The sequence below is a fragment of the Brachyhypopomus gauderio genome, chromosome 4 (assembly GCF_052324685.1).
Source record: "Brachyhypopomus gauderio isolate BG-103 chromosome 4, BGAUD_0.2, whole genome shotgun sequence".
In the NCBI taxonomy this organism is placed as follows: domain Eukaryota; kingdom Metazoa; phylum Chordata; class Actinopteri; order Gymnotiformes; family Hypopomidae; genus Brachyhypopomus; species Brachyhypopomus gauderio.
Window position 1 is genome coordinate 5,900,492 of NC_135214.1, and position 285,119 is coordinate 6,185,610.

General features: G+C 46.4%; 10 protein-coding genes and 1 long non-coding RNA gene across 20 annotated transcripts in view; 4 read left to right on the top strand and 7 right to left on the bottom strand.

Annotated features, from left to right (window-relative positions):
- Window positions 1–5,250: 5,250 nt before the first annotated feature.
- On the bottom strand, window positions 5,251–46,996 carry pdia5 (protein disulfide isomerase family A, member 5). Its single transcript, XM_077001766.1, has 17 exons — window positions 46,844–46,996; window positions 40,867–40,993; window positions 39,294–39,381; window positions 34,978–35,061; window positions 34,812–34,857; window positions 33,609–33,701; window positions 32,402–32,462; window positions 31,769–31,836; window positions 29,101–29,192; window positions 24,790–24,861; window positions 21,655–21,791; window positions 18,596–18,666; window positions 16,423–16,586; window positions 15,335–15,465; window positions 13,018–13,088; window positions 6,555–6,689; window positions 5,251–6,430 (listed from the first exon to the last, which is right to left on the bottom strand). The coding sequence occupies exons 1-17, from the start codon at window positions 46,946–46,948 to the stop codon at window positions 6,350–6,352; spliced, it is 1,626 nt and encodes a 541-aa protein (XP_076857881.1). The 5' UTR covers window positions 46,949–46,996; the 3' UTR covers window positions 5,251–6,349.
- On the top strand, window positions 31,755–39,554 carry LOC143511970 (uncharacterized). The gene is made up of 3 exons (XR_013130316.1): window positions 31,755–32,487; window positions 32,730–32,841; window positions 39,239–39,554. It is a non-coding gene; the product is annotated as an uncharacterized LOC143511970 (long non-coding RNA).
- Window positions 46,997–47,927: 931 nt separating the features above from the next.
- On the top strand, window positions 47,928–153,110 carry sema5ba (sema domain, seven thrombospondin repeats (type 1 and type 1-like), transmembrane domain (TM) and short cytoplasmic domain, (semaphorin) 5Ba). Of its 5 annotated transcripts, none has more exons than XM_077001767.1 (23): window positions 47,928–48,086; window positions 65,422–65,500; window positions 88,798–89,038; window positions 97,316–97,415; window positions 99,064–99,109; window positions 111,634–111,696; window positions 112,793–112,891; window positions 113,137–113,350; window positions 117,928–118,213; window positions 121,960–122,095; window positions 122,315–122,522; window positions 122,656–122,863; window positions 136,409–136,526; window positions 136,816–136,997; window positions 137,629–137,772; window positions 138,028–138,175; window positions 138,917–139,142; window positions 141,111–141,317; window positions 143,460–143,630; window positions 145,036–145,170; window positions 147,220–147,264; window positions 148,063–148,268; window positions 150,706–153,110. In XM_077001767.1, the coding sequence occupies exons 3-23, from the start codon at window positions 88,852–88,854 to the stop codon at window positions 150,871–150,873; spliced, it is 3,297 nt and encodes a 1,098-aa protein (XP_076857882.1). In that variant the 5' UTR covers window positions 47,928–48,086; window positions 65,422–65,500; window positions 88,798–88,851; the 3' UTR covers window positions 150,874–153,110. The 5 variants fall into 5 exon arrangements, with proteins under 5 accessions (XP_076857882.1, XP_076857885.1, XP_076857886.1 ...); XM_077001769.1 differs by lacking the exon at window positions 47,928–48,086 and adding an exon at window positions 54,468–54,651; XM_077001768.1 differs by lacking the exon at window positions 47,928–48,086 and adding an exon at window positions 54,900–54,920.
- Window positions 153,111–163,600: 10,490 nt separating this feature from the next.
- On the bottom strand, window positions 163,601–194,723 carry slc49a4 (solute carrier family 49 member 4). The gene is made up of 9 exons (XM_077001772.1): window positions 194,291–194,723; window positions 190,163–190,256; window positions 184,196–184,464; window positions 183,157–183,286; window positions 177,334–177,442; window positions 174,037–174,104; window positions 171,437–171,564; window positions 170,876–171,058; window positions 163,601–165,808 (listed from the first exon to the last, which is right to left on the bottom strand). Exons 1-9 carry the CDS (start codon window positions 194,565–194,567, stop codon window positions 165,693–165,695), a joined length of 1,374 nt encoding a protein of 457 aa, XP_076857887.1. The 5' UTR covers window positions 194,568–194,723; the 3' UTR covers window positions 163,601–165,692.
- Window positions 194,724–194,803: 80 nt separating this feature from the next.
- Window positions 194,804–206,538, top strand: hspbap1 (hspb associated protein 1). 2 transcript variants are annotated; one of them, XM_077001776.1, is made up of 8 exons: window positions 194,804–195,008; window positions 195,531–195,741; window positions 198,894–199,078; window positions 201,668–201,804; window positions 202,580–202,751; window positions 204,828–204,911; window positions 205,371–205,481; window positions 205,967–206,538. In XM_077001776.1, exons 2-8 carry the CDS (start codon window positions 195,558–195,560, stop codon window positions 206,435–206,437), a joined length of 1,344 nt encoding a protein of 447 aa, XP_076857891.1. In that variant the 5' UTR covers window positions 194,804–195,008; window positions 195,531–195,557; the 3' UTR covers window positions 206,438–206,538. The 2 variants fall into 2 exon arrangements, with proteins under 2 accessions (XP_076857891.1, XP_076857892.1); XM_077001777.1 differs by lacking the exon at window positions 194,804–195,008 and adding an exon at window positions 195,018–195,251.
- Window positions 206,539–207,445: 907 nt separating this feature from the next.
- Window positions 207,446–219,650, bottom strand: slc15a2 (solute carrier family 15 member 2). Of its 2 annotated transcripts, none has more exons than XM_077001775.1 (23): window positions 219,223–219,650; window positions 218,160–218,200; window positions 217,820–217,907; window positions 217,143–217,284; window positions 216,959–217,051; window positions 216,741–216,840; window positions 216,487–216,577; window positions 216,302–216,379; window positions 215,151–215,233; window positions 214,982–215,065; window positions 214,769–214,858; window positions 214,458–214,502; window positions 214,010–214,045; window positions 213,722–213,810; window positions 211,083–211,164; window positions 210,844–210,969; window positions 210,398–210,562; window positions 209,659–209,705; window positions 209,296–209,403; window positions 208,876–208,972; window positions 208,352–208,495; window positions 208,157–208,261; window positions 207,446–207,992 (listed from the first exon to the last, which is right to left on the bottom strand). In XM_077001775.1, exons 1-23 carry the CDS (start codon window positions 219,236–219,238, stop codon window positions 207,792–207,794), a joined length of 2,151 nt encoding a protein of 716 aa, XP_076857890.1. In that variant the 5' UTR covers window positions 219,239–219,650; the 3' UTR covers window positions 207,446–207,791. The 2 variants fall into 2 exon arrangements, with proteins under 2 accessions (XP_076857890.1, XP_076857888.1); XM_077001773.1 differs by having other exon boundaries at window positions 218,160–218,206.
- Window positions 219,651–230,897: 11,247 nt separating this feature from the next.
- Window positions 230,898–245,286, bottom strand: cyp27a3 (cytochrome P450 family 27 subfamily A member 3). The gene is made up of 9 exons (XM_077001778.1): window positions 244,428–245,286; window positions 243,823–244,013; window positions 243,059–243,258; window positions 241,482–241,679; window positions 240,468–240,631; window positions 240,187–240,353; window positions 239,953–240,034; window positions 234,143–234,346; window positions 230,898–231,476 (listed from the first exon to the last, which is right to left on the bottom strand). The coding sequence occupies exons 1-9, from the start codon at window positions 244,668–244,670 to the stop codon at window positions 231,321–231,323; spliced, it is 1,605 nt and encodes a 534-aa protein (XP_076857893.1). The 5' UTR covers window positions 244,671–245,286; the 3' UTR covers window positions 230,898–231,320.
- Window positions 245,287–246,832: 1,546 nt separating this feature from the next.
- Window positions 246,833–249,704, bottom strand: eaf2 (ELL associated factor 2). Its single transcript, XM_077001779.1, has 6 exons — window positions 249,478–249,704; window positions 248,761–248,855; window positions 248,508–248,644; window positions 248,243–248,406; window positions 247,837–248,070; window positions 246,833–247,723 (listed from the first exon to the last, which is right to left on the bottom strand). Exons 1-6 carry the CDS (start codon window positions 249,578–249,580, stop codon window positions 247,674–247,676), a joined length of 783 nt encoding a protein of 260 aa, XP_076857894.1. The 5' UTR covers window positions 249,581–249,704; the 3' UTR covers window positions 246,833–247,673.
- A 378-nt stretch (window positions 249,705–250,082) lies between these two features.
- naxd (NAD(P)HX dehydratase) lies at window positions 250,083–256,068 on the bottom strand. 4 transcript variants are annotated; one of them, XM_077001782.1, is made up of 12 exons: window positions 255,657–256,068; window positions 254,165–254,691; window positions 253,586–254,002; window positions 253,067–253,214; window positions 252,935–252,980; window positions 252,705–252,793; window positions 252,480–252,588; window positions 252,344–252,394; window positions 252,151–252,255; window positions 251,855–251,975; window positions 251,645–251,765; window positions 250,083–251,539 (listed from the first exon to the last, which is right to left on the bottom strand). In XM_077001782.1, exons 2-12 carry the CDS (start codon window positions 254,673–254,675, stop codon window positions 251,389–251,391), a joined length of 1,869 nt encoding a protein of 622 aa, XP_076857897.1. In that variant the 5' UTR covers window positions 254,676–254,691; window positions 255,657–256,068; the 3' UTR covers window positions 250,083–251,388. The 4 variants fall into 4 exon arrangements, with proteins under 4 accessions (XP_076857897.1, XP_076857896.1, XP_076857898.1 ...); XM_077001781.1 differs by having other exon boundaries at window positions 254,165–256,067; XM_077001783.1 differs by lacking the exons at window positions 253,586–254,002; window positions 254,165–254,691 and having other exon boundaries at window positions 255,512–256,029.
- Window positions 256,069–256,153: 85 nt separating this feature from the next.
- rab20 (RAB20, member RAS oncogene family) lies at window positions 256,154–260,666 on the top strand. Its single transcript, XM_077001785.1, has 2 exons — window positions 256,154–256,642; window positions 258,935–260,666. The coding sequence occupies exons 1-2, from the start codon at window positions 256,453–256,455 to the stop codon at window positions 259,474–259,476; spliced, it is 732 nt and encodes a 243-aa protein (XP_076857900.1). The 5' UTR covers window positions 256,154–256,452; the 3' UTR covers window positions 259,477–260,666.
- col4a2 (collagen, type IV, alpha 2) overlaps window positions 260,214–285,119 on the bottom strand; it is a 67,661-nt gene continuing 42,755 nt past the window's right edge. Inside the window, exons 5-48 of the mRNA XM_077001147.1 lie at window positions 284,116–284,250; window positions 283,912–283,956; window positions 283,604–283,720; window positions 283,292–283,360; window positions 283,015–283,050; window positions 282,874–282,927; window positions 280,464–280,514; window positions 280,337–280,378; window positions 280,160–280,222; window positions 279,987–280,031; window positions 277,296–277,349; window positions 277,174–277,209; window positions 276,985–277,029; window positions 276,806–276,860; window positions 276,501–276,614; window positions 276,246–276,389; window positions 276,023–276,094; window positions 275,639–275,790; window positions 275,461–275,533; window positions 272,955–273,061; window positions 272,415–272,598; window positions 271,437–271,481; window positions 271,020–271,094; window positions 270,784–270,882; window positions 270,439–270,660; window positions 270,097–270,258; window positions 269,435–269,605; window positions 268,838–268,981; window positions 268,569–268,697; window positions 266,629–266,810; window positions 266,391–266,454; window positions 266,177–266,251; window positions 265,955–266,062; window positions 265,723–265,830; window positions 265,456–265,527; window positions 265,120–265,245; window positions 264,852–264,968; window positions 264,426–264,587; window positions 263,459–263,557; window positions 263,129–263,275; window positions 262,927–263,043; window positions 262,513–262,704; window positions 262,117–262,403; window positions 260,214–261,719 (exon numbers count right to left, since the gene is read on the bottom strand). Coding sequence (XP_076857262.1) covers window positions 261,465–261,719; window positions 262,117–262,403; window positions 262,513–262,704; window positions 262,927–263,043; window positions 263,129–263,275; window positions 263,459–263,557; window positions 264,426–264,587; window positions 264,852–264,968; window positions 265,120–265,245; window positions 265,456–265,527; window positions 265,723–265,830; window positions 265,955–266,062; window positions 266,177–266,251; window positions 266,391–266,454; window positions 266,629–266,810; window positions 268,569–268,697; window positions 268,838–268,981; window positions 269,435–269,605; window positions 270,097–270,258; window positions 270,439–270,660; window positions 270,784–270,882; window positions 271,020–271,094; window positions 271,437–271,481; window positions 272,415–272,598; window positions 272,955–273,061; window positions 275,461–275,533; window positions 275,639–275,790; window positions 276,023–276,094; window positions 276,246–276,389; window positions 276,501–276,614; window positions 276,806–276,860; window positions 276,985–277,029; window positions 277,174–277,209; window positions 277,296–277,349; window positions 279,987–280,031; window positions 280,160–280,222; window positions 280,337–280,378; window positions 280,464–280,514; window positions 282,874–282,927; window positions 283,015–283,050; window positions 283,292–283,360; window positions 283,604–283,720; window positions 283,912–283,956; window positions 284,116–284,250 — 4,851 coding nt within the window. The 3' untranslated portion in view covers window positions 260,214–261,464. The remainder of the gene's footprint in view (window positions 261,720–262,116; window positions 262,404–262,512; window positions 262,705–262,926; window positions 263,044–263,128; window positions 263,276–263,458; window positions 263,558–264,425; window positions 264,588–264,851; window positions 264,969–265,119; window positions 265,246–265,455; window positions 265,528–265,722; window positions 265,831–265,954; window positions 266,063–266,176; window positions 266,252–266,390; window positions 266,455–266,628; window positions 266,811–268,568; window positions 268,698–268,837; window positions 268,982–269,434; window positions 269,606–270,096; window positions 270,259–270,438; window positions 270,661–270,783; window positions 270,883–271,019; window positions 271,095–271,436; window positions 271,482–272,414; window positions 272,599–272,954; window positions 273,062–275,460; window positions 275,534–275,638; window positions 275,791–276,022; window positions 276,095–276,245; window positions 276,390–276,500; window positions 276,615–276,805; window positions 276,861–276,984; window positions 277,030–277,173; window positions 277,210–277,295; window positions 277,350–279,986; window positions 280,032–280,159; window positions 280,223–280,336; window positions 280,379–280,463; window positions 280,515–282,873; window positions 282,928–283,014; window positions 283,051–283,291; window positions 283,361–283,603; window positions 283,721–283,911; window positions 283,957–284,115; window positions 284,251–285,119) is intronic.

Here is a 285,119-nt window from a genome sequence, read left to right on the forward strand (position 1 = left end):
CCTCTGCAAAGATGATTGTTGCTGAACTTGCTTCTTCATGGATGTTTCATGCAAGACTGTTGTGAGGTCTCTTCATCGTGGTCGACTTTGTGCTCATCGTCCAAGAAAAACCCCATTGCTCTCACAGCGGCACATCAAAGCCAGACTGAACTTTGCCAGAGACAATCTGAAACATAAGGGTGAGTTTTGGAAGTTTGTCCTTTGGTCTGATGAAACCAAACTTGAGCTGTTTGGGCATATGCTGCTTTTGTTTGCCGTAGGAAGGGCGAGGCCTTCAACCCTATAAATACTGTCCCCACAGTGAAACATGCTGGTGGAAGCATAATGCTGTGGGGCTGTTTTGGTGCTTCAGGGACAGGAAACCTTGTTCGGCTGCATGGGACCATGAAAAAAGGAGGATTATGTGGAAATTTTGAAGAACAACATCAGGTCATGTCAAGTCAAGAGCACTTTATTGTCAAAAATCTATGTAACAAGGTTAACTAGTGTGTGTGTGTGTTCTGACTGCACAGATGGGTTAAAAGCGGAGGACAAATTTCGATTGGGGTGTAAAAATCACAATTGACAAAATATGGCACATAAAAAAAAAAAAAACATAACACAGAAGTTTGAAATTGCGTTTAGCCAGTTCCAATGTGCAGTTTAGCAAACATATAGATAGGACATTGATAATCACTCACTAACTCATCTGCTGTCAGTCTAGGGTTAGGTCGTCGCTGGGTCTTCCAACAAGACAATGACCCAAAGCACACATCGAAGTTGGTCAAAACCTTTTCGAAAGACAACAAAATCAACATTCTGGAGTGGCCCTCTCGGAGCCCTGATCTCAATCCTATTGAGAATCTGTGGAGGGAGCTCAAGGTTTGGGTCCATGCTTGGAGACCAAGCAATTTGCATGATCTTAAACAAATTGCCAAGGAAGAATGGGCTAAAATCCCTCAGGAGACATGTGCCAACTTGGTTAGAAATTTCCAGAAAAGATTGTCGGTTTTGAATCACAAAGGCTACACTATTGACTATTAGTTATCAGAGGGCTAATAATTTTGACCACTGCATTTTTTGCTTTTTTATTGTTTCAGTGAAGCAAACCAATAAAAATGTTTATTTGACTTTATGCAGATGTTGTTTTTTGTTCTTGGAAGGATAAGGGTTTTGTATGATTTCATAAGGGGGCTAATAATTTTGACCTTAACTCTCTCTGTGTGTGTGTGTGTGTGTGTGTGTGTGTATGTTTGTGTGTGTTAGATATTGTGTAATACCTTCAGTGAGGCCATGGTACCTTAACAATAAGCTTTGTATGGACACACTGTTTTTAAATTGCTTCAAAGTGGAAATGCCTGTAAAATGGCTCAGGCTGTATGATTTAGATCAAAGTGGAATCAAAGCAATTTGGTCAATATCATGTCATTATATTGATAAAAGAAATGACAGTCCTTATGCAACTGAGCCTCGTTTCTAGAAGATTAACTCCAGATTCTGTCATTTTCCCTCTTTCCTTCAGGCTGTCTTGTGGATGGCCCAAAATGGTAAATATGATCACCAAAGATATGTTCTTGGCAGTGTAAGGTGGTATTACTGTGGTGCTGTCTTTCACAGGGACAGAGGCTGAAAGGGACTACGCTCATCTGTAGTTCTAGCATTGCTCCAAAAAACTCTTCCACTGAATGGTCACGTTTAGCTTCAGACACACACAATGTGGCATCTAAAATAAAAAATAAACTGCAAGACCACTGTAAACGAAGGTGACGGGCTCGGATGTAAAATAACCTACACTTTTATCTCATTCCAAGCAAGATGTGGCTTTATGTTTAAATAGGTGAATGTGGCTGGTTAAAAACTTGGAGGGGGGGGGGGGGGGTGGAGCTAGAAGGGGGTGGAGCATGTAAGGTGGGAGGGGCTTTTTGGCTGTTTGTATAATAAGGCAAGACAATAATTTCTGCTGAAGGATTAATGAGAGTGTATTATTCATGTCTATGATTCACTTATTCTCAGCCAGCATCTCTGTTTATGGAATATTCATTCAAGCAATTAATTTTGATGTTACAGACAGAAAACGACATTCTGAAAAGGGTCCACCCGTAGTCAAGATGTAGTTTTAAAAAGTTTGGGTTGACACACCACTGCTTCTATCCAGCTATAAATACACACTGATTTAAGTAACACTCAATAATCCTGACACTGAGAGAATATTCAAATATAACCAAAGCACCGACTAGTTGCCAATATTTCTATAACAATAATTTTACTATTTGTAGATATGAGATGCATTCTCTCTCGCTTACACATGCACAAATGAAAAAAATAAATCTGCTCTCATAGGTGGCAATTGAAGACAGCGGTCTGTGCTCATTCTAGTGGCAGGCAGCCCTGTCTGGTTATGTAATACCCGGTCTGCCGGATTCTGACAATTCCTCACAGGAGTTTGAGGTCTTGGAGATGGAACCTACTTTTGCATCACCGGTGTCCAAGGGCACAACCCAGTTAGGCGTACTGGCTCTTAATGGGGCCTAATCCTGTTTCCGACACACCACAATGCTTAGTCAATTATCTGCCACTTTTCTTCCTCTTGCACCCTTTGTGCCCAGTGTTAGCACAGGGCGGTGTGTCCAGCTGAGAGAGAATAGCGGCTCCTTTAGTTTCCTCCTCCATGTAATTTTGATGGAGTACATGCTAAGACTCTCTGTCCAAAGCATTAATCAGTCACTCGCAGCCCCCCGGACATCACATGTATTTCGCCAGTGAGACTTTCTCCATGGCAGCAGCACAACTGGCCAAAAATGACTCATGATTCTCATCCACAAGCAGGCGAAATGATTCATGCAACTTTCAGACCTTCATGTCCGACTTGAGTTTGTTGATTTGGCACTAATGACGGAGCAAAAGACAATTTCAGAAAATAAATAATGAGAAGGTGACCTTACCTCTGACAAAGTGCAGAGATGTTTCCTGGTTGTCCATCTCTTACAGCTGATTCTAAGTTGCTCCTGGTGTACAGAAGTTGCATGTACACCAGGAGCACGACCATGAGGAGGTAAGGTACAGATGAATTTAGACACACTGTCAAATCTCCATTCTAGTATTTGAACAGAATGTACATTGTGTGCATATGGCTACTTCCAGCATGATAAAACGTCACGTCACACAGCACCAGTCATCTCAAACTGGTTGCATCACCTTGACAGACTTCAGAGGCTTCCCCAGACACCTGTTCTTAATCCTTTAGAGCACCTCTGGTATGTAGCAGTGCGGGAAACTGACATATCGACAGTAGTGACGTAACCATCTCTTCATCTTAACCAGGGCTGTACTGTTGAAGCAGGGCTATGCTGTTTAACCAGGGCTGTACTCTTAAATCAGGGCTGTACTGTTTAACCAGGGCTGTACTGTTTAACCAGGGCTGTACTGTTTAACCAGGGCTGTACTGTTTAACCAGGGCTGTACTGTTTAACCAGGGCTGTACTGTTTAACCAGGGCTGTACTGTTTAACCAGGGCTGTACTGTTTAACCAGGGCTGTACTGTTAAATCAGGGCTGTGCTGTTTAACCAGGGCTGTGCTGTTTAACCAGGGCTGTGCTGTTTAACCAGGGCTGTGCTGTTTAACCAGGGCTGTACTGTTTAACTAGGGCTGTACTGTTTAACTAGGGCTGTACTGTTTAACTAGGGCTGTACTGTTAAATCAGGGCTGTACTGTTTAACTAGGGCTGTACTGTTAAATCAGGGCTGTATTGTACTGTTTGTTGATGTGCATCATCATCATCATCATCATGACATGGTTTAGTGATAAAAATTGCACAACATCCTGTAGGGATGAAGCAGCAGGGATTTCTAAGGCAGATAAATCACAAACAGTCTATAGGACAACAGCAAAGATGCTGGAGCTGGTTGTTTATTGCCTCAAGGAAGTAAATCTATTGTTGGTCAGCAAGAAGCTGGATATGAGAAAATGGTCACTTCAAAATTATTTCTGTTTGTACTGTGAAGAGTATATGGAGTCTATTCTGTCTCTGCTGCATTGGTAATTCTTCTTTGTCAAAAACAAACATTGAACTGGAAATAAAAACCAAGGCTCCCAATATATTCAGTCTATACAAAGAACACAGCTAAAATAATGTAGGTTTTTTATTTTGCAATATGCACATTCATGGGGGGGAACTGTACATACAGCTGGGAAATTAAATCAATAAAGGCAAAAGTGACTTCTTGGCATCAATGTGATAGTTCCCCAGAATATAGAAACCTTTGGGATTAAGACAAAGTAGGATTGCCTTCAGAACAGAACACTACTTTGGAACAAATACCTCTGGACCACTAAATTACTACATTACACAGAACAAATATTTTGTAGTGAAGTTAGAACATTTTTCTAAAGTTTCCTTTATATTCTGACAAGTGGTGCTTTTCACTTGTATGACAGGACTGATGTTCATACAAGATGTCTTTATCTTCCTCTAACAACAAATGGAGTAAGACTGTCTGGATGATAACTGACCCAAGAACTGTGCTCCTGATCACACGGATCCGATCCTGAAACCACCACCATGCGCAAAGCAGACATCTTCAGCTTTCCTTAGCTCACTCAATTCTGCCAATTTTTTATTTTTTGCAACATAACTGAATCCTGTTAACGCGTTTTGTGCCGGCTCGCAAAGACGAATGTAAACATTTCAGAATTCAGTGATGCAAGCTCTGAATACAAAGCTGATATGCAAATCACGATGCATGCCATGCTAGCTCCCTTTAATTGTATTTCGCTATCCCTGAAAAACTTTATTCATAATGAAAAGAATCAAAGTGTTGGATAATAAAGAGCTCTGCAGCAGATAAGCCTGTTAAATATGTATGCCGTCTTGAGCTGGGAGCTTTTACCACGGTAAGATAATGGTTCTGGTGTCAGTAAGAGTGCTCAGGTCTAGCAGAGTGCCTCTTACACCTTCAGGCCCACATTAGACGTGCCATTCTGATGACTAAACATTTTTTCTCCCTGTCCCCTCATTAACAGCAGACTATCCAATTAAAACTTGAGCACAGGATGAATATTGCATGACGATAACAAGGGTGAGAGGATGTGAAGGTTTAAGATGGTATTTGAGCTTTGTAAACTACCCAGATGGTCCAAACTCTCCTAAGTGGTTATGATGACCGCAGGGGTTATGTCCCAGTCTGCTGTCAGGGCAGCCATGTTTATAGCAGCAATTCAGGGGAAAAATACTAGCACACATATTAACCTGAATGCCTCTCCAACCCCCCCCCCCCCCCCCCCCCAATATAAATACATACTTGGTGAGATTTTTTTTATTATGGTTCTTATTGTTAACAATACCTTGAGTAGTTCTAGTTGATATGGGACTGGAGTGTTTCATAAACTGGGTTTTTCATTGGGGGCGAGGTAATGATAATGACACCTGAATGTTCAGGTAATATGAAGTATTACCATGAAGCAGCTAGATGAAGCTTCGTATTTGGTCAGTACTGGAGTTTCATTTTTATTTTAGAGCTCTTCGTGATTTGCTGGTAGACATGTATGGAGGATGAAAATTCAGAGATGAAATGTCTGAAAGCGATCAGTGTTATCAAACGATTCAACTGAAGTAACTTGTGGAACCCAGATCATCATGAACAGCTAAACTATACTTTTTTGGCATTTTCCAGTTTTGTTTAGTATTTTATTTGACCACAGCTGACAACACAACACGTCAAGACCAGGAATACAGAAGCCGACAACCTCAAAATACAATTTATAAGCTCTGCTGTATTTTGGTTCCAGCAATTTACTGATCCAGCCTCAGGTGCACAGCACCACCAGGATTACATTTCTTCACACACACTGCCACATATTTGAGCCATGTGTTCCTCATCTTCTGTTGTCTTTCTGAAGACCAAGATGACAAATAACTTTCTGTAAAAAAATATCTGAAGATGTAATTTTACATGGACGGTTCCTCTTCACAAGATGCGTTTTGGCAATTGTGGAGACTGGTGAAGAAGGTCTGGGTGTCTTACACAGGAGCGGCTGGCTGAAGTGTCCTCTCCACACAGAAGCCACCCATCATGAAGATCCAGGGATGACTGTGCAGTATTGCATAGATTTAAAAATGTAGTTTCATTAACTGCAGTCACAGTATCTGGGAGCAATTATCCTTGTCACAAAATTTTATGAAGAAAACAAAGCAAAGTCTCAAGTGGTCTCACGGTTGTACAATGGTATTACAAACATAAGGGCACGGCTGAATAAAAAAAGATCCTCCTTTAAGCTGAGGAGTTCAAGTGTGTGCCATCAGTGCTAGAAGGTCCCTGCCCAGGTCACAGTGCAATGACAGGCTCCGCCCATGTTATGGCCACACCCACACACTTAGAGCTCCTCCTTTCGCTTTCCCACCTTCTCTTGGTCCCTTCCTCTAAGGGTTCTCATGAAACCCGTGAAGCCAGCCTCCTGCAGAGGGTTCATGGAGACAAACGAATTAGAGAGAGTACAACAGCGCTCTACTCAGTGGGATCACGGCAAACACGTTTGCCGTGATCAACATTTGCACTTCTTCGAACGCGGGAGGACTCACCCCTCTCTCTCCGTTGTATTTCTCAACGAACTTGCCGTAATTGTAGTAATTAAAGGTCGGGTAGCCTTCCACACTTTCCTGCTTACACAGCTCATGGTTCTGTCCTTTGGTGCAGTCCACGGCTGCGTACGCAATCTGCAAGGTGACACGAAAAGAGCAAAGAGTGAAAGTAAAGCCTATAAACAAAGTCCCTTCTCCCTTCTCCCCATCCATCCCCAGGTACCAGACAATTTTCTGAATTAAGCACAGGAAGGTAACCCTTATTTGCGAAAGGTTACACAACACCTGCATGTAAAGTGTAGCCACTGTGGTGAGGCACTGAGCTGTCTGCTCACGGTTCGACTGTTTATTCTCCTAAGGCCCCCGATAAGATGCAAGGGATCAGGAGATGATTTACTCTCCACATGGAGAGCGGACAGATCCACCAATCACACACGTGGCATGTGGCAAAGACGCTGCTATCACAAGGCAGCTTGGGTAATGCTGTAAATTCCCCTCAAGTTAATTTGTGGGGAAAACTAAGCAGGTGTTTCAAATTTCAGTTTCTCCTCAAATCCAACCAAACTGTTGAGTCCAATAAGTGTAAGTGTCCAAGCTCTTTATTTAACGCATAGTGTAAAGTGGAAACATCTAAACATTCATCTAAACATCTTCTTTCTGTATCCAAAACGTAGCTTGTTTGTTGATTTTATTTTCTCTAAGGTTTAAAAAGTAGCATTTCTAGTTATGGCATGGGGAGGGGGTGAATAAATCACGATAAGCAGAAAAGCAAATGAGTTGGCATGTTTATAACAATTAGGCGAGGCAAGTGTGTTCTGTATAGCACTAATAAGTGTGAAGTACAAATTAGTAAAATACCAGCTGACAAATAACAGCTATGTGTCCTTTGTTTCAGAAAAAAAAAACCATTTCACAATACAATGCTGCATTTTGCTCTTGTCACCATTTGAAAGTTGTAGCCAGTCAGTCATGAATGACAACAGAGAGGACGCCTGCAGCTCAGCTATTAAACATTTATAGTCATAGCAACCGAATGTGAATGACTGCATCATCACAGCGCAGCTCCATCTTAACAACACAAACTAATCTGGCAAAACTATGCGCATATTCCCAATCAGAGAATTAAACATCTAAAGGACGTTGATGAGATTACAATGTTTTAGTAATGCACTTTGAAGTAGGAAGCAGCCTGGTTTCTTCACTCGGGGTGTAAACTAGGGATGCAAATGATTAATCGACTTTCGATTAATTGTCGATCAAGAGGTTAGTCGATCAAAATGTATTAATCACGATTAATCGTTAGAGCGCGCTACTGTAGTAACTTGAACAGAGCGTAAGAACGAGAAGTGAACACGTGTCGCGAAAGACCAGAGTGGAAAATAAAATGAAGCGGGCGAAAAGACGTGCGGTGTGGGACCATTTTGAAGCGGGTTCGGGAAACAAGACAGAAACTGCGTAATCCAGAAAATCCCGATGAGGGAAACTTTATTTTCCACGCAACTCAAACAATAGCACCGTTCTCTCTCCGCTCCCCCAGTGTCACTTAGGACCAAGTGCCTGTCTGTTAGGGAATTCGCGGCGAGGAGTAGTACTCGCTACAATTTCAACATTGTTAATTTAGGCAAAGAAGTCAAATATTCTCTGTGTAATGCTGTATTGAAGTACAACAATTCCACTAGCTCACTCAATTATCATTTGAACACCGTGCAGCTGTCCTGCATATCACCACTGCACCTGGTCAACCTAAAATCACAGCTACACTTGGAAGGCGAGCGTTTTCGAAGCTCGCTACGAATAAAGAAGAGTGAGCTAAAAACAAAGCTAGCTACTGCTACTGCTGTAGCACTTACAACAGATTGTTGGACGGCTCTAACAACAGAAAGTTACATTACCGTGACGTGCCACTACACTGACGAGCAGTGGCGGAGCTAGACTTTTATCCTTGGGGTGGCCAGAGGGTGGCCAAAGCTATTTTAGGGGGTCCATAGACTATGACAATGTATATTTAAGAAAAGCATTCAATTGCAATCAAAATCTGTAAATGTTATACTTTTCATATCAAGTACATCTTAAGCACGCAGGAGATCAGATTTGTGTATGAAATTTGCAGTTTTTTAACAATGTGCAAAATGTACAACATGTAAAAGTAAAAACACAGATGTGCTACTTCTGGCATATCTTACAATCCAAATATACCAAATAGGAAAGCTGCTTTCAGCATTCCCTCGATCAGTGAGTGACTGTTTTTGAAATAATTAATTGCACGAGTACATTTCAGTAACTTACATCACTGACACGGTCACACAAACCTAAGTCGGGGCAAAGAAACCACTGTAGATGTAATGTGTAGTATAATATTATTTTTCCTAGAAAAGTGTCTTTTTTTTACTATTTATTTATAATATAATTCATTCTATTACCCACACCTACAGAGTTAAAAAAAAAAAGGAAAATGTTTTATAAGCTGCACCGGGCTAAAAGCCGCATATATCTACTGAACTGAACACATTTAACTGAACTGGGGTGAGTTTCCCAAAACGTTCTTAGCGCTAGTACTTCGTAACCTCGTATGAAATGTACGAGGTTACGAAGTAGCCTACTTAGCGCTAAGAACGTTTTGGGAAACTCACCCCTGATCAGTTTCTGAACGGTGCCTGTAGCATTTCACGACACTTTTTGCTTTCAGCCGGTGTTGTGGGGCATTCCGACAACCCTCGTTTATCCGCATAAAGACGCTACAGATTATATTATCGATTTATGTTTCTATGCATAAATAAGAGCTAGGTTTTAATTATCCATCACAGCAAACTGCATTATCTATGTCCAAAGCCACATTGGCTCAAAGGTGTTAATTATTTTAAATAAAATACACACTGGCTATACCGAAGTTCACCTCGGATCACGACATCGCAGTATTACAGCAGTATTATGTCTAAATATCTAGTTAGGACAAAACTAGTGTGCTCAATGAACTAAGTTATAATCACTGTACCTCCCGAATATCATCTGTAGCGTCTTTATGCGTGTGCAAACGAGGGGAGTCGGAATTCCGCACAACACGTTTGTTTGAAAAAATTTCTCTGTCGTGCCTGCTGCTTGCATGTGCTAAATGAAATTGAGCATTGAGTATTATTACCGATTACAAAACGCAACAGGCTCTCAACAAGATGTGCGATGCGGTGACATGTCAGTCATCTGGGGGGGCACTTGGGGTGGCCAATCAGAATTCAGGGGGGTCCAGTGCCACCCCGGCCCCTGCTTTGGCTCCGCCTATGCTGACGAGAACTGGCAGCTAAAATCTGCAGTGCTGATTACGACGAACATGTCGGATAGACACACCGCTGACAATTTAGCTGACAAGCTCAATGATGTTGTGGAGACTTGGGCACTCTCCGGTCGTGTTACAGCGTGTGTTCACTACAACGCTAGAAACATTGTCCAAGCATAGGCTCAATAATATTCTGTTTGGCTCTCTATTTAATTTCTTTTTTTTGTCTAATGTCTAATGTTTCAAATGCAAGAACGGAGCCAGTCCTTAATTTATTCCTTTTTAAATGAAAGAATGTATTTTGTTATACCATAAAAATTTCCTAATGCAATTACTTGAGCAATATATAATACAATATACTTATCATAATATAATATATACTTTTTGAACAAAGTGAACCATTTAGCTGATATTTTTAAAGGCCCTATTGAAACACTGAAATTCAGGTGAAAAACGCCGCTTATCGATTAATCGAAAGTCGATCGATAAGATCAATCAACTAACGATTAATGAATTAATCGATAATTTGCATCCCTAGTGTAAACATATTTCCTATCTTCCTTTAGGTGGATCCTTGGAGGTCATTTGAGACCCTATTTCAGTACAGCCGAAATGGAAAGTCAAGCTCCCATATATTCACAGGTCCTGCTCGATATTCATGTACAGATGTAGGTACAGGGCAGTGGGACATTAAAGGTGAAATACACTCACCAGCCACTTTGTTAGGTACACCTTGCTAGTACAGGGTTGGGCCCCCTTTTACCTTCAGAACTGCCTTAATCCTTCGTGGTGTAGATTCAACAAGGTACTAGAAACATTCCTCAGAGAGTCTGGTCCATTTGGTACTAACGGGCCCAAAGTGTGTCAGGAAAATATCCCCCACACCATTGCACCACCACCACCAGCCTGAACCGTTGATACAAGGCAGGATGCATCCATGCTTTCATGTTGTTGACGCCAAATTCTGACGCGCCCATTCGAATTTCGTAGCAGAAATCGAGACTCATCAGACCAGGCAACATTTTTCTAATCTTCTATTGTGCAATTTTGGTGAGCCAGTGCGAATTGTAGCCTCAGATTCATGTTCTTAACTGAGAGGAGTGGGACCCGGTGTGGTCTTCTGCTGCTGTAGCCCATCCACCTCAAGTTTCCACTTGTGCATTTGCACCCACAGAACTGTCGCTCACTGGATATTTTCTCTTTTCTGGACGATTCTCTGTAAACCCTAGAGATGGTTATGCGGGAAAATCCCAGTAGATCAGCAGTTTCTGAAATACTGAGACCAGCCCATCTGGCACCAACAACCATGCCACGTTCAAATTCACTTAAAATCACCTTTCTTCCCCATTCTGATGTTCAGTTTGAACTGCAGCAGAGTTGCTGCCATGTGATTGGCTGATTCGACATTTGCATTAATGAGCAAATTGGACAGATGTACCTAAGCAGGTGGCTGGTGAGTGTAGGGTCAAGAACCGTCAGAGAGATGCACTTGAGCAACAAGGGTAGGAGCTCGGGGTCAGTGGTAGGGTCAGACACTAAGAGGAGATATTCTGGCAGTGGTTTCAAATTATTCTGGTTAGGGAGCCATTAACGAATAATCCTGGAATCTACTTCAGCTACTAATTAGCGGCCTTAAGAAAACGAACAATCGTGGCTCACACAGGTAATTAACTAGCTTGATGTACATGACTAAATATGCAGCCGACTCATTACTACAGCAACAAAAAAGCTTTTAAAAGAGCTAAGCCACCAATGTATTTTCCTCATATTCACATCAGTTGGTGGGGGATTAAAAAGGCTGGGCTCGGACAAAGCCTTCCTTGTCGACTTTCAACGTATCCCCTCAGATTTAACGAAGATACACTATGTTGGCAGAGCCCCGCTAACCGACAGATCTTCACTGAGCACAGAGGGTCTGGATTACGAAGTGGGAGAACGGAAAGCCAGGCCTCGGCAACCGGCAGGACGCTCAACCGCATGTACCAGCGCACGGTCCTAGCGCGACACGGGCAGCACGGAGACGAAGGCTGGAATCCGGCAGTTATACGGGGCAGCAGCGCTGCGATGAACCTCCACCCAGCCTGGCTTGATTTAATTAAGTGCAATTAATTAAAGGCAATTCCTCCGCGAATATGAGGACTCTCTCGGCTCTCAATCACAGAGGCTTGAGCCCTGTTCTACCAATCCAGCCTTGAAATGCTCTTGGCACGACTCCACCCCCCAAGGAAGGGGGTGCCAAAGAGAAGGATCAGTAGACACACAGTAACCCCCCCAGGTTGCTTCAGCTAGCAGACATATAATGGATTCAAGAAATCAAAATATTGATTTAAACTTAACAGCTGTTCAATATCATTGCACCAGCAGATGGAGCTTTTAGTACACGTTTTCTGAACAGCGTCTCAGACCTTCAGATGAACACTGCATATAATCTGCTTTTCAAAGGCTCACGGAATCAGACGGAGCCGTCAGGGCGCTCACTGGAAACGAAGGTTAAAGCAACCAGCTTCACTGCATCCTTGGCGAGATGAATTTCCAAATTCCCTTCATTTGAATAACGGTCACGTGCAAACGTGAGAGCTGGTGGAAGATTAAGGACGGCCGACGTTACGCGTGGCGCATCTAAGCCGTTTTGCAAACAACAATTCAGCCTCTCGGTTTCGTGGCCAGTGATGAACGTCTGCGGTCTGGGAAGACAAATGAAATGTTCTCATGGCTTTTTAAGACGAATCCTCTCCACTCCCCCAGACACCGGCGGGTATCTGCCAGGGAGCCTGGGAGAGTTCAAGTGTCAACGAGAAGCAGAAACCATAGTGTGGTGATCAATGCCAACATGTGAATGAGGTAGGAGATTTGGGAGGGGAAAAAAGTGGCAGAGCCTGAACATAAATAAGACTGATTAACAGCAGACGTTCATTTAGCATATGTAGGAGGACACAGACGACTGCGTTTTGCGGAGAGGGTTAAAATGATGTACCAGAAGTGTGATGGCAAGGGACGTCAGAGACGAGCCTGCGAGAGTGTAGACCTTGAGAAGGTTCTGGAGATTAGGCATGATTAAAGAGCAAGGGTGTATGAAGATGGCACCTGACAAAAGAAGGTTGATTATGCCCGAGAGAGCCGGAAGGTCGACTGTCACAAATTGAGCTTGTGGCTTACCGAGGAGGAGGAGGCTTCTCCGACAGGGTTCGGGCTTACCTTACGGTCCTCTTTGAAAAGCTCAGCAGCTGTCACGAAGTGGGGGACAGCGTTCTTGCAGTGCGGGCACCCTGGGGAGGAAAGCTTGGTGTCATTCACTTCATACCACATTGTGCTAGGTCCAGGGTTCAAAGCAAAGCTGTCTCATGCCTTGCCATACGCAGAAGGCCAAAAATATCAATACTGATCCCACAACACAAGGGCAGTGGCAGTGAGGAAAGGCAGTGAGGGAGTACAGAAAAGGGGCGTACTTTATCTATCCATCCATCCATCCACCCATCTCTAGCCTTATGCCCATACCTATACACCTATATCTACACCCAGTCATGGTCCATCTATGAAAAAATTACATGGCATTAGGGATGGCTCACTTCATTTTTACAGCGAGTCATAAATTCCTTTATTGCCCTCCAGATGAAACCATTCTGGTGCCTCCCTGTCAGATTTATATGTTTGTGGCCTGTGGATCCTCCATAGCAGGTGACCAGCTGGGCCCAAAGAGCCCCAATCCCATTTACCTGATGTGCTCTAACTACCTTTTTTTGTTTTTCGCTCTCCCTCTCGAAAGAGGCCTGGCTATTAATACAAAAAATAAAAACATTTAGGTGAAACAGCCCAGCAACTGGGCTAAGAAAAAGCTTCAGTATAAAGCATGCCTATTAAGTCTCTATTGTCCTAGCGTGCCTTGTTTGATGTTCGCAACCACTGTAATTTAAGTTCTCAAATTAGAACTACGGAGCACAGCTTCAGATGTTGATGGTTTTTCTAAAGACACCTGGAGTGAAGGTAATGGTGCCAAGACTCCCCCAACAAAGGTGCGTGTGTGTGAGCAGCACGGATCCTTCCAGACGCACGGGAGCCATTAGGAATAATGGTGCATAGCGCTGCTGACCCTCTCGTTAGCCCTCGCAGGCATTACCCTGGAAGCAGAGGTGGCTGGGCGGACGTCCAGCGCCACGTCGGCAGAGCCCGACGCTGAGGCCGCCTTGCCCGCCTCTCCCGCCTCGCCCGCCGTCTGCTCCCAGATCCGGAGGGCCGAGACTAAAAGCTGCCTTCGTCTGCACGGCGTCGAGTTGTCCTACACTCACAAGCGAGATGAGATTCGGAAAACGCAGCACATCAAGCCAACGCGCTCCCTCTTTTTTTTTTTATTGTGTCTTCGAATCCTAGCCGACGTGAAGCACCCGGTGAAGCAGGGCAACTGTGTCTCTTGGATACAGAACGGCGAAGACAACCAGGTCCTCGTGGGTCAAGAACACCCTGTGATAAGACCATCTCAACATCTTTATCTTCCACGCAGTCACTCCGCCAGCTCGTCACAATCGCGCAGTCGAACAGAGAGCAGCGGCCGGCATTAGCATGCAGAGCGTCGAGAGCAGATGTGCGTTAAGTACGCTAATTCATTACAGCAGCAGTGACGAGATGATTCAAATAACCTCAATAATCATTTCAGTCACCAACCATCTAAATGACAGCAATTTGTCTTGCGGATTCTACACACAGATAGCTGTAAATACTAATTAGCTAATATTGAAATAAGTTGTTGCAATATTCCATTACGTTTAAAAGGTTAATAGTATTGTACAACAATAACATGCACGATGCTAAATTACATAATATGTTGGAAAAATGACCTGAACTCAGTACAGTCTTTCTGCATATTGTTACAATGTTAATCAAGTTAGCTAAAAGGTGCATTAAAGGACCACCAAGGAGGTAAAAGGCTCTCGTTTGGATACTGCTCATTATTTATGACAACGTGCACGTCCAGTGCAAGAAGGAAATATTTTAGCAGGAGACATTCTGTTAGATCATTTTCAGAGAGGCACTTTTTTTTTTTAACAATTACCACATTATCTGAGGGTATAATGGTGTTTAACTGAAGTGTGATTATACTAGTTCTTTACCAGACACTAGCTACACTTGTGCGAGTCAGGAATAAGGAACAAAAGCAATGAGTTGTTTTGGCATTTGGAGGTCTTCTGGTAGAGGAAACAAGCACTCTCTGAATACTTCAGCATGAAGGTTTTGAAGCCACTATCTGCAGGTCTCTTTTAATGTAGCACGACCACACTGTGAACTTAACAAGGTACAGGACGGGTCGGAGCCTGAGGTCCAGACCTTTAGAGGATGTTACTGCCGAACACTATGCCCCTCTTCATCTACACACCAAAAGCTGCACTGTGCAACGTTTCATCATTTTAACTTCAAATAGCAAGTTAACCGAACAATAATCTTAACGGATTTACACATAAACATGAGATTAAAATGATTCCGATGGTGCCGGCTGTCCTGTGTATAGATGCAGAGCACTTACAGGGAGCATAGAACATGACCAGGGCGTGTTTCTTCTTCTTCAGGGCCTCCCTGAAGTCCTCGGACCCGAGGTGACTTACGCTGGATGGCTTCTCCTCCCATGACTGCTCGGGAGGAGGCGGGGCCTGTGGGCTGAGAGACGAGACTGTGAGCGGTACTGATTATTACGCAGTGGGAGTAAACAATACAGATGTAAACAAACAGGGCTGCAGCGGCACAAAGAACTAAACAAGGTGAGAAAACAGGTGGAACAGCAGCCATATCCAGCAGCCGGGGGCCCCTGGCCCTACAACTCTGGGGCCCGGGAACTGTGCATGCTGACTGTGGCCAATCGTCTCGGAGTAAGCCCTGGCTCACGAGAGGCCCGATAGCTGGAGAATCAGCCGAAAAAGCATCAACAGCTACAGGGACAGAGCTAAACCCAGACGGCGGTTATGGCCCCTGCAGTGAAACAGACCGTCCAGCAGCAACATCAGAAGTTTCATTTTGCCAGTTTGCAGGGGTTTTTTTTTTTACAGCTAAGCAGCTGGCATTTCTGCACCCGTCACCGAGTCAGAATAACCGTGGCGACGTCTCCACAGGCCCCGCGATGAACTGGCTCAGAAATGTCCGGGGGTGGAAAGAGGGCCAAGGTGGGGGGGGGGGGGGGGGGGTTTCGTTCACCTGAACACGCCACCGGCACAAACCCAGAGCAGCAGGAAGTAGCATAGCTCACAAAAGCTGACTGCATTTCTCCCCAGTTTCTCTCCCTTGGATATTTACTGAGCAATTTTACTGCCTTGGAAGGAGGAACGTAAACACAGCTGACACTGAAAAGCTGGTCGTATTCATTTCTGTGTAACCCGGCAGATATACGCACATCTCTGCACAAGCAGAGGCATTCGGCAGCACTTCTTGGAGTGTGTGTGTGTGTGCGCACAGAGGAGCTCTGGTATGGGAACTGTAAACGTAAATACCTGTAGAAATGTGACTCTACAAATAATCCAAATGATGACTCATAACTCTGTTATGGTACATGGTATTAGCTATTAGCCCCCAGAGAGGGGAGCAGGACGGGTGTGTGTGTGTGTGTGTGTGTGGGGGACTCACTTGTGCAGCCACTCGATGATCTTGTCTTTGGTGCGGAGCTGCTGCAGGGTGTACTTGTCCTCGCCTTGTTCAAAGTACTTCACGGTGGGGAAGCTGGAGATGCGGAAACGCTCGGCCACTGACTTATGGATGGTGGCGTCTACTGCTGCCAGCACTCCTGGACTCTGACCATGTGTACACGTACACACACGCACACACACACACACAAACACACGCACACACACACACAAATACACACACGCAGACAAACACACACACACACACACACAAATACATGCAGACACACACAGACAAACACAAACGCGCAGACATGCAGGCACACGCACGCACACAAAAGAACATGCCATAAGAAGCATTATATTTGGAAGTAGCTTTTCAGCTGTTTTTAATAGTATAAGCAAAAAAACATGACTTTGCATGAAAGAAAGTAATTTTCAAATAACAGCCGATTTCACAGAAAGAATGTGAACGGCTTTGTTTCATAATAATGTACTACTCTCTTTAAATGAACTCTGAGTGGAAGAGTAACTCTAAAAGGGAGGGAAACTCATTTCAAGCCTCATTTTGCTTTAGGGAACAAATCACTTTCAACGACCTTCCAGCCAACCTGCACCTTTCTATCGGTTTAGAGCGCGTCCACCGATCAGCCAGGCTTCATTTCAATTGCAGATTTGCGCTAATTTGAGAACAAAGCGAAGTGCCGTTTAAATATCGATCACATCGCGCGGTTGAAGCTCCGCGACGTGTAATCCGAGGCGAGACCCCGCCCCCTCTGCCTTCAGCACGAGACGAGCAGCTGACGCTCAACTCACGCGCGCGGATCGCTAAACTCTCGAGCTATCACGCGGCCTCGGCGTGACGTCTGGCATGCTGGTGGCATATTTGGCATGTTAATTGCGGAAAGTGAACGATGCGTCACAACAGATGTAGAGACACAAGCGACCCCGAGGGTGGCAGTCAGGTGAGCTCCTGAGAGGTGCATTTAAACCAGACATGCTTATTTACACCTTCTGTTCGTGCTTAACAAAAATAAACAAAATATACAAATAAAAGTCGTGGCCATGGTGACGCATAGTGCAACAATGAATCTCGTGATCGTGTTGGAAAACTGAGGATGAGGTCGTGAGATGAGACCAACCCAGTGAACCCTCAGGGCTACCCTGAGCTACCTTAGGACTGTCACTAATGTCAGAGCCGCACCCCAGATACCCTGCACTGCTGGGCTGGACACAGAATGCACGAGCACCCGTGCATGCAAAACACGGGCGGAGCATTGCACACGGAGAGGAGAACAAACGCACCTTGCAGCATCGCTGGCCATCTCGAAAAACACGGCCTTCACGGCATGTTTTTTTTTATTTATTTTTTAACACAAACGCTTAAATGCCGCTTGGAGACGCTTGGAGAAAGGCAACGGGTACAAGGGGCTGGTCTTCCTTCTTCAGATGAATGCACGGCCACGCGTGAGAAACATAAGTGAGCTCATCCCTCCCCGGAGAGCGGAGGGCGTAGGGAGCGTGCGTGCGAGCTGCATTAGGTCATGCGCGGGCCCTGGCGGAGGGGCGGGAGTCGTGTTGGACGGCGCCGAGCTAACGTCCCACGGGGATGGTGTGTACGAGGAGTGGGGGGAGATGACCGATCCGGTCCCGTTCCTCCTGTGACTCGGCCAACCGAAGAGCGGCTCTGGAGAGGATCGCTGGCCCGCTGGATGCATCCGGCTAATCAGAAGCACATTCCCCTTGGCATGCACACACGCAGGAGACACAACCAAAGGGGGATGTTCTGGGACTGGAGTCACATGGTGTAATGCTGCGGGGTTTAGAAAAACAGCACAAAAAACCAAACAGGCCACACGCGCGAGCGTGAAAGCGGACCGTGGAGATCTCGCTGTGAAAACGAGCCGTTTCAAGATGGACTAAACCATTCTGTGCGATGGTAGATCAAAAATGAAATCATCTGGATTATGCCAACAGCTTTTGAGGTTGGTTCATACCTCAAAGCAACAGATTTGCGCTTGGAATTGTTTATTAAGAGCACATATGGAGTCATACACACACACGCAGGCACCCCACCACACACACACACACACACAGCAGGAAGGCGGTGAGGCACACCCTCTGTCCCACCATCCTGCTGGGTGCTGCTTTAAGAGATGAAGCGCTGGAAGACTCACATTGGGATCCTTGTTGAGGACCTCAGCAGCAGAGTCGTATTCTGGCTTCATCTTCTTGCAGTGACCGCACCCTGCAGGAGAACGCACAGAGCCCAGTGAGTGCGAACCGACCCGACCCGACCCAGCTCAAACACTCTCAACACCACTCACTGCTGGTCCTTCAGACCCCGCTACATGTGGCTGGAGAAACACACACAGCATACAAAAGCAAAAATAAAAGGGTGAATTTGTGGACCAAAGAAAACTGAATATGGCCCTGAATATGGAAATGTGTGTTTACACTGGGGCTGCATAATATGGAGGAAAAACTGAGAGTATATTGCTAAATATTGTTGCCACATGCTTTGCAAAGTATTAAAAACAAAGTGGAAATCCCCTGGTGTGACATGATTGCGGGTCGAAGTGCATTATTTTCTGCCAACGTTATTTACATTTGAGGCATATGGTAGTCATCAAGAGGCCCGTATCTTATGTTTTTCTTTTATTTTAAATTTGTACTTGATGTTCACTTACAATGTTTGCATGGCCTTCTGTCCTAAAAGCAGTTCATTTTTATGCTTTTCACCCAGCTCTGAGAATGCCTTCGAATTAAGGGAGTGGATACTGCGGCTTTAAGACCGATATAAGATAAATGAACTCTGTTCTGATTGGCTGACCTGCACTGCGCCTCATTCAGAAAGCACTCAGCACAGATTCCGTATATGGACTGTACAAACTGAGGGAGTGAACAGCGTGTTTTCAAACTTTAGAAATATTTACATATTGCTTAAAAACTCTTCCGAATTCCGATAAAGGAAAGGAAATTGAGGCGTCCCTGATAGGGCCTGTTTAAAACAGCCGAGACAGCCCCTGGATGTCTGGACGCTCAGGCCAGAGAGATACGCCGCTGGGTATCACTTCATTTGCATGTTAAAGCCTTCTGCAATATAAACAAGTTTACTGATGCCAATATGGGGATATTGATTAACAAGCAATGTCATGTTTCTGCAGACAGTCTACCGGCACCATACCTCACTGTGGTGTTTCTACAGACCGGTCCAGATTTCTCACCACATTTTTTTGCTGTATCTCTGAACCTTCTGTCCCTGAACCAAGTTCTCATAACGAGGGACGTGGAGGTAATGGGAGTGATTTACCCTGCAGCTCAGGTGAGTGACCTGCATACGATATATACTCACACTGATGGTTAAAGGCAATATAAAACAGTACTGAGTGCCAGTCTGTACGTGTTCAGCGAGTGGAAGGGAACAAACACGTACATTTACATTTACATGCTTAATAAACGCTCGCGATGTTGCCGAGTTGAATAATAATAGCAGGAAACTGCAGTTGGATTTTTTCTGTTTGTAGAATTATTGCTCAAAAATCAACAACTTGACACAAGGCTGTGAAAATGTGTACTGGGTGGTGGGCCAAGGTGGCACTTGAAATTGCGCAAGAGTGTGTGTGCGTGTGTGTGTGTGTGTGTGGAAATGAAAACAGACGAAGAGTGAAAACGAAGGCTGAGCCTCTTTCCCTCAGCCTGTCCGTGATAAGAATATGTTTGAATAAGTGTCTCTGCAAGACGACTGAAGCAGACGCACTTCTCCACAGCGAGGCGACGTGAGAGCGCAGAGTAGAGGAGTGAGGCAGGGAGAAACGTGCGCACGCGCCTGTGTGTGTGTGTGTGTGTGTGACAGGGAGGAGCTGAGATGTTGGAGATGTTTGATTTAGAAACGTATGAGGGCTGAGATGCATCATACTGCACAAAAAGAAAAGGAAAAAAGAGCTCCAATGAAAGATGCCGACTCACAACCGTCATGTTATCACAACATCGGTCCCTTTCGTGGGGGAATTAAGGTGTGTGACACACAGAAAGGCCCATACCAAGCACCTCTCTGCACACCGTCGGGCCCCACAGTGCCCGAGACTCTTCTGCCGTGTTGCTCCAACGGGAATAGGGTCTGTCACCTGTAGCAGGATCCTGGAGTGCTGACGTGCTAGCGTGAGGGCTAATGGTGAGGTTACTGGTGCTGACGTGCTAGCGTGAGGGCTAATGGTGAGGTTACTGGTGTTGATGTGCTAGCGTGAGGGCTAATGGTGAGGTTACTGGTGTTGATGTGCTAGCGTGAGGGCTAATGGTGAGGTTACTGGTGTTGATGTGCTAGCGTGAGGGCTAATGGTGAGGTTACTGGTGCTGACGTGCTAGCGTGAGGGCTAATGGTGAGGTTACTGGTGTTGATGTGCTAGCGTGAGGGCTAATGGTGAGGTTACTGGTGTTGACGTGCTAGCGTGAGGGCTAATGGTGAGGTTACTGGTGCTGACGTGCTAGCGTGAGGGCTAATGGTGAGGTTACTGGTGTTGACGTGCTAGCGTGAGGGCTAATGGTGAGGTTACTGGTGTTGATGTGCTAGCGTGAGGGCTAATGGTGAGGTTACTGGTGCTGACATGCTAGCGTGAGGGCTAATGGTGAGGTTACTGGTGTTGACGTGCTAGCGTGAGGGCTAATGGTGAAGCTACTGGTGCTGACGTGCTAGCGTGAGGGCTAATGGTGAGGCTACTGGTGCTGACGTGCTAGCGTGAGGGCTAATGGTGAGGTTACTGGTGCTGACGTGCTAGCGTGAGGGCTAATGGTGAGGTTACTGGTGCTGACGTGCTAGCGTGAGGGCTAATGGTGAGGTTACTGGTGCTGACGTGCTAGCGTGAGGGCTAATGGTGAGGTTACTGGTGTTGACGTGCTAGCGTGAGGGCTAATGGTGAGGTTACTGGTGTTGACGTGCTAGCGTGAGGGCTAATGGTGAGGCTACTGGTGCTGACGTGCTAGCGTGAGGGCTAATGGTGAGGTTACTGGTGTTGACGTGCTAGCGTGAGGGCTAATGGTGAGGCTACTGGTGCTGACGTGCTAGCGTGAGGGCTAATGGTGAGGTTACTGGTGTTGACGTGCTAGCGTGAGGGCTAATGGTGAGGTTACTGGTGTTGACGTGCTAGCGTGAGGGCTAATGGTGAGGTTACTGGTGCTGACGTGCTAGCGTGAGGGCTAATGGTGAGGTTACTGGGTGGGAGAGAAATGGGGGACTCACAGGGAGCGTAGAACATGACTAGGGCCGAGGGCTTCTCCTCCAGGAAGGTGTCGAAGGACTCGTCGGTCAGGTGGAAGACAGCGGAGTCAGACTCGGACCACGGCACCTCAGGGGTCTTTGGCTGGGGTGGCTGGGGGCTATGGGAGAGAGAGTGTGTATGTGTTTGTGTGAGAGAGAGAGAGAGAGAGAGAGAGACTCTTTATGAATCATAATTTTCTGGCAGGATGGTTTGAGATCATTTCGTAGTCATCAGCCCCACTCCTTCACCATGAAAGGCGATACAGGAGACATGAGCGTGCGCTCCGTTCCGAGCCAGCTGCTCTGCGTCTCCGCTCGCACCTCTTACATCTGCTCGCGAGCGGCCCCACCCTATGACTGAGAGGAGACAGCGGGAGCCAGGAGCCCTGGTGCGTCCTCACAGACTCCCCAGGCACTGTGGCCCCGCCCAAACTCTCAAGTGTGCAAACGAGCCCACGGTCTGAACACTGCCGCACGCCCCAGCCGCACACTCCTGAAACCCTTAAGCCTCTCAAGAATCCGAGTCTTTAAAAAACAAACAAGACCCCACAAAATTCAGCCTTTTTCATCTACTGCCAGGAGTAAGTGGAGGAATGGTACACAAAGGCTAAATTTCAGAATAGCTGGTCAGAATTTTAGAAATGTGTTGATCAGAAACATGTGCTTACACTTAAACATCTGTTTATGTCATGGTCATGGAGGTTAGGGAATTAGTCTTGTGACATGGGGTCAGGGGTTAGATTCCCAGGCCCTAGGCCATGACTGTGGTGCCCTTGAGCAAGACACTTGACCTCAACTGCTCCCTGGGTGTCGGGCTAGGGCTGCCCACCGCTCTGGGCACGTGCACCACAGCCCACTAGGGATCACTAGTGTGTGTGTGTGTGTACCACAGCCCCCTAGTGATCACTAGTGTGTGTGTACTCGCTGCACAGATGGGTAAATGCGGAAGACAAATTCCGATTGGGGTGTGAACCAATTGGCGATATTGGCAACGTAACAACATCTTCACGTTTATGTGAAACATGTCACGTTTATGCGAAGGAAGAATAGTGGCAGTGTCAAAAACGACAGACAGCCGAGTGTGATGTGTGGTTATATAAAGGTTATTCTCTCACATGTGGTTGCACTTTGCAGCAGTTACACATCGTTCAATATTGACACAAGCTCCACGTGGAGTGATAGAAAACGTAAGATATTCATAATATCGACATGATCTGTAATGACGAGACTATCGTTCTGGAACATCTTCAGGTCTTTTGGATCCAGCATTTCAGCGGTAGCGCACGCACACGCACACGCACACACACACACACACACACACACACACACACACACACACACACACACACACACACACACACACACACACACACACCACTAATTACTCCCTCCTGGTAGTGTTCCTTGTAGAATGCCATTTGGTGATGTTAATGCAGTCAATATTGCTTTTCTAAAGGACAGCGAGGGCTTCTTCAGGAATTAAGAACTGGCTTTCCTTTCACCTCAATAAAAAAGAAATCATTTGTCCATTTTTCTTGAAAGACAGGACGCTCATCATCGATTTTTCCGTCGCTTAGCAATTTTTGCAAACTCCACCTTATTGATGCCAGAGACAGCCACAGAATGGACCTGCACTCAGTCCTTACAGATGACTGCATAATTTGAAAAGCGATCGTTTTATTTGCATAACTAATGGCTACTGCATAAAGCCAAAACATATTGCCAGTTTAAAAACTAGGAAATATCTGGCAGGCCATATCATGTTGGTGGCCGGCGGGTCGGAAGGCCCCCGCCCCAAATGCTCCCCGCACCCCCAGCTGGGCACTTCGCTGCTCATACGCAGGCTGGGGCGGATCTATCCCGCACATCTCTGGACCTTTGCACTTCGGATTTGGGCCCATGCTAACAGGCTCGACATGCTGGACAGAATATCACGTCTCAGAAACAACCTTGAGCAACACAGACTCTTTCTTCCGCTCAACGCCGAAGTCCTGATTTTTGTTTTGTCTTCTTATTTTTTTATCAGTGTCACCCAGTTCATTTGTATTGTCAACACAGTATGACCGTATAGCTACACTTCAGTACACCAGTCAACACAACATGCTGTGAAGAAAATCTACGACTTATAGAAGTTGTCACTTGGCTAACGTCATGCAGTGAAAATGTTAATGGTGCAGGCTGACTTCATGTAATTTGCTCCGTGTCCAATAAAACAAACTAAAGATCTCACATGGGAGCATGATGAAAATATTTCCTTCATTATTACTGATGTATATTTGCGAATATGTGGAAACTTAATTTGGCTGGAGATATTAAAAGTGAGAAAAAACCCCCCAAAAAATACAAAACACACAAACAATCCCCATGAGAACGTGAGCCACGTGAGCCACAGGCTCAAAACATGAAGTGATGCAGCCAAGGACAACAGGTGCCGGGACACCAGGCGGCGGGGACACTTTCAGCTTGTGTGTAAATGTCCGAGTTTCAGCTGAGACATTGAAGGGACTCTGCAGAGTTCAGTCTAGCCAGTTCCTGCCTTTCCACTCTCGCCAACCCACGCTGCTCCAGACCACAACAGTACAAACATCTCCTGGGGAGATGACAAAACCTCAATAGGGACAGAACTGGACACTTTGGAAGACTCCTAATGCATTACACTAATGTTATTAGCGCTGTTCTCAAAACAGCTGACTTATGTGTCATCCCCAGAGTTCTCATATCTGGCAAAAGATCGTTTAAATGATGATTTTTAAAACTGCAAGTGATGGAATATTATACTGTCTGGCTCATAAGTTGTTTACCCCCAAACCCTGGGCTGACAAAGGGCTTGAAGGGAAGCGTCTCACATCAGGGACGTCTGGATTTGGTCTGGTGTGCTCAGTCGTAACATTCGGGGTGGTGGTACATTGTAGTGGATCTTGGGCCAGCCCACGGGCCCACGGGTTACAGAAGGCTCCCGGCACACCCCAGTGGGTAGGGGCCCCAGCAGCTAAGGGTCCCAGCTCCTCTAGGAAGTACCCAGGAGTGAACGGCTCCGACTCTTCTCCAACCACGGGTCGGGTTCATGGAGGACAGCGTAGCTGCAGCAGTGTGCGGTGAAACGGACGCTCTACTCACTTCTTCAGCCAGTCTGCGATGTCCTGGGAGGTGGCACCGTAGTTCTCGTAGTGGTACAGGAACTTCCCCTTCCTGGCAGACAAGGAAAAAGAACAATGCGCCTTCAGCCGTCACTGCCACTCACGGGTGTGTGCACACAAATATCACAACTACTCCCCAAATCACCAACACGAGGTGGTCCGACTTCCCACCCAGTTTCTGAAAATAAACAATAGTGTTGTTTCACATTGCGCTCTGCTAATGTACAGGACCTGCAAGGCAAGTCCATCATCAGTTACCACTGTTGCGGTTCTAAGCAAAGTCCTTAACCCTGAACTGCCCTATAATAATAGCAAAAGTCTCTGGATAAAAGCACCGTCTAAACGCCGTAAACGTAACCTGTCCAGTTCCTTCTGTTGAAAGGAACAAGTTTTTACAAGTGCACTACTGGTTTTGCTGGGGATAGTTGAACTGACACAGTAAAGGTTCGCATTACAGACCACATCCAAGACTTTTTGCTGAAGCCAAGATAAACATTTTAAATGAGTGGCTGGCTTGAAGCTAATTAAGCCATCCGGCTCAGGGCGTCCTGTGCAGTCAAAAGGCCCCGGCTAGCGGCCGGCGCACTCACCGCTAATCCTCAACAAAACAGCAGGCCCAACCTCCGAGTTCAACTTTGTTTAGTAAACACTGAAACGTCCATCATGAGGGATCGGTCATCCGCACTGACCACTGTAGTTCTGTTGCAGCCTCACGCCAGAGCCCGGAGCACCGTGCCCGCCCGTCTTCCATGCTAAGGTAATGCTTTTCTTATCGACCCTTTATCTCCTGGTTTTGAAAGGGCTGCAAATGTCGATGAGTGCTGCCCCGGCGGGGCTGAGGTTGCCTGCAGGAGAACTCGGTCATTTGTTACCGTCATTGATCAGTGGGGATCTGCATGGTTCGTGGGAATGTGTCAAATGGAAGGAGAAAGAAAGACGAAAAAAAAAAAAAACACCCAGAAAGGAAATTACCCAGAACACATATCAAAGGGCATTAGTCCTGCTTTAGTTGGTTTCATATGATCACGATTTGGTGTGGTGGTTTGGGTTGAGCCTGGTGTGAACTTGAAGGACATCAGACAGCATGAAACTTGCATCTTTCCTCTCTGTTCTGCCCAAACCCACGCTCCCCCACGCTAATCTACACTAATCCATACTCCCCCACACTAATCTACACTAACCCATACTCCCGCACACTAATCTACACTAACCCATACTCCCCCATGTTAACCCACGCTCCCCCACGCTCATCTAGACTAACCCATACTCCCCCACGTTAACCCATGCTCATCTACACTAACCCATATTCCCCCACGTTAACTCACGCTCCCCCACACTAATCTACACTAACCCATACTCCCCCACACTAACCCACGCTCCCCCACACTAATCTACACCAACCCATACTCCCCCACGCTAATCTACACTAATCCATACTCCCCCACACTAATCTACACTAATCCATACTCCCCCATGTTAACCCACGCTCCCCCACGCTCATCTAGACTAACCCATACTCCCCCATGTTAACCCATGCTCATCTACACTAACCCATATTCCCCCACGTTAACCCACGCTCCCCCACACTAATCTACACTAACCCATACTCTCCCACACTAACCCACGCTCCCCCACACTAATCTACACCAACCCATACTCCCCCACGCTAATCTACACTAATCCATACTCCCCCACACTAATCTACACTAACCCATACTCCCCCACACTAACCCATGCTCCCCCACACTAATCCATACTCCCCCACACTAATCTACACTAATCCATACTCCCCCACACTAATCTACACTAACCCATACTCCCCCACGTTAAACCACGCTCATCTACACTAACCCATACTCCCCCACATTAACCCACGCTCCCCCACACTAATCTACACTAACCCATACTCCCCCATGCTAATCTACACTAATCCATACTCCCCCACACTAATCTACACTAACCCATACTCCCCCACATTAACCCACGCTCCCCCATGCTAATCTACACTAACCCATACTCCCCCACACTAACCCACGCTCCCCCACACTAACCTACGCTCCCCCACACTAACCTACACTAACCCATACTCCCCCACGCTCCCCAACGCTAACCTACAGTAACCCATACTCCCCCACGTAAACCCACACTCCCCCACGCTAACATACGAATATGTTTGTATGTATGAGGCCCCGGGTTCTATCCCCGGCATCTCCACGATGTGTTTAGGGCAGTCATGGCCTGGTGGTAGGGAACTGGTCTTGTGACCGGTTCAATTCCGAGACCTGTGGTCATGACTGAGGTGCCCTTGAGCAAGGCACCTAACCCCAACTGCTCCCCGGGCGCCGGGCTAGGGCTGCCCACCGCTCTGGGCACGTGTGCACCACAGCCCCCTAGTAATCTCTAGTGTGTGTGTGTGTGTGTGTGTGTTCTAACTGCACAGATGGGTAAAAAGTGGAGGACAAATTTCGATTGCGGTGAAAAATCACAATTGACAAAATATGGCACATTTTTACACTCCCCCACGCTAACATACGCTCCCCCACGCTCCTGCACACTTTCCCGTGCACATGGCAAAGTCCCCAATAGCGTTTTAGCCCACTGCCTGTGCCCTGCGGCGAGCGATCCTCCTTCGTGGGGAAGGAGACGCACCAGGGCTCTTCTCGCCTGGGTGACCTTCCTCATCAGCGGGAGGAAAGGCCACGTGTGCTGGACCTCTGCCATTCCAGCTCCCCCATCTTCAGCCTTTCACACCCAGGGTGTTTTTAAAGCGTTCACATGACACTGGTGATGGTGTCAGTGTCAAAGTCAAAAGGAAGTGCAGTGGGGGGAGGGGTTTATGGAGTCAGGGATCAGTGGGGGGGGGAGGGGTTTATGGGGTCAGGGATCAGTGGAGGGAGGGGTTTATGGGGTCAGGGATCAGCAGTTCTGGCCAGTGTAAGTGATTGGGCTTTGGAACTTGGACGGTCATGCAGATCTCTGCAGCAGCACGGAGTGCTAAGAGTGACAGGTGGCGAGAGCTCACACCTCCTGCTCCAACTACACCTCAACTACACCTGCTCTGACTACACCCGCTGATGCGTTTCCTGTATACAGCATGCCTTTGCAGTGATGCGTTTCCTGTACACAGCATGCTCATGCAGTGATGCGTTTCCTGTACACAGCATGCCCTTGCAGTGATGCGTTTCCTGACCAGTGCAGGGATGACAGCAGAGGGAAGAGAACCGAGGTCGAACATGGGGGTGGGGGGATTAAACGAGGGTGAAAGACCCAAATAAAGTTCTGTTGTTTAGCTCCCACAGCCTCGTTATCCTGAGCGATGACGCTGCGCAGTCGTTAGCTTGCGACTCCCCTCAGGGCCGTGGCTAATGGCTCATTGAAAACGGATTGGGCGGAGAGCGACGTTTAATTAGCCCTCCCCTAATTAAAACGGCAGCGCTATGAGTGAGCATTTAGCGCAGAAAGGAGGCACACGGGGCCAGGACAGCAGAGGGCGGAGTCAACGCTGGTCTGGGTAAATGGCGATGTACCTACCACCCTCTTGAACATACACGGCCACGGCCGAGTCCGATGACAAACTGCACAGGATCTGTGTACACACTACCAGCTGAAGCTATCCTTTTTGTGTGTGTGTATTGACTTTGTTAATGACGAACTACATGTAGTCATTTACTACAGTTTCCTGTATTTTTAAGAGGGCGAATACTTGGTGCGGCTTGACCAATAGGGCGCTTGTATTTCAGTGACGTGGGGACCATGCTCGATGCTTTCTTTGCTCTAATTAACTCATCAAAGCTGGCAACTCTGGCTGAAAAGGAGGCCATAAAGAATGCTGTTGATAGCAGGGGGCGGAGCTCCCTAAAGGAGCCTGTCACAGGGGGAGGCGGAGCTCCCTAAACTGAACCTTCTTCATCTGTTTGGGACCTAGAGACCCATGGCCATTCTGCTTCAGGCCTGGCTCCCCACAGGGAGTTTCAACTCGCACTGAAACTTTGAAGACCACATGGCCCTTAAACGCTTCCTGATAAAAGCTCAGCCTTGCCGGGGGGGAATCTATTAACAGAACCGGTTCTACCCAAAGACCGCCGACTGGAGACTACCGAGGGTGAAGCCACCAACAGTGACCCACCCCTCCTGCAGTGTTTCACCCCCACTCCTTACGGTTCTTGAATAAACAATGAAGAATAAGACACCTAGACTCATACAGGGAAGTCATACAAGGCTCTGTGTGTGTGTGTGTGTGTGTGTGTGTGTGCGTGTGTGCATGTAAAATGAAGGCAGAGGTCAAACTCACTCGAAGTAGCAGAAGGTAGGGTAGCCCTTGACGCTGAACTCTTGCTTAAGGCTGTCGAACTCGGCGGGATGCACGTTCATTCCCGCCAGCACCTGTGACGAGAGGAGCGCGTTAGGGTGGAGCGCGTTAGGGTGGAGGCGACCCACCCCTGATGCAAACGGGTCAGGATCCCAACAAACGATGCCTGCTGACTGGGAAATGAAGACAAATGTCATGCGGCTTGGCGGGAGCGGAGCGCACGTCTGGTCGAGAGCACGATAAAAGTACGAGCACGCCGTGACGAGGGCCAGACGCACCTTCACCAGGGACCAGGCAACCACCACCTGCTTTGATCACCGGGTGCAGCCCTGACGTAAAATGGTTCTTTTATGTCAAAAACAATTCCAAGCTCATTCTGGTGGTAGAAAGCACACCACATCTGGGAATTTCAATTTCCTTTCTGTTCAGTGGTTTGAAAACAGGTCTACTTTACACTGTTTACACTTGAGCTTTTGATCTGGTTCTGAATATGGTTCTGGCTCCAAGCCACAGCAATTGTGTCTGTCTGGCTCAAATTTATGTGATAATGTACGATCCTTCTAAAAAGGTCCATACACTTTCAACATCTCTTTCTATAATACTGTTTTTTCCCCACAGCATTAATTATTGCCAGTTCCAAACAGCAGGCAGACTACCACTCCTCAAAGAACAGATCCGACGTTTGCTTCTTCTGACAAAAACCAAACACTGCATCTTTTACGAACTCTTCCTTCAACATTATAGGGACGTCCTAAAGGAGAATACTAAACTAAAGACGTCTGCTTGTGTAACCCCTTGCTGCAAACCCTGATCTGTATCTACAAGGAAAGAACTAAATTGGTCCTTCAGGAGAGAGCGCAGGACTGCATATTCCAAGCTGATTTCACACACAGGAACCTGAAATATTTCATTTGAAATTGTTACAAATGTTAACTGTATTATTTGGAAGGAAGCCCGAGAACATCACCGAGCTGAATTAAGACGTTTGTGTAAACACTTCAAACAGCATACAACCCTGGCGGTTCTATAGAGGCAGAGCAGCTCGGTCCAGAATGGTAAACCACACAGGGAAGCAATCTGTTGTTTAAACACGCGCACACACAAAAATTTACATTTACGGCATTTAGCAGACGTTCTTATCCAGAGCGACTTACAAAAGTGCTATGTAGTTGCTTAGAATCGAAACAAAAAACAACCTGTTAATCTGTTTGAGACATCTAAAGCTGCCTAGATTGTGCCCAGTAGGTGGTGCTACAGAAGAGCTACTGAGTGCCACAGAAAAAGTTCTGATAATTAGTGTGTGTGAGTGAGAGAGAGAGAGAGAGAGAGAGAGAGAGAGAGAGAGAGAGAGAGAGAGAGAGAGAGAGAGAGAGAGAGAGAGAGAGAGAGAGAGAGAGAGAGAGAGAGAGAGAGAGAGAGAATATGCCATCACCCACATACGGACAATTTGTTGGGATCCTTACTTTCTTACAATGTCCTTTCCTGCTGTCCAGGACAAAAGGAAGCATTAACATGGAAATGGTATTTAGAAATTTAAAATGGGAATCCAACCCGAAAAACTCTGACTTGAAAAATAAATAAACACATTAATTAAAAAGAAAAACAGAATGAAAAGAACCTCCCTGAATGCAAGCACAGGTTAGCAGCCTCGCCCACAAACCGCACACATCCATTAAACGAGCTGGCGGACTTCACGGCCCGCTGTTCTCTCCAGAACCCGCTGTTGGCGTCCTGCATGCGCGGGAAAGCGTGGGCCCCGGCGGCCACAGAGACTCTTCCAACCTCGTTCCCTCCCGCAAGCTGCACATTCACTCCGCCTGTCTCTAAACACGCGGCTAATATACCGGCCCCCGCACTTACCTAGCGCCTACCAGTGATAAATACCACTCCAGTTACCCCCACCAGTGCCCCTGCTATCACGCCAGGCAGAAAATAAACAAATAAACAAACACAGCACCGGGTCCAGTGGTGCCCGTCGGCAGAACCGCCCGTGCCAGCGATCGCCGGCTGTTCAGACAGCATGTTCCTCGGACGTGGGCACGCGGGTATACGGGCAGGCGGGTCAGTAAACGTTAGAGCCACAGCGGTGCGTCGGTCGGGGGGCGCCAAACCGTTACGCACAGCCTCTCGGGTGCTGCCGGTGCGGTCTCACCACCCCCTGCTCTGGAGAGACGCTACCAGAGACGGTCACACCAACACCGAGGCGGTCGAAGGACGAACCCGAGCACGAACGCCATCGGGGAGACAGCAGGAAGGAGGAACGCGGCACGGTAGCTCACAGCAGCGCCCACGGAGATATCGAGCTCCGAGCTGGCGTAAAATCCATATGCAGAGCGTAGCACTGATCAGGAGGGAAGACGTTCAATAAATGCAGTTTTAAACTCAAACAGGACCACAGAGACAAAATGATCTGCCGTGAAACTGACATGGAAAAGTCAATGTTCCGTCAAATAAGACCAACGGGGCAAACAGGTTAACAGATGCTGACAGCAGTATGAAACATTCCGGCGTTACCTAACTGGAAAAATGTCCCATTTATGATTAATAACCGACTTTGATCAATAACTAGTTTTGGACTACCGTGCAATACATGCATGAAAATTGGGGGGGCGGGGGGGGGTGGGGTACAACACCACAGAGAGGCACTTACATATTTGCCCTTGGTCTCTGTGGCTGCCTGCTGGAAGATGGGCTGCATTCTCTTACATACTCCACACCCTGCACAGGTGAGACAGAGGAGACAGAGGAGACCAAAGGAGAAAACGTGAGACGGCCATCGAACAGGAGGAAGCTGTAGGACACGACTTGCTTTTGACCCAATCACAAACGAGAACAGTTAATTGGCTTTTAAGCTGTAATGATGTCTCCCAGTAAATCCTTCAGAATTATGAGATGAATACCATATACGGCGCAGGCCGTAGTCCATAATTGAGTTTATTGGAAGGAGAGGTTAGATTGACGTATGCGAGGTGGTCAGACAGAGGTGCTCTGATCACGTGAAATACTCAGAGCAAAACTAGTGAGGAATTAGATAAGTCAGAGTGAAAAGACACGACCCCTAGGCGAACACAGCCAGGCCAGCTCACGCGTGACCCACGCTCAGCTCACGCGTCTGCTGCAGACTTTACACCATCGTGAAGACGTCCGTCAGCCATACGGCACACGTCTGTCCGCTCCAGCGGGTGAAGGGGCTAGAGTGGGGTCACGCGGAAGGTGCAGAAGCAGCTACATACTCTAAATAAAGGGTTTGTAGTGTGAGACGCAGGGGAGGTGAAGTACTCACAGGGAGCGTAGAACATCATGAGGACGGGCCGTTCCTCCCGCTTCAACAACCTCCTGAAGTCCTGCAGAGAAAACACACAGAGCTCGGTGAGCATGAGGAGAGGAGAGTTCTTCTCACACACACACACACACACACACACACACACGCACACACGCACACACGCACACACACACACACACACACACACACACACACACACACACACACACACACACACACACACACCTTCGATTGCTGCACTCAGCTATATGGTAAAAACTTACCGCATAGGACCACAGAGCAGAACTTTCTGCTCAGGAGGTCCAAAACCATCATTATTTCATGACAGGAACAGTGAACACTCTACTGGGAGCGACACTAAACGGTGGGCTTGCAAGGCTTCGGACACCTGTCGCACTGACCACTGAGCCCAGCAGGGGGCTCTCTCACCACCCAGCCAGGTAAAAACGTACTCAATGAATGAATGAAGCTGACATATAGCACCTTTCTAGATTCCCAAGGTCGCATTACAATCAGTTGACACAGCCTTTTTACACCCAGTCACATGATGTCAGTAAATCATAACTACAGTAGCCACTCCAACACCTGTAGCTGTGTGTGTTTGTGTGTGTGTGTGTGTGCGTGTGTGTGTGTGTGTGTGTGTGTGTGTGTGTGTGCGCGCGCGCATGGGGACCATTTATTCATCAGTGCGTTTTTGTATTTTTGCTTCATTATGAGCTGGGTTACAGTAGACGAGCTGTGGGTTTGCCATTGACACCCCCCAAAAAAGGTGTGATGTGTCACCAAGCATCAAGCCCCTGCTGGAGTAATCAATATCCCCTTCAAAAGCCTCAAAGTCAGAGCTTTTGGAGTACAGCATCCTCAGCAGGATAACCATCAGGAAACGCTCACTATCTGTGAAGTCTCCTAAGAGACTGTTAGTAGTTAAAGATCCCCCCACACTCCCTCCCTCCCCGCCAGACATCTGCTTCCATCAGACGCGTTGTCAGTTTCCCGTTCTGACGGTGTGGGACCTGCATCTGGTTCTGAGAACTCTGGGAAGCAGCCAGGCCTGGTCTCCAGAGAGCGACAGAGCAGAGATGTGTGGTTCTTCTGTGGCTGGGCTGCTTGGTTCATTCGCCTTTGTTCAGTATGCGGTTCCCACAGCAGCGGGCTAAGAACGGAAAGGTGATCTTCTCCACGGCGGTCACCCAGGAGAGCTACTCACTTTCTCTGTGTCGACGTGAACGATGTCTTTAGCCTCGGGGTTCTCCTCCCATAGCGGAGCACCTGTGGGGTCTTTCAGGAACGCCACCATAGACTGCGGGGAGAGGGGCGGGACGAAAAGGAGAAAGCAAGCTGAATCATCTTTCACTCTGCGGAGGCTTACCGGCCCTGGAGCAAGCGGTCTCACCTCACACCTTAAGACCGGCGAGTCGAAAAAACACATTAAGATTTCGCGGCACTACCCTTTAGTGTCACTGGTAAAAATGGTATTACAAAGTTTCTCCGACAGCATTACAACAAGACGTTATTTCCACTAAAAGACTCCGGCTAATTTAAAAGATCCATCCATCCAGAAAGCCGCACAACCCAGTAAGCACCTTTCTGACATTAAGTGCGTATAATAAGCCTAATTATCATTAGGGAATAGAAATAAGAGGGAAAATCGGGCCAAACTGCAGATGCTTTTAATGAGAATCCCTTATTCTCCACTGAAGCAGATCACCCATCTCATCACAGACTCGGAGGCACCGTTTCGCCTCCAACGCTAGCGAAGGAGAAGCTCTCTCCGTTTTCGCCAGGGAGACGCGAGGCTCGGAGGCGCTGGGCGGCTCCCTGAAGCAGTCATACTACTGTACTGAAGAGAAGACCCGTGACCCGCTGAGACGGAGGATTGAAACGATGAACAAAGGGAGCTTGGTGGATATGACAGAAGAGACCACACGAGGAGATCAAACGGTCTACAGGCTGCGGAAAGTGGTGACTACAAAACCCACAACTCATCAATGTATCAAATACCAAAGGGATACAATGCAGGCCTGAAACCATTAGAAGCTCCTGAGTGTAACTTACACACACCTCAGTCCTACTTCAAATTCACACACAAAAAAAGTCCCCAAATGATGATTCTGTTGGCAGTTGTGTACATTAGTGACAACTTGATGAAATTAATTTTGTGAAACAAACAATTTGGATAAAAGAAACACACACTTTAGATATCTGGCTGTTCGACAGAGGCCAAGTCCTTGTTTCTAACCTGACAGCTCAAGTCACTGAGCAACCAGACAAAGAGCCTCGAACAACACTTACTGAAAAGTTGGACTCAAGTGTGCCGTATGGACAAAACCAAAAAAAAAATCCATTCTTCAAAACCTTCACAGTTTGTTCCTGAAAGGTTACATCATGCCTCCTCTTTCAGGGTGATTACCTTAAGTGTGGCTGGTCTGTTGTATTCTGTATGAAAGGCCCCGTCTCTGTGAAGAGAAGCAGAAGTTCTGTAGTAACTGCTGGTGCTGGACTCGTTATCTGGCCTTTATATTCCCCCGTCCAGCTCACGCATCTCCACGGCTTGCTAAATGCAGAAATGCACCTACTTATAATGCAGGATCTCAAACGCCGTGGCCTTTGAACTTGGGTCCACTTTCACTTTCTTACACAGTTTGCGACCCTCAGAGTCCCTGGAGGGGTCAGAAGACAGATGAAGAAGAACACAGAGAAATACATGAACGATCACTATATCATCAGACCTGAACACAGAGAAATACATGAATGATCACTATATCATCAGACCTGAACACATGAACAATCACTATATCATCAGACCTGAACACAGAGAAATACATGAACGATCACTATATCATCAGACCTGAACACAGAGAAATACATGAATGATCACTATATCATCAGACCTGAACACATGAACAATCACTATATCATCAGACCTGAACACAGAGAAATACATGAACGATCACTATATCATCAGACCTGAACACATGAACAATCACTATATCATCAGACCTGAACACAGAGAAATACATGAATGATCACTATATCATCAGACCTGAACACATGAACAATCACTATATCATCAGACCTGAACACATGAACAATCACTATATCATCAGACCTGAACACATGAACAATCACTATATCATCAGACCTGAACACAGAGAAATACATGAACGATCACTATATCATCAGACCTGAACACATGAACAATCACTATATCATCAGACCTGAACACAGAGAAATACATGAACGATCACTATATCATCAGACCTGAACACATGAACAATCACTATATCATCAGACCTGAACACAGAAATACATGAACAATCACTATATCATCAGACCTGAACACAGGCAGCAGGTGAACTAGTGACTCTATGTGGGCTTAACAGCTGTGCAAACACACTTAGGCGTACAGGTACCAAGAACAAAGATTACTGAACTGAATGACTGCAAATGTACAGACCTACAGATGTACAGACCTACAGCTATACACATCTACAGATGTACAGACCTACAGCTATACACATCTACAGATGTACAGACCTACAGATCTACAGATGTACAGACCTACAGCTATACACATGTACAGATGTACAGACCTACAGATGTACAGACCTACAGATGTACAGATCTACAGCTATACACATCTACAGATGTACAGACCTACAGATGTACAGACCTACAGATGTACAGACCTACAGCTATACACATCTACAGATGTACACATCTATACATCCACAGATCCAAACAACTGGACCAACAAAAGTAATTCCACAAAGCAGAGAGAGAGAGAGAGGGGATAGACTGCAATTCTCTCTCTCTCTCTCTCTCTCTCTCTCTCTCTCTCTCTCTCTCTCTCTCTCTCTCTCTCTCTCTCTCTCTCTCTCTCTCTCTCTCGCTGAGCTGAGCTGAGCTGAGAGAAATATGAAGCTAAATGCAGGCCTTCGTGCCTCCTGTGCTTATAGCTCTGCCTAATTGCCTAATTCGGCCTCATGTCCGTGGAGACGAAGTGGTCAACTCCTCGATTCTCACAGATGCTTGCAGTTACCTAGCACATAGCAAAGAATCTGTAATTACCCTGCTCTGTGTCTCCACACACACACACACACACACACACTCTCACACTCTCAGCAGCGCCATTCACGCCAGCCCTTTGCGTCAGAGATAACGAGCGTGGAGATGTATTACACAGGGACAAGCAGCAGGAAAGCGAAAGGCCCCGTGCTAATGGAAATTCAAAGAGACGGAATTCAATTAAAGCCCAGAGCGCCCGCCCCCTACCCGGACCTCCCCCCAGGACGCCCCGTCCTACACGGGGCAAGCAGGGGCGCACCCGGGGACCGACAGACACACGGCGCCTTGGGCTTTACGCATGTCCCGCGCAGCGTCTCTGTCTGGGTGGACCAGGAGACTCACTGCAGCGGGGAGACGGGTTGCCAGGTGGGAAACTTGACTCAGTCGGACATGCTGTGCGGCCGGCACGCTGACGCATCGCCCCAGATGGCAACTCGGAGTACTTACGGGCAGACACACACACACACACACACACACACACACACACACACACACACACACACACACACACACACACACACATCCCCAACGCCTCTTCTGCCAAGCACAGCCATCCGTCTGAGGTGGAAGTTTTACTGGAGATCCTCTAATGGTCAGACCACACGCTTCTGTACACTGGGCTTCTGACGCACCCCCTGCCTGCTGATATCTGGGTCATCGTCACCGAGGGTGATTTGCCAGACTAGACTCACTCTTGATTGGGACTACAGGACTGAAAACGTCTGGACCGAAAGTTGGTAGCAAAATAAGGGCAAAGGTCAATAATGGCTTCCGGAAACTGCTGATTAGAGCCCAGCCAGCTCTCCTGGATCAGAACTGCAGTGTGAGTCTACAGCACCTCACTGGTTTACCCACAACGAGGCTTTGCTAGGCCTATGGAATAGCAGTAAAACTATGTGCGATTCACCAAAGGAATCCAATTACATTGTCCTGCTATGTTAGACATCGTGGTTCAAAGTCAGTAGGATGTTAAATGCACTGAGAACTTAAGTTCACAGTGACTCACCCATTTAATCCAGTTTCCCCATCACTCCTTGTCCTCTGTTCTTTGATTCCCCGATCTATTCACATTCCTGCTTCTCTCTTTCTGCGACAGCTGACCACCTCTCAGTTGTCCGTCGTTATCCATCTCCATCCACGCATTATTCCCGCCAAAACCCCCCCTTCAGAACCCTCCAGAGCAGTTCTGCGGACACGAGAGAGCCACGTTACCCTGCTTCCCGTCCATGAGAGATGTTCCCGACTGGCTTCCAGCAACACTGGACCGCGCCAGCACCTGCACAAGGGCGCGTGTTCTGGTTTGATGAAGCTCACTCCGCCTCTGGGGACCTTGGAGTGAGGAGTCAGCCAATCTGGCTTGTCCTTCAAGGCCCAATCACGGCTCTCTGGCGCTGGGACGCCATTTGCAGGAAGGTTCCTCGAAAGACAACATGATGATGAATAGAGCGGACCGGTTCCTGGATCAGTCAGTCAGGTCGGGGAGACGGATCTGCCGTCTGGCCCACCAGCTTCCGCACGCTCTTCCCATCATGCCTTGCATGTGCGGACTTGGCAATGCGATTAGCCTTTGTTCTTCTTATTAAAACCTGCTCGTTTTCTCGCTAGAACTAACAACTCATTCAATGATATGGAAGGAGCCTATTCTGTAGTGTTGCTGCAGCAGCTGTGGAGAAGAACACTACGCCTTCACCAATCGGGAGGCCGACTGCAACAGACTCATTTTTTATGAAAACTCAGAATTTGACCTTTACATTGTCCTCTATGGGGTTTTTTCCCTCCACAACAGGGAGCTGGCAGATTTGTGGTTGAAAGGGGAAGGAGGGAAAAGGGAGAAGAAAAAAAAGAAAGAGTCCGACGGGAAGGAAGCAGACAAAGGATGCGGAGAACGTGCAGGTTTTCCCGGGCTGTCAGAGAGAGCCGTACAAGGGCCGTGTCATTGGCGTTAAAACGTTCTGCTGAATTCCCTTCAAAGGATTCATCCCACTGGATCTGACAGGCCTGCTGCAAGGAATTGTGGGAACTGAGGACAAAAAGAAGTGTGTATTCCTGAGTGTGAAAGCATGACTCTTGCTGTGAATGTTCACGGCACGCACGCGAGCACACACATACCTGGAGATGCACTTACTCACACACACACACACACACACACACACACACACACACACACACACACACACACACATACAAACACCCTCAACCAGTGGGGAGACAAGATGAATTCTTCACTTTTCTACATTTGAAGGCCTCTGCAGCAAGAGGCACCTGCATTAGCAAAAAATAAAAAGGGCAAGTGGGGGAAAAGCGTTCGGTGAAGTAAGAACGGACTGATGAAAAGGGGCTTCACGTCCAGACTCCAGCGTCGGCGCCCGGCCGAACACCTGCACCCTCCGCTGAAGCTTTGTGACGGCTCTTTGTGCACGAACCTCCGACACACTTCCACACGCTCGGAGAGGCTGTTATCAGTGACACTCCCACACTCATCAGCTGCTGTGCTGCAGTCCGAGACTCTGCGGCCCGGACCGAGAGTGGATTCTTTCAAGTGATCCATATTTCTACATTAGAAGACTCTCAACAGGCAATTAGTATTCTTATGGAACACCTTCATTATTTAAACCATTTGCACTATAAAGACGCACCGTTTGTGCATTTTGGGTCTTTGGTCACAGATTCATCATCATCATCATCATCTTTGAAGTCTGTCACTCAGAACTCAGAGTTCCGCAGGTCACTCCAATTGCTCACTCTCACTCCCCCCCCCCGTTACCTCAGGTGTTACATCAGTGCTCCTTCAGCCTGGAGGTGTGAGACGAACAGGAAGACTTACCCACAGTTCACCCAGGCGATGGTCCCTTGGCCCTTGACTGCCTGGGCTACATCAGACAGCAACTTGAGTTGAGCATCTCCAGACGTAGCTGAGGTAAATCACAAGAAATACCCTGTAATGCATTTCATTGAGGGAGCTCTTACAACCCCCAACCCCAAACAGACAGCCAGAACCAGCTGTAATCGCATTCGCCGATAGAACTGACAGTCTCTCCCTAAACGTTTCTCTCTCACGAGGAGAAGTGAATGGGCAAAAATGCGTTTGTTATGTAGGAAATTATTAAGATTACATATCAATATGCTTTGCTCCATAATATACCAGCTGATGAGTATTTTAGTGAGTAAACACGTTTTTTGAATTAACGCTCCTAAATCAAGCCATCAGCCATTAAGCTTGCTTGTGTGACACACATGTTCAACAGCCCCCCCCATCTAGGACTACAGGCTATTAAAAGCTTAAACATTTTCAAGAATTTTAAAAGGTTGTATATTATATATATATATATTATATATATATATATATATATATATATAAGCCATCTCCCAAGGCCCATATGCACACATGGCTTACAATCCATATGGTTCCTCCCCCCTAAGGGAGGAGGCCTGTCAGTCAACAGCAGTGAGTGAACTACTTGTGCAAGAGTTTCACTGCTCCCACTAAGTACCGGATTACATTTACGGAGACATTTAAGAACTTCATGCACCAGCCCAAAGCTTCGAGCTCCCTTCCCCATGAACAATGGGCTGAATTGCTCGCTGCACGACCCCGAGCTCACGTAGACAGTCGCGCGTGACCTCCGCGTCTCGCCGCAGGGCGGGCTCGGCCACGCCGGGGCGCCCCGGACGACGGTCAACACCGCAGGGGAGGAAGCGAAGTGTGTGGGCAGGCGGGAGGCTGCGCTCCCACACCGAGCCCAGGATGCCGAGGATGACCAGTCAAGCACGGGCATCAATCAAAACACGACGCTCCACCACCAGAGTCTCCGCCGCCCCTGGCGCAGCGAAACGGGCCGTGAATTATGAAAGCGATAAATCTGGAGCGGGCAGGCCTTGAGAGGCCCCGCCCCCGTAGGGTGGGAGTTGTTTATTGGCCACGCGGTCGGCGCGCAGGGCAGCAACCCCGCCCCCGCGGAGCGTGCCTGGGACCTATGCAAACGAGCCAGTAACACAACACAACCAAGGACAACGACAACAACAACAAGGGCCTGATTTTGGCCAGTGGGGCGAGTGTAGCTAGCGTTGTCGCTCGAGCGTGCTGTGGTTGTGAGTGCTTCCTGACCAAAGGATTTGCATTATCGCAGCCAGCAAGCATGGAGCTCCTCATACTGCGACCATCTGCCCTCGGCCTGCCAAATGAACTACGGGGTGCCTGGCGGTAACGCTACAGGACCGGCTGAAGGCTACCAGAGACAATGCACTGTAAACCTGCTCGCCAAAGTGTCCTACTGTTCCACAATCCTCTTTAAGTACAGGGTCTTTTAAGGTCACGGAGGTCATGACGTTTCACGGACACCGTGCCAGATGGCACGGGATTGACCTTTTCCAATGGTGGCACCGTGCTGGACGCTCACCTGACTTGGTGTAGATTACGAGGACGTTGGTTCTGGTCCTGAGAAACTTTTTGAAGTCCTTGTGGTCACTGACTCTCTCTATGAGCGGAGATACTTTCACTGCCTGCAGTGTGTTCACAAGCACAACCTGAGAGAGAGAGAGAGAGAGAGAGAGAGAGAGAGAGAGAGAGAGAGAGAGAGAGAGACAGTCATTCAGAGAAACAGACAAAGCCATTGCTGTTTGTCACCGTCAGGGCCAAATCACAAGTAGTTCACAATCACACCTCCAGCTGGGTGACAGTGTCAATGTTGTACTTGTTCTGAATCACAACATCATGTCAAACTGCTTGGAAATATGAGCATGAAAGGACAAACACAATTACAGATAAGTGCATTTACACCAACCGCATCTAAAGACACATCAACACCCCCCTTTGACCTGCTCCATGTCCCAGAACTGATGCTTCAGAGAACACTGTTTTTATATTAAATAAATGATTGTTTCATTAATAAGAAAGTGTTCTAAAAAGCCATGTAAATACGCTGAACAGACTAATAGTCTATGATCAGCGGCTCCAAACCACTGGTTTGTTTTTTTTGTTGTTGTTTTTTTTAAGAGCTGTAGGAACTAAGTTCCATAAAGAGCACAAATTTGAGGGTAAGACACTCCAAACTCCTCAGAGCCCAGCAGGACTACGTCGGGGCACAAGAGCTGTCGGAAGTAGCGGTGCAGGCCAGACAGTGATACTGCAGCACCAGCAGGGGGTGCTGTTCAGGTCCAGGGAGCGACTGGAGAGACCACCAGGCTCCCTGCAGCCACACTCAGCAAAGGACGCTGTCCCCACCGAGGTCGAACTTGGGAGTTATGACTTGGGAGTTATGGTCCAACGAGAAGCCAGGATCAAGCTGGACTCATTCTCAATGGTCCACAGACCACCTGATGTGGACACAACATATGTTTAATGGCTTCCTGTTCCTGCCTTGATGAAGGCAAGAGGTGGTTATGCAAATGTAATGTGTTAAATTTTCATTATCAGCAGCACTCATTATAACCGTGACTACAGAGTCCCATGTGTGAAATCGTTATACTATGTGCAACTAATGGCAACAGAACTTTAATCACAGCAGCCGGGGGCTCGTGACAGATTAATCCGAAGAAAGACGGTGCCGGCTGAGGAGACTGAGCAGAGTAATTATCAGGCACTGTTGAGCAGCTCACCTGTGCCATACAGTGGAGTGACGAGTCATGGTGGCTGTGACCGGAGCAGATGCCCCAGACGCTCAGTGACTGACCAGCTCGGCTTGTTGAGGGGCAGAGACAACTTCCTTCTTCTTACTCATTAACCCACAAGACATCGTACACCCCTACACACACTGGCCCCCCCTCAGCATTGCATTACGTACTTCACACCAAGCACACAAACCCCTACAGCCACACACGCACACACACACACACCGCCATGCTATTGTGTATATTCCATTCTGAGTGCTGAGAGTCTTGAGAAAAAAATGTTTTGACATGAAATGAGAAACAAATTGCTGGAATATTCTGAAATGTTCTCTGCTTTGATCAACTAGTCCAAACTGTTAACTATGTTAGGCTTTTCAGACTACTGAACATAAGTGCTTTAAATGACCAGCAGAGCATTCTGGGTAAGGCATTTTTAACCCCTTATGCACCTGCAGAGCTTGTGTAAGAGTTACACCGCACACCCATACACTCCTCGCACACCCATACACTGCCCCACACACCCCATACACTGCCCCATACACCCCCATACACTGCCCCATACACCCCATCACAACCCCACACACTGCCCCATACACCCCATCACAACCCCACACACGTATACATCCCTATACACAACCCCACACACGTATACACCCCTATACACAACCCCACACACGTATACACCCCTATACACAACCCCACACGTGTGCGTATACATCCCTATACACAACCCCACACACATATACATCCCTATACACAACCCCACACACGTATACATCCCTATACACAACCCCACACACGTATACATCCCTATACACAACCCCACACAAACTCACCCATCCATGCCTTTATGGACCTTACTTTGTGAACTCTGGCACACTTATGCTGGAGCAGAAAAGTACCTTCCCCAAACTCTTCCCTCAAAGTTGGACGCATATGTCCAAAAAGTCTTGGAATGCTAAAGCATTTAAATTTCCCTTCACTGGAAGTGAGGAGCCCGGGCCAACCCCTGGACACCCTTACCCCTGGACACCCTTACTCCACCAAACACGCTCCCACTGCTCCAAAGCCCAGCGAAGGAGTATTTTTCTCCAGTCCATCTGAAACTTGGTCAATTTCCCACAAATTACACGCTTTCATATTCATATCCGGAGCAAATGTAGAGGACTGAGCATAGGTGTCATGTCTGGCGAGGGTCCACAGATTAAATGAGGCGACGTCCTGACCAGCAGGACGGAGGTGACGGTGAGTGGTAATTAAAGCAAGGTAAGGCCCTGCAGTGGTGGAGCTGACCGATGTTCAAGAGGACCGACAGAAGAAACCATCAGGCGCCCTGCATTAGAGGCGTCAGTCTGGCCTCGTGACGTGGGAGGGACGGACAGAGATTGGACAGAGATTCTATGTTATCAGCCATTGTCTGAACTTCACAGATAATGTTAACTACACATTCACCGGCATTTGGTTTCGTGAGACGGCGGCGTGATTCAAAACGAAAGAACCCAATTTTTACATCGCCATTTGACATCAAAAGGAAAAAGATGTCCCACATCGATGAGTGTGCGAAATGAAATTTTAAATCTACCTTTTATAAGTTTGGTTAGCACTTTCATGAAACTCATCCGAAGTCTGTAAAAGACAGTCCTGTCTAAACACTCCTCCATTCAGGGGAGGAAAAAAAAAGACACTCAGACATAGTGTAGGATGTCAAGTCCCATCAAGGTTCTGACTCTCTTTCAGCGAAGTGCCTTTTCTTCTGACCTGACAGGGAAGCAACATGGTGGCCCAGGGCTGCCTGGCAATCATCATGTCTCGTACCTGTTACAAAAGCTTCCATTTGGCTTTGGCTGGGATGTCTTGCTCAATGTGGGCATTATCCTAATGACACACTGCTTTCACAAGGCCGTCATTGTTATTACTGTCCGCCGAACAGCAGGGGTGGATGGGACTTGACTGGGCGCCAGTGATCGATGTGAAGACACGGACCGCATACGGGGCTACGCCGTGCTGGTGCAACTTATTATTGGGGACTGCTTGGAGAAAGTGAGGATTTCCCAGAATGCAGTGTGTGTGTGTGTGTGTGTGTGTGTGTGTGTGTGTGTGTGTGTGTGTGTGTGTGTGTGTGTGTGTGTGTGTGTGTGTGTGTGTGGAGAGGGGTTGTGAAAGCGGTAGCTAGCAGCCCACTGCTGTTTTGAAGAACTCCTGGTGAACCTAGCTACACCGATGTTGTTTGTGAAGGTACCTCAGCCTTGATACTCTAGTGGAGACCTTCACAAATTATTAACTAAAGAATAAACAAACGCTTCACACACCAAGAGGACCGAGGCAGAGATAGACGCTTCCTCTAATGTACCTACACCTGACAGATATTTCTCCTTATTGAATTCATCATAGTTAAATACTTCAAACAGAGCACTGATGACGAGCAACAAATACACAATTACACAAAAAAGAACTATTACTTAAGTCGTTTCTCTCTTGAGCAAAAATATTAAAAGGTCCCTGTGATGGAAATTTTATGATTTCCCTTTATGCCTGGCTTTCTTAGAATATATTAAACACATTAGATGTATATGTTAGAGCTCTTTGCATATATGTGTGTATTAATAACGGCTTCAGTAGGCCTCAGAAGTGTTTGACTTCTCTCTGAACGGCCTCGGCTCAGTCCTAATCTGATGTTCCTCTGGTGTTCCTAAACTGACCTCGCTGGAGGTGCCAGCCGGTCCCCCCCAATCTCAACTTGGAAGGGGCAACGGCGACACTCAGTTCATCAAAGATGAGAGTTTGGAGTGGGGAATTAGCTCTCTTTTGCAGACGCCTTGTGCGTTTGTAACGGGTCTCTCAGAGAGGGGTCTCTGGGCTCTCTATGGCAGACGCCTTGTGCGTTTGTAACAGGGGTCTCTGAAACTAATCCATACTTGCTTAATTAATCCATATTTGCTTAATTAATCCATACTTTGTTAAATAAATCATTGTACGTTATTATCTTACCCAACTGCTTCTGACTTTTATTGTGCTCACCATTTAAGGGTTTCAGAATTTCAACCACAGTCCCTTAGGCAACAGTTGGCATGCATCTGGAGAACATCACTGTCATTGCTAAGCAACACTTTGATCAGAATGTGATTCTTCCCATGGACACTGCTAATTTATGCAGATGTGTACAAAACAAACATCTCATTGTGCTGACAAATTAGGCAGGCTACTTCTCTGGGTGCAGAAAAACTATAGTATTAATATGCATGAGAGCCTCTAAACCAGGGCCTATGAATCTATGAATATGCAGTGGAGTCCATTAACACATTCAGCACAGCATGACATATGCTGCCACCCCTCCAGAGAGAGAGAAAGAAAAAATTTGTCATGTCAGTTCCGCTTAAGCTAATCAGCACTGTGAGCTGTGAACCAGCGAGTCTTCCGAATCCGCTGGAATGACAGATCAGCTTCCTGAATGGTACCCCCATATCCTGCACAAACCCGCCCGCACACACTTCTCTCAGGTCACACACAGCGTTTGTTCTCCATCGGCCTACGGGCCGCGCGCCTCGGCATTGGCCGTGGGCTCGGCTCACCCTCCACACGGCTGCTGGCGACTGCCAGGAGAGGGTGAACCTCAACGCATGTACCGTACAGGCAGAGTGTGTGGGAGGCGGTGACGTCCGGCCCTCTGAGCCTCTGATGCAGATTAGAAGAGGGGCCCGTGGGTGCCATGGCATCTCTGGGCCACACCCACTGCACACTGCCAGGCGCTGGGGGGGGGGGGGGGGGGGGGGCGTGTCCCCTCAATCCAGATTAAGAGATTTGAAGAATTGCTCTGACAAGCGGGGCCGCTGCAAGGCAGGAGCTCACCCCAGCACAGGCCAGACTGTTAATCTCTCCACCACCCTAGCTCAACACAACCTCCCCAGCCACGGCTCACCAGAGCACCTTTTGTTTGAATTGGCAGCCGCAAAACAGGATGTGAGAGGGGGAAATAAGAGCTGACTGACGTGGCCAGACAGTTATTACAGTACTCTGTATTATGATAGAGACTTCTAATTCACAAGGACCCGCTGAAAGTGTTGAAAACAGGAGAAGTGGACCTTGGTATAAAGCAAAGGGTGATGTTAACGAGTCAGCGCTGAAGACCAGCGCTGACTCGTCAAGCTAACGAAAAGAAAGCAAACGGCTGGTGTCTCGAGCTACTCGTCACGCGCTCGCGAGCTCAGCCACGCCCACAAGGACCTCACGTAAAAGCGTCGAAATGAAAGAAAGCGTCAAAGTGGCCGACCCGAGTTCACACGGGCACCAAACCGCATTCCGTCGCGGGCCAGAGCTGTGGGTTACTCGTGTGACTCGCACCTCGACAACAAACACCAGCCAACTCATAAACGTGTGTGTTGGGTCTACTCGTGATTTATAACACAGCCAGGTTAGGTGGCTTGAAGAAAAATGTAAAAGGGCAAAATCGACGGTGCAGCACCGGTACAATCAAATCATCTATTTCTTTGGTATTCTACCAAAAGCTACAGCCAATAAACAAGTTACCACCCGCACGTTTTGGATAAAAACTTTAGTAATACGAGCCCGTGACGGAAGACTCCATTGTAAAATTGATCGTGCGACTCAAGTTAAGCCGCCAAAGCCTCAGACTGTCAACTTTCAGCTGTTGGCTGCAAGCTGCGACCTTTATCTCTTGTGTTCTTGCGACGAGTTCACGGAATATAAAATCAGTACGATGTTCGAATCTCGCAAAATTATAAATGCAACAGATTAATTTATATGACTCACCAGCAATATGAATATGTACATTTCGATATCTCTTCTGTGTCTCCCGTAGAGGTTCCAAGAAGCCATGATGCTGCTGCCACGTCTGGCTACGCAAGCGCAAACCATTTTCTCCCGATTCCTGAAGAGAACGCAATGGATCTTGGGACATGTAGTTTCTTTTCACCTACGTCTTCTGTGTCTGTGAGAGAATTCATTCATAAATTAGATTGGGAGGAATGCAAATAAATTCCATAATCAAACAATGATCCGGGCCTAATTACAAATATATATGAACAGCACATACACTGTAAACTAAACACGAGGTTCTGGTCTTACGAAAGCAAAGAAATTACCATTGATAAAGGATTATAACTTAAGAGCCTGAATGACGTGACAGCGCTACAGTGATTTCCTAATTTCCATATAGCTTCGGTGCGCAGGTGTTTTTTTTTAAACAAATGCGTTTATAAATACAAAACAAAGTTATCTAAAAACGTATGTTGATCAATACAATTTTTTGACAATAAGTAATAAACGTTGACAAAAAAAAAGACATATCAGCAAAAAGGGTTTAACCCAACGTTATCTCCTGGTCATATTAAACACGAACGAAAATGAAATTGAGCGAACTCTTGCATAGGAAACAAACAAAAAACAAAATATTTTTAAATATTTTATATTCTGATTTTTGCATTCTACTCGGTAGTATTTTTGTTTGTTTGTCTGGACAATTTATAAAATGAATTATTCGGTTTATTTATTTGTGTTATCTAAATGTCATATAAAAATGTCGCTGAGTATGTCTCTGTCAATCCTTAAAAATCTGTAGTGCTGTTTGTTCACAAACCCCCAAACAGTTAATCAATTGTCATAGTGCCTCATAGATTATAGGAGCAGACTATATCTTGCTTAGGGGTGGTGCTCTAAACAAATCATTTATACTGATACAAATGCATATGATTTGTAAAATAATAAAACGTCAGTATATTGGAACTACCTTAGAAAAAACACCAATTTCATAGTGTGTAGCTGAATGAAGAACATGTCAAATGTTTTTTTCCCCTACAGACTGTTACACCCCTTTTATTTTGAATTTCAGCTGCTCTTGTAGTAGCCTCTGCTCTCGAGCGCAGCGCAGTACGCAGCTGTAGGTCTATCGGTGCAAGTCTGTCACAGGGATACAGCACATCAGATACGCACCAGGCGGACATCGCGTTTAATGTTGATACCTTACAACTATACTACCACTGACGGACCCCAAAAGGTACTGACTACGTGATGTGTCTACACTGGAAACGCTTTGTTTTTGCAGCAGGCTGAGAGCTCTAGGATATGTAGTTTTTACAAAACTTCTTCTGGCTCCAACATTTTGCCAACTGATTACTGTTGTTACTGGCATTGCTTTATGCACTGATTATGGAAATATGAAACATATCTAGCTACTGTTAAAGAACAACAAAATGTTTCATTAATTAAAGAATGGGATGAGACAGTAAAACAGCAGTAGAATATGTCGACTTTTAACTTTGAATCGGTTGATATAGTTTTTTACACATGGTTTTGTTGGTTTTGTTGAGGCGTTGTTTGTATGACAGTACAGCAGATGATAAAAAACAACAGTGATCTCGTTTTCCGTCCGTATCGCAGTTCATTTACTCCGGGTCTTATATTCTCTTTACAAACCCTTATTCATTCTACATTCTACTCAACAAAAACAGTGATTAGTCTTCTTTAACAATGAAAAAGGACAATCGAGACAGCGCTTCTTTATACCAATACAGATTGACTTGCCACTCACGTTGCGTCCTGGGATCAGAAGAATTTTGCTCTTTGGGATTATAACACTCACCTTCCAAAACTGTCACTTCTTAATCTGTACTTGGGCTTTGTGATCTATTCAGTGGAAGGTTGGTATTACGTGTCTGTTGTCTGATAAAATACTTCTATGAATAATCAACCCTTTTCATCTTAATTTTACAACCCTGAGTAAAATCATTTCTTAGAACCGATTTTGACAGTTCTTCTAAATAGCCACGTTATAGCAAGTGCATGATCGGGCTGTAACGTGTCGTATGGTTACGTAGGTTATAGTCTACCGCACACGTGCGTTTGTCTCATAACAAGCACTTTACATCAGATAAACTCGTGCTATAAATATGATTTATTTTTACATCAATTGAATATTGATAGTCTATATTGTGGAATCAGACGGATTTGATCGTTCAAATAACATGCATCACTAGAGCCATAGTAATCTGTTCCAATTACAGGGTACTTGAGTTTTAGTTTAAACCTGATTATTACTGTAACAGATTAGGCACACAGCCACACGGAAACCTGATTGTCCAGAATGACTGTAGTTCTCGGTGGACCGTCGCGCACTAAACAGATTATCAGTATAGCACCCTAAAGAGGACTTTTCAAACACTTCAGTGTAAATATAATGTGTCATTATTATGCTCACAAATAACAGCGGGATCTTGGTCATTTTTAGCGGAACCTGTGCCGAAACAGCGCTATGTTGACGCGAGAATCAGACGCGAGGTACAAAGACAACACCTCCGGACTGTTGTTTTATTGCAGTTGGGTTGGTCGCAGTGAATCTTATGGTTGTCTTGCGATTTATTTACTTCTCGACATATATTCGGTGTTTAAATATATCAATGTAAACATTAAACGATATTTTGTTTTAATAAATCCGCAAGTTGTTTTTAATTTCTTCGAAAAACAGATGCTTAAGCACAGATTGTGATAGTCTAAAACAGTAGGGGGCACTGTTGAGTAATTTTTGACGTGGGGAAATTTTCGCAAACCGCGTTTGACGCGTGAAAGACTGAAAGTGAAGAGCTTCACTAGTGGTCTAGATGATATATAGGATTTTAAACACGCAATACAGTGAATGTATCTGAGAAATAAAGATGCTTATTGGCCATAGCGATGTAGTCAAATCTACAAAAGTTTATTGAAGAACATGTTTGCCTGGATAGGTGAAGTGTCTGTGCTTTGATCTTGTATTGTGACCATATCTAATGTACTTCTGCTTTATAATAATTCCTTTGGATTATGTTCTCCCACCTTAACCTGGAACTTGGCTAAGTAAACAAAAAGTGTGGAGAAACGTCTGCTGAGACAGTACCATTCAGTCAGGTTGATTATAGTGTCTAGACCTCGGCATTTATTTACACTTCTCTTGTGTCTGTCGGTAGCTTGTTTATGTAGTCACATTCATCGAGCAACTTAATGAACAGTACAGTAACAATTTCTAATTAATGTTTCATTTCCTTTGTTCCATTGATCACAGTGTTGCGACTTGGGGAAATCATTTACTGGCATCATTTGCTTATAAACTCTCATTGTAAATGATGTAAGCTACATTTCAATTACAGGTGCATATGCCATAACTGCGCTGGTTTCTCACCCATTGCTTTACTCGATCACCTTGGCCGTTGGTGCCTGTGTCTCATTATCAGTATCCAATGAAAATGAGGGAAATAATGTCTGGGAGCTGCTAGTAATCATGAGATGACTCATCCATACGCACCTGCCACTCAGCATATCACCATCGGTCATATGCAGGGATCTGCATCTGAGTCTTTTGTTTGTATGTTTGTGGTTCAGGCTGCCTGTCAACATCTCACAACAACGGGTTCATTTGTTCACAGGTTTACCAAAGCCTTTATGTGCCGGGCTCTAAACAAATGTGCTTGACAAAAGTATTAATATTCATATAGCCCTCCTGCATGTGCCTGTTTGATTCATCTGTTTTGCTTGGTTCCTGAGGCCTCTCTTTCAGATGTAAAACAGGTTTTCATCTGTAATGAACTTATGAGAGCTCATGTCAGTTTGAAATGCGTAAGTCCACTGTTTAAAGGTTCCCTGAAAGCAAACGTGAAGGAGTCCAGTGCTTTTTCTGGACAGCTATGACGGCCCTGTTGCGTCCATAGTAACAGGACATGAAAAAGAAAAGATTAACGCCAATCACACTTCATAGAGCCGTAAATATCTCCACTCATCAGCATGAACTTGGGATGTAAAGACTCAATGACCCTCATCAAAATTTTAATGGCGCATTTTTAAAATGTGCCATATGAATTATTTCTGACAGTGAGACAGAAGTCAGGACAAGACAATGGGAATGAAAGTTTAATGGGGAGGAACTTGATCTGAATGGCAGCAGATGTGGGTCTACAGGAAGGCGCACTGTTTCCTGGGGCTCCTTCATACCCCCGGAGTTAGCTGACGTTGAGACCCGTGGACGCAGCACGACTGCTTGGACGCAGCAGGGATGAAGCCCCGTCTTCCGTCTCCGGTTCAAATCCCTAGAAGCAAATCTTTCTGGCTCCTCTGACTGTCCGCGCACTCGCGGAACCTCGGGTCAAACTGGGCAGATCTTTTTGACAGTGTGGTACTGGGACATTTGTATGGCATGATTTTGAACAGGGCTGACATCATATCACTAGTTAATCATGAGAACAATATTGGCCTCTGGCATATTTCAAAAGGTTGCGATATGCAAATGAGTGATGTAACAAATTGCAGTTTTCACATTTTGCAGCATTACTTTAAACAGTGAGTTGGTAAAATAGTAATAATGCTGTTTTATTTGTATTAATAATATTGTTTTATTTGTAGTAATAATAGTGTTTTGTCCAGAATTTCAGATGACATGATGCATTATATGCAGACATGCATGGCAGGATGGTTTCTAAGGTGGATTTATCTGTTAGACACTTCCATTCTTCTTTTCCCACTTCCTTCTGTTTGTAGTGTTGTGTTTTTTCCTTCCTTTCCTCTTGTTTATCTGTTCATGGTGCCTTTGAGAAAAAAAACTTCTTTTTTACACGCTTTTATTCCCGTAATCGTAAGCTCTTATCTTGATTAGTGCAAACTCCCGTTTTGTATTTTTATCAGCGGAAGGTGACTCATAATCTCCTAAGCTGCAGGTTTTTCGCACAAGTACGTTGTGTATTCTGCTGGCCTGTCCTGATGAGAATGCAGAGAGTTCTGTATTTCAGCAGAACCTTCCCAGCATCAAAGGCGTGCCCTCACAACCATGGCCAGCACGCTGTTAGCTTCCTCTCTTCCTCGGCTGGTTTACCTAGCTGACAGCCCGCAGCATATTTGCTCCTCGTCGGCTTCTGTTACAGAAATGGGTTAGTGATACACTAAGGACAGAGAAGACAACACCTTGGAACAGGAGAAAAAATATTTTCTTTTAAAACGAGTGTGTGTGTCCATCGGGGCTATAGACGTGACATGTTTCTGGACTGAACAAATCTGAGGATGAAGCTATGGCGTATTTGTCTCCAGCAAAGAGATTTTATTATCACCATCATTCATTCTGGCAAAAGTGTTTTTTTTTTTTTTTTTGGTCACAAAATGGCCAACTACCAAAAAATGCCTGTGGGGTTTAGCTGAATATGAACACAATAATGATTAAAAAAAAAACTAAAAAGATTGTCATGTTGAACACTGCTGTTCACCAAACATGGAGCCATTTATATTTTCCTTCAGGGTAGAGAAAGTCATGACACGTTCTTCAACCTTCACACTGATCTTGAAGTTGCTGACAGGAATTAGTGATATATCATGAGAGCAGAAGCCGTGGGGCTTAGAGGCGGCTGGAGTTCCAGGAGTCCGTCTGCCTGCCATCAGGAACGGGAGTGAGGCCATTACTGCACCTTTGGGTGATTTCTGAGAGAACTGCGTGAACACCGCACCGTCTTTTGTCTGGCCATGTTCTTCAAACGGAGAAGGAATGGTAGTGTAGGAGGAATCTTAAGTTTTGCCAAATGATTGAGGGGCTTGGCTCAGAACTATCTGGCTCTACACTAAAAATAACAGAATGGGAGGAGATGGGATTATTGTCTGGACTTATTCAGCACCAGCTGGGCCAGGCTAGGTATTGTTTATGAGTGTGTGACCGTGAGGAGCGGTGTGGACGCTTGGCTGAGTGCTCTTCGTTCTGTGAAATGCGATCTACCGACAGAGCTCCTCACTGTCTGCAGCCTTAATTAATACTTGATGCAGCTGAAGGGGTTCAATTTGTCTGGGGTCCTATCATGTACACATGTTTGGGCTCTTGTGTTTTTGGACAGCTTGCTTCAGAGACAAGCATCGCAAAACAGGATGTATTCAATTATATATAAACATATACATGATAATTATCCTGTGTTTTATAATGTGAGGTGATTTCACTTAATAACAACAAATAGAGACATGATGAAGTGTTTTTTAACAAGCAAGATACAACACTTTGCATTGCTGGTACTTCCAAGCAAAATGAAACGTGATTAATAACATCTGTTGCAAAGAGGCCTATGCATGCTGCGACCTCTCACTTTGTTGATGTTAAATGTGATATTGCATGTCGCTCACACATAACGTGAAATTTAGTAGTGGAAACCTCCTTCATAGTCAGTCATCTCCACAGGTTTCTTGGCCAACGCCACCATGCAAAAGTCTTTTGTTTCATGTCCATTTCAGAGATATTCTGCCTGAACACCATGATACAGATCACAGCACAGCAACTCACAGGGAAAACGTCAAGATTCTATATGCTATATGGTCGTCGGAGGAGAATATGGTACTTGGCTCAAAGTTCCACGTGGGGCGTGGTGAAACGAATCGTCTTCATCAGTTCAAGCTCTGAGAGCAGGGGAGGCAGTCATACGTGAGCGGCCGTGAAGGCATGTGTGTCTGCCGCTCTTCTTAACACAGACCAGAGAGGGTTCAGTGGAGGGTTGTGAAAGGGGGTGGGGACCCACCAGCTCCCACTGTTGATTCGGCCACCGTGGGGGGAGGAACACTATTCCCATTGATGGGGCTTCTGGTGAAGCCCCTAAAGCAGGCAAAGGGGGGGGGGGGGGGGACCCATTCATCACGATGGGCCTCTCTGCCCTGCTATGAGGGATGGACGTTGGGGCTTTTGTGGAACCCGGTGGGAATGGTATCCTGCTTCAGGTTTAATGCCACCAGGTCCATGCTGCGTCTCAAGAAGCATGAAACTCTCTGCTCTCCACCTCTGAACCATTATTTCAAGGCAGGGAGTGTGCATCCCACGGGCGGTTTGGAGGGAAGTCTCGTTGTGGGCAGAAGGGGAGATGACACCTAACTTGCTGGACTGGTGTTGCACTAATGACCTCTCAAAATGTCACCTCGTTAGGTATGAAACGAAAGTCCACTGTCCAGTGTCTACATGGAATGTGAACAATATATCGCATCCGTGAAAAGAATTATGCTGAATAACCAAACAGCTTCGACATATTTTTCGTGCAAAAAATGTAAGCAACCTTCACAAACAAATCATCAGTGTTTCAGTGGAGATGGATTTCAGCGTCGTGCGCTACACTTTGGTGCACGCCTGCATTATCATTCATCAGTTGTGAGAAGAAAGCTCTCAAAGTCCCCAGTTTAAATTCCAGGCCACCCGACTGCCAAGAGCTACAAAAAAATGACCTTACGATTAGATACAACAATGTGGAGGTAGCGCTGGCTCGCCTGCCCCGTAGTGAAATGAGACGCCTCTTTCTGGCTCCGTGATAGATTAGGAGAGAGGATATCAGGAAGGCAGGGAGTCTTGAGTTGCCACTCCTCTCGTGGGAGCATGCGCGCTATAAACATGCAGATGGGAAAGAGAGCGTTTTATTGCACACCTGAAATGTGCAGCGTGGAGTGAGCGAGTGTCTTTCCTCCAGCAGACAGCGCTGGGCCTCTCAGCGACACTCATAATGCTGAGGGAAAGCGTCGTCTCTGTTTTGACATATATTGTTTTAAAGAGACTTGTTGGAATTCCGTCCGGCACAACCGTTTGTGTGGATTCACGGGCGGTACGTTGTTTTGGTTGGAATAGGACAGTCTCGCTCCACAGAGTGTCTAGACATCGTTTGCTGTTCAGCTCTTCTCGTTTTTTGTGGCGCAATCAATTACAATCAGGTCGAGTAATGGCAGACTGTGTCTTACATTTATTACCATTAGTTTTCAACTCCGGCAACTTTGCGACAACTGTTTCCAGATCTGTATGAAATATGATGGTGATTTTTGAAGGAGAGTTGGGGACTCCATCATCATAACGCTGATACATTTTCCCCAAAAAAAGGTGAATTCTCATTAAAAATGTCAGGTTGAGTAAACTGCAGCCTCTCCTGTTGTGAAATATTCATGCGTCTCTGCGTACAGGCCTGTGCCTGAGTGGGCGGAGATTCAGCAGAAGTCACTTTCAAGCTGTACTTTGGGCTCATGTTGAGACGTAACCATGGCCCTGTCTGTCTGACCTCTCTGTCTGACCTCTCTGTGGGGCCTTGCTTGATCTCTACACCAATCCGGTATGCCCCAAGAACCTGAGGCTGGTTCACGGTGGACTGAGAAGATCACGTCGAGGCTTCTTAACCTATGGGCCGTGGTAGGTCCGCTGTCTGTGGTGCGGGGTCGTGGTTACCCTAGTAAGACCAAAAGCCCTTTTGCTCCTTACTTATGTGACAAGGTGATGAGGTCATCTGACCTGGGTTAAAGGTCATCTGTTCTATACCTACCCTGGACTTCAGCTGTGTATGCCCACAGTGCAGCCTGTGGTTCATGGACACTCCTGTGTGTGAAGAGAACACATAATGATGTGTGTGAGTGAAAACACCCCTATTCTTTCTCCTGCTCTACCATGTTCGGCGTCCTCCACTTTCCCCTTTGCAATGGCCAGGCTGGCATGGTTGGCGGCTGTTTCTATAGCGATAAGTAGCTCTCTACAGGGACACAAAGGTCTGTCTCGAACGCCGGCCCAGACGGAACACTGTGTGACAGTGATTAATGTCCAGTTCGAAACGACATAGTAAATATGGGGCCACCACCTATCGGAGTATAATGGTAATCCTCGCCTGCGCTTGCCAAGCAGGAGTACATGGGGACTTGGTGAGGCGCTGCTGGGGACACAGTTATTCATCAGCGCAAGGCTGTTAATGGAAGGTAAATATGAGTGTTGATGTGGTGTACAGAAAGCTTGGGAGGTTTTTGAGAACCGATCGATAGCGATCTGTTCGAAGGACAAAACGAATGATAGACCTTCTGAAAATGCAGATTAAAAAGCGTGTCGTGCATTTAATAAATGGAATGAATGTGTTTGTTTTTTATCAATCTGTAGTATAGACCATAGCAAAGTATGTGATGTTTAAAATCAGTGGGAGTTTCCAGGGTTGGTCCCAGGAACATTAGTCTTGATGAATAATAAAATATTTCCTCAGCGATGTTGAATGTGACAGGGATGAACAGTGACCTCTTTCTCTCATACTTGTACTGTGGCCTTAAAAATAAATGTCAGTATGGGAATATTTTGGCTTTGGGTGACATGTTTTCTCCCATAACTGTTTCTCTTAATTCCACTTGAAGGAGGCAGTAATGAGAATCGGTGAGCTAAAATGCTTCTATATAGATGGATGACTTTGCCCTTGGCTTACTGTTAGTGGAGAACAAAGCTCCACGCCGGGTGGAGGCTTCTCACGTAGCTTATCTGGACGTTCATTCCAATTCATTTGCTCCTTCCCCTCAGCTTTCAGCTCACACCTCAGTCGGCTCCAGAGTCCGTCAGCGCCATACCGCACCGCCTCGCCGTAAAGCGCTTTCCTTGCTCTTAGGTTATTAGCGTCTACTCAGGCATCATCGGGGCAGAGTCCGTGGGCCTGATAATCTCACTGGATGTTTATGCATGTCCGTTTGCAGTCCAACAACCAGGCAATAGGGATCCTCAGCGTGTCAGAGCTGGAGGAGGGCCGCCCGCTGTCCAGTGGGTCACGCCGGTCCAGTGGGTCACACCGGTCCAGTTGTGTCCTGTGGAGAGGTGTTGAACACACACACACATACATCCCGGTGTAGGCCGGGTGGGGGTTGGGGGGGGGTATAGCACACAGTAGCACGCTTGTGTAAACCAGCCTCCTCTAAATGTTTGATGTTTTAGAGTAAATATGTCGACGTTTGTGCCCCTCCCCTCTCACAGTCGAGTGCTATGCCGTAGACAAGGGTCCCATTGAGAGCTCCCCAAGAGGGGATTGTTTAAAGTTTTAGAGGTTTAGAAGGAGAGGAGTGTGTGTGTGTGTGTTGTTTGCCGTTGGGGGGGGTGGGTCGACTTGCATGCCTGCACACACACTTAAGCAGACAGGGAGACGTGTGGATGCACACACAGGTTCCACTTGCGTTACCTTGCACACTGGGGCTGAGAACAGATCCCAGGCCAGCGCATCGATCGTGTCTAAACACCTGGCGTACTTTATGAGCTTCATCAGACCGTCGCTGTGTTTTACCGTTCGACTGGAGGATAAGAGAGTTTGCAAAAAACAATGTTTATATAAGGCACTTACTCTCGGTGTAGATATAGCGCATCGCGTCTGTCCGGTGTGACCTTGGAGATTACGTGAGCAGCATGTGTCTCGGTCAGACCGCCTTCAGTGCAGCGTTAGACACCAAACGAAACGTTTTGCAGCATTTATAGGAATAAACACATTTATGCACTTTCTTATATTAGCCCAGACATCTTCGAATCACATCATTTCGCATTCAAACTCTCCATTTTATTCATGTATGTATCTAAAAACAAATTATTGTTGAATTGATTTTCACATCACACATTTTTCGAATCGGTTCCTGTTGTTTTTTCTACACTTTTTGTTAGTTTTGCTTTGTCAGTACTGATGCACAATAATTCATTCAGCTTACATGTAATGTTCGAATGAGCTCTGAGCTCACTAGCACATGAACGTCTCCTGTTTTCTGAGTTCTGCTGAACCCACGGAGACGTAAGAACTGAGGGTGTGCCACAGACACCCATCCAGGTAGATCAGCAATCTGTCAAGGAAGGTAACAACAACAGTTAAATCCAGTCATGCTAGATTCATTAGTTACCACGAATGGACAGCTCCTGTGGTCGGAGTGGTTCTGCAGTGAATGAACCGAGACGCTATCAGAACAGCCTGCCATGATGTACTGATGTGAAACTTTGCAGAATGAGCCAGTGGATTGTCCCTTTAAGTCCGCGGTGCGCACGTAAGCACGCCCACGGGCCTGCTTGCTGGGGTTCGTCACGCCTACACTAACTGCACCTCTACTGTATAACACCATTTGTGAAAGGATATTCATCAGCCATAAAGACTGTGGCATTTGCGCACTGTACAGCTTGTAAAATTTTACTAAGCGAACTGTGATCAAACAGTGCTGTAATTCTATTCATTACGAACCGTGCATAGTCTGATAATTCTGCTTGAAGTTGCAGAGATCTGTACTTTCCATAGCAAAAATTCATCAGTGTCAGAGCATTTTGGTTATTTATCTCTAAAAACGAGAAATGTTCAGAATCGGTCCACAGGTGAGTAAAGGTCAAACCGGTTCTGTCCCAGATGCTTTTAAAAGGCGCAGCAGCAATCCGACAGGCCGGAGGGATCTGTGTGTACATCCAGTACTCCTCCCATGGCCCACGCCAAGCCTTCTATTACTTTCAGCATCTATGGGAATGGGGCTTATCGCCAGACTTGGTGATGAAACTCCTCGACCCCCCGCGGTTCCGGTTCTATTGGGTTGAGCCGGGGGAGGCCTGGCTCTGTAGCCCCACGCGGAGGGCATGAGTTGGGGGGTTGGATCAGGGCTGCCAGCAGGCCGTGGAGGATGGCGGGTTCACATGCCCCCTGTGCCACCCCCCCCCCCCCCCCCCTACCCATCTCCCCCCTGCGGTTAACAGTAAACACGTCTGTGCTGGCGTCATGCCCAGCGACACTCCGCGTTTTACGGCACGGCAGCTGTACGCTCTTTGACTTCACACTCCTATTCATTAGGAGAGCTTGGAAACGACCACCGCCACCACTGTCTTCTGAGTGGAATAAACACCACGTAAAATATGGGCTTGTAAATTGGAGATGTCCAATTTGTGATGCCATTATGCTGTGTTTAGACTTTTTTTTTTTTCTCCTAAAAGACCGCAGCCATAAACAGTGTATTCGAGGCCTGTATCAGAAGTGAGTCTTCTCCTCAGTCTTTAATTCAGAGTGATTTATTGCAATGCGGTGAGCAAAGGAACAAATGAGTTGGTGTGTTGATAGGAAATCTTTGATGACTGTCCTCAGTGACCACCTGCTATTAATGAGCGAGATGGATACGGTTCTTTTTACACAGTCCGATTAAATTTGGAGCTACGCTGTCTGAATTACTAAACAAGAGCGTTGCGTCAGCACAGCCTAAATTCTTCATTTGACCCTTTCACATCCAGTCTCAGGTTTCCCGTCAACGCCAGCAGTGCTGTGGTTGCCTGCAGCAGATGAACCTCTCTGCAGCAGGGCTGGTAGGCTGGCAGGGGCCAGAGGCAGGGGGGACCTCCCTGGTGTCCCTGCCCCTCTCCCTGGGATGGACACCATCCAGCCCCCCTCCCTCCCACCACCACCAGTAAGGAGCACACTCCGAGGAAATTCTCCCACATGGCTACGCCTTGCCAACAATTATCTCTTCTGCCCTCTGAAATCCTAAAGATGCCATTAAACATTGAGAACACATTACCAAACGTTCTCCACACTCTGCTCCGCCCCCTCTCTGCTCCGCCCCCTCCCACGCTGTCGGCTGGCGGCCCAGGTCCCGTGGCCCGGGCATGCTCACCTGATCACACTGGAACACAGATCTGCAGCCTTGCACGCTCGGGGTGGTTTGCGTGCGCTCAGATATCATGCGGGCAGTGGGCCAGAGTTCTGTCACTCCCAGGGCACGAGGGGCTGTCTGGAAAAGCCGGTTGGATTCTCTCTCAGGTAGAGAGCTCTTTGTGTCACTCTAAACCCATTTCACTGTCACCTTAGTTTCTGCCGTGTAATCTGCAGTTTGGACGTATGAGTGTGAGCTGCAGTTCGTAGTTGTATACCCACCTGCTTTAATATTAAAGTGTTTAAATTAAAAATACTTTTTTGGGCTTGTTTTTGTGATGAGATTCTTTATAAAAGTTAGGAATCTTATTCAGGGGCATAACACCTTTTGTAAAACTGCTAATTCAAAGGAACGTTCAGTTATTTCAGGAAATCTTTAATGAAGACAGCTTTTTAGTGAGTGCTGGTGTGTTAAGTCGGCAAAAGTGTAGCTTTTAAAAGGCATAAGTCAAGCTACATGGGGGGGGGGGGTCACTTGTTTCATCTGCTCCTTTGAGCTCAATGAAATGAGAGATTTACGAAGAATCAGTAATTATAGTAATGACCGTTAGGGAGAGAGAGAGCACATACCGTACCTTTCACCAATCATCTGATGCTAGTTGTTCCTTGTAGGCTTGGCTCTTCATTCACACTGACTTTAGATCACCTTCCTCACTAAGCTGATTATCCTTAGTGACAGAACCGTGAGACGTTCTGGGCAGGAGGGCTTGGTCCTAAAGTCGGACAGGTGAATCATTGATTGGTGGAGAAGGGATGGAGGAAGGAGAATCAACTGAGGTTTGTTCTTGATTTTTGACTTCTCTGATGTTAGATCTTTGATCTTGTCTGACCTATAGATGGATACTAATAGGAGACACTGATCCAAGACCTTTACTGAAATGGTTAGTAGTTAGTTTGTATTACTTAAACAAAGCCATTTTCTTCCCCATTATTGTTACTCAGATGAGGTCATGACCCCTGAGACTGTGTGGCTGTGAGAACTTTCACTGTCTCTTTTTCCATTAACAGCGGTGGAAAACTTTAAAACAGGAAAGGTCTTTGAAGTCGGGGGAATTTTTTTTTTGTAAGCCAGGTTTTTTGAAGTATTTTGTGATGTCTTTGTATGTGTATTGCATTTATATATTTGGTAGTTCCTTTTATTATTTTTTTTTCAGATTACATTTTTAAAATTCCAGTGCGCACAAGTGGATCCAGGGTCTCACAAGGTCATCCAGCCGTTCACTGAAATCAGTTCAGCGCAATTATTTTGGTGCCGTCCGTAAAAGCTGGTGCACGTGGTGTATCACGTAAATGCGCCCGCACACCCAAATGAATCCAAATTATTGAACTACTCAGAAAAGCAGGATGCAATTCAAACGTCAAACATATCAGTCTCTTTCTGTAATTTAAATGCCTTAATCACTGGAGTTGTTATGCTATGAGTTGGTGAGTACCAGAATCTTTAGGCCCAAACGCGAGGCAGTCTGGGGAAGCAACAGACCAAGCTATGCACGCAGCAGACTGTGACAATTATAGAGAAAAACAATGTGCTTTAAAAACATCTTGTGTTCCCTTTGCTTGGTGCAGTGTGACCAGGCGGTTTAGAGGACGAGCATTACTTTCTTTGATGTGTTTAAATTTATGATCTTTATTGATTCTTCTCAAAGAAGTGGATACATTTCCTGTAATATAATTGTTGACGTAAAATATTTATCAAATTTTTCAAACTATTGTTAAAAGTTTAAATATCGGAAAGTCCCTTTACACGTTGACATCACAAGGGTATAATATGACCTTAGAGTATATGTTAGTTTCCAACAGTGAAAATAAGCTCAGACTCCCCAGACTATTACAGGCAGGCGATGTGTGTGTCAGGTTGGTTTGTCTCGTGTGTGTCAGGTTGGTTTGTCTCTTAGCCGTTACTCACTCTGTGCCTGTAGGACTAACCTTGCTGGAATACCACCATTGTGCTTCTCTTTATGAAACTTTGATGAGAGGAGTCACCTGTACCGCTGAACATATCACCCGCAGCCCAACCCAGACACTTAATTTCTTCACGTTTTAGGATTGGATGGAACGAGTGGGCTATAAGCCGAGAGCCACTAGACAGATCAGACAGGGGCCGGTGGGTCAGTGCGTGACATGCCCAAAGAAGGGGACCGTGGCAACGGCTGAAGCCATCGCTCTGTCTGTCTGACGGCCTCTGCAGGACACGCCACGTAAAGGCCACGCCCCCCACTTTCCCGGGTCGTTCAGGGCTGAGCACTTTTACAGCCACAGTGGGAGGTGTTATTGCTGCTGCAGCTCCGCCCCTGTTTAGCTGTCACGGCAGTGCCTGCCGTGGGGGTTTAAACGCACAGGGAGCTCTCCTGGCCTTTTGTGTTGTGGTCTGAGGACACGTAGCCAGGGTTAGAGAGAGCAGAAGCAGATCTGCTTACCACCCAGGGGCTGAAACCATCTCTCCCATCTATAATGGGGCATTCATACCGCGCGTGGCTCTTCTTAAACTTTGCAGAACTTTCTTATTCTCTGTGAAAAAGCTTCAAGGAGTGTACTTTCCTGTTTTTATGTTCTCTGCTTAGGCCAGGGTTTTTATATTTAGACAAGTAGATTTTGTTTCCCAGTTTCCCACTGTCTTCATGTGAGGAAGCTGTGGTGGTGTGGACTTATGAGGTTCGAGAGAAGAAGGCCAAGGATTTTTCTGCAGAAGCAGAGCCAGGGTCATTTTCCTGATAACCAGCTTGTCTCATGTACCCTGTTAACAGTGCGGCAGTTACATGTACATTTTGTGCAGCCATGCCTCTGTGAAGACAAATAAAAATGCTGGAGGTCAAAGGTGGGCTCCACAGCCCAGCCACACCTCAAACCAGCCCCTCACCTCCCCTCAGCCCATCCCCTTCAACTTGGCCCCGCCCCCTCCCCTCAGCCCAGCCCCCTCAGCTTGGCCTCACCCCCTCACCTCAGCCATCCTCCTCTCCAACAGGCTGTGGCACTCTAGACGTTTCCTTGCCTGGAAGACTCCATTAATGACATGCCCAGGGGATCTTGTTAAAGCCTGTTACTGAACGTTTATTCCACTTGCAGGTGAGCATATGAACATATCTGCACAGGACCGGGTCTCACCGTGATGCCACAGTGTGGTGATGATGCTATGCAGGATGCCATTTCTCCCTTGAGCGGTGTTCACTAATTAATAAACCTGGCAGTGTCCAAATGCTTCTCAGATGCTTCTGTTATATGACGTTACCCGCAGAACACGTGGTTTCTGCTGCTCCCACATCTGCCTGAATTCTGGTCCCTGTGAGATTCCTAATGGCTTGACGATTGAATTAGCTACACTTAGGAGGTCTATTTCACTGCAAAGTGGTGGTGAATGTCACAGAGTTGCCGTACTTGTTTCAAGATCAGCTGGTTCCTGAGTCCTCCATCAGTATCTAGTTACACGTGAGTGTGAAGGGTGTGGATCAGCCGGTGAAAGGCTGGCAGGTTAAGGCTGTGTAGGCTCACGACTGCTACGCTGAAGTGGAGCCTTGTTATTTGTATTTCTAGAAAATTGGGGGAGTGTGCACTGCTGGATTATTGCTTGTTCGGTCTGTGAAGGTTCTTCTGCACAGACATCCAGGTCTTTGGATCGCTTGGACGACTGAACCTGATTTAATTAGTTTATCTGAGCACTAGGAAATGAATTCCCTGGCATTTAAACATCCAGGGGTAATTGGCATTGATGTCGTGATATTCATTAAAGTCTCATAATACAGACAGCAGGGAAGTCTTCAGGTCACGGCCGCAGGTCCGCCTGCCTCGACCTGCTGGTCGATTGCTCTTTCCGATCCAGGTAACTGATGTAAACACACTTCACCATGCTGTGCTTTCCTCTCTAAATGTTGACCTAGCACAGATTGCTGTTGCTTTATTATATTGCTGATTTGTAGGTATACTGGTCTAAGTGGTACCGGCTTCTCCTTAAGTCACGGTGACCTTTTACGGCAGTGATTCTCACAGGCTGTTCATAGATTTATTGGATGTAGACTGTTCTCTAGCAGCTTGGATGGCCGGAGCAGGGCTTAGTTTCTTTGCTCTTTAATCACTCTGGTCTGCTCTCTCTGTGTCTCTATGTCTCTATGTCTGTCTGTCTGTCTGTCTGTCTCTCAGGGGTATAGACTTGCATCCTGATGGACAGGGCAGGACTAGCTTATCCGCTTCATTTTGATTAAAGGAAAGTTGCGACATTTTCTCAAATAAACTTTTATATGGCTAAAACTTCCATAAATGTTTACTGGGCTAAAATGTAATCAGGCCTTAGGTTCAAAATAGACTGGCACAGTTTAGTATCATAACAACTTCAGGTTATTGTGTTGATTATGAATGAGTATTTTAACATATTTACTGGAAAAGTTCAGGTCTTGCCTTTAGGATTGAAATAAGAGCGTGGCTGCTGGGGAATATTGCATGGCTGATGTCGGGGGATATTAGAGTTTCTCAAAGCAATTTTGCTCTTCTTCTGTGCCCTGGGGAAACCTGCACAAGTGAGCCTTTGCTCTTTGAAGCCCACAGCTCACACACACCAGTCAGTTCTAAAACTCTGTGAAACATGTACATTTGTGACTATATTATTGGAAAATCCTCTACTCCTTTAGTTGTGAAACCTACTGTGAAAACTGTGCTGTGGTGTCAGAGAGCCTTAAAGTCCAAGCAGGCTACGCTAACTACCATTGGCTGCAATTATATGGACATGCATCAAAATATGAATAATGCTTTATTCATAATTTTGTCTGGGATGAAGGATGCTCCAACACCAAGTCAAAGATGTAGGGAATTTACCACCAAGATTACCAGTTTGCTGTTCTGAAATCACTGAGACTTGAATAAAATGTGGCTATATATAATGGAATTCGCTAAACTCTTCATTAGACGGGGGAATTTTTAGAATATAAATTGCCTTTAATTTAATTTAGAATACATTTTGATCCATTTTAGCACTACTATCTCTTTGAAAAGTACTGAATGATTAGAAGTGTTATTAGAGGTTTCACTCCATACAATGAACTATCCGAGTAATAATTTCATACCACTTTAGAGTCTTTATTTGCTTTGCAGTCACTGCATTTTAAGTGGAATATTTTGCATACATTCATCAGAGAATAGATCATGCACACAGTTTTACATTTTACACATGTCCACGCATCCAAACCGCAATCAATAATTTTATAGTCAATTACTTTTATGGAGACACTAAAAGCTGTTTCATACATCACTACCTATGAAAAATATTTTTATAGTTTTTTAAATTTCAGCTTTTAAGACATAATAATGTCATATTGTCTCCAGCATCTGCCACACCCCCCTCTGTTCTTCTGCAGTTTAATAAGCATCTATTTGCTACTTTAGATCACAGTTACACTTAATCAGTCCAACTGTTATCTCATTTCATGTAATTGTTTCACTCCATGCGTGCTCCGCACACGCTCACAAGAGACGAGAAAAGACGAGAACAGACTGATTAAAGGGGTCACACGGCAGCTCCCAGAACAGTAATAGTGGGTTGTCATAGAAACAAAGGCCTACATTTTTGATTTGCTAGCGGTTTGTACTTGACGCCTTGATTTCACGAAAAGTTTGTGACTGGGTATTTTACGTATTGCCTTGATCATGCATGCAGGTCAGTGATGCCAGAGGTTACGGTGTCATCAGAGAAAGGAGGCGGAGACTCTCACAGTGCACTTGCTAAAGCCACAGCTGCTCAGAATGACTCTTAGTTAGCTATTCGCGGGGGCAGCAGTTTCATTGGTCCCCCCCTCCTCCCCGCCTCCCTGCAGCTCCTCCCCCACGCCTCCCATCCTCTCTGCTCCTTTGACAAAGTTTGTTTATGAGAGTAGAACAGCCCTTTGTGGCTTACCACTGCACCAAATAAAGGTCTCACACGCATCTCCCCTCTCTCTCTCTCTCTCTCTCTTTTCCCTTTCCCAGAGACTACAAAGGCCCGCCGTCTGATTCAGCAGCACTCCTGCCTCCTCCAGAATGACGAGCCCGTGATGCCTGCCTGGAAGTAGGTGTCCCTGCGTTCCGCACGTCTACAGCGTGTCCTTACATCACATCACGTGCGGCACCACGTGACCTTTGGAGAGCCGTACCCGCGTATATTGCATTCTGGGGAAGGCAGCGGGGCTTCGGCGCTCCCGCCCCTGCTGTTTGACGCGGCGAACGTCCCTGGATGGGGACAGGACAGGGACAGGACGGCGGGACATTGGGTGGACAGGGGTGGAGGGGCACTGTCTGCTGTGAAGTTCAGAGAGAGGCCGGGAGATGCTCAGGTCCATAAGATGCCTTGAGTCCCTTCAGCTCCGTGTCTCTCTGTTCCGTTTCTCTGTTTGAAGTAAGCCCGCTTCGTGTGAAATCCCCTTATCCTGACCGAGAAAATGAACATTTTGAAAAGGAGCGTTTCAATGGAAACCGAGGAAGGGGGAAAAGAAATCATTGCACCTGTTAATGGTGAAACACAGCCTGAATATTCTCCCCATTGTGCAGAAAGCCGACATCCAGAGAGGTGGTACTCAGACCAACGCCGCAGTATTTAATCAGTCATCTGCGGGCGTACCCAGACTTGCGCACTGATGTGTATCTGTCTGACACACAATGCTCCATGTTGTTTCTTCTAGGAAGGGAAATGCAGGAGGGCCTGCGCATAAAGTTCACTGCAATATCATGTAATATCTGGCAGTGCAGCTGCTGTCACAGCAGAAGGCAGATTTTGGTCCTCGGCTTCCTGTCTCAGGATAAAAGTGCAGCACACTCTGGGTGTGTGTTTTCTTCGGAGAGCGGCACGTAGGTGTCTGTTGGGGAGAGATAACAAATCACAGAGTGCCTGACGTTTCAACGCTGACTCTGAGTTTCTCTGATGGCAGGCTGGGCCCCTAACCTCTCTAAGATACTTCCCCGAGCGCTCTCTCCGCTGTCTGCCACAAACCTCACAGCTGACATTTCTGCTCATTATACCTCACTGCGTCTTCCTCGCAAACTTAATTCGATATGTGACCCAAATGTTCTTCGGATTACGTCAACATTGCAGCACAGTTTGGTACAGCCCCCCCCCCCCCCCCCCCCCCCCCCCCCCCCACTCTGAATCTCCTCTCTGTTTGTTTTGACGCTGCCCTGTGTTCGCTGTCGAACAGGGCCAAGACTCTGCCATGCTGTTTTCGTGTTCCTGTCCTGTTGTTTGCAGATATTGGATTCAAGATGACAATGATCCGGAAGAAAACGGGCCCTTTTAAAATATGAATAGAGCGGGACTTAGAATGGGAATCCTCGTCTGTAAGGCCTTTAGGCGCTGTGGGGGTTTATTTTTTTAGATTCCCCCTGGGCCAAATTAAAGGCGTGCCATTATCCCTGGCAAATGACCACGCTGGCTTTGTGGTGCAGCTACGGTACATTAGTGTGCCTGAAGATGTGGCCCGGCTGTGTCCATTCACCCGACAACACAGGGTCCGCTGGCAGATCCTTGGCTGCTGCCACAGAGGAGGTATTCACAGCAGGCGGAGGGGGCCGTGCGGTTAGGGACCCACACCGCCCACCATGCCCAGGCACGCTCTCCACCCAGTTTGGGTGCGCTGACAGCTGAACTGCTCAAATCCGAACCAATTAAGAAGTTTGGATTTGAGGCAGAGGGCACGGGCGCTTGGTGCCAGGGTTTTACACCCCGGTGGGTGTGCAGGGAGGGTGTGAGAAGTGGCAGGTCATGTGACGTTTTGGGGCCTGCTCGGACCGGCCGTGGTGGTTTGGAACCGGACTGTAGAGAAAGGCTGAGACTCCACCTACCTGTGCACCACCTGAGATGGCTGGTCCACCTGCTCCAGCAGGCTGAAGGTGCCTGTTAACACCTCATCATCGGTTCTTATTGTGCAGTGAGAAGCTGTAAAGGTTGAGGACTACGGCGATTAATCAAACCCGGCGGCCAAACGCCTGGACCTACCAGCTTGATTACATACATCTTACTTTGGTCGGCTTTCTTTCATGGTAATGGGACAATGGGAATGTGCAGATCTTTATGAATGTTGCCCTTGATTCAACCCCATAAATCAGCCTAAGGCTAATATTAATATTGACCACGTTGTTTGAGAGGCCTGCTATTGGCTGAGAGGCTGCCTGATTCGACTGCCTGATTCGACTGCCTGATTCGACTGCCTGATTCGACTGCCTGATTCGACTGCCTGATTCGACTGCCTCATTAATCTGTATGATTCATCTGTATGATTCATCTGTATGATTCATCTGTCTGATTCATCTGTCTGATTTGGCTGTCTGATTCGTCTGGATTCTCATCAAGTTCTCCTGCTAAGAGAAGCACACGGACTGTGCCCGCTGAAGTTTCCCCACCCTATCCTGCGTATATGCACTCTAATGTTGTTGTTTGCATTTATGAAGTCCCACTCCCTCCCTCCCAGTAAATGAGTAATAGAGAGTGTTTAGTGTGTGGCGATGACAGGGACTGAGGCAGTGTAAATGGTGGGCTATGCTCGGGGTCATTAAGCGCTGTGCCTTGGGTCTGCTGGATCTTTTATCATCCACTCTGGATCAGTGGCTATAAAACGGTGGCCTGCTCTGTGTGTTTATTTCCTTTAACAAAAGATTAGCTGTCTGCAGCCCATGAGCCCTGCTGATGCCCTGTGGGAAGAGAGGGGCAATGAAAACATAAATTTGCTTATAATCTCTCTCCCTCTCCCTCCCTCCCCCTCTCTCTCTCTCTCTCTCTCTCTCTCTCTCTCTCTCTCTCTCTCTCCCTCTCCCTCCCTCTCTCTCTCTCTCTCTCTCTCTCTCTCTCTCCCTCTCTCAGTGTGTTTGTAGGTATGGGTTCTATGAGTCTTACCCACATCCCACCTGACTTCCTCCAACTCCCCTTTAATAATTAAGGCAGCTGATTCCATTGTTTCAGGCTGACTACTAAACCCAAGATAAGATCATTTTCCTCCCATGCAGTAAAGCACATTATTATCCAAAACACGGTAAACTACACAAGACAATGCAAGCAAACGTGTGTGTTATTAACGCAGAACTAATACAGTTCCTTTAGATACGGAACATTTGTGAACATATTTTGTGCAGACACGTACAGTATATGGACTTTGGTATGCAAAAAACAATGATGTAATGCTTCCTTTCATTATATATAAGGGATGGCAAAGGTGAGCGCTTCTGATCTTTGGAGTTTTCTATGCGATCTCTGTGATCTTTGAGTCTTTGGGTGAGCTGGGCAGAGGAAGGCACGAGCTGATCTTTGGTGAGTTTGAGCAACGTTGGGGTGTGATTCAGGTGAGGGTGAGTTTGAGCAACGTTGGGGTGTGATTCAGGTGAGGGTGAGTTTGAGTTCACTGTTTTTGAAAAAAAAAAATCACCTCTCATATATCGCTACAACAGCAGAAGCTTTTTGAAATGACAGGATTTAGAAAATATTCATTTTATACATTTTCTTACTGTAGACCATAACTGGTGCAGAGCTTGCATAATCACCCACTGACGTATAGACAGTGTCGCCATATAAGGTCTTTTATCTCTTCCTAATGTTCATTCTGTGTGCAGGTTTCATTATTAATGAGGATAGACACCATTCCCAACTACACTAAAAGTTGAACCAAGTTAATAAATGCAGGTGCTTTTCAAAAGCACCCCAGAGGATTCTCAGAAATTGTGGGAAACGCAGACCAAAACTAGCCATCAATTACTGCCATAAGCCTGTAGTGCTGTTTAATCATTCAGGAAGGATTAGAGGAACCCGTCAATCCTTTACCTAATTATAGCTTTGGTGGCTCCTGTACACACTGTGTCTTGCTTTGGAGATCAGCCAAAGGTCTGTGTTCTCTCTTTTTACAGAAAATTAGGGAGCAGCAGGAGACAAAGGCCTCTATCTATGTTTTAACAACTAAATAAAGATGCCACAAAGGATCTCAGGTCCCTTTATATGTAATAAGAGCTGGAAACAGAATTTCAATGAGTGGATTTTCATCCTCAGTGGTAGTCCAGTCTGTGATGTATTCCTCCTGAACACAGAGCACTGCGGAGACTCTGTAGAACGAGAGTGTGTGAGTTCTTCTGCTCATGTACTCACAGATATGCTAGTGCGAGAGGGTCTTTGTGCAAATGACTGAAGCCTGTGTCTCAAACGCAGGTCAGGCAAACTCACCTGTGCGTTTATTTTTATTACGGAAAACGATGAGGAGGGTTATGGAAGAGGACCACGTGGAACTTCTGCAGAACATAGAGTTTGTGTAGTAGCTGGAGCTTCACCATCACAGAGTGACCAGAGGGCTTTGATGTTTCCCAGTCTATTTTTAATTTCGAGTGCTTTTTGAAGCTGGACAGTCTCTTCAGGTAGTTAGAGATGTTGCCATTCTGGTGAAGAGAGTGGCACGGATGGTAAAGGCATGTGGAAAGTTTCGGAAAGATGGCATCGCACTGCACGTTTGTTCCCTGTTCTTCGAGGAGGCGTGTATGTGCACACACCAGTGCTTCAGGTGGGAACCGAATGCAGACGCGTACAGGGGGAAACTGACAGCCCCTCAAAGCATTAAAGATTTGTGCTCTTGTTTTTGATCAACACCAAGCATCATGTTTCCATTTGGACTGTTTAACTTTAAAAAAGCAACATTGTGTGTAAAGTGTGGTTGTCTTTGAAGTGTCATATCTGAGTAAGCGGTGTTGATTTTGTGTTGCTTACACGTGCAACAGACAATTTTATCATCTCCCATCTGAGACATTAGTGTGGTGAGCTGTGATGGTGAGCTGTGATGGTGAGCTGTGATGGTGAGCTGTGATGTGGAGCTGTGATGGTGAGCTGTGATGACAAGCTGTGGCATTAATAATGCTCAGTGTTCGCTATCAAACAAATAGCACACCATTCTTTTTGTTTTTTTGTCAAAGTGGTATAACTGCGCCGCATTTAAATCTGTTGTAAGATTTCCTGGTGTGAATCCTGGGGTCAGGTCTTCCTTATCAAGGAATCACACAGCAGCTAAATAGAATGCGATTTTTCTGCATTTTAATTCATCTGAAACGTGTTTTAAGGTGCAGGTGCTTTAGCGGTAGCTGATGGATTCTGGTTTAATTTCTCTATCAATTAGTGTTCCTCCTGTTCGCTGTTAAGATCCGTCAATGCACGAATGTAAACGATATGTATTCTGTGCAAAATCTGCTGCTACACTGCACATCAACAGGCTGGAATCAGTGAGCAACAAGTAACTGAAAGTGTGAGAGCGGCTCAATTGAGAAATGCTTCTGACACGTTGACGTTTTCACTGAATTTGTCATTTTCAGGTAAGATTGCATCAAATCCCTCTGGACCCTGACCATAATCATTCATCTCATGGGCAACAGTAATCAGTCTGCTGTCACGTGTGTGCAAGACATGGAAATGCTATCTGCGTAAATTAGACACCCCTGTGTCATGCGCACACACACACATCGAAAAACTTTGCAGCTTTTGGTTTACTGCAGACCTTTGCAGTTTGCTTTAACCAACACATGAAATAAAGCCGCTGTATTTCCCAAGTGTGTTTCTGCTTTTGTGGGCTTGTTCATTGTACTGGCCGCATTCCAGAGTTCCTGTACCAGTGTGCTTGTCTGAGCATCCTGATTTAACAGCCTCGTGAAAAAGGGCTACACACAAAGTAACTGCCAAGAGACCATACGTTCCGCTTTCTGTGGAATATGTATCCCAGAATCCCTTGCCCCGCCCATGTTAAAGCCTGACCCTGCTGGCGGGGCTCCTGAGGGCCCGAATGCTTTGTGCCGACGTGCACCGTAGGGAAGGCAGTTGGCCTTGAAACTCTGGACAAGACTCGTGTTGACCCCACAACCCCAGATGTCCACTCAGCAGACGGACAAGAGCAAAGCCCGCGCCGGGTCACGGGTCGCTGGGATGCTTCAGCGGCCAAGCCTCGACACTTCCAACCTATCGCTGATCTGTTGTCTTCAGATTTGTATAATCTGCTGGGAGATGCAAGGTCAGGCTGGCTTTGGCTGTTTTAATCAGATCCTTTAGTCTAGCTGTCATGTACTCGACACAGTTGAGACTCAGTACAGTGGTTATGTGTAAAAAGGACCATGGGAACATCGGGGCCTTCTAACCAGATCAGACCAGCGTGAGAAGTTTCTAAGACTAGCTCAATTATAAATAGTAAGGGTATTATGCTTTATAAAAAGTTATAATTTCAAAAATAAAAGTAAATTTTCTTGTGATTTATTATAGATTTGGAGTAAATAGTGGTGTATATATGTTATATCAGAGGTAATTATTTTATTAATCTACAGACACCAATGGACATCCTTTGAATAGTTTTGGTGTAGCCTGAGCTGCTCCCACAATGCTGTGCGCCTTAGTAATCCTGTCATAATCCTCTTCTGAGGGGAATGTGTGTGTGGGCGTGGGTGTGTGAGGGTGTGGGTGTGTGAGGGTGTGAGTTTGAATCTGTGTGCTGTTGTGTGTATATGTACTGAGCTTGGAGCCACAGATCAATGAAGAGGGAGAGGAGAGAGAAGGAGTTTGTGCATGCATGCATGTGTGTGTGTGTGTGTGTGTGTGTGTGTGTGTGTGTGTGTGTGTGTGTGTGCGCGCGTGAGAGTGACAGACGTTGTGTGTACACTTCTGAAGCGCGGAATGAAAGCCGAGAGCGTGCTCTGAAAGCCAGGCTGTGCTCCAAAGGCCCGGCGTGGCTCTGCGGCTCTGAGCTGCTTCTGAGGAGCACTCTGGGTGGAGATGGACACGGAGAAGGAGCCACGGTGCAGGCTGGCCTGGAGGAGCAGGGTCTCGGGAGGAGGAGATGCAAGGAGCAGCTCTCCCATATCCCTTATTACGGGCTCCAACCGAGCGAAGCAGGTCAAATGCCACAATATACTTGCGGAAACTCTCCCAAACCCACACCATAACGAGCCCCCGGCTTCCCGTAAGAGTCACTAGTAAATAGTCGCACACTATCTACACTGAAACATATTAGTGAGGGAGCGAGCTGACCATTGTGCAGTGGGAGTTCTGCCATCATCTCAGCATGAAGCCCGCAGTCTTGAGGGCACTTTAAGCACTTTAGATACACTTCCTCCTGAGTTTTGGTTTGCATGCCATGGTAAAGACGAACAAAAATGCTATGAGATGTTGAGAGAAAATGGGAGAGAAATCTAACGTATAAAAAGAAGCTTAAAAAAAAGAGAAAAAACTTGCAAAAATCAAAATGTCATATACACAATGTACACAAACTAAATATATATATTTAAAAATACATGTGACATTTCTGGAGAATTTTAGACAGAAAGCCAGGCAGATGTTTTATTGTGTAGTACAGCAGAATTCATACCCCCTGCTGTTCTTTTCACTTTTATAGTTATGCTATAAGACTAAGAAAGAGTGTGCAGGGTACACACAAGATACACACACAATATAATAAGAGATTATAAAAAAATAAGGATAAGTGTGCAGTATATACCCAGTACATACACATGTACAATATTGTACAGTACACAGCTGAAAATTGTTATGCTATTTATGTGTGTGTGTTATCTTCTGTGTGCAGTACACAGAAGTAAATTTTATTATGTTGATGATGGAGTAAAGTTCACTATGGTAATAATGGAGTAAAGTTCACTCTGGTGACAATGGAGTAAAGTTCATTATGGTGATGATGCCTGACTTTTTGTTACATACAATATATAGTGCAAAGTGTTCCTGTAACTGTGGAGTGCAAAACATGCTGGAAGATATGGGATATGTAGATCCCATACGTATAAGATTACAAAGAATGTGATTGATCTGTGATTGCATGAGACAGCAACACAGGTGTGTGTGTGTGTGTGTGTGTGTGTGTGTGTGTGTGTGTGTGTGTGTGTGTGTGTGTGTGTAAAAGAGAGTTTGCAGCATTTGTGTGATTTGTGAATCATGTTATATGGTAGGACCACTGCCTTGTCTAGTTAAGAAGGTTGATTTCTCTTGGGTAGAAACTATGAATGGTGGTATTGAGTTCTTTGAGCACCTTCCCTGTATAACGGTATTGAGTGTTTGATGAGAGAGGACTCATATAAATGAGGCCATTTCCTGTATACCCAACATCTCCATGTCCTCGTAGTGCTTGGCCTTTGTTTGGCAAATGTTCTTTGTTTCTGTTTGTATTATAAATATGCTTTAGATGCAGATTAGGTTGGGGGGTTTGTTTCTGTCTTAAGTAACCATGGAACCCATTGAACCCTGATGTTTAGTGAACTCAAGGTGCTACTTTTTGGAGTTTGATGACAGCAGAAGCCCTTTGTTGCTACTAAGGTGGTGCTTCAGTGTAGATTTACGAAACATCTTTTGCTTTACCTCACCGAGTGTGTGGTTCCTGGGTTCTTAAAACATCACTCCTGTTTTTTTCATCCTGGTCTAAAATTAGCTGTGAGTACACACACATCGGCTATAACCATAACTGTCTTTATTCTTTTCAATTTTGCCAACCTCAGCTTTCCTCGTATGGAAATACGTGGCCATAATGCTGGAGGACATAATGAGCTTGAGGAGTGAGGCCTTTTATTGTCATGGCCTGATGTGTAAAGGTTAACCAGTAAAGTTGGACATGGGTGTGTGTCCTGTGGGCTCATGCTTGTCACACTCCAGTGAAACAGGAAGTCGTGGATGACCAGTTTCCTAAGGTTTTCTTGAAAAATACAATGTATTTTTCCATTCACATACATCCACCAAGACGCCCATCTTCCACCTCCATCAGTGTTCAGTACAGGTGAAGGCACCATGCACATCACAGGCTAAACACGTTAGCTGCAGTTCCCTCATGACCACGTGCATCTGCTGTTCATCAAATGTATTTTAAACAGGATGTCTTGGGAAGGTTAACTCGCTTTCGTTTCTATTAGCTGTTGCAGCAAGCCAATCTGTTGGTGTTAGAGGTCCACACCCGCCTGCAGTGTGGACCTTGTGTTTACGTGTCTCACTCACAATAAAAGTGATTTGATTTGATGTTTTAGCTGCGGTTATTTCCGCAAACATATAATAAAAATAAGAATTTGTTTAAGCTACAGATTTTGAGCATCGCATGGCCGAGGTCCAAGCGTCCTCTGCGTTCGCGTGTGTGCACGCGCACCTGCTACACCTGCGTTCTCGTTAACGACGCTGCGGTACGGTCGGGTCCGTTTTCGTTACTGCATTACCGCCATTTCCTCACAGCCCTCTTTGCAAGTAGGGCAGCTTTAGATGAATGCAAATTCTGCTGAGCTGCATGGGGGCTCGCCGAGCGCATGCTTGATGTGTTTCTGCGCTGCCAAGCCTATGCGCGCTCGCCGCGAGGGAGGCACGCGAGCGTGTCCGGGGCTGAATGGACGCGCTGTCCCGCCGCCTCCGTTAGCTCACTGGGGTCATTATTCAGCCCGGGCTGTGTCACCCTGCACACGCATCCCCGCATGGCCCAAGCTTCTCTCCCAGCTCCGACAGCTCCGTCTCTCTTAGCCCCTGCTCTGCTCCTGTGACCCAGGCCCGGTGTCAGGCCGAGGGGAGAGATGGTTCTGAACGCCGAACCCCAGAGCACGAACGGCCGTGTGAGGGACGCTGAGACCAGGAGGAGTGGACGTGCAGGGCGGGTTGCAGCAGACCAGCGAGTTCTGTGTTATACGCTTATTAAAGCGGCTCTGAGGTGCACGGCTGACTGTGTAGCTGGTGTGGTTCCCTGTGGCAAGTGACCTTTTGTAATGGAATTAAGCGCCGAGTGTGTGATTATTAGGGCTCCTCTCACGTCTCTCGTCATGTCATTATTTCAACCTGGTCTTAAATTAGCCTAAAGTACTTAAGGCAAGTCAGACATAATCATAATTGTTTCTTCGTTTCAGTTTTGCCAGCTCGAGCTTTCTTTGCATGGAAACACATCATTGCTCACAAATGAAGAGAGTATCATAGACTTGAACTCAAGATGCTTTACCTTACTGACAGGCTTTTGAGAACTATGAGCCAATATTATTATTAAACTATATGATCTGTATTTGCTATGCTATGATATGGTGCTGAAATCACCATGAAAACGGTTCAGATTCTAACATGATACCATGGCATAACACTGAATGTTAAGGGATTACTGGTTTTGATATCAATGTTTTTTGAGACTCCTTTTGAATTCACTGCTTAATTTCTTAAGTGTGGTTTATCTGTTGAAATGCTGCAGGCACGGCTCATGCAGTGCTCATGAAGTGTTCAGGCAGTGCTCATGCAGTGCTCAGGCAGAGCTCATGTAGTGTTCACGCAGTGCTCAGGCAGTGCTCATGAACTTGCAGTGCTCAGGCAGAGCTCATGTAGTGTTCATGCAGTGTTAATGCAGTGCTCAGGTAATGCTCATGAACTTGGAAGTGCTATTGCAGTGCTCATGAAGTGCTCAGGCAGAGCTCATGTAGTGTTCATGCAGTGCTCAGGTAGTGCTCATGACATGCTCTTGCAGTGCTCAGACAGAGCGACAAGGATGAGACAGTGTTTTCCCATCCTTCCTCAGACTCTCCCCCCGGTCCAGGAGCAAAAAACCCTCAGAAACACTGGAACAGGTCGAAAGACGATGCGGCCATTGTCTGTTATCTTTTAAAAGGCTCTTTCTCCCTCTCTCTTCTTCTTCTCTCTCTCCCCCTCTCTGTCTCTTTCTTCTTCACATGGGTTTAGTATAGACAGAATACGTGCCCAGGGTGGTTGAGAACGGTGTGAGAGTGGCTTTTCACCAGTGCACAGTCAAAGCCCAAGAGCACACACTGAGGTGTGTGGCCAAGGCATGCTCAGCAGACCCTGCTGCTCTGTCTCCTCATAGCGTCCTGTCATATCTGTTAGCTCGTAGCCAGCCCCTCTCTCCTGAAGCTGGCCTGCTGAGAGAATACTTTTCATATTCAGTGGTGCAACCCCCAAATTCCTGCAGGGATTCGAGCCCGGTGGTTATAAGGTCATTTTAATGGGTTGGGTTTTCTTTCTTTTCTGCCAGCCAGGCTGAAGGATGTTCTGGGTCCGTGTGTGTGGGAGTGTGTGTTGAAGTGGATATGGCAGTAATTCCGACTGAACCTGATTGAATTCTTCCTCCCTCTTATTCTGCGGCTGTCCCAGGCCGATGGGACAGGCGTCCACTGGTGGGAGTGTAACCTCTGTGCCCCCCGCACTGATGGGATCATAGTCGTGCCTGCGTGTGGCTAATAAAGGTCAAAGGTGAAATCCTGGGTTCAGTGCCCACCAGAGCAATGCATCTCAATTCCTGCCTGCCCTTTTTGTAATTAGTCATAAAGACATATTGAACTTGTTGGTCTGTGTGTATGTGTGTGTGTGTGTGTGTGTGTGTGTGTGTGTCCTTAATGTTAATTCTTTTATTCGTCTCTTTATATAGAACGAACATTCCATCTTATAGGAAGTGATGTTCTCCTGTGCGCCGGTTCTGTTCTGAAGTCAGCACTAATCAGTTTGCTCATCAATTAAACTGCCTCTCAGCCTCGTGCTCAGAGTGTGTTTTGTGCCCACTCGAGTTAATGAGAACAGCATTCCACATGTTGTCCTTCAGACAGCAGCTAATTGGAGTGTGTTGTGTGTCCCATCCCACTGAAATGTGATGAAAGGGTCTTGCCCACTCACCAGTGCTGTAGCTGATATGTATGAACAGAGGACTGCAGCACTAATGTTCACCTTGTGACCTTTTATCTGCTGTTTTACATGCAGCCATCAGATTGGGACCATGCTGCCCCCCCCTTATCTAATGTATTTGCCCCCTGTTCTATCACGGGGATGTCTGTCTAGCAGCGGGATCCCCCCAACTATCTCCCCCTCACGTTCTGATCTCTGCTGCCTTGTTAAGAGCCCTTACTCACCTGGACCACCTCTTCTAAGAGCGGGTGGGCCGTGGATCAGACAGCCGCCTTTGTCCTCCCCACTGGCTCGTTGGCTCAGCGCGCCTGTCAGGGAGCAGCTGGTTTTTGCTCCCATCCGTCCTCTCTGCCTTGGGGTTTCCAGCCGGGCTTTGACTGGCGTTTGCTCACTGTATTGCATTTGATTCAGTTTTTCCGCTAATCGTAAAGCCCTTTGCTAGCTTGTGGGATGGGACGTGGGGGAGGGCCGGGGGTTGAGTTTGTAACTAGCAAGAGCTTCTGTATACCAGTGAAGACCTGATAGGAGAACCATGCGTTAATTTTATCAGCCTGCATCCCTGTAAGCAAGGCCAGGCTTGACCAGGCCACGCCGCCCGGCCAAGGCGACCAGGAGTAGCTCAGTTATCACACCGCAGAGAGCTGGAGGAGAATTTGGCAAGTGCTGGATCTGAAACATGCTGATTGGACCAGGTCCAGGCGTGTAGCTTCCCAGAACACTGTTAACTTTTCAGCAGTGAGTCAACACTGGACAATAATATATGCTGCTATGGGCTTTGGGTGGAGGTGGGTGGTGGGTGCGGGTTGGCTTTAACTGCCATTGTGTGTAATATGACGCTGTCCGTCAGTAACAGCGGTGAGAAGATGAGTTATCGCCTGCTCTCTGAGGTGGACATGTGGGGTATTGGAGGCCACCAGCCAGGAGGAGAGTGTGGTGCCGGGTTACTGAAGAGCAGCAAAGGGGAGTAAGTGAGGGAGTGGGGGGGGGGGGGGGGGGGGGGGGGGGGGGGGGGGGTTTGGGGTGGGTGGGTGTGTGATGCCGCATGACAGCAGCTCTGATTGGAGGACGGCCTCTGGCCCGGCCCCTTCTGCTGTTCGGCCTGTGGCCCAGATTCGGTGGCCCATCTGAGTGGCCCATACATCACCCCAGCAGGCCTGGACACAAGGAAACCAATAAGAGCACGAAGATGTGTGTGTGTGTGTGTGTGTGTGTGTGTGTGTGTGTGTGTGTGTGTGTGTGTGTGTGTGTGTGTGTGTGTGTGTGTGTGTGTGCCTTTCTTTCTGGGTGCTGACATAAGAATGGATCTTGTTTTTGAAGAAAGCGCGAGTGTGTAGCCCCTTAAGGGGCCATGCATGAGTAGCATTCTTTTCTATGTCACTATTCATTTGATCATGTGCACTTGCACTGACAGCATGGAGTATCTGTTTGTTCTAGTGGAACAGGTACAATGTGTCTCTGAGCATCACAGACTCCATGCAGTCCTGTGTCGATTCACAGATCATGTATCTGGACGTTATGTAGGTCACAGGACCATCACAGCTGTATAAGTTGTGCTAGAGGGTGAACTCACAGCAGGACACAGTGTTGTGAGAAGAAATCGAGATAAAGTTAGTTTACTTAATCTAAATTGCAAGGAGAACCTGATTATGCTGCATTTAGGACATCGATATGAATGTCGCTGCGAAACTGAAATATTCATGGAAATGTGAAAATGGATCCAGATTGCATGAGGTGATTATCATAATTGTGTTGTGTTCTGGTTTTCTGGAATTTTGAAGATGGAGTTGGCAGAGCTTATGAGCTTATGAGGCTCCAAAAGAGAGAACTGTGGTGGAATGAAGCAACTCCGGGCAACTCTGGGACCACGCTGGGCAGCTCTAGGCTACTCTGAGCAATTCTGGACAACTCTGGGCCTTGGGGCGAAAGGTCTCATCTCCAGTGTACTCCCTTATGCTATTTAGCACACCTGATCACAAAACTTGGCAAGTGTGTCAAGCTCAACCCCCACCCCCCATTCCCACCGCATGCACAATTAGTACCTTTAAAATGCCTGTGTGTTCCATATCCAAATTGTGTTGTGTGCAATTCTGTCTGTCCAAATACAAATGGTGCCTTTGTGCACTGCTGCTGAAATGACGCTTACAAGGCGTGTGATTGCTCAGAACAAGCCATGATTACACGGTGCTGCTCAGGAAGTGGGGAGTGCAGGTGCGTTGCTCTGCGGTGTGTGTTTCTGCACGGTTGGTAGAAGTTAAAGCCGTACAGCTCGTGCTCAACAGTTCAGGCCAGACAGCACCGTCCTGCGAGGGATGTGCGGATCACGTTCTGTGTGCTCCACGGTTGAAACGTCGCTCTGCGTTTGTCACTATAGCTACAGCGACTCTTCTTTGTGCTGTGGTGTGTCCTTTAATCTTGTGCGAGTAAAAAAAAATCTCCCTCCTTTGCTCGTCCATTTTGGAGTCTCCATGCTCTTGTCTTCTTCATGGCCAGTGCTCCCTCACAAGCTTTAGCAGATTTACCTGGTGTCGCCCACCACAAAAGACGTACACTAGACTTCTCTCTCCGCTTTGCACCAGAGAGAACATTAGGATTCCGGTGTTAGTGGCAGGAGCGTTCCTGTCACCTGCACATTAGTGTCCCCTCTGAGGAAACGTGTATGATCCACCAGCGTAGAGCTAAGTGGCTACAGCACCAGCTGTGAAAATGGCTAATGTCTTAAATACAGACAGATCTGAATGGCTGCATGCCTAACACAGGCAGATGTCTCTGAACTGAGATGACTAAACGCTATGAACTGATGGTCCCAGCTATGTCCCCAGACTCATGCAGCATCTGGAAAATCATAACCACAGGTTGCCACGCTAATAACCTCCAACTCTCCATCTCAGCTCATGATCCTATTGTAGGCATGCTCAGATGCACCTCCAGGGAGGGATCAGTAGTCTGTGAGTGGCAACCTGATTTATTTAATCTGCTTATTAATCAGCCACCATTCAATGACCCCTGAACCGAGTAGCAAACGTATAAAATCCTACCACCGCCTCTATATGAAAATTAAATACTAGATTGTGACCTTTTCAAGCTGCTAAATACAAAATGACCTTTCAAAACTGCAATAGCCTTATAATGTCAGATTAAAAGCAATTATAATCTGTCTGTGCTATTCGTGGAGCTAGCAATGTGCTGGGAAGCAGAGTGCTTTCGCAGGGCGGCGCCCATGTGATGGCGGGTGACGGTGATTGGCTGTCTGGCCCCGTCAGCCACTCAGCTACTCTCCCTCTTCGCTGTCACTCTTGTTGTGACCCAGAGACTTGAACATGCTGAACGTGCAGGCACTATGATGGGTCGCTGTCAGACCATGCATGTATCTGCACATCTAGGAGCTCAGAGAATCAGACAAGCAGGCTTCCACGCGGTCCAGTGCCTGCACTGCTTCTAAGCTGTACCGTTAGCCTTTGTGCTGTTATCACAGATAAGTGTGAAATTGCATCTTAACAGGGCATCAGTCTGACCTACAGGTATGCGGACCTGCTCAGGTACAATCCTCAGTCACGAACGGGTCTGAAGATGCGTTATCGGGCACATTTGCCGGACACGCATGAAATCTGTGGCCGTCAACCGCATCCAACGATCTTTGCTGTCTTTCTCAGCTCCATTCCAGGACGCAAGACCTTTCAGTGATTTCATGCACTCGCCCATGTGTGAGACGTGCACGTCAATAGCACGAAACCCCTCCCCCTCCAGTCATGATCACCCCCTCACCCCAAGATCCTTTATATATAGCTCTTTCTCATTCTTTTCCATCCTGCTTCCAATTCAGCCATTCTTCCCTAAGTGTGCATCCCACATTCACGCCCCATCCCCCTGCTCGCAGGGCCCCCATTGTCCCTCCGTGGCCCCTAGTAGGCCATCCTAGAACAGGCTTTAAGGGATTTGGTGTGGCCAAGTCTTTTGAGAGGAATTAGACATGCTCGGTGTAACCCTGACCGACCTGGACTGAGATCAGGGCCACAGGCTGAATGGTACAGCAGTGAAAGGGTTGCACTGATGGGAAACAGGGGCCACTTTTTAATAAGATGCCTGTGAGGATGCTTTTTGGCCTGTTATATGATCTTGCCTTTGGGCAAGAAATACGTTTGAGATCAATAGGGTTTATAGGGCAGGCGCTTGAGTTCTTAAAATAGGACCCATAAAGGTTTATTTGATGGGGCTGTAGTGCTCTGAATGCAACAGTTTCAACATTGCAAACTTTATTGCTCTGGAATGTCTCCGCAAGTATTGCTGGCATTGTTCTTGAATGAACTATGCTTGAAAGTGCATAACTTTATATGGTGCCATAGTAAAGTCAGATTTTGTATCACATGTCAGCATTCTTTTTTTGCCAGATGAGGCCAGTATATATTTTTCATCTGCTCTCCATTATTGGCTTTGAAAAAGGTGCAACTGATATGGTAAAACAAACAAACAAAAAGATCTAAAAAAAAAAACTAAGATCCTCCACATTTATCTATCTGTGCAGTGAGAACACACACTAGTGATCACTAGAGGGCTGTGGTGCACACACACACACACACACACACACGCACACACACACACTAGTGATCACTAGGGGGCTGTGTTGCGCACACACACACACACACACACACACACACACACTAGTGATCACTAGGGGGCTGTGTTGCACACATGCCCAGAGTGGTGGGCAGTCCTAGCCTGGCGCCCGGGGAGCAGTTGGGGTTCGGTGCCTTGTTCAAGGGCACTTCAGTCATGGCCTTGGGCCTAGGAATCAAACCCACGACCCTAAGGTCACAAGACCGGTTCCCTAACCACTGTAAGTTTTACAGTCAGTAATTGAGTTCTTAGCTCGGTACTTTTAGATATTTATATTTCTGTGTGGTTTTTGTTTTTCCTCAAGCTAGCTATGTCAGAAGGGCAGATTCAGAATGAAAGTTGTTAATGGTGAATCGTTTCTTCAGTGACCCTCTTCTGAAAGTACTGAAAGAGGCCATACGATGGTACTAGACACAGGTGAAAACAATCAGAGACTAGGAACCCAAAATGAGGGCCAAGGCTAACAGAACCAAAAGTAAAGAGCACATGGAACAACCAGGAAATGAGCAAACAGAACTATGAAGAAAAACAACAACAAAGCATGTAGAAGGCGTGTCCATGTAATTCACAATGCCAGATATGGGGCAATATCCACAGCTTGAAATATAAAAGGGTTTGGTTCAATTAGAAACAAGAGGGTGTGTGATCACTATCTAAAAGCTCATGGCCATTCTACCAAGCAGTTAATGTTGTTAAGTGTGAGTGGCCTTTATTAAAATGGCATCTGTAAATGGCATGACTATTTTAAATGATCTGTTATTGTTTGTTGGTTGTTTATCTATGGACCCATTTTATTTTTCCTGCTAGTCCTTGTAGTGGGTAGTGTGACTCTGGGTTTTCTCCCTTTCCAACAAAACAACTAACTACTGGTTGGTTTTTGGGAGTGCTCTCGTTTGAATTGTAGAGATTCTTCCTATTAGAGATAAAAATTAATCCACCCTGTCAGATCATCTTTTATTGATCTCACTGTTGGAGCGAAATAAAGTTTGAAGAGATCTTTTAACTTAGATGATGTGTGAATCCGTAAATATTTGATGGACGAAACAGCTGGCTGTGGAGATAAATCCCGAACCTCAACACCCCGGTGAGGCTCCGTTAGGCTCTGCTGAAATCTCTGATTTAGACCAATTGACCAAATAATGAGATACCTTGCTAAAACTATTAATCAGATTATGGACCAGTGGAAGTCAGGCTTATGGGGCATGAATGCATAATAATATATCTGCATAAATACAAATTTTATGGCGATGCAAATGACTATTGAGCCCATTAATTTTCTTAGTTTGACAGACAGAGGCAACAAAGGGGTTTGATAAACAATGTGAAGAGTTGAAGGAATAACAGGCACGCTTGTCTCGTTCGTCTGCGTAGTTGAAAGGATTTTTATATACAGCCATTCATTTAACTCAGTTGATAAAGTGTTCGTGTACCCTGCCAAATGTCTTATCTGCATCGAATGATAAAACAATAGCAGGAGGTTTCGATAAGGGAGATGATGTATTACTACCCAGATGTAGTAGATACAAGAGTCTTTGCATGTTTTCTGAGGAAAATCTTCCTTTAATGAAACCAGTTTGGTCCTTATGGACTCATAAAGATACAATGGGTTCTAATCTCTTGGCTAGACCTTTACATACTATCTTCATTTTAGTATCTGTTAATAATCGAGGATAGTAATTAAGGCATTTGGTGGGAATTTTATTTGGTTTTAAATTAAGAGTAATATGAGCTATATTCATATGTGATGGTAAGGAGCCTGTATCAAAGATTTCTGAAAGAAATCATGAAAGATAATTTGCATAAAAAAGACCAGGATGTGATAAAAAAAAGTGCGTAAAATATCTGGATATCCATCTGAAACTGGTGATTTATTATTTGGCATTTGGTTTAGAGACTTAAAATTCATCCCTAGATATACTGGTTTCAAGATATTGGATTTGAGCCGTATCAAGCTCTGGAAGATTAATATTCCTCAGGAAGGTTCTAATTTCTTTAGTTGAAGCCTTGTGTTCTGGTGAATAAAGATTTAAATAGAAACATTCAGGCTAGAAATGCTTAAGCCAACAGGCCTTGCGATCCTCTGTATTATTATCAGCAATAAAACAAACAAAAAAAAAAATCATAAAAAACCCCATAAAAAAACGTTTCAGCAAAATTGGAATAGCCCTTCTTGGGAAAAATATAGTGTCAAAATATCTTAAAATGTTGAGTTTTCAGCTCTGAAGCTATATTTAGCAAGACCTTTGCCACTTGGTTTTTTGTGCAGCACCAAATAACTTGATGTGATAGAATTATATTCATACTACACAGAAACTAAATTTGGTTAAATGAAAGTGAAAGTGGTGCCATTACATTTAGAAAATTAAAGATTCTTAATTCAGATAAAAATTATTTGTTTACTTTGATTGCTGTAAATCAGTCAGACACAAATATTAACTTGAATATGTGTTCTAAATAGGGTAGGGTTCTTTGGAAGTCCGGTGTACATTTCAACAAATCCAGTGGAAAAATATGCAGTTGGTGAGGATTAGAACAGTAATTCAGCTCAGAGGGACAAACTTTAAAGAATCATAGCTGAAAAACCATGAATCATAGCATTTGGAGTACAGCTATAGGAATTTGCAGGGTCTCGTCATTTTAACAACTTTTCACCTGAATTCTTCTAGAAAATTCAGACGTAAACTAGAAGGCCTGGGTGAGTTGGAATGGAAGGCCCGTCACTGTGGTGTGCACAGTGTGCATATGTTGTGGCGACTGTAAGAATTCTTGAGTGGACATATACTTATTTTTTGTTGCCTAAGGTAGATCTGGCTTCTTAATTGTTCTTGATAACCCATTCGCCATTGGTGTACTAATGGGCAACACTGGTGCACTAATGGGCAACACTGGTGCACTAATGGGCAACACTGGTGCACTAATGGGCAACACTGGTGCACTAATGGGCAACACTGGTTCACTAATGGGCAACACTGGTTCACTAATGGGCAACACTGGTGCACTAATGGGCAACACTGGTTCACTAATGGGCAACACTGGTGCACTAATGGGCAACACTGGTTAAGCCGTCATAGAGATTGAAGGAGACGTCATTGTTTTTGACGTCAGGCAAGTTCAGGTATGATTTCAAAGTGTAGTCTATGATTTCATTTCATTGTGATTTTCATTTGATTTCATTTGGTTTCATGGCTCAGTAACGTAATTTCCTAGCTTTGGTAGAATGAGGTTATCACTGCAAGGCTTCATTATTTTGGTGTTGTCCCTTTATAGTGAGATCATCTCCAAGCCTCAACAACAAACGATCATTGAGTCACTAGAGTCACAATCCACAGTCATTCAAGTCATGTTTTCATGTGTGCATTTCATTTTCCACAAGTTAAATCTCTAAAGATGATGTGAAAAAAAAAAAAACAATTACGCAATGCTCAGCATGAGATTTGTGATAAAAAAGACACATAGTTACCAGATAATTGATAGGTTTTGTATGGTTAGTTTAATTGAGGAACAGGTGTTCCTCAGTTTCCCTGAAATTGAGATCCGGACAGAGTCTGGAGAGCAGCTAAGCGATGATGCACATTAGCATTCCTGCCGCGGTGGTGCTAACGACAAGGTTAGCTCAGCAGAAGCCTCCCGCTAAGGGACTGATCTCTCAGAAATGTACTGTTTATGAGAACTTAATTACAAGTGTGGACATAAAATTCTAAACCTGTAGAAAATCATCAGAGGCAATCAACTTTGCACATAGTGCTTGAAATCGCTAGAGAAAATATGTTGCCTCAGACAGGATTTTACCAAATTACCAGTTGCATTTTGGTGTCTTATACCCAGGAAAAGCATCAATCGACCAGAATATATTTGCTTGTCTGCCTCTCTGATATGAAATAACTTGCACTCCATGGGTAGCGATTTTCCCCTATTGGGGTTGGAAGAAATTTAATCAGTGTCTTAATTGATTCAGATGAGATCGGTTGAGGAAGTTTGCTTTGAGATGTAATTAAACCTGGACTCTTGGGCCGGGTAAAGAAGTGGTCTGTCGGCTGGAGTGGGGTGCTGCGTTTAGAACGGTCTGCATGGCAGGTGGAGGGGGGGGGGGGGGGGGGGAGTAAACGAGGGTGACCCCTCTAAAACTTTATGACTCGCGGCAGGAGAAATCAACGCACCTGGCAACCCAACAGTCCATGGAATGTGATAGACTCCCCTCTTATACGGGGGCTTTTGGAAGTGAGTTTATGACCCACCAATGAATTACTCTCTCTTTCACTCAGCCTCTCATGCAAAGACAGCCCAACAGTGCCGAGAACTGATTTATTCTGCCAATTAACGCTTTAATCTTCAAACCGCTTCCCTGCTCTATTCAGTGGACATGCTTTCTCCATTGCAGCTGTATGTTTGCATGTTTCAATCGCCTTTAACGTTCACAGTTTCCTTTAGATGACCCTCTGTTAAATTGTCATTCAGCATGTAACATAAGATTTAAAGTACTGTATCTCCTTATTTATAGGTCTTCCATTGAAATGCATAGCTCAGTTGTGAACAGAGGCACAAAGCTTCACAGCTTCCAAACCCCCATTGATGGCTAATCCCTCACCTCGTTATTGCCACACGAGTCTCTTGTATCTCCTGTTGTTCAGTTCAGTGTCAGAAGGGCAGTGCTGGAGATACGTGACGGACCACCATACTCGTCGTTGGACCACATCTGGTCTCCAGAATGGACCTCCATACCGATGCCCTCATCTGACATCTGACACAGCTGTCAATCGGCTCGTCGTTAGAGGGGGAGGCGCCCTGTTCATTAAGCGATCCGGGCGGCTGCCCCGGCCTCCTCCAGAGAGGCCTGTCCATTTGTGTTGGGCGCCCCAAACGAACAAACACGTGGGCCGAGTCTCGCGCGGGTGCACCCCAATGCCCGCGCCGCACTCGTTAGTCAGGCCTGTTGCCGTGGCAACGTGCGGGCCCTTGGCCGAGGGCGGCCTGGACCCCTTCGCCCGCCGGGCACGTGGTTGCTCGTTTGATACTGGGGCTGTTGACAGAGACTGTGAGCACATTCATTAGTGTAATCCAGGAGCATCACAGAAGCCAAGTGCACACTGGGTAATTGACTGCCCGCACTGGCAGTCCACATCTCCAGGGGACATACCAGAGTGCTCCAGGTGGTTCCTTTATTTCCCACGCTCTTGATCAGCCCAGTTTCAGCAGGCCGGGCTAAACGGTGGTCCATGTTGCCAGCATCTGAGAAAGTTTCTGAGCAAACTGCTTGGCTTGCTCTCGCAACTGGCACTTTTGTGGGCACACAGCAGTTGGCACTGAAGATTAGAGCCGGTTCTGCCCACGCTGTAGCGAAGACTGGTACCAGCTGTTTAGGACCTTAACGTGCCAGTTTGGGTTTTTCTTGTGTGTATGTGCACAGCTGTGTATAGCTTTAAGACTTGCCCTAACCAAAACTCTCTCAAATGGAGACTAATGATGCCACACCAGCAAGCTTACTGAGCTGTGTGTGTGTGTGTGTGTGTGTGTGTGTGTGTGTGTGTGTGGGGTTGTGCATGTGTTTGTTTATTTGTTGATACGTGGACACCTGAGCAAGTCTATTTCTTACGTAGCAGCAGGTCAACTCGCTTGCACTAGTATTGAGCAACACGGCAGAAACAGCGTATTGTCCTCGGTGAGAATATGCGACCTGTGGTCTAAATCCAGCGTGTGTTCCATTTCTCCTCTTGTATGAAGGGGTGATGATAGAGGCTCCAGACTGGCTGGGCCCATGGGCAGTAGCTTGGGGAGTTTTGGCAGGTTTGTTAATGAGGTTACAGAAGCAGGACCCTGTGTCTGGCCATATGGTGACGCTCCTCACGTTTGCTGGTGTGATGTGGGCCCACCTGCAGTTGCATCTCTAAACAAACATAAAACACACATAGACAAACAAAAGCAACACAATGCAGAGTTTTCCTTCTCATTTGGTCTTTTAAAACACCGTAATGATGTTAGATGCCGAGGTGTGTTAACATCAGAAACTGCATGGTTACCAACACCATGCTTTACCTGCAGTGTAAATACCTTACGTTGTATTTATGATGACACCACATTAATGTTTTTGCCCTCAGCTCCTAATGCTGAAATCAGAGACGCACCGATCTTCTCTAAACCTCAGCTTAGCACTATTACACTAGATCCGAGAGTGGAGACTTGAGTAATCTTGATTAAAAGGAGGCATTATAAATTAAAGTGTGCTCTAAGCTGCCGTAACAGCCTATGGGCTGTCGTTAGGTATGACTTCATAAAAATCGGAGGGTTCAATTAGACTGTTCCTCATTGGCCCACAGTTTGCTCAGGCATGATTATCAGTCCCCATTAAGGGCTGTCTGCTATTACACATAGTGATCATAGCACTTAACAGTTGGCACCTCCTCTCTCTCTCACTGTGCCAATTGACAGGGAGTTTCCCCCGGAGTGTGCTGAGACAGAGTTAACCGCGGGGCTTCGGAATATAGCTGCCATGGGCCCTCAGCCGGGAGTGTTGAATAAAGATGATATCGTGCCTGCCCTCAGCCCTAATGATATCAGCCCTGATATTAAACCTCCCCCACACCACAGGGCATCTGAGGTGTGAAGACAGGCAGGTTGGAGGCGCGGGCGTCCGGCCGTCGTGTTCTGTCGTGAGCTTTAGAACAGCACCGCTCCGATCCACTGCCCACTCCCCCCACCGATGGCTACTGCACTTCCATCCACGCAGAAACAGGGCCGTTTTGTGAAAAGGGGGGACTACCGCCCCCGCGCTGCTTCTCCCGTGTCTAGCCGTGAGCAGGGTGCTTGTGCAGGAGCTGAGAGTTTTTTCCCCCTTTAGTAGTGTTGATTAAAGAGCGCTGGTAAAGGGTGCGTGGAATATGCACGGCTGAGAGCGCTGTTAATTCATCAAAGCTTTTTTAAGGACGAAGAGCTGTGCTGCATGAGTTGTTAGGAATCTTCTGCTGGTCCCATTCCACGTTACCCCGCTTGCATTACCCAATTACCCAACATTTATTGGGCGTTAAATTAAAGTTTTTTTGCTCTTTCACGTTCGGTCCATTATGGAAAAGGTCACTGACTGGTAATATCTCTAGAAATGGTTCATCTCGAACTCTTCTCTCTACTTTCAGCTGCATTCCAGAGGCCCATCTCGGCAGCTAGAGGAGAGGTCGGCCTACGTCACCATGACAGCGTTGCCACGGGACAGGACTCCCCTGGCAGTGGCTGGCCTTGTCCTCTGTCTCCTCTCTCTGTGTCCAACCGCGGTGATGTCCCAGAGGCTCCCCGTCCCCACCGAGGCGTCCACGTCTCCGGCGGCCCAGGGTCAGTCCGAGTGCACCCGTCGAGAGCACCCCGTCATCTCCGTTCAAGGTGAGCACAGGTCACCCCCACACCACCTTCATGCACTCACAACACACACATCAATTATTAATTGGGGGGTCTCATGGCTCATCACTATCCAGGAATGCTGCACCCCGCGTTGTCAGATGGTGGTAGATGTGTGGTTGTGTGTTCTTCAGATGGCTGGGCCAGTGTGCGCTGCCGAGTGATACGGAAGATAAATGCTTCCTGTGTGTTGAAGCGACGTGCTTCAGACGTGAAGATAAACGCTTCCTGTGTGTTGAAGCGGCGTGCTTCAGACATGAAGATAAACGCTTCCAGTGTGTTGAAGCGGCGTGCTTCAGACATGAAGATAAACGCTTCCAGTGTGTTGAAGCGGCGTGCTTCAGACATGAAGATAAACGCTTCCTGTGTGTTGAAGCGGCGTGCTTCAGACATGAAGATAAACGCTTCCTGTGTGTTGAAGCGGCGTGCTTCAGACATGAAGATAAACACTTCCTGTGTGTTGAAGCGGCGTGCTTCAGACATGAAGATAAACGCTTCCTGTGTGTTGAAGCGGCGTGCTTCAGACATGAAGATAAACGCTTCCTGGGTGTTGAAGCGGCGTGCTTCAGACATGAAGATAAACGCTTCCTGGGTGTTGAAGCGGCGTGCTTCAGACATGAAGATAAACGCTTCCTGTGTGTTGAAGCGGCGTGCTTCAGACATGAAGATAAACGCTTCCTGGGTGTTGAAGCGGCGTGCTTCAGACATGAAGATAAACGCTTCCTGGGTGTTGAAGCGGCTTGCTTCAGACATGAAGATAAATGCTTCCTGTGTGTTGAAGCGGCGTGCTTCAGACATGAAGATAAACGCTTCCTGTGTGTTGAAGCGGCGTGCTTCAGACATGAAGATAAACGCTTCCTGTGTGTTGAAGCGGCATGCTCTGGACATGAAGAATGCGGCATGGGGAGCTCTATGCCCAGGAGTATCACCCCAGTGGTCCCAGAAACACAATACATGCCACAGCAAGAAATTGGAGAGATTTGTTTCGATGGCAGATCCAGATACGTAGGCAGCTTGAAAGATGAGCCACTGGCGACCGCCTTGTTTATATCACGGCCAAGTGGTGTTGGACTCTTCGTGAGGTATGATGAAAATGGACCCGCTGTACGTTCAATATTGCAGGACGTCTGCAGGGGTAGTATAGCAGGGGTAGTTGATAAGGACATGGCTTGTGGCTCACATTATTAAAACACACCCAAAGCCTGTTTTTTCCCCCCATTTTTCAGGTCTATGTCATATCTGTCAAAATGAGACATTTCTTTTCCAGCCAGGAGCACTGAAACATCTGAAATGAGAATATATTCTGCAGGGTTGGAAAACACTGCTACCTGTTCGTAACCAGCAGCTTATGTTCCAGAAGCCCAGGTGATCTACTTCATTTTGCACGCTCAGCCTGTTCCTTTAGCTTTCGTCACGGTCGCTCCTCAAAGCAAAACCCACTTGGGCGTCGCTTTCATAACGAGCAGCGAAACAACTGGCTTTGTATGGTCGGCTAGCGCACCTAAAATCACCTCTTTGTGTTTAACTAGTGGTATAGAAACCCCTCTGTACAACTTAAAGCTCACCTTTATACTGGAGCAGCGGTATGGAAGTCCTGGAACAATGTAGGTGTTGGCTGAACCTCAGATTAGCAGCTTTGATGGATGAGCGTTTTAAAGTGGAGCGGTCGGCCGGCCAGGGCGAGCAGACACCTGGAGGTGGTCGAGAGGAGCCAGCGTCTCCTGGCCTGGTCTGGGGATGGACAGTGTACTCATTCTGCAGACCTTCTGGAAGGCAGCGATGGAGAGGAGCGTCCTGTAGGGCCGGTGAAGTGCAGCTGGGTGCGGTTGCCTCCGTAGGGACGACCCCCAAACCTGCTGCCCAGCCCTGCCAGAGGGACGGCTCTTAAATTACATTATAGCAGGGCAGGTTTTTGCTTCTGCCCTTTACCGCAGTTATGACTGCCTCTGCTTTAATTTATTTACTTACTTAAATGATAAATGCTATACATGCATTTTCAGACATTGCTGGCCTGATGTACTGTGTGCAGTTTGGTTTTTGGAATGAGGAATTAAAGTGTTTTTGTCCCGTTATACAGGACCACTATGGCCTAATCTGTCTCTGTTCCTGCATGGGTGATAACACCTTTAGTTATCACAGAACAGACTTCTAAGCTCTCAGCCCACCCTTCAAAATCACGTGAACCGATGAAGACTGATGTCATGTCACTGCAGTACATGTACTTCACAATCTCTGTGTAGCCATCAGATTCCAGCGCGATCCGATGCGTTTAAGCTTGCCTGCTCACGCCAGCTCTCTGACGAAAACCCCTGCGGCTTCTGATTACAGGCACGTCCACTGCAAAGTGGTGGCAGAAAATTACGGGCAGGTGCCAATAGATCGCCAGAGTCCCATTTAACAGCTGCTGTCATTAAGAGCAATCAGAGTCAACCTCGTACTCCCCGAAGACGCGGAGCTGTTAGGAGCCCACACAGGTGCTCACTGTATGGTTTTCCACGCTTTCAAGGGCTCTGGATGGCACGGCATTTAACCTGCCATCGCTCGTGTGTGCGTCTGCCTCCCAGATTGGATCCTTTCACTGCCGTCCTTCTGAAATAGCGCCAGCCTTCTCCAGGAGGACGGGCAGTGGTAAGTGTGTACCACCCACTTCTGTCTCACTCCCACGGCTCGCTACTGGAATTGGCTCAGGATTGTTTGTCTGGACTGTAGAATACGCCGCACTCCAATAGGTCATGAAGCTGCTGCCTGCATAACAGCCACTTACTTGGCAAGCAGAGAAACATCTCTCCTTCGTAGCAGGGGAGAGAGACTTTCAGGACACGTGCTGCTGCCCCGGGGAATAGACGGAGCTAGCGGCCGATGGTAGTCGCATCCCGCCATCTCGCCTCGATTCAGATTCGTATTTAGTGTAAAAGCAGTGTTTACATTCGCCCTTGGGCGTGGGCGGCTGGGACCTGGTGAGTGATGTGTGGGTCTCTCACAGCTCCCTCATACCAGACGTGTGTTACAGCCACCGTCTCTATCCGTGGCGGACGCAAATGAGACGTGCGTGAATGTCTCGCTGTGTACCGCGGGGCGCGCTCGAGAAGCGCCGTCCTTTAAGCCTGGCGGACCGTCCTCTGACCGCCGGACACCTCCCTCCGCGACCCCTCCCTCCACGACCCCTATGCCAGCGTCTCTCCCGTCGCTCTGCCGTGACATTTCTTGAGCTATTCATCTTTTCCCTTTTTTTATCGCTCTCTTATCAGTTTGGTAAGATTCAGATTTGTGCGGCATGGCTTCCTGGGAGTGCCAGCAGTTGCCAGTGGGCCCCGGAGGATGCGTGTGGCAGTCCCGTGACGGGCCAGCAGACAAAACAAAGGCAAATTTGGTATTTGCTCAGATAAGCCGCAGCCTGCCTCCGCCGATAAGATCCCGGAGGCTCCAGTGAGAGATGGGCCTCTCCTGTGAGAGGAGAGAGGGAGAACGAGGGAGTGTTGTGAAAGAGAGGATGAAAAGAGATAGCTTTGTCTTTCGGGGACTCTGTCGTTAACCCCTCCGCTGTGCTCATGTCTACCTGTGTTGCTGTCTCTGGATACATATGTGTTGTTGTTTATCAAAGCTCTCGTTACCACAGAGATGCGGGCAGTTATTTTTGTGTTACTAGTTATTTATGTGTTAGTAGTCAGGGTTGTTTATGTCTCTTTTTAAAATTCAGTTTAATTCTCATGTCTTCTCATATGTGAGAGTGCTGTTAGCTTCTCTTAGCAGTGGTATTTGTTAGACATAGCAATAGTTATTGTATAATTGCAAATTAAGAATATTGTGAGTTTCATAAAAATAGCAAATGTCAGTGAGCTTAATGCACCAGCAAAGAATGAACTGGTGTTGCAGTCCATCAGAAGCAGATAACGGTCCATTTACATTTACATTTACGGCATTTAGCAGACGCTCTTATCCAGAGTGACTCCACTGCTAGTGTCCAGACTGTTCTCAGTGCCTTTGTCCTCAGTGCTAAAGAAACTCTGACAAGCCTTTCTAGAGCAGATACTTACAGTGACTCACAATTACACATGACTTGTATAATTAATAAAGCGTTTAAACACCTAAAGGTGATATTGGGACATGTCTGGAACCTGTGGCTCACGTGTAGCCTATTTGAGTGTTAATGTAAAGCACCCCCCTGAATTCCACTTAACATTAAATGCCCTTTAAACACCTTTCAAGCACCCAGGAGGCTTTTACTCCAGTTTGAAAACTTGAAATACCCTCTTCTGGCCATTGTAATTTATACATGTTCGTGATTTATGGATTATAGGCTGGGCATAACCTGAACTGCCACTCTGCATTGGCTCTCCCGGGTCTTGGAGGTCCTCAGGAAATCACAGAGGGCAATTAATGAATTTATTCGTTTATCTTCTCAAACTGCCCGCTATACTGCTAGGTCTTCCTTTTCTGACAACTGTGCCTGAACAGACCACTGATCTGAGGTCAGTGAAGATGAGTGAGTGAGTGAGTGCAAGTGCTTTGTTTACAAACAAAGGGGAGCACTATATGCTGCCGACGGCAGTGAGGGGGAAAGAACGCTTCTGCAGTTCGGGGACTGGGATTGAAAGTGAATCAAATGGAACTGAAATAACAGCGGTGCTGCATGCACACAGATTGGCAACACACTTCTCGGTACAGCCGCCTTGAATGTAAGTAACTACTGAATAAATTTTTCTCAAAAATCAATTTTAGGATCTAAGCTCTGTGTTGCTGATCAGAGCGAAGAGTAAATGGAGGCTTAGCGAGGCCCAGCGATGTGACACGGCAGCAGTGACACTCACATGCCTTTGAAACATGGCGGTTTATTACTTTGCCAGACGTCTTCCTGTCAGGATTGTAATCCAGAGATTAAGGCTGAATGCAGTGTGATTTTTAAGGAGCAAATGCTTGTCGCTTAGTATAACAAAGTGATCGGGCTTTTTATCAGAGGCTGGCAGCTTTGGCTGTATGTGGCCCTGCACGCACCAGTGTCACACCACAGTGAGGTTTGTTCACTGAACCGATTGTGTCTGAATGCCTTCACTTCGCGCCCTTCTGAACTCGTAAGCGTTCCTGTTGGACCAGCAGGCATTAGCATGCAGGCGCTGCCTAGCTGTGCCGAGGGCCGTGTTGGGTTTGTTTTTATTTTTGGCATTTGTTTATTTATTTATTTATTTTGCCCCTGTTGCAAACGAAGAGGAAGTTAATTCTGTCAGAGTGAGTGATAAAGGTTGTGATTTATGTCCCCTGGGGCTGAACCGGCCCCGTCCTCTCGAGGCGGTGGCTAATGCATTAAAGCGGACTCTCGGCGGACAGGTGGAAGAAAGCCATCATCGTCCATCAACCCTGAGATGCGGAGGACAGATCGGGAGGGAGCGAGACGGCGTTCACGTTCCCCTCTCTTCGTAGTGCGAGGACCGAGCGGCCCCAGACAGACTGTACGGAGGGGAGGGAGCCGGCTGTGTGAACGCGGTGGGGGGGTGTTCGTCTCTCATAACAAGCCCTTGACTCTGCCTCTCTGGAGGACTTACACATGAAGCTGCCTCAGGCAGTTCACAGGGCTATGGCCTCATTTAGCCACTTATAAATGATAGAGTTTGTGTTAGGGCTGTAAGTTATATGTGTGTCTTTTCATGATAATTCTTCACTATTGGCACGAGTATATGACAAAGGCTTTTTTTTTTTACTTGGGCTACTTTTCTGGGCGGACTGGTTCTTGGCCACATCCACACTCCCCTCAGAACAGGGGCACGCTCCCACCTCCCTGCTCAGGGGGTTGTGACACGTTAGTGCACACACATGGGTGATCCAGAGGTCATCGTTACGGACGTATGATCCATGGAGCCTCCCTCTCCCCTCCGGCTATGGTTCCTTTGGCATGCGGCACTTATGCATACACTGTGAGTGAAGGTGGCGCTCTCCTTAGGTCCCCTCTCCTCCCTTCTGCTCCCCAGGGCTGGTGGGGGAGGAGCAAGTCTCCTCATGTCACCTCACGCTTTCCTCAAGCCTTGCCTCTACAGGAAACCCGTGGGGTGCGTTTTATGATTAGCACTGCTTCTATAGGTCTGTCGTAAAACAGCTGCCTATCATTCACCTACCATTACAACAACACTTCTCTGTGCTAAAGTGGTCCAAGGGAATCAGTCTGTTCAGAGTTTCTGGGTAATTTAAATTGATTCTAAGTTATTTAAAAAATCCCTTTATTGCTCAATCTACTAATCTTATCTAATTTTCAGAAAGATTGCTTGGTGCCCTCAGTCCAAACAGGTTTTAATAGTATATTATCACATCTCGTTAGACACGTTTTAGCTCCAATTGCACGTTAAGCCTAACACACTGTTCAGTGAGTCTGCTCAACCTACATGATGATGTAACTCTACATCAGGGGTGCTCACAGTTTTCAGCTTGCGAGCTACTTATAAGATGACCAAGTCAGAAAGATCTACCGGGGTGGCGGCGAACGTAATATGTTGAGCGGGGGGGGGCGAACGTAATTTGTTGAGCGGGGGGGGGGGGGGGGGGGGGCGAACGTAATATGTTGAGCGGGGGGCGGGGGGGGGGGGGGGTTGGGTGGCGAACGTAATTTGTTGAGTGGATTGCAGATTGGCTACCGTGAATGTCAATCAAAATACAACCGTCAGTGCAGATGTGCGATTCATCTACTACTATTTTATGTGACGCGATCTACGCACATTCCTTCGCGATCGACCGACACTTCCTTCGCGATCGACCGGTCGATCGCGATCGACGTAATGAGCACCCCTGCTCTACATCATCCCACATGGTTTCCGCTAGTCTCAGCTAGTCTCAACTAGCCTCAGCTGGTCTCAGCTAGTCTCAGGCAGTCTTTTAAGCTTATACTTTATTTTAGCACAACACTGAACTTGGGATCAAATGCTGTTTTTCTACCTGTTGGTAAGCTTGCTACAGATTTGTGGGAAGTCTGACATCCCACTAACTTTGTGATGGAAACTTTTGCTTAACCCGAACATCTGGACGTCTGGCTCTCCCCAGAGAGTTCTGGAGTGCCTTGAGGAGTTTCATTTAACACGGAAAGCAGTTCCACCAAAGTTCTGACCCATCCTCATGCAGCTGAATTTGTTGTGTAATTTCAGCTGTGAGTTTGAGTTTGATGTGCACCATGTGAAGATGTAGCTGGTGTGTGTGTGTATAATCATCATTTTATTGCATCACAGTGGCAGTGTGTGAGCAATTGTCTACATGCTTCCTAACAAAGCTGCAGGTTATTAGAGTTCTAACACGTCATCAGGTTATTAGAATTCTAATGTTATTAGGTTATTAGAATTTAAATATTATTAGATTATTAGACTTCTAATGTTATCAGGTTATTAGAATTATAATGTTATCAGATTATTAGACTTCAAATGTTATCAAGTCATTAGCCTTCTAACATGTTATCATGTTATTAGAATTCTAATGTTATCCAGTTATTAGAATTCTAAGCATCAGGTAAAAAGTTCTAAGATGTTATAGAACTGCTTCTCAGTCTGTCCATGTCAGGTCGAGTGAGCTGATTCGATACCCTCTCCGTACTTCAAAGATCACACGTCTCCTTTCATACTCATTTTCTCTCACAGCATGGTCCTGTTTAGTAAGCCACATTAAGATCACTGAAAGATCAAATGTTTCTTTATTTTACACAACGCTCGTTCTGTGTTATTTTATTCCCCTTTTAAATAGACCTGACATGCACCTTCAATGTCTGCTAGGGCAAATTGTTTTGATTTGCAGAAGCTGGTGTGAGGCATTTCTATTATTCATGGAATTTCCTGGAAAGTGAAGTTTTGACTAAGTGTCGCATTGAATTAGGATCAGCACCCATGATGTGGCCCAACATTTGTACTTCACTGCTGGGTTCCTATCCCAGCAGATAAGCATGCACAGATTCCAGCTGCACTAACTCACCATTCCTCAGGCATTTTTGGCTAAGTAGGACCCCGGCTCTCTCGCTGTGTGGGAAATGAATGTCCAAGACTCAGCAGTAGGAGGCTCCAGGGGAGAATTAAGTTCCCTAGGGGAGAATTAAGATCTCCAAGGGAGAATTAAGATCTCCAGGGGAGAATTAAGTTCTCCAAGGGAGAATTATGTTCTCCAGGAGAGAATTAAGAATTAACAGTGGTCCTGCACGCTTTTTCTATACATCTTCTACTAGCTCTCAGTTTGAGCTGTCACATCCATTTCCTCTGTTTAATTTGCTGAACTTTGGTAACCTTTGATGTCTGTCTTGTCCCTCAGAACTCAGCCCCTGGATCTCCAGTTTCTCTCACTCTAGTGTACGGGACTTCTCCCAGCTTACCCTGGACCTCACCAGGAACGAACTGATCGTAGGAGCAAGGTAACAGCACCTTCACTTCCAATCGTCCCCTATCCTGAATACCAGATTACTATGGAGTCAATTCCATGCCAAAACTAGGGGGCATTTTTGGCACTTTTGGTGTGTGCTCATGGTTGTTTTTCAGTGAATGCTATTGGCTGATGTCTCTTGGTTTTGTGACTGACGGTCTTTTCAGAAGATGGTGGAGCAGGATGAATGTAGACAGGCGAGTTAGCTACCCAACAGTCTCCTTGAAGAGAGTTGGAAGGCATAATATGGCTGTCTCCAACTGTAGCCTCCTACACAAATGGAGGCTAAACAATCCAGAGAGCAAAAAAGTTTTTTCAAAGTTTATTTATTCCACATCAATTAATCACTGGGGTTCATTGATTGAAATATATTCTTCTGTCTTCAATTTACTCTTTAAGTGTATAATACATAGTGGATGTTAAGAACATGAGTGATTTAATGACGCAGTTAAGATTGACACAAAGATTTTGACTTGAGAATGAGACAACTCTTATGTTCTAGCTAATTCCTATCCAAACTTGGAACCACCTTACATTCCTGATTGTATGTGAATGTCCATTCCTAGTACATAATGTAACAGTCATGGCAGGGGCAGTCATGGCCTGGTGGTAGGGAACTGGTCTTGTGACCGGAGGGTCGTGGGTTCGATTCCCAGACCTGAGGCCATGACTGAGGTGCCCTTGAGCAAGGCACCTAACCCCAACTGCTCCCCGGGCGCCAGGCTAGGGCTGCCCACCGCTCTGCGCACGTGTGATCCACAGCCCCCTAGTAATCACTAGTGTGTGTGTGTGTGTGTGTTCTAACTGCACAGATGGGTTAAAAGCTGAGGACAAATTTCGATTGCAGTGTAAAAAAATCACAATTGACAAAATACGGCACATTTACATTTACAACATAAATAAAGAACCATGTTGTGAGATGGAAAGAACCATGTGACCAACGTGACACAAAAGCCGATATCTTGAACTCTGTATTATAGCTAGCTATCTAACTAACCCAGCTAGCTTGTTTAATGTTCGAACCACTTAACGTATCAGTACAAAAATCCTTAATCACATCAGTAAAACTTATCATAGGTATTATGAGTTAAGAGTTAAGACTGTCTTTTAAGTCAACCCAAATTTTACTTTAGGTAGCTAACTCATGCTCCACCATCTTCTGAAAAAACCAGGAGCCATCAGCCAATAGTGCCAAAAACAACCCTTGTCAAAACCTACACAAAGAAAGAGCAGAAAGAAATGTGCTTGTTGCGTGAGAACGGTGATAAAATCAAGAAGGAAAAAAACAAGCGTGTGAAAAAAGACAACAGGCAGTTACACAAATGTGCATGAAATTGATTTTTCTGCACTCACAACTTTCATGAGTTGAATATTTACGATCGTGAAATATTAAAACGTGCACGTTTATGTTGATCGCCCTGGATTTTTGCGCCCCCTAGTTTTGGCATAGAAATGACTCCATAGATTACTGCTCATGTGAGAAGCCAGGCCAGGGACACATTCCAGAAATTTAAATAGAACCTTCTTTTTATTTTAATTAATTTCCTGCCCTGTAGACCTATTGACATTTTAAAGGCTTGTGTCTTGATTTTCCTAGTATTTACCATCTGACTTTTATTCTTTCTCCAATTCCTCTGCAGAAACTACCTCTTCCGGCTCAACTTAAACAACATTTCACTTATACAGGTAAGCAGGCAGCTGCTGCCCGCCCCCACGCCTGTGTGCTGCTCAAGCTATTTTGCTGTGCCAGGTTGGTTTTCCCTGTGAGGCTCTCAGCAGGCAGGAAGCTCTTGCTTGGTATATCGATTCCGAGAAAGGTTCCAGCACCCAGGCTCATCTGGAAGGAAGCAGCTGGTTCCATGCTCAGGGGCCCACATGCCTTTGCCTGGGGTCTGGCACTCTGGGCCTGCGGTTCCAGCTCCGCTCTCTCCAGGCCAGTCGGGGCTATGTGAAGGCTGGATAAAGATGTGGCGTGTGCAGAGTGGATCCCTCCCCACCCCTCCTTACCCCACCCGGTGCATGTGCATTTGGCCTAGTCTACGTCTCCATCACGCCTCGGGGCTTAACAGATGGAACAGACTTCATGAGAATCCTCCACTGCCAACCTGGGCTGTTTCTTACATTAAACAGTTTGGGGCAGGTCGAAGGAAAGGTGGTGTCATTTGCTTTGCTCTGGTTCTACATTCTTGGAACATTATAATGTAAGTAGGATTGTTCTGAAAGACTGGGCCGTTTGCCTGGAGCCCTCATGGTTTGTTAAGAGAGGAAGGTTTCATGGCCTTGTGTGTTGGTTCAGTGGCTTCGCTGCGGTTCTTAGATCTGCCAGCCTTTCTCCTGGCCCGCACGCCACTGATTGTATGACCCCTGCGCTGGCTCTAAGACGTCCTGATGGAGAACGCTAGCTCTGCCGTCCTCCCGTTCCACCTCAGGCGTTGTGGCTGTGCCGAGCTCCAGCGAGCGATCCAAAGGCGGGAATAAACCAGACGGATTTTTCTTCATTTGGACTAACTGGAGCGTCTCGAGCCGCGCCACACTCCAAATCGATGGCCGCGAAGGTGCTCTGTCCGCTGAGGCTGCACGTCTGAAGGTGGATGTCTGAGGTAGGAGGCCCGACAGAATGCTTAAACAGCCGAGGAAGAGATCACGGGCCTGGGCCAAGCAGATCTTAACACCCGAGTTTCATGGCTTGTAGCATGGAGCTGTGAAGAAACACCTTGATAGTGATTATTTTAACAGCAACATATCCCTTCTTTTTTTTCTCTTTTTTCATGAAGTGTCAGTGAAAGAGTCATGTGCTGAAAAATACCCTTCCGCACTCATCCCTCACCTCGCAGGGCTCACTTCATCACGTCTGCTGCCTGACCTACAAATGTCCTCCTGTGCCTCTTTCTTTCCCCCTGGGGTTGATCTCACCCCCAAACCCCCCCCCCCCCCCCCCCCCCCCCATCCCTGCATCCCTTCACACCATTAGGTTTATTGTGCGCGCAACTGCCAACAGTGGAACGGACCCTGGCGGGTGCCAGCTCATCTCTGAAATGCGTGTCCCGGTGCCAAGCACGTGTGCCCGGGACACAGGGCCGCGGGGCCAGAGGGGAGCCTTTTCAACCTCTCCCAAGCTGGACGAGGTGAAAAGTGCTGACACCTCCCCTCCGAACGGGTGGCTGGGCGGCGTGCGGCAAACGCCCCCCATCAGAGCGCCTGCTGTTCCCATTTAGGAGAAAGTGTGGAAGTGGTGGATTACGGCAGCCAAGAGCTCTGGCCCAAAGCGAGTCAGCGTTTTTCGGCGGGCCTAAGTGCGTTCTCTGACCCTCTCGTGCCACACGCACACGCGTGTGTGTTGAAGAAGAGACGAGTGCAGTTGCTCTGTCAGTAAATTCACTTTCATCATTTCTGCCTCATCACAGAGCTCTAAAGCTGCAAAGACACGGAGGCCATGATGGTCACCGAGGTCGTTTCTCGGAACCGAGCCGGTATGTGTTCGCGTCTCCCGCCTCGTGTCATCATCCAACGGGATGCTCTGGATTTTCCAGCGTTAATGATGGTGTCACATGGTCGCCGCTGTGCTGGGAGGGGGCTCAGGTGCTCTGGTTAGAGTGGCGAGCTCTTCGATCGGCCCCGTCCACGGTGCTGTTCCGGGCTGGTCTTACCAAACACATGCCCTACAAGGTGAGAAGACAGCACTCTCTCTATCCGCTCTCGTCCTCTACCGAACCCCGTCCCCCTGGGACGCAGCGTGTAAACGGGCCAGATGTGAACGGATCATCGGTCTTCTCAGTCTGAGTCAGAGAGGACCGCTCCCCCTTCACGCCGCACTGTAAATCAGGATCCGTTTTGAGCGCGCTTCATAAGTCCTTCATATCTGTCAGTGTTCGACCTCAGAATAATGCTTCTGTTCAGAAACAGGAGATAATCATAGACTGTCCTTTGTAGGCAGTGTTATTTACACAACATTCTTTGCGTGATTGATGTGTAACTGAGTTTGAGATTCTGCAGCACTGTGGCAGTGTAAAGTACCGCTGAAGGCTTTTACAGATGGATGTGGACGAGGACAGGGACGTGCACATCAAAGGGAATGTTCTGTTTGAGCTATTTGAGCTGTTTCACTGTCACTGTGAGCGACACTTGTGTGCTCTTTGAGCTGGAGAGATGCAATTGATATGTGGTTGAGAGAAGGATCTTTCGTATGGACGTAGCTAGGTTGGAGCTATTGCTGGCTGTGGTGGTTGCAGAATGTTCAAGAAACTCTGTGAGTGTTCTACATCCTCTCCACTCTCCTCCATCCCTCTCTGTGAGTGTTCTACATCCTCACCACTCTCCTCCATCTCTCTGTGAGTGTTCTACATCCTCACCACTCTCCTCCATCCCTCTGTGAGTGTTCTACATCCTCACCACTCTCCTCCATCCCTCTGTGAGTGTTCTACATCCTCACCACTCTCCTCCATCTCTCTGTGAGTGTTCTACATCCTCACAACTCTCCTCCATCTCTCTGTGAGTGTTCTACATCCTCACCACTCTCCTCCATCCCTCTGTAAGTGTTCTACATCCTCACCACTCTCCTCCATCCCTCTGTGAGTGTTCTACATCTTCACCACTCTCCTCCATCCCTCTGTGAGTGTTCTACATCCTCACCACTCTCCTCCATCCCTCTGTGAGTGTTCTACATCCTCACCACTCTCCTCCATCCCTCTGTGAGTGTTCTACATCTTCACCACTCTCCTCCATCCCTCTGTGAGTGTTCTACATCCTCACCACTCTCCTCCATCTCTCTGTGAGTGTTCTACATCCTCACCACTCTCCTCCATCCCTCTGTGAGTGTTCTACATCCTCACCACTCTCCTCCATCCCTCTGTGAGTGTTCTACATCCTCACCACTCTCCTCCATCTCTCTGTGAGTGTTCTACATCCTCACCACTCTTCTCCATCCCTCTGTGAGTGTTCTACATCCTCACCACTCTCCTCCATCTCTCTGTGAGTGTTCTACATCCTCACCACTCTCCTTCATCCCTCTGTGAGTGTTCTACATCCTCACCACTCTCCTCCATCTCTCTGTGAGTGTTCTACATCCTCACCACTCTTCTCCATCCCTCTGTGAGTGTTCTACATCCTCACCACTCTCCTCCATCCCTCTGTGAGTGTTCTACATCCTCTCCACTCTCCTCCATCCCTCTGTGAGTGTTCTACATCCTCACCACTCTCCTCCATCCCTCTGTGAGTGTTCTACATCCTCTCCACTCTCCTCCATCCCTCTGTGAGTGTTCTACATCCTCACCACTCTCCTCCATCTCTCTGTGAGTGTTCTACATCCTCACCACTCTCCCCCATCCCTCTGTGAGTGTTCTACATCTTCACCACTCTCCTCCATCACTCTCTCTGTGAGTGTTCTACATCTTCACCACTCTCCTCCATCCCTCTGAGTGTTCTACATCTTCACCACTCTCCTCCATCCCTCTGTGAGTGTTCTACATCCTCACCACTCTCCTCCATCCCTCTGTGAGTGTTCTACATCCTCACCACTCTCCTCCATCCCTCTGTGAGTGTTCTACATCCTCACCACTCTCCTCCATCTCTCTGTGAGTGTTCTACATCCTCACCACTCTCCTCCATCTCTCTGTGAGTGTTCTACATCCTCACCACTCTCCTCCATCTCTCTGTGAGTGTTCTACATCCTCACCACTCTTCTCCATCCCTCTGTGAGTGTTCTACATCCTCACCACTCTCCTCCATCTCTCTGTGAGTGTTCTACATCCTCTCCACTCTCCTCCATCCCTCTCTGTGAGTGTTCTACATCTTCACCACTCTCCTCCATCCCTCTGTGAGTGTTCTACATCCTCTCCACTCTCCTCCATCCCTCTGTGAGTGTTCTACATCCTCACCACTCTCCTCCATCCCTCTGTGAGTGTTCTACATCCTCTCCACTCTCCTCCATCCCTCTGTGAGTGTTCTACATCCTCACCACTCTCCTCCATCTCTCTGTGAGTGTTCTACATCCTCACCACTCTCCTCCATCCCTCTGTGAGTGTTCTACATCCTCTCCACTCTCCTCCATCCCTCTGTGAGTGTTCTACATCCTCACCACTCTCCTCCATCCCTCTGTGAGTGTTCTACATCCTCACCACTCTCCTCCATCCCTCTGTGAGTGTTCTACATCCTCACCACTCTCCTCCATCCCTCTGTGAGTGTTCTACATCCTCACCACTCTCCTCCATCCCTCTGTGAGTGTTCTACATCCTCACCACTCTCCTCCATCCCTCTGTGAGTGTTCTACATCCTCACCACTCTCCTCCATCCCTCTGTGAGTGTTCTACATCCTCACCACTCTCCTCCATCCCTCTGTGAGTGTTCTACATCCTCACCACTCTCCTCCATCCCTCTGTGAGTGTTCTACATCCTCTCCACTCTCCTCCATCCCTCTGTGAGTGTTCTACATCCTCACCACTCTCCTCCATCCCTCTGTGAGTGTTCTACATCTTCACCACTCTCCTCCATCCCTCTGTGAGTGTTCTACATCCTCACCACTTTCCTCCATCCATCTGTGAGTGTTCTACATCCTCACCACTATTCCTCTATTATGATCAACCTGGCTCAATGGCAACAGGTTTCTGGGCTGAATTGAGATTTAACTGGGCAGGATTGGGATTCAACTGGGCTGGACTGGTGTTTAACTGGGAAAGATGACAGGTCAATTCTGGGTTTTCATTAAGGATTAGTCAACTTCCCAATATTTGGTGACAGTATATTCGTACTATTTTCAAATTGCTTCCACATTCTTGTTCAATTCAATTATACTCGTTTTTTACATTTCATTTCCAAAAAGCCCCCATATTTCACAGACGTGGATGATGAAACAGGCCGTGAGAGCTTCTGTCCTCGCCGAGTCTCCGGTTCTTCATTCTCACTCTTCCTTCCTCTTGTCTAGTTGTGATGTTCTCCACGCCTGTTCAAGGCAGATGCCATGGACAACCGAATCGCTGATATTACACCGTATATAAAAGAAGCTACAAAAGCTGACAGCTGGCCCAAGACGCTCTTCTTTTTCTTGGTTTCAGCGGCTATAAAGGCTGATGAAAGAGGCCGCACTGAAAAACAGTCATTGTGTGCTTCTTGCTTCATGCTTCACGGGAGCAAGGTGAATTTCCTATCACCTTCCACGGCTAGGCATTAATCAGACGGGGGTGTGCTCCTGACCCGGGCTGACCTGCCAACAGGAGTCCACCTGCCTTGCTCTGGAGACACCGTCTGCACCCTGGGAGTCAGGGCAGACCGTTTTTGCTCTGACAGCGGTGATCAACTGCACATTTCAAATCTAAAGTTTCCGAGCCAGTTGTTTCCTATTGCACGCCTTGACTTTTTCATCTTTCTCTCATCGGTTGAAGAATGTCCAGAACCACCCATAATTCATACACGCTCTGTGAGCAGGTGCACAGAGGTTTCACCTGTTTTTCTGTGTCACATGCAAAGGTTCACTATAAATCATTGGCTGTCTCGGTGAGTATTGATAATCAAGTAGTGTTGCCTGTCCCCAAGCCGGAACATGTCCTTTGACTAAGCAGGCACCTGTTTTGGAAGTCAGTAACACAAATAGTAAGGCTGCATTCTTTTGACTGTGTTCAGGATTGTTTCAGCTGCAAGGTCGGGGGGAGCTGTTTGGTCAAGAGGTGCCGTCCCCTGTCGGCTGTGGCCCTTACAGCAGGAAGTCCCAGACCGCAGAGAATGTCAGTGGGAGTCTTTGGGAATCGGAGTTGTTTGGAATTCCGTCATTGTTTTGGTTTCGTGCTGTGACAGCGCGGCTATTATACTGCGTCCACAGCAGGCAGCGTGGGGATGAGAACGTGGGATCCGTGTAGTGGTTTCCATGCTTGTTTATCAGAGCCGTCCCAGAGTTCTTCATGCAGGTGCTCAGTGTCCGATGGTTCCTCTCATATCTCCGTGCTGGAGGGGGCCTATGGTGCTCTGGGCTGCCTATCGAAATGAAAAAGTGGACACACTAAACAGCTCCGGTTTGATATTCACCTCTACCCCTGTGGCCCAAATTTCAATTCTCTGAACCCTCAGTCTGATGAGGTGGGGGCTGATTTCATTCAGCCAACTGGTGATTCATTTCCACTCTGCATTTTGCCCAGATTTAATTATTGATGTGGCCTTTGTCAGTGGGTGCTTTTTATGTGGCCTCCAGGCACCAGGACGAGTCTAAACCCCCGGGAGCAGGAGTCCGCAGGGAGCGATCGTCGGCCCTGCAGTTTGTCTCTGGAAATGTGTCCCAGTGTTTGTCTCCATACATGCAAATGGCCATATTTTAGGTCCACTTAAATGCTGCTGCCTGGCAGATGTGTCTAGTCTGTGTAATGAGGCAGGAGCCATTGGCTTTTCAGCATATGAGGAAGACTAAGTGGAGTCTGACTGAAGGAGAGTCTGGTGCAGTGTGCAGGACATCTCTCTCCTCAGCGTGCGGGACTACTCTCTCCTCAGTGTGCAGGACTACTCTCTCCTCAGCGTGCAGGACATCTCTCTCCTCAGTGTGCGGGACATCTCTCTCCTCATCAGCGTGCGGGACTGCCCTCTCCTCAGCGTGCAGAACTTCTCCCTCCTCAGCGTGCGGGACTGGTCTCTCTTCAGCATGCGGGACTGCTCTCTCCTCAGCGTGCGGGACTGCTCTCTCCTCAGCGTGCGGGACTGCTCTCTCCTCAGCGTGCGGGACTATTTCTCTCACTCTCTCTCACTCTTTTTTCTTCACTCTCTCTTACTCACTGTTTCTCCTTTACTCTCTATTACTCTCATTCTGTCACACTCTTTCTCACTTTCCTTTTTTACTCTCTCCCTCATTCTCACACTTTCTCCATCTTTTACTCTTACTCTCGTATGCTCACTCTGTTTCTACCTTACTCCCCCCTCCCTCCCTCCCCCTCTCTCTCTCTCTCTCTCTCTCTCTCTCTCCCCACCTTTGATTCCTCTCAACCCCCAAAGTAAACGCTCCCTTCCATCACAGCTGTGAAGTTTCACATAATTGCCCGGTTCCTCCTCCTCTCTTCACGTTCACGCAGTCACACGCCACCTGTACAGTACAATGCAGAGCCCACATTCACTCGTCTCTAAAGGCCGTGTGCACCTACACGCTACACTGACTCCATTTCTCAGGGCAGTTCTTGACTATGGCTAGTGGAGAAGGGTGTGCTGCAATAAGCAATGGGGAGAGTGGTAGCGTGTGTGTGTGTGTGTATGTGTGTACTGGGGGGGTAACGGGCTACAATGGCAACAAGCAAATGTGTGGCGGGAGCACTTTGGTGTGGGGGTATAGTAAAGAGAGCACAGCTGCGCCCCCTTGTGTTGGTTTCTGTGTTGCAGCACAACGAGGCCGGGCTTATTGACAGTCCTGTCACATCTCTCAGGGCCGCTCTGAATGCTGGGACAGCGCGCTGGCTGAATAGGGAACTCTGTTAAAGGACGAAACAGGGAGGTGCCCAGGGCAGCCTATTGAAGCCTAAAGACCTTGAAGCTCCACTGCTTAGATGGATAGCCCCCTAGTCCAGCCAGCAACTGGGTGGAGTTTACGCACCTTAATCAGACACAAGGCAAATGGATATGCAAATGAGTGTCTGCCCTCCGGTTGGGAGGTGCAGGGGTTTTTTTTGTGTTTTGTTTTGTTTGTCAGAAATTAGAATGCCAGGAATTCAGTGCTGAATTCAGAGCCTTACTGAACACTGCCGCAAGATGGATGTGTAGGTGTGAGTGTGTGGGACCACTGCACTGTGGAATTCATTCTTACTCTCACCTCAGCTGTTTGCATTGCTCCTTTGTCTGATATCAGAGGCAAATGAGGGCAAAATGAGAAAAAATGTGTAATGCAAACCATTTGAACTTAAAATTCACTCTAAGTTGAACTGTTTACCGAACGCTCGTTAAATTGTCCGAGACTGAACGTGCCCCCACGGCGACCAGCGCCGAGAGCCCAGAGGGCACCACCCGTCTCCTGTCATCTACATGTTTATAATATTCATGGATTACAATTAGTTGTCACACCTGATATTCGTCATGTGTGACAGGAACAATAGCCTTATTAGTCCGAGCAGACTGCACAGGGATAACGTGCCATTCCCACCTGCCCTGTTCCCTGTGCTGAGCACATTTTGCATTTGTGTAATACACACTAAATGGGATTTTTAATACGCCGTCTTTCTGTCTTGCTAATGTATAAATAATTCCTGACTATTTTATCCTTGAATTACAAATTCATGACATCCTTTATTATACACCACCACGGGCAGGGTGCTTATGGTGTCCAACATTTTGGAGCTGAAAAACTTAGAGAATTCAATTGAAAAGTACTTTATTTATCCCCAAGGGTGCCCTTCTTTGAACGGGAGAGCGGGAGTGATGCATGTATTGCAGTATTGCACAGCATGCACCACCAGCACAGACACACTGGCCGAATAACCGGCACTGAATCAAACACATGCAGTGAAGAGAACAAGCCCATCTAAGAAACAAATGAGCAAGCAGCAGACTGCAGACAAACACGTTAGATGCTGCACATTAGACAAACACTTTAGACAAACACGTTAGATGCTGCATGTTAGACGCTGTACGTTAGACGCTGCACGTTAGACAAACACGTTAGACAAACACGTTAGATGCTGTACGTTAGACAAACACATTAGACGCTGCACGTTAGGCGCTGCATGTTAGACGCTGCACGTTAGACAAACACGGTAGACGCTGCACGTTAGACGCTGCACGTTAGACGCTGCACGTTAGACGCTGCACGTTAGGCGCTGCACGTTAGACGCTGCACGTTAGACGCTGCACGTTAGACAAACACGTTAGATGCTGCACGTTAGATGCTGCACGTTAGATGCTGCACGTTAGACATTCACCTTAGACGCTGCACGTTAGACGCTGCACGTTAGACATTCACGTTAGACGCTGCATGTTAGACGCTGCACGTTAGACAAACACGTTAGACATTCACGTTAGACGCTGCATGTTAGACGCTGCACGTTAGACAAACAGGTTAGACGCTGCACATTAGACAAACACGTTAGATGCTGTACGTTAGACAAACACGTTAGACGCTGCACATTAGGCGCTGTACGTTAGACGCTGCACGTTAGACAAACACGTTAGACGCTGCACGTTAGACAAACACGTTAGACGCTGCACGTTAGACAAACACGTTAGACGCTGCACGTTAGACAAACACGTTAGATGCTGCACGTTAGACAAACACGTTAGATGCTGCATGTTAGACATTCACTTTAGACGCTGCACGTTAGACAAACACGTTAGATGCTGTACGTTAGATGCTGCACGTTAGATGCTGCACGTTAGACATTCACGTTAGATGCTGCACCTTAGACCCTGCACGTTAGACAAACACGTTAGATGCTGTACGTTAGACAAACACGTTAGATGCTGTACGTTAGACAAACACGTTAGATGCTGTACGTTAGATGCTGCACGTTAGATGCTGCACGTTAGACATTCACGTTAGACGCTGCACCTTAGACCCTGCACGTTAGACAAACACGTTAGATGCTGTACGTTAGACAAACACGTTAGATGCTGTACGTTAGATGCTGCACGTTAGATGCTGCACGTTAGACATTCACGTTAGACGCTGCACCTTAGACCCTGCACGTTAGACAAACACGTTAGACGCTGTACGTTAGACAAACACGTTAGATGCTGTACGTTAGACAAACACGTTAGATGCTGTACGTTAGACAAACACGTTAGACGCTGTACGTTAGACAAACACGTTAGACGCTGTACGTTAGACAGACACGTTAGACGCTGTACGTTAGACAAACACGTTAGACGCTGCACGTTAGACAAACACGTTAGACATTCACGTTAGACAAATACGTTAGATGCTGCACGTTAGACAAACACGTTAGATGTAGCATGAGCAACCCCCCCCCCCCCCCACCCCAAGCCGAATAACTCAGCAAAGATGCAGCTTGTTAAGGATGCAGATTGTTACAGGAAACCGCAGAGCCGCATTTTGCAGCATCAGAAGACGCCGTTAACGATCGTTAACTATCTGTCCTTAAACGTTACGACTTCCGTCTCTAGAACTGGATCTCATCTGCCATTGCAATAGGGATTTTGTGGTTCTTGTGATTTTACTATATGTTGTGCACCATTTACCATCTCTTCTGTTTTTCTTCAGTGGTTCATTATTTCTAGCATTGCTTAGCAGTGTATGACAAATAAAATCAATAATAGAAACTAACCCCAGCAGCTCAAATTCAGCTCGGAGCATTAACGGTCTCAGCGGAGTCCTTAATTAGCCGGGTTTCGTGGTGAATAGGCAATGACATAATTATAGGTGTTCACTCTGCTTCTGCATTACCTCATCACACTGTTGCTCTACGCAGCATTAGAGCCCGTGCGGGGTTCCTCCTCCACCCGTGTGAAGCCAGCACCTCCTCCCACCCTGCAAGGTGGATGATACACCCCCACCCGCCACCCCCTGAGGGTGGCAAAGTCCCAGGCACTGCATTGTAGCCCTGGCCAAACACGCAGCACAGTGGGGCTTTTGACGGGGCCCTCCGCACAGAAGGGCAGCGGCGTGCTGGCGTGGTTCCAGCGTGGTGGGGGGGGGGGGGTGAAGGTCGGGGTTAAGCTGACCGATTCTTCGCCGAAGGGATGGAAACGGCCCGAGCTGTGACTCACCACTAAGGCATTTGTCACAAACAGCCTCCTCCCCCACCCCAACCACCCCAAGAATACACATGCACGCACGCACACACACACACACACACACACAAAGGCACACATGCACACACACACAAACACGCACACGCACTCACACACGCACACACACTATTGAAAAATACAGCTTTTCAGTGTCTCGGAGTGGCAGGGCCTGTGCAGCCTGACGTCACTCTGCCACACTGGACACTGGGCCTGTGGGCCGGCACACAGGAGGTGAAGAGCGTAAGTGACAGCCCCATTCAGGACGCCACGGCCGCTACGCTCCCGCTCCAATACCAGCCCATCAGGGACATGACATCTCGTGAAGAGCCTCTGGCTCGGACGCCGTGAAGCGCTTCCACTCTGTTCACCTCAGTCTCTGTCAGTCTGACTTGTGCATGTGGCCCATAAGGGAACGTTCACGTTAATCAAATCAGAACGCCGATAACTATCACTTCATTGCTGACGCTAACTGCACTTGTATTGCTCAGCGAGGAGGAGTCATTGTTTATTCAGCGGCTGAGGGGGCCTCTCTCTTCACAGCAAACCAGCGGTTTTGCTTTTGTTTTATTTTTATTTTTAAGCAGGGCTGGTTTTGCCATTTCACCTTGACATGGCCGCCTCATTTCAGCCACCCCTGCTGCGACCTGGTCCTGGCGCCCCACAGCTAGGCAGGACACGCAGGACAGCGTTGTGGACAACTAAGGCTTTCAGCCCTGTCTAAAGAGCCGGAATGGCCCCTTAGAGTCAGGACCCAAGTGGAGAGCCTCGTGCCCAGTGGTGAACAGCGGGGGGGCGAGATGTGAGACGTGAGTGAGACGTAAGTGAGACGTGCACGGACGGCGAGGGGCACATAAAGCGCTTGTTACATATCCGCCACTTCCTGCCAACTCCTCCTGCACTCGCACACTTGCCGGGCCAAGCAGGAAGCTATTTTTAGCAAAGACAGACCCAAACAAGCGCTGATAGCCGGGAGGGCTGTATCTCCGAAACCGCACGAGCTGAGCAAAAAAAAAACCACTTGAGCCTTGAGCCTTAAGTTAAAACTCAGTTTAACCTATATGGTGTACGTGTGCACGCGTGTCTTTGTGTGTGTGAGTGCGCATGTGCACAAGCTTGTGTGTGTGTGTCTCTGTGTGTGTGTTCATCAGGCCTCTCTCAGAACTGTTTCAGTTTCTTAATGTTGCTTCCATAATTGAACAGCGCCCCAGCTGCCTTAAAGGGGGTAATTGAGCAGAGGGGGAGGCAGCGATGGAGAGCCTTGATCGGCCAGGCGGAATGAAACCAGACCGTGGCATTGACATGCAAATCTCATCTCTACCAGTCCTTCCCTACCTCTTCCTCACTTATTATGCTGCTTACACAATAAACCAACCTCAATAATGTTGATGGCCTTTCATGCATCGGAGCGCATGCAATATTGCTGTCCAGGCTTGTGGACAACCTCCCTGCAAAACCTCTGCTGGCCACCAGTGAATGCTGCAAGTCACTTTCCAACGTTTATTTTGGTTTCCTAGGCGACCAAATGGGGCCCAGACGACGACACCAGGAGGTCCTGTCAAAGCAAAGGGAAGACTGAGGTAACGACGAAGTTCCAGTGCCCCCCTTCCTCCCGAATAGCAACATTTCTTTCAGAAAGCTTGACAGCCCATTGGCTGGAGGCGAGCGTATTGTCCAGGCTGGTCGGAGGCTGATACGTGACGCAGAGCTGCTCTACGCTCGTCTGTGGCCAGATCTGCGCTACACTTGTGTAGTGAATGGTAAATAAAGTGAGCTAGGCGGGAATAAGGTTTAGGCTGGGGTGGTTCTTCAGCACGGAGGGCCGGTTTTAACGCACTGATTAGCGTGTGACATCAGCCAATCGGCTGTGCTTCTCTCATTAACATACCGGCGTGCCGAGAGAGGTCTCCGCGGGGTACGGCTGACTATTGTGAAGCAGATAGCCGTCCCTGAAGGCAGAGAATGTGATCTCCTCTGTGAGACCTGGTCTTTGTGTCTGACCTCAGTGTGCTTCAGTGCTGGGGGTTTCGGGATTAGCGCATTAACGTTTTTTTAGGGCGAAAGGCCTTCGGTTCAAAAAGAAACCTCGCTCTTCTACCGTGTGTTCAGCACTTTCAGTACACACGTGTTTATCGTAGTTGCCCCAAGTTCCTTGAAACACGTGGTCTGCATCTGTGGTCAGTAATCTTCCAGACGATTGCTCGGTGTTGATATAGGACAGCGGAGTAGTGAGAAGCTCTCGTGGGGAGTCCAAACCGCTGTGTTACGTCGTAGCGTCACTGCACACCATGTACTCTTCCCTCACAACACACACCGCCATCCATTTGGGTGATTCGTGCTTCCCTCTCAGTTTAACGTAATGGCATTTCTGCTCCTGCCTAAACATACCTGGAAGAAATGTCTCATCCTGATCATTTGATCTGTAATATTGAGATTATTGGCTGCCAGATCAGATCATTCTTGATCAGAGTGTGTGTGAATTATTCTTTGTCAATTTTCTCCTTTGTATTGTATTACAAAATTCATGAATATGGGAAATGTATTGTAATATTTACAGGTTCAGGTAAGAAGGAAATATATGTTCCCCTTTGAACTCTTTTTGGGGTTCGTGCCCCCCACTCCCCCTTGTGGTTCCATGGTCTTGTGGGGACTCACCCATGTTACCCTCCTCTGCAGGTGGAGTGTCAGAACTACATCCGAGTGTTGCTCGTCAACAAGACGGAGGTGATGACGTGTGGCACCAACGCCTTCCAGCCGCTTTGCATCACCAGAGAGGTAAATGTGATGTGAGAGGTGATGTCTCATCAGTTGAAGGAAATGAGGACCATTTGAAAAAAATAATCATTATTATTGAAACGTGCACTAGATCATCTGTACCTGATCTTGAGATCTCTAGATCATCGTAGAACATCTCTAGGTGATCTCGAGATCTCTGGATGATCATAGAACATCTCTAGATTTCGCTTCCAGATTTCCTGCCACCTTCTCTGCCTCTGTCTCCTCTACCCCTTTGCCCTCAGGTGGGGAATTTGAGCAGCGTCCTGGAGCGTGTGAACGGGGTAGCGCGCTGCCCCTACGACCCCCGCCACAACTCCACCGCGGTGGTGACGGAGAGCGGCGAGCTCTACGCCGCCACGGTGATCGACTTCTCCGGCCGCGACCCCGTTATTTACCGCAGCCTGGGAGGAATGCCTCCGCTCCGGACCGCCCAGTACAACTCCAAGTGGCTCAACGGTACTGGTCCTGTGCTCTGCCATGCCTGCAGTTTTCCTATGTCATATATATATATATATATATGAGTCACACAGTACCTGCTCCTTCTCACCTAGGAGGGGATCGTATTGCGCAGTAATCCAGGTCAATGTAGTGGGAGGCGTTGAGGGGTGTAGAGGGGTGTAGAGGGGCGTTGAGGGGTGTAGAGGGGTGTAGAGGGGCGTTGAGGGGCGTTGAGAGGCGTGGAGGGGTGGAGAGGGGTGTGGAGGGGGAGGGGAAAGTGATGCTGAGGGGAGCTTCCTTGGTCCAACTGAAATAGTTGGAGGGCGTAGACTTCCCCCATCTCAGTACACGTCCCAACACCATCACCAGAGGCAGCGAGAAGCTTACAGAGCTGTGCTGATAACACAGCCGCAGGGTGGTGGTGCACGAGCAACTGTTGTCGGTTGTAGTTGTGGGTGGGGGCAGGTGAGCGAGCTGTGGTGCTGTGGGCTCAGGTGGAACAGATCGGCGCTCGACCAGCCAGTGGTGTAATTACTGCTCGCAGCAGGGAGAGGCTGAAATTGCCGCTGTGGCACACTCCCTTTTCCTCCGAGACAACCCACCCACTTAGCTCCACTGTGGGCTCGAACGATCTGAAGAGGGAGACCGGAGAGAAAACAGACCTTAATCTTACACTGAAAATAGCTAACCTTTCAGTGAAGTAGAATTATTCAAAGAAAAAACATCGTCATAAAAAAAAAAATGCTGTAAAATTGTCCTTTTTGAAATGCTTCAAAAAACAATTGGCACTTTTAGTTCTGTGGGAGCCCTTCCAGAACTGAAGGTTCTGTTATTATGCTGGATGAGTACAGAGAACATAAATAAAGGAAACTGAGTTCATTCCTCAGTCCGGAATTTGCAAAGTCCCTGTTCCCCCCTTGAGCTCATCCCACTGGGGTTTACCGGGCTTTGGGGTGGGCCTCTGGGACAGCGTCGCTGACAAGCCTGGTGAGTGACCCGATTCTGTGTGGATTTGGATACATGCTTTGGTCCAATGTCGTGCTGGAAAATCCGTGGGCTTTAGGTCAGGTTGCTCAGATGGCCGCTCTGAAAGCCTGACTCCGTGGTGAGCGAACCATTTCTGTGGGAGGCCGCGGATACATTTTACATCGTTGTCCAGCTGACAAATCCGAGTAGTCTTATCCTCCTGGCAGAAGGAGCTAGATATCCATTTGAAATCTTCTGATGAGAAATGCAACCTCGCAGCATTCCAGACGCCTCACTGTGCATCACAGTACGGATCGGGCTGTTCTGCGAGGCCACGGCTACGGAAGCTTCCCTCTGTTAAGTCTTTGAAGGAATTTGTCGGTGCGGAGGTGACGTTTAATTGTAGTTCTGGATGCTTCATGATTATTGTGCTAATGCGGGAGATGAATGGTGTCAGAGGCGACCCCGCTGTCTGATTGGTGCACTCCGTTGGGACGCTCCACTCGTGTTTTCTTCCTCTCGTTTGTTTTCTGATGCAGATGGATGACTCATCGTGTTAGGTCATCGTATTTATAACTCACTGAAGCAGGATGTCGTGAACGAGCACTTAACAGTTCATAACGACATGGGTGTGCCTACAGACTCAAGTGAATGGGAATGTATGACAGATTTAGTTCTGTAATTCAGATTTCAGCTCTACGCCACAGAGACTTTTTTTAGGAAAAGATAAAAGACGTAGCCTTTCCTGGTCTTGTTTTGCTCATCTTTGTCAAAGATACTAGCAGCTGCACAAAGACCTCTTCCCACCCCCTTCCTCTTCCTGTCTGTTTCTCTCTCTCTCTCTCTCTCTCTCTCTCTCTCTCTCTCTCCTACATATATATTGCTCTCCTATATATAGTGACCTCTGGTCTCAGCTCGTCTCATGAAAGCTCACAGATGAAGACTCCGTCCTGCTCATGTTGCTTCTGCTTGTGTCTCGCCTACAGCATCTCGAACCTCATCATCCTCACTATACTCCCTGCATCTCACCCAGAGGAAAAAACATCATCTTACTCAGCCTGCTAGTCAGACACATGGGGAAGGGGACCCTTCGGATATGAAGTGTGAATTAAAATCTCATTTTGAGTCCTATGATGGCTGTGGCCTGGCCAGGGAGGGACGTCACAGCCCCGGCGGCTGCTGAATCAAATCCACCTGGCTCATTTATTGGACTGGCATCCCATAATATGCTGACTGACTGCTTTTCAATGCTGGGCGGCTTTAACGGGCGGATATGGGTGTTGACACCGAACTGTACCGTGATCAGTGATGTCAGAGCAGCATGCAAGGCCGCTAGCCCCACGAACGTAGTTTTTCAAAAGCCAGTTTTGGTCCCCTGCAGTTTTTACAGTAAAAAAAACATTTAAATAGCGACGAATCCATGTGCCCCCCACCCCGTCACTTTTTCAAAAGCCGGTTTTGGTCCCCTGCAGTTTTTACGCTTAAAAACAAATATTTTTCATGCAATATTTCATGATTATATTTTATAAAAATCTAGTTTATTTGTAGGTCGCTCTGGCGCAAATTACTGGTTATCGATTGTTTTAGTCGCAGCATAGAGGAAACATACACACACCAACACCCCCCCTCCCCCCTCAACGTTTGGGACACACAACAACCCCCCCGGGCAAGGTTTGACACCCCCCCCCCCCATCTCCCCACACCCCAGTTCTCAAGCCATTTGTGTCCCCCCCACCTATGAAATCAAAATTTCGTCCATGGCTAGCCCTGTTAGCCCCACGGCTAGCCGTGTTGTCTTCAGTCCTCTGGCTCTAACACACATACACCCACACACAAACAAACACGTGCATGCACACACACACACACACACATACATACACGCACACACACAAACAAACGGACTGAAGAACCCCAATGGAGTGGCAGTCTGGAAATGAGGCAATCTGTTTACTTCCAGCAGTGAAGTATAAAAACCCTCTTTGTCACATTCACATCCACAAATCTAAGAGACCATATACACATGCACGTGTGTGTGTGTGTGTGTGTGTGTGTGTTTGCGTGTGTTTGTGTGTTTGTATGAGGAAGATTTCCGAGAATAACTGCTGTGTACTGTAGTAAAAACATCTAGAGGTAGTCAAAATTGCGGTGAGGTACACCCACTTTTTTCCAGTCTGTTTCGGAGGTCCTTCATCAGCTGTGCAAGCAAAGTGCTTCTGAACTGGTTTCACCCCCTAAAATTTCAGAAATGCTTTGCTTGAACAGCTGATGAAGGACCTTTGTCCAAAACATCCTGTTTCTCTGGAAACCTTGTGTAGCTTACTGCAATTTTTTACCACCCTCTCTCTCTCTCTCTCTCTCTCTCTCTATTTCATATTTTCTCTTTTCTATTTTCATAGTGTCTCTTTCTCTCTCTGTCACACACACACACACACACACACACACACACCTGTGTTTATTTGTGTGTGTCTATGTATTCATATACTGTGTACACATCTCTGCATACACACACACACACACACAACCAGCCCACTCTACTCCTCCACACACAGAACTTTGCCAGTATCTGCTTGTTTGAAAACTGCCGATGCTTGGGAACAGCTGTATAAAGGAGTAAAACTAGGTAGTTGGTTCATGTAACAACACGCTACTCTCATGTTCTAATCACTGCACACCGTGTGGTACGACGGCCTTATGGAAAAAGAACCGTGTGTAAAAGAGTCCGTAGCCAGTGTGGGCCTCATTCACCCCACCCCATCCACCCCACCCTTCCTTCTCCACCTCCACCCGTACCTTGTTGTCGGGAGTTTCATTTGCCTCCAGTGCGTCAGGGCTGAGCGCAGCGTGGGTGGAGAAAGGTGAGTGATGTCACACCTGAGCAGCTCGGGCTGCTGTCGGGGGCACGGACCTCCTGAGAGGTTTCATGCCACGCCTCAGATATCCACCCAAACACCTCCACCTCCTCCTCCGCAGGCCTGTCCTCCTCTGACCTCCTCCTCTGGCTCCTATGCCATGCTGCTCCTTTAAAGTTCCTCACTGGATGAATTGCGTGCTGATACTGCCGTTCTGTAGCATTCTGTAGCAGTGTAGCGTGGGATTAAAATGTCCCACCCACCACCGCTAACCCCCACCCACCCCAGGGAGGTGGAGGAGCCACAGGACGCAATGAGGAATCTGGTTATGGCCATCTGCTTCGACTCTCCAGCGCTGCTTACTCAGGGATCGCTTAACCTTGTGGTCGCACACGGCTCACGTGGCGGCCATTTTGCATCTTAGGGGTAGACTTAAAGTCGAAAATCAGCAAAACTGCCAGGCCAGCCGTATAAACTGGTCATATAAAGTGGCCATAAAAGTCATGCGATTTGAGCTAGAAGTCTTATTCTTCAGTTTTTGGGCATATACCATAACTGCAGCTCTCAAAGGCAGCTTTAAAAATGACGGATTGTGCCTTTAAAGTAGAAGCTTCATTCCAAGTCGATCACACCTCTTTCACTCTGCAGATGGGAAGGGTTAAAGAACGCTTCAGACTGAACGTGAAGCACGTCGGCTTCTGCCTGTGCGTAAAAAAATTAAGATATTTTACACAGTGGAATTAAAATCCCCCCCCCCTCTCTCTCTCTCTTCCTTTCCAGAGCCTCACTTCATCTCAGCCTATGACATCGGACTCTTCACCTTCTTCTTCCTGAGGGAGAATGCGGTGGAGCACGACTGTGGGAAGACGGTGTACTCGCGGGTGGCCCGCGTCTGCAAGAACGACATCGGCGGCCGCTTCCTGCTGGAGGACACGTGGACCACGTTCACCAAGGCTCGGCTGAACTGCTCCCGCTCGGGGGAGATCCCCTTCTACTACAACGAGCTTCAGAGCACCTTCTACCTGCCCGAGCAGGACCTGATCTACGGCATCTTCACCACCAACGTGTGAGTGGCCACGGCTGGGACACCACACTCCCGCACCAAGGTCGCGCGCTCAGTTAAAGTCAGTTTTAGCTCCGCACGTGCGCCGGACACGTCGAACGGCGTGGTGCCTTGAGGTGAAAGTGTTTATTAGTGCGAAGATCTTGTGCGAAGGGCTCTTAGCAGCAACAAGAGTGTCAGCCCAGGCAGCATTATTAGCTCGTGCTGTTTTTAGTGCGTAAGATCTGCTTGGTTCCTCGCTATGGAGCTGAGGCGCTGCTGATGTTGTGGGCTGGTGCCCTCACGCTGTTCACCTGATCATGTGATCAGGAGCTCTGAGGCTGTTGGCTTGTGCTGCTGGGCTGAATCTGTAAGGGCCGTCTGCCAGAGATGACAATGCACACTGAGATCCAGAAATCCAGAAAGAGACGTGTGCTGTGTCTCAGCACCATTTGACCTATTAATTAAAAGGTGCTCTCTCTCTCTCTCTCTCTCTCTCTCTCTCTCTCTGCCACTCTGGTAGAGATGAGATTTAGTAATGCAATCACGAGAACAGCGTCTGCATGTGTCTGCAGTAAATTGAACACCTTTACATGGCCTCCTGCAATTTAAGGTTGTAAAATGGCCCGCGGTGAGATAGAGAGAGAGAAGATAGAAAGAGCAAGACAGAATGAGAGAGCGCAGGCTCCCCCGAATGTTCGGCCCTTCTTGCAGTAATTTAGTCCTAAATGTTGCCCGGCTAGCCCGTCCGAAGGGGCCGTTGGGTTTGTGTCCCTGCGATGCCGATCCATTTCATCAGCCTGCCTGTACAGCCATGACGAGTGCTAAGTGAATGTCATCGCCGAGCCAAAACACCGCACCACCTCCCACTCGAACGCCCCCCGTCCGCCATAAGTCACTATTGTCCTAAAACCGTGTCATTAATCATACCACACAAGTCCCAAAGCCTGAAAATGTTCCTTTCTCATTACGTGGTTTTGTGGCAGGAAGCCATCCGGAGAGTTTGTTTGAGTTCGTACTTTCTCACTTCACATGAACAGTGTAAGGTGAGGGTAACGCGTCTGCCCATAACTGGGGCATCTAAACATTCTCGCGGCAGTAAAAAGAGCAGAACAGGCGAGCAGATGTGGAGATGTTGTCTCCGCCCGTCCGCTTCGAGAGCTGTCGTCGCGCTCACGTGTGGCAAACACCAGCACATCCTGTTTGCTTAGCGTAATGCATTAAGACAAAACGCACCTTGAAATGAGATCTTGGGCCCCCCCCCCCCCATGGCAGTCTCTAGCTAACACTGCCAGAGCACGACTCTGGGCCGGTGACCGTGCTCGTAAAACCCAGCAGCTTTCTGATATTTATCTTCATTGGTGACTAAGCAAAACAAAACATGTGAGCTGCCAGGAGTTGCTTCTAGCCCGTACCACGAGTGGTGTAGTGTAAATATCTCTGGCTAGCCCAGCTGTTCCCTTCAGTGGGTGTGCTGACGGCGGTGTTGGGTTGCCATACTGCTGTACATCAAAGCTGAAGCAGCGGGCTGTCTGTGTTTTAAGAAACAAACGATGGCTGGACAGTAAACCCGGCACTCCGGACCTCAAGATTACTCACCTGCACTCGCAGTGAGATGACTTCATTGCCATATGCTGGGTTGTGCACTGAGCATGTGCGAGACTGGGCCATGGCGGAGAGAGACCTGGGGGGATCGCCTGGTCCTGCCGCCTGGCTCACTGACAGGCACTCCGCCTGCCCCACAGGCGTCCAGGCTAGCTGCAGGTTCCTACGGCAGACCTGAGCATCCCAGGCCCCCGCTGCCTCGTGGGAGTGGAACCTGCCAGAGCGTGACGCACCTGCCCAACCTCGCCTACTTTTACCGGGAAGTTTTTACTTTTACCATGACATGATAAAACACATACAAACACACACACACACACACACACACACACACACACACTGAGGTGTGTTTTCATTGATTTTACATTATTTTTGATGCTGCACACGAAAGCTCAAATTGAAAAAAGCAAGACCTCTCATGGCACATGCTCGCTCTCTCTCTCTCTCTCTCTCTCTCTCTCTCTCACTCAAACACACACACACACACACACACACACACACACATGCATTCAGAACCTACACCTGCATTCAGGAGTTTTGTGCACCTGCCAGGCATCTCAGTGAGGAGCTCTGGGCTCTCTGGGAAGGAAGCAGCTTTGTCCCAGCACTAGATCACTGGAGCAGAGAGCCAGAGGCCACCTGCCTCCACTGCAGCTCTGATGATGAAAGCCGGGTGATTAACGCCACGGTCTGTGTGCCGTCACCGCTGCTCCACCAGCATGTTCCTGCGGCCTCGTGGGAAACGGAGCTGAAGACGAGGCGGGTTCATTCCTCTGAATCAGGCGCGTGAACAGCAGACGTCCGACCTCCCGGACGTCCGGACGCGGCCTTTCCCAGACGCAGGGAGGAAGAACGTGGCTGGATGAAAGACTCGTGGTCATGTCATACTGGGTGGAGTGGGCGGTGTCAAGGGAACGTGCTGGTCCCACTCTGGGTCCATTTGCCGGGCTGGTCCAAGGCGCTGGACGCCGTCGCGGTGACTCTCTCTCCAGCCCATTGAGCTTCGCCCCACCAGCCCTCCTCCTTAGCCCTGCTGTCGGCTCGCTTTCCCAGCATGCAACACCCCCCCACCCCCAACCCCTCCCACTCAGCATGCGGCCCCTGTTGCGAGCAGCCCGCCCGTGTCCGAGCCCTGCGGTGGAGGCTGCGGGGCGGCTCCAGACCCCCGGAGGCTGGCAGTCTCTCTTCTGGAGCTGTGCCGTGGGCACCATCTGTCTGGGGCTGTAGCGGTAGGACCACAGTTAGTGCAGCTCATTTGTCTGTGGTCTGCAGAGCCCAGGCTTTGATTTGAAAGCGGTAGTGAGAGCAACCACAGCACAGTTGCTGTCCAAACTGAGTTTCACTGCTCACTTCAGCGTCTGTTGTCCTTTAGCCACCTGCTTGTCGCAGTGGCCAGTTGGTTTAAGCTCATTTCTGCTACACTGCTCAACAAGTACTAACCGCTAGGGTTATGTCTGAGATATCGCTGTTGTAAATGACTGTTTGTTATGTTACGTGTCTGATATTTCCCTCACTTCCCACTCTTGACATATTATGTGACATGTTATTGTGCCAGTTTTTGTGCGATTGTTTGTGATAGCTCCGCCCTCTCTGTGACTCACGCCTGCCGAGCTGCGTTCTAAATCTCCGGCTTTTCCGAACGTCGTTCTCTTTTCCGTCGCGTTCTCCCGCTGAGCCGTCGAGCGTGGCCTCACCGAGGGGGTCTCGCGCCGGCTTCCTCGCCGTGGGGGAGAACTGGGTCACACGCGTCTTCTTCCAGCCGTGCCACGGTCTCACCCGCGCCTCCGCGTCGGGACGTCTCCCCCCCCGGGGCAGCCGTGCGACCCAGTCTCTGAGCCCGTGCAGCACGTGGCCATGCCACCTGAAGCCCGGTTGGAAGCTGTGACTTTCTTCAGGGTGCAGACGGGCCCTCTGGGGAATGTGCACGCGACTCTTGGACCACCTGATGGATGCTAACTGCTAAATGCATTATTTTGCCTCCCACTCTGATCCACTTTTTCCCCCCTTGTCTTCCCCTTTTCTCTCCCTCTCACACTCCCATCTCTCTTTTTCTCTCTCCACTATCTCTCTCCCTTCCTTTCTCTCTCCTTCTGTCTCTTTCTCTCATTCTCTCTCTCTCTCTCTCTCTCTCTCTCTCTCTCTCTCTCCCCTGCATGTTCACCACACAGGAACAGTATCGCTGCGTCTGCGGTCTGCGCGTACAACCTGAGCGCCATCATGCGTGCGTTCAGCGGGCCCTTCCGATCTCAGGAGAACCCGCGCTCCACCTGGCTGCCCACACCCAACCCCATCCCCAACTTCAAGGTACCGCAGTCTTCTCCACTCCATGTCCCCTCCTGTCCTCTTTCTGCCCGCATCAAACCCCCACTCTGTGAACCACACTGGGCCAAACTTACATCACTGGCCCTGCAAGCTGGACTTACAGCTGATTAATGAAACATCTAGCCGAAGTTTGTGAAGTTGGCGTATTCGAGTATGAACGCCTGAGTGATCCGTGGTACATCCTGGTCCTTCTTCCACCAGTGTGGCACCATCGAGGACGAAGGTCCCAACGAGGGTCTGACTGAGCGCAGCCTGCAGGACGCCCAGCGCCTCTACCTCATGAACGACGTGGTGCAGCCCGTGTCCGTCGACCCGCTGGTCTGGCAGGACAGCGTACGCTTTTCCAAACTGGTGGTGGACATCGTCCAGGGCCTGGACACTCTGCACCATGTCATGTACATCGGCACAGGTGCGATTTTAAACACACTCGACAAGCCTGTGATTATACATTTACTTACACCGTTAACACCATTCAGACAGTGACATAATCCATCAGCAGTTTAGAAAAAAATCTCTTGGATTTTCTTTTACATTCACATCAGAATATGGCACCATTCTGAAAGCTTTGGCAACCACCAATAAGAGTCTGCAAGGCTGCTATTTGGAGGAGATGCAGCTCCACCCCCCTGGAGTGAGGGAGCCAATCCTGAGCCTCCAGATTCTCCATGGCGACAGAACTCTTTTTGTGGGACTGAACAACCGAGTGCTAAAAATTCCGCTGGCTAGATGCTCGAGCTACAAAACTGAACAGTAAGTACGATTGGCATGCCCAGACACGCTCAGAATTACCACAAAAGAAGTCAGAATAGCCCGCACACTACCGAGATGTGTGCAAAGCATTGGTCTGTTCAAACCAGGTTGCCTAGTGTTTAAAGTCCATAGACTTGCTTGTACTTTGGCTGAGGGTTTTTGGGTGATGGCGACCCAGGTAGAAGTTTATGAATAAGTTCCTTTCCCAATACTGGACTACAGCATGGATTCATGGTCCTGTTCTCTCCAGCACAATCCTGCTTTGTCACTCAAAACGCAATCTTTATTTACGGGTGACTGAAGCAGAGAAAGGAGCACACACACACACACACACACACACACACACACACACACACACACACACACACACACACACACACACACACACACACACACACACACACACACACACACACACACACACACACACACAAACAGACCGGAGACAAGCTGAAGACAAAAGTCAGTCTCATTTCATAAAAGAGCAGTAAAGGATGACATGTCTGCTGTGTGCGGTGTGGGACAGAGTGTGAGGGACAAAGTGTCTGTGTGTGTTCTGGGTTGAAGGAGAGCGTCACAAATACAGTACGCTGAGTAAGGCCGATCTCCCACCGAGGAGACGCGTGTTAGTGGCGCAAAACGCACTGGACAAGCGCGATTTGTCAGCAGTTTTTATCTCCGTCTTTCGACACGGAGATACAGAGCACATGCTGTCTCTCAGGGAGAGGAAGGGTGACGATGACTTCAAGGTTGAGGGTTGCCAGGCCTATTTAAACCCCCCACAGGGAAGAATGACGACGGCAGCTTTGAAGGACGTACACGGGGAACCGTGTCCTTAACCTCGCCTCTTTGGTTTCTACCAATCGCAGCGTGCAACCAAACACAGCCACGAGACTCCGGCAGATGTGCGGGTTAATAGAGCCTGTCTCCTTTAGAATAACACAGGCCGAATGGCTCTGTCCTGTCTGCCTGTCAGGACCCTAGCAGGGTATATACCTCCCATATAATATACCCTAACACGTTAACCAGCCACAGTGTATTATAAGGAACCTGTATTCTATTTTTTTTCCCGTTCCTCATTATTATATGTCAGTCCTGCAGCGGATGAAGCCGTGTGTTCCTGCACACTTTGCCATCTCAGAGTGTCTCACGGAGAACTTCCTCTCCTCACAATCTGACTCAGGACTCTCAGGAATACTCAGTTCCCATACGAGATTGTGGGTGTCTTCCTTCGGACCAGCACTATCTATTTAAAGTTTCGTTAGTGTCAGTCAGCATCTAGGCTTCTTAAAGTTTGCATACAGACTAGATTTCAGGTTTCATACTAGTCTATTTATGTTCCCTTCTAGTATGAAAAGGGCATTTGATTCTTTTTTAAATGAATCGTTAAGACGTTTAGACTTCCGCAAGACCTTTTTCACAGGAATAAATAAATGCTTTCTTTGAATGGCCACTTAAAAAAAGTTTGAGCCACGTGAAAGCGTTTAATAGCTACGTAAGAGGCGCAGAAATTCTATTAAAGAAGTCTATTATCACTTTATCGTGACGGTAACAAAAACTAGTGACATATTCTTAAATGGCAGAAACAGAAAGGCCAACTTTTCAAGGGTTGGTGCAGCTATAATTAACACCAGCTCTTCAGATGTGAGCGTGAACACGAAGGTTCTGCTGCTTCATCTCCTTTTGAAGCATGAAAGAGTGTCGGATGAACTTTTCTCTCACGTTCCCCTTTGCCGTTGTAGAAGAGGTTATTAGTGACTTAATGCAAAGAGCCCCCGCCATTGGTGACTCAGGTCTGTGTAATTACGTTTGACCTCTCGATGCTCCACCTCCTGCGATCGGCCGTCACCACAAACCCCGGCGACGCTCCTGTAAGAAACTCATTTGCTCGGCGTGGGTTTCGTCCAGAGCTCGGTGCCAGTGGAGCCACGCCGCCCCATCAATCTCGCTCACAGAGCGCGTGCGAGTGAGCATGACCATAAGTGTGTAAGGGAGGGTGTAACGCGTTGCCGCCGATCACGGCGGTGACGCGTTGGTTTAAACGTGGTGAGAACCCAAACGCTAACCAACAATAAAACGGCAAAAAAGACAGCCAACTGAAACCTCCGCCGATGCGGGAAAAAACGAAAATAAAACTCAAGGGAAACAACAGAAGGATAACACGGAGGAACTCGACGTGTACAGGTAAGTAAACAAACAAAAAACACGCGGAAAGAAATACAACGCGTCTAATAAGGGAAAAACAGGAAAACGAAAAACACACGGAGAAACCTCAACGTGTCAGAAGGAGAGGAGAAAAATATACAAAACAAAAGACGAAGCTTTGGTACAAGACCAGCGGCTTCTTACCAGGTTACCTGTCAGACTGTCAACCAGAACACTGGAGGACAACCGACGAAGAACAGAGGGAGAAGACAAAAAAGAAACAAAACCAACCTGAGAACACTCAGGGGGAAAACGAGAGAAAGAGAGCAACGAGATCGTAGTGAGAAGAGAGAACTTGGCTTAGGCTGTGAGAGTGCGTGACTACAGACAACTTCAGCAATGCGTTGCTGAAGTCGCCTGCTTTAAATAGGCAGCCCAACAGGTGTAATCTATCGGGCTCGATTACCCCTGGTACCAGCTCGCGGGCTCCGCCTAGTGGCGGCAGGAGGCACGTGCCTGGGTCCAACCCTGACAGAACCCCCCCCTCTAGGCCCGAGACCCCGCGGGCCCAGGGCAACAGCCCTGTCGCGGTAGAAGGCCGCGATCAGGGAAGGATCCAGGATGCGTGCCCTGGGAACCCAAGACCGCTCCTCAGGACCGTAACCCTCCCAGTCTACCAGAAATTGATCCCGCCCCCGGACCCGACGGACATCCAAAAGACGCCGCACCGTGTAAACAGGACCACCACCAACCATACGCGGCGCAGGAGGAGCCGGGGCGGGAGAAGAACCACACAAGTAAGGCCGGAGATGGGACACGTGAAACACCGGGTGGACACGCATGGACGGAGGGAGAACCAAACGGTAGGTGACCGGGTTGATGCGACGGTCGACTTTGAACGGGCCCAGGAAGCGAGGAGCCAGCTTCTTGGTGCCGCCCCGCACCGGTAAGTTACCCGCCGCCAACCACACCCGCTGACCAGGACGGAAGGACAGCGCAGGGAGACGATGCTTGTCGGCGCTACGGCAATAGGCGGAGGAGGCCTTCAACAGGGCCGAGCGAGCACGCGACCAAGCCTTGCGACAGCGCCGAAACTGAGCCACAGCAGAAGGCACAGCTACGGCCTGCTCGTGATCAGCGAACAGGGGAGGCGCATACCCAAACAAGCATTCAAAGGGCGACATACCCAGAGCGGAATGCCACAGCGTGTTGTGGGCGTACTCGGCCCACAACAGGTGATCGGCCCAGGACGCGGGGTTAGACGACGCCAGGCACCTGAGCGTCTGCTCCAGGTCCTGGTTGACTCGCTCGGTCTGACCGTTAGATTGGGGGTGGAAACCCGATGAGAGGCTGGCGGAGGCACCGAGGAGGGTCAAAAAGGCCTTCCAGAAACTGCTGGCAAACTGAGGTCCTCTGTCGGACACCACGTCCTGAGGAAATCCGTAGTTACGGACTACATGAACCAGTAATAGAGACGCAGTTTCTCGGGCGGAGGGTAGCTTAGGCAGGCCGATGAATTTGCTATACTTAGAGAACCTGTCTACAATCACAAGAATGGTGGTCAGCCCTTTGGAGGATGGAAGACCGGTGATGAAGTCTAGGGAGATATGGGACCATGGTCTGGAGGGAATAGGTAAAGGGCGCAACAGCCCCCTGGGCTTGTTACGAGGGGCCTTACTCCTGGTGCACACCTCGCAGGAAGCCACGAAGTCACGGATCTCCTGATCCATCGCAGGCCACCAAAACCTCCTTTTTATGAGCTCGGCGGTCCGCCTAGCACCGGGGTGCGCCGCATACCGTTCGGTGTGTCCCCATAAGAGGACCTTACGCCGGACGGTCGAGGGCACGTAGAGACAGCCAGGAGGAACACCGCTAGGGCCGGGTTCGTTAGCGAGTTCATCCTGTACAGCTTTCTCAATACCCCACCGGATAGGTGCGACAACGACTCCCGGGGGAAGCACGGTCTCAGGGGGACTGTCGATGAGAGGTGGCTCCCACTGTCGGGACAAAGCGTCAGGCTTGGTGTTTTTAGAGCCAGGACGATACGACAAAGTGAAGTCGAAACGACTGAAAAACAGGGCCCATCTGGCCTGTCTGGCGTTGAGGCGCTTGGCCTGCTGGAGATAGGTCAGATTTTTGTGGTCCGACCAAACCAGGAAAGGATGGCGAGCCCCCTCCAGCCAGTGTCGCCACTCCTCTAGGGCCATCTTAACGGCCAGGAGTTCTTTGTCCCCTACGTCGTACCGTCTCTCCGTAGGGGTGAACCGGTGTGAAAAGTAAGCACAGGGATGCAGCTTAGGAGGAACCCCGACCCGCTGCGAGAGAACAGCCCCAACACCCAGATCAGAAGCGTCAGTCTCAACAACGAAAGGAAGCTCAGGGTCAGGAACCCGCAGTACAGGAGCACTAGTAAAAAGGCCCTTAAGGGTCTCGAATGCTTTCTGGGCTTCTGGAGTCCATGTGAACTTCCCCAGTTTTTTGCTAGTGAGAGCAGAGAGCGGAGCCGCGAGGGAGCCAAAATTTCTAATAAAGCGCCTGTAGAAATTGGCAAACCCCAGGAAGCGTTGGACCAAACGCACGGACGTGGGCACGGGCCATTGAGACACAGCTTTAATCTTGGCGGGTTCCATTGCCAGTTTACCGTTGGCAATGATGAACCCCAAGAAGGCTACTTCGGCGACGTGGAACAGGGACTTCTCTAATTTAACATAGAGGTGATTCTCGAGTAGCAATTGGAGCACGCGGCGTACGTGTTGCTGATGCTCTTGGACGGTACGGCTATATATTAAAATGTCGTCTAGGTAGACGTAGGCGTAGTTATCCAAAGCCTCCCTAAGGACGCCGTTAACAAACCGCTGAAAAGCGGCGGGTGCGTTCATGAGACCAAACGGCATGACTAAGTACTCGTAATGCCCGGAGGGCGTGTTGAAGGCGGTTTTCCACTCGTCGCCCTCCCTGACACGCAACAGGTTGTACGCACTTCTCAGATCTAGCTTAGTGAAGACCGTCGCCCGTTGAAGGGCCTCGAAGGCAGAGGACATGAGAGGCAAGGGGTGGCGGTCTTTGATAGTGATCTTGTTAAGCCCCCTGTAATCGATGCAAGGGCGGAGACCCCCATCTTTTTTCCCCACAAAGAAAAATCCAGCCCCGGCGGGAGAGGTAGAGGGACGAATAGTACCAGCCGCGAGCGCCTCCTGTATGTAGGTCTCCATAGCCTTGCGTTCAGGCAAAGCTAGGGAAAACAAACGCCCCCTAGGGGGAGTAGTACCGGGCAGGAGGTTGATAGCGATATCGCAGGCTCTATGCGGGGGTAGGAAGCCTGCTTTGCGTTTGCTAAAAACGTCTTTGAGGTCGTGGTAGACAGCAGGAACCTTTTCTATGAACGCTATCTTTTCTTGGCTCTCCCCGGTTTTGCTGCGGTGGGGCGCCAAGCACGACTGTTCACAGACCTTACTCCAACGGTTAATGGACAGATTAAGCCAATCTACGTCGGGGTTGTGGCGTTGGAGCCAGGGAAACCCTAGGATCAGCTGTAGTTTGGGTGCAGCGATGACATAGGGGGTGAGTGTTTCGTGGTGGTTCCCTATAGAAATGTTCAGAGGGACGGTTTGGTGGGTTATGTCCCCGGAAGTGAGCAGCCTACCGTCCACAGCGGACACAGAGATGGGCTTTTCTAGAGGAACCAGAGGTATGGAGAGTGAGGCTACGAGAGCGGTGTCTATGAAATTACCAGAGGCCCCTGAGTCAACGAGAGCCAGGACCCGATGTTCCTCAGAACCTCTCCATGACACCACTACATGAGGCATCAATCCACATGCGGGGAAATAAGTGCCATGACCCGTCGGTGCAACCCCGTTCACCGACGGGTCTGCCCTTTTCCCTGTAACTCAGGACACTCTGCGATACGGTGGTTAGCCCTGCCGCAATAAAGACACTTGCCTTCTCGCATGCGGCTTTGTCTTTCCTGACGGGAGAGACGAGTGTGCCCTAATTGCATGGGCTGTTCCGATGACGCGCCCTCTTCGTGTGTGGTCTTACGCACAGGGGATACTGCCTTAACACTGGGCGAAGTGAACAAACGGCGGTGTTGTTTACGGTCCCTCAACCGATTATCTATTCTAATGGTGAGGTCTATAGCGTCGTCCAGACCGCTAGGAGGCTCCCTGAGGGACAGTTCGTCCTTGATCTCTTCGCTCAAGCCTTCTATGTAAACGGCCCCCAGCGCCTCCGAACCCCAATCACTTTCTGCCGCCAGTGTGCGGAAGTCCAGAGAGTATTCCGCCACGGTAGATCTGCCCTGTCGCAAACGTAACATCTTAGAAGCGACCATACCCCCTGAAGCAGGATGAAAAAACGCCTGCCGCATAGCCCGAGAAAACCGTTCGTATGAGGAACAGAGCTCCGGCTGGTTCTCCCATACCGGTGTAGCCCACCGTAACGCTTTCCCCGAGAGTAACGCCATAACATACGCCACTTTAGCACGTTCGGTGGGAAAACGGGACGGTTGTTGTTCAAAGATAAGAGAACACTGTAACAAAAACCCCCTACACTCGTTGGGATCCCCGTTATAACGCGCCGGAGCGGGCAATGCGGGCTCAGCACGAGAGTCAGCAGGCAGCCCAACAGCCCCGGGGGAAACCAGAGGGCTGGGAGCCGCAGCAGGCGGATCAGGCTTTTGGACAGCGAGAGCGATAGCCTGGAGCTGAGTGTGAATGTCCTGCAACGCCTGCTCATGCCTGCCAATAGTCTGCCCTTGTATGGCAAGGGCGTTTCGCATGTCGTCGGCGTCAGGGTTAGCTGGGTCCATAATAGGCTGAAGTTGTTCTGTAACGCGTTGCCGCCGATCACGGCGGTGACGCGTTGGTTTAAACGTGGTGAGAACCCAAACGCTAACCAACAATAAAACGGCAAAAAAGACAGCCAACTGAAACCTCCGCCGATGCGGGAAAAAACGAAAATAAAACTCAAGGGAAACAACAGAAGGATAACACGGAGGAACTCGACGTGTACAGGTAAGTAAACAAACAAAAAACACGCGGAAAGAAATACAACGCGTCTAATAAGGGAAAAACAGGAAAACGAAAAACACACGGAGAAACCTCAACGTGTCAGAAGGAGAGGAGAAAAATATACAAAACAAAAGACGAAGCTTTGGTACAAGACCAGCGGCTTCTTACCAGGTTACCTGTCAGACTGTCAACCAGAACACTGGAGGACAACCGACGAAGAACAGAGGGAGAAGACAAAAAAGAAACAAAACCAACCTGAGAACACTCAGGGGGAAAACGAGAGAAAGAGAGCAACGAGATCGTAGTGAGAAGAGAGAACTTGGCTTAGGCTGTGAGAGTGCGTGACTACAGACAACTTCAGCAATGCGTTGCTGAAGTCGCCTGCTTTAAATAGGCAGCCCAACAGGTGTAATCTATCGGGCTCGATTACCCCTGGTACCAGCTCGCGGGCTCCGCCTAGTGGCGGCAGGAGGCACGTGCCTGGGTCCAACCCTGACAGAGGGGTGGTGCTCAGAATGTGGGCGCGGTGCCGGCCGAGCTACACCAACGTGCACACAGGCTCCAGCCGGCGCCGTGGAACCAAGCGGGTGGAGCAGGTGGATTGGTGTGGGTGCAGGAGGATTGGTGTGGGCACAGGTGGATTGGCGTGGGCACAGGTGGATTGGCATGGGCACAGGTGGATTGGTGTGGGCACTGTTGGATCGCTGTGGGCACAGGTGGATTGGTGTGGGCACAGGTGGATTGGTGTGGGCACTGTTGGATCGCTGTGGGCACAGGTGGATTGGTGTGGGCACAGGTGAATTGGCGTGGGCACAGGTTGAAGGCGTGGACGCATGCAGGCTCAATGGAGTCCACCGTGTCATCTCTGAGAATTGGGCAGATTAGCCTTAGCTTCTGTGAGGGGTTAATTCCTTTCACCAGTGCTAATTGGACATTTAAAAAGATGGATACTGTAAATGCACAACCTCTAGTATCGACAGAAATATTTGGGGTGGTCCAGTCGGTGTGTCGTGTGGCATATATTGGTGTTTAAAGTGGATGAGGAAGATGATGATGTGATGATGTGTTTGTGATGAGTTTGTACTCATTGTTTACCTCAAGAGCAGAACATGAACAGCAGAAACCGCTTGCTTTGTTTAGAAAACCACAAATGGCTTTCACAGCTTTCTAGTAGGTTTCGCATTACCTCAGATGTGGCCAGCTTGTGTTCAGCTCACCGACTTCAAGAGAAGCTCCATGGTCCTGTTGCCACAGAACTCTTCCTGCACTGAGCACACCGGATTGATCTGGAAGCTTGCATGCACTAACACATTGATTTCTTTCAGTGGAGAACAGAAAACTCCTGAGCCAGTCCTGAGTCTCTGGCTAAAACATGACCCAGGACTAGAAGTTTTTTTCCATGGGGAACTTTCAATGACTCATTTGGTGTAAGATTCACCCTAATCTCTGGCAAACCCCCCCCCCCCCCCAGCCTATCGTGACCCACAGTAGCGTGTGAAAACGCTGTCCTTTGAACATCTACATCTGAGCGCGGTCTTCTCTCTCCGCGCTGGTCGGGAAGGTTAGCGCCGGGCCCTGTGAGAGCGGAGCGGTACCACGGGCCTCTGTGGAGCCTCACCGGCCGGGGAAATTTACGACTCGCTGGTGCTGCCAGCTTGTCAACAGGGTGCTAAAGAACACAGCAGTTAGGAGCTGACGGCGTCCTGCCGTCCAGGCAGCTGATCTCCTGAGGGGGTGTCGGAGCAGGAGAGCGAGAGGCAGAGAGGAAAGGGAAGTAATCAGAAAGCGAAGGCATTTATTACGACCACCGAATGTTTGGGTTTTAACTGACTCCCCACTGGCAGGCTCCCAAGATTGCAGCTATTTCTCTTTCGCGGTGTCTCTCGGCCTCCATCGAGGTAGGCGATATGTCTCAACCCAGCTGCCCGCAAGCTCTGACAAACTCCAACTTTTCTTCTCCTCCTGGGATGAGGTCATTAAAGATTGAGAGTGAGCTGTCACACAGATCACACCACACCCCCCCGCCCCACCACCTCCACCACCCCCCGCACAGCCATTTCGTCTTTGTACGGAGGCTTGTTGGGCCAGGAGACTCCTCTGTCCTTCAGCTCAGGTTTATAAGTCCGGTGAGGATCCATCCACCTTTGAAAACCCAGGCACTGGATTAATATCCAAAACATAATGGCTTCTTACATGGAATTCTGGCAAAGAATTATATACATTTATAGTAATGACTCCCTGAAACAGAAATAACAGTGGAACACCAGTGTAAAAAAGGAATGAGAATTGCAGGCTTGACTAACATGTACTGAGACATCCCGAGGTCAGGATTAAAGTGCAGGGTACTGTGACCCAAGCAGTGTGCTGGTCAAAGGGGCAACTGTCATGTTTACAATGATGAGGGCATGATTTGCTATTAAAGGGATGGTGCTAACAATTTGCTTTCTATCTTTCTATTTAAAAGGCAGATAAAAGGCCAGTGTTTTTATAGCCTGCCGGAGCCCTTTAAACCATCCATTAAGTCCACGGAGAGCAAATGAGATTTATCACGTTCCGTCAGTCGCCGTGCCGTATCGTTTTATGTGTTGGTTTATTCTCGCCTTGTGTACTGTTTGAAATTTAACAGGCTATGTTTTGTTGAGCGGGTGATCAGGAAGTCACGGGGAATTATACAGCAGTGTACCTCGTGCCGGTCGGAGGTCTGACTCGTGCAGTTTCGAGCCGGGCTGCATGGGCACGCAAACACTTACTGCTGCACCACTTTCAAACCCATTTTCTCTAAAGTTTTGTTTGTGAGGGAACAGGCTGTGCTCAGACCCGGCAAATGTTCCAGCCGTGCTGTTAATGGGGAAGCACTCAGGGCTCCTGGTCGCTGCTGCTTTCTCCTTCAGCTGGACCTCTTCTCACCCCCCCACAGCAGAAAGGGAGGAGGGGGGGGGGGGGGGGGGGTTAGGGACCACCTACACACTCAACTTTGACCCCTGATGAAGTGTTCAGGCACTTTCTCTTCATCAACTCGGAGCAGGGCACTGGGCCTCACAGACCCTGCCTTTCGATCCTCTCAGCTGGGCGGCTGGCGCGTGGCTGAGGGAAGGCCTTGCCCAGCCTGACGCCTGTGGGGGGAGTGGGGGGGGTGGGGGTGCTCCCGAATGACCACGGCACGGTTGTGGGAACTTCCCTGCTTGTACACTGGGTGAGTTGGGAACCAGTTGGTGAGCAGAGGCAGGTAGGGAGAGCCCCCCCTCTGTGCTGGACTCTTCACCCCAGGACACCCTCACCGCCCCTGGTTCAGGGGAGAGGACTTTTCCACTGTAATTAAGACCAGTGCCGACGTCTCGCTTAAATGGGTTTCACTTGCAGGTCGGTGCCTTGAGGGCTTGTCTCTCCACTCCTGGTAACTGGGGGTAATTGGGCCTTTCACACAACACAGTTATCATTATTTCTTTTCTCTCCCAAGTTGCCCTTAATTGGCAGTGACCACCCATTTCTTTATTCTTTCAATTCTGCTCAACGCATGTTAACTGCCAGCGCAACACGGGGGGTGAGAGTAAACAAAGCCAGCTGACGGCGTGGCACACACAGACTGCCCGTTCTGGAGCACAGAGCTCGCTCTGTTCAGTCTGAACTCAGCATGACCCCAAAGAGAAATGCGGAAGGCAGAAGTCACCTCGGCTGGTGCACGTGTGCTTGAACCCTTGCTACTACCTCACTTTATCTGAGCTAGTCGTCCTGGGTGGAGATTGTGGATTGCAGCTTGCCTTCCCCAGCCAGAGAGACCAGTGACGAAGATCTGCTTTTAGTGGGATGGTTGAGAATTATATCATTATCCAACCTGGCTTACAGGAGATTTGCTAGCAGAAAATGACTCTCTACTCTTGGTTATTAGCATGGCAGTTCTGTTAATATTCGACCCATGTGTGGTGAAACAAGTGAAGAAGGTAAGAACTGACATGAAGTTCAGGAGAGAGTCAGGTACACGGGCTCATAATACAGGCTGGTTAACATGTTAGGGTATATTATATGGGAAGGATACCCTACCACAGTACTGACAAGCAGGAATGATTCAGTCCCCACCACCCCAACCTCCACGATTGAACCCCCACCCCCCTCACCCCCCATGGGTGGGGCTCACTCTCATCAGTTACCCACATCAACATCTTGTGTGTTTTCCTCACCCTGAGCGTTGGAGTACAGCCCAAACACAGCCTAATCTTTCATTGCAGAGCAGCAGCTGGGTGGTGGGTTTACTACCAGGGGTTTACTACCAGGGTGTTTACTACCAGGGTGTTTACTACCAGGGCGTTTACTACCAGGGCTTTACTACCAGGGTGTTTACTACCAGGGTGTTTACTAACAGGAGTTTACTACCAGGGTGTTTACTACCAGGGGTTTACTACTAGGGTGTTTACTACCAGGGGTTTACTACTAGGGTATTCACCAACATGGGTTTACTACCAGGGTGTTTACTAGCAGGGTGTTTACTACGAGGGTGTTTACTAACAGGGGTTTACTACCAGGGTGTTTACTACCAGGGGTTTTTCTACTAGGGTATTCACCAACAGGGGTTTACTACCAGGGGTTTACTACTAGGGTGTTTACTACCAGGGGTTTACTACTAGGGTATTCACCAACAGGGGTTTACTACCAGGGTGTTTACTACCAGGGTGTTTACTAACAGGGGTTTACTACCAGGGTGTTTACTACCAGGGTGTTTACTAACAGGGGTTTACTACCAGGGTGTTTAATACCAGGGGTTTACTAACAGGGGGTTTAATAACATGATTACCAACAGACTTTTACTACTATGGGTTTACCACCAAGGGTTTACCACATGGAGTTTTCCACCACATGTTTAACATCAGGGGTTTACTGCTATGGGATTAACACTAGGGGTTTACTGCTATGGGATTAACACTAGGGGTTTACTGCTATGGGATTAACACTAGGGGTTTACTGCTATGGGATTAACACTAGGGGTTTACTGCTATAGGTTTAACACCAGGGGTTTACTGCTATGGGTTTAACACCAGGGGTTTACTGCTATGGATTTAACACTAGGGGTTTACTGCTAGGGTTTAACACCAGGGGTTTACTGCTATGGGTTTAACACTAGGGGTTTACTGCTATGGGTTTAACACTAGGGGTTTACTGCTATGGGATTAACACTAGGGGTTTACTGCTATGGCATTAACACTAGGGGTTTACTGCTATGGGATTAACACTAGGGGTTTACTGCTATGGGATTAACACTAGGGGTTTACTGCTATGGGTTTAACACCAGGGGTTTACTGCTATGGGTTTAACACCAGGGGTTTACTGCTATGGATTTAACACTAGGGGTTTACTGCTAGGGTTTAACACCAGGGGTTTACTGCTATGGGTTTAACACTAGGGGTTTACTGCTATGGGATTAACACTAGGGGTTTACTGCTATGGGATTAACACTAGTGGTTTACTGCTATGGGATTAACACTAGGGGTTTACTGCTATGGCATTAACACTAGGGGTTTACTGCTATGGCATTAACACTAGGGGTTTACTGCTATAGCATTAACACTAGGGGTTTACTGCTATGGGTTTAACACCAGGGGTTTACTGCTATAGGTTTAACACCAGGGGTTTACTGCTATGGGATTAACACTAGGGGTTTACTGCTATGGGTTTAACACCAGGGGTTTACTGCTATGGGTTTAACACCAGGGGTTTACTGCTATGGGTTTAACACCAGGGGTTTACTGCTATGGATTTAACACTAGGGGTTTACTGCTAGGGTTTAACACCAGGGGTTTACTGCTATGGGTTTAACACCAGGGGTTTACTGCTATGGATTTAACACTAGGGGTTTACTGCTAGGGTTTAACACCAGGGGTTTACTGCTATGGGTTTAACACCAGGGGTTTACTGCTATGGGTTTAACACCGGGGGTTTACTGCTATGGATTTAACACTAGGGGTTTACTGCTATGGGTTTAACACCAGGGGTTTACTGCTATGGGTTTAACACTCCCTCTCTTTGCTCATGGCTCCGTTAGGCGGGCTGAGATTTAATTATACCTAATTAAGACGATATTTTCACCACCTTACAAATATTTAATCTCCACTTCAATTCATCACAGGGGTGTGTGAGGATTATATCGTGATTCTTCTCGTGCGGTGATGGTGAATGTGGTCGGCGTGCCTCTGGATAGCTGCACCTAGGAGGGGTGTTCATATCATCTGTGACTGACAGTGATTACACATGCAGTTTAGTTTGCCTCATTTAATTCTTTGTATACCTTACACCATCTCTCTCCCTCCCTCCCTCTCTCTTTCTCCCCCTTCTCTCTCTCTCCCTCTCTTTCTCTCCATTTCTCTCCCCCTCTCTCTCTCTCTCTCTCTCTCTCTCTCTCCAGGATGTGTTTGAATGCCAGGGACCCGTACTGTGGCTGGGACAGGAAGCAACGTCGTTGCACCACAATTGAGGACAGCTCCAACATGAGCCAGTGGTTCCAGAACATCACCGCCTGCCCAGTAAGGAGCTCCACACACACACACACACACACACACACACACACACACACACACACACACACACACACACACACACACACACACACACACACACACACACACACACACACACAGAGCTGGTCACAGTGGCGGTTAATTACTTGACCTTTTCCCTCATCCTCTGGCTGTGGGTGGGAGCGCTGGTGGTTGGTCAGTCTGAACATTCGACCTCTGCAGGAGGTGTGGTCACCGCCAGCGTAGCCTCACACTCCTGTCCTCACGAAGCCTCGCACGCTGTTTCCCGTTCCAGCTACGGAACCAAACCACGGACGGTGTCTACGGGCCCTGGGCGGCATGGCAACCATGCAGCCATGACGACGGTGACGGCACCAGCGATTGCCTGTGCCGTTCTCGGACGTGTGACAGCCCTCCCCCTCGCTGTGGGGGCAGGAACTGTGAGGGTCCCACCATCGAGGTGGCCAACTGCTCGAGGTACTGACTAAGGGCGTTATCCACAACATGTGTGTTTACATTCATGTCTGGCACGTCTGGATAAATTAGTCATTCGTTCAGAATTAATGAAGGGATTCCATGACTAACAGGGAGGGTGAAGAGACCAAGAAAGAAATGATAATAAATATTTATTAATGATATTATCTTCACAAACAACACAAACGGTAGGCCAATTTGTGGGCAATTTGTCACGTTACCCAGCTGGGTGGTGTTCTGAATCAGGGCTCCATGCACTGAGGGAGGTTTACTGTACATGAGAGTAAGTTATGTCCAAGGTGGATATTTTACGTGGGATAATCGATGTTATCAGTGCAGTGTTGTACGAGGGGAGCAGGGGGAGCTCTAGAGAGAGGAGGGGGGTTGTTTAGTACGGGCAGTCTGCAGAAGAAGACAAGGTCCTCGTGTGTGCTCAAATCAATGGAGTCCTGTTCTACAAGAGCCTCCAACATTTTTATAGAAAATACGACATATTAAACTGTGTTTTTACAGGACGTGACAATTAAGGCCTGAACAGGAGCACAAGAATGCGTTTCCAATTCGTTAGCCTTGCTAGCCTTGCTTTGCTCCTGGGGGGAAGCCACCACGTGTCGTTTGTGTTGTCTTCCTGCAGGAACGGAGGCTGGACGCCGTGGTCGTCGTGGGGCCACTGCAGCACCAGCTGTGAGATCGGCTTCGAGGTGCGCCAGCGTTCCTGCAACAACCCCTCGCCCCGACACGGCGGCCGCGTGTGCGTGGGTCAGGCTCGGGAGCAGAGGTGAGACACGCCGGGGTCACGCCACGCCCTCCTGTACCACCCCACACACGACGAAGGAGGGCGGGGCCATCTCCGGAGTACCTGATGGGATGTGAATGCGATCCTCAAATTACCCACAAACCCATGGGTTCCTCTCCCTGTGCTTGGTTCCCTGTGATGTTCCATGTGACGTCCCCCTCTGCGACTCTTCCGTGTTCTGGTGTCTTAATTTGCACCTCTGGGCGTGAGTAACTCGAGGCTCCTCCCACCCCCCAGGTTCTGTAATGAGAAGGTGTCATGTCCGCAGCCCGTGTTCTGGTCGTCATGGTCACCCTGGTCCAAGTGCAGCACAGAGTGTGGGGGAGGGGTGCACTCTCGCTCCAGGAACTGTGAGAACGGAAATAGCTGTCCAGGCTGCACGCTGGTGCGTAAAACACACACACACACACACACACACACACACACACACACACACACACACACACACACACACACACACACATACACACTCATACGCAACGTACCTGTGCACACACACACACACACACACACACACACACGCGCGCGCGCGCGCGCGCACACTCATGCGCAACGTACCTGTGCACACACACACACACATACACAGTCCCCTGAGGCTCAGAACCATAGTACTCTGTGATAACCCTTCTCTCTTGGCACTGGACCCAGTCGCTAGTCAGACACTTTAAGTGGACATTGTGTTTCTCCTGCTCCCCTGCCCGCCCGGGCCCTGAGCCCATTATTAGGGGCATGCCGACATGTCCGCACGCACACACACACAGGCCTTCAGGGATGTGGCAAACACACACCGCTATACAGAAGCACCAAAAGTAGCCGAACACACGCCGCGATAAACCGTGGCAGAGAAGAGACGTCCGCCGTGCGTCCGCCGGGTTCAGGCTCTGATCAGAACGGATCCCGCACCCCGACTGTCTCCGCATGACTCTCCGTGGCTCTCAAGAGCGGCGGTTATCTTAGACATAATTGCCTTTTATTAAAACTCAAATCAAGTTTCCTCGCAAGGTGTTGAAGGCACGTCCCCGGTGTGCGGAGGTAGTGAGCTGTCAGGTTGAAGCCTTCCAGCTCGAGCGCTCCTCCTCTAACACCCCCCCCCCCCCCCCCCCCCCTTTCTCTCTCCTCCCCACAGGAATACCAGACCTGCAACCTGGAGGCGTGTCCCGAGGTGAGGCGGAGCACGCCGTGGACGGCCTGGGTGCCGGTGAACGTGAGCGAGGGCGGGGCCCGGCAGGAACAGCGTGTGCGATACGTGTGTCGAGCGCAGCTGGCCGACCCCCACGACCTGCAGCTGGGCAAACGCAAGGTGGAGACGCGCGTCTGCCCCAACGACGGCAGCGTCGCCTGCGAGACAGATGGTGAGCCCCACGCTGCACACACGCATGTGCACACGCACACACGTGTCTGCACTCCAGGGGCTTACGCACACGCCACACAGTTTTGCGAAGCAAATCTTCGCAGAACAGGGACGGAGGTAGCATGCTGACATGCTGCTTTTAAGGTAGCACAGTACTCCCCTGGGGAGAAGCAGGCAGAAACGGCACGCTGGTGTCACTCGCTAACGTGCCCAGATACCTGACTACAGCAGAACGGCTAGTCCTGTGCCAACGGTAAACATTGATTCCATTTCCTGTGTCAAAAAGTGCTTAGTACGTTGGTCATTGTCACTCGTGGACTATGAAACGGTCCAGGAAGCAGAGAACGTGTGTTTCAGCACATTGAGGTATTTCAGGGTGAAGGTCGTATGCTTGTAATTTACACTTTTAAAACTGAGCTTAATCTGGTCATTCAGAGGCCAGAGATATATAACAGTCTTTGTGACATTACTCATTATTCTGGTCTGTTGATTCATCAGTTGTATCATAAGCATTAAGCCGCTCGCTGTAGGCAGAGCCATGGAGATACATGGAGGTACATGGAGGTACATGGAGATATATGGATGTACATGGAGGTATATGTATGTACATGGAGGTATATGGAGGTACATGGAGGTACATGGAGGTATATGGAGGTACATGGATGTACATGGAGGTATATGGATGTACATGGAGATATATGGATGTAAATGGAGATATGGAGATACATGGATGTACATGGAGGTATATGGAGGTACATGGAGATATATGGATGTACATGGAGATATATGAATGTACATGGAGGTATATGGAGGTACATGGAGATATATGGAGGTACATGGAGGTACATGGAGGTATATGGAGGTACATGGAGATATATGGATGTACATGGAGGTATATGGAGGTACATGGAGGTATATGGAGGTACATGGAGGTATATGGAGGTATATGGAGATATATGGATGTACATGGAGATATATGAATGTACATGGAGGTATATGGAGGTACATGGAGATATATGGATGTACATGGAGGTATATGGAGGTACATGGAGATATATGGATGTACATGGAGGTATATGGAGGTACATGGAGATATATGGATGTAAATGGAGATATATGGATGTACATGGAGATATATGGATGTACATGGAGATATATGGATGTACATGGAGGTATATGGAGGTACATGGAGGTATATGAATGTACATGGAGATATATGGATGTACATGGAGGTACATGGATGTACATGGAGATATATGGATGTACATGGAGATATATGGATGTACATGGAGGTATATGGAGGTACATGGAGGTACATGGAGGTACATGGATGTACATGGAGGTATATGGAGGTACATGGAGATATATGGATGTACATGGAGATATATGAATGTACATGGAGGTATATGGAGGTACATGGAGATATATGGAGGTACATGGAGATATATGGATGTACATGGAGATATATGAATGTACATGGAGGTATATGGAGGTACATGGAGATATATGGAGGTACATGGAGGTATATGGAGGTACATGGAGATATATGGATGTACATGGAGGTATATGGAGGTACATGGAGGTATATGGAGGTACATGGAGGTATATGGAGGTATATGGAGATATATGGATGTACATGGAGATATATGAATGTACATGGAGGTATATGGAGGTACATGGAGATATATGGATGTACATGGAGGTATATGGAGGTACATGGAGGTATATGGAGGTACATGGAGATATATGGATGTACATGGAGGTACATGGAGATATATGGATGTACATGGAGGTACATGGAGATATATGGATGTACATGGAGATATATGGATGTATATGGATGTACATGGAGGTATATGGAGATATATGGATGTACATGGAGGTATATGGAGGTACATGGAGGTATATGGAGGTACATGGAGATATATGAATGTACATGGAGGTACATGGAGGCTTTTGTGCTCCACAGCTCTAGTGGATGAACTGCTACGGGTCCCCGGTGTGAGGCTCACGGGCTCCGGCTGGTCGTCATGGGAGACGTGGTCCACGTGCAGTCAGGCGTGTGCCAAAGGCTTCCGCACGCGCAAACGCACCTGCACCGACAGCAAGAGCCCAACACCTGTCTGTAGAGGATCAGCTGTGGAGTACCAAGACTGCAATAGCCAACCCTGCCCAGGTACCACACACACCTGTCCAACCCTGCCCAGGTACCACACACACCTGTCCAACCCTGCCCAGGTACCACACACACCTGTCCAACCCTGCCCAGGTACCACACACACCTGTCCATACACACACGCACACGCACACACATGCACACACGCGCACACACACGCGCACACACACACACACGCACACGCACACTCACACACACGCACACACACACACACACACACGCACGCGCACACTCACACACATGCACACACACACACACACACAGGCACACACATGCGCACACACACACACACACACACACACGCTCGCACACGCACATACACACACGCACACGCACACACACATGCGCACACACACGCGCACACAGACGCGCACACAGACGCGCACACACACATGTGCACACACACGCGCACACACACGCTCGCACACACACACACCCACATGCACACACACATGCACACGCACACGCACACGCACATGCACATGCAGTCTTGTATTGCTACCTATGTGGGGTATTTAGAGGGTCTTGATGTAGATCATACTCCATAACCAAAAGAAAATATTTTTGTTCTTATTGTTTTTAAATAAAGGCTGCATAGTGTGTGTGTGTGTGTGTATGTGAGTCGGTGAATGTGAGTGTGTGTTGAAAACAAACAGGCCTTTGTTTCCCCACACTGTCAGCATTTTCCTGTTAAATGCATGATCTAAGTACATGACCCTAGACACATGAGCACACATGCACACACACACACACACACACACACACACACACACACTAAAAGTCAGGCTGGCAGTGAACAGTGAACGCCCAAATGGGAAAACAGCTGGTAAGTCCATTAGGATGTGTCAAGTGGATTACTGATTTCATTAGCTAATGGATAGCTGAGACGTCCCAGTGGGGCCCCGGGGCCCCGTGGCCCTGTGTGCGAACCCGCCTGCCCTGCCAGTGTGATCACACTGTTTTTCAGGCATTGTATAACTTACAAATCGGATGACTAATACAGACAGATTGGTATGAAACGGTCTAATAATTCTCCTGCTCCCTTGATCACGGGTTTCTCTGTCGGAGCTCCGTTGACCGGCCGTGGAAGAGTGCCTACAGGACTGGCCCTGAACCCATGTTGAAGCGACACAGATCCGTCTCCCTGGTGGACGGCCCGGCCCGGCCCGGCCTGGCCAATGTTCCTGCTGTTCCTCTCCTGATGCCAGGAGTGAACGCGGATTAGGCAAATGAGGGCAGCGTTGGACCTGCGGGCCAGCTGATGTACTTCTGATCACGTTACCGGCCACATACCGCCTCTCTCCTCATCTCTGCCAGATACGCTAATGTAAAAGTGTAAACATGTATATTTATGAAAAGAGGGAGAGATGAAGTGAATAGCTCACCCACCAGACATGTTTGAGGCTGGGTCCATTTTGCTTCTGGTTTACAGCTTCGGGCGGGACCTGTATTACCCTCCCAGCTGTGTGTGTGTCATGTGACTGGGCTCACGGTGAGGGGAGAGCACCTCATCGCCGCCCTGCAGGCCGTCACGGCCCAGTTCACCGCTCTAATCCTCCGGGGGTAATAGAGTTTTCTGCAGCTGGGACATGGAGCCGGTCCCCCCCCCCCCCCCCCCCCCCCCCCCCCCCCCGGGCTCTACGGCACTACCTCTACATCACTATGAGCTGATGAAACATCAGAACTGAATGGCGACAGCTACCAACAGCAGAGGAAGCGGCGAGAAGACTAGAAGTGTTTTTTTAGGGGGTGAGGGGTGTTGATGCAGCGTCTGTAGGGGAAGACGGTGGGGCCCAGGTGTGGACGGCACTTCTGTTGGCTCCGCCCCCCGGCCTGCTGCTTCTCTGGCTCCGCCCCCATAACCTCCCACCATCCCATTATGCCCCCGCAGCACGTGTTTGCTTACCATGGTATGCGCTGTGGCTGTTTCTGACCCATGCCTCTGTTGTGTGTCCTCCGTGTGCTGCCTGTGTGTCCTGTCCTGCTGTCCCGTACCTTCCCGCCTGCCTGATCGTCCTGCGCCTGTGTGTGTGTCTGTGTGTGTGTGTGTGTGTGTGTGTGTGTGTGTGTGTGTGTGTGTGTGCACGCACCTGCGTGTCTGCTCGTGTCGTGTTGGTCTGCGCGTGTGTTTGGTCCGCACAGTGAAGGGTGCCTGGTCTTGCTGGTCGCCGTGGTCGCAGTGTTCGGTGCCCTGCGGGGGCGGGCACTACCAGCGGACCCGCACGTGCAGCAGCCCCGCCCCCCTCCACGGAGGTGACATCTGCATCGGGCTGCATACAGAGGAGGCCTTGTGCAACACACACACATGCCAGGGTAAGCCCCGCCCCCAGGGCCGACGCCCTGCTAGACAACTCTGTAGACGTACTGCACTCTGTCTGTATGCAGGAGATCAGAGGCCCGTGTTTATTAGTGTTTCCTGTCTGTCCGTCTCCACACATCTCACACACCATCTGTCACGCTCACGGAGCTTTACTGGTGCAGGACGTCGGCCGCTAAGCAGACGACCGTTATTGCACGGAGTCTGTTATTTACTGCTTCTATACATCAGAAACACGGCCCTCCGAGGTTTCGACGCACAGAGGGCTTTGCTATGTAATCATGTTTTGTGCGTGTGAAATGTAGGAGGTCTTTACCATGCAAAACCAGTACAGGACCCCTAAGGAGCTCGAATATTAATGACACAACCTAATCTTGGAATCGTGTGTGGGAATGACAGACATTCTCCCCCCCCCCCCCCCCCCCAGAGATGAAGAAAACCTCTTGGCTTTAATTGGCTTTAATGAGCACAGCACCACACCCCTGTTTAGTGTTTCTGCTTTCTCTCTCATTTGAATTCATTTAAATGTTTTTAATTGTAAACATCACTTTCCCCAATCATTGTGCGATGTTTCTGCTTCTTGCGGCCAGAATGGCATGAACCCAGTTCTGGAACTTTTTTGTTTGTTCGTGTTGGCAATCAACAGGAAGTTCTTGATGGAAGGGGCTTTCTTGTTGCTACAGTATCAAACACGTGCTGCGAACGCACACATGGCCACACCTGCACACACGGCCGCACACACACATGCACGCCCTGTTCAAAGGCCAGCCTGTGCTCCACACCACGATGCAGCAGGCTGCTTGATCACCCAGGTCCAGCTCTGCAGATGAAAGACTTCTGGACTGCCTCTCAGGCTGGTCCGTTCAGCTTGGCTCGATTTGAGATGGCCTGCAAGGAGGAAGTGTTCTAAGGACGGGCCTGTGTGCTGCATGCAGATTAAGACCGCTCAGCCCTCCAGGGTAACTGGCCCTCTGCCATCCTCCCCAGCCCCTGCAAACACTTGATTGAGGCGATTAAATAGATGGACTAAGCAATTACCCACACTGCTTAGCATCGTTATTAGACGAGGAAGCCATGTGCTCCAGTGGGTCTGGGTTCCCGCCGCCGTCACCAACTGTCGGAAATGCATATCGGATCTCTCCACTCGGTTTAGGAAAGAGGGATTCCTGCAAGCTGGCGCCCCAGACGTGCCCGTCACCAAACCTTCAGTTCTGAGACTAGAAGCAATGCGTTTATTTGTTGATTCAATTTGCCCAATAAACAAATGTGTCCATGTGTTTCCTTCAAAGTCTCTCCCGAGCAAACATCTTGGGCTGCGTCTGTTGCGAGCGTCTCCTCGGTGATCATTTGTGTCTGGGCCTCTTTGGGGGTGTCCGTTTGTGACGGCGTGCGTCTGCGCAGGGGGCTGGATGGCGTGGAGCTTGTGGGCAGCGTGTGATGACGCGGGACTCCAGGTGCGCACGCGAACCTGCGGGACGCAGGTCACTCCATGCACGGGCAACAGCACGGAGTACAGAGACTGCAACGAGATTCCAGGTGTGAATCACACACACACACACACACACACACACACACACACACACACACACACACACACACACACACACACACACACACACACACACACATTTATCCATCATGTATACGTATTCCTTATTCTGCTAGCGATTTTCCAAATCCTGTTCCCTCGACATGCCCAGAGGTCCATCTTGACAGCAAATGAATTTACCGCTTTTTAATACGCTAGTGTTCCTACATTTTTTACCCCCTTCCAAAGCTCACGTTTGGCTTTGAGATAGATTGGCCATAATGTGTTTACGTGCCTTGCTTTAGTTATCTAGTGGTGCGGGGGGAACGTGGGCTGTATAGGTGGAGAACTGATCGCTTCCAGTCTCCAAGAACACGAGTCTGCTGAGTAGAATACCAAACGACGCTGTAATTAATATTAATGCTATGTCACAGCGTTAGCTCACATCCAATTCCACTCCAATTTTGGGAGACACATTTTGAAATCACAAGGTCTCCTGCACAGAGAGGACGGAGGGCAATTTTATCCCAAATTAATCAAGGAGATTTGGGCGTCTCAATTAAAACAGTCGTCCCTCCAGTTTCATATCCATCTGCTAGGGAGAAGCGTTTCATGTCTTGTACAAAATCTGAGATCTCTGCTTTAAGAGAAACAGGATTATAATGAACTCTCTTTGACTCAGTAGCAGCTGTGAGAATGTGAGATCTGATCGCTGGACCTTATCTACGTTGCCACATATCTTGGCTTGGAATGCTTACACTCACCTGTGCTCTTTGAGATAATTAGTTTTGTAGGCATGAATTGAAAATCTTTTTTTTTTTTTTTAAGTCAAAAGGAAATCAATGGAGAGTATGAATACATAAGTACTATTGTGGAATAAACTTGGCAGCAGACAGTAATAATATGATGCTGCAGCACTCAGACATTGGTGTGATTTTGTCTTCTTTGTCACCAATGCCCTGGACATGTGCTTGTTTCACTGCACAAGCCTGTCTGTCTGCACAGGAGCCCGTCTCTTTGTCTGCACAGGAGCCCGTCTCTCTGTCTGCACAGGAGCCCGTCTCTCTGTCTGCACAGGAGCCTGTCTCTCTGTCTGCACAGGAGCCCGTCTCTCTGTCTGCACAGGAGCCCGTCTCTCTGTCTGCACAGGAGCCTGTCTCTCTGTCTGCACAGGAGCCTGTCTCTCTGTCTGCACAGGAGCCTGTCTCTCTGTCTGCACAGGAGCCTGTCTCTCTGTCTGCACAGGAGCCTGTCTCTCTGTCTGCACAGGAGCCCGTCTCTCTGTCTGCACAGGAGCCTGTCTCTCTGTCTGCACAGGAGCCTGTCTCTCTGTCTGCACAGGAGCCTGTCTCTCTGTCTGCACAGGAGCCTGTCTCTCTGTCTGCACAGGAGCCCGTCTCTCTGTCTGCACAGGAGCCTGTCTCTCTGTCTGCACAGGAGCCCGTCTCTCTGTCTGCACAGGAGCCCGTCTCTCTGTCTGCACAGGAGCCCGTCTCTCTGTCTGCACAGGAGCCCGTCTCTCTGTCTGCACAGGAGCCCGTCTCTCTGTCTGCACAGGAGCCCGTCTCTCTGTCTGCACAGGAGCCCGTCTCTCTGTCTGCACAGGAGCCCGTCTCTCTGTCTGCACAGGAGCCCGTCTCTCTGTCTGCACAGGAGCCCGTCTCTCTGTCTGCACAGGAGCCTGTCTCTCTGTCTGCACAGGAGCCTGTCTCTCTGTCTGCACAGGAGCCTGTCTCTCTGTCTGCACAGGAGCCTGTCTCTCTGTCTGCACAGGAGCCCGTCTCTCTGTCTGCACAGGAGCCTGTCTCTCTGTCTGCACAGGAGCCTGTCTCTCTGTCTCTCTGAGAAGCTGCTCTGCTACTGTCATTCCTCTGCGTGCATTGTCCCAATTCCAGGAACGTTGCTTTTCAGAGGAGTGAGCAGAGGACAGCCGTGATTGGCATTCTGGCTGCAACCCAAGAGAGAGGAGTGTGTGTGTGTGTGTGTGTTTGTGTTTGTGTATAGTGCGTGCAGAATAGAGGTGGTGTGTAAGTGTGACTCTCTGTCTCTCCTCCCAGTGATTCTGCCTGCGTCTGGCTATGACAGGGACCAACAGTGTGGAGGTAAGTACACCATCAGTGTTACGCTCCTGTTTTAAAAACCCCCAAAACAACAGGAGCGTTTTCAGGTGCGTGTGTGGATGCATGCCGGCGGATGCTTGCCGATCTGGATTTGTGCACGTTATCCTGTGCCTGTTCGTGAGCGTGCACGTGTATGTGTCAGTGCACCAGCATGCGTGTGTGTCGCCCGTTTCCATTGCGGTCACTGGGAGTGCACCCCCCCCCCCCCCCCCCCCCCGAGCCTCCAGCCTCCAGACGGCTCAGCCCACGCGAAACTCCACCTGCCTACGAACTCCACCTCCCTACGAACTCCACCCGCCCGTGAACCCCGCAAGCGTGGCGCACAGCGGCAGCCCCATGGTGCCACGCTGGATCCCTCTCCGGATAGCAGCCGGAGCTGGCTGCGGGTAGCCTTATTACCCAGCATTCCCCAAGAGCAGCGACCTCACGCAGGCCTTCCGGGCAATTAGAGCCGTGAAACACGGGGAGCTCTCTTCACACCGCACATCAACACGGCACCAGACACTCTTGACACTCTCCAACGCCTGCCCACTGCTGGATAAGACACCGCCACCGCTGTAATGGACACGTTGAGCTAATAACGGAGAGTGTAATGGAGTGATTTTCTTAATATGGCTATTGTGGGCACGTTTCAGCTGGAAATGCCTGAATAATAACGAAAAATGAAAGACTCAACAAAGATGGCGCGTGACTTTTGTGTGGATGTACATATGTAGACGTTGTCCACATACCATTCGTGAGTTTTAACACGTTTAACAGTTGTGATGTTCATTTTCCCAGGGTTCACGCTGCTCCACCTGATAGCCACCGGCGTGTCGTGTTTCCTGGGGGCGGGGCTCCTGTCGTTCCTCGTATATGTGTACTGCCAGCGCTTCCACAAGGCCTCGCAGGAGTCCGCCGTCATCCACCCAACCACCCCCAACCACCTCAACTACAAGGGCAACGCCACAGCCAAGAATGAGAAGTACACTCCCATGGAGTTCAAGGTGAGCTCCAGCCAGCTCCCACCACACCGAGTCTCAGCCGCGTCTCCACCACACCGATGTAGTACACAGCTTTGGTCAACACCGACGACTCCATTATTCATTTCGCACCACTCGGTTGACTAAATTAGCCCGCTATTAGCAAGACATCTACAGAGACGCTCAGGCCGCCTCCTCCTGTAGCGCTCGGATCACAGCCAGCACGGCCGTCCGACGTCTGCTCGGCCTCCTCAGGAGGAGAACATGGAAATAAGAACCTTTTCTGTGCAAAGTTCACGCTGCAGTGGCACGTCTGATCACGTTCAACAGAACCACCTACTGCAAGCGACCAGCGATCAGGCTGTATTCTAGAGAGTGGGTTAACTTGTTATGGATGGATGAAACCAACATGTTTGTCATTACGCTTGTTCCAACTGTGGATTCGTTTATCCCAAGGCAACTGGAAATATCTGTTGTAGTTTTTGTTGTTTTGGAAAATGCTGTAGTGTTATTTTCTTTTTAATGTACATTCAAGTGGATAACTATGAATGGCTCAAAAACTCAAACAAAAATGGATATATTCTAAACGAGGATGCCCAGCTTTAAATATTTAAATTAATGCATATTTTCTACTTCCTTATGAGTGTGTACCTACATGTAGAATCAATACAATCTAACTAGATGACATTAGGCCCTCAGCATGAGTAACTTTTGGTTTTCCTTACAAATTGCCTTCCTGTCAAACTGTAAATAGCTTCTTTGTGAAGCCAACCATGCCCTGGCTGGTTTAAACCAAGTCATGTGGTCACTTTAAGGGTTTGGTTTATGTTTCCTAGCAATTATCTCGCCAAGGGTCTGTTCTTATTAAGAGTTACTAACAGTGACCTCCGGAAATCTCACAACATCTTGAAGCAACTTTTCTTGGTGTAAAATATGTTCCCACTGCCCCCCCCCCCCCCCCCCCTACGATATTTGACCCCTTTCACAATTTTTACACTATTGCTCACTATTGCTAAGTGTTCCTTTGTAGACTTCATTACAGTAGCACAACAGACATAACCCCTGAGATACGGTTCCTTCTGCCGATTCAAACCTTTCTGCGATGTAACCCCATTTCTTATCTGCTGTGTAACCCCATGCCTCCCCCATGTATTTGAACAAAAACCCCCCACTGGCAAACGGAGACTTGCTTAGCAGGTAGAGCACAAGGAGAGACATCAAACTTCCATTAATAATGGCGTTTTCGGTGCGCTGGGACCGTTGTTTGTTTTGTGTGAGATGTGAAGCTGGAGGTGTTTGATGGCTGGAAGATGAGAGGCACTTATGCTTCTTCCCCCGTGGTGCGTCTCTTAGCGGCTTCTCGCTGGTTCCAACACGCTTGCTCTCGCCCGCCCGTTATTAATGGCCTCCATTAGGCTGTTTAAGCAGCAGCCGTCTGGCGCGCCCTGCGGCCCATTGTGACTGATTGTGGGGGCCGACTAATTAGCAGCGCTCGTCTGGCTCCGCCCGTGGCCCGTCTGGCTCCGCCCGTGGCCCGTCTGGCTCCGCCCGTGCCCCCCCAAACCCCCCCCCCCCCCCCCCGCGTGCCTTTCGCTATGCCTCGCATCGATCCACCGGCTCCGAGCAAGTTACGCACTCCGCCTCGACACTTTGGGATGAAAGGGACCGAAAAGTCACACGGGAGGGGGCGGGCGTCGATCCGCTGCGTGCGTCTGCGAGTCGACGGTGCGCTCGGCAGCTCTCGACGACAGCCGTGACGAGCAGCATCTGCCGTGAGACACACTTTAATTAGACCAGCGAAGCTTGTGTCACTGAGCAACAGGGAGAAAGCCCAGATGTTTATCCCGTGAGGTCCAGCAGATGAGACTCCTGTCGTATCTCCGTTAATCCAACATCCTCTTCGCCGTCCCCCATGGCGCGGGGTACAAGTGTGCGTTTGCTTTTGTGATTGGCTCTGATTGAGGGCTGTTGTGGAACACCCATCAGACAGGCGGCCCAGACAAACGCCCGTGCTCATTATGCTGCACGGTGGGCCGTCGTTGTGCGGAGCGTGTCACCCTGCGATCGCTGCTGAATCGCGCCTGCTTCCTACCCCCCACGCCCCCCCCCCCCCCCCCCCCGCCAATTATACGCCCCTCGCCGCCGTCGAGCTGCTGAGATAAATGACATTTCTCGAGAGCAGTGCCGAGTGTTCGCATGCTACTTTCATCCATGACCCACAAGTCTATTGCTTTTGAATTATTCACCTGCTCTTCTGCGAGTGTCAGTCTGACGATATTTATAGAGCTGGCTGGAAAAGGTGCGGAGAGCTCACACTCGTGACCCTGAGTCTCTTGCACGAAGCATGTGGGATCTCATAGACCCACCGCTGTAAGATCTCACCATCTGCTCGATGGTGGGAAGTTTCAGCCAGTCCTCACACCCTCCGTCCTAACTGACCTCCATTTTGTGCCCACCACAGACGCTGAATAAGAACAATCTGCTTCCAGACGAGAGGACCAACTTCTTCCCATCGCCGCTCCAGCAGACGAACGTCTACACCACCACGTATTACCCCACCACCCTGGGGAAGTACGACTACCGGCCAGACTCCTCCCCCTCCCCCTGCAGGACCTACAACCACAGCTGAGACCTTAGCCCCGCCCCTTAGCTCCATCGCCATGGTGACAGGGGAGTGATGACACTCTGAACCTCTTTTCTCAAACTCTTACCATGAGCACTTCCAGAGCTCTAGGAGACAAACGAGTGGAGGAGCCTTCCAGGAGTGGGAGAGCTTTCCAGGAACGTTCTGTCAAGTCCTCGCAAACCCCCCCCACCCCCCCTCCTCCCCTCGGAGGATATGAGCATGTCAACTAAATCATGGCTAATATGGTCCGACGGATAAAGGACCACGTACCAGTATTTGGAATGGCACTCTTTCCCACGGAATGCGTTCGATCATGTAGCTACACTGATATCAATGATTTATTCACCATCTATCTCTGTGGAACTCTTTTAACCGAAAAGGTTTTCATGCATATGCATTAAAAATGAACCTGTAAAACTGAACCCCCCTCTCTTCCAGCAGATGCCACATGCACCAATCCAGTAGACATCTTACAAAAAAAACTGAAACCTCTCCACTGGCAACTGTTGTGTCCTTGTTTCAGTGCAAGGAGAACCAATGGTTTAAGAGCAGCACGTGACATCACCGGACACAAACGCAACAGGCCCTAAGACCCTGGGGCTGGATGGCTCAGCTCTCAGAGCTGCAGCTGCAGACAGGAAAGCAGGTCCCAGTCACTGGAGCATGCAGACCTGATCCGGTCCAGCGTCTGGACCGCCGGGCCTGTGGGGTGAGACGTCGGCCCAGACGGCACTTGTGCCGACGCGGACCAAACGTCACCCCCGTCTGGCTGGGCTCGGAGATGGAGCAATTGGGAACGCCACCAGTGCCTGGACGCTCTGGAGACAGCTCGGACCAGCCATCTTCTCCTTCAGCTCTCCCGTGGAGCACGTTCAGATCTTAAAAACGTTCTACTGAATAGTGAAAGGCCTTGGTGGTTATATCAGATACGACAAGGTTGGACTATATTTTAATATGGAACATTGTAGAAAATACTGATCGCTTGGCACTTGTTTTTTAAGGTTATTTTAAAGAGGGAATTGTTTGGACTTTATTTGAAATGAAGTAGGGAAGGTGGATGTTAGGTTTCATTTAAGGTATTCACACGTCAATGGGGATGAGTTCATCACGGTCATCTTCCTCACATTTAGATGCAAGTATTATTTCCTACTGTTTAGAAGTTTATTATTAACCATCATTTTCAAAACATGAGGCACATTATACATCATTAATTGTTACTATCAAGTATTCATTTTGTCCTTCAGGCTCTAACAGCAAACCTATTTTCACCAGGATCTGACATTGTGTGTGTGTGTGTGTGTGTGTGAGTGTGTGTGTGTGAGTGCGCGTGCATATGCATTTGTGTGCATGGGTATGCGTGAGTGTCCGTATGATAATATAGGAATGAATAGGGTCATGTTTTATACAGTGTAATAAAAATAATGGGGTCGTGTAAAAGAGGAATGCACTTTTTTCTCAATTTTTTACATCACCTCATCAGCATCGTATCTGAGAGCTGAGACACTGCATAGCCCCCCGTGTTCCATGCACAAACGCCATTAAAAAGTGAAAAGGATATGATCGTCACTGGGCTAAGATAGTATTTATAGTGAGCTTGATTTGTAATGAGCTTTGGGAGAACTCAGCTATTTTTATTATGCTTGTCAAACGAATGCAGGCAGAAGTGCTTTTTAGTTCAACTAAGCACGAATGCTCGATTTTGTACATAGGTAATGCCCCATGGTACGTAAAGGTTAGTGGAATGTACATGTATATTGTAAAGCTAACACTGTTTTTTCACAGGCCTTATAGTTGTAAAATAATATGTTCAGCAGCTGTGTATATACCAACTCCAGGGAGAGTGTGGGGATGGTGTGGTACGGTGGGCCCAGCACTACAGCTCTGTTCCAGCCCAAAGGCAGAACCTGTCCAGCACTGGGCTTCAAAACAGAACCCAGCTCGCTTGAATTCCCAGTCTAACTCCTCCTGTTCCTCAAGGCAACACGCCCGATTCGTTTGGTTGCTAAGTCAATATAGTGTAGTGGTTTTTTTTTTCTTCAGATTTCAACATTTGCATCAAAGGTGGTGCTTATAAGCCCTACCACAGGGTGTTTTGGACAAAGCTAATGATCCAGAGTTTCAAGCGTAACTTTTCAGCTATTTGGACGGCATCATGTTACCAAGTGCCTGCATGAGTTAAAACTATGGCCAAACATACTAAATTCTGTAAAAAAAAAAAAAAAACAAAACAAAAAAAACAACAGCAGCAGTGTTATTTTGCAGCTACACAAAATAGGATGCCCCCTATTGGCCAGGCAGGGAGTCAGGTGACATTCCCACTAGCCTCCATCCCCACAAGGCTCGGTGCCCTTCTATGCAACTGACCTGTTGGTACTGTTAGATATGTGATGTAGACTGTAATCACTGCCTTTTAGACACTGTGAATTTTTTTGTACTCTATATTTTTGTATATTGTACATTGTAAAAGATATTAAACCATGATGCCAACTCGATGTCTAACGGACTGGTACTTTCACCGCGTTATCGTTATTGGTGTCGGCTGTCCTGTTGTCTGCAGAGACGTAAATCTTTTCCGAGTCATCGCGGTTTTTAGGTCACGTTCCCGTATCAGTCGTCGGGCTTTGACCGTGTCCCTTTTGTTTGTGCTGGGTTTTGATTGGCTAGCCACAGCAGGCTGAATGATATCGGACTCCTGCGATCAGGACACCTGGATCGGTCACGATCCCGCAGAGGAGCTCTGCTGAGAGGTGGGAGGATTTCAGGATTTTGCATGCGAGTTTTCCTGCACAAGCTTTGGTTGGTAGGCATTATTCTTAAAACCACCGTCTCCACTGCTGTGTGCACACAGATAATAGAGTAGGCATCACGGTGTGAGATTTATTTACACCGGGGATAATGCGAGTAGCAAGGCTTGTGTGCGATCTAACTCATTGAAATGCAGCGCCTGTGTATTGAAGCACTGGGTGTTGAGTTAAGGTGTTTGGAACAGGTCTGGATTAGAAAGCAGAGCTCGTAGGAGTTTGGGACTTCCTGACAGGCAGGCATTAAGACCGTCCAGGTCATAGGCACGGTCTCGTATTCAAAGCCGCTCTTACCAGTTTAAACCATCACTAAACATTTCCCCATTGCTTCTTTGTCCTTGTAAGCACAAGTGGTGGCAGATTAATGAACCTTTTTGCTATTTCAGTACAGGCTTTTAAAATGAAATGACCTCATCGATTGGTGAACTGTGTTCCAAATGCCCATACAGCAAATAAATCCCTTAATAACACATTATTTATGTTTGCACAGACTGAATCGCCATGGCCTGTTGGGTTTCAGTGCTGCATCTCCTGAGCAGGCAGTGAGGATGACGATGGAATTCTTTCTGGATTGTCACGCAAACAGGCTGCATCCTGAAAGCGTGTCGAACTCGCATTTCTCCGCGCCGTCGCCGCGGCAGCCGAACACACCGTCCTTGCCCGCGCTGACGGGATGGTGTCCTGGCTCCGATTCACCATGACACCACTGCTCTTCATTGTTTGCAAGACTGACTGGTAAAGGTCAATAGCTTTTCACATCAAGAATTCGGTCTCATGTTCCTATTAAGGTTCAGCGTGTTACCTAGCTAGCCGACTTATACCAAGAATGCTTTTTCCGCCGGTATGTTACATGAGGAGACGACCTTGAGACCTGATCCCACCTTGACTCGGTAGGCTCAGGAAAGCTGAAGTTGCCAGATAGGGACGTTCCTCCTCCTCCTCCGTGGAGCAGCTCAGCCAGGAGCAGCAGTGGGGCGTCCATCTGCGCTCAAACCACACAGAGACGGGCGGGACCGCCTCCGCGGAACTCAAAAGCGGCTTTTATTGATGAGTGCGGGCCGGTATCAGTCAGCCGCTATCTGCCGACGGACCCGCGCTGACGGATTGCCACCACCACCTTTCCTCCCCGAGCAGGCGGCCCGGCCCCTGCGCCAGAACGGATCGGGACACGGCCGACTGGCGTGGGCCGAGCCAGAAGCTCCAGAGGGCAGAGGGGGAGGGCGGTGGAGGAGGAGACCAATCTCACGCCGATGCTGGCTGAGGTTTCGAGCAACCGCGCCTGGATCCTGCCACGATTTTCCTGCCCCGTTCGTGCACGCACAGCCCGGACGTGGGCGTTTGTCATCACCTTGCTCATCCAGGCTTAATCGTAGATTTCTAGCACATTCCCCACACATTAATCAATAGAGATCCTCAAACGGACAGCATGTGGACAGCTATTTTCCGTCCAAATGCAGAAGCTCAGGGCAGCGGCGCCGAGATCATCACACGGCGTCCATTACACACCCACAAGCCTGTGATGGGATGTCCAATCTACCATCTTCATCCAGAAGTTGAGAAGATCAAACGAGCAACAATCACAGCTGTCAGCCGATTATATCGGATGAAGCTCACTGCATGGGTCTGCACGTGTTTCTTGGTGTCCGTAACTTCTAGCATGAACCTTCTACTCCGTGGGATCACTGTTGACTCCCAGGTCTACTCCAGTTTTCATGTTAAAATGGAGTTGACTACAGAGACAACAGAAAGCATCTGAGCCGCATTAGCCTCTTGTTTTAGTGATGTGAGAGAACAAAGCAGATGTCGGGCCTCCAGGAGGGTGTAGCCAGAAACATGTGTTCTCGTTTACGAGAACAACAGATCACACCATTTCACATCTCTGAGGTGGAAATGGTTTTCGATCACAGTAAAATCTTGATTGCACAGTTCTGGGAAAGAGAAATATCAGTTACACCGCCCCAGCACAACAAACGCTTGAAACTCACTTGTTGTGCTGACTAGTTGTAATTGAGTTTCACTGAAGTAATGAAAAAAAAAAAGAACTATTGAAGTGGAAGAATGAAAAATCTGTTTTTAAGAGATGTATAGAATGGTGAATTATGAAATAGAATATAAAATGGATGTCTCCTATGTAAAGGTGGATTGTTTGGGTTCAGAAATTAACAATCCAGTATTCTGCTCCTTCTAATCAGCACAAGGCACCATGTAGTCAGTAATTGAACGCTGTGGCTCTCTGCTATTATGGCAGAATCACAGAACCATGTACACAGTGAACCTCTACGGAAACCAGAGTTTGATCATTTTGACTGCCTCTGAGCCCACATTCTGAACCAATGCTGATTTAAACGACGTTACCCACCATGGACACACAATTCTGAAAACTGTACAAAAACTGTACAAAACTCTTCAAACATATTTTAAATGAAATAAGACCCTGCAAGAGGGCTTCCTGCCCTTTTTGAGTCTACCAAGCCCTCAAAAGCATCTCACAATGCCCATTCTACAACAGCAGCGGTCCCATCGATGTTGTCACGGTCACAGAAATGACCTCTGCTCTCCGTGATGTCTATGTGCCAGGTGTTGTGCTGAATTGCGACCCCTCGGCAGAATCCGACTCCCCTCGTTTGCACGCGCATAAACACGCTACAGATGAACAATAACATACTTGCTGTACCGAAGTTCACCTCTGACCACGTTACTTCATAGTACAGTATTACTTTGTTCCTCCTCATTACTGCCAACCTTACATCTTATATATCTTATTGACAACCTGTATCCTTTTTAATGAGATATTTGCAAAATATTCCCCAGTTATGCCTAATTATCTAGTTAGGACAAAACTAGTGTGCTCAATGAACTAAGTTATAATCATAATAGGCTACTCACAGGGGGATGTGTGAGGTTATTCCATATAAAGCACATGTCTACATTCAACAAGGGTTATTTTAATAAGGTATCATTTTGGTGATGACAACACGATGCCTGCTGAAATTATACTCCCGAATATCATCTGTAACGTCTTTATGTGTGTGCAAACGAGGGGAGTGCGGCCGAGGGCTCGGAACTGGGCACAACACCTGTGCTAATGTAATGAAACCACATGGCTTTGTGCAGTTTGAAGCATCTTTGAACAAGTTACTGGGTGGTGCCAATGCAAAATCGGTTTAATTAGCACCTTCTAGCATATTTGCAAAACGTGAAACTATTTTTGAGAATGGAGATACGTGTAAATCAAAACGAATGGACCGGTACAAACAGACGGTGAGATTTTAAATCACGCTAGAAGTCCAACATAATTAAGATACACAGAGCTAACGTAGCGACTGCTTTTGATTTATTTTTCTTTTGATGTTCTGTCACCGTCTAAACTTATCACTTGTTCTTTTGTTTTTCCCCACAGCACATTATATATTATTGTTTTAAACCCCTAATCTCTACATCAGCTAACAGCTTTTCAGTTTTCAGCGTATGTTTCCGATGGGTCCTGGTCGTTATGATTATTACGTGATGACATTCACTACACATGCATTTCACAGGAATGCACAGGTGAACAAAGTCTCCCTTAGGAAATCTGAGTGTACTTGGCCATATAATAATACCACTCAGGGCCTAAAGCACACCAACGCCTCCCTGTGATAGCACTGGTTACACTCAAAACACTCAAATCATTGGAAAGCAACAAAAAAAATCATATAGGCTATACTGATTGGCTGGTCTTTCAAACTGGCACAGGTTTGTGCTCAGACACCATATATAAACTCAAGCCCTTCTCATTAGCATGTATGGAGGTGGTCTAATGCAATTATTTGTTAAGGGTGTATGACAGGAGAGAATGGGTGGGAAATGGAGCCACTGGGCAGTGATGGAGTAGCTATGCGTTTTCCAGGAGGGTTCCCGTTAATGAAAGTAAGAGGAGGCCAAATGATGTTAAATGACTACACTGAGCACATGCATTTTGAACTAAAAGGCACCTCTATTTATATGCTCCAAGCATAGAAAATAAATAAGACGAAATCGGCACGTCACCAGAACTCATTTGGATGGCGTCAGATAATATTTGTTCAACAAGGTATTGATTTAACAAGGATTATTTAATCCATTTAACTACCTGACAGTTTTCATGAGTGACGAATGGTCTGACTGGCAGTAACAATGATGGCTAGAGTATTGCTGACAACGGAAAAATACTTGAGAAGGACACTGCTGGTGCTCAAGGAAACAAATAGTCTTTAAGTAAGAAGGTCCATTTCTCTGGCTCTCAGAAGAGCTCCAGCATCAATTATGGTAAACGAAGATAAATAGTACTAACGCCAAATGGCATGCAAAAAGTACTGTACCGACACTGGCAAACACAAAAGTTAAAATGCCCTTTGTTTCAGCGTAAGGTGGGGAATAAAATGTTAAAATCTGAATATCCAAATTATTTGGGATCTGTAACTCATATAAGGTTGCATATACATTTTTAGATCTAAGGCTGTGTTTGGACAGGCAGTAGCAGAATTTTTAAATTCTGATTGGGATCACACTCATATACCAACCAGCCCAATCATTAAGCAATTTCAATGTTTAAGCACTAATTCAATAAAATAAGGATGAAAATCTCATTTCTGTCAGTGGAGTCTACAACTGACAGGAGGAAGAAATAGGAACGGCTAAAATAATGAGCTTTGCACCTCTAACGTCTAAACCCCAGAGATGGGACGTGATCATTCCAGTAGTATTTTAGGCTCATTTACCCAACACCGCAATTCCAAATTTGTACAGGTGCTGGAAGTTAGTTAGTTGCAACTTAAAACTTAAACAGAAGAACTGATTATGATGAATAGATGTGTTGGTGTGTTTGCGTGTTCATTCCGCTTTGGCAGACTTTGGAAGCGCAATACTTTGAATTTTAAGAGGGGGCCTCTACAAAAGCATTTGGGTCATATTATCATGCATATTACACACTATTGTTATTCATGAGAAAGGCTGTGGTTGCCTTCAAGAACAGGTCTCCAGGTCCCTCTTGAGGCCGGACGTACTGGCATGTGACCAAGAAGGCGGTTTGTGGTTAAAGCACCTTGTGGCTCACTAAAGGGGCAAGTGGCAACTCTAAATCATTTATGTCACAGCAAACTCAGTTAGAAAATGCAGTGCAAGCCATTTTTTTGCCACCCCATGTAAACAGAAATGAACTTTGAAAGCATCTTGCTTTTGAACAAAGAGAAGCACTAGGTGCATTAAAGTCCCGCCAACGGGGACGTGAGAGCGGTGCTCAGTGTGGACGCGTCAGGACAAGCATCAGCCATTCCTCAAAGGCCCATTCACGCTGCTTTTAAGCAATTTCCACATCTTCTAAAAAATGGAACCCATTTTCCTCGACATCTCAGCAAAACGTGATGTGTTGACACGGTTTCAGTGGTAAAAAGGATTTGTTCATACCTCATAAACCGGATGTTAGGGAAAACCAATGTCATTTCAGAAAATTGATGCACACAGATTGTTACTTGAAGCACCAGGTTGGTGGAGATATAGGTGGTGAAATGGGAGCACATGGTAGGCACATGCTAAACATAATTCCCACAGACAGTGGGACGCTTATCACATGAAATAGCCCAATGAATTATGGACCTTTCTGTTTTTGGCAGTGTTTCACCTACTGTGAATATATTTAAGAGAGGAGAAAAAGACATGGCAGTTTAACACATAACTAAAGGACATAATTTATGCACTGTATATTATTTATTGAACAACCTGGACAACTTTATTTAATAACTTAGCATAGGGAGAATTGCAGATTTTTAATACAGACTTTAACATCAGACAATTTTCAGATGAAAATGTTAAATAACACTTGCAGCACAGTTAAATCCACTCATGAAGGAAACGTTTGAGCGTTTTCATTCTTGCACCATCAAACAAACTGATGTCTTTGCTGAACTGAATACCGACACTGAAGGCCGTACTCGCTCATGTTGAAGTAAGTGCACACCAGCATCAGGCAACCTCGCCAGGATGGCAGGAGAGAGAACGTGAAGGACAGGGGGAGACAGCCGGTCTCAGGAGATGATTGAACGCTCTAGTGGAGGCAAACCTGCCCGTGAAGCTTGGACACCTCGCTGCAGGAGACTGATCTGAACCAAAGGCACCTGTTTAAGAGAAGCAACAAAGAAGACCCTTGGTGACAGACTCATCACCGGGCTGACGTTCCCCGTCTGTGACGAGAAGCTTAAGCCACATCCCACGGGGAACACCGTGTCCGGCCAGCGTCTTATTGAAGGAAGCCTCTCCAGGGAAGGCCCACCTGTCAGGCCCAATCTGAAGCAGGAATCACGGACATCAGTAGAGGTGGCGGTCTCTGGAGGGAGCTTGCCACGACGAAAAGATTGATGAGACCGCCGTAAATCTATCGTGATTCAAGCAAGCGGGAAACAAAGGCCTGGCAACCGGTGACGATCGGCCACCTGCTTGGTGATGCCGCTGGTCAGCCCGGCATCGACCCGATTCTCCCCGAGCCTCCCCTCGGCTGAATGGACGACGGCAGATGCCGAGGATCAGCGCTTACGTTTATTCCCTCCCGTTACCTCAGCTTTGTGCTCTTGTCCTGAGCCCACATGCTCGGCCTCCATATGTTCGGAGAGCCCCGGCAAATCTGGACGCACTGGAGCAAACGAAAAAACGCCCGGTCCGTGCAGGAGTTGCGCTCACCACGCAAAGCTGCGGGGGCTGCAGAGGGCCTACCGCAGACATCAGGGTGGGACGCACCTGGCGGGGGCCAACGCACCTGCACCTGGACACTCGGTCTTCATTTGCCACCGCGGCGCTCTCACAAGCGCAGATCAAAGCGCTGCGTCCCGACCCGTCACCTTCCGCACCGCAGCCCCTCTCCGTCATTCCTCCGTGAAGCCTCCACGTCGCAACACGCACACCGGCGGCAGGGGAGGCTCGACACGCTGATCAAAGGTTCCTGCTCGCTTTGGTCTCTCGCACAGGAACACGAGCTTGTCTTTGATGAGCGGGAGCAGACGCCGAGGCCAGGCTCTACCGGGCCGGCCACGAGGCTTAATAAGTGAAGTGTGCCGTGGAGGTTGCCGACTCCAGACCCGCGTGCCGCTGCACGTGGTGGCCGGCGGAAGAAGGTGCGCTGTGATCTAAATTAATCACCTGCTTGATCAAAGAGGGAGCAGGTTCAGCTGATGCTCCGTCTCCACCCACCTGCTTCCTGCAATTGCCCGAGTCTCTGCAACATGGTTCTACACTTAGATCGGCCCCGTTAGGAGCTGCACAAGTGGATCTGAACCCGCCGCCTTCCTGTCCCCCGCAGGCCAAAGCCCAACGATGCACTGGGACGTCTCAACATGCGGGACACTGGTCCAGGCACCAGCACATATCGTCCCCCACTCGGAGCAGAGCCAGATGACTTTCCACACTGCAGAGCTGGCAATGAAGGGAGGGAGGTGGGGACACACACACACACACACACACACACACACACACACACACACCTGCCAACCCAACAGCAATACATTTAGCTCCACCTCGCTTCTATAATGCCCAACGCTTTTGAGCACATTCTGGCAGTTTTATAGGACAGGGTTATGTGTGAACACGAGCAGGTGGCTGAAATGCCAGAGAACGCTGATCCACCGATTGAGATTAGAGCTAATAAAACTCCCAGGAAATGTTCCAGTTAGGTGTAAGTATGACCTAACAGTGTGAAAGTTGCCAGATATATGGCAGATGTCTCCATGATCCCTCCGTCGCGTTTGCCTCTGATAATATCTCCATTAATGCAGCTGCATCACCGCCTTACTTACATCGCCTTTCCCCGTGTACTAAATATTTTCTGTCACAACATGGTTTTGTGTGTGTTTGTGAGCTCAAAATCAACAGTTATCTTCCAAATGTATTATACATTTAAAAAAGAAACTCCATTCATAACCAGCCAATTTTCTTACAATGTAATTAATTTACAACAAAATATAAAACAAAGTGATCCACCTAAGCCAGATGTCATATATTGACTCTCTGGGATTCTCATATCATTTGATGAATTTGTTGTAGCAATAACGTGATAATGGTCTGTGTGGGGCGTAATCCACCGGCAAGGCCTGGAACCCCTAGCAATGTTCTGGGCTTTATGTCTGAAAGGGGGCAACTTACGAGTCTGAAACTGAATGTTAATGCACTGTAAAACACACAGGAGCTACTGAACAAACAACAGCAACACATGTGGAATCACTTTGAATTACGTCGAAACAAATGTAGGCTACTTTACAAACTTCAAGCTTTAGCATTAAACACCTTTAGCACTAAGCACCTTTAGCATTAAACACTTTGTTGAACTGTAAAGTTAAAATTACAAACTAATTAGAAGTATTGAATAATATTTTATATAATATATATATTTTATATTCATCCTCTCTGAATTAATCACGCCTCTCACTGTTTACTGTCTGTGTTATCAATGCTGTATGTGCTATGGGGATTTTTTACATGCACACAGACTGTTGTCCTGTTTGTGAGAATAATCTGTGGTCATATTTTTTTGTCTCCTCCTAATGTTTATCTATGTTTCTCCATAATCTGTATGGCGGCGCCCGAAGCGTGGCCACTCCAGGTTCTCTGTGCTTTACACCGAGGTCCTGGGGAAACGGAATTTCCCATTTGTGGGATCAATAAAGGTTTATCTTATCTTATCTTAATAAGACTGAAATGTTTGACATCATGAATCCTAATGCAATGTTAAAGTTTTTCTCATGAGAAAAATGAAAAAAATTGGTATGTTCATAAACTACAGTAATCAGCAAATAACCCATCCAATTCACACCAATCCTCCATGACAAATTCCTTCTAGCCGAGAGAAAAGCCCAATTCCATCTCTGTCTTCTTGAGCCATCACCAGATTTTAATACCTCACACATGAACAATCCACAACGCGTAAGCTGCTCCGTTAAATGAGGCATTAAAAAGATGGAGCTCTTTTTCATAACACACAGGCTGTTTGTTGGACTTAAAGCCGGCAGAGCCCTCTGAGACACATGCCAAGATCAGAGGCTCTGCAGTCATGGATGCAGGAACGAAAACAAGAGCGAACGAAGGAGGGAGGAGTGTGAGAAGAAGTGAAGAGGTATCTGGGCCTCGGTGGACGGACATTGACGCCTATTACCATCTGCAGATGTGTAAAACACACCGACGGCAAGAGAGACGACGCAACAGAGTTTTTTTTTAACCAAATTGCTTGTCACTGAACGAAAACGCCAATTTAAAAGGAACAATCTTCTTCTAGAGATCTTGTAGTTATTACTTGTGTAGAAAAGCACGGCCACACACATTTGTGCTCTGAAATCTCCCATCCAAACACATTTAAATTGCCCTTCTTATTCATCTTTATTACTGTGAGAACAAAGATTTGTGATACGCCAATGCTTTTATAAAAAAGTTCTTATTTACAAAATAAACTATAGTTTTTTTTATTCCAGACATACCGATTACTGAGTCATGGCACAAATATCGCAGGGCATATAATAATGCTTTTTTCCTTATCAATATGATTTTGCACAAACCTGGTTCAGTACTAAAACAGAGTGATTAGATTCAATCACGCCAGGTGAAATCGTGACATGAAGCAGACACAGAACGCGTCTGCACAGAGTCCAGAGTCAGTTGTGGAGTTGAGGTCATAACCAACGGGTGGAGACTTCTCATACCCTTACATGCTCCAACACAGTGAGATCACGTTAACCAGAATATTCCATTCACGGGAACCGAGAGGAGCTGTCTCTTTGAAGAAAGCAAGCAAACTCTGGCCATTTATTAGGAGATATATTATTTATATTCTTTATTATGACACAGGTTAAGATGCGGTTAGGCGCAAATGCGTCAGGTGGCCTTCAGCCCAAGGTCTACACCAAACACTATCCGATATCACAGCGCCACCTGACGACATCCTTGAGCACAGAGGAAAACACAAGACTCGTTCTTCCAAAACAGGTTTTTAATAAGGTGCTGAAAATCACTTCCATAATATACAGAATTTGGATCAAAGATATGGACAAGAACACAGATCCTTAGAAATCCCGCCAGATTAACATTGCAATGAGAGAAAGAATGCAGGTACTGAACAAATCTCTGAAACGTAGACCGTCACAGTGGATAAGGAGAGGGAGCAAAACAGCACAGGTCATTAAGGCAACGATTCACAATGTGCAGGACGGAAGCCTTTAGCAGAAAAGAAAGGACACGCAGGCAACGCCCCCAGAGATGGACGCTCCATCAGTCAGATCTCTCCCTGCTGCACTGTGGAGTAGACGTGGACAAGATGAATGAAGATGTGGACCAGATAAATGAAGATTGGCAAAATATTCACAGATACCTTGTGGCCTCTGAGTAATAAGGTAAAAGTTCTTTTCCATCACTGTTGGCTGTAAATTAGTCCTTAAGGCCCGATATGGAAAGTCCGGGTCTACAGATTTAGTCCAGGTCAGGAATATCTGTGCCATCTTCTCCGTTAGAAGAAGATCGTTGGGGGATCTATTTAATCGGAATCCTTGAGACCTAATGTACTGAATTAAACATTCAGTCTCAGACAGACGTATGAACATAATCTAACTGGAGTTTGTGGCAGGAATCCTGTCAGACAAAGATAAGTAGTAAATGGACCAACACCAAAAACTACAAAACTTTCTCCTTTAAACTCTGATCACTGATTTGAGGAAGGGCTACGTCAGACAAATACGACTGCTTAAAGGAAAACGTCTCTTGAAAATGTTCATGTCATTAATAATTAATGAAAGCTTAAGAGAAGTCAGCATTATCCACAAGACATCGCATGAAGTGTTTCTACTTAATTATTCATGCGTTACCACTTAAGGTTTGTAGACAAAGTATTCCAAGAAACCTCTGCTGGTGTATAGAAAGAACTACATGTACAGCAGTTACTAATGCCAACTTTGAAATACCCTTCTCATATGCAGAACAAAAGTATTTAGATATATACTTCAAGTTTCCTCAACTATGTATGTATTAGTGTTTCTCCTCTCAAATAAATAAAAAAAAAATCAGTGTTTAAATTACAGTTAAAACTGTCCAAAGGAAGCTTGACTTTGCAAACTCCGGTGGCACAAAATACATAAATATATACTCTACTCATGGCTTCTGAAATGTCTGTGCAATTGACACCTGTTTGTATGCAGCAGGCGTAAAAAAGACCTGTATGAGCATGTGGAAAATCGCATAACCAAGTCCCTTCCTTTAGCAAGTCCCTTCCTTAAGGGCACACGGACAGTAGAGAGTTGTTCTCGGTCAAGGGCCGAGTACACACTCCGAACAGACTCTGTCCAATCACAGGCACCGAGGACCAGGACGGGAGACAGGATGATTAAATCACACATTGCATAATAATCGGTGTTTAAAGAGCAAATGAGAGGGAAGAGAGGATGGTTAGGATGCCCCTTGGTGATGGGTACCATCCTAGGTCCTATTAAGGGAGGAACCCGTAACCCACTCCTCGTCTGTCCTGGTTATGATCCAACACTAAAACACTAAGCTGTCCCTTGTTAGCACAGAGGCAAGACTACAATTATCCTCAATATTTCTAATAAATACAGGGTAGGATCAGAGGAGTCGTTACATGAAGCTAACTGTGCAACACGAGACTAGAGCCACTCACAATGATACAGTCCACAAACACGACAAAATTAGTTCATGTAAAACAAGATTTAAAAATACAAAAGGAGTTGCATCCAAATACCAACATGTCAAGTACAGATCAACAGCCCTACGGATCTAACCCTACGGATCTAACCCTACGGATCTAACCCTTGTGCTGATCATGGTGGTTATGATGCTGTCTGGATGCACAGTCCTGGACGTGTTATGACCACCACGTTCAGAAAAGATGCAAGCTCAGACAATTCGAAGAAATAGCGAGGAGAAAACATTGCACTTCCTGTCTTCGGGTTTGTCTTGCTTTTCGGGTTTTATTTTTGGGCACTGGCATCAGTCCTCATCTCCTGCTTCAGTAAGGAGTGACAGGCTCACTCAGACAGACACGAAGACGTCCAGGTAGAGGCGGTCGTAGGATTCCCTGAAGAGGATGACCAGCAGCAGGCTGAAGAGGCAAGAGCCCGCCACGCACCAATTTAACCAGGACAGCTCTGAAATGAGGGGGGGGGGGGCGAGAGAGAGGGCGAGAGAGGGCGAGGGGGGGGGGGGAGGGAGGGAGAAAGAGAGAGAGGGGGCAAGAGAGAGGGTGAGAGAGAGAGAGATAGGGAGAGGAAGAAAGAGAGGGAGGGAGAGAGAGAGGCAGAGAGAGAGAGAGAGAGTGAGTGCACAACATGAAAAATGACAAATTTCTTGGAGCAGGGCACACATCAGGTCTTGCTATAAAATATGCAGCAACATGTCATTGCCTGAGTCAGTCAGTGACAACCGTCTCTCTTCATTCTTACTTCTCAACTAAATCACCCCTACACACACACACACACACACACACACACACACACACACACAGAAAGACACACACACCTATCCCTACACACAGTCCTCTTTGCTAAATATGTTTACAGTTAATGTCATTAAAGCTGTTGTTTAATTATGTATGTTCCTACTATTGTATTATTGATGGTGATGGTATTTTATTATTAGCTTTGGATACTGTATTTTGAACAGTCATGCCATTAAAGCCATCTTGAGAGAGAGAGAGAGAGCGAGAGAGAGCGAGAGAGAGAGCTGAGCTGGTGTTCCCAATGAGACCACACTGTAGTAGACACAACAATAGAGACAGTCATCTCTGATTTTTATGAATGAATATCTGATGAGTGACCTAAACACTCCCCAGCTATTTCTCATTTATTTACATGAATGGAAAAGAGCTCAACGCCGCAAACACATTTGCTGCGTTACGTTGGCCATTAGAAGCAGTACAGTCATCTGAACACGTCTCCCAGATGTCTGCATTTGACATGAAGTTAGGAGCGTTCAGACAGACATGGAATTACAAACACACTGGTGAGGCTGTGAGGATTGTTCAGCTGTCATTTAATCCAATGAAATCTCGTTTTTCAGGAAAGGACAGCAGCATAACTGGTCTCTTGTCTCAGGGACGCATGTGAAGTGTCCAGCCCTGGTCGCTGAGGTGACCTCCAAACACTATCGACGACCCCAGAGTGTGTGCAGCACTATATATAACACCACCCAGGTCAAAGTCACAGGCCCCTTAATCCAATAGAGGAGCAGATTTCAATTTGACAGGCATTCTGAACTCAGATAACGGCTTGATCAATTGCCCCTGAAGTGAGCACTGCGATCAATGGGGGGGGGGATGGTGCAAGGGGCAGTGCATGCTGGGTCAGCCGCCCAGGCCCATTTGGAGCAAATGGTATGATTTAGCCGTGCGGCACAGTTCGCTGCAGCAAGAGCACGTGGAGAGTGGAGGGGAGGCACCGGGGGCCCTCGTCATAAGGCCACTCATTAATCAGGCCTCACGAGCCGATCGGCAGAGCCGGGCCCGGGGGCGGCGGGTTAATGGAGTTGTGTTTACCTGGCCGCTTCGGCCGAGCCACGCGCACACCCGGCCTCATCAATTCAGAATGGAGAGAAGAGGCGCTAGTGGTCATGATGAATGCTAACGAAGAACGAGGCGGCACCGCCCAGCGTTCGGCGGTAATCCAATCAGCACTGCTCAGCGCTCGCCGGTGAGCCAATCAGCACAATTGCGGTAAGTGCCTGACCCTCCAGTGCTAATGAAGAGGAGAGTGTTTAGAAGGAAAAGGAAAGAAAAGAAAACAAAAGAAAGAAGGAGGGTGGGGGGCCCCCGCCGGACATATATCGCACCCCCTCGCAGCTGGGGCAGAGGAGCACAGCTAGGGCAGAGCAGTTTCTACCTGTCTGCCCGTTTCATGCTTTAAGCTTTATTCCTTTGCCCAGAACTCCATGCCAGCTCTCAGGAGGTGGTGAGCTGGTGATTAAGGGCCTGGTTTAGGCCCGACACCTTCCTCCATTACTGGTGTCTTTTGGGATCTGGACGGCTCAGAGAGTGACAGTGTGCGGACGTGAGACGGACCCTGGGGACGCGAGTCCTCGCCGTGAGGTGCACTACGCGCTGCCGTCACCGAGCCGTGGTCCTCGTCGCCGCCATTTTTCTTAATTGTGGCCCATTCGGACTGACTATCAGCTGGACTCAGAACCCTGCCAGGCCCTTCTGTAGCGCTACAGGAGAGTAATGGCCAGCCTAATGGGTAGTGGGCTCAATTTTCTCTTCCTGTGAGGAAATTATCGCAGCACTAAAATCCACATCTTTTATACGTTTACACATGCTGCTACAGTCCATCATCCGCGGGAGAAGGAAAATGGGTCTATATGCATACACAGAAGACACTGGCAACATTATCCATGGCTCAGTATTTGCCTTTGCTTGTATATACAGATGAGCATGACCTCAGAAATCAAACACTTCCCTGCCAAGAGCAGCACGAGCCCTGAATCCCGCTACCCCTCAACTAATCCCGCTACCCCTCAACTAATCCCGCTACCCCTCAACTAAAAGGCCCCGATACCTTCAAAACGATCACGTGAAGCACGTGGACATGTGGGGAAAACCCAGTAACTATTTGCCCAAGCAAATTGAATTATCCCAGCGGAACACGGCAAGCTTTTACCCAGTCGGGTGGCATGAGAGAAGACCAGACCGGGACGACCGTGTCAGGTTTACTGCCACCTTTGGTCTCGAGGAGGGTCTTCCTGCTCTGTATTCTACCCGACCCTCACGGCAGAACAAGGAAGCAATCAAAAGTATGAACATCTCTCCCTCTTCACCCTCACGCACACTTTCGCACTCTAAACAAAACGAGCGGTGGTGGCAAGTGTCCAGCCGAGAGGTGCTGGGCTCACGCGGTGAACGCAAGAACCCTCCAGTGTTAACGTGAAAGTCAACGCAGCACGTCTGCTCCCATGGTGCCTTGTGCTCGAGTGCAGTCGTTTCAGCTCTGGATGGCCGAGGAACGTTTGAAAAAGTCACGGAAGGGAGTGGAACAGGGCTACGCCCTCCAACGCTAGTCTGGCGGTGTTGATCACCGAACTTTCCAGCCATATGAGCAACAAGATGGGGAGAAGACATTAATCACGGAAGAATAAAGAGCAGGATGGAGGAGTGAGTCATCGGGGCATATTGATCAATCAAAGCTGCACTTTAGGAAAGGGTGTAGCGCCATAGAAATGAACATTTGGGGATTCATCACCATGGCAGCATGCTCGGACTGACCTGGAAACCTTGAGAAAAATCCATTTGGCAGCGTCCTGCCATCACTTTGTTTAATGCGAAGGTTGTCAAGGGCCATGCCCAAAATACTATATGGGGGATTATGCTGATCAGTTCCTTGTGAAATTTATCGGTCACTGGCTTTTGCATTAATGTTTGTGCAGCAATTAAGAGCAGATGTTAACCATAACTTACTGTAAATCCATCTACCACACCCATCTATTCAAAAAGCTCAACCAACCATTAAACCTCTGAGGAGAGGGAACAATATTTCGGCGCATCTTGGTCCTGCCCAGTAAGCCCATCAGTGTCTGGTGTCGCTCTGTCTGCGGACCCGACCCTTGTCTAGAACTGTTTACTCAAGGAACACACTGCAGCATCCCCAAAGTACACAGATTGAAATATTTGGATGGCAGAGTGCAATTTTTAATAAATACACAGGGAATACTGTGACATCCAGCGAAAGCGGGAACAGGAGGGACGTTTCTGATGAAACACAGGGAAATGCAGAAGCTTCCGGAGCTCACACACAAATACCCAAACCCAGATATGAGCGGAAACTCTGCAAACTGTGTGTAGACGATACAGTCTCATGCGCTGTGCCCAGTCTCAGCTTGGTCTCAGCCAGTTGCCAACTCTTCCTCATCCTCAGTGACGAGAGTATCTCGTTTGTCAGTGTTCAGGACTGATATCGGAATCAGATATGGACGGCTGAGCCACGCTAAGCCCACTCGACGCGCGTTAATCTCTTCCCAGAGATCGTCGGGCGCAGTGGAGGATCGGATGAAGTTCCACCTCGTCCCTCGGCGGTGTCCGCCATCCTGCTTCCCCCGTCCCAGCGTAAATCCCACAGGCTGCCAATCGGAAGCCACGCACAGATCCCGCGATTGGCAGGCCGCGCGGAGCCTCCGGACAGGATGGGCCGATCGCCGTGGCCCCCGTAGCGCGGCGTAATCCATCATTTGTCGTGACGGCGAAATCCCAGTATGCATCATCAGAGATTAAGAGCCGCATGCGATCGTGGAGGACTCCCAACGCTGATGTGTATGCATGAGCACCTGTCCCCTGTCAAAAGAGAGAGGCAGAGCCACAGGCCGGGGGTGCCACGGTTCACGTCAGGCCGCCGTTAGCCAGCGGAGGGGCCCGTTCGCCGGTGGGCCCGCCAGCGGCGTGGGGGCAGCGAGGAAGAGGAGCTCGGATAGAATTATCAGGCAGCGCTCACTCACCACCTGCTTACCGGGAGGAGTCTGTCAACAAGTGCCTCATCAATATTCAACAGGAAGCTGCTATTTGCACGACAGGAGAGGAGGGAAAGTCTTGTCAGGCCCTGCGCACATTATTCACCATTCTGCTTGACTGGCTTTCGACTGAGCGGAGCGTTATGCTGGGGGGAGGGTGTGTAATCACCGCGCTGGGAGAACGAAGGACTGGAGACGTATTCCACATTTGCTTGTCGGCCCGAGACAGCAGGCTGAGTAAAATCCTCACCACTATTCTATACGTCTGGATGGTGCCTAGCCTGCTAACACTCTGTTTACCTAAGAAGTACCAGTGATATCATACAGAGCGTCAAAGTCACTCTTCAATCTGTCAGCAAACATTAACAGTCTAGCAAGTAAAACTGGAGCCCGGAATAATCATGTGGTCGGCTGGAACTTGGTCCCAGTCCTGTCTGTAAAACATAAACAAACTTATGACCAGTTCAACAAAGCTGCCAGCGAACTACGTAATAAATCCAAGCAAGCCTGCATCAAGCTGTCAGATCAGATTAGAGGAAAACAATATATGGTGCTCTAAGCATCATAAACACTATTAACTGAAGATAATCTTGTAAACACTAATTCTTGGAGTTAATCCCATGAGCATTAATCTCTTGAGTTAATCCCGTAAAAAAAATCCCTGTAGTTAATCCAGTGAGCACCAATCCCTAGAAATAATCCCACGAGCAACCCCATGACCTACTTACCTGTGGAGACTAGCGTGAGGAAGAAGAGAAGCAAGCCTGTGAAGAGGTTGCTGAGGAAGGTGACCACTCCGCAGGTGATGCCCTCGGGCACGGGGTACACCGTCTCGATGAAGAGCTCGAAGAAGATGGGAATGCTGCTGTTGATGAAGATGCCCACCAGGATGCAGGAGGTGTAGAGCGTGGCTGCAGACACATGGGAGCATGTGTTCACGCCTCCTTTCTCTCCACAGCAAACAATCAGGCGAAACAAATAGAAGGTGTGCCTTGATCGAACCCTAAAAGTCGCTAGAAGTTGATGAGCATTACAAACAGGTGGGCGGAGCTCTTGGACAGGATGGGGAGGGGCTACATGTGGCACATGTGCTCACCAGGTTGGGGGAGAACCATCTGGCCCCGGGGCCCTTAGACCTTAGTGTGTGAAGGAGATAAAGACGCAGGGGCCGGGCAGAGGATGATGGGATTCGGATCATCCGTGTGATGCAAGAGGATGAGCTTGTATCAGGGCTGCTACCACGGAACCAGACAGGCCCACATCCTCTCTGATCTGGATGGTATGCTTACCTTTAGTGGAGGGCAGGTGTGTGAGTGTGGTCAGGCAGGTGAGGGTGAACCAGGTGGCGGCCAGGGAGGCTCCCGCCAGCATCAGCACCACGATGACCTTTAGAATCCCTCGGATAGAGTCAGCAAATCTGCGGAGGCCCAGGAGGAGGTAGACAACAGGAAAGGCAGACACGTTAGCCAAAACCACCACTCCAGCCCGCCAAGCCAAGACGAAACTTTGTGCAGGTGTTGTTTCTGGCAGAAGTGTCGGAGCGGAGAGAAAAGCTCTCCTATTATTTTTAATAATATTATCTCCTATTTAAGTTGACTGACAACTTCAAGTTAAAAAAATAAAAATAAAAAAAGGTGTTTGATCCAAGTTGAACTCAGTCAGTCTGGACCTTTTTCTCCCCACGGCTCCCGCTCGCAAATTTCAATCAGCACCTGGTGTAATATTTAGATATAAAAGTGTTTCCAAAGTGTTTCTGTACAATGGAGCACTCAGGGGTATGAAAGGCACTGCTATGATCCTAACGGGTGCTGGTATGTTCAAGGTTCTTAATATAGACTGGCTCGAGCCCTACACTTTCCCATTTGCAAAAAAAAAAATGCCCCACAGGAACATAGCTGTTCACACTATACTGCTCAATAACCAGCAGGGAAAAATGAGTTTAATTACACAATGAAGCCCTCAAAAACCCTTTAAGCCTTTGAACAGTGAGCTATTGAAAAGAGCACTCTTTTAAAAGGCATGACCCGAGACTGTGGTAATGAATAATGTGAACATCAACTATATCCATTCGGTAATGGAAGGGCTGTATTCTGAGCCCTTGTGCACGGATTCTAGAAGGTTCTACCGGCCTGTGAGAGGAATACAAAGCTGCACTTTGCTGGGATAACTTCACAAAGATCCTACTCATTCTTCCAGATTCGATCTCGCATGACTACAGACACATACTCAGGGTGTAATACATTCTGACTATACCTCAAGTACATTATGATAGTGGGAGTTCTAGTAGTCTTCTTTCATAATTACCATACGAATCGATTACGCTGTATTGATTTTACTTGATGAGTAGTTTTGTATTCGTACATCCACGCTGTGAAATACTCTGCAGAGTAACGGCTCAAGGTTGTTTAACAGAATGTAAATAGCACCCGTCCGCCTTCACAGCACCACAGGAGAGACTGAGCTCCAAAATAAGGGGCACCATCGCAGAAATAACAAGCACAGTATGCAACCGAGACGAAGCGGTCCAAGCCAACAGCAGACTGCTCCCGTACTACGCTCAGGACACTGGAAACGGGAATACAAGTTTGAAGTCCAGCTCACTACCCTCAGGTCTGCAACGAAAGCCGCCATTTGCTTGAGGACTCTGTCCCTTTACAACAAGCTGTGTTGTGATATAAAATGGTGCAACGTCAGGTGTCTCTGCACAGCGGCACTTCCACTGGTGTGTGTGTGGGGGGGGGGTCTTTGGGACCAGGTCGATTTAAAAACAGCAGCCAACACGCCTGGAGCTCAGCGGTAATGCAGCCATTCGTCTGTGGCAGGCCGTGGCCCTCCGGGTCGGGCCGGGCCCTGCTGGGACAGGCTGGGCAGCAGGAGTGTGTGGGCCCCTAGTGTGCACATTTGCATGAGGGGAGGGGAGAGAGAGGCAACGTTGCTCAGGGAGGCCGTCATGGGCACCTCAGCACCTCACAGATGCTAATCTTCGCATCATGGCGGAGCAGGCTCCCAGTGCCAAGTCACACCTGTTGTGCCTCTCTGGTGCGTCTGTCTGGACCCAGACACACACGCGCCTGCTCACACTGCCACCCACACAGGGAGATGCACGCGTCCCCAGGCACTCGTGTGCAGCTACACTCGCGGACGCAAACCCGAGGGGAGCCAATTAGAAGGGTGTATGGTCGTGTGTCGCTAGGCCTCCTGGGTCTCCATCCAGACCATTCTCCGCTGTCTGAGTAACCACGGCACTCCACAGTGCTCACGTTTGCTGAGCACCTCCTGAATGATGGCTGCTCTAACCCACATCGCTAACCATGCTAACTCCAGCACTGCCCCTGCCCTAACCCCACATCGACTGACAGCAACTGATGGAAACGGCAAGAGTTATGCCCTAATTTTCCTAATTACAGCTTTTTCAAAATGTTAGCCATTCCCAGAACTGCTGATTGGGCCCAACAAGAGGCGTTTTTTCATCGACTGCAAACCAATCGCTGCCTCTCCGCACAAACGTCCATCTATCAGACCTCACCGCCCAGCCATTCCATTAGCATTTTCTGCTGCCGTACATCACAAAGCTGATTTCAATAAATTAAGATGGTGCGGAAAAATTAGTCTGGGAGCCTGGGAGAACGTGAACCTTCCGGAAAAAAATTAATAAATAAACGTCTTGGGCTTCACAAAGCTGACAGTGAGAAAATAATGTCTTTCAAGGTCAGTGAAGATCCAGAGATGGGAGCAATTTATCTTCATACAGCACCGGGCACCGGAGAGGCTGAAGTTATGTTGTGCATTTAAATGTGTCATAAGATACAAATGTACACGTTGGCTGCATGTGAGGCTTGAATATTAAATCATACCATGACACTTGTCTGCTCTTTAACGTGAAGCTTACCGTGCCATAGCTACTCCGAACACGCAGCCCCCGACAATGGACCAGAATCCAATCCATCCTGCATCTACCTGTTCATCGGCAAGACAGGGGAGAGAGACAGATACAATAAACAAATAAACACACAATAAACGCAGGGTTGGTCATCACTTGAGAAGCAGGAGCCACAAAGGCCAAATATGTAAATAAATAAACAAACAAACAAAAAAAGCAAACAAGCCGTCCACTCCAAGTAAACAAGCCATCCACTCCAAGGGCGACACCTGTCATCGGTCAGATGGCGTGACGGTGGGCTCAGAGCTGAAGCTAAGCACGGTGGCAAAGAAACGCGGCTCAGATGGACTGCGTTCTCAGGCAGATGTCCAATTATCACCTGTAGAGATCCCCACAGAAGGAGACCATTAAAGGTTCGGTTCAACGTCTGACATCCAGCACTGCCAAAAGGCGTAAGAGGAGTCTCAGTAAGATCGGTCTCTGTCCTGTGCTGTTTGGGAACTGCAATCTACTTATAAAAAAAAAAACTATGTGCATCTGTCCCTTAGGCTCAGACAGATTATTAACAGTCTTCATTCATCTGGAGCTTCTCAAAACGCCACGCTTACAAAACGCCACTTCAAGCCAGCTTAGCATTTACCTTAGAATTTACCCTAATTAGTCAAGCAAATACAAAGTTGTTTGGCTGCCAGCAGGCGTACCCAAACATTTCAGGTGGAGGAAAGGAGTTAATTAACAGCTATATTCTAACAGGATCCAGAAGAAGCGAGATTTGTTAATGCCGAGGCTTAAAGTTCCTGCTACATTCGTGTGTTTACAGCCCTTCAAGTTCTCTTGTTTGATGCCTGAAGGAAGCAAACACGACATCAGTCCTTGAAACAGGAGCTACCGCACAAACACCAGTTGCCTTGAGGTTTCATCAGCAAAAAACTACTTTCAAGACGTAGCCATTTAAAAAAAAATTTGGTTGGTTTTTTTTTTTTTTGTTTGTTTTCCCTGATTGCATTGCGTGCCCCAAATTGGCTGGTGACGTCCAAGAACAGAAGGTGCGACCCTAATCAGGGTGTGCAGCCACCACGAGCCGGCATGATGCCACTTAGTGGAGCAATCACACACGAGTGATGCGGCCAGAGTACCTGCTCTTAAACACTACTGGTTCCAGTCTCAGATTTCACTTGGGCGTTCTTGTCAAAATAAAAGCACGTGGACGACGGGCGTTCTGCGTCAGACCGGGTCCGGCGGTTCAATGAGCGACTCTGGACAAAACGAGGATCTTTGTTTCAGGGGTGGAAATGGCTCGGTGCTGCTGTCTGGACACTTCCACCTAATGCTTAGCGGATGAAACAGTTCTGATATCCAGCTCACCATCCGGAGGTTGAGCCGGTCTGAACACGAGCTGATATGATGCTGGACCGCCGCGGGGCAAGAGAGGGAGCTGTGAGAGCCACAGCGGCCAGTGGAGCACAAACAAGTTTGCACCTCTAGCGAGACCTGAGAACCGTGCACCGCCACAGGGGCGCTGGACAGGCAGCGCATCTGTGAGCCAGAGCCAATTAACAGACAGAAAAGGGATGTGCTGCTTCTGTATGACATCAGGAACCTGGGCGACGAAGGACCAATCAGATTACAGCCGTTAGTAGAAAGGGACGGAGATATCCTGTGCGCCTGCTCTGTGGACAGGCACGTGAAGGGTGACGGCGTACACACACCGCAGCCTCCGCGAGTGTTTCAGAGCTGGAAAAAAACAGAGTGCTCGCTCGCATCAGCGGAGAAAGTATCGTTGAGAAAGGATGAGAGCTAGGTGACATGAACATTCTGTTTCATGTAATCGTCGACTCCTAACAGTCTCCTGGGTGGCTGCAAACATTTGTTTCCGTCGCACGTTAAGCAAGCAAAAGGAAGATGAGAGGCCTGCTCAATAACAGTGCAGGCGCAAAGCGCGGGATGCTGGGGGAGTTGTTACCAACACACACACACACACACACACACACACACACACACACACACACACACACACACACACACACACACACACACACACACACACACACACACACACACACACGCACACACACACGGACCTCTTGCTTGCTCAATTTCCTTGGCTGGGTTCCCTGTCTAATGGCAGTCTTCAGCAGAACATTGTCTCACGGGGTGGAAACATCTCACCCCGTCGCCCTGCAGGGCAGGTTGCACATGCAGACGGGAGAAGGTGTGATGAGGATCAGGTCTACTGAGGCGGACGTCTCCTCTCATTACGCCTTTGAACGTGAAGTAGGGGGTTTTTTTTTGCAGTCATGCAAACAAAGCGGTCTCTAGCATGTTTGATTAGACGGCATCATGGGCAGCGCTGGATTCCTTTTCCAAGACTGTAATTAGATGTTTTCAGCAACAGTTCAAAGTCTATTCACATGGGTTTGCCAGGTTTTAATGAGTAGGTCCAAAAGGTAAACAGTTTATTCAAGGTTCTGCAGTGGCCTCTCACTCAATAGTGGGGAGAGTGTGTGTGTGAGTGTGTGTGTGAGTGTGTGTGTGTGTGTGTGTGTGTGTGTGTGTGTGTGTGTGTGTGAGTGTGTGTGTGTGAGTGTGTGTGTGTGAGTGTGTGTGAGTGTGTATGTGTGAGTGTGTATGTGTGAGTGTGTATGTGAGTGTGTGTATGTGAGTGTGTGTATGTGAGTGTGTGTGTGTGAGTGTGTGTGTGTGAGTGTGTGTGAGTGTGTGTGTGTGAGTGTGTGTGTGAGTGTGTGTGTGTGAGTGTGTGTGTGAGTGTGTGTGTGAGTGTGTGTGTGAGTGTGTATGTGAGTGTGTATGTGCGTCAGCCCTGGGGTTAATTATGAGTCAACATCCATTTTGGGCAAGAAAATTGCATTTTGTGTATTAGTCTTGATCATAATTAAAGTGATCGTTGACACAGCTGAAATAAGAAGGATTAGACTAGTGTTGATCCTCAGGCAGTTCTAGTCTTAAAAAAGAAATAAAGAAATAAAAACCTCACTCACACTCCTTACTTCATCCTGCAATCTATGCCAGACATAAGTTGGCATACTACCCCCGAAAATTTCTCTCACTGAATATGGCCGGTCATTAACTCATAAATCACAGAGCTGTTTTGCTACATAACAATGATCATATTAATGTTGGGTCCAGTTTACCCAGTGATGCTTGAAATTATGATTACGCTTCAATCAGCTCATCATACATAAAGGGGGTAATGGTGTCGGACGATTCAAAGCAACCCCGTTGCCCTCGGGACGTCTCCACGGCTCTGTGGAGCAGTTCTGTGGAGGAAGCGGTCGGGTTCCTTACCTGACTGACTTTGGCTGGAGTCAGAATCATGTCCAACACGCCAGACCATCCAGCCACGACTCCCGTAGGTACCGAGTACGCCAGGGCAATCATCAGGAACCGCATGTTACTGCAAACGAGCAAAACAGCGAAATGGCGCTAAGTGTGATGTAAGGACGGAAGGCGGGGTGTCTATGGAGACGAACGCCAAGCCACCGCAGTCGCCGATGTCACCACGGCAACGTTCGGATCCTGATTACTATTCCAAACATCGGCGCGTCACACTCTGGCCTTCTTCATCCGTCTCCATTTAGCACCATTATGTCTTTCGTTCCCCGTGTTTGCGACTGTCATCACCATTTCAAAGCATCTGGGCAACAGGCTTGGGCGAGAATGCCGATGGCACTTTTCAGAGTGAATGTAGGACCAGGCGGATAAAGATCAAAACGAAGAAGGAAAATCAGGAGAGGACATGACGGTTCACAGCACGTCCTCACTTAAGAGTTTCTCCAAAGGACGGAGAACCGAAGGACACATCGGTTCGACATTGCTGAAATGAGAGTCGCACTACCGGGCATTTCAGGTGCAAGTATGAATAAACGCTGAATCTTTCAGTACCTCATCCGTCCCTGAGGGAGAAGAACTGAACTGAGTGCTGGCCTTCCCCCCCACCACTGTGACACTGAAGGACATCCCCTCTTGACTAAGATCTCTCCACGCTCCTGGACGTTCTCAGAGTCAAACTCTACTGTGAACACTGCAAAAAGTCACTTTTTTTTTGCAAAATCACGCCAAAACCTCCTTCTTCTGCAGAAGGTGCTGCAGAATTACCGCTGATGGCCCTGCCTGCTCTGAGACATGGGAGGATCCACATGGATTTAGGGACAGCTTGACCTTTGAGAAACATGGACTTGTGCCAAGACCCATTAATGAATGACTGTCTTATGTCTCTTTCTTATGTCACTTTTGTTTCTTATGTCTCCTGCCATGTATACGGATCTCACAGCTTATCCTCAACATATGTACACTACATCATTAACACACATAGTAACTATTACAGCACCAGTCACGAGTGCTTCAGACATTTATAGGTGATTATGAAATGTAAGTGTCGCACCCTTCACTATAATGGATTACATTTGTCCTGACAACAGTGAAAAAGTCATTTCTTTACCATAAATTGTTTTTTTTTTTTTGCTTGCAGATAATGCTGTCATTTAGCTCTTAAGCTTGGGGCTACACCGGGCAGTCGCCAGGGGCTACACAGAACAGTCGCCAGGGGCTACACCGGGCAGTCGCCAGGGGCTACACAGAACAGTCGACCAGGGGCCACACAGAACAGTCGACCAGGGGCCACACAGAACAGTCGACCAGGGGCTACACAGAACAGTCGACCAGGGGCTACACAGAACAGTCGACCAGGGGCTACACCGGGCAGTCGCCAGGGGCTACACAGAACAGTCGCCAGGGGCTACACAGGGCAGTCGACCAGGGGCCACACAGAACAGTCGACCAGGGGCCACACAGAACAGTCGACCAGGGGCCACACAGAACAGTCGACCAGGGGCCACACAGAACAGTCGACCAGGGGCCACACAGAACAGTCGACCAGGGGCCACACAGAACAGTCGACCAGGGGCCACACAGAACAGTCGACCAGGGGCTACACAGAACAGTCGACCAGGGGCTACACAGAACAGTCGACCAGGGGCTACACCGGGCAGTCGCCAGGGGCTACACAGAACAGTCGCCAGGGGCTACACAGAACAGTCGCCAGGGGCCACACCGGGCAGTCGCCAGGGGCCACACAGAACAGTCGACCAGGGGCCACACAGAACAGTCGACCAGGGGCCACACAGAACAGTCGACCAGGGGCCACACAGAACAGTCGACCAGGGGCCACACAGAACAGTCGACCAGGGGCCACACAGAACAGTCGACCAGGGGCCACACAGAACAGTCGACCAGGGGCTACACAGAACAGTCGACCAGGGGCTACACAGAACAGTCGACCAGGGGCTACACCGGGCAGTCGCCAGGGGCTACACAGAACAGTCGCCAGGGGCTACACAGAACAGTCGCCAGGGGCTACACAGAACAGTCGCCAGGGGCTACACAGGGCAGTCGCCAGGGGCTACACAGAACAGTCGACCAGGGGCCACACAGAACAGTCGACCAGGGGCCACACAGAACAGTCGACCAGGGGCTACACAGAACAGTCGACCAGGGGCTACACAGAACAGTCGACCAGGGGCTACACAGAACAGTCGACCAGGGGCTACACAGAACAGTCGACCAGGGGCTACACAGAACAGTCGACCAGGGGCTACACAGAACAGTCGACCAGGGGCTACACAGAACAGTCGACCAGGGGCTACACAGAACAGTCGACCAGGGGCTACACCGAGCAGCCATGCAGTCATGCAAAGGTAATTACAAACCTGAGCAACTGCTTGGCAACAAGGCTTTATTTTTGCTACAGTTTGAGGTCACAATCAGACCTATTTATCGCTACTCTGGCTCCATGATTCAGGCGATCACAAATATGATCAGTAACAACTGTTACTAAGCAGCTATTTTTATGCTTGGGTTTGCACTCAGCATCCACTTCATTAGAAACATAGGACAGAAATAACACACACCTTGTAAATGTACAACAGTGGTGCTGTTGGTACGCCCGTTCCTTTAATCCATCCTCTAACTCAGTGGTCAGTTCCTGGCTGGGTATTTCTGTAGGGCAGACCACACACAACCCATGCTGCATCTACCCACTACTGCCCCACTACCACGTCAACACCACTGCTGTGTTAGGAGTGGTCCAACACCCAGTCAAAGGTGGCTCTGCCCAGTGATACTGCTCTACAAGGTGCTAAGGTGACGGCTGACAAACTGTGCCTGGCAACAGATGAGCTTGTTTGTAACTGTACACCTATAAACAGTACCTATAAGTGCCCAGTAAAGTGGGTACTGACAGAACAGATAAAACTTGTATGATTGGTCTACAGCGTTTTATTTCAGCCATGTTTTTTAAAAATGTCTTTCCTAAGAAGATATAAAGACAAAATGCAATTAAATAAAAAACTGCACAAAATATATGACTGCAAAACAAGATTATGTCTGTTTTTTTTTCCAGAATGAAATACACTCTGACTTATTGTGAAATACACAATTGACTTATTGAGAAGAACTTTAAAGTTATATGAATATATGAGAGGGGGCATTAGCATACAGTAAGCTCTAACCTGAACACATGGCGCCTACAGCTAACAGTAACACTGAGGTTTATTGACCTGTGTCTATTTTATTCCATGTATACTACCATGTTTCAAGTGTCAGATGATTAGTCAAAGTTTAGTCAACAAACCCCTTCCTTCAGCTCTCATTACCGAGTACAATACAGCTCTAACCATTTGACCATTAAATTCAGCTCCAAACATGATTTGCCCATAAATCTCGTCTACAAAGGTCTCTGGCTGCATTTCTGTTTGATCTATTAGCATTTTTATGAGAATCTCTGCAATCACTGCATTAGAATGACAGCCAAAAGTGTCTGGAGGCCACCCTCACGGAATCAGCCCCTCACCTCCACGGGTCTCTGTCAATGCTCCAATCACTACTATCCCAATTACAATCATCAGACACTCTCCCCTCCTCTCCTGGGGACTCAGACAGTGCCTCCCTGATTTTTTCAAGTGTATGAGCTCCTCCTCAAATCATCCGACAGCCATCGAAGGGATTGGACAAAAGACACTTTGTTTATCTTTTTGGGACGGTCTGTACGCAGCCGATGTTCGTCCTCCACGAAACAAACAATTTCCTCACACTGCATCTTGGAGGGACAGCTGGTGGATTCTTAAAAACGCATAAACAAACAGAACCACGTTTCAACACTATAACCTGAAACCTTGAGCAATTTCCTGCCGGTGTCCCCACGACGCCGTCTGACGGAGCGGCGCGGGTGCAAAGGTCGCGCCAGCACGCGGCCCTGGCGACATCCTGAGAGAGGGGCGTCGTAAACGTACCGTGATGGAGCACCCTCTCTCCGAGCTGCTCCAGTTTCATTAAACTTCCCGCAGTAGCAAAATCAATAGCCATGACTCCCAGGCCCAAAGAGCTTATTTAGACTGCAGTATGTAAGCAGGTCGGGCATTTTCCACGCCTGTGAAATATTTCAGGGGGAGCCAGCAAGCCAACAGCGTCATCAGCTAAGTGCCCTCTGTCCGTGAGATGCCCCACAGCTCCGCAATCCAGGGGCAGATGCTTGAGGGGGTGTGGTGGTGGGGAGGGGGGATTAGGGGTCAGACAATTATAATTGTTTATAGCATATTTCTATCTATTCTCATAACATACCATAATCAGTCACCACAGTAACAAGCCAGGGATAATGGTGTGAGGAAGGCTGCTACGTAGCACTGGTTATCAGAGTGATCGGAGAGTAACGTTCGTGCAAACCAATCACACTTGGCACAATTAAAAGGAGCTGTAGCTCTAACTTATGAGACAGCTAAGCGCCTATCTGGAGGTGTGGGCCGGAAGCCCCGAACGCTGGGAACCGTGAAGGCTGCAAATGAGCCCTCCGCAAATGAGCCCTCTAAAATACTTTTTGATTGAGTTTTGTGAGTATCCCAACTAATCTCAGACTTTCCACACGACTGATCTGTTGGAGAATGAAAAACACCATTCACGTAGTGCGGCAAATGTAAATAATCAAAATGGGGAAAAAAAAATCTAAATGATCAGAAGGATGCGGGCAAATCTTTAATCATATCCAGGCTTTACCACAGCGCTCTCAGAACATTTCCAGGCATATCTTGATATGAATATGTAGTTATATAATCACAATATCGTATTCTTGGCCACATTGCGCAGCCCTGGTCAGGAAACTCCAGTGACCGCCAGCCCTTGGACTCTGTGTGTTCTCAAAGGCCACTGCTGCTCGGCCCTGATACTGCACTGGAAGGCTCCTATCAGTCGGGCTCCAGACGGCATTATAGCCCGAGCACGGAGGGCCTGTCCAGCTGACGTCAGCGTCCAGCGGACACACAGACCCGACCCGTGTTCACCCGCCCTCCCGACGCTGGAGCCTTCCACGGGAAGTTTGTTTACTGGCGAGCAACAGCAGGATGTGCCGGGTGAAGGCAGGTGATTGTCGGGGGTGTGAGCGGCTGGCGGGGTGGGGGGGTTGAGGTGGGGGGGACGGACCCTATTCTAGCCGGAGTGGTGAAGCAGCTCTGAACATGCGGCCGACGCACTGCGGCCCAGGAGCGATTGGGTGAGCTCCTCGTCTAGCCGTTCATCATGTGTGGACGACACTCGCCAACATAAAACTTGGTAATTAATCTGTAGGGATGGAAGCGCATCCTTGATGTGCATTAACTTGCAGGAGCAGATGGTGAGAGGCAGAAAGGACAAGGGCTGGTTTATGAAGCCCCTCCGTGTCTCCGCCCAGACCTCAACGCTCCCCTTACTCCCCAGCTCCTCACAAGCAGGAATACACATTCTGATCTTGACAAGATCAATCAACACACAGAGATTTTTGCAAAAAATGAAGCGATCTTTGAAGCCGTCTTACTGAGTAGATACCCACAGATACCCACATGCTCCTCAGAAAACCCCGTTCACACCAGAACACCGCAGACACCCACTCTAAATGCTCTTGGTCTGGCTGTTGAAAGGATTCACTTTCACTTGCGAAGGAACGTGCGGTTTGTGTTCAGGGCATTTTTTTCATGGTACATGTCATTTTTCTTATCGGGAACACAGACAAGATGGTGAAACAGTTAACTGTAGAATTTGTTTGTAAACACACTTCTGTTCTCTCCTGTGCAATACCGAGCGTCGTACCTCAGCAGACGACAGATGCTGCTCCTGTAGCCGAGCCGCTGGCTGGCCGCCGCCACGCTGGGGGGTCTGGGCGGCCGCGAGGGGAAATACAGCAGCACAAACCCGAAGAAGACCACGATGACCCCCAGCTCTGGACGGGCAGACAGGAAACACTGTTGTAAATACAAGGCTGGTAAACCCACTAAGGCTTCCTGTCCCCAGGCTGTCCAGTGTTGGGACTTTTATTTTGGAGCACTGACTGCATGCTCTAGTTGATGTAGCCAAATTGTGCATACAGTTATTTTTATCTTTTCATGACAACAGATATTTTTCTCATTTCTAGCTTTGGAAAAGGGCAACAAAATATCCTGTAAAAGCATATTTTGAAGTACCGGTAGTCTCTTTTTTTTTTGAGAGAGAGAGAAAACTATGCTGAAACGTGGCCAGCAGTGCCTTTCCCTTACGTGCAGAGATCGCCTCACTTCTCTGGGCTTCATCCATACATTAAAAATATTTCTTGGTTGTGCTTCTGTTAGTCAATTTCGAAACTATTTTATTTCTGTAAACTGCTTTTTTCTGCCATTATGTACAGTTTATTAGAACACAGAGCCCTTTTCTAACATTTATTTTAAGACTATTGGCTTTTTGACGTGAACGGTTTTCCTCTCGAGGGGACATGTCGAAATATGATTTCATTCTGCTGACTTGTGCTGTTTTTCCCTTCCAGACCTTTAAAGCCAACACAGTCTTGTAACTTGCAAACAGAAAAGGCTTTTTTATGTTGTTAGTGCCTCCTGCTGTTAGTGGGTTAGATTTCTTGCCTTCTCTTTAAATACTTTAATTTTCTAAACCAGTTAAGCAGAACAACATTAGTCATTTTTAAGAGGGCTACAGTCAAATGTTGCTGAGATGTTTGATTTTGAGGTTTGGAGTGGCATCATGAATCATTCTCTTAAGATTTTAAAGTGTATGTGGCAAAAGAACACAAAGACCCCCCCCCCCCCCTCTCCACCAAGGCATTGATGTGGTGTTTGTGGGGCCTCAGTAGGCAGTACTGTACCTGTATAGAGAACAATCTGTATCCGATCCCTGATCTGGCCCGGATCCCAGTGGGTGGCGGTGTTCACTATTCCTGTGTCATTGGGTGCTGGCACAGCTAGAGGGCCAATCAGGAACGAGCAGGCTGCTCCCAGATAGCCAAACAATGATGCCACGGCTGTGGCTGTGGCCCTTTCGTCTGGGCCAAACCAAGTTGTAGAGAGGAGGGGCCCAGCACTCATAACGGTTGGGCCGGCTAAACCATTAAGAAGCTGACCCCCGTGAATTAACCTGCAAAGAAAAGAAAAATACATTCATCGGAATGGTACAGTCCAAAACACATTTTTTTTTCTACAAGAATGGGGTTGTCTGAAGAGAAACAAAAGTTTCTTCCTCCTCCTTTCTCTTCCTCCTCATCTCCCTTTCTCTCTTTTTGTCTGCTTCTTTCTCTGCCTGAGGGGGTCTCCATGGAGGGGCTCCGAATGGCTTCGTTCTGGCTGAGTAAACTGGGCCGTCACCTGTCCCCAGTGAACGGTCTCGTCTCCAGTACGGACTGCTGAATCCCTTCCCATCTGCTCTGGCCAATATACACACAGTTACAAATGGAAACAAAGGGTTCGGTACAAGATAACCCAGACTACAATACATTAACATGGTTCTTATATAAGAACATAGTTCTTATACCAGTACTACATGATTGATCAGAATGTAAACCATCAGAATGGAATCCATCTCATAAAACATCAGCACTATAGTAAGGCATCTAAAATTGGACAGAGCCAATAGCAAACAACAATAACAGCATGTGTTCATCACGACAGCTCACACACCTGTAACAGGTCTACCTGTGTGAGGTCATCGGCTGTCTGCTTCTCAGCGAAAATACTACTTTCAGCGGCAGACAACAGATGTCCTGCCTTGCAGGACATATAATTAACAGGGCTGACCTGCTAAGGACACGTCTTTGTTCATCTGCACCAAGTGTTTTGGTGGGTTAGGTTATGATCTGATTCAGCTGCTATGATGGGGTTTTTAATCCTGCTTTACAGGCTAGTGCATCAGAATCCTGCCACATGGGTGTTTACATTAACTCTTGTGATGACATGCTCGGGGGGGGGAGACAGAGAGACGGAGGATCTGAGAATATGCACACACACACACACACACACACACACACACACACCCCACCTTATCACTCATGGATGGGTTTCACCACCCTCCTGCTCACAGAGCTCATAATTGGACCGTAGACATTTCCAAATCCCACAGCCAAAGCCAATCATTACAACTTAAGATTCTTGCCAGCCATCTTGTGAGGGGAATATGAAAATTATGCTAAATCTGGCACAGAGCCAGGCAATGAGGGCTTCACTTTCCCCCCCGCAGGATCAAAGCATGGCCCCCACCCGACTCCCATTGACTCAATCCAAACCCCTCCATTGTAAACATCAGCAGAGCTCCACCGTGCGATCCACATTTAGGCTCGACCGGTACACACGGACGCCGGCGTGGAAGTGAGGAAGAGGAAGAGCAACAGGCGTGAGGTGAAGAGGAGAGGGAGCACAGTCACTTATCCAGAGATTATTAACTTAACAAACCGGATGCTTCAATGTGTTCAGATTACACTATTCCCTTTGCTCAGATTACACTATTCCCTTTGCTCAGATTATGCTATTCTTTAACAGAACTCATCCATTACTCTGCTTTAATTGCCTGAGCGACTATCACGTGTGATCCAGTCTGGGCTGGTTGACTGTTTCTCACACACACACACACACACACACACACACACACACACACACACACACACACACACACACACACACACACCCGCACACACACCCGCACACACACCCGCACACACACCCACACTGGTGGACTGTCTCACTCACACACACCCCCACACACCCCCCCCCCCCCCCACGCGGCTGACGTGTGCGCTCACACCACCAAATACTGCTGTTGAGGCCGAGCCAGATTGAACAGTCGGGTATCGACACGGAGGGGCTGTGAGCCTCAGATTCACACTGTCCTGTAAAACAAAGGCTCCGAGAACATCGGACGCTGATTAAAGCAAAACAACAAGAGGAGGAAGGCAAAAACACGCGGGACAGAGAGACGGGACGGGGACAAAGGGCCCGTCCAGGTGCACTGTGAGGACCGCTCATTCTCTGTGTTCTGGTCAAGTCACAGAGCCGCGGCAATGCGGTCAGGGCTGAACTGATCGAGAATTCAGCCACAGCATCTAGCAGCACGCTTTAATCAGAGACTCCTCTTGGCTATTTGCATACATTTGGTTGGACGATCACAATGTGCTTTGATTCAAGAGTGATTATTGGCATTGCCCAATCAGAGAACGGCGCAGTACTGCAGTCTCCCGGGCCTCCACAGCTCCCTGACAGACCAGATGGAGAGAACCTCCTTGAAGAGGAGACATCTCCAGAAGATAATCACTCTCAGATCCAAATCCCTCTGATAAAAGGGAGAAACCAGAACATCAACAACAAACAAGGACCCATGCCCACTCTTTCAAAATGAGCCAAACAGGAAGAGCCTTTAGGGCTGTCACCAAAGAAAAAAAATCGAATAATCCAATAATTATTGATTTTACTAGTTATTATTGTTATTACTAGTTTTTTAATGTTTTAAATCATTGTAAAATATGTAACAATTAAATTATTTGTATTATTATTATACAACTTTGCGTTAATAATTTTAAATTTATCTTTAACATCTTGCTACTGATCGTCAGTGTCTTATAAGAACAGTAATGGTCATAATTCTCTTTAATGTATAGTTCTCTTCTCTCCATAAAGTCATATAACTAATTAATAAAACAAAACTTGTTAAATTGCTTTTAAGAACCTCCACTACTTGCTGTTTCCTTGCTGAACGTCTCAGTTCTTCTGACAGTTATCAAAAAAGTGCCGCCATGATGCTTTTGGCAACGCCCTCAAACCCACTGCCATGGCAACAGGGCCTCTCAGTCAGCTCGACGACGACATCAGCCAGCATCCAGCATCTCTCCACGGCACCCGAGCGCTTTATGGTACAGACACAGGTGCCCCTCAGCCTTGGTCTCACACGACCTTCTCAGCTCTCCAGGCGGAGGAGGACTGCGCCGATCTCTTGCAGTGCCAGTGCTGCCACCTACTGGCAGGGAAGTAAAGGGGTCTTTTGGTCTGGGTTTGTTTGTCTTTTGTTTGGAGCGTTGTTTTGCATCGTGTTTAGATTGACTTGCAATTTCTTTGGTTTTCATCTCAGATTAGGGAAAGAAAGGCTTAGTGGGAGATATCAGGGTGAGCAGAGTTGGTGAAGTCAACACCTGTGCACAGACTTAAGGCTGGGGGAGAGGATCAACTTAGAACCACACTACATCATTCAGAGTTCGTTCTGTATTCACACTTTCTGTGGCTCTGTAAGCAACGCAGAAACAAAAGTCCCTGAATGCGAATGACCGCTCTCTGATCACACCCTGTACTCCTGGAATCTGATTAGCATACAATGCTGACAAATACTGTGTGATGTAACGTGATGCAGATGGAACTCTGGAGGTGAATGTTAATCGTAGCCTTAAGTTTGTTTGTTTAGCATTATAATGTCATCTATAACAGCCTGACAGGCCCCCCCCAACAGGCCCCCCCCAGCAGGCCCCGCCCAGCAGGCGTGTGTAAGCAGCAGTACATGTGGTACACACCACCTCATCTGACTGATCAATACTCTCAACCCACTCCAACAAAATACAACTTTAGCACCAAACTTTTTTTTTTTTTCACACTGGTTAAAACCACATTGAGGAACTTGTAAAGCTCTTTTTATATATATATATAAAAAAAAATCAATATTCTGGTGTCCCGTCTCATTGTATTTTCAAATAAAACATTTTTATTTCACTCCAAACAACGCATGGGAGACCTATCCATTCAGCACAGGGAGCAGAGCGGAGCTACTTAGATCCACCTCTTTCTGGGTTGTTTTATGTGAGGCCTGTCACACTGTCATTCTGAGTTGTTGATGGTTCTGAATTTAAACTGCCTTACAAGAAACAGAGAGACAAACTGTCATACAAGAAATATCTGGGAAGTAAAGCTATTGTTTTCTTTTTTTAAATCAATTGACAGTTTTAAAGGTCAGCAAACATAACTCCTAAAGCCTTCATGGACGTCACCTGCTGTGTCTCGTCATTGCCTTTGTGTAGCTATCTTGCTACAGTGAGTGTAGTCAGCCCTGCATGCAGAAAATTCAGCCATTCTTATAGTCTGCAACAGTATCACTTTGAAATCACATACTAAATAATTCAATCATCAATCCCACACATCCAATTAAGAAAATATGGTTTTGTCCTCCACTGATATCCCAAAACGTAGCTTTACATCGTCCGAAATGAGCTCATTATGAAAAGTAATAAAAAATATATATGGCAGATTAACAATTGTAAGTCTAATGAAATTACTTCATGCTCAAAGTCGTTCAGATAACCTTGCCAGAATAATCAGACATGCAACTAGTTTTCTGAGAAAAAGAGAGAGACTTTTCCCTCTTCGATTCTAATGTTCACGAAGGATCATTTCTTAAATGTATTTATTTTTAAGCTGTAGTGCTCAACAAGCAATGCATTTTTTAAAGGTCGTCTTTTCTGCTGATTTAAACTGTGTGTAAAAGACGAGGTGACAAGAAGACAGATCACCGAGGCACAGTAGAAAATGTAGAATTTCTGTTAAAAAAACTCAGCACCATTAAGCTGCACAATGCAACTGCATGGGGTATCCAAGGATTCTATCAGTACATGGATATGATTCTGTTTTGTAACATTCACTGCAGACTTTGGAAGGCTGACAGTTCTTGTAAGCTTATTCAAACTGATGCAACCAAGCCAACTTTCACATTCTGAAACATGAGAAATGCCATTTTCCTTTCTGGGTGAAAGGATATTCACGTGGTGGTGGGTCTTGAGTTCATCCATTAGAATCTGCTTGGATTGTGGGAAAAAGGTGTGATAGTATTGGTTATTATTAGTTTAGCATGTCCGAACATGTGCCTTTTACAGGTGGATAAAAGGGCATTAGGGCATTGCGAGGACATGAATTTATATGGTACAAGTAGGTAACTTGTAATGTCAGCTTGGATGGATGGATGGATGGATGGATGTTAAAATAATAATTTTATCAAAAAGTGTGTCAAGTTAGTATCTGGTTCTGAGGACTTGGACCATTAAACTTTCGGCGAAACTTTGACTTTATTTATCTTTCCTACAGTTACTCTTCCATACTGGAAAGCAAGACTGGTGTCCACTGGATAACTGCGGGTTGTAGACCACTCTACACCCCACGGTGACAAGGCCAAACTCCAACCTCACTGCTGTACCGCTCAGTGGCCCTGCTGTAGTGAGAATGATCCCCAGCCCAAACACCTGCTGTCCTGCACACCTGCTGTCACAACCTGACGCATGATGAGGGAGGTGAAGATGGTGACTGTACAGGTTACATATGCCATTATGCAGTCCGTAGATTTACACAGATATGTCCAAGTCACCCCAAGGATGAACATTCAGGTTTTAATACAAACCCACACCCCACACCACCCATCAAAGATTAAAAAAACAATATCTATGAAAATCATGGTTTCCTGGCCTTACATGGATTTTGCCTATACGCATACAAGGATATTGAGCTGCCCAGAATCAGACTACACTTGCAGAATGTCTGACGTCTTTACACAACACCTCCCCCCCCCACCACCACCACCCCCCCCCCCCCCCCCCCCCCCCCCCACCACCACCATCACCACAACCACAAAGATCCTCAAACCTCATCACACGTTCAGAGGCCGGGGGAACTAACAGAAAGGCACATTTTACAAATGGAATCAAGTATATAGTAAAAGTATACATAAAAGTACATGTAAAATCTCTGTGACCTCTTCCCAACCCGTGTTCTTTATGAATGCAGCGTGACATGAAACACGTGCGGTGGACAGGAGCGGGTCTTACCAGCGCCGCAGCTGTAGGTCTGGGAGAGGAACACTCCGCAGGGCAGAACCTAGCACCATGAGGAAGACAGCAAGCAGGAGAGAGGTGCGCAGTCCTGTAGCAGCCCAGGGGGGAGACCAGAGGGGAGACCAGTTAACAAGTGCATTCATTCTCATAAATTCCCATAATTTTGAAAACTCTGTAAGAACAACAGATACTAAATCTATGTTCACAGTTGTCCGTGTTGTAAATTACTCCTTATCACTGGATTTGTGTACTGAGGGGGGAACTCAAATGTTAATTTGCAACCCTCAGTCATGATAGGTACTTAAACTTTCTGATTTCTTTCTGCAATACTGGGCATTGTAGCCTAAGGTGGTAAATGTGCTGTGAGAAATTTCCTCGGGGGTCACAAAATGCAGTTTGAGACGACTTTGGAAAATGAGTCTGAACGATTTGCTACAGGCAGGGACGGAACAGCAAGGAAACCTGTTTCTTTGGGCTACAATGTACTTATGTATTTAGATGGCAATCAATAAAACGCCGAAAACAATCTTTGAATGTCTCAGTGTGTCCTTGAGATAGTCTAACCTCCATTCTGAATTAGGACAGGCCTCTGTGAAGTCTCCTGTAGTGAAATGTTTAAAACATGAGTGGATTTTCCTGTCTCACTCAGTTTCTCTTCCACTTGTCAGGGCAGTTCCCAATAAAATTCACATGACCATCATTTTGAGGAAGCTTGAAGATGAATCTTCTTTCCTCTCTAGCCATTTCAGTTTCTTCAACAGCAGTGAAAGCCCGTAGTCCAACAATAACAAAGTTCAGTCTTAGGAAAACCACGGAAAGGAATGTACACAGCAGACCCAGCAGACTCTTATTAAGTATTAAAAAAAGGTTCTCAACCCTTTCCATGAGAAAATTTGTAGTCAGGTCACATCCAATTTACAGCTGTATGAGATTCAGGGAAGTCTAGTCAGAGGTACTGACAGCGGACGGTGCTCTCTGAATCTCAATCAGTGCTCTCTGAATCCCAGTCAGTGCTCTCTGAATCCCAGTCAGTGCTCTCATGCTCTAGAATGGATAACATCCCTAAGCACTGAGGTCATAAACACCTCCAGGTCAGCATTTCAGCAAACCTTCATTATTAATTGCCTTTTAATTAAAAATATCATTATGCATAGATGACATTTGATTCAGAAAGGCCCCAAGGAATGCATTCTTTGTAGATATGGGACGGTAAACACTACATGACAATAGTATCTGACAACCACATTCCGAGACCATGGACTAAACCATGAAAATGTGCACTCCTAAAGCATGGACATTGGTTTTGATCCAGTCCCCACTCAGCTGTAACAGCATCCACTCTCCTGGGATGATTTCCTTTGACATTTTGGAGCGTGTCCGTGCTCCAGATTTGCACACATTGAGTCAAAAGAGCATTTGCAAGGTCAGTCAGTGATACTGCACAAGAAGGCCTGTCTGGTGATGAGTGTCCTAACTCATCCCGGGGGTGTTTAATGGGATGGTGGTCAGGGGTGTTTATTGGAGTGAGCAGTTCTGGGTCCTCCACAGCATACCCGTCAAACTATGTCTGCGTGGGCCCCACTGTGTGTACAGTGAAACCCCAGCCTGGACTGTTGGTAATCCAGTAGGTAGCATTTTCCTGGTATCTGTCAAACCCAGATTTGTCTGCCGGTCTGCTGGAACATAAAGCATGATTCATCACTTGAGAGAGCTGGTTTCCAACACTCCAGTGTTGCAGTGTCCACAAACCTTAGAGTACATTGTAGCTGTTCAGTGTGTGTGCAATATTAAATGGCCCTATTCCCCAAACATACACTGTAAGAAAAAGGAATTTTCAACAATTTTCAGCGCCGAATGAATGTCTGGCACTCTAAAAAGTCAACAGCCAGGTCAATAACTAGGTCATAGACATATCTATGACCTATAGATCAATAGGTCAGCAATATATATGGTGGCTAAAGGTAATGTGAACTGCAATTAACATACAATGAGAATGCCACTCAAGACATCAATCAATGATCATTTCCTATCCATACAACTCTAATGTTACAAGACGGAGATCTATGCAGTTCATTGTGACCCACTCTGCAGTCTGGTGCTACAGAATCAGCATAATGTGAAAATCTTGACTGTAAAATCTTGACTTCTACAAGTATATGAATTAAGACACCATTCATTTGAAAGTAAACAGGGGTAATATAAGAGTATGAAAATGAAAAAGTAGGCAGAAAAGAACATAGAAACTGAAAGATAAATTATCGTGCATTCACAAAACCACCACATGTTCTACAGCTGTTCCCAGAAAGAATTATTTCTGAAGCCTTCTATAAGGATGTGTAATAGTCCTTTCACTCATCCTCTTCTAAGTGCACGAAAACGTCTATGTAACCATAAATAGGTCAGTGAACACAAGCAACCCGGAGCCTATATGGTGAGATGTTTTGAGTATTTGAACTGAAGGAGACAGCAGTCCTCTCAGTCTGCCCTGCCACTGCAGCAGGCTTGGCGTCCACTCGTTTTGTTACACAAGAACAAGTCTAAGGTTGAAAAGACCAGCACAGCTGTTGTATTTTGGCCACACAGCCTGTACAGACGGGGACTATAAATGTAAAACACGCAGCCAGCACCTTTCCCTTCTGTGATGGCTTTTAAGCTGACCCGAGTCGGTAGTGTTTGCATACTCCACGGATGCATGTACATCTGCAGGACGGGTGGAGGGTTTAAAATGATTCTAAGGCTACAGGCAAACCAAACGGACACTGAAGAACCAACACAAACTACAAACGACTGAAGATCACCCTCCGTCGGCCCACCATCACCTGTGTATCTTTACTCAGACAAAATGACTGTAGCTGATGATCACCACCAACGTACGTTCTACACCTGCGCGAAATAGAACAACTCAAAAGGAAACCGCTACTTCCCGAAGGTGCAGGCTCCTCAGAATGAGAACCGTGCGACACCAACCACTTCTGCTTCTTCTGCGTACACTAATGACAGATTTTCCACATGTTCCCTAGATAGTCAGCACAACAAAATGACTTTCTGTGTAGTGAGATATAATGTCAACCTAGCACACTGCCTCTGTATAGCAAGCCACAATGGGACAAGAAAAACTTCTGGAGTTTATATTTGCATCTGAAGTGAAATTTAAACTGAAAAGCCAATCAGAAAACTGTAACTCACAGCCAACCACTGACCCTGATTCAACATGCCAAATTCACCAAGACAGCACTGACAAGGACCAACTAGAGCAAACACACAACACACCACACTGAAAACGGAGTGTGAGGACCTCGGAGCTTAGAAGGAACTGCAGAATCTGTATCTTTCGAAGAAAATGTGACATACAAAACCCATTACTTAACAAATCTGTATGTGCAATAGGAAAGCCCAAAGAGGAATCATGTCCATCTGGTTATGCAATTTTAACATATCACACTGTCAAACGTTCTTCAAGATCTTGGATCACCTTCGATGTTTCCGTACAATCTTTAACAGCAGGTGCCCAGTGAATGTTTATGCTAAGGTGTATCGTCGTCATAAGGCTCACCTGATGACTGTTGTTAAACTGCCTTGTGACTGGAAGGAGCAGGTTTGGCAACAAAACCAATGTCATGAGTTAGTTACGTTGTGGTTATTACATGTTGTTTTAACAAAGAACATACTTCCAATATTTGAACTTCTGAATAAAGATTAAAGAACCTATGCATTGCACTTTGGAGACCTATAGTACACAGAGAGCCCATTATGGCCTGATTTTTGGAAGAAGACTGAGCGCAAGGCTCCCAAAATGGGCCTAGCGCAGTCAAACCGACTTAGCACAGTTTAATCCAATTCACCACGACTGCAACTACCGACATTTAGTGTTCCTTCTTATAATGCTGAAGATTTAATGCAGCACTATTACAGGTAATGTGCTCTCTCCTTGTAGAGCTACTGGGTCATCCATAAACTACCAGGGTGTACAGTTACAGCTAACCACAGTAAAAACTAATCATTTACATTAATTATTTACTTGTCATATTATATATAACACAAACGATTAATTAAACCCAGTGATTCGTGAGTTGTATGCAGTGTGACTGCGGCTTGTACAATCTCAGACCAAACACATCTTACCTTTCTTATCCATCAGCCACACAAAAAGCAGCCATGGGATGTAGCCCACTGGTCCCCAGATGACCAGGACTGCGATGTCTTTAGAGGTGAAGCCGAAGGCGTGTTTGGCGGAGTTCTGTATGGGCCCCCAGGTGTTCCACACCATGCCCTGCAGAAACGCCAGCGTGGAGAAGAGCGCGAGCACCACCCATCTCCTCGCGTACACCCTGCTGCTCTCCGGCGGGCTCGGAACCAGCAGCGGCTCCCTTTCCCCCTCCGTGCTTTCCACGGCACCCATTGAGTCCACTTGGTGTTACGATCGTTATGTTTGTTTATTTATTTTTGACGAGGTCTCCTACATTAAATAACAGAACCACACAAATGCCTCTTCATCGGCGGACACAGCAAACAAAAACAACCGCTGTCGGTATTGGCGTGAAACTTTACTGCGCATGCACGGGTTACGAAGCGGAAGTGACGACTGTTTTGAAACTGAAACACACCGTTCGGCCATGTTGGATTCGCGCGCCCTTGGTCGAGCCGCGGGTCTCCACGTGGGTTGAGCCACAATGGCCGCCTTTTCTCTCCCCGTCCGTGTTTCCTAAACGCGGTAATGTGTGTTCTCACGTGAGTTTGTTTACAAGGCTGGACGCGACGTGTTCACTGCTGAGAATACCGAGCTGGACACTTTTCTGGGAATCATAACTGACCTCCACACGCGAACCGGCTAAGACGAGAGGTTCTGTTTTGGGTTTTATTGGCTTTTGCACACTGCAGTTGAAACACTTTATGTAGCCAGATACCATCAAAAGAGGAAATAATAATAATAGACATTAGCTGTCTAGTTTTGAGAAGTAGAAGTTGACTCAAGTTAGCTATAGCTTCGTTATTCTCTAACTTCTCTAACCACATTTTTTGAGTTTTCTCAATAAAACATACGTAGCTCCCTGAAACCCAGTGACTGGCCAGCGTGCTAACCCAGGTAGCTCCTTTCAAAGCTGTGTAACAAGCTTCATTTAATCATTTTGAGAGAAAAAACATTCAGCTTTAGCTAAGTATTTTTAATTCATATAATGTTTATTTTACTAATCAACGGTTCAGGTAAAGTGTAATCCACGTGTTGTTGCATACTGATATCTTTCAGCTAGTTCGTGTAGTTCATGTCCAGGTCGAGCAGTCCTGATGTCAGAGGACGAGGGTCCCGCTGTGTGTTGTTTGTGTGGTACACTGATTGTGCAATACAACCCGTATCTCCTCCCAGGAGCCTCGCGCACAGCCTCGCGCAGATATGGCCCGCAAGCCCTTCAGCCCGGCGCGCGCGCGCCAGGCCCTGCAGCTCCTGCACAGTCCGGCAGTGTTCCTCAACATGACGGAGGACTGGCCGGCCCGCCGCTGGACTCTGGAGCACCTGACACGTTGTGCTGGGGAGAAGTCCATATGTTTTCGTATCGGAAAACGGTGCAGGGAGCAGGGTACGTCTAACGATTGCACGTGCAGCTGTAGGGCTCTACAGCTGAATTTGTATTTTATGTAATGCATACAAATTCTGAAAACTGGGTTGTCAGTTTGTCAGTGAAGCCCATTCCCGCCGCTTATAGTATGACTTAATGACTTACTAAGATATTATCTCATAATTATGACATCATATCTCATAATAATGACTTACAATCTCAATTATGACTTAGTATCTCATAATAACGAGATAAAAAAGTCATAATTATGAGATGCTAACTTATAATTATGAGATAGCTATTAAGTCATAATATTATTATTATGGGCTTCCATATTTATAAGCAGTGGCAGATCTAGCCATTTTGGGGCCCTAGGCAAAATATAAACAAGGGGCCCTCATTCTTGAAACACACACATAAACCAAATAACCACCCCAATACCCTAGCTTTAAACTGAGATTAAAGAATGGCAATAAAAAAATAGTGAACTGCAACTAACAATGGTCTCAACTCTCCACAGTAAAATCAGTTTCCGATTGCTCCAGCATTTGCAAAAATGATATGTTTATTATTCAGAGCCATGTTTTAATGAAACAAGTACATGTGAAATCAAATAATATATCTACTGCCAGGGATACAAAATGTTACGCTTAACAGAACTAGAATACAAAATGGATACAAGTCTATGAAATCCACCATTTACATTTAAACAGGACTGATAAAAAGATTTTGTGTGTGGACAGGAATAACACTTTGTGTGTGAGTGAGAGACAGGCATCGCAGTGTGTGTGTGTGTGTGTGTGTGTGTGTGTGTGTGTGTGTGTGTGTGTGTGTGTGTGTGTGTGTGTGTGTGTGTGTGTGTGTGAGTGAGTGAGTGAGAGACAGGCATCGCAGTGTGTGTGTGTGTGTGTGTGTGTGTGTGTGTGTGTGTGTGTGTGAGTGAGAGACAGACATCACAGTGGTTGAGTGAGTGAGTGAGTGATTGGCAAAGCTGAATATGTATATGTGTGTGTGTGTGAGCGAGACAGAAAGCATTTGTAAACACAAAGTCCTACTGTTGTCGTCTTCGCAAAAGCCTCAACACACTGTGTTTCATCGTCTTTTCCATTGTTGTCTTCTCACTACGACAAAAATCAACACCAGGTGAATCATGGAGCATTATAAATAAATATCCAAGTCAATGTTTTTTGTCCCTCTCTTTCATTTCACTGTCTGTATCCCTGTTATTCTCATCTGTGACCCTGTTTTTCCTTCCCAATTATAAGGTCTCATTCTCTCCTTCTGCCTGTCTTACTAGTCTGTTCTTCTTGTTCTTGTCTTTTCCAAGTTTCTATTGTTTTTGAACTTTCTGAATTTTGAACTTTTAAAACTTTCTTTTCAAGTCTCATTCTCTCTCATTTGAAGTTGAATCATCTGAAATCAGCTGTGTATAGCTGAGAGGCCTTGTGCACATTCTACAGTCTGACCCTGCGAGCTTTGGCTTCTGCAAATCTTGTAATCACTGAGTCCATGTCCAGTGTTTTTGTGTACAATTGAACAACGCTCAGAGTCTGTCAACTTTTCTGGCCAATGCGCAGGGTCAGGCTATTTTTAAATTGTCTCCACTGGTCCTGGTACACCGAAAAAACATTACATTATTGATGCTAAACCGATATAATGTGCAGGCCAAAAAAGATATGTTTATTTGATTTGGTGTATGTATTTGTTTTGCTTAGTGCATACAGTAATGTTGGTGCATGTTTTAAAAAGGCCTTACAATAAACATGGTCTTTTAAGTTTGTAGTTTTCACTAAAGCAAATGTAGCTTTTGTGTATGGGGAAAAATAAGAAATGTTATTGTCCTTGGTTTAGTAAGTTTTCTGCTTGTGACTAATCAGTGTAGGACTTACTCACCACCAAATAATCTTCATCTTCCTCTGCTTCAGCTTCCATAGACACCTCTTCATGTTCCTCTACAGCGCAGCCTGAGCATGTCGCGGGTTTGCACGAGGTGTAAATAAGGAGGTCAATTTTGGCAGTGCATCTGCGATTACTTTGCTCTCTGCCCGTTTCTTTCGTTTAGCAGAACCACTTTCATAACTCCGCTTCATGTTCACTGTGACAGCTTTCACTCTAGTCGCGTACACTTCCCGCTGTTTTGGTTTGAAGTCACGTCGTGTCACACATTGCTACCTCATCATATTATGGACTAGTTCAATGCAAGCAATGGAGGGGGGTATGTGTGTTTGGACAATTAGTATTTAGACATTAATTCGGTATTCTACTGATATTTCTGTTGTTTTTTTAATAGAAATATGATTTTCTTTACTTTACATAAGTAACAAATTAACATTGTTTTTTGTGTATTTACTGTTGCTGGGATGGTCAGATTTGGGGGCCCCTATGGAGGACAGATTTGGTCGGGGCCCTAGGCAAATGCCTAGGTTTGCCTAATTAAAGAACCGCCTCTGTTTATAAGATGCAGGCTGAAAATGAATGTAATTCCATGGGATTCCAAAAGGTGACCCATGAAGTATTTGCATTATTATTACTGCTTAAGCACAAAATGGGACAGTGCTTAAATAATTCACTTCGTGTGGTTGATTGTTAACAGTAGCATGAAGAAAACAAGATTGTTGTTCCGTCCTGTTACAATAGACATTTAAAACTGTTCTCACTGTGCTCAGACCTCAGCAGAGCAAACCTTTAAAAATATCTTTTACTGTAAGCATAAAGGCAGAAATTGAGATTCTATGTACTGTGAGCTTGGTTAATTGGACTTGCAAGCCAGTTTTTACAGAGATGATTCCTGACAACAGACACCCCCTCTGTCAGAAAATGTAATCTAACACACTTGATCATCACTGCCGTTCCCACACAAGAACTGACATATTGCTTGAACAAAGAGAAGAGCAGACAAAACCATTTTCTTGATTTGATTGAAAAAACCACTTACAAAAGGAATGAAGCAGTGGATGAAAAAAAAAACCCTCATCATTACAACCTGCTTTTGATTTTTCAGGTTGTAGAGATGGGACTGTTCATTCAAATGTTGTGCTGGATCAATAAGTATTAGACTTAGCCTAGAATGAGCAGTTGCTGTCTTGAAATAGCCTTTGAGTCTTCATTGATGGCAGTTTGCGGTCTCTTGGCTTTTAGATTTCAGTTCCACATCTTTGTCCTTTTTTAACCAGCTCCTCTTTTCGAGACCCAGTGCTCGTATATTGACGCGACCCTGGCCGAGTTTCTTCGCTGGACCGGTGGAAGCAGTGACTCATCTGTTGGACTGTTTACCAACTTTCCCCTTGCTGAGTACTGGGCTTATGCCGACTACAAATACATTGCCGTGCTTTTTCAGGACAGTCCCGCCATGTTTAAGGTAACTTACCATCAGTATTTACAACATTACCTTCTATTTGCGCGTCGGTTTCTAATCTGGTGGCTTATCTGAAGCGCCACAAGAAGGTATTCATTTTAATACACTGTTTATTTCCATCACATTGTCTGGCACAACTACTGAGATTTATTGTTTGTGGTTGCCGCCGTTTTAATAACAAAAAATTATAATTATGCTGCATTCATAGAGATCGATACCAGCCAAGCAGTTACATTTGCAAGCACAATATTAGCAGAGTGCGATATGTGCATGTTTCTGCTGAAATCAATAGTCATCCTTTGTACTGTCAGGCTAAATTATTTGGCTGTCTTCATCATTCTCACTTAAGCACCTCATGTGAGTACTCAGTGAAAGCCAAATTGCTCTAATTTGTGTTTGTATGAAAAAATATTTTTGAAAGGTATTCTAAAATAAATTTATATTGTAATCAAAGGTATTCTAAAATAAATTTATTTTGTAATCAAATCCTTTCATTTATGCTCCACAAAGGGAATTTGCAATAACTGTATTGAGTCTGCATGTGGCATCAAGCTGTATAGCCTACTATATCCCCCAGTCAGAGACCACCACCAGTATACTATATCCCCCAGCCAGAGACCACCACCAGTATACTAGATCCCCCAGTCAGACCACCACCAGTATACTAGATCCCCCAGTCAGAGACCACCACCAGTATACTATATCCCCCAGTCAGAGACCACCACCAGTACACTAGATCCCCAGTCAGACCAGCACCAGTATACTATATCCCCCAGTCAGACCAGCACCAGTATACTAGATCCCCCAGTCAGACCAGCACCAGTATACTATATCCCCCAGTCAAACCAGCACCAGTATACTATATCCCCCAGCCAGAGACCACCACCAGTATACTATATCCCCCAGCCAGAGACCACCACCAGTATACTAGATCCCCCAGTCAGACCACCACCAGTATACTAGATCCCCCAGTCAGAGACCACCACCAGTATACTATATCCCCCAGCCAGAGACCACCACCAGTATACTAGATCCCCCAGTCAGACCACCACCAGTATACTATATCCCCCAGTCAGAGACCACCACCAGTATACTATATCCCAGTCAGAGACCAGCACCAGTATACTATATCCCAGTCAGAGACCAGCACCAGTATACTATATCCCAGTCAGAGACCAGCACCAGTATACTATATCCCAGTCAGAGACCAGCACCAGTATACTATATCCCAGTCAGAGACCAGCACCAGTATAGTATATTCGAAGAGTGGAATGGGTGAAACACATTTTCCTCATGTCTTTAATCCTATGGTCTACTGAGAGCGGCTTTGTGATAGTGAAGCTTACTCATAACCAAAAACATTCTTTTCTACTGCAGAATCTTCATTTCAAACATACTTTGATATGTATTTCTTGGTTCTTTGTGTAGTTATATTAACAGTTAGCTTTTGTTTCCAAATGTTAAATGTCTAAGCTTAGAAAAGATTTGGATCACATTCAGACCAGGAAATAAAGATTGTTACTCATTCTAGTTCTAAAAATGAAAGACACAAGGATATGCTGATAATTGTTTTCACATCAGCACCTGTGTCAGCACAAAGCGATTATATAGTACTCAAGGTTCTTCATCCATAGCTGATCTCCAGATGGATGGATATCTTGTAAAGATTCTTTCCTCATTACTGGTCCAGAAGACTTGTATGAGTGAACAGGTCTGAGGATATTTGAAGGCATCAGCAGCAGAGACAAGGACTAATCTTTTCCAGGCTGTCCGGGCCTTTGCCCTATACCCACTGTGGTCTAAAGGGCACCATGTTTCATGCGGTGATCATCATTGACTTTTTTATGTGCCTTCATCTTTAACGATTGGCACATGTATGACATTTCCTGACACCTCACATCCTTAAAACGACTATCGCTCCATTATTGTGTGTTCTGAAAACAGTAAAAAAAACGAAGTCAAAAATCACACGGAGTGAATGGCAGCCAGGAGTGGCCCGCGGCGTTCAGGCTGTGCACAGTAACAGTTAACACACTGCTCCGTTGCTTTGACCATGGTTGCTTTGACCCGTGTTTTGTGGCTCTGGTGTTCTTGCTCCTTTATACGTGGTAATAAATGCTCGAGAGGTGCCAGTGTTGTCTCCTTGGGCCGCAGGTGCTGGCATTGGGGCAGACGTGGGTCTTTCTCACATGATGAACGGTGCCATTTAAAGGTGGCTGAAAGCAATAGACTGTGCAGCGTGTCACCGACATTCTCCTGAATTCCGCTTCATTATCCACATCACTGGGCTGCGTTCCCGAGGAGTCTTTTTTCTGTTTTCATTAGTTCTAAAGAAACTGATTGACAACCCAGATAGATCAAACACGCAGTAGGAAGAGTGTAAATATGGTCATTTTTCATTGAGCTTTCTCACACATCCATTCCGCCCGTTATGGCGAAGTAGATGAAATGATGAATCTGTGCATAAACAGGTGCCGGCGGCCCTATTCTTTTAAGGGTGTAATTTCTCAATTTTGTCTCATAATATCATAGACGCTGCCTCTCTGTTGGGATGTTTAATGGTCGAGCCAGACGGGCACGGTCTCGTTGCAGGATGTGGTGTGGTCGGACTTCGGCTGTCCCGGCCGAGACGGCGAGGAGAGCACCCTCTGGATCGGCACACGCGGCTCCAACACCCCGTGTCACGTGGACTCCTACGGTTGCAATCTGGTCTTCCAGATCCAAGGCCGGTAATGGTGCAGAGCGGATCCTTCCTTCCCTCCCGCCTCAGAAACATCCACAGCAAAGTCCGTCGGGCTGTGGAAGAATCTTCGGGGCACGAGTTGAGGCTAATATTAGAATGGGGTGCACCGGCAGTTTTCTTCATTGGTCTATTTTAATATCCGCATTATTACATTTCCAAGCACACATCATCTGTCCAGCTCACAGGGAAATTGGAGTTTGCACTTCCCCATGGACAGGAAGCCCATTTCATCGTAAAAGTAGCCAGCAGGCGAGGAACTGCATTTTGGATCAGCATAGTAACTCCGTTCCAGAAATTCTTTTAGGCAGAGAGTCATTCTGTTTCTCTCCAGAGAGGGAGAGCAGGACAGTGGTTGAGATTAAGGCTCCTTGAATTGCATCACTGAACTTCGGTCATATGGAACTTCGGCTGTGATCACGAAAGCCCCCCCGTCTGGATGGGGGCCGTTTGCCTTGTTTCTCCATGGCTGTTTTGAGATTAGAAGGAGAATATTATGTACATGTGGTATAGTCCTGGTCTGATCCGTAATCTAAGAGTGAGATAACATGCCAGACATGACATACTGTCTATTGTAAAACATATTATTATGTGTGCTGGCATTTATGCACGAGGGAACATTTTGCTGGTGATTACGGGCAGTGTTCAGTGAGATTGTACTCCTGATCTCAGTCTTGAACTGTGTGCTGATGAGACAACGTACAGAAGCCGCCATGTTAATATACTGCAGTAGCAACAGCAAAAGTCTTTTCTCTTTGTTGAAGGAAACGGTGGCATCTCTTCCCCCCCGATGATGCTGCGTATCTCTACCCAACGCGTATACCGTACGAGGAGTCCAGTGTGTTCAGTCGGGTCAATGTGGTGCAGCCCGACCTGGCCCGGTTTCCAGCGTTTCAGCACGCCAGGGCCCACTGCGTCACCCTGCACCCGGGCCAGGTAGACATCTCTCGCCTGTAAGCATTCAGGAGCACTGGTTGGAGTAGTGGTCACATGATGCCCCACCTTTAGCCAATCAGTAGTGAGTATTTTACATGTAACTCAAGGTAAATGATGTGTCTGCAGGGTAGTTTCACACCAGTGCTAGAAACCCGATAGTCAAACAGTGAGTTCCCTTCTCCTCTCATTGTGCACCACGCTGTCAAATCAAATAGATATTTCATACATGCCTGTTGGCCTCCTGAGACCCAGGGCACAGTGAGGTCAGCACAGTCCTCGCACGCAGCACGCAGCCAATCACAATGTTAAGCATAAAGCACGCGACTATGCCGCTGCTGATCAGGCCCATCTGAAGTGGGCCGTCCTGTTCTGGGCTTATTCCAGAACCGCCGCTACAACTGTGGAGTGGAGTAAAAAATAGGACTGTGAGGGCATGAATAACGCAGGGAAACACACACACACACACACACACACACACACAGCTCACCTCTTCACACTCGTGATGCTGCTGACACACACACACACACACAGCTCACCTCTTCACACAGCACAGTGTGCTCTTGTGATGCTGCTGACACACACACACGGTGACTTTCGGAGCATACGGTTGCAAGCCTGAACATCTTCATGGAGTGATTAGCTGCATTATGAATACACCACTGTTTGTGTGTTTGGACATGATCAGTTTGTGATCCATAACTTCATAAGGCCACCAGCCATGACCAAACGGGGGGGGGGGGGGGGGGGGGGGGAGATTGGGTCTATATATTTTGTGTAGTTTTGCGTCCCACACGTCCCCTCCCTCATGACTTTCTGCTCCTGTAACCCTCATGCCGAGACTGGAGCGGGAACAAGGTTGTTTCATTCAAATGCGGCGAAGGTTCCAGCTCTCCGCGTGGCGTCGGTGAGGAAGCCTTTCTGCCACACACCGAAGCAGGTTTTGTTTTGGGGGGTTTTTGTTGTTTTTTTTTTCTCCGATCGAACTTGGCACACAGAAGATGGAATATTCACAAGCTCAGCTGCCTTTTCTGCACATGGTGAACAAGGGGGAAGAACCGTCAGTGGCGTGTGTGTGTGTGTGTGTGTGTGTGTGTGTGTGTGTGTGTGTAAGCACGTCCCCCTCCTTCGGATTCCAGCAGCATGTGAGATGCTCACTGCTCGTGCTCTTTGAGAGGCGAGACGTTGGCGCGGCAATTAGTGGCAGGCCAACACAGCCAGTGAGCTCTCTGGGAGCGCACGCATGTTCCCCAGCATACTAACGAAGCAGACACGTGTTTCCTCTCTCGCCTCAATCCACACACACGCAGGCCGAGTGCTCGGAATGCTTTCTGAACGCCACGGTTGTCCCCGTGTACCTGGCCTTGGTGTTAAAAGTTCGACAGCTCAGCCAGACTCTCACCAGCGAGTTGAATAGGCATAATACATGATTTTTTTTTCCTTCTAGTGTTGTAAGAATAGCTTAATAGAACAATCACAGATTGAATTTTGTCTGCCGTGTTCCAGGGTGCATGTAACAAGATGTTTCTTGTTCCATGTAACAAAGCATTTTCAGATTCAGACTTTTAAGCCCTTGGTTTAAAAAAAAAACTCATAAAAAATTGATAGACTGCATGAATTTATTCTACACAGCTATCCAAACATCGATTAGACACCGTCCAATTCAGTGAAATTAAACGTCATACATTAATTGGCGCTGTGCTGCCGAATTAAGGTGGCGTGGCATAGGACACCGCTGCCCCCTCGTGGCGAGACGTAGAATGCAGGCCACTCTGCATTTGTATTCTCTTCCTGCACAAACACTCTCGAGTCCAAAAGCTGTAGAGCTGATAGAGTGCTCTAACCTGCAATGTCAAATGTCTACGGCTGACTGAACGCACACCTGTTGATATGCTGCTTCAGGCACGACGCAGACTCGTCCCAGCCTGCCTGCGGTCGTCTCGCCCAGCGCGTCTCGCTGCTGCCGGACATGTCCCTTACGCTGTCACTGTATCTCTGACATTTCATCCGTAGTCTCCGAGTTTGGGAAATGAGACCCCCCCCCCCTCGTGTGAGGTGGGTTTCTTTCACTCTTCGTAGGTGCTGCTTGTCCCGGGGCGATGGTGGCACTACGTGGAGTCCATAGACCCGGTCACCGTCAGCGTGAACTCCTGGATTGAGGTGGTAAGACACACAGGATTTGAAATTCATCCACTTATTACCACTATATGTAGCAGTTTGTGGGGGCGTTTCTCACGGAGCACACGCGCTGTGTGCTGATCAGTCTGCCAAACGCTATGAATATCTTCATAAGGGCCTCTGTCTCGATTCAGATCGACTGGTAGTGTTGGTCTGACAGAGATGGCGGCTCTATCCACACTGTGAGCGTGGGTTTGCGGGGGAGTTTCAGGTGCCCTGCATTAACCCTCTGAGGCTGTTGCTGAATAATGCACGCAGGCCGTGTATCGTATCTAACGCGGGCCGCCGTGATCTGCCGTGAGGCACAGACCTTTGAGAATGTGAGGAAAATTATGGACATGGTTGCCCTCCCAGAATCCCCTGGTGGTGTGGGGGGGGGGGGGGGCAGGGTCCTCCGACCCCCCCAGAATCCCCCGGGGGTCATTGCGTGGTGTTCCCCTGCAGGCAGAGGATGACGAGGCGAGGGTTGGAGAAGCTCTGTCCAAGATGATCGTCTGTGCGCTGAAGACCACTCCCAGCAGCGACAACAAGGACGACTGGCTCAACCCCACGGAGGTGTTTACACCCACGTAACGTCACATCACAACGGTGGTGGTGTGAATGTTGAGCCTTACAGTGGTTCGAAGAATCATGTAACTTCTGCCCCTTGTCCTTTATATTTTTAGCAATAGCTTTTTTTTTCCCTCTCACGCAAACCTTTCAACGACTGCTTTACCGATATGAAGGGCTTGTATTGCCTGACGTCCTGCAGAGGGCGCCACTGTCGTTGGTTATAGTTTGGTTACCGTGGCGCTGGCCAAGGACGCGATCTGTTCACGGTGCAGAAAGAGAGGAATCTGCAGACTCAGGTCCATGTTGGACAATAGTCTGAGGATTAGGACTGCAGAGCACCACGGGTGTCGGAGATCTGTACTGTATTTACAATAGATAAACTCATTCAGTGGCTTTTGGTGAACTTTTAGATCAGGGCTGAAGAGTAGTTGTAAAAGACTGTAATTATCTGATGGAAATCTGACGATTATATCTGGTTTGTGTTAAAGGAAGAGGTCACGTCACATGACCAGAACATACAGTACTTGAACCTGGCCGTGAAGGCTTGCATGGAGAAGTGGGGGGGTCAGGACAACCCAGCCAAGTCGGGACAGAAACGGGACTCTGGTGGTCACACGAAGTGTCCGGACACTCACCCAGAGCCGTCCAACCCCCCTCCGTTCGGGCCTCACCTCATTCCGGTCACGTGTGACGCCAACCTGCGTCAGGGACACGTGGCCTTGATCCCCAAAGAGGCTCCGCTGTTGAAACACAAAGGACCCTGTGTCCCTCACAGCGGAACAAAACCTGAGCCCGAAGCCCCTCCCACAAAAGAGGAGACGGACGGCCCTTCAGGGGCCCCGGCAGAAAGCGGCCGTATCTCCACCAACGATGTGCTGGACTGTCTACTGCATCCACAAGTCGTTACCCTGGTTACACAGCTCCTGATGGACAGGCAAAGGGAGCTTGGCTTGATTTGAATGGCGCAGATATCTGGGCCTTTTACACTGCGCGGGCTTTGTTGGTAAAGTGGCTTCAGTAATAAAGCCTCCTCGGCCTTGAAAGAGGAAAGTTGTTTGTTTCACTTTGTCCATTTCATGCCAAAATGTGTCTCGCTACACAGAAAAGACCGATCAGAATCTGAATGGCACGGTTCTGTTTCTGTGCAGCCCGGCCTTGGGTGTGTTCTGGAAATTCTCTAACCCTTGAAAGGTAAGCACAATACAAGTCAAACAGTTAGGTAACATAATGAAGTCAAATAGATTTATTAAACAAGTATGGATCAATCCAGAGTTCTCATTTTACATACACTCAAGAGCACCTGCAAACGAGAGCTTATTCTCCTCTCCGAGCTCTCATCTTTTATACCCTAGTTCATAGGCACACAAGGTGTTCACGAGGTGATTAAAGCACATGATTGGATGAACATAACACAAATCACACATGATTTGACAAATGTATATTGGCCTCTCCCCGCACGCCCCGCCCACGCTTGGTGATCTCATGATGGTCCGAGAGCCGACGTGGCCACTTCCATGTTGAGACTAGGAGACCATCTGTCGTCTCCAGCGAGGTCAGTTTAGGAACATGGCAGTCCCGGAAAGGAATGAGGACGTCCAGGGTAGACAATACAGTTGAACAGGTTCAGTGTCCCTTATATGGTTAACACATGTGTCTAGTATGATTAACATATACAAAACAGCATAGAATAAAGGGAAATAACATTTCCACCACAGGTGGGATGTAGGGGGTGATGTGCCGATCCCGCCCGCTATCTACACTTATGTGAAGGAGCTTCGTGCTCCGCCCAGCCGTGATCACACACCCTAATGCTGCACGAGGCAGGATCCTCAGACAGGCTAGAGAAGACACAGCTCTGCAGATGAAGTGCTTCTAGACTAGATGGCAGTGTTCTGTTCGACAAAGCCAGACCTGCTGGGAACCATGATGAAATGAGGTGCAAAAATGTACAACTAAACAGTCCGGAGAAGTGGTTACTTTTCATTTATTATATCATTCTATTATTAGTATTGGTTTGAGTCAGATACAACATTGTATAGTCAATCTATAAATTCCTTTTACATCAACGGTCACAAAAATACTCATCTTTATATTTACAAGGATGTACACTTAATCTTTAACATGTAAAAATAGCAGTATCAAATGGCAGCGAGCATATATAAAGTCATTCGAATATATACATCTATAGAATGAAGTTTTTTCAAATGTATTCATCATCCCATCAGCATATAACTTTTTTCCGATGATCAAGGTGTGATATAATCATATAACCCATAGAGAGACAGACAGAGAGGATCATGGGAAATGGTTCCGCTACATTCGGGTGCCCTTCACTGGTTCTTTCAGGTGCATCATCCTTTTCTCCTTGAAGTCGTCCATGTTGCCATCGCCCGGTTCCTCGCTGTAGAGGGTGTGGAGCTGTGCAGGGTCCACGTAGGTGTAGAAGTAGGCCATGATGGAGAAGACCACGCTGACCGCCAGCAGCAGCACCGCAAACAGCAGGAACTCCGTCCACTGCGGACGACAGCGCAAACCAACTCTGAGCGACAACGCGCCTGCGTTTACGGCCAGACGGTACGTGGTCATCGGGCGGTGACCTCAAAACATGCGCTGTGGCTTTGTTGGTCCAATAGCAGACCAGGAGTCACAAACGAGAACCGGACCGTTCTGTTGCTTACCTGCTCTAGGCCAGCTCCTTCCGCCACGATCAGGACGATGACGTTGCCGAAGGCCACCGTCATTAGCCACCCGGCCTGCAGCACGGACTTCATGCTGGCCGGAGCCTGCGGGAATCAGAGCAGCGTGAGCAGCAGAAGCAGAATAACCTGCTCACGCCAGAACCTCCATAACCGTCTGGGGACCTGCGTGCGCACCTGGGAGTAGGAGAACTCCAGACCGGTAATGGAAAACATGACCTCTCCTGCCGTGAGGAGAATGTACTGTGGAATCTGCCAGGCGATGTGGACGTTATTGGCTTGGACGTCCTCCATCTTCTTGAATGTTAGGGCATCGGGGTCCTGTACAACAACAACAACAACAACAGGCTAACGATGAAGCTTCCAGTCGGACTTCCCGATCCAGCATCGTAGCTCTTTCTCTTTCTGTCCATTAGTCACCAAACTCAAAAAGACTAGACCAGATCCAGAATAGGTGACACCAGTCCACCATGACCACTAAGCAGTTGAAAATGCTGAATGTTGAACTGGTGATGAATTCAATATATCCAAGCTCATGAGCTGTATGTGTAATAGCAGCCAAATACATGGTTACCACAACTGCCCTTTGATATCCTTTGAGTTAACAGCAAACATTCTCTTAAAAATCTAAACCTGATGGTGACCTTAATCTAACTGTGGAGTGTGCAGTGACACATTAACCACTAAACAGTATCATTTACCTGCTTCAGAATGACTGTGTATGAAGCTCCGAAGTCTAGCAGCCCCAGGTCGATACTGTATTCTTTTGAGTCCGATATGCAGTCCACACCTGCATATCTGCAAAGTAAAAGAACAATGCAAGGTTAAGGCAGGCAGAGTAATATTTACACCACGGGATCGGCCCAGAGACACCATCAGAACACGACGAGCATTCAGAATGCTAAATGGAAATCTGTTCCAACCTAGTTATACACAAATACACAGCATGATATACACACACACACGCATGCGTGCGCTTTATGTATGAACAATTACACACTAGTTTATTTCTGTGCCTTTATGCTACTCATGTTAAATGACCTTGGGTCTGTGAAAGGTTGTGTAAAGTGAAGTGTACCTCCACCGTGATGGTCATGTTGATGTGGGAATAAAGTACTCACTGGCCTCTTTCAACAGGTTCGCTCGACGAAATCCCATAAGTGCTTGGTACATGGAACATTTCACCACCTACAGTTATGTTGAAATTCTCTGAGCGGGTATTGATAAACCTGAAAAGAAAAGGGGAAAAAAATTAATTGCACTATTTTTTTAATGCAGAACCTGCAAACGTGTTGAAGTTGTGATCTCTGAGGTTAGCTAACTGATAAATCACAGTGAAGTTTAACCATGCGGTTAAAATGTGACTGCAAACAGTTTGCTAGAATGTAAACACAAGCAATTCTTTGGCATTTAGGGCGTAGTTATAGATGTAGTTTATAATTCAAGAAGATAAGAGGTTATAAGCCATAAGATAAGGTCCTTACCTCAGAAAGGCCTCGCCGTTCTCAGACTTGGTGATGTGATCTTCTGCCTGTGTTAGTAAGACACACGGTACAATGACACCATTGTGATAAGGTTGCTCAACAGTGACACATCTGCTTGTTCTAATAAGTCATAAGAAATAAGGTGGAGATGCACTAGTTTAGTCAAAATTAAGTGTACAGTAAGTGTGTAATGAAGAAAAATAATGTGTGTGTGTGTGTGTGCTGCATTTTCTTGATGCTCTGGAGATCAGGTTTAAGGTTGACGTGTTTCTCAGACTCCACACACACACGACAAGCAGAGACCTGGTTAAGTCTACATACAAGCCTCCAATTAAGTAGGCTGTGGAGTTCTACCATCAGAAGTCCCCCTAATGTCATTCTGTCATACTCATGTTGAACACATTCTTCCGAATCCCTGTAATTCCGATCAGGAAACATGCAGTTGTCTCAGAACAGCCAACGTGGCACCAGAAGCAGTCGTAGCCCTCAAATGCTCTTACGCCTCAACAGAGTCAGCAAAGCATCACATGGGGTCGCACATTTACACGGACATCCACTACTTCTTACCACGCAGACACAATCGTGTTGCCACGCTACACTGAAGACATTGTGACAGCCTCACACATGCATGTGTAAAGAGCCTACAGACGTAATGTACTTGGGTTGATAATTAACATTTTCAGATGTGGTTTTGTCGTCATGCCGTTTACAGGAAGCACAAGGGACACTTTGAACTCACCAGTTTGCATGTAATCCCAGTATTCTCACTGTGTAAAATGAGACTAAATGCAGAGTGCTCGGTGAAGTTAAGGTCACATGTGTAATCCCCTCCATTGTAAGTGACGGTGACTTGGAAGACCTGGTGACTATCATTAAGTGGAAGACTTGTGTAACCCAAAGTATCCTGGAAGCACAAAGACATTTTGAGGCTTGATCTCAAACGAAGCCTCTCTTGAACAACCCCTCAGCTCCTTCTCACTGACCAAAATAAAACAGACACTGAGAGACTAAATGGTACATAAATGCAACAGCTGCAACTTGCAGGTTCTTGTTTACTGAGTTGTTTACTTAATGTTGCTCTAGTAAACATTATTCACAAAGGAAACTGAGAGTGGAATGAACATTAAAAGAACACAAAAATAAATTTAAATAAATAGAAATAGCATTTAAAGCTGTATGCAACACCTCATATGACTTTATTGGCTGAGGAAAAGCACTGTGTCCTGGGATGTGTACAGAGACGTCTCCCTCGGCGAGGTTCAGCACTTTGGTCAGACACTCTCTGGCTGGTGGAGGTTGCACAACAGTTTTCTGGGTGAAGAAAGGAGGAGGCGTCAGGCCTGAGACCATGGATACGTTTCCTTGTTCATGCGTGGTGAGTGGTGTAAAAAAAAGGTGGGTGTTAGGGTGGGTGTTTGGCATACGATGACGTTGAGCTCCACGATGGTTGCAGCAGCGAATGCCAAGGCAGCCAAGAGCATCCCTGCAGTCATCTTTCTCAGAGGTCTACAAGGAACAAGACACAACCTTTTAAAACACACCAGCAACCAGGTCCTTTCACCAATGCCACACCTCACGTTCCTCACAACGCCACACCTCATGTCAATGCCACGCCTCACGTTCCTCACGCCAATGCCACTCCTCACGTTCCTCATGCCAATGCCACGCCTCACGTTCCTCACGCCAATACCACGCATCACGTTCCTCACGCCAATGCCACGCCTCACGCCAATGCCACGCCTCACGTTCCTCATGCCAATGCCACGCCCCACGTTCCTCACGCCAATGCCACGCCTCACGTTCCTCACGCCATTGCCACGCCTCACGTTCCTCACACCAATGCCACACCTCACGTTCCTCACGTTAATGCCACACCTCACAACAATGCCATGCCTTACGTTCCTCACGCCAATGCCACGCCTCACGTTCCTCACGCCAATGCCACGCCCCACGTTCCTCACGCCAATGCCACGCCTCACGTTCCTCACACCAATGCCACGCCTCACGTTAATGCCACGCCTTACGTTCCTCATGCCAATGCCACGCCTCACGTTCCTCACGCCAATGCCACGCCTCACGATCCTCACGCCAATGCCACTCCTCACAATCCTCACGCCAATGCCACGCCTCACAATCCTCACGCCAATGCCACGCCTCACGATCCTCACGCCAATGCCACGCCTCACGATCCTCACGCCAATGCCACGCCTCACGATCCTCACGCCAATGCCACGCCTCACGATCCTCACGCCAATGCCACTCCTCACGATCCTCACGCCAATGCCACTCCTCACGATCCTCACGCCAATGCCACGCCCCAAGTTAATGCCACGCCTCACGTTCCTCACGCCAATGCCATGCCTCACGTTCCTCACGCCAATGCCACGCCTCACGATCCTCACGCCAATGCCACTCCTCACGATCCTCACGCCAATGCCACTCCTCACGATCCTCACGCCAATGCCACTCCTCACGATCCTCACGCCAATGCCATGCCCCAAGTTAATGCCACGCCTCACGTTCCTCATGCCAATGCCACGCCTCACGATCCACACGCCAATGCCACGCCTCACGATCCTCACGCCAATGCCACTCCTCACGATCCTCACGCCAATGCCACTCCTCACGATCCTCACGCCAATGCCACGCCCCAAGTTAATGCCACGCCTCACGTTAATGCCACGCCTCACAATCCTCACGCCAATGCCACTCCTCAAGATCCTCACGCCAATGCCACACCTCACGATCCTCACGCCAATGCCACACCTCACGATCCTCACGCCAATGCCACGCCTCACGATCCTCACGCCAATGCCACTCCTCACGATCCTCACGCCAATGCCACGGCTCACGTTCCTCACGCCAATACCACTCCGCACGATCCTCACGCCAATGCCACTCCTCACGATCCTCACGCCAATGCCACGCCTCACATTCCTCACGGCAATGCCACGCCCCAAGTTAATGCCACGCCTCACGTTCCTCACGCCAATGCCAGGCCTCACGTTCCCCACGCCAATGCCACGCCTCTCGATCCTCACGCCAATGCCACGCCTCTCGATCCTCACGCCAATGCCACGCCTCACAATCCTCACACCAATGCCACTCCTCACAATCCTCACGCCAATGCCACGTCTCACGTTCCTCACGCCAATGCCACGCCTCACGTTCCTCACGCAGTCTACTCTTACACACTACTCCAAGTCCCTCTGCTGTGTAATAAAACACAAATGAATGTGCACCCATAATGTTGGGTGACAGCTGGTAATACATTTTCTAGGAGCTATAAATATGACCCCTCAGTGGGTACAGTTTTAAAACTGAGGCATATGTTGAGTTTTGAATTACTGAGCAGTAGTTTTACAGAACACGATGCGTTTGAACTCCGTCAGATTTGCATTGTGTGCTGAACTGCCAAGACAAACCTGAGTCACTACTAACACACTGTTGTATATGAAAATAAGTGGGTATCGTAATACCAAGTGCCAATGGGATGCCCAACAATACAAGTTCATATTTCTGAGCAAATATAAGGTCATAATTTCCCTAATTATTTAGACAGTGTCAGCCATGTTATTTGTAGAATACTGGCCATCTGGCTAATACGCTAGAGCTGAACAAGGCATATGCAGAAAAAACATTTGTAAATCTGAGCTTGGACCTCAAAAGCAACCAGTGAAAGATCAGTTTGGGTCCAAAACAGGAATCCTGGCGAACCCATTAATGAAAACCTCTCACGTAAATACATTAATCAAGTGATAAATAATAAATGGCTCCATTCCTGCATGTAGTGGTAAATAATACTTTGGCCTGTCTGCATTTGCTTTGTCATTATGTCATACAACACATAACCAGTGCACAAATCCTGCTGTATTGCGTGTTGTGCACTAGTCCTGCTGTATTGCGTGTTGTGCACAAGTCTTCTTGTTTGGGACATTGTGCACAAGTCCTGCTGTTTTGTATGTTATGAGGCACTTAAAAGCTGCAATCTCTGCACTTCAAATACAATAAAAACTTTATTACACTTGACATCCCACAAAAAACATAATCTGGCTTCACTTACGTGAGCGTGATCCGACAAAGGCTGATGAGGGGATACACACCCATGTCAAAGATAGGGATGAAGAGCAGAATCATCAACGCATTCAGCATCTTAACAACAGGGATGGGAAACACCAATGACCCAATCATCATCCTCAAAAAAATAAAATAAAATCATAAAATCATATTGCTTATAAAATAATAAATGCATTTTGCTGCTTATGTGTGGTATCATCAGTCATAAAAGCTATAATTGTGTAACTGAATTGGGAAAGCGTGTGTGTACAAATACAAAGTTTGTGTATTGTACCTGCATTTGGTCAGGCTTTATGACAAATGAACCACCCTATGAAAAATACAACATTAAAAAGCACAAAAATAATGAATTTCAACAGAATTAAATTTAGGAGTTCTAAACTGATCTGCAAAAGCATGTGCATTAGTGATCTCAAAACTAATATATGTACATTACCCCTTTTTCAACAATGAATCTGAATCAAAATTAACTGGAAATTATGTACTGGAAATACTGGAAGTTGCATCATTGCACACAAAACCACAAATTCGCATAATATCCTAAGTCATGAGAGCGTGGTCATTGTCGACTTGAGCAACACCAACGCGCTGATGTTTAGATAAAACAAATCTCCCACTGCCGAGAAAACTCATTATTACATGTGTTACATATTCAGTGCACACATGACTTTACTGCCCCTATGATGTAAACATGTGCTCCCACAGGACATCAGAAGACTTACAAAGTCCATGTTCATCCGAGTGGCCTGTAGAGTCCAACGGGAACCCTGGAACCAAACACATGGAGAAGATCAAGTGCCAGAACCACTGAATCACACCATTTTGTCCTGATCATCCTTCTATTGAGCCATCACCACCATCACCTGGCCTGGTCTTAACATAACAGAACTGCAAACGTTCAACGTTAGAGAAGACCCAGTCCGAGTCGCATTGATTCTGCATTTCAGAAGCAAGCTTGGATCAAAATCTTTAAACCAAATTAATCTCTGGAAAACGTGCTTGTGGTTTTCTAAGATGGAAGATAAACTTCTACCTGTTGATCGAAGAGTGCCCAGAACATGGGCAGTGGAATGTAGAGAACCAGAACCTTCACAACCATCTTGATCTCCTGAATGAGTCGTTTCTGTCGGGCCACGAGACCATGAAAGAAAACGACATGGCACATGAGCGCAGCGTGTTTAAGAATGCACTGTATTTCCCATATGACGAGCAGGGTGTAATGATTTCAAAGCCTGTGTGTTCATACCGAGTACTTCTCCTGGGCCCAGTCCAGCCAGTGGTCACGGCGGGGGCTGTTCTTGGGGCTCCTCCATCGACTGTCTATAGCAAACTGATGGAAGCCCATGCAACAGAGCGGTGGGTAAGTTAAGCCTGCTTGGCCACGCAAGAGCCAAACGTGTGTGAAGGCGTCTTACCCCTATGCACCTGCACACGTTCATCAGGACATTCCCCTCACGTGGGTTCTTCTTATACATCCCACTGCCAGCAATGAAAACCACTGCACAAACAAGAACATTGGGATTGTTGTGACTGGATTACAGTTCAGGGTAGTGACCCTTCACTCTTGGCCATATGCACTAACGTGGATGTATTTTAGAGCTGGTAGATTTCACGGTCAATTGCACTTTTCGTGCAGTGCACTTGTTCCTTGCAGTCGATGCTCACAAACATATGTGCAAAGCACAAACAGGGGATTCGGTGCATTTGGGGTTCTGCTGCTAGAACCCACCCTCCAGATTCTGATTAATTTTTTTATCCCAGGTGATTATGGCCACAACCCCCAGGTTGATTACGTCATAGGTAATAACAGGGCAAGAACTGAGTCTCTCCTCATCCAGTAAGTACGCGGACGTTTTCTGCCTCAGTTACTCACATCCTCAAGCCTAAATTAACCCAAACCACGTTAAGAAGAATTTTCTTTGCGTCATCAATGACTAAGCAGTTCTTTGTGAAACGGGGAGTCATCCCATCCTTAATAAACAGACAACGCTATGTTTTCTATTATATTTTTAGCTTTAATTTTTAAATATATGCACAAACATTCCTGTGAATGTGTAGAACTTTTGATGGAAACCAGATTGCTCAACCAAGACACCAATATAATCCATCCACTAGACTTGACGTCAACAGTGTGGTCACAAACTACAATTGGCCATATGAATGACACACTGTCAACAGGAAGGTACGGAAGCCCAAAAGGTACAAGTATAGGACGATAACCCAACAAAAGGGGCTAGCTGGGGTATGTGGCAAAAGAAACCTTGTTTTCACGATAAAAACTAAACCGGAAAAGATCAAACTAATCAGAATGTTGAGTGAAGTACACCTGCCCAACCCTAACAAGTTCAAAATGAGGATAATGACCTACACAGTGAGGAGTTACAGTCCTGCAGATCTGAAATAACAGCGTGACAGTGCAGACTGTCCAGGCACAGCTTCCTTTTACAGTGAGGATCATGTGAGCAGCATGTGTGTGCAGTGACGCCTTACGGTGATGAGGGCGGCCTTACGGTGGTGACGACCGTACCGTGGTGACGACCATACCTCAATGATCTGCTGTACTTACCAAGAGCAATAAGCATGAGAGCAGCAGGAACTCCAAATGCCAGCGCGTAGCAGTCACCCCCGAAACACTGCACGTCACCTGTCAACAGTGCGCTCGTTAACAGTGCGCTCGTTAACAGTGCGCTCGTTAACAGAGCTGTACTTCAGCAAGCCAAGCTGAACCAAAACGCTGACGGTGGGTCTTACTCCTCAGAATGGGCGTGATGATGGTTGACAGAACACTTCCTAAATTGATGGACATATAGAAGATTGAGAAGAACTTTGTCCTCTCCTTTGCCTGAGGAAAAAAAAACAGCACCAGTGTGATGGATTACAGCCAGAACAAGCGTCCTTGCGAAACAGAAGCCGCAGGGCTGACGGCAGTGATGTGGCTGTTCGAGTTGTCATGGTGAGCGGGAGTGAGTGTGCGGGGGCCCGTGATTGGCCACATGATGCCTCACATGTTCCTCCTCAAACTGGTCTCCCCCGAAGGCTGCCACGCACGGTTTGATGCCTCCGGTCCCGAATGCGATGAGGATCAGGCCAAGCATGGAGAGAACCCTGAACCAAAACAAACACATCACCACCCAGTCCACATGTGGAGTGCTGCCATGTGACCCCATGTGACACACCAGCTCAATTAACACACACACACACACACACACACACACACACTTACATGTGTATCGTGCCATCACCTACGTCTGGAATAGCGCCGACCGACTTTACCACATGACCGATGACATACACGATAGAAAGATAGATGATGGTTCTGCAAATGGAACAAAAAGACCAAGAATCTGCCATCAATTTCAACCCAAACGTTCCCTGTGGGGTTAACTGGCAGAATTGGGAGAGCTTACTTAAACTTCCCCAGCCAGGAATCTGCAATGAGGGCGCCCAGTAAAGGGGTGAAGTAGCACAGGCTGGAGAAGGCGTGATACACAGCAGTGGACAGGTTCTTGTCCCAGTGCAGGTAGTTGATGAAGTAAAGAGTGAGCACCGCTTTGCAAAGGAAAAAAACATCACGTCATTTATGCAACGGCAACCATTTTCTCATTCCACACAATTCCTCTTCCTTCTGCATGATGTATTGTCTTATGGCACCGTGCATGGTCAAACGGAAGAAGATTTTATAGATGTTATGGTAAATAAAAAGATTATTTGAAAGTGCTGTACAGCACATCTGAACTTATTCAGCAGCTGGGTTTATTACTGTACGTGACAGAAGTCACATTTATAGACTCTACTAAACGTTTTACCCTTCTTATGGCCCTGTTTGCACTGGATAGGAATGTCTTTATTGTAATGGATATGTTAAATTATTATTATAAGTTATTAAGGGGGCTATGCAGACATATTTCAAATAAAATATTATTATAAGATTCAGATTTAATAACACCGAACATAATCATACCAGTTAACCTGGCCAAGAGACAGTGGGCACAATGCCAGAACCTTCTCTACTGGAATGACCAACTACTGTCAAGGTTCAAAAGCATTTCTGACACTCTGTGGGTATCTGTAAGGTTTTTATTACCTTTCATTCCATAATAGGAGAATCTCTCACAGAACTCATTGACCACAATGAAGGCAATGCTAAGCGGATAGTTGGTGCCACAGATTTTCTGTAAGAAAAATGAAATAAAAATGCAGTTGACAGGGTTTGCATCAACGTCAAGATACTGTAATGGTTTATCTTTGTGAATGAGACATGATATGTAACACGAGGATATCCAGTCACACAACTAGATTACATTAGACTATGATGAATTAATCCATAGTCATTATCACGCGTTTTTTGTTGCACATAGCGAAATCCACTTTGAAGTGACTTGGTGAGTTTCTTAATGGTGCACAGTGTGATGAGAGCATCTTACCGGCGAGGGCTCCCCTTTGCCAAGGTCCTTCTTGTCCTTGTCATCTTCTAGAGAGAAACACACGAGAACATCAGGTCATGTGAGGGAGTTCGTACAAGACAAATAAGCGCTCCCATGCATCATTTGGGCCATGATGTCCTATTAAACGGGTATGGAGCGGACTCTAGTACTATGTATTACATGTAGATTATCGGGGGGTATAAGTGGAAGGTTTATTGTTTTAAATGATGGGTGTAAAAACGTTTTGATGATTCATTCCTGTGCCACATCCTGAACATTTATCATTACTTACCAGTGATGTCAGTAACTTATCCAAGTAACTGTGCGTTACTATTTTTGTTTTCCTTAGTAAAAATATATAGTTTTGCTTTCTTCTTGGCTCAGTTCTACTTTTGCGTCTGACCGTAGCGCTCGACTCCGCACGCTGCGCGCGACCCTGTGAGAGCGCGAGCGCGTTCACGTCATTCTGTGCAGTGTCCTCCCGTAACGATATGTGGTAGTGTAAAGAAATAAGTAACCCTCAAAAACAGGGGAAGGAACATTTACCTGAAGAATTTTAATGTTGCATTGTGTTCCAGGTTTGATAAGTGCTGGAATTTTGGCTAACGTAGCCTACTTAAAATGCTTGAAATTGTAACGGTATTTCATTTCACAACTAATATCTGTCTGACTGAACAGCCGAGAATAGCCGAGACTCGCCGTGTGACCCAGTGTGGCAGCTCCAGCCCATGTGCGCTTCACTGACTTTGGAAACGGTTCGTTCTCTGTGTATTAGGCCTCAAACTGAATTATAATGTGCACTGGTTACTGAAAATGTAACTAGCCCCTAATACTTTATTAAAGGCATTTTCATGCAGGCTGTCGACGGCCTTCTTTAAACAAAGTCGATTTATAGCATACCACATGGAGAACATTAGGCTGTAGGATACTGCTGCCTCGACTGCGAGCACACAAATGCGAGGAAGCACAATCTCAATAACATAATGTGCAACATTCATAATGCACGATGAAAATCATTAGCATTCGCGTCGTCCCTCAAAATATTTCAAAGAAAGCGGATTACCCGTGGCAGTCCCCATGTCTTTTCTTTTGGAGTGTTTTTGTCACTCTGGACTTCTACCATACACATCCAAGTCCGTCCCACTCCTGTGTGTAGCCTCCGAGGTTTAACGGTGCTCTTATATTTTTCCTTTTTTACTTTCTTTAGTTAATGTTCTACTCTTTGACGCCACATGGTAACTTCGGACTGACTTAACGACTGTCTTTTCAGGAACCATTAAATCAGTGGGTGAAACACGTTGCACAGGAATCGTCCGCGGTCCACACCCCCAAATCAGACTCAGACGTTGACGTGAAAAGCGATGGGGTGATGCAACTGCCTCCGTTTAAAGACCACTGTAGCTTCTGTAGAGTGATAATGAAAAAAACATAATGGCATAATTCCTCAATTCACATGCAGAGTCCAAGCTGACATTCAGAGTACTTTCCGAGAGTAAGTTAGAGAGAAACATTCAGAGAGTGAGTTAGTAACAAATAATGGAATGTGAAATTGATAAGGAATTTGTTTGTAGAGTGGAAATATGTGTGAGGAGTGTGTAGAGTGAAAGTATGTGTTAGGAGTGATTGTAGAGTATAAGTTTGCGTGAGGAATGTTTGTAGAGTGGACATATGTGTGAGGAGTGTTTGTAAAGTGAAAGTATGTGTGAGGAGTATAGAGTAGAAGTATGTGTGAGGAGTGTTTGTAGAGTGGAAGTATGTTTGTAGAGTGAAAGTATGTGTGAGGAGTGTGTAGAGTGGATGTATGTGTGAGGAGTGTTTGTAGAGTGGAAGTATGTGTGAGGAGTGTTTGTAAAGTGAAAGTATGTGTGAGGAGTATAGAGTAGAAGTATGTGTGAGGAGTGTTTGTAGAGTGGAAGTATGTGTGAGGAGTGTGTAGAGTGGAAGTGTGTTTGTAGAGTGAAAGTATGTGTGAGGAGTGTGTAGAGTGGATGTATGTGTGAGGAGTGTTTGTAGAGTGGAAGTATGTGTGAGGAGTGTTTGTAAAGTGAAAGTATGTGTGAGGAGTATAGAGTAGAAGTATGTGTGAGGAGTGTTTGTAGAGTGGAAGTATGTGTGAGGAGTGTGTAGAGTGGAAGTGTGTTTGTAGAGTGAAAGTATGTGTGAGGAGTGTGTAGAGTGGAAGTATGTGTGAGGAGTATTTGTAGCGTGGATGTATGTGTGAGGAGTGTTTGTAGAGTGGAAGTATGTGTGAGGAGTGTTTGTAAAGTGAAAGTATGTGTGAGGAGTATAGAGTAGAAGTATGTGTGAGGAGTGTTTGTAGAGTGGAAGTATGTGTGAGGAGTGTGTAGAGTGGAAGTGTGTTTGTAGAGTGAAAGTATGTGTGAGGAGTGCGTAGAGTGGAAGTATGTGTGAGGAGTATTTGTAGAGTGGATGTATGTGTGAGGAGTGTTTGTAGAGTGGAAGTATGTGTGAGGAGTGTTTGTAAAGTGAAAGTATGTGTGAGGAGTATAGAGTAGAAGTATGTGTGAGGAGTGTTTGTAGAGTGGAAGTATGTGTGAGGAGTGTGTAGAGTGGAAGTGTGTTTGTAGAGTGAAAGTATGTGTGAGGAGTGTGTAGAGTGGAAGTATGTGTGAGGAGTATTTGTAGAGTGGATGTATGTGTGAGGAGTGTGTAGAGTGGAAGTATGTGTGTAGAGTGGAAGTATGTGTGAGGAGTATTTGTAGAGTGGATGTATGTGTGAGGAGTATTTGTAGAGTGGATGTATGTGTGAGGAGTGTTTGTAGAGTGGAAGTATGTGTGAGGAGTGTGTAGAGTGGAAGTGTGTTTGTAGAGTGAAAGTATGTGTGAGGAGTGTGTAGAGTGGAAGTATGTGTGAGGAGTATTTGTAGAGTGGATGTATGTGTGAGGAGTGTGTAGAGTGGAAGTATGTGTGTAGAGTGGAAGTATGTGTGAGGAGTATTTGTAGAGTGGATGTATGTGTGAGGAGTATTTGTAGAGTGGATGTATGTGTGAGGAGTGTTTGTAGAGTGGAAGTATGTGTGAGGAGTGTGTAGAGTGGAAGTATGTGTGAGGATTGTTTGTAGAGTGGAAGTATGTGTGAGGAGTGTGTAGAGTGGAAGTATATGTGAGGAGTATTTGTAGAGTGGATGTATGTGTGAGGAGTGTTTGTAGAGTGGAAGTATGTGTGAGGAGTGTGTAGAGTGGAAGTATATGTGAGGAGTATTTGTAGAGTGGATGTATGTGTGAGGAGTGTTTGTAGAGTGGAAGTATGTGTGAGGAGTGTGTAGAGTGGAAGTATGTGTGAGGATTGTTTGTAGAGTGGAAGTATGTGTGTGGAGTGTGTAGAGTGGAAATATGTGTGAGCAGAGCCGGAGTGGCTAATCGGGAGATTCGGGAGGATTCCCGATGGGCCGGCTCATGTTTGGGCCGATTGGGAGGGAAAAATAATTTTGGGCCGGATTTGGGCACGAAACTCCCGGGCTGAAAAAATGGCCCACTCCGGCCATGTGTGTGAGGATTGTTTGTAGAGTGGAAGTATGTGTGAGGAGTGTTTGTAGAGTGGAAGTATGTGTGAGGAGTATTTGTAGAGTGGAAGTAGTTTTGGAAGTGCATTTTTAACAGTAACAATGTATTGAAGCAGGTTCGGTAACCGAGGCAGAAACTGCTTAATCCAAAAATCCCGAGGAGGGAAACTTTATTGATAACGCAACCCTGGTGCGCGCAGGCCCCGCCCCCCCAGTGTCACTTAAAGGGCCAGACTCCTTGAGTGGCCAAATGTCCGTTAGTGAATTCACCGTGAGCAGTAGTAGTCGCTACAGTATCTCCTGACATTACGTTTGTGTAGCTGCGCGGTATTATTTTTTGTACATTTATTTGTAAACGTATTACAAGTGAACTGTTCAGTCAGACAGCTACTTGTGAAACGAAATACCATTACAATTTCAAGCAATTTAAAGTAGGCTACGTTAGTCAAAATTCCAGCACTTTTCAAACGTGGAACACAGTGCAACATTAAGATTCGTCAGATAAATGTTCCTTCTCCTGTTTTTGACGGGTGTTTCTTTACACTACCACATATCGTTAAGGGAGGACACTGCAAAAAATGACTTGAAAAACGCGCTCGCGCTCTCACAGGGTCGCGCGCTGCGTGCGGAGTCGAGCGCTACGGTCAGACGCAAAAGTAGAACTGAGCCAAGAAGAAAGCAAAAATATATATTTTTACTAGGGAAAATATAAATAGTAACGCATAGTTAAGTGGATAAGTAACTTTAATCTGATTACTGCACTGGAAATAGTAGCGCGTTATATTACTCGTTACCGAAAAAAGTGGTCAGATTAGAGTAACGCGTTACTAAGTAACGCGTGACATCACTGGTGAGGAGTGTTTGTAGAGTGAAAGTATGTGTGAGGATTGTAGAGTAGAAGTATGTGTGAGGAGTGTTTGTAGAGTGGAAGTGTGTGTGGAGTGTTTGTAGAGTGGAAGTATGTGTGAGGAGTGTAGAGTAGAATTATATGTGAGGAGTGTTTGTAGAGTGGAAGTGTGTGTGAGGAGTGTTTGTAGAGTGGAAGTGTGTGTGGAGTGTTTGTAGAGTGGAAGTATGTGTGAGGAGTGTTTGTAGAGTGGAAGTGTGTGTGGAGTGTTTGTAGAGTGGAAGTATGTGTGAGGAGTGTTTGTAGAGTGGAAGTGTGTGTGGAGTTTTTGTAGAGTGGAAGTATGTGTGAGGAGAAGTGTGGCAGGTGAGGAATTTTCCCCACAGGACTCGGGATTTCCCATGCCCCTGGAATGATTTTACTCTCTGATGTTGTTCTGTCATAATAAAAGAAGCCACTGTTTAGAATGGAATCACTCTGTAAGTTCAGGAAGAAGGTGACCATGTTCTTCAGGCTTCGACAGCCCATACCTTCTCACTTCTGATGGTTCAGCACTCTCTGTTCCTCTTCACACACACACACACACACACACACACACACACACACACACATACATACACACACAGAGGTTCCTCTTTGGGTTTGTTGAGAGAACACACTGGAGAGGTGACTGAGGAAGAGGATACAGATGTGATGCAGTATTTATTTAGGTTTCTGCACAGAATATGCTCTGCATGCTATTTAGCATATGTATCACAACCAGTTAATTTTTTCTTTCTGATTGGGTCTACATACTCAGGCAAAGAACTTTTATGAGAGTTTATGTGTATCCGAAACTCATCAACCATAAAAAGCAGATATACAAAACACATTTTTGTATTTGTAATTTTTGCTTTATAAAATTTGGGGAATATGCACCATCTAGTGTATGCATTAAACATGCAGGAGGTGTTCCTACGAAGCCATTTCTAGGATTGTGAGGTTTTTCTGGAATGAGATCTATGTTCTCATTCCTGGGATCTGTTGGAGACACATTTATCAAGTTAGTGCTCACCCTATCGCCACTGGGCCCAACATTGTTTGTTTCAATGAAATTCAAAACTTTGATTATCCTCAACATGCCCAACACACAATATATATAAATGTTAAATAACAAAACAGAAGACAGCTGTGTTCGCTGGCGTGATGCAGGGGATGTGTGAGGGATCACATGTATGTTATTAGCCTTCTTAAGGGTCTGTTGATCACAGAAACGGATGACGCTGCAGCACAATCAATTTTATAAGTATTCAGAATATGACACATATACAGTGTGCATGAATGGAGGCTCTGTATAAAACTGGAATTAAAAGTGTTGAGAACACTAGGCTTTAATCCAAAAGAGTTTAACTTGCTTAAGCAGAACTGACATTGGTGGCGTTATTATTCTCTGCATTTTGATCAAACTTCCGTCTGTAATGAACTCTGTCCATGACACCACCATTAACACATTTCCCGTAGGCTTAACGTCAGAGAATGTCACAATATTTTGTCTTGATTTAGCAATCTTTAGTCCCCCTCCCAGCACTGTTAGACCAGTCCAAACATTCGTAATGAGCAGGTCCAAAATTGGCTCTCAGCACAAGGTAGTGGAGCTAAAGGACTCTTGTCAAATCAAAGTTTTGTCACATGCACTTGTTGTGATAATAACTAGCAGTGAAATGCTTTGATTACTGCTGAAAAGGAACAGGAAATAAAATAGGAAATTAATGAGAATAAAATAAGATTAGTTACAAAAAGAAGTATAAAAAGGAAGCATAAATATAAAACCTCTGAAGTACAATGTTGTAAAGACATAAAAAAAATCAGAAAAATAGAATCTAGGTGAATGAATTAATATAAATATGTGTTAGTGCAGTATGAGCTCAGGTGTGTAACATGATAAAGAATCAAGTGTCAGGATAAGGTGACAGGTGTGTAATGTTGAATACGGTGACAGGTGTGTAATGTTGAACAAGGTGACAGGTGTGTAATGTTGAATAAGGTGACAGGTGTGTAATGTTGAACAAGGTGACAGGTGTGTAATGTTGAATAAGGTGACAGGTGTGTAATGTTGAACAAGGTGACAGGTGTGCAGTATAGTCCAGTGTAAATGGCAAAATCAGTCCAGTTGGATCAGTCCAGTGGGAGAGTCCAGTGAATTGTGTGTGTGTGTGTGTGTGTGTGTGTGTGTGTGTGTGTGTGTGTGTGTGTGTGTGTGTGTGTGTGGGGTCTAGTTCCAGCAGCTGTCCTGGTTCATAGTTCAAATGGCCTGTGGGACGAAGTTCCTCCTCATCCTCTCTGTGTTGGCCTTCAGGGAGTGAAAGCTCTTCCCTGACCTCAACAGAGAGGAGAGTCCATTATTGGGATGGCTGGGCTCATTTACAGACCTTCTAGTCTTGGTCTTGGGATAGATGGTCTGCAGGTTAGGAAGTTCTGTGTGAGTGATGCATAATGTGCTCTGATGAACAAACCACCCTCTGGAGAGCTAATCTGTGCTGCCTGGAGCTACTCCCAAACCAGGCTGTGATGTTCCCCGTGAAGATGCTCTCAATGGAGCAGGTGTGGAGGTTCTGCAACGCCGTGGAGGACAGGCTGAAGTCTCTTAGGCGTGTGAGGTGGGATAGACACCACTCCTCTTCTGTCAGAGAGTTGCCATGGCAGCACCAGGACAGGTCCTGTGAGATGTGAACTCTGAGGTACTTGAACAACTCTACTCACCCACATCAGTGTGTCATCCACAAATTTCACTAGGATGCCATCTGCATTAGAAGTCCTGCAGTCATCAGTAGGAAAGATAAAATGTATAGGAGAAAGAACACAGCCCTGGCGAGATCTAGCATTTGTATAAATCAAATCTTTGAATCTCCCATTACCCCTTAATCTTTACGGTCTACCAATTAAAAACACTGCAATCTATAAAACTAGCTCATATTCAATGCTAATAACATTCATGTTTGTCAAACCTGAGATTATTAACAGCTAAGGAAGCAGCAAACACCATCCTGACCAGTGCACACCAGTCTGAGCAGTGAACACCAGCCTGACCAGTGCATTCAATTCATCAATCTTGTTCAGTAACAATAATTTGACATCATCCTTACCTTTGCGTGGTTGGTAAAGAAATGCAGAAAGGTCTAGTTTAAACAACATTAATTAGTTTAGTCCAGAACAAATTAGTACTGGACTAGACTTCGGTGCCATACTAAACCATGGTTTACCTATGGCACTGTGCTACCTATGGCAGCACAGTGACATCTGGTGGACAATTTCCGTCTTACAACACAATGGAAAGACTAGTGTTTTTAAGATAGTGGTAAGCAAAAAACAAATTTCGACAATTATATAAAATTTTTCTCTACTATTTCTCATGTGTATTTCATGCATTTGTCAGTGGATTAATATTTAAGATCTTCATTTACATTTACATTTAGGGCATTTAGCAGACGCTCTTATCCTTACAAAGAATTCATCCTAGATAGTAGCATAGATAAGTTAGAATTCAAGATTCCCTTCAGCCAGACTGCTACTAAACTACAGGAATCAATGCAATTACCCTACCAATAATTTCCATGAAGCCAAGGTAGCCATAACCAGTAGCCAAAATACCATAGAAGAAGCACAAATAACCATAGTTATCTGAGAGAACTCATTGCGTACTACAACCCATCTCGCTCTTTGTGCTCCCAAAATGCAGGATTTCTCCTAATTCCAAAAATTAGTAAGACTACAGCCAGAGGCAGAGCTTTCTCCTTTAAAGCCCTTCAATTATGGAATAGCCTTCCAGCTCCAACCCGAGATTCTGACACAGTTCCAATCTTTAAACCTAGACTTAAGACTCACCTATTTAATCAAGCCTTCAGCTAAAATTCCCCTTGTAAGGTGTGGGGCTCGGGGGGCCCCCAGACGTTGAGATTTCAGGTGATCTGAGATGTTGATGCTGTCATCCAGCTGTGTCGTGGCATCACTCAGTTGTGACAATGACTTGACTGGAAAGCAATGTCTCAGTGAGCCCTTCTTACTGTGGTCACCTCTGAACCCCTCCCTTTAGTTATGCTGCTATAGATTAGCCTGCCGGAGCATTTTTGCATGCTTCCACCCAAGACGATTGCATGCAAGCACCTACAAGCACCTGGGAGATGGTCTGGCTTGCCTGTGGATGTACTGATGTCGGAGTTGGATGTGCCATTTCTGCAACGTGCTGATGCTAGCTCCTACCTGAGGCTCACCATCTACACTTGGCCGGGGAACAAGGACCTTAAATTTATCTATAGAACCATCCTGCGCACCACGGGCTTGTGCTAATGGGCCGCCCAATGTAGGATGGGTTCCCTTTTGAGTCTTGGTCCTCCCAAGGTTTCTTCCTAATCCCCACCATCATAGGGAGTTTTTCCTTGCCACTGTCGCCTTTGGCTTGCTCGTCAGGGATCTGGACCCATACGATTGTAAAGCCGCTTTGTGACAACATGTGTTGTGAAAAGCGCTATATAAATAAATTTGACATTTAAGTGCTCAACAAACAGGTGAGTCTTCAGTCTACGTTTGAAGAAGCCCTAGAGACTGCAGTGCGTGCAGCTAATGAAAGATCGTTCCACCATCTTGAAGCCAGAACAGAGAAGAGTCTTGAGATGTGTCTCCCATGAGACTTTAAGCATGTTTCGAGTCGAGTCATGCTTGAGGTTCGGAGTGCTTGTGGTATGGATCAGGCTTTGACCATGGACATCATGTACGGAGGGGCTAGTCCATGTTTGGCTTCGTAGGCAAGCGTCAAGGTTTTATATCTGGTGTGTGCTGCTACTGGGAGCCAGTGAACAGGGTGCAGGAGTAACGTGAGAACTTGAGGAGATTGAAGACCAGTCGTGCTACAGTTTCAACTGTATTATGAAGACTGTACAGTTTGCTACTCTGCAGTTCTTGAATCTGACTGCTATCATTTCTGAAATGCACCAGGTGTCACGGTTATAGCATTTCAACGCTCCAATGTTTAGAAATCTTTTACCAGTGCAATCATGAAGAAGACCCAACGCTTCACAAGGCTTCGTCTGCCAACAGCTGCCTGTACTGTATTTTTGAGACAGGCAGATGTTTTTGGTGCTGCTACATACACATTTGGATAACGTTCATGGATGTTTCAGTGAACTGTGAAAATGCTGGTTTAAATACCACACAATGTTTTTCCACATACTATTGTCCCAAACTCCATCTCTCACTCGCAGCTTTGAAGAAAACACATTTGCAGTGAGAATGCCGACTCCCTCCACGAAGGTTTATGAAAGGGTGAATGTTTTCATTAGGGGTGGGAATTGTTTACTATCTCACGATTCGATTCGATTCCGATTTTGGGGGCCACAATTCAATTCAAAAATCGATTTTCGATTCAAAACGATTTTCGATTCAAAAAACGATTTGATTTATAAAAATGTCTGCTTCAGTCTATAAAATCTGCATGATCTACTACAGTCTGCTTTGCAAGACAGAACGACAAATACAGAAAATTAAGTGTCTTTCACATTTAATTAACAAAAATTAAGTGCTTTGGTAAAATAAAATGGTTTTTGTTGTTACCAAAATTCTTGAGCTTCATTTTGCGAGCTGTCAGGGCTGGCTCGGATGCAGTTCCCCCAGCCGTCGCTAGTGGCACCAGAGTCAGTTCCAGACTAAACCGGCGTAACCGTACGTTCTCAGCCAGTCTCTGCTTTCTCTGTGAATGCTTATCGTTTAATGGTGTCTCGCCACCTCTCTCCGTTATGCTTTCTCTTTACTTATTCGAGTATCTCATGCGTCGCTTTCTGACCCATCTCAAGTTTTCCCAATACTGTATGTCTTTCTATCCGTTTTGCCTTTATTTTTGGGAACGGTTTTATTTTGCTGCAGCATTTTTTGTCAGTTACTTCTGCTGGTGTCCTTGGTTTCGTTTTCGCGTTGCATTTATCCGCGCTGTTTTTTAGTTACTGTTGTTTTGTTTCTTCCTCCCGTCTCACTACGGTTGAGTGTTATTTTTCACGCGTTGTATTTTCCGCATTGGTTTTTTGTTTCTATTTACTCCGTGCCCTCACGGTTTTGCTTTCTATTCTCTTGCGCGTTGAGTCTTCCGTGTTGTTTTGTTTGTTCGTTCTGGGTCGCTGTGCGCGTTTCCCTCTCGCTAATACATTTGACGAGTGTCAAACGTCTTGATCTTGCGAGCCGGTGTTACGGTCAATTCAGTTCCCCCTGTTCCCCCCAAACGGCGCATGCGCGAAATCAACGAAATCACGCATTAGTCTGCTGCTGGGTTATCGCCTTTACTCGATGTGTACACGTTATTATCCGGGTTGGTTTTGTTTCTCTAACTAAAGTTAACTTTGTGTGCTTGTGACTAACTGTGCTGTAAAGCTCAGGTGTTTTAGCAGAGGATTAAATGTACAAAAATTACTCCGATGTTTAATTGTTTACGCTACTTTTTCAGCCTTTCATTTTTTAGTTCGCTTGCATGCGAACTAAAAAAATGCGAAGATTTAATGCGTTTTTTAAACTATTTAAATTATTTATTGAAACATAAAGAGACGTGTATTGTTCACACTTTAAAGGTTGTTTTTTAACAGACTTATTTGTTGTTTGCTGTGTCCTGGATGTTCTACAGCCTAAAAGGACTTTTGTCTAAATACAAATTTTTTTTCTAAATACAAATAAAAATGTATTACACGACAAATGTTATCCCATTTGGCTTCACGCAATATTTAAATCACTTGAGCATGTGATATATTGTTTTTGCTTTACAGTGCAAGTTTTATCCAATGCACAGTGCTTTTACACTAAGAACAGGGGGAACGGATTTAACCGGAGCCCTGTGAAAAATGGTTCCCCCCCTTAAATGACAGAAAGTGTACATGTAAGGCACAACAATAAAGGTGGGGGTGTATTTGACTCTTATTCTTGTAAATAACAAGTTTTATTCACTGCACAGTGCTTTTACACTAAGAACACAGGGGGAACGGATTTTACCAGAGCCCTGTGAAAAATGGTTCCCCCCTCTTAAATGACAGAAATTGTACATGTAAGGCACAAAAAGTAGAGTGGGTGTGTATTTTACTCTTATCCTTGTAAATAACAAGTTTTATTCACTGCACAGTGCTTTTACACTAAGAACACAGGGGGAACGGATTTTACCAGAGCCCTGTGAAAAATGGTTCCCCCCTCTTAAATGACAGAAAGTGTACATGTAAGGCACAACAATTAAGGTGGGGTTATATTTGACTCTTATCCTTGTAAATAACAAGTTTTATTCACTGCACAGTGCTTTCGTTGATTTCGCGCATGCGCCGTTTGGGGGGAACAGGGGGAACTGAATTGACCGTAACACCGGCACCTGGGTCCATCCTTCTCTATATTATTTCTCACCCTTCTCTATATAAACGCTCCCGTGCTCACCGCGTTACTCAAGCCTTGCACACGAGCTACATTGTGTCCAGTTCGGTCTTCCTCGGCATTCGGTAAAAACCAAAATGAACCCATATTTTTGCCTTAAATGAAGACCAGACAGGTTGAATATCTCTTTCCTCCATGTGTTTTGAAACTTTTCCGCGCACGAGTGTGTCCCAGAACATGCTGCGTAAAGTCTCGCGTAATTTTGTAATTACGTAACGCGAGACTTCACCACGACTTAGAATCGATTTTGGGACATTTAAAATCGATTCTGAATCGTAGTAAATGAGAATCGATTTTTGATATATGAACCGATTTTTTGGCACACCTCTAGTTTTCATAACTGTGAATCTCCTAACGGGGGTCTAGATGCATCCTCAGCTCATTTATCACCTGTTCAAAGACTGAACTACGGGGGCCGAGAAGACCCATCGTAGTGGGAATTCATGTATCGATCACGTATCCTACAAATGAAACAGTGATAAATATACTTAAAATACTCCACAATCCTCCCAGTGACAGAAGCCTCTTCCTTTCACCTCGAGCTCTCCTTCAGACAAGATGAAAACATCAGACAACACACACCAAGAGTGAAATACGTGACTTGTCTGGAGCTGCTAGAAGTGCGACAGACACTGTCACTCAGGAAGGTAGACGTTTTCAAACCGTCAGAACAAACCTCACTGTCCATTAGCATTAAAGTGCCACCAGAAATGACAAATGCTAAATTCTTTTTTTTTTTTCTTTGTAGATCTAGATTTTACTGAATTGGTGGCAGTAAAGCAATGGCGTCTCAATCATGGCTCAATATACGTGACCTTTGACCATCTTTGGCATTGTAAACAAAACATCCACACACATACTGAAGGGCTAGAGAGAGTGGTACTCAGAAAATATGAACCTCAGACTTGGACAACAGCAAAAACTCAGAAAATGAATACTGCGACGTTGAGTGTCCTTGTTGACATTCTGATTTAATAACACTGTATAAAATTGATACTAGATTTCATTAGATTTCATGCTACATTCCAAGCGTCTATGAGTTTAGATAACGTGAGAGTAAGATGGGTATTATTTTGACATGTTTAAAAATGAGAACATGCGGTTTGGGATGTAGCCAATGTGTAGCCATTGTGTGCTAAAGATGAAGCACAGACACTAGATGGTGCATTTCATCTACATCTGGCGGTGATGCAGATATTTTGCTGTCTATTTACACAATGTTAAAATTACATTTGTACTCTTCTGGGTATATTGTTGATATGGTTATATCTTTCTTCTCCAATCAAATATGATTGTCAGTAGAGGCAACATGGAGAGCAGGTCAACGTGGTCATTTAGTACGGGCGTTGCAGTAGAGTTCAGGGGTCATCAGGCAGCAGCCTGTGCATTCACTGGAGTCTTCTGCTCCAACTCCCTGTCAATAAACTGAAGGTCGATGGGCTTAGCTGGTACCAGCAGTGTTCTTGTGATTGGCTTCACGCTCTTTCCTGTAGGATCTGGCAGAACTTTGTAGTGTTTAATTAACTGTAAAAACAAGCAAACACAGAAAAATCTTATGAATGCACAGACCAGCGCTGCTCTTGTGTCTGTAGGATCTGGCAGTACTTTGTGGTGGTTGATTAACCGAAAGAAAAAAAAAAAGAACACAAACGACCTGTGAATTTTAGTGAACGAGTATTGTACATTTGTGTAATGCTGAGCTGTAGTACTGAAATGAGTATACTGGAGTCTAAACTAGTCAGGCAACTCAACATCACTCTGGGTTATCTGAGGGCATTAAAACTTTGTAACCCTCGGCTGCACGGTTGTCATGGAATGCATGGCCCTACTAGGAAATTTGCTTTCCTTGTATTTGGCAATGTGTGTGTTTGTGTGTGTGTGTGTTTGTTTGTGGAGGGGGGGGGGGTGTTTGTAACAAAGACCTGTGCAACAAGACTCTCACATTAACATCAACACATTTCAAGCCAATCCATTGCCACATATGTTACATATGGTAGCTTATTCATTAGGTCAAATGAAACTTTAAGTAATTAAATGTATTAAACTAAAAACTGAACTGTATGAAAAAGACTGAAAAACATCTAAAGGGTGATGTCTGTAAATTTGGCTCTGAAACATCTTAACTATAGTGCACTGAGATACACAGGGAACACTGTCAACAACCAGTGACCTAAATATACGTAGAAAAACAACTCTGCACTGAACGTGGAGAAACCACACACATTTACATTTTATTACCGAACTGCCTTTAATCTCCTGTGGTTTTGACATTCTCATAGTGATTGATTCTCAACTAACCTTTGGTCTCTCAGTGATTACCTGATTTAACAAACCCTTGTGTAAAAATCTAAAGAGAATCAATCAGGATTTTCTTACTTTTATGTAGCTCTGAAATCATTTTGACTCTGAAACTTGACATTTCTACAACTTACTGACTTTTAATCTGATTAAACTATTTCTGGTCCCATATATATTACTTCACACTTTTCTGTCACTGGGCTCATGCTTGTGTGGTGTAGAGATGGCAGGGGCTTCACTGCTGACAGGACCATCTTTAGCATTACACTGTCACCTCGTGTTCTCCAACATGTCTAATCTACATGTCATTTCTTAGCCACCTACACTACTTCTCCCAAAAGGGTAGAAGGCAGAATAAAATAAAGAGAAGTTTCAAGTCTTTTTCAATATTATTTTTTGCCTGTTGCTACACAGATTCTGGAACAGTCTTCTGTTTATCATGAAACCATCTCCCATAGCAGATCTTTCCTATCTACTATTCTGTCAGTCACTTGGGTCCTCTTAATGATTACGTAGCACTGTCCAGGGTGATTCTGGTTTTGTCTTAATCTTCTCATGACTTATGTCTTTTTCATGACTAGTTACTTGTTATATGAATAGTTATATTAATCTATTGTAGAATTATCAGTGGGGCTTGTTTTGGTTAGCTGACATTTTGCAGCACTTTGGTAGACTTCTATAAGGGACCAAGAAAATTGAGAATATGGCCTGAAAATGATGATGATATATATGGAAACAACTAGAAAAGAACTTTCACAGATGCTGTCTTTTCCTGAAGGTCAGGTTTACTGCATTAGTCCTTACTAACATCATCACCATGCGTGGAGGTGGAGGTCAGGTTTACTGCACTAGTCCTTACTAACACCATCACCATGTGTGGAGGTGAAGGTCAGGGTTACTGCACTAGTCCTTACTAACACCATCACCATGTGTGGAGGTGGAGGTCAGACTGTACTGCACTAGTCCTTACTAACACCATCACCATGTGTGGAGGTGAAGGTCAGACTGTATTGCATTAGTCCTTACTAACACCATCACCATGTGTGGAGGTGAAGGTCAGACTATATTGCATTAGTCCTTACTAAAACCATCACCATGTGTGGAGGTGAAGGTCAGGGTTACTGCACTAGTCCTTACTAACACCATCACCATGTGTGGAGGTGGCGGTCAGGTTTACTGCACTAGTCCTTACTAACACCATCACCATGTGTGGAGGTGAAGGTCAGGGTTACTGCACTAGTCCTTACTAACATCATCATCATGTGTGGAGGTGAAGGTCAGACTGTACTGCATTAGTCCTTACTAACACCATCACCATGTGTGGAGGTGAAGGTCAGGGTTACTGCACTAGTCCTTACTAACATCATCACCATGTGTGGAGGTGGAGGTCAGACTGTACTGCATTAGTCCTTACTAACATCATCACCATGTGTGGAGGTGAAGGTCAGACTGTACTGCATTAGTCCTTACTAACACCATCACCATGTGTGGAGGTGGAGGTCAGACTGTACTGCATTAGTCCTTACTAACACCCTCACCATGTGTGGAGGTGAAGGTCAGGGTTACTGCACTAGTATTTACTAACATCATCACCATGTGTGGAGGTGAAGGTCAGACTGTACTGCATTAGTCCTTACTAACACCATCACCATGTGTGGAGGTGGAGGTCAGGTTTACCGCACTAGTCCTTACTAACACCATCACCATGTGTGGAGGTGGTGAAGGTCAGGGTTACTGCACTAGTCCTTACTAACACCATCACCATGTGTGGAGGTGGAGGTCAGGTTTACCGCTTTAGTCCTTACTAACACCATCACCATGTGTGAAGGTGGAGGACAGCTGTCCCAGCACAGCTAAAACACAGTGCCATGTTTCCTTTGTGCCATGATTACCCGGGACAGGATGAGGTTCATCTCCAGCTCGGCAACCCTTCGGCCCAGGCAGGCTCGGATCCCGAACCCGAACGGCACCGACCCAAAGGGGTGGTGACCCAGCTGCTTCTGCTCCCTCAACCAGCGATGAGGCAGGAAGGCGTGTGGCTCTGGGAAGATCCGCTCATCATACGACACCGCGTAGTGGCACAGGTGGAACAGTGTCTGGGAGAGGAGCGTGTCCAAAGAACAGAAAACAACAGTTAAAGTTTGTCATTACTGTATCATTTCTTTTTCAACATGGTTACAATAACAGGTGAGAAGACAAATAACTACAAAGATGGATTTCAGATTCTTGCATTATCATTACTGTTACTGGTACATTACTGTTGAAATGAATTTCTTAAGTACCTTTTGTACAAAGCCTTGTTTATTAGTGTATCTTTAGGTAAGGAATAAATAATAACTAGTAATGCTTACATTTATATTATAAATAATAAGTAGTAATACGTACATTTATATTATAAATAATAAGTAGTAATGCTTACATTTTATTATAAATAATAAGTAGCAATGTGTACATTTATATTATAAATAATACGTATTAATGCATACATTTTTATTATAAATAACTAGTAATGCATACATTTATATTCTAAATAATACGTAGTAATGCGTACATTATATTATAAATAATAATAATAATGTTTATTTGTATAGCACCTTTCATACATACATGCAATTCAAAGTGCTTTACAGAATAAATAAAAAAAACATTAAAAGGAAGCAAAGATAAGAAGTCAAAAAGAAAATATTAAAAGAAATTAAAGATAAAAAGGAAACAAACACAATAAAATAATGTAATAAAGTGACAAATTATAAAATATTAGACAACATAATGTAAATAAGATGGAACAGAGTTAGCGTTTCTTAACTAAAAGCAGATCTAAACAGGAAGGTTTTGAGACTCTTCTTGAAGCTGTGCAGGGATGAAATGCTTCTGAGCTCTTCAGGAAGAGAGTTCCAGAGCTTTGGGCCATAGTGGCTAAAAGCAACCTTGCCAATCTTTAATCAGCTTTTAGGAATCACCAGTAGATTACTGTTTGAAGACCTGAGAGACCTGACTGGAACATATCTAACCATCATTTCACTGAGGTAAAGAGGAGCAAGACCATGAAGACATTTTAAAACCATGACTAGAACCTTAAAATCTATTCTAAAGCTGACAGGTAACCAGTGCAGTGAGTGGAGTGCAGGTGTAATTTGACCTCTCTTTCTCCTGCGGGTCAGAACCCTTGCAGCAGCGTTCTGAACTCGCTGTAGGTGCGAAATAGAGCTCTTTGGAAGAGCAGATAGAACAGCATTACAATAATCTAGCCTTGATGTGATAAATGCATGGACAAGTATTTCACTATCAGCAGGAGAGAGCATATCTCGTACCTTAGCATTGTTTCGAAGGTGAAAATATGCTGTTTTGCATGTAGTCATGATGTGTGATATTGAAATTACATCACTTGTGCATTTCACTGCAATCAAATTTTGTTTGTTACAATATTTTGTACTACTATGTTTTTTCTGATTACATTTTTATTTCGATTCTGAGAGCCATGCCACCGGCTATTTAAAAGAGCTGAAATGTAACACTGACTAGGAGCATGGCCTCCAGTGTGTCAGATCTGAGAATTCACTGAGTGTGCAGAAATAGGTGAGTTCCTACAAGACTGCAGACTGTAGTGTTGCAGAACCTCTTCAATCTCCTGGAGTTTACCTCTGAGACTGTGGACAGATTCTCTGACAGGAGATGGTGGGCTCCTTTGACTGACATTACTGACGTTACTGCTGGCGGTTGGGTGCAGGTTCCGCATGTGAGTGATTCCATACATTAGATTATCCACAAGCATTTGAGTCCCAGCCCTGTTAGGGTGAAGCTGATCAGGTTTAAAAAGCTCAGGACGTCTCCAAAAGATGTTGAAATCGTCAATGAAGTTTACCTTACGATGTGCACAGGCTGTAGTGCTGCCAACTGTTTAGAGCCAGCAGTCTGGTAAAGGGACCACTGCCCCGACGTGCAGTTGGTATCAGTCCAGAAATGAACACTTCAGACTGGGAAAACTCCAGAATGTCGAGCAGATGGTTAAAATCCTGTTTCAGAATCTCAGACTGTTGTTTGTAAACATCACTAGAGCCGACATGCACAATCAGTCTTTCCAGAACTGGATAATCATGCAGTATGAGTCCCCAATCAGCAGAGTTTTGGGTTGTGGAGGTGTTCCTCGTGTCCTTTCACAATTAATGCCTCTGCGGCGAACCAGGTTAGCACCCCGATGGCTAACATGGTTAGCACCCCGATGGCTAACCCTATTAGCATGCTTATTAGTTAGCCATCGACTGGCATGGTTTGCAAGCTAGTGGTTGGGACGTGTGTGGCCGCACTGATGGCAAAGACTCTTAGCATGCTTTTTAGCATGCTTGTTAGCATGCTGCTGGCTAGCACGGTTGGCAGCCTGGTGATTGGTCCGTGTATGGCCAGAGTTATTTGCATGCTGTTGCTTAGCAGCCAGACTGGAGTTGGTTCTCTGATGCTGATTGGGGTGTGTTTGATGTCCTTGATGTCCTGGAGAGGGAGGCAGTGTGTTGTGGTGAGACTGCTCGATTTCTGCTCCTCCAGTTGAGGCGAGAGGTTCATATCTGTTATCTAAAAGAATGTTCTGTTCTGGAGATGGTTGCTTGCCACCGCTGCTGTGCTAGTTTCTGCTGCGTTCCTTCACCCGAACAAGAGTCCAGATCTTTATCACAGTGTCGGACTGTCAGAATGTCAAAAATGCTAAACGACCCTTTATAGATGAATAAAAAAGCTTACCAAGTGAAGGAATGAGTAATGAATCCCTTTAACTTGTAAAAATAACTCAAAATATAGCCGCAAGCGGCGATTGGCGGGTTCACACACAAATAGGCATATTTTGGCCTCAATAGGCAAAAGGAAGCCCAAAAGGTCCTTTAGACCTAAAAGTGAAAAGAAGCTGTTTGGGTTTGGCCAGTGTGTGCTCTACAGATAGTGTGTGATGACATCTGCGTGTGTCAGAAAGGGAGACACAGAAATAGCACATCTGGCTAGGGCTGCATCTATGTGAACAATATAGGAAGGCCTGCATGTGTCTATACATGATTGGGCCTGTATATTACAGACAGAGAGAGATTGAGGGTGCCAGAGACTATGCTTTGCTAATTCACTCCTTGCACGCCTAACATGACTGCCCGTGTATTCAAAGTATGAATGTAGTCTGCAAAGCCTGGCATTACATGACTGACATGACTGGCATGACTGGCATGACTGACATAACTGATATGACTGGCATGACTGAAATGACATCACTGGCATGATGAACAAAAGTAATATGACTGATATGACTGACATAACTGGAATGAGTGACATGACTGGCATGACTGTAATGACATGACTGATATGACTGACATGACTTATGTCTGACATGACTGGACTGACATGACTGATATGACTGGACTGAAATGACTGACATGACTGGACTGACATGACTGTTATGACTGGACAGATATGCATACAAACTATACATACATTTAGGTAGAAGTGTGTGTGTGTGTGTGTGGTAGTGTATGTACTCAAACTATGACAACATATACTAATACATACATACATAAGTATACATAGAAACTATACATACATATAGGTATAAAGGTGTGTGTGTCTGTGTGTTTGTGTGAGAGAGAGACAAAAAAGAAGCCAAATATCAGTTTGTATGAGCATGTGTTAGTCACTGAGATATGGGTGGGTATGGCTAGGGAAGTGTCATTGTGAATGCTATAGGAAGGCCTGCTTGCGCCTGTATGTGTGTGTGCCTGGTTAATAGACACAGAGAGATCTAGGTAGCCAGAGCAATGTTTACTTAGGGCACAGAGATGGGAGGGGGAATGTGGGTGAGAGTGTGAGAGAGACTGAGAGTGTGAGTTTCAGCTTGCGTGCGTGTGAGAAGGAGAAGGTGACAGAGGGACTTTACATGCATTTTTATGCATTGTATATAATACTGCACTGTAGAGCCATACGATAACCGATTTAGATGAAACTTGACAAATTTGTTCAGGATGGGATTCTGAATGGGCTTGTGCATTTTGGTCAGAATTGGGTAAAATATGAAAGAGCTTTAAGAATATGAATATTATATGTATCGATGCTGTCCATTAAAAAAATATTTAGCAGGTATAAGTGTCCTCAAATCCAAAATCTTTGGATTGTTTTTTGATTTCACACTCTGTAGAGTATTATAAGACTTTGCTTGACATGATAGTATGAAAATCCTAGGAGGAGTATGAAAAGTGATGATTTCAAACTATTATTAACTGTAAATAAATTGTGCATTTTTTAATAGGACATGTAATGGGAAAGTTGTTCGCACTACTGCAAGGAATCAAAAGAGTCCAATTGCATGTTCCCAAGTGGAATTATGTAGGGGATACACTTGCTTTTTTTGCAATAGCGCCCCCCAGTGGCCAATCGACACCCGGCTGGATTATGTCATAGGGGGCGTGCACTTGTCCACACCCAAGAGGTTTCGTGCAGATCGACCAATGGTAAGCCTGTCAAACGCGTGCCGATCACTGATTGGCCGATTACGTCAGCCATTTTGGAAGTATGGCATGTCTGCTTTAGGACCTGGTTCCCAGAGGCCCATAGATGATGTCTGCCAAGTTTCATGTGGATCGGCCAATCTGAGTGCATGGGGCAAATTTTTGCATGTTATAGCGCCCCCTAGCAGGTGAGGTATGGCAACCTCTGCGAGCTGCCCCAGACCCTCACACGGAAGCTGTCTGTGAAGTGCCATCTCATTACATGCAAGTTTTCTTAAGTTAGAGCTCCATATGCGCAAAATTTACTATTGAATTTACGCCCCCTCATTTGATTGGCTTATACTGACTAGGTAGTGAAGAAATTAGCATTTTTGTTGGATACATTTTAAAGTTCAGACTCTTCTGAACGTTTTGATACCACATATGTGCATGTATGTGAAAAATCCAGGGACTAGTTCGCGCTCAAAGATGTGTGCGATTTTGCACATTATGCAAATTAACTCGAAATCTAAGTGGGCGGAGCTAAAGGGTCCTAGAGGCTTTTTTGTTTGGTTTGAGCCAAGGAATCCATCAGAAGTGGAATTTCGTTTCTATGACCTACGGTGTAGGAGATATGGACCAAAACGCAAAATGCTGCGCTATAGCGCCACCATCAGGCCAATGTGGGTCATTGTCTGGGTTTCCCTCATTGCACCTCTGGTGCACCTGTCTGCCAAGTTTGGTGTTTCTGGGCCTTACGGTCTAGGCTGCAGTATGCGTTTTACAGCCTGAAAAATAATAATAATAAGAAGAAAAACTCGAGCAATTACAATAGGGTTCCCACACTATGTGTGTGAACCCTAATAAATGAAATAACTGTACAGAACATGCAGAGCTTGCAGAAAAGCGTCCAAACAGCAAGAAAGTAGAAGTAGAACAATGCATACATTTATATTATAAATAATAACTAGTAATGCGTACATTTATATTATAAATAATACATAGTAATGCGTACATTTATATTATAAATAATAACTAGTAATGCGTACATTTATATTATAAATAATACGTAGTAATGTGTACATTTATATTATAAATAATAACTAGTAATGCGTACATTTATATTATAAATAATACGTAGTAATGCGTACATTTATATTATAAATAATAACTAGTAATGCGTACATTTATATTATAAATAATACGTAGTAATGCGTACATTTGTATTATAAATAATAAGTAGCAATACATACATTTTTGGGGAAGATGTAGCCACCTACTACTATTTCACTTTCAGCAGTGACGCGAGCGTTGCCTGGCACCACAGGGTATAGACTGAAAAGATAAATAATAATCAAAAATAAAAACATATGCAAAACAAATGCCAAACAGATATCCTCTGATATATTATTATTATATCTCTTCACTTCTTCTGCTAGGGGAAGTGCAAACCAGAGTCTTAAGAGCTGAGTAGACTAGCGCCTCACCGAAGGGTCTCCCGAATGATTGCCTTCAGCCAAGGCATTTTGCTGAGGTCTTCGCTGGAAGGCACCTTGTCACCCGGGCAGACACTGACCACTTCCTCATGAAGCCTCTCCTGGATCTCTGGTTCTCGGGCCAAGTGGTACAGAGCCCAAGAAATCGTGTTGGATGTCTGCAGAGTGGATGTCAGAGAGGAAGATTGATGCCTGAGGCTAAGGCTCACTGCACATGCCCAGTCGGACACTCTGTGCTCCTAGAGCAACACAAAAAGACACTAGCTGCTTACAGTGTCGACTCCAGCCAGAAGAAGTTCGGTGATGCTCCCCAACACCTCGGTTGGAGACATCTGCTTGCTGATCAGCAGGTGAGTGAGGTACTCGCCGTCCACCGGCAGGCCCTGTTCCACCTTCTCGTCAATCTCTGCTATCTTCTTCTGCACCAGGTCGTCCGCTGAGCAACACATTTGAAAGAAAGTCTACACTCACTGCTGCATTATTGGGACCAGTTGACTGAGGGCTTTAGAGCAGCCTTCCAAGCACACAGTTATGGAAAATGGAGTTCAGTTGCTTTACACATGGCACTATTGTAGGATTTCATCTCTGCCCCAAGTCAAATCATGAACTTTCAGCCCTTGTTGGATCTGCTCTGGTCAACTGTAATGGCAGTATGTTGAAACAGAAGCATTCAGGCGTGGTACGAGCTCATCCACAAAGTAGCAGGTCACATAAATGCACAGAGCAGGTCCTGAATCATCTAAAAACCACCACACCTCTATTGTATCACTCACTGCAGAGATCCAACCTGTCTCTGGAAGCAACAGCAACCAAAACACACTTTACCAAACAGTACAGCTGGATGGAGGAGGGATGACTCACTGACTCATTTATGCTTTCGGTTTTCAATTGACAGGAACAAACTCCCATCAAGACACTCTAAACTATTGTAGAATGTCTTAATGAGGAACTGAGATGAGAAAATTTATGCTGGCAAATCCAATAAGCACATACAGGTGTAATGATCAGGTGTTGACATTTTGACCGTATAGTGTAACTGCTGAACCAGCTTAACAGGTTGACCTAAATAAATAAATCATGTTTAGCAAGAATTGACTGAAAACAACAAACAAGAGTAAATCAAACTTGATAGCCACCACACATGCAGCAGTGTGTAACGTGTGTGCAGTGATCTTTAGAACAGTAGATCTTTACCCACTTTCACTGAAGGTTTGGTGTGAAAACCAATCAAAGAAAACTTCTGGTGTGTTTATTCACAACTTTGCAGATATATCGGATTCACTCACCAACTTTGAAAAGGTGATCCCACACTGCCACAAAGTGCTTCCAGAACGGCATGTAGGGCCACACGGACTTGGGAAAGAGCACGATGATGGGAGACAGGCGGAACATTTCTCCCACAGAGAAGATGAACTTCTGGGTCTCCTCGGGGACGACCTCATTCAGGCAGCCCAGTCGGGTCTCGAACAGAACTGATGATATCCCTGCCCAGACACAGATGTGGAGGACCAATGTGAGGGGAGACAAGACTCCACAGAACTTGTGTAACAATCATTCTGCTTTTGAGGGATCTTCTACTTCTTGTGTGTCATTTACCAAGCTCCACTGAAACAAAATTCTACAAAATAGATAATCACTTTACACCACTCTACATTTCTATGTATGAAACACTGAAACAATGCTTAACCTGTTCTGGCCAAGAGAGCAAGCCAGTGACAAGAGAGAAACAGAACACACAGGCTGTTGTTCCTCGTAGGTGTTTCCGCCTGCAGCAACTTGTCCTAATTATGGAACTGATTAATCAGCCTCTGTGTTTATACGCACAGCATTAAATACATATTGAACACATCAGTGTTTCTCACAATCAGGACTGATTTTTGTTTTTAATGTTGCGACAGTGGTGAATATTACATTCACTCAGATCGGACACCAACACCAAACTTTAAGAAGGCCATTTAATGGTTAATGTTCATCCATATCTGCCCCAAATAGAACAAACAAACAAAAAAATCTCCAGTTTTATATTAGTTTTATATTTTAAATAACTAATCACAGTTATTTAAGTGGAATCACAATCACAGATTTTTTCATACTTTTCCTCAGTTTGCCTTCAGAGTTTACTTGGCATTCCATTTCCAGTTCCAACGTTGGCATGATATTTAATCTTTTTTTTGTCTTTTTCACAAATTTATCCATTTAAGTTCAGATGAGTAGGCATTGTTCAAACTAATTAGATTCAGAAAAGCAAAAGACACATCTGAACATGTATAAACCATAACAACTCAATTACTACTGAGTGTCGCAGCCTGTTTACTGATGGTATTAACCTTTTTCATTTTTCAAAGCATCCTGCTCTGGTGTTAAAAAAGCTGTATGTTCAGTGACGCTAGAAACAACCAATATAATCTAGAAAATATAGCTTCCCACAATACAGAATGAGAATGCGAGTGTCGGAAATTGGAATTTATGCAATTTTACTTCAGTTTCAGTCAGTTAACACTCCTTTGTTATGCAAGGATTTAAAGCACCAATAACTGAGAAGTTCTGTCCTTTAGCATGACGATTGCATCACAGCACCGCACTTACTTTTATCTAGCATGTGCACAAGAGGTCAGTGGTGAGGTAAAGAACCTCATATCTAATCAACCAACCAATCACCACTGTCACGTGAAGGAAGTCAAGGCCACTTATGAGCTCCTTCAAGGCCTTTTGTGTCGATGACGTCAGTCATCTAAAGTCTTCTGTGTAATTTAGGCTGGCAATGACATTTCCTTGCCAGTTTACTATAACGTAGATATAATGTACTGAATGTACATCTGATGATGAGTCACCATTGTCATAAACATCATTCTATGCATTTTACCTTCAAACGCAAATTTGTAGAGCTCCCCTGCGAGGTCATGCACCAACACGCCGTTGCCTTGGGTTGTCCGAAGCCAAGCCACCTTCTCGACAAAGTCAGTTACCACCTCGTTGATGGCATCAGTGTAGGAGGACACGTGTCTGGGCTTGAGCATGCGAGGATTCAGAATACTTCTGATGCGCAACCATTCTGCTCCCATCCTGCAGACCAGCACAGAGCAGAACATACCAGTATAGAGCAGAACAGACCAGTACAGACCAGCACAGAGCAGAACAGATCAGTACAGAGCAGAACAGACCAGCACAGAGCAGAACAGACCAGCACAGAGCAGAACAGACCAGTACATCAAACAGAGCCAACCATTAGACGTCCGTGTGGACAGACTGCTGCATGAGAGATGTGTCTGGGGTTTGTTTCTGACTCAGTGGAAAAGACAGTGAGGTTACAGTAAACGAAACATTAAACCAAATGATTCTGACATTTGTCCTGTTAATTGATATATTCAACATAACTTTGGGATCACTTTGGGTTTGATGGCCACGTTAGAGTTTAGAATTGCTGTCGTTATTCATAATTCAACTATAATGACAATACCTGGCCTTACTCTACTATTTTCTATGATGCAGACACCAACCCATTATCGATTATTGTAATAATTTCTTTATAAATAGAAAAGCAAACTCAGGGACAACGACAGCGACATTGCCCACGGATGGCCAGTAACAAAATGCGATGTTGTCTGTAAAATGAAGATGCGCGCTCACTCCGTGAGAGGTCCATAGGCCCGCTGGCGCAGGTCACGGTAGCCCCTCCAGTGGGGCATGTCGGTGCGGATAGGGTGACGTCCCTCCTGACGCAGAACCTGCTCTATGAGGTCAGCGCTGGCCACGTTGACCACCACCAGCGGACCGTACGTGGACTTCCACAAAGGACCGTAGATTCTGCTGTGCTCAATCTTTATGATGGGGAAAAAAACGATTACAGCTAAACCAACACAGGTTCTGCAATGCAAACACTTAAATATAATAATAATGTTTTGAATAACTGGGTAGTTAAATGCATGGAGAAGCCAACGATAACGTTACTAACTGGACTGAAACGAAAGCGGAATTATTCTCCAAATTGTTACCTACATGTTACATTATATGTACAACAAATATATCAATAGATTTTGTTATAGAATAACCGTATTTAGCCTATACAAAGCAGTTCTACAAAAATATAAAATAATCACGGACGTAATTTTGGGGGGGCTTTGGTCCGGCTTTGGTCCCCCCCAGTTTTTACGGTTAAAACCAAATATTTAAATAGCGACGAATCTATGTCCCCCCACTTTTGAAATCAAAATTACGTCCATGAAAATAATTACCTGCATTTGGTGAGCCACTTTAAAGTAACCTTTACCAAAAAGCCAGTACAAGGATGTCAGAAAGCTTGGACCGCCTAAATCGTCAATAGTTTTAACTTTATCACTCATCACACTGGACGAACTTGTGTGTCGCCGTTCGCATAGCGGAACATAGCGAAATGCAAATGTTGCACTTTTAAGGCCACCTTGATTCTCCTGTTTACAAACAAGTAGTCCACTTCTCAGCAGTGACTTGCAAAACATGTCTAAGCCTTTCTAAACGCAACAGTATCGTGCACTTTTCCAAACTAACGTCGCCCTGCAATGGCCTCCTTTAATCCTCAAACGGTGTGTTCTGCAACCACCGACAGGATGAACGCGAGTTAACTTTGATGGGAAGACCCTGCCAAACCAGTCCTATTTAGAAACTGTGTGCACAAGTTCAAAGTTGCTGCGGACTATCAATGAGGATATCGGTGGTGAACGTGAACGTGAGCTAGGAACCTGTAGATGATTGATGCACGCGGGGTTGTTTGTGCTGGGAAGATAAAGGCGATAATCAATGTTGGACGCCTGCCAAAGTTACATCTGCAGTGATGAGCACGTTTAATGTTTTAATAACCGAGTTTGAACTTGCTATGAATGTTTATGCATGTGTTTGTCATCGGGTCGACTGTATCGGATGAACTGCTCTGTAATTATGGAAGAAATATGTCGATTGTTATTGGCGGAGGGGTGGGTGGGTTATCGTTGTTTCTTAAGATGAATGGTTATGTGGACCTAATTTTATTCCTACATGGACGCGATTAAGCGGATTTGTGAATTTAATAACCACTTTTGAGTGGTGTCTATCTCTCACTTTTTCAAGATGTGATGTAATATGCAAGAGCACGCGACCTAATACGTCATATAGGCATTAAAAAGGAATAGTGACGTAGGCCAAATATTTTCGCATGCCACAGGTTTTCATTAAAGAACAATAAGCCAGCCTATAACACGCGCTTAGACTTCAATTACGAAGAAACTGATAAATTTTCACTATTGTTATTTTGTCAGCAATGTTAATTTTTTATTTAGTTTTAGTCTTAGTCTTTTGACTAAAATGTCATTTATGTTTAGTCATAATTTAGTCATTGGAGTTGTTTTTAGTTTTAGTCTAGTTTAAGTCGACTAATTATCATTATAATTTAGTTGACTGATTATCAAAAGAATTTAGATGACTAAAATATAAATGGTGTAATAGTCATTATATACACTTACACAAAATGAAACATTTATTAACCAGTTACAGAATATTGTTTGTAAGTGTAATATACACAAAAACAGATTTCCAAACAACTTTATTTTAACTCATGCTTAGTGAGCATAACAATAACAAACCATTGATTACCAGTAGGACTACCTGAAAAGCATATGGAGTTTATGAACAATACATATTACATTCGATATAAAACTGGGTGTCGAGTTAACTTCGAGATGAATTTCATGTGTGACCAGTTCACAAGCTGGTATGGGCTTCCCGGGTTCTGTGCGATGTGATTGGACGGTTACACGGTTTGTCCCGCCTCTCCGTGTACGCTAAAGTAGTTATGGTTGGATCTCTTCTTAACTTATCCCTACCTTTCCACAAAACTAAATCAGGTCTGATTGGATGTCGTCGCTGGCCAATATGTTCGTCTCGTTTTTATTCGTTGACGAAAATGTCCATTCATTTCGGCATCATTTTTATATAGTTTTTTTTTATTTATTTAGCTGTCGTCTCGTTTTCGTCATGAAAAAAAAGGTTCGTTGACGAAAACTATGACAAAAATTATTCGTCAACGAAATTAACACTCTTTGTCAGCCATTTTGATCATAGTTATGCGCAAGGACAGGTAAGATGACCTAACACTTAAAATGATAACAAACATATTAATAAAGTTCGTTTACACAACTGCTGAATTGTCCGGAAAACACAAAACTGAAGAGATATCACAATAGACCTATACGTGAGCCAGCCAGCCAGATCACACAGAACCTCTGATCCACAATGAAGAACCGGCTCATCAAAGCCGAGTCGTCTGGGTTAAGACTCGAAGAGGTTGAATTGTTCTTTATCTTTCATACTGCATGAATGTTTTTAAGGAAACCACCATAGCTGCACTGAACATTTGTCAAGCAGCTGCTAAGTCATTCAGACGTCTGTCAGACTATTACTATTGTTGATCATTCTAATATTTCACAGAACAACAAAACAATTAAACATTCTGATGCAATTGATAGAATTTCGTCGTAGAGATTGAGAACTTTAATCCTTAAGTATAATCTTCAGAAGCTACACTTCATATTCCTGAAATCTCTTCATTGGATCCGTAGTACACTATGTCATAACTGGGGTATTTTTTTTATTTTGAAAGGTCTCAATATATTAATGTGGAGAACAAAAAAACGCTTCAAACCTTTATTGTTCTACACACACATTTAATGATCGAACTCCTTCTGTAGCAGCACATTTACACGTTTCTTTAAATTGTGCGGATATGGAAATGATTACAGACCTGCTTAAGCTCTGAATGCTGCTTCAGTGTGTGCCAGCTGAGCCACTAGACACCTCACTGAACCGCAGACGACATCCTTTATACATGTTTAGACATCAGCTAGTTGATATGGGTTTCCTTGCATGGAACAAGCAACAGATGTGCTTCAAGCAGGGTCGTCATAATTAGGAATAAGACAGAAATATTCAAGTATTGCAGGCTGAAAGTTGGCCGATCTGAAGATACATCTGGTCACTGAACTTGAGATATATATTAACGGCTCACTAGTGCAACGGTTTCAAGTAGTGCACTGGAGTGCCTGAAGTCCACGTGTGATAGGGTTCAAAATTCACCACAAAACCTGAAACAGGACACAGCTATGGCCACACACAACCTGAAACAGGACACAGCTATGGCCACACAAAACCTTCTGCCATAATCATTTTCTTGCCTGCTCAGTGGATGCAGCTGTTTTCAGAGAGCCCTATACAACTAGGATCTACACAATAGCACTTAACAAAATAAATAATTCAATTTAGTTACAGAATTCTCGCAGCTTTTAACCTGTCAACCACACGGCACATCAGTTGTTGACAGAAAAGACAAGAAAGGAAATATTTAACAAATGAAAACTGATATGTAATTAAAATTCCGATATCACAGAGTTAGAGGCAGAGTAATTCCTGATTATCCCGATCCTTTTCCATCACTCGGTTTCCAGAGGTGGGCGTGTGGTCAAACATACCTCCACTCAGTCATCATCACTTTCACTGCCAGATTCGCTCAGCTGAAGGTCATTTTCTGTTGCACACACAATACAATCACAACACGTTAAGTCTTGGCAGCTGGCGTAAAAAGCCATGCGGCTATCTTTACAGAACATAACTGGACAACAGAACTGGAAAAAAACTCACTGAGCGTGTTCATGAGGTGTCCACCCCCGTCCTCCAAGCGGTCGTGAGTGGTGAGAATGGGCATGCTGTGGCTGGGGGCGGGCACTGTGTGGGCCCCGCCCACAGGCGGAGTCTCGCCCTCGGAGTCGCTGCTGCTCGAACTGTCCTCGCTGCTAGACGACGAGGAACTCTGCGACTCCGAGGAGCTGTCGCCGCTACTCATCTGATCCATCACTTGTGCCTCAGCCATCAGCTCTGGAACGTGTGTTAGACATGTCAGTACACTAATGGAAAAATGTTCCCTTCGAAAGCTGGTCATGTCTCTTTTTTGGTCTGGATTATTTTGTTGTTGTTGTTTTGGTTCAACTAAACCAGATTTGTGATGTACGCTCTTTTTTCTTTTCTGCATACAAAGACGCAACAATACCTCTTTCGATGTCATCCATGGGGGATGCGGGAGACATCTTGTCCTTAGGCGGGGGGCTTTTGGAGCTGACGGGTGCCTTGCTACTGATGCCTCCCCTGATTTGCTGGCTGAGCCTGCAGGTCTGTTGCTCCAGACGTGACTGGATCTTACTGCTGCCCTCCGCCCTGCAGGTGCCCACATGAGCAGACGCATGTTTACAGTTGAGAGCCACCACAGCTAGCATCTCATTACCAAAGGAATAAGCGTTGAGCTAATAAAGTCCCACCTGGTCTTTTTAACTGCAATGTTGCTATTAAGCTTCTCCAGACGATACTCTCCTGTGTCATGGTTAACGATGAGAATACACTCCTTCATGTAAGGCCTTTTGGACCCTTTAAACACTGTGACTGGAGTTGTGGACCCCTGATGGATTTAAAGGAAGGAAGAAAACTACATATTAATGTACATGCTTTCAATAATGAGATTGTATTTATACTCTAATCTACATATGCCACAGTCGGATTAAGGGATTAGATTACCTCCAGATTAGGCAGCGTTACAGTGACTTGCTCACCCTTCCCAACTTCCAGCTCCCCTTCACATGTAGTGTCTATAGAGGCCGGTTTGAAGTCATCTGTGCACCCATATATAATGAACATAAAATGAAATCCATTTCGTGGATGCATGTTACAAACGGACTGGCAGCAATGCACCACTACACCAGCAGAGGGCGCACATGTCAATATGTGAATACGAGTCCACGCGAGTCCACAGCTAAACCCAAGATTGATTTTCTTTGAAGTTTTTTAGCTTCCGGTGAAAATAAAGTGTGAAGAAAGTAGTTCAGACAGCTGTTGCTAGCTAGCCAACTACTTTCGCCTTTATGTCCTTCAGCTACGTGCTCGCCTGCTTTTTAAATTCATCAACTCAGCCAGCTAACTAGATAGCCAGCCCATTGTTAGCTATTCAAACCCGAAGATAATACATTAGAAAACTTATATTTTATTATTGTTAAATTTACAAATCAATACCGAACAGCTACCAGGAATAGCTGACGTGTATATATCGCATTCATTTTCTTGTTTCGAGAAAACTGGTTAGCTAGCGTGTAATTTGCTAAATATAAGCGATAACTTTTCGGAATTGCCAGTAAATAAATAAATAGCTGCTATATTAGGTATTATCTACGTTTACTGACAATTAATTTAGTGACAAACTAGACCAGTTAATCTTGAACATAAGAAGATGCCACTTACATCGTACCGTATGGAAGGCACTTTTTGGTTGTTTCTCAAAAGTTTCCCCTAATTTGAGAACATGTTCTTGATTATCAAAGTTTGAGTATGCTGTCCCATTCATTATAACAAGAATTGTGTATCATACGTTAATTATCAATTTCTCACTTTCCACGTCTTTCGGGACCATCGAACACAGTACGTGTGAAGACAGCGACCAGAGAGCAGCGTTACCAAGACACGCGCCGGAAGTCTCATGTGTCAAAATACAAGCCCTCAGACGTTTTCATTGCATTGCATAAACAAATATAAAAAGAAGTATAAAATAAAGTATAATTAAATATACAGACCTATAGATCCAACTGTTGAATGCTGATAAAAAATATGTATAATCAACAGAAGCACGGAATACAGTATTATCACACTTTCTATTCCTTGAAATGTTAAAATGCATTAAATTGGATGTTAATATGACTAAATTAGTCACCTGACAACCGTACCTCTGAAACAATGTAAAAAACCCTGAAGATTTTGTCTTTTGGTGTTTAAACTACATATTTGCTACCAGGTTATGCCACTTTTTTACTACACATTTTATTTAGTCTATTAATAAAACTGACACATACTCACACAAATGTAATCTATCTTTATTATAGTTTCCTGTAATAGGTTTCAGGATATTAAAATATATCAAGATGTTTATGTGTGTGGATAATACATAGAATATAATATGTACAAGATAAACTAAACTGTTATTTGACAAAACAGACTGTCAAAACAATTGACCAAAAGAATGAAAAAAGAAATTGGAACAGGCTCCTGCACAGGGAGAAATGATGATCTAAAATGTAAGAACATTTCAGGATTTCCTACCAATTACTTCACAAACAGTCTAGCATGAAGGGAGTAGGGTAACGTAGCAGTTGGCATGATGGGATACTTAAAAACCCCAAAACGCCTCTTTTAGTATAGAGTGCATGATGATACATTTGTACAACCTCGATAAGGGACTAGTTTCAACATTGCATGTCTCTGCCTACACCGACATCCCTAATAAAGCAAGGATAAACACTTTTCTTAACAACACTCTCTGAATGGGAGAGGTAAAATTGAGATTTATAAATTACATATCTAATAAAATCTTGATCTATAAAGCTACCTAAACATGCTGAAAAGGTGATGTTACCTTGCTTTGTAGAAATGGCTGTCCTGTATTTGACCTTATAACACTTAAGAAAAGACATGGTTGGCATGGGATTAAAATTCTACAAGAGGCACTTTGAAATAAATCTAGCTGACAGTAAACTTGAAGAAAAATGTGATTTAAACACTAATCATGTTTAATGTACATCTTCCTTTTCTCTGGGTGATTTAATATGAAGTACATCACAATCACTGTGTTGTCTCCAATGTTATCTTCTCTATCAGAAAAAGTAGTAAAAAAAAAAAAAAACATGTAAGAGTGGCACATTTTAGTTCAGTCATCGCTACTCCATACAGAACCATTAATGCATTGTACTGTAACTGTTACCATATGGTTTCAGCATCTGTGAACGTGTGGTACTTAAAATCCTCGCATGCCATTGGTCAGAATCTAACAATGTACTAGGTCAGAAAGAGTGTCCACTTCAGCTGGACAGGTCTAGCTGGACATGTCCTAGCTACGCTACAGCACAAAGATGTCCAGTGTGGACCAAAAAAGAAAAACAAGAAGCAACAGTGTGTAGACAAAAGTGGGTTGGAGATGGTCTGATCAGGTGACCACGGTGTATGAGAACTAAGTGTGAACATCCTGTCTAGAATGCACCTGGGGTTCAGTGTTGCCAAGTATTTGCTTCATGTGTATAGCTCAACACGCGGTTTCCCCTCGTCTTCCTCGAGCTTTAGTTAGTGAAAGGCAGTTGTAGTGGGCGAGAGTCCTGGGTGCACAGTTTAGCTCTCAAACAGTTTCCTGAAGGCGACGCAGATCTCCTGGATCATGTCGGAGGTGGTGGTGGATCGGCCGTGTTTGTGGAAGGCTTGTCTGTTGCACTGTCTGGTCAGCGAGGTAGCGCCAAACGCAGCCAGCAACGTGGGACTCACACTGGACAGCAAGACGATGACAAAACGTTTAAAAAAAAAAAAACCCTCAGGTCCAGAGAAATAGGGCTGGATGCGCTTCCCCAAAAGGGCACTAAACCACACTTACCCTTTGGTTGCCTCTGCAGACGAGCTGAGAGCCCAGTGTGCGAAGACTCCCAGCGCACCAGACAGCAGGTCTCCCTGCCCTCCACAGCGCCGGCCACTTCCTGCCTGACTGCAGGTCATCACTGGGAACACACAGAGCCCAGGAGTCCAACCGAATAAGCTACTCGCTACAGTGCATGCATGCAGTAGGACGAAATTTGCCTGAACGCACCCATGTTGCCGTCGGTAATGACGTCTTCCTCTCCTTTCAAAACTACGGTCACGTTACCCATCGCCACGCTGAGTTGTTGGGCACATCCTCGGAGGTTGGTGCTGTCCATAGGTTCGTGGTGCTGAAATTGAAAAGGAACAGTACAATACATCTCCACTCCTAACTTAATTATCAGCAATACTGGCCTAGATCAGACACTCCCAAACCCCGTGGAGTTGAGTTCCACCCCAAACCAAACACTCCCAAAGTTGTTAATGTGTTAATAACCGATAGTGTTTTGCGTTTCTTTTGCTCACCATAGCCTCGTATAGACGACTAAACTCCATGATGTTGGGTGTTAAAATGCCTCGCCGATAGCCCTGAATGACAGATGGCTCTTTAGCCACTAGCCAAAGCCCATCCTGCAGGGGAACACGAGAACAAACACGTTGCACCTTCATCTGTATGCAACACCTACTTTACATTTTAAACAACAAACTTTCTTCTTACCGCATCAATGACGATTGGAATTCCTCTGGATTTTGACTTTTCAATAATCGCCTACAAAAAGAGGCCATTCTTAGACACGTCGCATTAGAACATCTGGTTCTATGCAAGGGAACAAACACACAAAACTGCAGCTTACCTTTGCATTCTTCAGCAGCATGTCTTGCCTCCCTAAACCAGGACCCACCACCAGACTGTGCAGTCGGGGCAGCCACTTCTCTACCTCCTCTACAGCATTGGGACTGTCCCTAAAAGGGCATCAACGGCAGAGGGACGTCTCTGCCCATTCACAAGGCCACAGAACCCGTCCATATGCCTCGTCCCCGGAAGGCGGGCGGGCCGACGACTAGAGAACGGCACTCACAGCACAGGATGAACGATGAGCTCGGGGCTGTAGGACTTGATCACAGTAGCGGCGTCTCTGGTGCAGAAGACGTGGGACAAGTCAGCACCCTGATTGAGAGAGAAACAAGCAAGGGACAAGAAGAAAAAAAGAAAACAGACGTGGACGAGATTTTTAAAACCACACGGACATGCGATCATGCTAGATCTTAGATCAGCAGGAGTGTGTTGTTTTCAGAAGACACTACTTACAACTTTTAATGCAGAAATGGCAGCAAAGTATGGGGCTCCAGTGTACCTGCCAAAACCAAGAGCTCTTGAGTAGACAAAAACAACAGTGACCGGCACATAACCGTGGTTTACAACATGGGAGGTGTCACCTACTCCTGACATCCCCCGAGGACTCCGATGCGGCCGTCCTGGCCCTTGTGCTTTTTGGACGTCAGCGGAGGAATGGTGTTTTTAACCAAGGGGAGGATGTTGTCCATGTTCGCATTGGCTGACCGCCCAAGGGTGAATGACCGCTCTACGACTGCAAAAAGGAGCACAGTAACAGAGTGTATAAGTGCACACCTTCACCTTGATACCATGTCGAATTGAATCATTTTTCTTCTTTATATACTCTGACTAAAATGGTGGGTTCAACCGATAACCATGCAAGGTTTAGGGTTTTGCACTTTAATGGATTCAGAATGTGCTTTGCAAAGGCTAAATGTGAACTGACGAGGTCTTTCTTCAAGTTTACGTTCAGCCAATGTAGGCTGTGCTGTGCTGCACTAGTGCGGACTGGCCAAGCTAACAGGTGTAATCAGGTTACTAGACGATAATTGAAACCACCATGCGTGTAGTTACAGAACATTATTCTAGGTCAAAACTAAAGGCCTTCTTCAGTCCTGGGCAGACCTGGGGCGGTTGGCTGACTGTGGCTGGCATATTCAGCCTGAGAAGCTTGATGGCTATGGATCCCAAAGAAAGGGTGTGTTGCGGCTACTGAGGGAGTCGTATGCAAGTTCCGCGTGGGCTGCGGAGCAGGTGATGTCGTAGCCATGGGCGTGGCCAGGCCAGCAAACATCTGTCCCAGCATCTGAAGCATGTGAAGCTCTCTAGAGTGCTCCGTCTCCCTGCGAACGTCCTCCGCTCGGAGACGCTGCTCCTCCAGCCTGTAGAAGCTCTCTTCCGCCTCCAAGCTCTGTTCCAGAAACTTCTCCATTAGTTTTTCCAGCGACAGGTTTGTGAAGCGCTTTTTGTAGCGCCTTGTTTTGCCTGCCGAAGATGACGCCATGCTGGTGGTCTGCACGCTGCTCTGTTTCACTGGAAGATCTGTAACAATGTGTGCATGTCAGAGACACAGAAGAAAGAAAAAAACAGGGAAAAAAAACATGCTAAAATTGTATACATCTGCATGTTAGCATGCATGCACAAATGTTAATGTACTCTACCATTTCATATATCTGTACTGATTTACAGAAGATGAGCACTTACTGCTGCTGCCAACCGTCACAGGGATGGGGTAGGCCGGGTACTCGATCTTCACAGGGTACTCAACGTTGGAGCATTCTCCGGCTCCATCCAGGTCAGAGTCCTGTGGCTGGTCTATGCTCTCACCATCTTCTTCCGTGCCGTCCATTGTCTCTTCTCCTTCAATAGCCACACTGTCTATATCCTGGGACCCCAACATCACAGATGATCTGTTGCTCAGTATCCTCTCCATCTCCTCGTAGAACTTGAAGATCTTGTGATACTGACCATTTTTCTTTGAGGCCTTTTTCGCTTGGTAATACTGTCTTTTCAGGCTCTTAACCCGGACTCTGCACTGATCCGGGGTCCGATCATAGCCCATGTCTCCCAAACGACCCGCCACGTCGCGGTAAACGTGACTGTTTCTGAAGTTTCCATCCAGCGCCGTCTGGACGTCATGTTCCCCCCAGATATTCAGCAGCGCTCTGGTCTCCGAGTCTGACCAGTGAAACCCCCGCGTCGGGTTCACCAACATGGTCTTACAGATATAACTGGCAGATATACCAATAAAATACTTGATTTCAATTAGTATTAGAATCGAGTCACGTAAACCACATTCATCTGACGTTAGCTAGGCAGCTACACATCCAAACAGACGTAGCCAGCTAGCATAGCACACCAGCTAACGTTAGCCCAGCTAGCATAGCACACCAGCTAACGTTAGCCCAGCTAGCCAGCAGGCTCTCTTCATGCATGCCTTAACACTTTGTGTCGGCCGTTGGGGAAAAGAAGCTTTTTGTGAAGAAATACAATCTTCTGTAGTGCTGGGACTGCAGGTGTGTGTGTGTGTGTGTGTGCACGCATTCAACGACTGTGGGGAAGGTTTAGGTTACATTACTGTGGGGGGTTTACAAAACTGTTGTTGTTGTTGCAAAGCTGCTTACAAACTTGCCCAGACCGTCTGTAGCCACAACAACACACGTCACCTCAATCCTGCGTGCTACGTCACTCGGTCACCTCAATCCTGCGTGTTACGTCACTCGGTCACCGCGACCCTGCGTGCTACGTCACTCGGTGGCACCGTGATCATTTTAAATGCTAAAATAAAGACATTAAGCTAAAAGAAATAAAATGTTGAACTCAGTGGCATTACATTTCTGAACGTAAAGTCATTTCAAATAGTGAGTGATTGAAGACCATTTCTGTGATGTTTATGATGGGTCAAGTGCAGCCCTTACAAATAACATTACTGAAGGATTTGACGTGTGGCTTCAACACATTATCTTCAGCCTCACTTCGAGCAGCAGGACAGTAAACCGCCACATATCCAGATTGTTCAACTCCACACAGCCCAGGCCGTGGTGTATTTACCTTTATCGTACAGAAGCGCGACCACAACAGAGACGGCTACGGTTATGCCACAGAGGAGCAACTTCGCCTCCATGCACTCAAATTCTTGCACCCTCTTTCAAGTCAGTGAGGTCAGTGATCAAACACGTCAGTAATCCGCTCTTACCAACTGACCGAGCCCGCTGTGATTCGGCAAAAATGAAGCTTGCACGTTTTAGCAACAGCATCGAGTTGAGCTTTTAGTTCAGCAGGAAGACGTCCGCTGGCGAGCCCCGTGCTGCGTGTGTGTGTGTGTGTGTGTGTGTGTACTTCAGCAGCCAATCAAAACACCGGAAGAAGTTCAAAGACTATTGGGAACGTGCTGGCACGCGAGCGCGACTCTATTAGCCTCACACAGAGCCGTCTCTTTCTACGGCTCTGGCCTCACAGTGATGGTGTTATTTTCCCATAGAGTTGACTGGTCGTACTAAGAGTAACTATCAAATCATTGCCATGTTTCCTCAGCTAAAACAACTATAACTCGTCTACTCTACGTAATAAACGGCGAGCCAAATTAAAAAGGAGCAGAAGAACTCAAAAATAGGAGTTGCGAGTTATTACAACAGGTAATGCGTGTAGTCCCGCCTTTATTTGAGTATTTCCTCGCCCGCTTTTATTTGAGTATTTCCTGTGTCGTCAGCTTTGAGCTGAACTTCCCCGACACCACAGGAATTGGACGCCAACTCTGGAAGTTTCTGCTTTTGCTGTTGCTGTTAGTGTTGCGCTCAGATGATTTCCGGATACATTTTTTTTCATGGAGACAATGAAAACACAGTCATGTCATGTGTCGAGACACACGGGAGAGAAGATGGACTTTTCCTACTTTTTATGTGTTTGTAAAATATATTTAAATGAAAGCTGTATGTAGTTGACTGCCGTTACTACTTCGCCGCTGATGGTGACTAAAAGCAGTGTGATAAAACATGCCCGAGTCTACGCAGATGAAGAAACCCGACGTGAAGATTGTGATTCTGGGTGACATGAATGTCGGTAAAACATCTTTGCTCCACAGGTACACAGAGAGGAAATTCAAGGACACGATCAGTACAGTTGGAGGGGCGTTCTTCTTGAAACAGTGGGGACCATACAATATATCCATTTGGGACACTGCAGGTAGGATCATTACAAATTAAATGTATGGGCCCTTTTAATTACCAAATTGTTTTTAAACACAGCAGTAATTATTTTCAGTTGATCAGTCAAACCTACAGGTCTTGGGCTAGTGTACAGATACATTTCTGCTTGGACAGCAGAAGAAATAGGTAATTTCCTGCATAGATTCATATGCTTCTACATATCTAATTGTAGGTATTTATTTAAAATGATTATATAATCCCTTCTAGTAATTCAATTCAAATGGGAATCTTCTAGAGAGTAAAATAGGGCACTGTGTTCCTCCGAAAGCAGTTTAGTTTACCCTTCCAGTTCACTGCACTGTGTTCACACCTTGCCCCACTTCAGCGTTATAATGGGTGGAGTGTGGCTTTATACAAATAACACGTTGACTTGCTATTGAAACAGGAGCCATGATAATGTAAACACACCACTAGTATCAGCCGCATAACAGAAGACGCACCTGTTACTTATGTGGCCTCCATCTGCACCAATGACCTGTTCTCCATCTAATGTTCACCTATACTACAACTTTTCATTTTTAATAAAGTAATACCGTCAAGCCCAGGGTCCTGTTCCCAGAGTCCTGTCTTTCTCACTGCCCCTTTTTGGCTTACATCTTGATTCAGTATGCAAACCCAAAACTGCTAATGTCATTCCTTTTAGTGATAAATGGATAACGATGTTTTTTTATATTTCCTTTTATGCTACCCCAGTATAACCCTGATAATTGGTGCATATGCATGTTAATCTTTGCCTAAGGCTCTGGCGTGTGCGTTCCTGCGAGGGTTTCATTTGCTCCAGTGCCCTGCATTCGATCAATCATTGAACAGGCCCCCTGTTTATCTACCATGCAATAACGTAGACCCATGCATTCAAGGACACAGTCATGTGACACAGGCTACAAAATGTCTTTAGGACACAAGACCACTGGGTTGTAACTGCACATGTCCACAGTTGAGCAAATCAGGTGAGTCAGCGTGGCCTTCTTAAGAGGCGTCCAGTGAGACATCACATGACCTCTTGGTTCCCCATGGTAAAGTACAAGGGCCGATTTCTCATCACAGAACATTGCTCTCTCAAACGCATGCTCAGGATCTGTGGGTTTCTGTTGTTTCTGCTCCACTTCAGGACATTTCTGGGCTTTAGGCAGAGATCACCCTTAATTTCTTAACTTAATCTCTTTGCTCTACTTTGCACTTCCTGTGGAAATTTTTTTGCGAGGCTGATGACCAGTGTGACTGCTTTTCTGACCCTTATGTACTGCTGTTGTCATAAGGCACATTTACTGGGCTTAAAGTCAGAGGCTTGTGAGAAACCAGGAAACGGATCACATGCATACAGTCAGAAGGCCACGCGTTCCCATCACTTTCAATGAAAGACTGGATAGGATTACTGCAGTGGTTCAGTGGACAGACATGGAAGATTATTTGAATTCAAGGTCATATTTGTAATTGTGCTTTTTGAAATTTACCCTCCACATTTATCCATCTGTGCAGTGATGACACACACACACACTAGTGATTACTAGGGAGCGGTGGGCAGCCCTAGCCCAGCGCCCGGGGAGCAGTTGGGGTTAGGTGCCTTGTACAAGGGCACCTCAGTCATGGCCTCAGGCCTGGGAATCGAACCCACGACCCTCTGATCACAAGACCAGTTCCCTAACCTCCAGACCATGACTGCCCATTTGTTATCTGACATTCGTGAAACTGCATTTAAATAGTAAGATTACCCTCTCAGTGCTCATTAGTCAGATCCTCATTTTCTCATATAGTGCAGTCACTTAGTTCTCCACTTTATTAATAGCATTCACAGCACATCCCTGACCTGGAATAGCAAATAGCAACACAGTAAAAAAAAACCAATCATGGACATATTACAGATGTGCAAATAGTATAATTGTTTTAATAACGCAAATAATTACTTTTATTTTTTTAATATTTAATTATTATTATTTCTTATGGACCAGTCTGTTGGTTCTGACCTCGTAGCAATGCGACCACGTACTGTACATATCTTCTGAATGGAGAACAAAGGTCACCCTCACTTACATGAACAGCCACTCGTATTCACACACTGGAAGCTGTTGTAGTTGGGCCGAAGACCACGGCATATTTCCACAACAGCTGGTCCTTTTGTTTGGGTGGTCACAGTCTTGTGCCTTCTGCCCACCTATGATTGTGTGTGTGTGTGTGTGTGTGTGTGTGTGTGCGCGCGCGCACGCATGTATGTGCGCCTGCATTTCTCATGAATTCTCCGCCGTCTCTTTCTACTGTGGCTGTGGGGTCGTAGGTCGGGAACAATTCCATGGCCTGGGCTCCATGTACTGCCGGGGTGCCTCAGCAGTCATCCTCACGTACGACGTCACGAACTGGCAGAGCTACGCCGAGCTGGAGGACCGCTTCCTGTCCCTGACCGACACGGCCAATCCCGACTGTATGTTCGCCATAGTGGGAAACAAGGCTGACCTGACCGACAGGTGCGCCCAGGTTGGAGGACATGGGGGCAGGACTGAGGGCAAAGCTCCACCCACAGAACCAGCTCCTCCCACTCTTCCTCTGCAGCACAAGCAGGTGAACAGGGAGGACGCCATGGCGCTGTACGCACGGATCTTACGATACAAAGACGTGGACGACAAGGACCGCGTGCCTGCCGACAGGATGTGCTTTGAGACCAGTGCTAAAACCGGTCATAATGTGGACACCTTGTTTGAGTCACTGTTTGACATGGTGTTGCCGTCTATCCTGAAGAAGAGAAACAACGGCGTGGACTCCACCGTGGTCCTGGACGCACCAGCGACAGGCAAGAGGACTAAAGCCGGCTGCTGTGCTTAGGAGAATCAGGAAGGTCATGAATGTTTAATGCTAATGAGTTTAATGCAGGCAAACGTTGGAAGGTTGTTGGTATTTCACTGAATGCTACGCTAAGCCCAGTCATGAACCACTGAGATAGATGGACCATAGTCCTGTAAACATAGCAGGGTAACAGATCTTTAATGATCTATAATGATAAAGGCACTGTTTGTTTTAACTGAGAATAAGATTTGCTAAGGTTCAGGAATGTACATGTGAAAACACAGTTGTGTGTTCCACAGACTTTTAGAGAATTTCTTCCTCCTTCCATTTCATAACTTTAATGAGCTCAGGTGTAACCATTTAATAATATTAATTAGTTCAGATTTTATCATTTAATAACATTAGTGAGCTCAGGTACCATCATTCATGGCATTTCTTAGTGAAGCCCTTTCCCAATCTGTGTACAAATGTAAATTGTGATCTTTTAAAAGTATATTTACAAAGTGGAAAATTAAATGTACAGCTGAGCCAGCACTGTTCATATGTAAATTATCTTATTCATTAATTACATTTCATACTTAACAAAATCCAGAGTTGTTTGCAAAACAATTCTGCCCATGTCTTATGTTTGTAAATGTCGAGGTGATTACAGTATGTTTCTTTTTCATAATGTTTAACGAAGTCCTTCTACATAAGGGAGCATTATGGTTGTGACTGAAACACCCGCAAACTGCTATCATAATGGCAGAAGCCATGAAATGACATACATCAGTAAATTTAAGAAACGGAAGCATTTAATTTTGATGTTCCTCGGTTAATGCAATAACAATCATTCCATGGTTCAAAAATATATTCCACATAATTACATTATTAAAACATTATGGGCAATGGTGTATTGAGTGTTAATGGGGATTTTCAGAAATGTATTTTATAGTCATAGTTCATTATAATTGACCTTAATGTAATTCTACTGATTTTTAGTTAGCCTTAATCGTGACAGTGGTGCATACTTTAATCTGTAGAACAAGAGCAACTTTCAAAGCTGCTCAGTTACTAAGCCATGGGTAGAGTGGAACTGTCTATGATGTACTCCTGTAAACCGCTGAAGTCAGTGCAATCCGCATAACTGAGTGAATATTAAACAAAGATCGTTTTTTGTTTAGAAATGCAAAAAAAAAAAAAAAAGTGATCTACAAATAAAAGAAACCGTCCTCTAGCTCTGTTACCATGGTGCATATTTCCATAGCGCTGAGAGAATGTATTGCAGAATAATGGGATAGTTCTAGAGCAACATACTGTATTTTAAGTGCAGATAATTCAAGTTCTTTACCACAAAACGAACAAAATATACAGTGAAAAACAGTGTTAGTTGAACAGGGAAAGTAAATTATCCTAATAGTAAAATATGAAAGAAATGTAAGCAAGCAAGGTGACGTTTTATGTGACGTGCCACTTATGTGGTTGCATTATAAGGGTGTAACCTAGCACTCGGGATTATGGTCATTGTAGTCCTATCAATCAATGTGGTTGGAGTCATACTGACAAATCCTCATTGTTGCTTTTTGTGGCGTAGCATCACATGAAGTGTCACATAATTGCTTATAAGGGAAACAGTGCATCAACGTGGGGGTCTTTGGTTGTGCTGTATGTTCTCGGTAATATCAATTACGCATAATCGAGTTGATAATAACTGAGGTAATAAGTTAGAGGAAAAAAAAGCACCATTTCAAATGTAACATATGTAAATAGTCACAAACAAGCCATATCTATGCGTTTGTTGCTTCCTTGGCCTGTCTTCTCAACATATTTACATGTCTTCAGTCCCTAGGCACATAGTGGTTAGGGGGTAATAAGAAGGAAGACTCACACCAAGGGACCTCCAGGGCATTGGAAATATATGCCATGTATATTGATCGAATTTGCTGCAGTTTATCCCACATCTCTACTGCTGGCACTACTTTAACCAAACTGCACAATAACACTGTCAGACTGGTCATGCCCTTATGTCAAAGTTCATAGGTCACATGTCACAGGTTCTTCATGCAGACTTGACAGCGACTGATGCGTGATAGGAGCTGCCCAGCTTTGAGAGTCTCCGACTCGGGGGAACTGTGGAACGACTGGTCGATGGTGGTCAGCCAGAAACTGTGCTTGTTGGCAAAGTAGTGGCAAGTTCCCTTGGCCCCATTACATTCGATGAAGGGTGTGGTACGGAAGTCCTCCAGACACGAGCCTGGAGAAACTAGAGACTGTCCACCCCCCTCGTCTCCAGCTGCTGTGTGCTGCATGTGAGAAACGCAAAGTTTGATCTTAAGTTTTTTAAAGACAGCTGTATGGATTTGTAGTGTTAATTAATCTGGAGTGCTATGGTCCACCTAGGATGCTTATACTGAGTCTTGGCCCATGAATATAAACCCAAGTCCACAGTTTTGTAGTCCCTGAACAGTTAGGTTAATAAATGAATGGCTAGTATGCCCTTATACCTGTCTGGATGGAAATATCTCCAGGACATGTTCATTGCGGGACAAGCATCAGGGATCCAGAATTACTCAAATATTAAATAGTTTACATTTGCTTCAATAAGTTGTTACTTAAATGACACCTGCCACCAACTCTGTAATTAACAAGAATCCTGATTAACAAGAATGTATAAATAAAGAGAAGTAACTGCAAGCTCACCATGAGGAAAGAATAACCAATCCACAGACTTCTCCAACCTGCAGGGCATTGTGGGATGGTTATATCCTGGCTATGCACAGCTATGGCCACAGATGGCGCCTCACACACAGAACAGCGACTGATGTATGGCTTGATTTCCGCCTCCTCCACGGGCATCATGGGAATGGGGGCAGTTGTGGAGAGCCAATAGGACTTGTCATTGCGGCTAGCATAGTAGCATACGTCACCGGGATTGCAGTATAAGAATGGCATGGTGTTGAAACGAGGGAGACAGGACCCTGCAAGACCTGAATAACAGTCATGAGTGCACCTTTAATGACAACAATACGGCCAGCATTTTAAAACAATATTTATGTTTAATCCACCGTGAGTCTGCAAAACCCCTGTCTTACTCACCCAGGTCCTGATTATGAGCCTTTTCTTGCCCTTCAAAGTAAAGCAGACTGTAGCCGTCCCAAATCTTGGACATTCCCACAGGACACATGGGCGTCTGATCCGACTGGCTGTGTTTAACCAGCAGGTACCCAACGCTGACACTACGTCCTGGCATCCCAGCGTTACCCGGAATTCCAGGACGCCCGCGATCCCCTGGGTAACCAGGCACAAGCTTTTATGTATAGAACATCTAGGAAAGGGTAAAACTCTGTCCAGAATCCTATAATAATGCTTTAACTCATCTATTTTAGCTATTTCACAATGACCCAGATTACCTTAGTCACATCCAGTGCTGAAATCTTAATCTACCTATGTTCACTCAAACGTGCTCTAACCACGTAACTCGTATCAGTTCAAAACGCTCCGACTCCTTACCTTCTAGACCTTGGATTCCTGGGTGACCCAGTGGCCCAACATCTCCATGGAAACCTGGGTTTCCTGGTGTTCCTGGCAGCCCTGGCATTCCCTTATCTCCTTGTGGCCCCAAATACCCTGGACAAAGAAAAGTTGTCACTAAAGTGATTCATGTTCATATGGCAAATCCAACTACTTTCTAGCAATAAAAAGAAATGTATACCTGGATCTCCAGGGAATCCTGTTAGACCAATCCCCCCTCTTTCCCCCTGTGGTCCCGGAACACCGTGTGGGCCAGGGGGTCCTTGTTCTCCTTGAATGTGCAGAGGAACTGGTGGGAGACCCTTAGCACCAGGAGCACCAGGGGCACCTGGAGGAGGTAGAATATGGACATCAAGTTACTTCTCACACAATGGCAAGTAAATCCACTCCAGGTAGGTAAATCCTGTACTGTAAAACAAAGACGAGCCACTGGACTGTGGTTAGGGTTAGCAAAGATGAATTATCTTTAATTAAGTTACAAACACATTATAGTACTGGTGCAATTATTCACCTGGTGGTCCAGTGTCTCCTTTAGCTCCTTCTTGGCCTCTTTCACCTTTGTAACCAGGCCTTCCTGGATATCCCATCATTCCTTGCTCTCCTTTGCTACCTGCAGATCACATTTGTTAAACAAAGATCAACTTCATTCTTTAATGCAATGCAAAAACTTTAAGGTCTGGTTTTGGGTTCCCATGTACAGGAGAAAATGCTAAAATGCTTAAGGAATCATTTTCTATCTTTGCACCTGCTTGAGTAGAAAAAACACATAATGCTTGAAAGTATGCTAGGCGAACAGCAATGCTGCTACATTCTGTAATTACAGCTGCATGTGTTATGAACACATCAACAAAAGCACACGCTCATCTGGGTAGATGTCAGTAGCAGCTGAAGGTGTTGGTATTTCACTCTTCACCAAGAACATTCAAACACTCATATACCTTCACCAAGAGCACTCAAAGACTCTCATGTACATTCCCTAAGAACACTCAAAGACTACCATATGTCTTCACCAAGAACACTCAAAGACTCTCATGTACATTCCCTAAGAACACTCAAAGACTACCATTTTTTTCTTCTTTGCACACAAATTTTTTTCAGGTTTTTGTCAATTATATGTTTACATATTGCACTGTGTTCTTGTCATTATATGTTATATGTTTTACATACTGCACTGTGTGCACTTTTAAGGAGCAGCTTTCCAATCTCGTTATACTATGTATACTGTGTATGCTGTGTATAATGACAATAAAGGCTTTCTATTCTATTCTATTCTATTCTATATGTCTTCACCAAGAACACTCAAAGACTACCATATGTCTTCACCAAGAACACTCAAAGACTACCATATGTCTTCACCAAAAACACTCAAAGACTACTATATGTCTTCACCAAGAACACTCAAAGACTACCATATGTCTTCACCAAGAACACTCAAAGACTACCATATGTCTTCACCAAGAACACTCAGACTCATGTACCTTTTCTTCCCGACACTCCTGGAGGTCCAGCTGGGCCCTTCTGTCCTATGTCTCCATGGGACCCTGTTAGGCCCCTGACTCCAGTGTGCCCTGGAAATCCTCTATCTCCTTTGTGTCCAGGTTGAGATGGAAAACCTGGGGGGCCCTCCGTTCCCGGAAAACCTGAAGAAATGCAGGACACACACACACACACACACACACACACACACACACACACATATATATGTTCTTCATGGGAATCAGATCCACAGGCTTAGTTTTGTAGTGCTGCTAACAGCTTGCTTTTCCTGCTGTGAACTACAGGATTGCAAGGCTCCACTTGGTGGTAATTTATTTTTTTACCATTTAATTATTGTGTTATTGCTGAGGGAAATCTGGATTAATTGCTTGTTCCTCATTGCGGCTAATGTGAGACCAGTACTTTACCTGGGAGACCCGTCTGGCCACGGGGGCCCGGGTCGCCAGACTCTCCCTGATGTCCTGGGAGCCCCGGTTCTCCTGCAGGCCCTGGCATACCTGGAACGCCTGGTTTACCATGATCACCTGTGTAAACGAGAGCATGCAACTTCTGTCTTTTCAGGCTTCCACAAAGGTATAAGCTTGTAAAGACTTGCTTTGAATTCTTTTCATGAGGCTCTCATTTAAAGCCATTACCAAAAGTAACAAAACCAAAATTATACACTTGAGCATTCACCTGAATCTCCTGTTGACCCCTTATGACCATGAGCACCTGGGACACCAGTTTCCGTGCTGGAGATACCATCCTCGCCCTTTTCACCTTTAGCTCCAGGTTCACCTGGTGACCCCCAGGTGTCCGCACCTACAAATGGACGTTATGGGCGTAAAATAAACTGCTTTATACATTCTCATGACATGCCAAACCAAGGATCATATAGCACTGAACTTCACTGAACTGGCAACTAAAGTAAAATCAAAGCAGCTAGAAAACATCAAGCCTGATTATTCGGCAATGATTGCAAAACGGTTCTCCATAGGTTACTTGTGAATAAATAGCATCAGTGCTTGGTACCTGGAACACCTTGGAGACCTTTTTGACCTTTAAGACCATGCAGTCCAAAAATTCCAGGGAGGCCACCGAAACCTGAACAGGAGAATGAATGTTAGACTGAAGAGCTTTTAAAGAATACTCTGAAATTTAAGAAAGCTTATTATACTGGAAAACCTAACATGTCATAAATTAACAACATTAATTATGTGAACCATTAAGCTTGAGTCAAACTTGAGTGAATTAGCTGTTCCTGGAGAATGAATATGAAAACGTTTCAGCACAACACACCTTTCTGTCCCGGATGTCCTGGTTTACCAGAGGACCCTTTCTCTCCTGGCACGCCTGGCCAGCCCTTAGAACCACGGTGTCCTTGGGAACCCTTCAGACCATCTGGACCTGCCCAACGATTGAAGGTCATCCATTAGTGCACTGTGGCTGTGTGTGTGACAGGAACCAGGAAATGTGGAGGTCATTGACATGAAACCTGAAATGCACTGAGAGTCTTTCCAAGCAGACTTACCTATCGGACCGTCTTCTCCAGGGTCGCCTTGAGATCCTTTCATCCCATCGATGCCATCAAATCCTGCAGTGCCTCGGTCTCCAGGATCACCAGTAAAACCTTTAGGACCTGTGAAGAAGGTGCAGAAGCCCTAGTGTACCAGTGCCTCAGTATGGGTCCAAATGAAGTGAACACTTATGAAGTCTTTCAGGCTGTGGGCAGCACAGATGATAGGTGCCTTACCGGCAGGTCCCGATGGCCCACTGGTCCCTCTTGGTCCGGTTGGTCCAGGTAAGTCTATAACGTCTCCTTGCCCACCTGAAGCAGAACAGTTGGCATCAGCTGTGGGTGGGGGAACTATGCTGTGTATGATTCAGCCATTTTGACCTTTTGCCTAAGATCATACATACTGGTATGGCATATATGACATTTCACCTTTGTCCCTTTCATCACTTACCTCTGATCCCCTTTAATCCTGTATCTCCTGATGCTCCATAAGCACCAGGTGATCCTTTTTGCCCCTTTGACATTGGGACAGTAATACAGAACAAAAGGTTGTGAGTAGAAGTTCATAAAATACATTTCACAAAATACAAACACATCACAAGCCCATTGAGTCTAATGCAGCGTTGTATTAGTCTGTTATCACATTAATCTGTATTACTAGATAATGGTGGAGACGTGGCCTCACTCACCGTGGCACCATCCATTCCAGGAAAACCAGCAATTCCTGGAGGTCCTGTAAAGCCTGGCATTCCCTTTTGTCCAGGAAGTCCCTCAGCTCCAGGAGATCCTATATAACCCTTTTCCTGGCTGGGACTTCCTGGTAAGCCATGTTTACCTTCACTTCCTGGAGTCCCCTGGTCACCTTTCACGCCTGGGGGGCAAATAGAAGAATTAATAAATGCTGATGAACCGACACAGGTTTTTCCCACAAATGAAGTTGCTGTTTTTGCACAGTGTCCAGTCCAAATTAGGACCTGTGATTTGCTGTCCGTGAATTTGTCCTTGAATGGAAGAGATCTGCATATATCTGTGAGAACAATAATCTGAGCTTTTAGTTACAATGTACACAAGTCACTTCATATACATGTAATAAATACTTTCAAATGCTGCTGTGCTAAGGAGACTGAAACTATTCGAAAGAAATATCCAGCTTTGATGTAATATACTGCAACACTGTCACGTTGAGGACCCCGGCCCCTCCCTTTTGGGCGTGTGTAAACGTTGTCCACGTGCTCTGTCTGCGTTTTCGGAACTCCGTGGTGATAGCTTTGTTGTGTGAATAATGTGTCTCACCTGTGAATCGTCTCGTAATCACATGGGGCTAATGTGGTCTGTCTATTTAATGTGCGCTCGCGCAGTGTCCTGTGCTCGTCGTTGTCTAAGTCTGCACGTAGTGCACGTTTCGTGTGTATGTTTCTGTTTACTGTTGCGTTATTGCGCAACACGTGTGTATTAAAAGTGACGTTTGTGACGCAAAGACGGGATTCTGTGTCTCATCCTTCGTCCAGCCGCCAGCGTCACAAACACCATATGTTCAAATGGATTATTACCAAATCTATAAGTTTGCAATTTTGAACACATGTAATTATTTGTAAAGAATGCAGTTACAGAGAAATTTCCACTTAGTCCATCTTAGGTCTTTAGTCCACTATGAGTGAGAATGGGACTATAATGGAGTGAGAGCTGGATTATGACGGGACTATGACAGAGTGAGAGCTGGATTATGATGGAGTGAGAATGGGACTATGACAGAGTGAGAGCTGGATTATGACAGAGTGAGAACGGGCCTATGATGGCGTGAGAGCTGGATTATGATGGAGTGAGAGCTGGATTATGACAGAGTGAGAACGGGCCTATGATGGCGTGAGAGCTGGATTATGATGGAGTGAGAGCTGGATTATGATGGAGTGAGAGCTGGATTATGATGGAGTGAGAACGGGCCTATGACAGAGTAAGAGCTGGATTATGATGGAGTGAGAATGGGACTATGACGGAGTGAGAGCTGGATTATGATGGAGTGAGAATGGGACTATGACGGAGTGAGAGCTGGATTATGATTGAGTGAGAATGGGACTATGACAGAGTGAGAACGGGCCTATGATGGCGTGAGAGCTGGATTATGATGGAGTGAGAGCTGGATTATGATGGAGTGAGAGCTGGATTATGATGGAGTGAGAACGGGCCTATGACAGAGTAAGAGCTGGATTATGATGGAGTGAGAATGGGACTATGACGGAGTGAGAGCTGGATTATGATGGAGTGAGAATGGGACTATGACGGAGTGAGAGCTGGATTATGATTGAGTGAGAATGGGACTATGACGGAGTGAGAGCTGGATTATGATCGATTGAGAATGGGCCTATGTCGGAGTGAGAGCTGGATTATGATGGAGTGAGAGCTGGATTATGACGGAGTGAGAGCTGGACTATGACAGAGTTAGAACGGGACTATAACAGAGTGAGAGGTGGATTATGACAGAGTGAGAACAGGATTATGATGGAGTGAAAGCTGGATTATGATGGAGTGAGAGCCGGATTATGACAAAGTGAGAACGGGCCTATGACAGAGTGAGAGCTGGATTATGAGGGAGTGCAGCTGGACTGCTGCAGGTCCATGGAAGTTCACTCACCTCGTTCCCCAGGGAACCCTGCATGTCCTTCGTTTCCATGGTCACCTTTTGCCCCTTTCATGACATCTTTCATATACTTCACTTCATCCACGGGTATCACACCTGGAGGGCCCATAAGCCCTTCTTCCCCTTAAATCAGATTGTCCACAAGTGAAAAGTTCAGTCCCCTCCATTCTTCATGTGAAATCCTTAAAATGACTACTCAAACCTTTCAAAACCCACACAGGGATTATTACAGGCCAACACCACATGTTCCAGCGTGGTCTCACCTTGCTGGCCCTTCGGACCCATCCTGCCTTGATCTCCTTTTGGACCTGGAATGCCTTGCAGCCCTTTCTGTCCTTGAAGGCCTGTTTTGCCACGGCCTCCGGTCATTCCTGGGAAGCCTGTCATGCCCTGCGAGCCTCTGAGACCTACAGAAGAATAGTAAAATATATATAGTAAAAATATATATTAACATTAAAATATATATTAATAATAATATTAAAAGGCAGGTCAGCAAGGTTGTTAGGACTGTGTGTTAGGACATGGTGGCAGATTGAAGTCTCCCATGACTGCATCTAGCGATGATGCCTAAAGATGGTTTGTTCAAACATGGTGATATTTACTCATATGGTGATAGTGAGTCCATTGACGTAATTCAAGCAGATCGAAGATGTACTAATGGTATGAGGACGCTTACTAGTAATGATGACAAATATGATAACAGAGACCTGACTCCTGGTTCTCACATGACATTAGACATAATATCAGCCCTTGATACAACCACATGCTCATAGATGGCCATTGGTGGTACTGTCCAATAATAACTTCAGTTAGATTTCATGTTTTGGCTCTTTGTTAAGTAACACAGTTAAGTGACTGACCTTTAATTCCAGTAAGACCAGTCCTCCCAACATGTCCAGCTTTTCCTGGATCTCCTGGGGGTCCACGTTCTCCTTGGTCAGCATCACTACCAGGATCTCCCCTATCACCCGTCAGGCCCATGGGCCCAGGGGAACCACGGTCCCCTTCATCCCCTGTTTTTCCCTTAGTACCTGTGGAGAAAGAGTCATCATGCACATTGCACTTACAGGCACTTACATTGCACTGATACAGGTAATTTTAGACACATGTAGGCTGTACTGGGTTGTGGTGTTTGGATTTGTGTGTTATGGCTGGATATTGAACATATTCAACTTTTTCCTCTGAAGGTACTGATAGTTGAGGTTATATGGGCTTTGTCATGTTCACAATAATTTTGGGGTCTGGATAATTCAAGAAGTGGTAAAGACAAGGATTATACATTTTACATTTTAAGAACAGAAGATTATACCAGTGTGCGGAGGCACGAGGGTTACCCTACAGTACTGTTGTGTAAGAAAGGACCATTCACTCAGAAATGTTGCCATATTCTGTAATACATACTGATATAACCATGAACCGTGTTCTTTTCTGGATTGAGAAATCTTTTCAAGACTAAGAAAAGATGATCCAGTGAAACTCAGTAGCCTCATTCATTATTAGCTATATGTATTATTAGCATTACCTGGAAGTCCAAAGTCGCCAGGAGGTCCAGGGGGTCCTTCTTGACCAGGAACCCCAGGGTAGCCCAATGTTCCCGGTGGTCCAGAAATTCCTATTTCTCCTTGTAAACCGGATGGACCTCTTTGACCTCTGATGCCAATCATGCCGGGCATGCCCATCATACCTGCCAAGATACCGCCTACAATTACACACTTTGTCACTTACTAGAGGCCATTCTACAAAACTGGTGCTTCAACAAAACCAACATCAGTCCATGGAAAGGTGAGGTCATTGCTTGAAATGAAGTGAAGAAGACCACCCCCACCCCCCCACTAGTGCCCTCCGCTTTCTGAGAGATTCTCACCTGGGTAGCCAACTTGGCCAGGATCTCCAGACTGACCTTTGTCCCCTTGGTCTCCTGGGAAACCTGGATCTCCTGGGGGCCCAGGAGATCCTTCAAGAGTATCGCCGTGGGCCCCTTTAGGGCCAGGATCACCTGACAACCCTGGTTTCCCAGGCACTCCAGCGGTTCCCAGAGAACCTTTCACGCCGGGATTGCCAAGGTCTCCCCGAGGCCCAGTAAAACCTGAGCATTAGTGGGATAGGGGTGCACATTTAAGACAGGAGTCCTTCCTTACACTCTGCTTCTCAGAAGAACAGAATATAGCAAATGCACGTGAACAGGTAAACCTTCGTATGGTCGGCTCACCTGCAGGTCCTGGTGTCCCTGGACCACCCGGGTGTCCCTGCTCTCCTTTATGTCCTCCCACTCCTCTTGGTCCTGAAACCCCCTTAAGACCAGGCACTCCTAAAATATACAGACATCGTCATTTTGATCTGAACGGGGCCATAAATATTTGCAAATGCTTATCAAGGAAGAAATATGAGAACGTGTATCTCTAGTTACAAAACATTCTAATTATGCAACTACAGGTATGAAGTTACCTGGGAACCCGTCCAGTCCGAGAGGTCCAGGGGGTCCCCTCTCACCCGTTGGTCCAGGAACTACATCACAGTCCCCTGGAGAAAAATCAAATCCAAGAGCAGATTAGCGCTAAGCAAATATCCAGCAGTACGAGGCACGGTGGACATGTGCCTGCGTTGCAAAAACCATAAACATATACACACAAACAAACAAAAAAAGCCACATTCTGTCATGCTCAAATCAGATTGGGCCCATTGCCAAGTTGTGGAGCAAAGCACACTGTGTCTGTGAATCAAACCGAAATCAAACAAGGAAAGAGGTTAATAATGCCAAAAGCTCCTTTAACTGTGATCAAAAAGTGGTGGCAAAGAAATTGAAGCATTATGAAAGAGAAGAAGTTCTAAAGAGGGAATTTGGCTCATCACCGATCCAGCTACCTGATCCAGTCCACTCGCCTGCGTCATCTCTTGGCCTACAGTCCCCTTTAAATGGCAAGATATGACGACAGAAACATAACAATATAGTAGATATAGATAGACAGAAGAAATAGCACCTGACACCATTAACTGAAGGACTATTACATGCAAACCTTCATTCATAATCACCATTTTAGTGAGCCTTGGGAGACATTAGTTCACATTCCCTGTGAACTCTGAAATTAGACTTTTAAAACGAGCAGCAAACCACTCAGGACTCAGCCATTCTGATAAGGACCCAGATAAAGGCCATTAGTAAGATTTATATAAAAAAAAACCATTTGAATGCCACCCTGTTTTGCAGTATTTATGACAAGCCTGTTCTGTCAAGAGTGCCCAAGAAAACATAAGCACAAGTCATATTACTACTCTCATGGAGTGCTCATTTGATGCTCATTTGATTCTCATTTAATGCATAACCTAAAACAAAATGCAGCACTAGAGATTAATGGGTATGTTTAGTCCAGTTTTCTATACAATGTCAAAGACCTGAAATGTTTACAGAAGCCTTTACTTCAAAAGCAATGAAACATTTTAATAAAAAAGAAAATAAAAAAAAACACAAAACAGAAACATGAATCAATAACCAGAGAAGGCAGTGAAGATGAGATATAATGAAATAGTACTGGGAATGGCGACCCATCTCTGATCTGATTTACAAGGTCCTGATCTGATATTGATGCTGTTTTGATTAAATTAAGAACATTTCGATTATTTAAGAACATTTCACTTAGAACTTAATTATATCCATATTGGCCAAAATGGATCCATATTAACTATGAAAACGCCTACATTTGAAGTAATAGATTTGGGGTTTTAAAAATTTACTTTGGATTGACCAAACACAGACCTGGATTAATCTGTAGTCTGTATGTTTAGATCTGCCTTAAAGAAGAAATATGACACAGAAGGAGGGATGAGAAGACAGAGAGTGACTACCTGGGGTTCCCGGCAGGCCCGGCGGTCCACTGTAACCGATTATCCCTGGATCACCAGGAGGGCCCTTTACACCTTTGATGGCTGCCATCACTTGGCCAGGATCTCCTGGATGCCCAACCAATCCTGGCAGGCCACGTCTGCCTGGGAAGCCCTTCTCCCCGGGGTCACCCACCGGCCCCGCCCCCTGCAAAAACAGCACCAGCATGAGAGCACAGGCAACTTTCCCATGACATCTATTCACTGAATATTCATGAGATTGAGCACGCATTATAATGTACAATATGAAACCTTCATTGTGTGTCATTTTTGTTGTTCTCAATTGACAAAATCACAAACATTCATGTTTGAAAATGTTTAAATCTACATTTGGAAATATCATGCAAAAAAGATAAGCCCTCATCATTAAGTAGATACAGTACATCCATAGCAACAATATGAATATTCATTGTTAAATAATTTCATTGATAACCTGTTTTTGAAATAGAGCCATTCACAGCAGTGCTGTGCGTTCACCCCATGAGCTGGTAATGAGGAACTTACAGGAAGCCCATACGCTCCAGGAACACCACTGGCTCCACTCAGTCCAGGTCTGCCGGGATTTCCCTGATCCCCTTGAATTCCTGGTTCTCCTGAATCCCCTGATCCACCTGTTGAACACACATACACATATGCCAACACACATATGCAACCACAGTGAGAAAAGATAAGAAGATATTGTTGTCATGGTGAGAGAGGGTATAATTGTCACGTAGGGCAACGCCCCCTCTCGTAGCTGTCACTCTGGGTTCCCTCATGTCTGTGTTCCCTGCCTGTTTGTCCCGCCCTGCTCGTTAGTTTTGATGATTCCTCGTTTGTTACCACGCCCCTGTGTCATTGTCATCACCTGTCCCTAGTTTGGTTCTGTGTATAAAAGTCCCTGTGTCTCCCATGTCCGTATTGGTCTTTTTGTTTAATCCCGTCACCTGCTGTTCGTAAGTTTGAGCTTTGCGTTTGTTATCCGTCTACATCTGCCTGTTCCGTGTTTTCCCCCTCGTCGTTAGTTTCTTGTCTGAATATGCCCGTTGTCCTTTCTTGTTCTGGCTGCCCTCCCGGTTTGACCCATGCCTGTCCGTTTAACACTGCTTTTGGAATTTCCTTGAATAAATCTCGCTCTCCTCAGCGTTTTTGTCCGCCTCCCTGTTCTGCCCCGCGCAGAACGTTACAATAATAATCTTTATAATAATCTTTATTTGTATAGCACCTTTCATACATACATGCAACTCAAAGTGCTTTACAGTATAAATAAAATAAACATTAAAAGGAGATAAGACAAAAAGACAAAAAGAAAATGTTAAAAGAAATTAAAGATAAAAATATTAAAATAACGTAAAAAAGTAAAGTAAATAAGATCATGTAAAGTAAATAAGATAAAACTATTAAAATAATTGGATTTAGAAAATAATAGACAACATAATGTAATAAAGTAAATAAGATTGAGAATTTCTTAACTAAAAGCGGATCTAAACAGGAATGTTTTGAGACTGCTCTTAAAACTATGCAGGGATGAAATGCCTCTGAGCTCTTCAGGAAGAGAATTCCAGAGCTTTGGGCCATAGTGGCTAAAAGCACCCTCGCCAATCTTTAATCGGCTTTTAGGAATCACTAGTAGATTACTGTTTGAAGACCTGAGAGACCTGACTGGAACATATCTAACCATCATTTCACTGAGGTAAAGAGGGGCAAGACCATGAAGACATTTAAAAACCATGACTAGAACCTTAAAATCTATTCTAAAGCTGACAGGTAACCAGTGCAGTGAGTGGAGTGCAGGTGTAATATGATCTCTCTTTCTCCTGCGGGTCAGAACCCTTGCAGCCGTGTTCTGAACTCGCTGTAGGTGCGAAATAGAGCTCTTTGGAAGAGCAGACAGAACAGCGTTACAATAATCTAGCCTTGATGTGATAAATGCATGGACAAGTTTTTCACTGTCAGCAGGAGAGAGCATATCTCGTACCTTAGCGATGTTTCGAAGATGAAAGTAAGCTGTCTTGCATGTAGTCATGATGTGTGATTTGAACAAGAACAAGAACCTCTGTCTTCTGTTTATTTAACTGTAGAAAATTGTCAGACATCCATGTCTGTATATCATCTATGCAGTCAAACAGTGAGCAAAAGAGGGAGAGAGAGGATATAAGATGGAGAGAGAGGGTGTAAGAGGGAGTGAGAGGGTGTAAGAGGGAGTGAGAGGGTATAAGAAGGAGTGAGAGGGTGTAAGAGGGAGTGAGAGGGTGTAAGAGGGAGAGGGTGAAAGAAGGAGTGAGAGGGTATAAGAGGTAGTGAGAGGGTGTAAGAGGGAGAGAGAGGGTGTAAGAGGGAGTGAGAGGGTGTAAGAGGGAGTGAGAGGGTATAAGAGGGAGTGAGAGGGTGTAAGAAGGAGTGAGAGGGTGTAAGAGGGAGTGAGAGGGTGTAAGAGGGAGAGGGTGAAAGAAGGAGTGAGAGGGTATAAGAGGTAGTGAGAGGGTGTAAGAGGGAGAGAGAGGGTGTAAGAGGGAGAGAGAGGATATAAGATGGAGAGAGAGGGTGTAAGAGGTAGTGAGAGGGTGTAAGAGGGAATGAGAGGGTGTAAGAGGGAGTGAGAGGGTATAAGAGGGAGTGAGAGGGTATAAGAGGGAGTGAGAGGGTATAAGAGGGAGTGAGAGGGTGTAAGAGGGAGTGAGAGGGTGTAAGAGGGAGTGAGAGGGTGTAAGAGGGAGTGAGAGGGTATAAGAGGGAGTGAGAGGGTGTAAGAAGAAGTGAGAGGGTGTAAGAGGGAGTGAGAGGGTGTAAGAGGGAGAGGGTGAAAGAAGGAGTGAGAGGGTATAAGAGGTAGTGAGAGGGTGTAAGAGGGAGTGAGAGGGTGTAAGAAGGAGTGGGAGGGTGTAAGAAGGAGTGGGAGGGTGTAAGAGGGAGTGAGAGGGTGTAAGAAGGAGTGAGAGGGTGTAAGAGGTAGTGGGAGGGTGTAAGCGGGAGTGAGAGGGTGTAATAGGGAGTGAGAGGGGGTGTAAGAGGGAGAGTTGTAAGATGGCACCTTTCTCTGTAATCTCTTTACTTTCTCCTTTACTTCCTTTAGGTCCAGGCAACCCTGCAGGTCCTGGAAAACCCTATAAACAAACAGAAGTTTTGTTATATTTACTGCCCATTTCAGCATTAAACATGGCTTATCTGTGGAGTCCATGTTTATCTTAAATGTAAGGGTAGTTACTGACAGGCAGACCAGTGGAGCCGGCTCGTCCGGGGTCACCCTGGTCGCCTTGCTGACCCAGCTCCCCCTCCATGCCTAGGTCACCGGGAAGGCCTGTGAGGCCAGGAGGTCCAGGTGGGGACACAACATCTCTGCATTCACACAGACCACGATCACCTAGCCAAACACAAATTTTTGATCATGAACTGTTAGCTAACCATCATACCATGCTGCATCTGAACTATGCTGAATCTGAACCAGGAGGCAACATGGCTTTCACCTGAGGAGTGGCGACCATTTTAAAAAATGACATTACTCGCCAATCTGACAACAACCTGTCCTGAAGATGTGTTAGGTCTTTGGCAGACGATTCACCGTGACAGAACAAGAGACGATCCGTCCACCGTACCTTTGGAACCTTTAGTTCCTGCTCTTCCTGGTCGTCCCCGCATTCCTTCAGGACCATCACATAATTCTTCACCTGTGGCCACACAAACCCACATTACCCCCCCCCAGTTATGATAAGCCATGTTGGATGATACACACACACACACACACACACACACACACACACCACAGCATGCGCTGGAGTTATTGCCTGGTGACAACAGCAGCGGCTGTCACACACTCACACGATCCCTTGGGTCCAGGAGGTCCTGGTTCTCCCTGTTGTCCATCAAATCCAGGAGGACCCAGGACTGTGGCTGGAACCCCAGCTACTCCAGCTCCTCCTTTCTGCCCCTTCAGCCCCTTTGGCCCGAATGGACCAAACCAATCTGTGCAACAAAGGACAGTCTGCCGTGAGACACACCAGCCAGTCCTTGACTATTTTTACATGGCACCTGGATGGTGAGGAATAATCAGGCATGTTCGTCCACCTCACGCACCTGTGTGCTGCTGACCCTCCGCGCTGGATCCAGGGGGTCCCTGTGGTCCTTTAGGCCCCGGGGGGCCGATAGTCCCTGGAGGACCACGTTCCCCCACAGGGCCAGGACGGCCTACTGCAGAAATCCCAGGGAGCAGAGGAGAGAATCAATGAGCATGGTTACAATACCGAGAGGGAGAGACGCCGGGCGTCTGCAGACAGAACCGCTTTCTAGTCTCGAATACCGAGACTTGTACAGAAACATAACACTATTTCATTTAACGGAATGAACATTTTTGCTTAGAGAGAAAGATTGAATTCCCGTACCTTCTTCCCAGCCAGGCTGTGTATGGATCAGCTCTCCAGGGTCTCCTGGCTCCCCCTATTGAATTATTCACGTCAGTTCCATTCAGTACAACAAGGACATATAACTGTGCATAAGCAGTCAGCATTCATCAAGCACCGAGTCACTGATGGATGAACGAGAACCAAACAATCAAAGGTACCTTACGACTAGGTGGTGCTGGGATACCTGGCAAACCCGCCTCTCCCTGTGAGGAGTGGTGGCATGAGGGAGGGAGAAAGGGAGAGAAAGAGAACGAGAGAGACAGAGAGAGAGAGAAAGAGAGAGAGAGATGGTTAGGTACATCACCAGTTTGGATCAGATGTAGCCCCACCCTCAGAAAATGTCATACCTTAGGTCCTGGCCATCCATCTCTTCCTTGGTTTCCCTATTAGTAAAAGTAAATTATTGCATTAAATGAACATAAATACATAAACATTACATAAATAAACATAAATAATAATGAGCATATACCCGACTCCCTGGAAAACCCATAATTCCTTGCTCTCCTTTGGTGTCCAGATACCCCTGCAAATAATGCAAACATCAAGGATGTAAAGAGAACAATGTGATAAAAAATGGAAAATCATTACACTAATTGATCAAAATGCCCTTTAATTAAATCAAGGGGAAAATGAAGGATGGCACGTTAAAATTAATTGAATTGAAGGTAAACTACTTGATCAAGAACCTCTGCAAATTTCTGGCTGCCTATATGAAAGGTGCATGGACATAAATGGTAATCCACTAGTTAACAGAGGGACACAAGGAAAGGACACTACAAGTGTCCTCTATGACTAACAGAAAGGACACTACAATGGTCCTCTATGACTAACAGAAGGGACACTACAATGGTCCTCTATGACTAACAGAAAGGACACTACAATGGTCCTCTATGACTAACAGAAGGGACACTACAATGGTCCTCTATGACTAACAGAAGGGACATTACAATGGTCCTCTATGACTAACAGAAGGGACACTACAATGGTCCTCTATGACAAACAGAAAGGACACTATAATGGTCCTCTATGACTAACAGAAGGGACACTACAATGGTCCTCTATGACTAACAGAAGGGACACTACAATGGTCCTCTATGACTAACAGAAAGGACACTACAATGGTCCTCTATGACTAACAGAAGGGACACTACAATGGTCCTCTATGACTAACAGAAGGGACACTACAATGGTCCTCTATGACTAACAGAAAGGACACTACAATGGTCCTCTATGACTAACAGAAGGGACACTACAATGGTCCTCTATGACTAACAGAAGGGACACTACAATGGTCCTCTATGACTAACAGAAGGGACACTACAATGGTCCTCTATGACTAACAGAAGGGACACTACAATGGTCCTCTATGACTAACAGAAGGGACACTACAATGGTCCTCTATGACTAACAGAAAGGACACTACAATGGTCTTCTATGACTAACAGAAGGGACACTACAATGGTCCTCTATGACTAACAGAAAGGACACTACAATGGTCCTCTATGACTAACAGAAGGGACACTACAATGGTCCTCTATGACTAACAGAAGGGACATTACAATGGTCCTCTATGACTAACAGAAAGGACACAATAATGGTCCTCTATGAGTAACAGAAGGACAATACAATGGTACTCTATGACAAACAGAAGGGACACTACAATGGTCCTCTATGAGTAACAGAAAGGACACTACAATGGTCCTCTATGACTAACAGAAAGGACACTACAATGGTCCTCTATGACTAACAGAAGGGACACTACAATGGTCCTCTATGACTAACAGAAGGGACACTACAATGGTCCTCTATGACTAACAGAAAGGACACTACAATGGTCCTCTATGACTAACAGAAGGGACACTACAATGGTCCTCTATGACTAACAGAAGGGACACTACAATGGTCTTCTATGACTAACAGAAGGGACACTACAATGGTCCTCTATGACTAACAGAAAGGACACTACAATGGTCCTCTATGACTAACAGAAGGGACACTACAATGGTCTTCTATGACTAACAGAAGGGACACTACAATGGTCCTCTATGACTAACAGAAGGGACACTACAATGGTCCTCTATGACTAACAGAAAGGACACTACAATGGTCCTCTATGACTAACAGAAGGGACACTACAATGGTCCTCTATGACTAACAGAAGGGACACTACAATGGTCCTCTATGACTAACAGAAGGGACACTACAATGGTCCTCTATGACTAACAGAAAGGACACAATAATGGTCCTCTATGAGTAACAGAAGGACAATACAATGGTACTCTATGACAAACAGAAGGGACACTACAATGGTCCTCTATGAGTAACAGAAAGGACACTACAATGGTCCTCTATGACTAACAGAAAGGACACTACAATGGTCCTCTATGACTAAAAGAAGGGACACTACAATGGTCCTCTATGACTAACAGAAAGGACACTATAATGGTCCTCTATGACTAACAGAAAGGACACTATAATGGTCCTCTATGACTAACAGAAGGGACACTACAATGGTCCTCTATGACTAACAGAAGGGACACTACAATGGTCCTCTATGACAAACAGAAAGGACACTACAATGGTCCTCTATGACTAACAGAAGGGACACTACAATGGTCCTCTATGACTAACAGAAAGGACACTACAATGGTCCTCTATGACTAACAGAAGGGACACTACAATGGTCCTCTATGACTAACAGAAGGGACACTACAATGGTCCTCTATGACTAACAGAAAGGACACAATAATGGTCCTCTATGAGTAACAGAAGGACAATACAATGGTACTCTATGACAAGCAGAAGGGACACTACAATGGTCCTCTATGAGTAACAGAAAGGACACTACAATGGTCCTCTATGACTAACAGAAAGGACACTACAATGGTCCTCTATGACTAAAAGAAGGGACACTACAATGGTCCTCTATGACTAACAGAAAGGACACTATAATGGTCCTCTATGACTAACAGAAAGGACACTACAATGGTCCTCTATGACTAACAGAAGGGACACTACAATGGTCCTCTATGACTAGCAGAAGGGACACTATAATGGTCCTCTATGACTAACAGAAAGGACACTATAATGGTCCTCTATGACTAACAGAAAGGACACTATAATGGTCCTCTATGACTAACAGAAGACAGGGACAACCTACCAAGTCTCCTTCTTGACCCTTCTGACCTTTCTCTCCTTTGATGCCCTGTGGAGGGAAACACAGACACTTGAGCTGCTGCTACTTATATCCAACATTTGGGAAATATGTGAAACATATTAATTTAGTTTAATCTCTATAAACATCCTTGTCAATGAAAAACATCCCACACTGACCTGAAGTTCAGATGGTTTTATGTGCTGCTCTGTTCCTGGAGGCCCGGGCTCTCCACCCTCCCCCTGGTGGTTAAGATAAATAGTGCAGCAGTGATGAGTTCAGAAAGTAAAATATTTAATATAATATTAGAATCTGGGACTACATGGCAGACATATAGGGGGCAAATATTGTCTTACTTGTTCTCCTTTTTCTCCTTTCAGGACCATAGGTGGACTACCCTGCACAGAGGGGACACAGATTAGCAAACAGTTGCTGTGACAATAAAAATAGTTTGAGGAAAAGAGTTTGTGGTACTGGCTTTACCTTCGGTCCTCGGGGTCCAGGCAAACCCTTTAGACCCTGTAGTGGAATATAAGTTGATGAGCATTATATATGATATATAAGAGAGTGAGGGGATGAGTATATACGATATATAAGAGAGTGAGGGGATGAGTAAATAAGATATATAAGAGAGTGAGGGAATGAGTATATAAAATATATAAGAGAGTGAGGGGATGAGTATATATGATATATAAGAGAGTGAGGGGATGATTATATACGATATATAAGAGAGTGAGGGAATGAGTAAATAAGATATATAAGAGAGTGAGGAGATGAGTATATACGATATATAAGAGAGTGAGGGGATGAGTATATACGATATATAAGAGAGTGAGGGGATGAGTATATATGATATATAAGAAAGTGAGGGGATGAGTATATACGATATATAAGAGAGTGAGGGGATGAGTATATACGATATATAAGAGAGTGAGGGGATGAGTATATATGATATATAAGAGAGTGAGGGGATGAGTATATACGATATATAAGAGAGTGAGGGGATGAGTATATAAAATATATAAGAGAGTGAGGGGATGAGTATATACGATATATAAGAGAGTGAGGGGATGAGTATATATGATATATAAGAGAGTGAGGGAATGAGTAAATAAGATATATAAGAGAGTGAGGAGATGAGTATATACGATATATAAGAGAGTGAGGGAATGAGTAAATATGATATATAAGAGAGTGAGGGGATGAGTATATAAAATATATAAGAGAGTGAGGGGATGATTATATACGATATATAAGAGAGTGAGGGGATGATTATATACGATATATAAGAGAGTGAGGGGATGAGTATATACGATATATAAGAGAGTGAGGGGATGAGTATATACGATATATAAGAGAGTGAGGGAATGAGTAAATAAGATATATAAGAGAGTGAGGAGATGAGTATATACGATATATAAGAGAGTGAGGGGATGAGTATATACGATATATAAGAGAGTGAGGGGATGAGTAAATAAGATATATAAGAGAGTGAGGGGATGAGTATATATGATATATAAGAGAGTGAGGGGATGAGTATATACGATATATAAGAGAGTGAGGGGATGAGTATATAAAATATATAAGAGAGTGAGGGGATGAGGATATATGATATATAAGAGAGTGAGGGGATGAGTGTATATGATATATAAGAGAGAGAGGGGATGAGTATATAAGCTATATAAGAGAGAGTAATTAATTACTTTTCCTGTCGTTACAACGCCGTTGACATTACTGCTCATTAAAAGCGGTGCGTTACTATATATTTATATACTAACAGTAATGCGAGCGGACCCCTGCCCAGGCTAGTGAGGAGTAATAGATCTTGATAGGTCACAGTTCTCGGTGTAACACCTGTTTAACTTAACAAGTCAGTAAGCGATTGGCTAAGGCAGCGTTATGGTAGCCAATCAGAGCCAGTGTTTTTACACGCACGAAGCACACCAGTGACACACAACACAAATGGAGAAGAGGCAGAAATGGCGAGTCAGGAGCCAGCCGAAGAAAAATTTGCATTTTCAAGGTGCCGATATAAACATTTTTTAAGAAAATACTTGAAGTTCCTGAATGTCTACCAGACTGGGTATTTGAATTATTTAATTAAGAATAGAGGTTTTATTGTTAAGTTTACTTCTGTTGTGAACAAACCAGTTGTCTCAGGTTGAGAGAATTTAATTTAATTTGATAGATGTAAATGCACTTTATATAGTGTAACTGTTACTGGTTTTTTACAAAGATTTGGGATTTTAAAGGATTTTATCCTGCACTGGTCTGTTGATGTGCAATAAATATAATTCTGATGTACTCATTTCAACTGACTGTGAAAACTGCTTAAAAAAAATCCTTATTTATTGGCATATAACTTTTTTTTTTTTTTACTAGTTACTTTCACTGGTAACTAGTTACTTTTATTACAGAGTAATTCAGTTACTAACTCAGTTACTTTTTTGAACAAGTAGTGAGTAACTATAACTAATTACTTTTTTTAAAGTAACGTTCCCAACACTGATAATAGAGAAGGGGGTGAGTATGTTAGATGTATAATAGAGAATGAGGGGGTGAGTATGTTAGATATTTATATATATAATAGAGAATGAGGGAGGTGAGTATGTTAGATGTATAATAGAGAATGAGGGGTGAGTATGTTAGATATTTATATATATAATAGAGAATGAGGGAGGTGAGTATGTTAGATGTATAATAGAGAATGAGGGGGTGAGTATGTTAGATATTTATATATATAATAGAGAATGAGGGGGGTGAGTATGTTAGATGTATAATAGAGAATCGGGGGTGAGTATGTTAGATGTATAATCGAGAATGAGGAGGTGAGTATGTTAGATATATATAATAGAGAATGAGGGGGGTGAGTATGTTGAGCAATAATACTTGCCTTAGGGCCCTCAGGACCCATCCTTCCTGGATACCCTGGCCTCCCAGAAGGACCCTTATTGTAAGAAAAAGCCCAAACGATGTATTAAAATTGAGCATAACCTTAATACACATGAGAGGATTAGTATGTTATTGAACTCACAGGGTCTCCTGTATATCCTGGAAATCCTGGATCTCCCTGTATGTGATAGGAGGGAGAAACAGAAATGTGTAACATTTAGAGGTTTGACGTACAGAGCAGAGAGGTGGTGAGGGATTGTGTGTAGCTTGTGTCTCGCAATGGGCACAGCACACACAGCCATGACACCTCACAACGTTCTCTTATGCTTCCTGTTACGTCTGAGCTAACCGTAGCTGATGACAGCCGGCTTTGTGCTGTTCATGCATACTGCCTCACTGACTGTCTGATTCTGTCTCACCCGAAATCTCTCCATGTAAACCGATATGTCCAGGGGGTCTCCCTTCTCACCCTTCCTGCCTAGGGCACCCTGCAGAGACAGAGACAAAGACAGAGAGGGACGCAAAGAGAGACAGAGACAAAAACAGAATTTGAGATACACATACAGACAGAGACAGATATAAAGAAACAGGAAGAAAATTCATATTGGTCAGTTAGGCCTTCATCAAGACATACTAGGACACAGAAGACAGACTAGGACAAAGAAGACAGACTAAGACACAGATCTTCCTCAGTTCCTCCGGTGAAGTGTAACGTGGTCTACTGCGCACACCTGAGGTCCACGTCTGCCTTCGTAGCCGTGTACACCGGCCGTGCCGGCATCTCCATGGGTTCCATTACAGCCATCGGCACCTGGCTTTCCTCTAGATCCTGCTTGCCCTGGGTGACCCTGTGTGTGAGAGGAGAGGTCAGAGAAGTTTCTCAGAAAACGGAACCCACGAAAGAAAATGTGTTTGTCTTTTCAAGTGTGCTACTTGATGGGTAGAATTTGGCTATGTTAGAATGTACTCACGCTTTTCCTTTTGATTATAAACACATGCATCTGAGGATTAATGTCCTTTACAAACAAATTCCACTTACTGGAATACCATCGGCTCCTGAAAACCCAGGAACACCTGTCATTCCCTAGAGAAAAGTCAGAGACACTGAGATCAGGGCTTAATAAACCACAAAAAATGTAAATGTTGATTTAAATGTTGTTGCAATCATAATTCATTTTGTTTCACTTAATTAGTGTACTACTAGTGTACACTAATATTTTGCAAACATGGCAAAGTTACTTACCACAGATCCTTTTGGGCCTGTGAAACCTGCTCCACCTGAGTCTCCCTTCTCTCCTTTATGGCCTTGCAGGCCGGGATCGCCTGGGCGTCCTAGGGGCCCTCTGGGGCCCTGGGGCCCGAGAGGACCTGGCTGACCCTGAAATGGAAAAAAGGAAGCAGATTGCACTAAAGTGGAAGCCTACATTAGTCCAGGTGTACTAAACACAAGCTTTAACAGAAAACACTACAGCATGACAGATGACACAACTGTGAAAGTTAAAAGAATAAACATCCCACTATGGTTCTGTGTCAGTCAGCTTCAGTAATCAATTCTACCTGCTGGCATGAGCAAGTGACCAGATCCTGACAAAATCTTGGGGTGGATTTTTACTTAACCTTAACTATTTATGTCTGTGATATGCAGAGAACATTGACTCACCTTATGGACATAAATAGGCTTAAAATAGCATATAGGACTTTATCCAGACTGCTTAGAGGACAAGGGGAAAAATGTTACAGCACCACAAAAATGAAGCACGCTGCATTATTCTAAATTGTGTCATTCAGCACATGTTGACAATTCATATTTAATTTTTAGTCCATTGCTAAGGTTCCTCTCTGGATCAAACTGACCATATGTGACCATGACCACTAGATGGCAGTATCTTCACATCCATTATTTATGCTCTATGGCGCCATCTGCTGGATTGAAGATCACGTTGCAAAGCGAAAATCTTGCAATTTGTCGGCACAGGCACAGACTACTCCACTTTTCACACCAACATCCCCACTGACTGCAATGAGTGGAAATGTGATGATTTGTAAATATAAACCTGTGAAACTATAATACAGATATAATAAAGAACAAGATGAGGTTTTGGTACTTTTACAACATGAGCACCACTTGTACAGACATTATATAACCACATGAAAGCTTTAGATCTGCTGCACACATGCTGAGTGTCTCTCAGACTAGGTGGGGTATATATGTGTGGTGTAAGTGGGGCGGTGGGGTATATATGTGGG

Coding starts and splice junctions, on each gene's coding strand:
- pdia5 (XM_077001766.1), bottom strand. CDS start 46,948: ATGGTTTGCGCTTGCGTAGCCAGACGTGGCAGCAGCATCATGGCTTCT. Junction 16,587..18,595: donor TCCTCAACAAGGATCCCAAT/GTGAGTCTTCCA, acceptor ACACATGGTCAG/AGTCCAGGAGTGCTGGCAGC. Junction 6,431..6,554: donor AATACAACGGAGAGAGAGGG/GTGAGTCCTCCC, acceptor AACCCTCTGCAG/GAGGCTGGCTTCACGGGTTT.
- sema5ba (XM_077001767.1), top strand. CDS start 88,852: ATGACAGCGTTGCCACGGGACAGGACTCCCCTGGCAGTGGCTGGCCTT. Junction 112,892..113,136: donor CGCTTTGCATCACCAGAGAG/GTAAATGTGATG, acceptor CTTTGCCCTCAG/GTGGGGAATTTGAGCAGCGT. Junction 138,176..138,916: donor GCTGTCCAGGCTGCACGCTG/GTGCGTAAAACA, acceptor TCCTCCCCACAG/GAATACCAGACCTGCAACCT.
- slc49a4 (XM_077001772.1), bottom strand. CDS start 194,567: ATGGGTGCCGTGGAAAGCACGGAGGGGGAAAGGGAGCCGCTGCTGGTT. Junction 183,287..184,195: donor ACAGATTGTTCTCTATACAG/GTACAGTACTGC, acceptor CTGCCCGTCCAG/AGCTGGGGGTCATCGTGGTC. Junction 165,809..170,875: donor CCTCACGCTAGTCTCCACAG/GTAAGTAGGTCA, acceptor CCCTCATTTCAG/AGCTGTCCTGGTTAAATTGG.
- hspbap1 (XM_077001776.1), top strand. CDS start 195,558: ATGGCCCGCAAGCCCTTCAGCCCGGCGCGCGCGCGCCAGGCCCTGCAG. Junction 195,742..198,893: donor AAAACGGTGCAGGGAGCAGG/GTACGTCTAACG, acceptor TTTTTTAACCAG/CTCCTCTTTTCGAGACCCAG. Junction 205,482..205,966: donor ACTGGCTCAACCCCACGGAG/GTGTTTACACCC, acceptor TTTGTGTTAAAG/GAAGAGGTCACGTCACATGA.
- slc15a2 (XM_077001773.1), bottom strand. Junction 216,380..216,486: donor CATCACGCCCATTCTGAGGA/GTAAGACCCACC, acceptor CACTGTTGACAG/GTGACGTGCAGTGTTTCGGG. Junction 214,859..214,981: donor GGGCCCAGGAGAAGTACTCG/GTATGAACACAC, acceptor GTGGCCCGACAG/AAACGACTCATTCAGGAGAT.
- cyp27a3 (XM_077001778.1), bottom strand. CDS start 244,670: ATGTTTTGCAAGTCACTGCTGAGAAGTGGACTACTTGTTTGTAAACAG. Junction 240,035..240,186: donor ATCATTCGGGAGACCCTTCG/GTGAGGCGCTAG, acceptor TTATCTTTTCAG/TCTATACCCTGTGGTGCCAG. Junction 231,477..234,142: donor TGAACCTCATCCTGTCCCGG/GTAATCATGGCA, acceptor TTGTTTTTACAG/TTAATTAAACACTACAAAGT.
- eaf2 (XM_077001779.1), bottom strand. CDS start 249,580: ATGAATGGGACAGCATACTCAAACTTTGATAATCAAGAACATGTTCTC. Junction 248,645..248,760: donor TAACGCTGCCTAATCTGGAG/GTAATCTAATCC, acceptor TAAATCCATCAG/GGGTCCACAACTCCAGTCAC. Junction 247,724..247,836: donor ACACCTCATGAACACGCTCA/GTGAGTTTTTTT, acceptor TGTGTGCAACAG/AAAATGACCTTCAGCTGAGC.
- naxd (XM_077001782.1), bottom strand. CDS start 254,675: ATGTTGGTGAACCCGACGCGGGGGTTTCACTGGTCAGACTCGGAGACC. Junction 252,981..253,066: donor GTCCTCGGGGGATGTCAGGA/GTAGGTGACACC, acceptor TGGTTTTGGCAG/GTACACTGGAGCCCCATACT. Junction 251,766..251,854: donor CATTACCGACGGCAACATGG/GTGCGTTCAGGC, acceptor GTGTGTTCCCAG/TGATGACCTGCAGTCAGGCA.
- rab20 (XM_077001785.1), top strand. CDS start 256,453: ATGCCCGAGTCTACGCAGATGAAGAAACCCGACGTGAAGATTGTGATT. Junction 256,643..258,934: donor ATCCATTTGGGACACTGCAG/GTAGGATCATTA, acceptor GTGGGGTCGTAG/GTCGGGAACAATTCCATGGC.